This window comes from Oncorhynchus mykiss, chromosome 5 (genome assembly GCF_057628025.1).
Source record: "Oncorhynchus mykiss isolate SJ-2025 chromosome 5, ASM5762802v1, whole genome shotgun sequence".
NCBI lineage: Eukaryota > Metazoa > Chordata > Actinopteri > Salmoniformes > Salmonidae > Oncorhynchus > Oncorhynchus mykiss.
Genome location: NC_143026.1, coordinates 14624005 through 14911241, shown reverse-complemented (window position 1 = coordinate 14911241; position 287237 = coordinate 14624005). Strand labels below are relative to the sequence as shown.

Here is a 287237-nt window from a genome sequence, read left to right as displayed (position 1 = left end):
ATCACACAGTCTTTAACAGCAAACAATTCACACTTATTAAGGTTTAGGCAAAGACCAGATGCTTTGGAAAATATATTTATCACATCGATTGCCCTAGTAATCTGGTCAGCATCTTTCAAAAAGAGGGTGGTGTCATCTGCAAGCTGACTTATGATAATATCTCTGTCAGCAATAGAGATCCCTTTTATATCGCTGGATTTAACAGAACTTGTAAGAAGTTGGGTTGTAAGCAGGAAGAGGTAAGGCAAAATCTGGGCAACCTTGCCTAATTCCTCTTTTCAAATCTAGGAGAAGTGCCATGCTTTAATTTAATGGAACTGTTCCCATTCATATAAAGAGTTATAATAGTACTAGGAGGGGTGCGTCACTTGAGTGGGTTGAGTCACTGATGTGGTCTTCCTGTCTGGGTTGGCGCCCCCCTTGGGTTGTGCTGTGGCGGAGATATTTTGTAGGCTATACTCGGCCTTGTCTCAGGATGGTAAGTTGGTGGTTGAAGATATCCCTCTAGTGGTGTGGGGGCTGTGCTTTGGCAAAGTGGGTGGGGTTATATCCTGCCTGATTGGCCCTGTCCCGGGGTACATCAGACGGGGCCACAGTGTCTCCTGACGCCTCCTGTCTCAGCCTCCAGTATTTATGATGCAGTAGTTTATGTGTCGGGGGGCTAGGGTCAGTCTGTTATATCTGGAGTATTTTTCCTGTCTTATCCGGTGTCCTGTGTGAATTTAAGTATGCTCTCTAATTCTTTCTCTCTCTCTGAGGACCTGAGTCATAGGACCATGCCTCAAGACTACCTGGTATGATGACTCCTTGTTGTCCCCAGTCCACCTGACCGTGCTGCTGCTCCAGTTTCAACTGTTCTGCCTGCGGCTATGGAACCCTGACCTGTTCACTGTGATTACTATTATTTGACCATGCTGGTCATTTATGAACATTTGAACATCTTGGCCATGTTCTATTATAATTTCCACCTGGCACAGCCAGAAGAAGACTGGCCACCCCTCATAGCCTGATTCCTCTCTAGGTTTCTTCCTAGGTTTTGGCCTTTCTAGAGAGTTTTTCCTAGCCACCGTGCTTCTACATCTGCATTGCTTGCTGTTTGGGGTTTTAGGCTGGGTTTCTGTACAGCACTTTGATATATCAACTGATGTAAATCAATTTTATTTTATTTTATTTACTACAAAATAATTCCCCAAAACCAAATTTCTCAAGGGAGAGAAATAGAAACTCATGTTCCACTGAATCGAAGGCTTTATAAAAGTCTAAGAAGACAATACATCTATCTTTGAGGATTAGATCAGAATAGTCAATAAGGTCTAACACCAGTTGGATATTATTAGAGATATGTCTATTCCTCATGAAGACAGATTGGGTCTCTTCTATAATTGAGTCCAATACTGCCTTCATTCTTTTTGCAAATATAGAGGCTAATATTTTGTAGTCATTATTGAGCAGACAGATTGGACGAAGAGGAGAAGCAAGTCTTTCTTGGGCTTAGGTATTAATGTAATCATACCTTGAGTCAAACTGGGAGGGAGACTATTATTTGCAATGCTTTCAGAAAATACCTCCAACAGAAATAGGGCTAACTGTTGAGAAAATGATTTGTAAAACTCAGCAGATATACCATCAGTCCCAGGAGACTTGTTATTTTGAAGGTGTTCAATAGAATAAATTATCTCTTCAAACTATAATAGGGTCATCACACTGTTCCCTCTCAGCATCCCCAATTGATTTCACTTTACATTATTTGTTAACCCCCTAGCATTGAGTCAAACTATAGACAACGACAATGTGGAATATAGAACAAAGTACTAAGAGCTAAACAACAATCGCAAATCAAATAAGAATGAAAGGAAACCAGCGTTGCACACCATATACAGTTGAAGTCGGAAGTTAATAAACACCTTAGCCAAATACATTTAAACTCAGTTTTTCACAATTCCTGACATTAAATACTAGTAAAAATTGACTGTCTTAGGTCAGTTAGGATCACCACTTTATTTTAAGGATGTTAAATGTCAGAATAATAGTAGAAATAATTATTTATTTCAGCTTTTATTTCTTTCATCACATTCCCAGTGGGTCAGAAGTTTACATACACTCAATTAGTATTTGGTAGCGTTGCCTTTAAATTGTTTAACTTGGGTCAAATGTTTCGGGTAGCCTTCCACAAGCTTCCCACAATAAGTTGGGTGAATTTTGGCCTATTCCTCCTGACAGAGCTGGTGTAACTGAGTCAGGTTTGTAGGCCTCCTTGCTCGCACACACTTTTTCACAATTGGCCTAGCGTCATCCGGGTTATGGAGGGGTTGGCCGGTAGGGATATCCTTGTCTCATCGCGCACCAGCAACTCCTGTGCAACACCGACACATTGGTGCGGCTGGCTTCCGGGTTGGATGCACGCTGTGTTAAGAAGCAGTGCGGCTTGGTTGGGTTGTGTATCGGAGGACGCATGACTTTCAACTTTTATCTCTCCCGAGCCCGTACGGGAGTTGTAGCGATGGGACAAGATAGTAGCTACTAAAACAATTGGATACCACGAAATTGGGGAGAAAACGGGGTAAAAATTCACAAAAAAAAAAGAAATACATCCACAGGTACATCTCCAATTGACTCAAATGATGTCAATTAGCCTATCAGAAGCTTCTAAAGCCATGACATCATTTTCTGGAATATTCCAAGCTGTTTACAGGCACAGTCAACTTAGTGTATGTAAACTTCTGACCCACTGGAATTGTGATACAGTGAATTATAAGTGAAATAATCTGTCTGTAAACAATTGTTGGAAAAATGACTTGTTTCATGCACAAAGTAGATGTCCTAACCGACTTGCCAAAACTATGATTTGTTAACAACAAATTTGTGGAGTGGTTGAAAAACGAGTTTTAATGACTCCAACCTAAGTGTATGTAAACTTCTGACTTCAACTGTAGATATAAATGATTGAGTGACAGTAGTTTAGCATAACAAAGCTAACTTCCAGAACAAGAAGGAGTTTGCTCACTGCCTATACTGCATGTAAAAATATCAGAAGTGAGAGAACAAATAAAATAGTAAATATCCATTACTCCAGTGCAGTAAGAACAAAGGTTAAATCACCTTAAAGCCGGGAGTGGGATCTGCACACATCTATAGGTAGCCTATGTTGACCACCAGGCACAGCTTATGACAGTTCTCAAGGAGGAAGGTTGATTTCGGATCCTGTGATGAAAGTGCGCCCTCCGATGAAGTAAGCCGCTTTTCCTTCTTTTCGTGCTTTTTCCATACTGGCCACAGTTTCTCCCTCTTTTCTCTGTCTGCTTTCGAGAGGTCTTCAGCAATCCGCAGATTTTTATCACTTAGGAAAGTAGATTTCTTGGCTGCTTTCCAAATGGCATCCCCGTATATCCGTGATGTGAATTGGAGAATGACACCTCTGGGCTTGGAGTCACCTTGCCTTCTCGTGCCGAGGCGATGTACAGTGTCGACAACATCTGCTATCTTAGCCTTCTCCACAGGTAGGATAGCTTGGCAGACTTTGATGGTCTCTTGCCGCACATTCTCCTCATCTGCACCGGGAACTCTATACAGTCTCAGATTCCACCGTCTGGTGTAGCTTTCGAGTTCCGTGATTCTTCTTTGGCACAAGTCCATCTTTCCCTCTCCTTTTCGAAACACTCTTCGATGTGGGCGACCTTCTTCTTAGCATCCTTAATTTACATGCATGCAAAGTCAACAGTTTTTTTTAAGCCCTCGATTTTCATTGCGTTCCATTTTCTCTATGGCATCGGATCTTGCATTGATGAGCCTAGAAAGAGTGGCGATAACATCATTGGCAGCGGCATCTTGGCCCAGTTCAAACATGCCTTTCTTGGAAGCTGGAGGTTTGCTTGGGGTTATAGGCAAAGAAGGAAAATCCTCGTCTGATATGGTTATTGATGTCACCATTGCTCTTGATTCTAAGCAATATTGTGCTGCTATTTTTATTGACTTGGCCAAAGCTTTTGATGCGGTAGACCATTCCATTCTTGTGGCCGGCTAAGGAGTATTGGTGTCTCTGAGGGGTCTTTGGCCTGGTTTGCTAACTACCTCTCTCAAAGAGTGCAGTGTATAAAGTCAGAAAATCTGCTGTCTCAGCCACTGCCTGTCACCAAGGGAGTACCCCAAGGCTCAATCTTAGGCCCCACGCTCTTCTCAATTTACATCAACAACATATCTCAGGCAGTAGAAAGCTCTCATCCATTTGTATGCAGATGATAGTCTTATACTCAGCTGGCCCCTCCCCGGATTTTGTGTTAAATTCTCTACATCAAAGATTTCTTGGTGTCCAACAAGCTTTCTCTACCCTTAACCTTGTTCTGAACACCTCCAAAACAAAGGTCATGTGGTTTGGTAAGAAGAACGCCCTTCTTCCCACAGGTGTTATTACTACCTCTGAGGGTTTAGAGCTTGAGGTAGTCACCTCATACAAGTACTTGGGAGTATGGATAGACAGCCTTTCTCTCAGCACATATCAAAGCTGCAGGCTAAAGTTAAATATAGACTTGGTTTCCTCTATCGTAATCGCTTCTCTTTCACCCCAGCTCCCAAACTATCCCTGATTCAGATGACCATCCTACCCATGCTAGATTACAGAGACATAATTTATAGATGGCAGGTAAGGGTGCTCTTGAGCGGCTAGATGTTCTTTACCAATCGGCCATCAGATTTGCCACCAATGCTCCTTATAGGACACATCACTACACTCTATACTCCTTTGTAAACTGGTAATCTCTGTATACCCGTCGCAAGACCCACTGGTTGATGCTTATTTGTGCGATGTATTGTTGTCTCTACCTTCTTGTCCTTTGTGCTGTTGTCTGTGCCCAATAATGTTTGTACCGTGTTTTGTGCTGCTACCATGTTGTGTTGCTACCATGCTGTGTTGTCATGTTTTGCTGCCTTGCTATGTTGTTGTCTTACATCTCTCTTTATGTAGTGTTGTCTCTCTTGTTGTGATGTGTGTTTTGTCCTATATATATATATTTATATTGTATTTATTTTCAATTTTTAATCCCAGGCTCCCGTCCCCGCAGGAGGCCTTTTGCCTTTTGGTAGACCGTCATTGTAAATAAGAATTTGTTCTTAACTGACTTGCCCAGTTAAATTAAGGTTCAATCATTTTTTATTTTTTTTAAAGCCAAGCACGAGCTAGTGAGATTCTATTGGCAAGTTCTTGCATTTATTTGCAAATTTCCATTAGGGAACTTGCTATGTGAAGTGCGCATGAACAATAACTAAATTCACCCTTGCAATAAACAACACCATTTTTAGAAAGTCTACAAAACACAGTCCACTCTGTTTCTTACAAATTCTAGTTTTAGAAACAGAAAACAGTATGGAGATCAAATGTTCCATCAATGAGAAAATTAGCAGAATGTCTGCCAAAATCCATTGCGCTCCATCTTTTCCCATTTCTGGCCACTGGGCTTCCTATCATCACCATATTTGGTAGTGAGCAGAAACAGCAACCGAATGCGTCACATTTATACATCCGGTGAAATATCTGGCTCATAGCTGGTTCTTTCTGTTATTCCATTGGTCAAATGGTAACTCACCACCAACTCGGGGAACCGGGCCATGCAAAACGAACTGGCCCAATTTACTATACCGGTTTATTATGTGTCATCACTATCAAACCGACCGCCAATTCAAACGGGAGGATTTCGCCGGCGCCTTAGTCAAGACAGGAAAGTGGACCTCTTCACGACCAGTAGAAGGTATCTCTGTAGTGATTTTCGTGGCACTGAAACTTGTCTAACGTTACATTCCAATCCGTGTGCGGCTCAGCATCCACCTCCTCGTTTCTCAGCTGTAGCTAACGTTAGCTGGCTAATATGCCAGTTGCTAGTAAACCAAACAGAGTTAGCAGATAATAAGTCAACCGTTTTGGACTAAACAGACATAACAGTGAAATAAGAAAGTTACATTGCAAAGTCTACAACATTTGACTTTTTGTCTGTAGTTACTACTTTAGCAATCCTTAACAATGTGGGGTTATAACGCACGTGACATGGTGGCGAAAATAGACGGCTAGCAAAGCTACCACACGTCACTTAAATTTCGATATTGTAAAATATCGTCATTGATTGTAGTAGTTTGACATTATTGGTTCCATCCGTATGATGCACCAGCAAGGGACTTTTGTGTCACCCTTACTCAGCGGGGTCTTTTGTCAATGCCGAACAGAGGATTCTTCTGACCCGGGTGGAGGGGTCGGGGGTGCTGGGGGCGCATCCTCATCATCTTTCACAGCCTCACTTCTAACTCGGGAGCGTCCGTTGTCAGTAGAAATCACAGGTTCCTGTGATGACTCCTGTGAGCCATCATACCCATGCGAACTTTGTGGTGGACCCGAGCAGGACCATAGACTAAAAGTGCTGTTTCAAGTCCTGGACGTGAATGGTGATGGGGGCATCTGCGTCAACGACCTGTCCATTGGGCTCAAGAAACTGGGGGTTCATCGCACTGAGCTCGAGCTTATGGTAAGTGTGAGGGTTCATATCTCGATATAGAGTAAATCAATGACTTATTGTGATGTAGTAGGTGAAAAGCAGTGAGTTCAAGCAAGCTATTTAGCACTGTGACAGGATAAACAGTTTATGTTGACTCCCTGGTTAAGTGGTTTTAAATTGTATTTTTTGAGTTGGTGGGAAATATGAGTTTTCTAGCCCATAAAGTCCTATAACAGATGTCTTTGATTTAAGATTAGTGTCTAATATGGAATGTTGTGAAAATGTGAATTTTCAATTTCCGTAGGTTCCCACTCAGTTGTTCTTATACAGTGCATGTCCCTTAAAGATGCAGTCCGGGATCTTGAGCGCTTACAAATTTGTAAAATGTTATGCAAATTTCAGGACTTAACATGGATGACAGTACACATTTGGGCACAATTTTCAAGGACCCATTTTGGCTTGTGAGCACTACTTTCAAATCTACTAGCTGAAATTATGCAAAAACTCAGGAGCATCACTTCCATGAGACTGTGGTTCTAGGCAGTTGCAAAGAAAAAGCCATATCTCAGACTGGCCAATAAAAATAAAATATTAAGATGGGCAAAAGAACACAGACACTGGACAGAGGAACTCTACCGAGAAGGCCAGCATCCCGGAGTCGCCTCTTCACTGTTGACGTTAAGACTGGTGTTTTGTGGGTACTATTAAATGAAACTGCCAATTGAGGACTTGAGGCATTTTGTTTCTCAACTAGATACACCAATGTACTTGAGCCTGTAATTGAACCCACAAATGCTGATGCTCCAGATACTCAACTAGTCTAAAGGACAGTTTTATTGCTTCTTTAATCAGAACAACAGTTTTCAGCTGTGCTAACATAATTGTAAAAGGGTTTTCTAATGATCAATTAGCCTTTTAAAATGATAAACTTGGATAAGCTAACACAACGTGCCATTGGAACACAGGAGTGATGGTTGCTGATAATGGGCCTCTGTATGCCTATGTAGATATTCCATAAAAAATCTGCCGTTTCCAGCTACAATAGTCATTTACAACATTAACAGAAATACAGTGCAGATATTAATTCATTCAATGTTATTTTAATTGACCAAAAATGTGCTTTTCTTTAAAAAACAAGGACATTTTCTAAGTGACCCCAAACTTTTGAAGGGTAGTATAGATAAAACTAAAGAGGGGCTGAGGAGGAGTATGCTATAGCAAGGATCACCAACTGGTCGATCGCGATCGATCACCAAACGTTTATGTAGAAAAGCTCCTCTTTTCTCTTTATTTTTTTTTGTCTTGCTCTGTTGCTGGTCAGTGGACTTGATTCAGAAGCCCTGCGCGCCGGGTAGGCAAAGTGTTCCCCTTTTGAACCATTTCATTTGTCTGAAGGGACACATTCCGCCAAGCCGGCAAACCAGGACCGCTGTGGCCTAATCAAGTGCGCCTACAGCGCTGGCCAATCGGATAGCTCAAATCACCGTGCCTACAGCTTCCACGACCCCAGAGCAAATTTTCATACTAGCCTACGTGAGATTTCATAACTTTTAAAACCATGACCTGAAAGACTGTCAAAGAATACAGCGAAGAGTTGCTGTTTTTGAGTGCGTTCATGTCTGTGTTTCTTCAGCTCTGTCAACCCTGTTTTTATTCAACACTTTTACAAAACATGAAATGCTTTTCTTCCTACTTCCACTCGCGCTGTAATGAATGAGTAACAAAGTTTATTGATAGGTCTGCATTTTTATTATTAGCAGCTCGTAGTGTCTTTTAATATCAATAAATATTTTACTTTCTCTGGTCATGGGTACAACATGAAGACTGTGTCCCCTCTCTCTGGTCAGACTCACCATAGGAAAGGGTAGAGCAGGGACCGTGAGAGGTGGACCCTCTTGTTGCTCTCCCTCCCTCCACAGGTACCATCAATCCAGTAAAATAAAAAACCAAATTATTTACATTTATGCTCAGCTGTGCCTCAAGTGATACAACAACTGATCTATTTTGTTCTCAAAGCTCGAGTTTAATATATAATATGGGCTGAGAAGAACAATATTGGCAGGCCGAGCATAGCCAATATGCTGTGCTTATGTATTAAGCCTACTGCACAAACCTAATTCCTACAGAACTGTTTTTATTAGGTTAATGTTGCATAAACATTTAAACATTTTGTTTAAAGTCATGGGGGAGAAAAAAATCTTAGTGGCAGGTCTCGGCTAGCTTTTTGACTGTGAAAGTGATCTTGACTCAAAGGTTGGTGACCACTGGGCTATAGCTTAAAGAGATGGCTCTTCCTATTTGTATGTTTCTACATCAGGGGTGAGCAATAATTTTGTCTCGAGGGCCACATCGGGATTTCAAAATTCAGACCGATTTTTTTTTTGTTTGTTGGCAAAAGCAATTTGTGGGCCAGAAAAATGTTTTTTTTACATGTAGGTCTATAATAATGTCTGCATACTTTCTATCAGATGTTCAAGAGTTACCTGGAGTGTTTTTACTTCTTTTTTTTTACACAAAATAATAATTTACCAAAAACCTTCCGAGGGCCAGATTGAATGGGCTCATACAGTGCAAAGTATTCAGCCCCCTTTCCATTTTCCACATTTTGTTACGTTAGCCTTATTCTAAAATGGATGACATTCATTTCCCTCATCAATCTAAACACAATACCCCATAATAACAAAGTGAAACATGTTTTAAACTGTTGCAAATTTATATTAAAAAAATAAATAAAACAGATGCCTTATTTACATATGTATTCAAATGAGCTTAGGTGCATCCTGTTTCCATTGATCATCCTTGATGTTTCTACAACTTGATTGGAGTCCACCTGTGGTAAATTCAGTTGATTGAACATGATATGCCTTTCCAAACACCTGTCTATATAATGTTCAACCGTTGACTGTGCATGTCAGAGCAAAAACCAAGCCACGAGGTTAAAATAATTGTCCGTATAGCTCCCAGACAGGATTGTGTCAAGAAAGATCATGGGGAAGTGTACCAACACATTTCTGCTGCATTAAAGATTCCCAAGAGCACAGTGGCCCCCATCATTCTTAAATGGAAGAAGTTAGGAATCACCAAGACTCTTCCTAGAGCTGGCTGCCTGACCAAACTGAGCAATCGGTGGAGAAGGGCCTTGGTCAGAGAGGTGGCCAAGAACCCAATGGTCACTCTGACAGAGCTCCAGAGTTCCTTTGTAAAGGTGGGAGAACCTTCCAGAAGGACAACCATCTCTGCAGCACTCCAACAATCAGGCTTTTATGTTAGTGGCTAGACGGAAGCCACTCATTAGTATAAGGCACATGACAGCCCGCTTGGAGTTTACCAAAAGGCACCTAAAGGACTCTGACCATGAGAAGCAAGATTCTCTGGTCTGATGAAACCAAGATTGAACTTTTTGGCCTGAATGCCAAGCATCACGTCTGGAGGAAACCTGGCACCATCCCTACGGTGAAGCATGGTGGTGGCAGCATCATGCTGTGGGGATATTTTTCAGTGGCAGGGACTGGGAGACTTCAGGATTGAGGGAAAGCTGAACGGAGCAAAGTACAGCAAGATCCTTGATGAACACCTGCTCCAGAGCGCTCCGGACCTCAGACTGGGGTCAAAGGTTCATCTTCCAACAGGACAACAACCCTAAGCACACAGCCAAGACAACGCAGGAGTGGCTTTTGGGACAAGTCTCTGAATGTCCTTGAGTGGCCCAGCCAGAGCCCAGCTGTGTAGCGACACTCTCCATCCAACCTGACAAAGCTTGAGAGGATCTGCAGAGAAGAACTGTAAAAACTCCCAAAATACAGGTGCACCAAGCTTGTAGCGTCATACCCAAGATGACTTGAGGCTGTAATCGCTGCCAAAGGTTATTTAACAAAATACTGAGTGAAGGGTCTGAATACTTATACAAACTGAAATATCACATTTAGATATCTTATACATTTGCAAAAATGTTAATCTGTTTTTTGTTTGTCATGGGGTATGGGGTAGATTAATTAGGGGGGGACTATTTAATCCATTTTAGAATAAGGCTGTAACGTAACAACAAAATAAGTCAAGGGGTCTGAATACTTTTCGAATGCACTGTTGCCCACCCCTTTAATTATTCCTCTACATATTTTCACAGAGGGCCTCTAATGCAAAAATGAAGGGCAACAACAACTTTTCTCAAGTAAATAAAATAATTTAAGCCAAAAATGCTGGCAGGGGCAACAAAGGAAAGGGGGAGGCTATCCCACCAAAGTGATATGAGGAAAAACACGTTTTTGAATAAGAGATCAGATGGAAATGTGAGGTCACTTATTGACACGTGAGCCCCCTTGTCCAAATGCCTTACAAAGCAAAGATATTTGAGACCACCACAGGAAACCAGTAAATTTAGGTCAAATCCCAGACTAAGGCAGGGCTCAGGAATTAGGTAATGCCACACAACATTTCATTTACTTAGCAGATGGCCAATCTGTCATCTGTCAAATACAGGATCATTTCTGACTTTTATGACAAATTATCAAGTCAATAACAGCTCACGAGTTTACATTAGTAAATTCCTTTTTTTGTAAACATAATTCCTTTCCCTAAATTACATAACCCAATTAATTTAGTTAGGTCTAATATGGAGTGCTGTATGGCTCAGTTGGTAGAGCATGGCGCTTGCACCATCAGGGTTGAGGGTTCGATTCCTGGGGCCACCCATACTTAAAAAGAATGTATGTACACATGACTGTAAGTCACTTTGGATAAAGGCGTCTGCTAAATGTCATATTTATACTGAACATAAATGTGAAGTGTTGGTTTCATGAGCTGAAATAAAAGATCACAGAAATGTTCCATACTCTAAACACATTTGTTTACATCCCTGTTAGTGAGCATTTCTTCTTTGCCAATATAATCCATCCACCTGACAGGTCTGGCATATCAAGAAGCTGATTAAACAGCATGATCATTACACCTTGTGCTGGGGACAATAAAAGGTCACTCTAAAATGTGCAGTTTTGTCACATAACACAATGCCACAGATGTGTCAAGTTTTGAGGGAGTGTTCAATTGGCATGCTGACTAAAGGAAGGTCCACCAAAGCTGTTATCAGAAAATGTTGTTAATTTCTCTATCATACACCGCCTCTGTCGTCTTAGAGAATTTGGCAGTACGTCCAACCGGCCTCACAACCACAGACCACGTGTAACCATGCCAGTCCAGGACCTCCACATCCGGCTTCTTTATCTGCGGGATCGTCAGAGACCAGCCACCTGGACAGCTGATAAAACTGAGGAGTATTTCTGTCTGTAATAAAGCCCTTTTGTGGGGAGAAACTCATTCTGATTGACTGGGCCTGGCTCCCCAGTGGGTTGGCCTATGCCCTCCCTCCCAGATCTACCCATGACTGCGCCCTGCCCAGTCGTGAAATCCATAGATTAGGGCCTAATTCATTTATTTCTATTGACTGATTTCCTTCTATGAACTGTAACTCGGTTTAAAAGTTATTCCGTTTTATATTTTGGTTCAGTGTATATATAGAATAGCTTATGCTATATTTCATGGAGGCTACTGTGCACTGTTTGTTAGACCTGCCCTACTGTGTTTTGTATTGTATGGGTGAAGTAGTTGATATTGGAGATACAATCCTGGGTTCCTGGTGGTTTTGAGCATTTGCCAGACTGATTCGGCACGTGAAGGTTTACAATTGTCTAGTACTTTCCCCCATTGTTCATAGAGCAGTGGCGGAACAACCACATGGATATGCTTGCCCACTCTGCAGATAGGCAAAGGTCATGGGGGCATATTTTTGCTGCCTGTGACAACCACTATCTATGATCTTGTCTCACACTTTCACATCGAAAAGAAGCAAAGTCATGCTCTTTTTGTTCCTCTTCAAAATGGAGCCCAATAACTTGTTTTCAGTTCCTGACCATCTTCTGAAACATTTGGTTTAATATTAGCCTTGGTAAACCTGCATTTGTTGACTCAAGGTTAACCACCACGTGGTCTCTTTTAGATAAAACTGTTTCGAATATGGATTTGCTTTTGACCAAAAATATTTATTTTCTCTGCAATCTGTTTTAGTGGTTTGGCTGTCTAGTCAGGTCGTGATTCATATTTCAAATCAAATTTTATTACTCACATGCACCGAATACAACAGGTAGTAGACCTTACAGTGAAATGGTTACTTACGAGCCCCTAACCAACAATGCAATTTAAAAAAAATACGGATATGAATAAGAAAAAAAAGTAACAAGTAATTAAAGAGCAGCAGTAAATAACAATAGCGAGACTATATACGGGGGGGTACCAGTACAATGTGCAGGGGCACCGGTTAATTTAGGTAGTATGTAGGTAGAGTTCTTAAAGTGACAATGCATAGATGATAACGACAGAGTAGCAGCGGTGTAAAAGAGAAAGGGGGGGGCAATGCAAATAGTCTGGGTAGCCATTTTGATGTTCAGGAGTCTCATGGCTAGGGGGTAGAAGCTGTTTAGAAGCCTCTTGGACCTAAAATTGGCGCTCTGTTACCGTTTGCCATGCGGTAGCAGAGAGAACAGTCTGACTAAGGTGGCTGGAATCTTTGACCATTTTTAGGGCCTTAGTCTGACACCGCCTGATATAGAGGTCCTGGATGGCAGGAAGATTGCCTCAGTGATGTACTGGGCTGTTCGCACTACCCTCTGTAGTGCCTTGCGGTCGGAGTCCGAGCAGTTGCTATACCAGGCGGGGATGCAACCAGTCAGGATGCTCTAGATGGTGCAGCTGTAGAACCTTTTGAGGATCTAAGGACCCATGCCAAATATTTTCAGTCTCCTGAGGGGGAATAGGTTTTGCCGTGCCAGTCTTCACGACTGTCTTGGTGTGCTTGAACCATGTTAGTTTGTTGGTGATATGGACACCAAGGAACTTGAAGCTCTCAACCTGCTCCACTGCAGCCCCGTCGATGAGAATGGGGGCGTGCTCGGTTCTCTTTTTCCTGTTGTCCACAATCATGTCCTTTTGTCTTGATCATGTTGAGGTTGTTGTCCTGGTACCACACGGCCAGGTCTCTGACTTCCTTCCTATAGGCTGTCTTGTCGGTGATCAGGCCTACCACTGTTGTGTTATCGGCAAACTTAATGATGGTGTTGGAGTCGTGCCTGGCTGTGCAGTCATGAGTGAACAGGGAGTACAGGAGGGGACTGAGCACGTACCCTTGAGTGGCCCCTGTGTTGAGGATGTGTTACCTACCCCAGTGTCCTTAGCTTATTGATGATCTTTGAGGGCACTATGATGTTGAACGCTGTGCTGTAGCCAATGAATGGCATTCTCACATAGGTGTTCCTTTTGTCCAGGTGGGAAAGGGGAGTGTGGTGTGCAATAGAGATTGCATAGTCTGTGGATCTGTTGGGGCGGTATGCAAATTGGAGTGGGTCTAGGGTTTCTGGGATGATGGTGTTGATGTGAGCCATGACCGGCCTTTCAAAGCACTTCATGGCTACAGACGTGAGTGCTACAGGTCTGTAGTCATTTAGGCAGGTTGCCTTTGTGTTCTTGGGCACAGGCACTATGGTGGTCTGCTTAAAACATGTTGGTATTACAGACTCAGACAGGGAGAGGTTGAAAATGTCAGTGAAGACACTTGCCAGTTGGTCAACGCATGCTCGCAGTACACGTCCTGGTAATCAGTCTGGCCCTGCGGCCTTGTGAATGTTGACCTGTTTAAAGGTCTTACTTACATCGGTTGCGGAGAGCATGATCACACAGTCTTCTGGAACAGCTGGTGCTCTCATGCATGTTTCAGTGTTATTTGCCTCGAAGCGAGCATAGAAGTAGTTTAGGCAGGCTTGTGTTACTGGGCAGCTCTCGGCTGTGCTTCCCTTTTGTAGTCTGTAATGGTTTGCAAGCCCTGCCATATCCGACGAGCGTCAGAGCCGGTGTAGTATGTTTCGATCTTAGTCCGGTATTGATGCTTTGCCTGTTTAACGTTTCGTCGGAGGGTTTAGTGGAATTTCTTTATAAGCTTCCGAGTTAAGAGTCCCGCTCCTTGAAAGCGGCAGCTCTAGCCTTTAGCTCAGTGCAGATGTTGCCTGTGATCCATCGGCCGATTATTGGAGGACAACAAAAAAAAGCAGATACCGATTAATCGGCCTATTTTTAATTATTTTTTAATAATAATAATAATAATAATAATAATAATAATAATAATAATAATAATAAAATACGTATTTAAAAAAAATATGTAATGACAATTACAACAATACTGAATGTACACTTTTAACTTAATATAATACATCAATAAAATCAATTTAACCTCAAATAAATAATGAAACATGTTCAATTTGATTTAAATAATGCAAAAACAAAGTGTTGAAAAAAGTGAAAGTGCGATATGTGCCATATAAAAATCTAACGTTTAAGTTCCTTGCTCAGAACATGAGAACATATGAAAGCTGGTGGTTCCTTTTAACGTGAGTCTTCAATATTCCCAGGTAAGAAGTTTTAGGTTGTAATTGTTATAGGAATTATAGGACTATTTCTCTCTATACGATTTGTATTTCATATACCTTTGACTATTGGATGTTCGTATAGGCACTTTAGTATTGCCAGTGTAACAGTATAGCCTCCGTCCCTCTCCTCGCCCCTACCTGGGCTCGAAAAACAGAGCATGGAGGCGCTACCAGGAGACAGGCCAGTACATCAGACGTGGAGGAGGCTGTAGGAGGGCAACAACCCAGCAGCAGGACCGCTACCTCCGCCTTTGTGCAAGAGGACTCCATGAGGGTGTTATTAGGGCCCGACGTCCACAGGTGGGGGTTGTGCTTACAGCCCAACACCGTGCAGGACGTTTGGCATTTGCCAGAGAACACCAAGATTGGCAAATTCGCCACTGGCGCCCTGTGCTCTTCACAGATGAAAGCAGGTTCACACTGAGCACATGTGACAGTCTGGAGACGCCGTGGAGAACGTTCTGCTGCCTGCAACATCCTCCAGCATGACCGGTTTGTCATGGTGTGGGGTGGCATTTCTTTGGGGGGCTGCACAGCCTTCCATGTGCTCGCCAGAGGTAGCCTGACTGCCATTAGGTACCGAGATGAGATCCTCAGACCCCTTGTGAGACCATATGCTGGTGCAGTTGGCCCTGGGTTCCTCCTAATGCAAGAAGACTATGCTAGACCTCATGTGGCTGGAGTGTGTCAGCAGTTCCTGCAAGAGGAAGGCATTGATGCTATGGACTGGCCCGCCCGTTCCCCAGACCTGAATCCAGTTGAGCACATCTGGGACATCATGTCTCGCTCCATCCACCAACGCCACGTTGCACCACAGATTGTCCGGGAGTTGGCAGATGCTTTAGTCCAGGTCTGGGAGGAGATCCCTCAGGAGACCATCCGCCACCTCATCTGGAGTATGCCCAGGCGTTGTAGGGAGGTCATACAGGCACGTGGAGGCCACACACACTACTGAGCCTCATTTTGACTTGTTTTAAGGACATTACATCAAAGTTGGATCAGCCTGGAGTGTGGTTTTCCACTTTAATTTTGAGTATCATTCCAAATCCAGACCTCCATGGGTTGATACATTTGATTTCCATTGATAATTTTAGTGTGATTTTTGTTGTCAGCACATTCAACTATGTAAAGAAAAAAGTATTTAAGAATATTTCATTCATTCAGATCTAGGATGTTATTTTAGTGTTCCCTTTATTTTTTTGAGCAGTGTTTTTTTTTTTACGTAAATAATCGATACAATTGAAGACTGGATGATCTTTGTTCAATACAGGAAGAAAACAAACTGTAGCATGCTGTCTGGTCACGCGCCTCTATTTAACAGTACACTTCAAATGACCCTCGTTCAAGATGGCCGTACTTCATTACACAAAGGAATAACCTCAACCAATTTCTAAAGACTGTTGACATCCAGTAGAAGCGATAGGAACTGCAAGAAGGTCGCTTAGAAATCTGGATTCCCAATGAAAACCCATTGAAAAGAGTGACCTCAAAAAAACAAATCTGAATGATTTTTGCCTGATAAATAAGTTATGTTATACTCACAGACATGATTCAAACAGTTTTAGAAACTTCAGTGTTATCCACATCTACTAATAATATGCATATCTTATCTTCTGGGGATGAGTAGCAGGCATTTCATCTGGACGTGCAAATACTGCCCCCTGTCACCAAGAAGTTAATCGGTCGACCTCTAGTACGTACGTCACTGAGGGGATGATGTCATCGATGCACTTATTGATGAAGCCAATGACTGATGTGGTGTACTCCTCAATGCCTTCTCAGGAATCCTGGAACATATTCCAGTCTGTGCTAGCAAAACAGTCCTGTATTTTAGCATCTGCTTCATCTGACCTCCTTTTTTTTATTGATCTAGTCACTGGTGCTTCCTGCTTTAAGTTTTGCTAGTACGGAGGATAGAATTATTGTCAGATTTGCCATTGGAGGGAGAGCTTTGTATGCGTGTCTGTGTGTGTGAAGTAAACGTGGTTCAGAGTTTATTTTATTTATTAATTTATTATTTATTTATTTTACTCTCTGGTTGCACATTTAACATGCTGATAGAAATTTGGTAAAACGGATTTATGTTTCCCTGCATTAAAGTCCCCAGCTACTAGGAGCGCCGCCTCTGGGTGAGCGTTTTGTTGTTTGCTAATGGCGGAACACAGCTCATTCAATGAGTGCCAGCCTCAGTCTGTGGAGGTATGTAAACAGCTACGAATACAGATAAACTCTCTAGGTAGATGGTATGGTCTACAGCTTATCATGAGATACTCTACCTCAGGCGAGCAATAGCTCGACACTTCCTTAGATACCGTGCACCAGCTGTTATTTACAAAAATACATAGTCCCCCGCCCCTTGTCTTACCAAACGCCGCTGTTCTATCCTGCCAGTACAGCGTATAACCAGCCAGCTGTATGTTGATGGTGTCGTCGTTCAGCCACGACTCTGTGAAGCATAAGATATTATAGTTTTGAATGTCCCGTTGGTAGTTTAATCTTCCGCGTAGGTCATTGATTTAATTCTCCAAAGATTTCACATTTGCTAGCAGAATGGAAGGAAGTGGGGGTTTATTTGATAGCCTACAAATTCTCAGAAGGCCGCCCGCCCTTTGGCCCCTTTTCCTCCACCTCTTCACTCAAATCACGGGGATCTGGGGCGAGTCTCCGAGAAAGCAGTATAACGTTAGCGTCGGGCTCATCAGACTCGTTAAAGGAAAACGTCAGCCTTCTTCTTTGGCGCCATTTGATCCTTTGCAAGGTAAATGATGTACAAATGCCTGCTGGGCAATTTGCAAATGTCATCATTCTGATATCCAGTGAGTTTTGGAAGAAAGGTAAAGCTCTAGTGCTTGTACGCGTTCTCTACAGTTTATTATCTTGACAATAACACAAAAAATGGTGCACAATAGCAAATCATTACAAGCATGGACAATAGAAATACTCCCTTCACTGCTGCAGAGTCTGAGACAAGTCCACTGTCCTATGCACTTTTCTTGTCCAATTAGCTGGGTAATTGTAATGTGTGTGTGGTGCCAGCTCAGCTTTCTTATCTTATGACAGACATTTTATTTTCATGATGGTCTTCATCCATAATCGTTGGTTATTATACGGTAATTGTGCCAGCCCTAGTCAGGCCTCAAATCAGTTCTGTCAAGGGTGAGGTGAATAGTCTGGTCTTAATTGTTGCCAGCACAGCAGGGCTGCAGACGTAAGTAGGGCCAAACCAAATCTGAGGGGATTTTTTACATTTGATTAATACTTTCACAGCAGTTGTCTACACATAGTTGGTAGGTTAAACTGCAGCTGTAATATTATGCAGCTTCATATTTAGTCTTGCTAAGAGTGTGCAAAGTTGTCATGGAGGCAAAGGGTGGCTACTTTGAAGAATCTCAAATATATTTTGATCTGTTTAGCAGTTTTTTTTGGGCTACTCCCTGATTCCATGTGTTATTTTATAGTTTTGATGTAATCACTATTATTCTACAATATAGAAAATAGTATTAACAAAAACCCTTGAATGAGTAGGTGTGTCAACTTTTTATCGGTACTGTGGTACGCGCACACACACACTACCACACGCACTCTATACACACACACACACACACACACACACACACACACACACGTACATTGTAATATTGTTGTATGGTGGTATTATACATTTTGTATTGTAGGTCATATTGTGGCTTAATACTGTTATATGATGTACTGTTGTATCTTTTGTTTTGGATCCCTTATGAATACGAATACAAATGTATCACACTGCATGAGGTAAAAGGTGGCCACACCAGATACTGACTGGTTTTCTGATCCACGTATCTGTGCCTATCGGATGCATATCTGTATTCCCAGTTATGTGAAATCAATAGATTAGACCCTAATGAATTCATTTCAGTTGACTGATTTCCTTTATGTGGACATGTCCCTAGACATGAGGAGCACTCACTGACCTTTGCAATGATCTTCTGTTGTTATCTCTGGATAAAATCCCAATGCACAATCAGCTAGTGTTGAAGGAAACAAATAAACATTTCCTGGCCAAAAGGTCAACATGGGGAAGTCTGAACCCCAAGGTTAAGTCTGCTCAGAAAATGACCAGAATTCAATTGATTTTAAATGTTTAAAAGAAAAGTATTAGCAAGATTGAAGCTAATGGGCAACATTCCAAATCATTCACTGAATGAGACATCCTTTAGTGATAAATGGAATTGACTCCAACCCTGTTGGAGACATCGTAATAAAATCAGTAATCCTAAGTAATGGTAGAATTCAGCTGTAATCGGTTCTACGCTTCAATTTCAAGTTGAAAATGAATGAAAAGAAAAATACAAATTCAAACTGATACTCAGACGTGCAAGCTCATTCAGAACAGTGTCTTGGATGGAGCAGAGTTTAAAAAAAATGTATAACCTTTAACTTAACTAGGCAAGTTAGTGAAGAACAAATTCTTATTTACAATGACGGCCTACACTGGCCAAACCCGGACGACGCTCGGCCAATTGTGCGCCGCCTTATGGGACTGCCAATCACGGCAGGTTGTGATATAGGCCTTTGAAGACAGAAAAGACGAAGAGTGAGGAGAGTTGAAGAGGTTTTGCTGATCAGTATGTGTTAGTGGAAAAGAGCATGCAGAGCTGGGTGAGGTTGCCATGGTGATACTGACATTTTGATGGAGAGAATCGAAGAGGAGGGGAAAGAACAGTCAGCAGGTTTTTCCGAGAGTAGAGAGACTTCCCCCAACCCTTACAAGCCCATTCGATTTAGGATGACAAGTCATAAATTAGTTGCTTCGTTGTATCCTCCATTCTAATTGGTTGTGGAGTCCAGCTCTGGGGAATCTCCAGTTGGACCTATCAGTGTGGGCTGCCATGATTGGCTGATGCAGCGCTGCAGTGAGAATGCAGGTTTCAGGAGCCTCTTCTTTTTTACTGCATTACTCTGTCCGTCGATACTGAGCCAGCTAACCGGCACAATCTCACTGTAGCTCCTGTCTCAGTCTTAACCTCTCAGTAGATGATATGCAGCAGAGATGCAGCCAAGGTAGTATCGAACTAAACTCAAGATATCAGTTGCGTCATTCTTTAGTCTTTAACAGAAGTTACATGTTAGTGGTTTAAGAGTTTGTCCATACAATCGTTTTGATTGGAACAGTTTAGTCCTGCATATTTGGCTGCATTAAAGCTACAGCTAAATTAATGTTTTTGTTTGGGCAGAGTAGAACTTATGGTGTGCGTTGATTGAAAGAAAAGTGCCACTAATACTGACTGATACATCTGAGGAAGGATGATGAAAGGAGGAGCACAGCTGAGTGCACACAGGAAAAGGGGCTTTTGGAGCTGAAGCAGTGACGCGGAAGAAACTTGAAGGACCCTCTTTTGCATTCTGCGGTTGTCCTCACCTGCCCTGGCTGTGAATTCTCTTTCTACCGGCGCAGAACTCTTACCTCGGCTGACACCCACCTTTCTAATTGTGTGTTGGCACCGGCTTTTCAGCACCCAGACGAGCATCAGTCTAGAGACGAGGATGCTGCAGAGTGTGTGGACTTCCCTATGCCAATGGTTTGTGGGAAGGACAGAGTGTGAGCCCGTGGGAACCCAGTCACCGGAGGAGAGCGAAGCAGAGGTTTCCGTCAGTGGAAAGACTGCCAAGAAAACTGGACTCGAGGGAGACCTTGACACATCTGCCAGGGATGACAAGGGCAGGAGTGATGGTGCACCTGCGAAGAAGACCACAGTGTTAATCATGGTGGTGCCCCCTGATGGCTTTCAACAGGTACCGCAGGGACGGAAACAACCGCTTTGTATGTGTGGAGGGGGTGACAGGTGGAGGGATTGAACTGGCCATTTACTGGCTGTCTCCTTTGCATGGTGGGTGAGCACATTTGAAGTTACAGTAATTAAGACATTGAAAATTCCGGTTCAATTTGGAAAAGGTCATTTTTGAGTTGAGTATTTCAAAATTCTGTACTGTTCTAGGACAGAATATAGAGATTAAAGGGAGCATGTCTTCTTTGGTGATCTGAAAAACTTTGCACATCTTTCAAAGTTCACGCTGTGTCCACAGGCTGACACTTAACTATAGTGCCACCCTTTCAGAGAGGAGACGTTTCTAAGAGATGTCACAGGTACTGCATGCCCATTTCACAGCCAAAATACCTAATTCCAGTGAACATGTACAAACAACTTTAGAAATCTTTAGAAATTGGCGCGTGATTGTCCTCTGGGGTGCGATGAGCATTTGTTTAAGTGCTGTCCACTTAAGGGTTACCATGTGCAGTGGTGGTACTCAACTGTGCCGTGGTACTCTCTTCGCATTGTGCTATGTGACAAACTTTGGCTCAAGGTATCAGGTGGGTTCAGAACATTGTGTCCAGAAAGGCTTCAAAAGTAGATATAATGTGTGGCTAGTTGCAGGTCTGGGAAAACCGCTATGTATGGACGATTTGTCCAATGCCTGCTTTCAAATTGACTTTACCGCAGATTGCAGAGTAAACGTGATAATACAATGTATGCCATTTGACTGATAATATATGCTATGCTTTGGTGGTAAATGGCACAACGGGAGATGGCTAGTACAGCTGTGTATCTGGTTTAACATGCTAGTTAGCTCAGTAAGTGGCTGAATCAATAAGGATACGGGGCATCATATAGTGTTAGCCGTGTTTTGAGAAGTCAAAGCACTTTGGATGACTTATCTGTTCAGCTGCCACTGCTATCTTGATTTCCTTGCGTCTTGCTCGCCTCTCTGTTTTCGGCCCCTCAGTCTGCTCTTCTCCGAACAGAGCAGGCAGGCCTCTACATATGCGCCTAAATATCTTTCTGTGCGGCCTGGAATTTTTATTTAAGAGCACCAGTGAGTCTCTATAAAAATGTACGATTTTAGCTTTGTTGCCTCCCATATTTTTCATTGTACTCGAAATGTCTTTGTGTGCGCCTACATTTTTCAGCTTAGGCGCACACGTGCTCCTTGTAAAGAAGGCCAGCGTGGAGCCCTGTGTTATTTTAGCGACTCCACACAGACACAGCGTGTACACATGCTGCTCCAGAACCAGTGCTCTTCTTCCTTCAGACAAGCATGTGTCAAAACTTTGTTCATTTGCACAATGTCTCTCATTCACATTCGCTTGTAAATGTCCAAACTCTCCAAAAATGACATTCGGTAGCTACTACCTATACTTGTATAACTTTGAGCTGGATTGCCTGTCTTTGCAATTAGTTTATTTTCGTTTTGTGCTCGTTAGCATATCTAGCTAGCAGCCTCTATGGAAATACGCTATGTGCAAGTTTTGTTAGCATTCTGGTAATAGACGCCCAATGGGCTGTTTTTGCGGATTCTTTGCACCCTTTGTGTACTGAGACAGTAATACCTTAAATCCTGGGATGAGAGAAGGACTGTACTGTTTGACAATATGAAAATCTAGGTACTGCCGCCATTTAGACTACTAAGTCCCCAATCCCATCCTAATAGGTTTCTTAACGACGGGACATTTAGGCCTGGCAAAGTTGCACTGCCATTTTTAGATGAGCGTCTTAATGGAGTGAGCCCCCCCCCCACACACACACATCGTTCATGACACGTACGTATGTCACATGTTACAGACTTTATCTCAGCTGTAACCTCAAACCTATAATTCAAACCTGTGACTTTCACCAGTCACAACAATACATTAGGGCTGAGAATTGCCAGGAACATCATGATACAATACTTAGGTGCCGTTACAATATATATTGCGATTCTCACGGTTCTATATGTATTGTGATTTGATACTGTGATTGTATTGCTATTCAACGTTCCCAATTGGCTCTCTATTTTTAAAAGTGGTTCGGGAACAAGCTATAAATTAAACATTTTGGGGTGTTTTGGTGCAGGTACAGCCAACTAGTGCAAAAATATCACTACAATACGTACTCACTGACCGCATGTTTTTTTTGCTCTAGAAAAGCGTTTTGACACTTTGGACTGTTGTGGACTGATTATCTGAACTTTCAGACCGGCCTAATGACAGGACTGTATTGGAGAGGGATTGCTGATAACTATATGTTTATGTCCTTTTCTAAGTTGTCTATTGCATAGAGCGGGAGTAAACGGAAGATGGCCTATATTCAAATCAAATTTTATTTGTCACGTGCCGAATTCAACAGGTGTACAGTGAAATGCTTACTTACAAGCCCTTAACCAACAATACCGTTTTAAGAGAAATACACACACAAAAAATAAATAAAAGTAACAAAGAGCAGCAGTAAAATAACAATAGCGAGGCTATATACAGGGGGTACCGGTACAGTCATGGTGCGGGGGCACCGGTTAGTCGAGGTAATTGAAGTAATATGTACATGTAGGTAGAGTTATTAACGTGACTACGCATAGATAATAACAGAGTAGCAGCAGTGTAAAAGAGGGGGGAGGTGGGCAATGCAAATAGTCTGGGTAGCCATTTGATTAGATAGGAGAAGGATGAAAAAAACATGTTTTTCTGTAGGATCTTAATTTCATCACCCTGTTTCAGGAGAACTTTGAGGTTTTAAAAGGCTTCTGAGGTTTATTTCCACTTACAAATTTCAGACTTGGTTTTCCCTTATTAAAAAATGTATCAACCACTACAAAAATGTTAATTGAATTATAATTCACATTTCCTGTTGTAGCAGTATTATTTTCCTGCTGTATCAAACTGGCTCAAATTAAGACCCTACAGCTGTAAGACCCCATGTCCCATTCCCAGGGCCGTCCCTAGTTGCCACAAAGTCATAAACCCTGCCCATTTCCACAATTTATCTTCTTAAAATGTGAGTTTAGGGCCTTCCAGGTGGCACAGTGGTCTAGGGCACTGCATCGCAGCGCTAGCTGTACCACCAGAGACTGGGAGGTCTGTGGGGCGACGCACAATTTGCCTAGCGTTTTCCGGGTTAGGGAGGGTTTGGTCGGTAGGGAAATCCTTGTCTCATCGCGCAACAGTGACTCCCGTGGCGGGCCAGGCACAGTGCACGCTAACCAAGGTCTCCAGGTGCACGGTGTTTCCTCCCACACATTGGTGCAGCTGGCTTCCAGGTTGGATGCGTGCTGTGTTAAGAAGCAGTGCGGCTTGGTTGGGTTGTATTTCGGAGGACGCATGACTTTCAACCTTCATATCTCCCGAGCTCGTACGGGAGTTGTAGCGATGAGACAAGATAGTAACTACAAATAATTGGATACTACAAAATGTAATTAAAAATAAATAAATGTGAGTTTAAACCTAACCTTGACCCTACCTTATCCACCCTCTAACTTTATGCCTAACCTTCAATTAAGACAAAGCTGTGGTAACTAGTGGTAGAGCTGTCCCCGGGAAGAAAAAAAAATCTTTGTTGACCGAAAGTCGTGTGTTCCTTCGACCAATCGATTGGTCAGAAATGTTTAACTAGTATTTTTCCATATAGACACACACTAGAGGTCGACCGATTATTCGGAATGGCCGATTAATTAGGGCCGATATCAAGTTCTCATAACAATCGGATATCTGTATTTTTGGTCACCAATTTGGCCGATTTTAAAAAATAAAAAAAAATTATATATATATATATATATATATATATATATACATACACACACCTTTATTTAACTAGGCAATTCAGTTAAGAACACATTCTTATTTTCAATGACGGCCTAGGAATGGTGGGTTAACTGCCGTGTTTAGGGGCAGAACGACAGATTTTTACCTTGTCAGCTCGGGGATTCAATTTTGCAACCTTACGGTTAACTAGTCCAACGCTCTAACCACCTGCCTTACATTGCACTCCACGAGGAGCCTGCCTGTTACGCGAATGCAGTAAGAAGCCAAGGTAAGTTGCTAGCTAGCATTAAACTTATCATATAAAAAAACAATCAATCATAATCACTAGTTAACTACACATGGTTGATGATATTACTAGTTTATCTAGCGTGTCCTGCGTTGCATATAAACGATGCGGTGCGCATTCGCGAAAAAGGACTGTCGTTGCTCCAACGTGTACCTAAACATCAATGCCTTTCTTAAAATCAATACACAAGTATTTATTTTTAAACCTGCATATTTAGTTAATATTGCCTGCTAACCTGGCTCGTTGCGAACAAAGACAGCCAACTTCGCCAAACGGGGGATGATTTAACAAAAGCGCATTTGCGAAAAAAGCACAATCGTTGCACGACTGTACCTAACCATAAACATCGATGCCTTTCTTAAAATCAATACACAGAAGTATATATTTTTAAACCTGCATATTTTGCTAAAAGAAATCCAGGTTAGCAGGCAATATTAACCAGGTGAAATTGTGTCACTTCTCTTGCATTCATTGCACGCAGAGTCAGTGTATATGCAACAGTTTGGGCCGCCTAATTCGCCTACATTGCATTGTGCAATGTAACAGGAATATTTAGACTTATGGATGCCACCCGTTAGATAAAATACGGAACGGTTCCGTATTTCACTGAAAGAATAAACGTCTTGTTTTCGAGATGATAGTTTCTGGATTCGACCATATTAATGACCTACGGCTTGTATTTCTGTGTGTTATTATGTTATAATTAAGTCTATGATTTGATAGAGCAGTCTGACTGAGCGATGGTAGGCACCAGCAGGCTCGTAAGCATTCATTCAAACAGCACTTTTGTGCGTTTTGCCAGCAGCTCTTCGCTGTGCTTCAAGCATTGAGCTGTTTATGACTTCAAGCCTATCAACTCCCGAGATTAGGCTGGTGTAACCGATGTGAAATTGCTAGCTAGTTAGTGGGGTGCGCGCAAAAAAAGCTTATTTTGCACAAATTTGTTTACATCTCTGTTCGTGAAAATTTCTCCTTTGCCAAGATAATCCATTCACCTGAAAGGTGTGGCATATCAAGAAGCTAAATAAACAGCATAATCATTACACAGGTGCACCTTGTGCCGGGGGACAATAAAAGGCCACTCTAAAATGTGCGGTTTTGTCACACAACACAATGCCACAGATGTGTCACGTTTTGAGGGAGTGTGCAATTGGCATACTGACTGCAGGAATGTCCACTAGAGCTGTTGCCAGAGAATTTTATGTTAATTTCTCGACCATAAGCCCCCTCCAACGAGGGCTTGGCGGTATACCGTATTTGACAAAAAAATGATATTGATGGTAATACTGGTATTGGCAGACCGGTTGGGGTTTTTACTTTACCTTCGAAAACGGTATTTGAGTGTTTGGTTTGTTAAATGTAATACTCCGTGTGTAACATCCCATTTTTATAGTTAGCGACTTGCGTCATCTCTCACTCACTCCATGCTGCTTTCCACACAGACCTATCCCCGCCCCCTGTCACTCAATGGGCACATTTTGTTGTTGCTCGAGCACAAGACACTTCCGTTTTAATATAAATCCCCTAGCGTTCTATAATTACACTTAATTTGTTTCTTACATCTGCAAACAGCTTAAGCTAGTTGTTTTTTTTCTTATCAAGTTGGGCCTAAGTCTTGTTAGTCGCAAATGCTAATCGTTAGTTAGCTGGCATACTAGCTATCTAATAAATGTACTGAATCTGAGCAAACTTAATTAGCTATACATCCTGATAATACCAGTGACAGTGTAGACCTCAATCAGCATGTTGGTATAACAGTATCTTCTAAATTAAAAAGGAATACGCAAAGCATGAACGTTGCTACATGAAGTAGCTGAGAAAACAGTCCGTGTAGCCAAAGATTATAGGGTGCCCTAGGAAACACTTATCAAAACTTTGGTTCCTACCCTGTCACAATAACTCCTCCCTGGCATTTTCAGTCATTGTCATGTCCATCCACACTGTATTGAAAGTGCCCACTATTTTATTCAAACTATATAATTAGAATAATACTTTTATTTCCATTATTCCAACAGTTCGCCGAAGTGTTTTGCTGTAAATTGCAAGTCAAATCGCAATTGCCACATTTGGTAAAACAAGGCCTAGATTGTGTGACCATATCGTGCACCCCTATGTAGCAGTGTAAAAATGATCTTAAATGAGTGCGGGAAATGCAAAATTGAAAATGCTGAAAATATTTGGGTTGAAGTTGAATTTAACAGTATAAAACAATCAGAATGGAGAAAGACCCATTGAAGTCAATTAGAATGTGTGTTGCCACCCAAGGGGCACACACTACTCATAAAACAATTGTAGAACTTATTCCAAAACATAAAATACTGTAAATTTATTTTTTAATTATGTTTTTGCCATATCGCCCAGCCATACCTGCCATGTAATTTTAGAGAATTTGGCTGTACGTCCAACCGCAGACCACGTGTAACCTTGCCAGCCAAGGACCTCCACATCTGGCTTCTTCACCTGCAGGATCATCTGACACCGGCCACCCGGACAGCTGATGAAAGTATGGGTTTGCACAAACAAAGAATATCTGCACAAACTGTCAGAAACCTTCTCATGGAACTCATCTGAGTGCTTGTCGTCCTCACCAGCTTCTTGACCTGACTGCAGTTCGGCGTCTAACCGAGTTCAGTGGGCACATGTTTACCTTTGATGGCCATTGGCACGCTGGAGAAGTGTGCTCTTCACGGATGAATCCTGGTTTCAACTGTTAACGGGTAGATTGTGTGGGCGTTGTGTGGGCGAGTGGTTTGTTGATGTCAATGTTGTGAACAGAGTGCCCCATGGTGGCGTTATAGTACGGGCAGGCATAAGCTACGGACACAAACGCAATTGCTTTTTATTGATGGCAATTTGAATGCAAAGAGATACCGTGACGAGATCCTGAGGCCCATTGTCGTGCCATTCATCTGCCGCCTTCCTCATGTTTTAGCATGATAATGCATGGCCCCATGTTGCAAGGATCTATACACAAGGTTTGTGGAAGCTGAAAATGTCCCAGTTCTTCCATGGCCTGCATACTCACTAGACATGCCACCAATTGAGCATGTTTGGGATGCCCTGGATTGATGTGTACAACAGCGTGTCCCAATTCCTGCCAATATCCAGCAACTTCGCACAGCCATTGAAGTGGGACAACATTCCACAGGCCACAATAAACAGCCTAATCAACACGATGCGTCACACCAGATACTGACTGGTTTTCTGATCCATGCACCTATTTTTTTTTTATTTATCTGTGACCAATATGCATATCTGTATTCCCAGTCATGTGAAATCCATAGATTAGGGCCTAATTCATTTTTCAATTGCAATATTAAAGCTGCTCATGTTGCATTTTAATATTTTCATTGTAGCAACATTTTTAAATGTATTAACCCAATCAACTTGGCTGGTTTTGAATAAGCGTGTTATGTGTAAAGGGTGCATTACATCTCAGCCACGTGAATTCTGGACAAAGCAGAGTAAAAGGGACTGAATGTTTTACCCTACAAATCATTGACGGCCTAATGGCCGTAATGACTTTGACCAGACGTTTGTTTGTAAATGTCTATAGCCGAACTCTAAAGGGATGACTAGGTTTTAGAATCTAGGAGCAATCTACTATGTTTTAGGATCTAAAGCAGGATCTAGCAGCATCTAAACTCTGTACAGGTATTATCCTTGCCTGCACGTGTAACAGCTCCTGGATGTGCGTACGTTATTTTGAACAGTGGATTTGACCTACCTACACACACAGACCCCCCCCATACCAAGACCCCTCTCGTCAGCGGCCATTCTTCCTTTACCCTTGGACCCCAGCCAAGTGACTCACCCAGAAATAGCTGGCAAGTGAAATGGGAAGTCCGAGAGCTAGGTACCTGGCGGTCACCCAAGAGTTGCTTGGCTGAAAATGCCCCCTTCTGACTCCCCTGCGCCCACCCCCACCCCTTCAGTGGGATAGGTGGTTCCTCTAGCAGGCAGTGGACAAGTGTGTGGGTTTTACAAGCTTGCTGCAGTCAGGCACCCGGCAGTCTCTGGGACTCTCCAATCTCCTGTGCCTGTAATTGAATCACTCCTCACTCTCACCACCTCTATCGTTGACAGAAGACACTTTACTGGAGCAGACTATTACGTCAATGGTGATCTCTATTACTGACACACAATACAGTCTGGAATGGTGGTAACCTCTCGTTTAGTCCTAATTCTACAGGTACATGTTCTTTCTTCAGAAGGGGAAGTTTCATGCTGCTTTTTACTTAAGTTTTCTACTTAAAGGGCCCATTTGTAAGCCTACCTGTATACATTTCAAGAGTAAGCTACTAAGTTCAAATAGGCTAAACTTAATAAATCCACCAGCCTCATCCCTTGGGAGGCAGGTAGCCTAGTGGTTAAGAGCATTGGGCCAGTAATCGAAAAGTCACTGGTTTGAATCCCCGAGCCGACTAGGTGAAAACTGTCAATGCACAAGGCACTTAACACTAATTGCTCCTGTAAGTCGCTCTAGATAAGGGCGTCTGCTAAATGACTAAAATGTCAAATGTAATCCCTCTTGACTACACTTTGGGTTAGCATTTGTGCTTTGCTAGTACTCCTTGGGTTAGTGGTAGCGTATTAGCGTAGTGGTAGCGTATTAGCTGTGATGGTCTACTGCAGTCAGTCTCATACAATTTGTCATCAATGCTGTGTCGCCAAAGTTCCTGAGCACATCAGTGTGCCATTTTCCTTTTCTAACAAGATGACTAATATCTAGTGTATTAGCCATCTTGTTAGACATAAAAATTGTTACATTTCTTGAAAGGAAGATGTTAGACATTTCAAAGTTGCCCCACAATTACAACTGCACTTTAGTGAAACACAGATTTTGTGCATGTCCTTGAACTGTAGGAGATGGTCATCAATGTCCAACTTCAGCTAGTTTAAATATCAAATCCCCCTTGATATAATGGGTTGGGTAACACTTATCTGTAATAACCCAGTTAAAGGTGTTGATCATACAGTGCACCACAGTTTCGGTCCCAAGATCTGATTCCTTGTAATGCTGATGATCTCATGATTTCCTCTGTGTAAGGAAGAGGAAGATGCCTAATATTGCCACAGTTGGTCACATTCCAGTACGGTAGGCTGTGACTTGTGTATTTAAGCCGTTGTAATTAATTACACATAAGAAGCATTTGTACTGAAAGAAAGAGGAGCTTTAAAGGGTTTTCTGGAAAGTTCACCTCTGGTTCCTTAATTTCATTCAAGTGCACAAGTCATTTTTTTCATGAAGGGGCCATTTGTTGGGGGCTAAATGGGAGGGCTCCTTTGTCGGACTGCAGTCTTGTTTGGTTCTCTTGAAATATTGACAGCCTGTGGTGTAAAGATAGTAAGAGGGCGGGATGTTGTGGCATCCAATGAGATTGCTCCTTGGTCCTACCAGTCTCTGTGGGAGGAACCTTTTTTGAGTCCTTTTATCCCATATCTGTCTTCTACCTACCAGCATTTTAGCTTTGCACTGCAGAGTGGGCAAACTTTTTTTTTCTTTTTCTATGTAACTTATTTATTTGTGTTTTACACTTACCTAAGAGAAGCATGTTGTGCGTGTGCCTGTGTGTGCCCTTTCCAAACTCACAACACACTGAATTTGAGTATTTTGAATCAAATGGACTACCAGCTGAACTCAAGTCTCTCTTCAAACTGAGCATATTTCTTCCTTCTCAGGAATTTTCTACATATCGAAACTGGCGGAAGGTAGATATGCCGTTTTTAAATCTGGAATCTTTTTATAGCTGTATAATTCTGTTTATGTGATCATAGCAATAACACTTGAATGCATTCCAGTTGGCATTTCGGTATTTCATTCAGCACTTTCATTCATATGGCAAGACTGGCAGACAGCCCTACAGCTGTAGAATGCGCTTTGTGATTGATTGTGTGAGTGGCCAGTCTGTAGACAGGCTCTCTGCCTCTGAGTAATAACTTGGAAATTATTGTAAATTCATACGAATTTGAATGAACTCTTGTTATATATAATCTGTCAGCAAGGCATTGTCCTTTGAACCCCCTGGGACCTAGCTTTTTAATGTGCTTCATGCACTGTCCTTATTTTGTCATTTACTTTTTCATAGGGGTCAAATATGGCCTTAATGATTTATGCTAACAAAATATTTCAGACAATTCATTTCATAACCATGAGTTTGTCTTTAATTCATGTTCTTCCAAACTCTATCCAGTGGCTATGTAATCAGACTTCATTTAGCCTCTGCCACAGGCTTTGACCTCCCCTTCTGTATGTGAGTGAAGCCTGGGAGCCGACGCTAGACTATACTTGACTCTGAGTCTGAACTGGTTCTTTAGATTATTCAGTTAAAGTCAGTGGTTTGGCAGGTATCCTTCAAAGAAGGCTCAGACGCTTCCTGTGGAACGAAGAGTCTAGAAATGTCTAGAAATCTAAGAAAGCCCAGATTAGTGACGTCAAAAATTATTAGAATGTAGGCTAATGCTTTGGTTGATATTTGCTTGTTGTCAAAATAACTTAACTTAAATGTATTCTAAGGGATGAGTGAGAAAATGGCGCTATAGTTCTTAAGACTGGACTTTGAACTCATTTCTGTTATTGCCCAGAAATTCTGTACTTCCTCAATAAGACTATTATCTGGAAAACTCACTATTTTATAAACAAACTAGTGGGCATCTGTCCAGTTTTATCCTTAACTTTGGTCAATTGCTCCTGGTCTGTTTTTAGGTTTCAGCTTGCAGAAATGGCCAGCTAGTTCACATGGTTGAGTTTTATCTGATGTTCAGTCAAAGCTGTCTCCTTCTTTTCGAGGGCAAACAAACCATTGTTTAAAGGACTGAGTTCGCAAACACCCATATTAGCTTAGTTTCCTGGGTCTACTGACTGACCCTGGTTATTATAATTTTTTTATTCTCAAAGTATCGCTATATAATACTATACACAAATTGCTGTCACTCGATTTAGTTTATGGCAGTCAAGTTCCACTTGGCACTATAATTCACTCTGATGCCTTTTTGCTACCAACAACAGACTGTTCAATACAGTATAAAACCTAATGTTCTAAAAATAGTCTGGTCCAAAATTGTCACCATTTAATAAAGATGATAAAAAATGTTTTGAGATTGGAGAACACATTGGGAGGGATCTTAGACCATTCCTCCATACTGAATATTTTCAGATCCTTCATCGTTTGTTTGTTCTTATGGACTGTCCTCTTCAAATCAAACCACAGGTTACAAGTTCAATGGGGTTCAAGTCCAGAGACTAATATGGCCATTGAAAATGTAGATTTTTGTGGTCAATTAAGCTTGTTTTTGTGGATTTTGATTGGTGCTTGGGGTTATTGTCTTGCTGGAAGATTGACTATTTTGCGTCCTTGTTAAGATCAACGGCATCATGAACATTACCCAGTACCAGGACATTTTAGCCAAAAACCTGGTTACCTCTGCCAGGATGCTTAAACTTGGCAGCAAATTGATCTTCTAGCCTTATCTTTCTTCTCCAAGCACACACCAAAATCCACAAAGAAATGCTTAATTGACCACAAAATCAAGATTTTGCAATGCCCATCTGTCTCCAGACTTGAACCCCACTAAAAACCAGTGATTTGAAATGAAGAGGACAGTCCATAAGCGCAGACTAAGGATATCAAGGATCTGGAAAGTTTCTGTATGGAGGAATGGGTTTCCCAAAGTCGGTACTGGGACCCCCTCTCATGCTGCAAGTTTTGTTTTTTGCTCTAGCACTACACAGCTGATTCAAATAATCAAAGCTTGATGAGTTGGTTATTTGAATCAGCTGTGTAGTGCTAGGACAAAAAACAAAACATACTGGTCTGTTTGGAGATTCTCTTCTGCATTGTTCAACCAATCCAGTAAATGTGGAGGAGGATTTGAGATGGAGTGTCGCCTTGTTAACGTTTAAAAGAGGAAGTCTCATCACAGGCTCTCTTTCTATTTCCCCTGAAAACCGGATGCATCTGGTGGTTGGGGACACGGCAGAGGCTAGGTAGGAGTTAAAAAGGTGCTGGACTGTTAGAAACACAATAGTCCTAGAATATATAGATATATTGGACCTGTATTTAGGCCATCTACTCTATAAACCTGATGTGATAATCTAAAAGTTTAACATAAGGAGTTACACTAAGGTAACAGGGTTATTCTTTCACCTGTCCCCTAAACATGGCCCCCAAAGGTCAGTAGTTCAGATATTTTTTGGAAACGCACAGAACCATACACACACCCCTACAGTCATGGAAATGCACACACAACCATGTGAGTCAGTCCTCGTAGATTCAGCTGGCCCAGACAGACACACAAACTCCTCACCCAAAGTTCATAAGTGTGAGTCAAGATTGACTGTAAATCGCTGAGAAGAACTCCCAGGCCTAGCTCCGCCTTCTCAATAAAGGCTCTTCCTTGGCTCAGAGCCCATTGGGGTAGGGGTTAATGACTGAAATGCACTCGGCTCCACATGCATTTCTCAACGCCTTCAGCTCGATGGCTCAGGCAGCCTGGGTGCTCTTTCCGCCAGGCTTGAGTTAGAGTTTAATGTGGCTGTGATGGTGTAAATACTCCACACTAATGGATCAGGTGATGCCCACTATATGACCACTCTGGAGCAAACAAGACCCAGATGGCTTGTGGCTGTTACCTTCCTCTCACTGACCTACACGCCTGTCCTCGAATCACTCGGTCCATCTCTTTCTCGTGGCTCACCTTTGTCATAGTTTTAACTACATTTAGGCTATAATTTCCCCTTGCCTCGAGAAATCTCCATATTTTTGTTTTTTTTAATAGTCCTTGACTCACCTGTCTTGTCTTCAACCTGTATGTAAGTTGATATTTAATCCTTATCTAAATGTAAAATGTCTCTTTCTCATCTGACAGAAAATAGTGAAAGCGGGAGACAAGGACCTGGATGGCCAGCTGGATTTTGAGGAGTTTGTCCACTACCTGAGAGATCACGAGAAGAAGCTTCGGCTGGTCTTCAAGAGCCTGGACAAGAAGAACGATGGTACGAAGGAACACAGGCTGGAGCCACACAATCACTGCCTGTGTTTATTTGTATCACTACCAGTTACACTTAAACCACTGTTTAGCCTTCAAAGTGCTATAACGTACTAATCACTTGGGCAGTTGGGGGGAAAATGATGCATTGGGTTAAGCTGTGCATACATAATGACATACTGCAACTGAGGAAATTCTGCATTTAGGTTTATTACATTTGATGTACTATTCTATATGCTGGTATTAAAAGCGTAGTGATATAATATCCAGTCAATGAGATGATATCATCATAATTCAACACATTGCAAGTGGTCGATGTTGATGTTTACTCTTTTGCCCCACAGGTCACATTGACTCGCAGGAAATCATGCAGTCCCTTCGAGACCTGGGGGTTAACATCTCTGAGCAGCAGGCTGAGAAGATCCTCAAAAGGTGAGGCTGTCAACCTGGGCTGACGAGTCTCCCGTCTCACCAACACTCCTGTCTAAACTAATGGCTCGTAGTGTCCAGCATACATTTAGTCTCTGACTGTCTCTACTTCTCTCTCCTCTCAAATTCAGATTGCTTTATTGACGTGAAATACAATTTGTAGATATTGCCAAAGCAATGAGGATAATGAAATACAGTCAATTTCAGTAGTAATAATAGTACATATCATGTATGCAGGTTCAACACTATTGATGTTGTATTGTGTAATCTTCGGTTGAAGATCCTCTGGGGAGAAATCCTCTCTCTCTCCCCATTTCTCTATTTCATCTTTAATTCCCGAATGGCTGACTGGTTGCAGTCAGTGTCGTCCATTTACCACTGCCTGGGTCGACTGGGTAACCCGAGTCCACCAGAACATTCCACAGAAGTATTGGTGTTTCCCTCGATTACTCTGGGATACCGCCTGTTAATCCTGGTCAGAGTTGCCACTCCAGTCCTACAGTGCCTTGCGAAAGTATTCGGCCCCCTTGAACTTTGTGACCTTTTGCCACATTTCAGGCTTCAAACATAAAGATATAAAACTGTATTTTTTTTGTGAAGAATCAACAACAAGTGGGACACAATCATGAAGTGGAACGACATTTATTGGATATTTCAAACTTTTTTAACAAATCAAAAACTGAAAAATTGGGCGTGCAAAATTATTCAGCCCCTTTACTTTCAGTGCAGCAAACTCTCTCCAGAAGTTCAGTGAGGATCTCTGAATGATCCAATGTTGACCTAAATGACTAATGATGATAAATACAATCCACCTGTGTGTAATCAAGTCTCCGTATAAATGCACCTGCACTGTGATAGTCTCAGAGGTCCGTTAAAAGCGCAGAGAGCATCATGAAGAACAAGGAACACACCAGGCAGGTCCGAGATACTGTTGTGAAGAAGTTTAAAGCCGGATTTGGATACAAAAATATTTCCCAAGCTTTAAACATCCCAAGGAGCACTGTGCAAGCGATAATATTGAAATGGAAGGAGTATCAGACCACTGCAAATCTACCAAGACCTGGCCGTCCCTCTAAACTTTCAGCTCATACAAGGAGAAGACTGATCAGAGATGCAGCCAAGAGGCTCATGATCACTCTGGAAGAACTGCAGAGATCTACAGCTGAGGTGGGAGACTCTGTCCATAGGACAACAATCAATCGTATATTGCACAAATCTGGCCTTTATGGAAGAGTGGCAAGAAGAAAGCCATTTCTTAAAGATATCCATAAAAAGTGTCGTTTAAAGTTTGCCACAAGCCACCTGGGAGACACACCAAACATGTGGAAGAAGGTGCTCTGGTCAGATGAAACCAAAATTGAACTTTTTGGCAACAATGCAAAACGTTATGTTTGGCGTAAAAGCAACACAGCGCATCACCCTGAACACACCATCCCCACTGTCAAACATGGTGGTGGCAGCATCATGGTTTGGGCCTGCTTCTCTTCAGCAGGGACAGGGAAGATGGTTAATTGATGGGAAGATGGATGGAGCCAAATACAGGACCATTCTGGAAGAAAACCTGATGGAGTCTGCAAAAGACCTGAGACTGGGACGGAGATTTGTCTTCCAACAAGACAATGATCCAAAACATAAAGAAAATCTACAATGGAATGGTTCAAAAATAAACATATCCAGGTGTTAGAATGGCCAAGTCAAAGTCCAGACCTGAATCCAATCGAGAATCTGTGGAAAGAACTGAAAACTGCTGTTCACAAATGCTCTCCATCCAACCTCACTGAGCTCGAGCTGTTTTGCAAAGAGGAATGGGAAAAAATGTCAGTCTCTCGATGTGCAAAACTGATAGAGACATACCCCAAGCGACTTACAGCTGTAATCGCAGCAAAAGGTGGCGCTACAAAGTATTAACTTAAGGGGGCTGAATCATTTTGCACGCCCAATTTTTCAGTTTTTGATTTGTTAAAAAAGTTTGAAATATCCAATAAATGTCGTTCCACTTCATGATTGTGTCCCACTTGTTGTTGATTCTTCACAAAAAAATAGTTTTATATCTTTATGTTTGAAGCCTGAAATGTGGCAAAAGGTCACAAAGTTCAAGGGGGCCGAATACTTTCGCAAGGCACTGTATACTGTCTACCCTGATGGCTTTTTTGAAGCTTGGACTTTCAGGGTTCTCCCCGGGATTTTTTAACAAGGTGGTGCTGCTGAGTACGGCGGCAGGAGAGGCCCATAGGAGGGCAGTTACCGCCTTTGGACTCGTAGATTTTGCGTTTTTGAACACCTGTTGCTGCCATTTCCTGCAATCTAGAGAAATGTTTTGCCATATATTCAGCACCAGTCAAAAATGTGGACACGCCTACTCATTCAAGTTTAAAAAAAAACAAACAATTTTCTACATTTGTAGAATAATAGTGAAGATGTCAAAACTATAAAATAATAACATATGGAATCATGTAATAACCAAAAAGAGTGTTAACCTGTTCTGTTAGCGGAACCCCCCCCCGCAACAGCCAGTGAAAGTGCAGGGCTCCTAATTCAAAACAGCAAAAATCTCATAATTAAAATTCGTCAAGCATACAAGTATTTTACACCATTTTAAAGATAAAGTTCTCGTTAATCCAGCCACAGTGTCTGATTTCAAAAAGGATTTACAGCGAAAGCACCACAAACGATTATGTTAGGTCACCACCAAGCCGCAGAAAAACACAGCCATTTTTCCAGCCAAAGAGAGGAGTCACAAAAAGCAGAAATAAAGATAAAATGAATCCCTAACCTTTGATGATCTTCATCAGATGACACTCATAGGACTTCATGTTACACAATACATGTATGTTTTGTTTGATAAAGTTCATATTTATATAAAAAAATCAGTTTACATTGGCGCGTTACGTTCAGTAGTTCTAAAACATGCTGTGATTGTGCAGAGAGCCACATCAATTTACAGAAATACTCATAATAAACATTGATAAAGATACGACTATTATACATGAAACTTCAGATAAACTTCTCCTTAATGCAACCGCTGTTTCAGATTTTAAAAAAACTTTACGGAGAAAGCAAACCATGCAATCTGAGTACAGCCTTTAGACAACAAAGCAGCCAGTCAGAAATAGCATTTTAAATATTCACTTACTTTTGATCTTCATCAGAATGCACTCCCAGGAATCCCAGTTCCACCATAAATGTTTGATTTGTTCGATAATGTCCATCAGTTATGTCTAAATATCTTCTTTTGTTAGGGCATTTGGTAAACAAATCCAAAAGCGCGTTCAGGTCGCGCCGATCGTCAGACGAAAAGTTCAAAAAGTTCCGTTACAGCTCATAGAAACATGCCAAACTAAGTATGAAATCAATCTTTAGGATGTTTTTAACATACAACGTCATTAATGTTCCAACCGGACAATTCAGGGTAGCCTAGTGGTTAGAGCGTTGGACTAGTAACTGGAAGGTTGCAAGTTCAAACCCCCGAGCTGACAAGGTACAAATCTATCGTTCTGCCCCTGAACAGGCAGTTAACCCAGGCCGTCGTTGTAAATAATAATTTGTTCTTAACTGACTTGCCTAGTAAAATGTTTTAGGTGGATTTTTTTTTTATCCTTTGTCTGTACAAATGATGTGGAATGTAACTACCTTTCTCGTGAGCGCGCTAGACCACTCACCCAAAGAGCACTTATGAGCCCCTCCTTAAGAGTAGTTTCCTCAAAACAGGTTCTAAATACTGTTGACATCTAGTGGAAGCCTTGGGAAGTGGAACATAACTAATATCCCACTGTATCTTCAATGGGGGCTGAGTTGAAAAACTACAAACCTTAGATTTCCCACTTCCTGGTTGGATTTTCTATGTTTTTTGCCTGCCATATGAGTTCTGTTATACTCACAGACATCATTCAAACAGTTTTAAAAACTTCAGTGTTTTCTATCCAAATGTACTAATTATATGCATATTCTAGCTTTTACAGCTGAGTAGCAGGCAGCTTAATTTGGGCACGTTTTTCATCCAAGCTACCCAATACTGCCCCCTACCCCAAAGAAGTTAAACAAATCAAATTGTTTATATTTTAGATTCTTCAAAGTAGCCACCATTTTCCTTGATGACAGCTTTGCAGACCAGCTTCACCTGGAATACTTTTCCAACAGTCTTGAAGGAGTTGCTACATATGCTGAGCACTTGTTGGCTGCTTTTCCTTCACTCTGCGGTTCAACTCATCCCAAACCATCTCATTTGGGTTGAGGTCGGTGATTGGGGAGGGCAGGTCATCTGATGCAGCACTCCATCACTCCTTCTTGGTCAAATAGCCCTTACACAGCCTGGAGGTGTGTTTTGGGTCATTGTCCTGTTGAAAAACAAATGATAGTCCCACTAAACTAAAACTAGATGGGATGGCGTATTGCTGCAGAATGCTGTGGTAGCCATGCTGGTTAAGTGTGACTTGAATTCTAAATAAATCACAGACAGTGACACCAGCAAAGCACCATCACACCCCCTCATTGCTTCACGGTGGGAACCACACATGCGGAAATCATCCGTTCACCTACTCTGTATCTCAAAGACACGGCGGTTGGAACCAAATATATCACATTTGGACTCATCAGACCAAAGGTTAGATTTCCACCGGTTTAATGTCCATTTCTCATGTTTCTTGGCCCAAGCAAGTCTATTCTTATTATTGGTGTCCTTTGGTAGTGGTTTCTTTGCAGCAATTTGACCATGAAGGCCTAATTCACGCAGTCTCCTCTGAACCGTTAATGTTGAGATGTCTGTTACTTGAACTCTGCGAAGCATTTATTTGGGTTGCAATTTCTGAGGCTGGTAACTCTAATGAACTCATCTGCAGCAGAGGTAACTCTGGTGTCTCTCTCTTTCCTGTGGCGGTCCTCTTGAGCCAATTTCATCATAGCGCTTGATGTTTTTTGACAACTGCACTTGAAGAAACTTGAATAGTTCTTGAAATTTACCGCATTGACTGACCTTCATGTCTTAAAGTAATGTTGGACTGTCGTTTCTCTTTGCTTATTTGAGCTGTTATTGTCATAATATGGACTTGGTCTTTTACCATAAAGGGTTATCTTCTGTATACCACCCCTACCTTGTCACAACACAACTTATTGGCTCAAACGCATTAAGAAGGAAAGAAATTCCACAAATGAACTTTTAACAAGGCACACCTGTTAATTGAAATGCATTCCAGGTGACAACCTCATGAAGCTGGTTGAGAGAATGCCAAGAGTGTGCAAAGCTGTCAAGGAAAAGGGTGGCTACTTTGAATAATCTCACATAAAATATGTTTTGATTTGTTGAACACTTTTGTTTTGATTACTACATGATTCCATATTTGTTATTTCATAGTTTTGATGTCTTCACTATTATTCTACAATGTAGAAAATAGTACAATTTAAAGAAACCCTGGAATGAGTGTGTCCAAACTTTTAACTGGTACTGTGTATATATTACTTTTTTTACATAGTGGTGCAGCGCCCCTCTTAAATTCTTTGGGGAGAACCCTGCCTTTTACAGTTCTAAGGACCCACACGTTTAATATGTGCAAGGCATATTGATAAGCGGAGGAAACTACAATGATTTACTCTAGTTGAGATGACGCTAAGTTTATGTCCTTCTGACTGTGAAGTAGCTCTATTTTACTTGCATGTTACATATTAAACCATTTTTCACCACGTCCAATATGGATATTGTGAAATCACTAAGAGTATTTGGTTTTATTCCATCCATTTGAAAGATTCTTCCTCAGGCATTAGTTATGACATCACCACCACAGCCCCTCTTGTTCTTTTGTAGTTCTAATTGTGTGTTTATGTGCATGTCCCTGCCCTCCCCCTTTCTGTGCCTCCCCTCTCCTTTCTCTCCCCTTCTCTTTCGCCCTCTTGCTGGTCTCAGAATAAGGAAGGGCCTTGTCTGGGCCCCTATCATGTAGTAAGTAATGGAATCATCTCCGTCTGCTTGCCCTGCCTCACAAACGCACATTGTCGTCTTCGCTTCATATTTGACTCTGTTTGTTTGTTTCTGCCCTATCTTGAAGTTTGATTTAATTGTTACAAAGAAAGCCACCGCAAAAACTTGCAGCCCTTTTAATTGCTTGTAAAAAGGCCAAATTAAGACGAATACTGAAAGATTCCCATAACCCAACATAGAAAATGCCCATGGCAAAATTTGGAAAGTAAAAAAGCAGCATTTAAAAGCATTTATAATTTTATCAAAAAGTTGTGCATGTGTGAGCTTATGGCACACTCCCACACATAGACGGTCTGGTGAAACAAAAGAGAAGAGGCACTGTATAAAGCTATGTTGTAATGGTTCTGGTCTTTTCTGTTTTCTCTGTCAACAGCATGGACAAGAACGGCACGATGACCATCGACTGGAACGAGTGGAGAGACTACCACCTGCTGCACCCTGCTGATAACATTCCTGAGATCATCCTGTACTGGAAACACTCTACGGTAAAATGGAAAGCTGCATGTTTTCCTCTCAGGGTTGTTCAAAAGCTAATTTTGTTTTTCATTTAAGTAAAATTAGTGGTCCTGTATGGTAGAGCATGTGCTTGCACCACCAGAGTTGTGGGTTCGGTTCTCGGGGCCACCCATTCGTAAAAATGCACGCATGACTATAATTTGCATTGGGATAAAAGCATCTGTATGGCGGCGCGAACACCATGCTCTACCAATATTAAAACTACTAGGACTGTATGTTGACACATTTGCCGTATTTCCTTTCTCTTCGAATTCAAAAGCAGAGTAGTGTTCATATATTATTAATAGTCCCACAGATACAAACACATTCTCTATGCCCCAACGATATTAGCCGTCTAGGCCCTGACCAGGATTCCCGGAAAGACTCCCTAGAGGAGCCAAACTGGTCACTGTGATCCTGCTTAACCAGACCAGAGCAACCAAGCAGCTACTGCTGACGTCAATAAGCTGGTCTTTCTGCTATCGTATCCCTTTAGGCCAGACACAGACCTGTAGATCAAATCTAACTTATTTTCCACGTTCGCCGAATACAAGTGTAGACTTTACCGTGAAATGCTTACTTACAAGCCCTTAACCAACAGTGCTGTTCAAGAAGAAGAAAATATTTACCAAGTAGGCTAAAATAAAAAGCAATAATAAAAGTAACACAATAAGAATAACAATAACGAGGCTATATGTAAATTGTCCGGTGGCTATTTTTATGAATTGTTCAGCAGTCTAATGGTTTGGGTGTAGAAACTGTTGAGGAGCCTTTTGGTCCTAGACTTGGCACTCCGGTACCGCTTACCGTGCGGTAGCAGAGAAAACAGCCTGAAGTCTCTGACAAAGATCGTAGTGGAGATTCAGTTCACACACTCGTCATTCACACACTCGTGGTCCATATGTGACCGACTGACTTGATTTGGTCTTATGTAGCAAAATTTGAAATTGTGTTTTTTACATTGGATAAAAGTAGAGACTCAGAGTTAGAAAATTGTAAATCATACACTACAGTTGAGGAACAATGGGAAAGTAATTCTCCTTTGAAATGTAATACATTTGTAACCCCACTTTTGAGAAAATGGTCCTTGAATGTTTTGTAACACCTCTGGAGAGCTCTTTGTCTACGCCCATTATGCATCGTTCACACCCTCTTAAGCCTTAGCCCCACCCATCTCTTTAAGGATTCACGTGAGGCCATGTGCTAAACAGAGTGAGTACGGTAGTGTACTAAACAACCAAAGATTTCAAGACTAAAGTCTGGTTTATACTACGTCTATCGACATGTCTGTAGACAGTTGTCGCAGTGACATCATGAACATTCTGTTGTCGCCCGACATCAAACTTGTCGTTGTCGTTATGAAAAAGTATAAACACAAAAACGACAGGCTGCATGACATCAGCAGCCTGGTGGTCCAAAATGGAATATCTGGTGTATTTTAACACCAATAAATCCATCCAGTCAATCTAGCAAACGAGGCAACTTTCTAAACAATGTTTTTTGTTAGCGAGTCAGCCAGATAACGTTAGCTAGCTAACAGTATGCTTTAACTTTCAATGAAAATGACTGTCTTTAAAAAAAAAGCTATGTTAGACAGGATTACCTACACATACTGAGCAGCTCATGTTAGACAGAAGCGTGGCAGACCAATCCAAACTCCTCTCCAGGCATGTCCAGCCCATCCATTATACCAGTGTTAGGAATATTATGAATAAATGACTAAACAATATCCTAATTTTAAATAGAACTGAAACTAAGTAAACTTATGCTCTGTTTTATTATATCTGATTAACAATATGAGTTCATAAGAAGGGATTATGTGGCATGAACAAGGAGTAATTAAATATAACAATTCATGCATTCCTAGGTTTTCTGTTAATTAGAACTCTCAGCCAAGTGGTGATCGATAATGATGAGGGGTCAAGAGTTAATTCAGTTATGTTGTGTGTCCTGTGTGTGTGTTAGTGAGTTGGAATTAACTTTTAAACTCACTTCATTCTCGGTCGGGAGGAGGGGATTCATTCTAGAAGCAATGAAATGACGTCATGTTTTGTATATAAACTGTTGTTCGTGGATACATGAGAGCGCGCTCCGAGAATAAATCCTATTATCCATTTTTGATGAGACTCGTCTCAGTCTATTTGATGAGAATTTGCAAGATTCTTATTTGCATAAAATAGACGAAGTGAATTCAATTAATGAAAACATATTGGAAATAATTAAATTACTTTAACAGCCAGCCAATCATGGCTAGCGGGAAAGTTCCCATCTTTTTCCGTGGCTAAAACAACTAGTCTCGTAATTTTAACAATTTTATTCATATTTACAGATGGCAAACATGTTTGTTATTAAGGCACATGTAAGTTCACATGTTCCAGAAGGCATTTCTGCCAAAAAAAACCGCATTTTGATAAAAATACAAATTTGGGTTTAAAATGCCTCTCCTGTGAAGTAGTGATGTGATGTGAAAAATCATGACAGGTGAAATGAACGCGATCTTCTTTGTCTGCTAATGTATTGACAAGTTAACTGCAGGTATTTACTTTAAAAGCAGCTACAAATATTCACATTCATTAGAACACTTCAAATAAATAGTTTCAACGGTATTGACAGTATTAAAAAACGATCCCATGGCTATTTCCACAATTCCCCTGGTATGTGGTATATATGGTAAACACTGGACCATAAGGAGTACTGTCACTTATATGTAAATTAGAGTTTGGAGCAGGATGCCTTTTAACTACTATCACAAGGAATCTTATACCCTGGTCGGTTAGACCCGCTATCGTTGTGCATCTTATATCCTGGTTGGTTCGACCCGCCATCACGGTACGTTTGCATGTGACAAATGTTTTTATTTGGATTAAAAACATTTATTTAACATTTATTTAACTACAATGGGTAAGTCAGTTGAGAACAAATTCTAATTTACAATGTTGGCGTACCCCAGCCAAACCCTAATTGGATGACACTGGGCCAATTGTGCACCGCCCTATGGGACTCCCTGTCACGGCCGGTTGTGATACAGCCTGGAATCAAACCAGGGTCAGTGGTGTCTTATACCGCTGCGCTACTCGGGAGCCCCACATGGGGGACCAGTATACATTACAAGACTAGTGCTAAGTGGACTTAAACTTGAGGGGATTTGAAAGGGTTGAAAGCGGTTCTGCAGCTGAAATACAGTGGGTGTTTTCACAATTTGTCGGTCCCATGTCCCAGACCGGATGTGGTGCTTCAATGCTCGTCTAATGCCCCAGTCAAGGCCCATAGCTGCCAGTTCAAGGCATAGCAGTCATTAGGTCATGATCATTGCCTTGAAATGGTACACACAGACAATAGTCTTGGGCATCATGTTTGCAATGTTACATTGTTCAGATACAAGACCAGAAATTACTTGTAGAGATAATTGTGACAAGTCTGTATGATATATAATCTATACTACCGTTCAAAAGTTTGGGGTCACTTAGAAATGTCCTTGTTTTTGTCAATTTTTAAAATAACATCAAATTGATCAGAAATACAATGTCAATGTTAATGTTGTAAATGACTATTGTAGCTGGAAACGGCAGATTTATGGAATATCTACGTAGGCGTACAAAGGCCCATTATCAGCAACCATCACTCCTGTGTTCCAATGGTACGTTGTGTTAGCTAATCTAAGTTTATCATTTTAAAAGGCTAATTGGTCATTAGAAAAACCTTTTGCAATTATGTTAGAACAGCTGAAAACTGTAGTTCTTATTAAAGAAGCAATACAACTGTCCTTCTTTAGACTAGTTGGGTATCTGGAGCATCAGCATTTGTGGACTCGATTACAGGCTCAAAATGGCCAGAAACAAAGAACTATTCCTTGTGAGAAAATGCCAAGAAACTGAAGATCTGTGTACTACTCCCTTCAAAGAACAGCACAAACTGGCTCTAACCAGAATAGAAAGAGGAGTGGGAGGCCCCGGTGCACAACTGAGCAAGAGGACAAGTACATTAGTGTTTAGTTTGAGAAACGGGTGCCTCACAAGTCATCAATTGGCAGCTTCATTAGTAGTACCCGCAAAACACCAGTCTCAAAGTCAACAGTGAAGAGCCGACTCCAGGATGCTGGCCTTCTAGGCAGAATTCCTCTGTCCAGTGTCTGTGTTCTTTTGCCCATCTTAATCTTTTCTTTTTATTGGCCAGTCTGAGATATGGCTTTTTCTTTGCAACTCTGCCTAGAAGGCCAGCATCCCGGAGTCGCTTCTTCAACCCACAAGTGCTGATGCTCCAAATACTCAACTAGCCAGTTTATTGCTTCTTTAATCAGGACAACAGTTTTCAGGTGTGCTAACATAATTGCAAAAGGGTTTTCAATTGGCCTTTTTAAAATGTTAAAACTTGGATTAGCTAACACAACGTACCATTGGAACACAGGAGTGATGGTGGCTGATAATGGGCCTCTGTATATAATATAATTATTCTATAGTTTTTTTTACAAATATCAACCCCCCCCCCTGCCCCACATAATACCCCTCTGGTTTTAGCCTCTAAAAGTATACGGATGTCTGATAGAGCTGTTGAAGGTACTACTCAACAATGTACATGCACTGTAATGTGTGTGATTATTACACTGTACTTGCCTATGTTATTTCCATGTAAATACCTACATGCCTTGTCGAACATCGAGTGTTCATGGTCATTTTGAAATGGGTTTGCCTATAGTTGTGTTGATATTGTTTAGGCCAGAGGAGAAACTCCATTGACCGGTCATCTTACCTGCACCTCTTTGTTTGTCCGTCAGATCTTCGATGTTGGGGAGAGTCTGATGGTCCCAGATGAGTTCACCGCCGAGGAGAAGAAGACTGGGATGTGGTGGCGACACCTAGTGGCTGGAGGGGCAGCTGGCGCCGTGTCTCGAACCTGCACAGCACCTCTGGACCGGCTCAAAGTGCTCATGCAGGTAAGGACACTTCCTTTGAGAAGATATGTCAAGAACTGACCTCACGCAAAAGGGACAAGAACTCGGTTCTTTGTATTCACAATGCAAGTGAACCCGGATCCCCTTTAATGAAACGCTTCTTAGTTCACTTTAACTTTAAACAGCCAGTCAGGATTTTGTCTCACGTTAAAAACAAACTTGAGACCCTACTTCTACACTAAACAGTAGTAATGTCACGTATCTATGTGCGTGCGCAACTATGGAGCAAAACAGACGGGTTTGGCTTAGCTTGTTTATTGAAAGCATAAATATATTTGCACAATGAGCACTTGTCTCGCTTACATCGTTACAGTTGTTGGTTAGCTAGCTAGTGAATTTGTGCCATATTAGCATGGATGTGACATCAGTCAAAACACCTCAAAACAACATATGATATTAAGAAGATGAAATTAACCACCTACGATTCCCTACATGGCAGCGTCTTGTCGTTGTTGCTAGCTTTCTGGCCATCCAGAATCACAACAACACAGACTTCTGATGTTGTCAGTTAACCCATCTATGGCAGAGAGCCAATTACATAAGGTCTGTCCTTAGGACACCATTTCTGCTAGCAAGTGCAATTCCACTGATATGATGCAGCAGGGATTGAGACACAGATGGGTGACATGGCAGAGTAGGAGGCAGAGTTCAGCTTTCTCACGTTTCATTTTTTATTCAACCTTATTTATCCAGGTAGTATCATTGGGATAAAATCAATGTTTTCAAGTCCTGGTCCAACCAAGACAGCAGCAGGGGGGAACAATGTTTCAGACAAATATCCAACGTAACAACTTCGACATATACGCCATAAACAAATTATAGATGTAGACAAATATACATTAGAATTACATACCCAGATCAATCCCTAAGGCCCGAGAACACCCTCGGGTTGTAACGTGATTGGGTGGAAGAGAGCCAATGCGAGGGAATGTTCATGTGTGTCTGTTGGTCAATGATGTCAGCAGCGCTCGTGTGTTCCACCAGCAGAAGCAGACTGGCATAGATAACAGCTTGGAGTTTGTCCCTCTTTCTCGATCTGTTCATCCCTCGGTTTTTCACTCACATCTAGTTTTTTTATGAGCAGAGAGGGAAATTCTCATTCATTATAGCATGAGCAGGGTAAGTACAATAACGGCAAAAGACATGAAAATATGAACAATGTTATAAGGATGTGAAGTTGCATCTAGTTCCTCCCTGTTACAATGCAGTTCAATAACTTGAGTTCACAGTCAACGTGGTGATTTGAATAATGTGAATTTTGTGTTGACTAAATAAATTGTATCTCGGCTTGGTCTCTAGGTTCACGCCACCCGTACCAACAGCATGTGCATCGCCGGCGGCTTCACCCACATGATCCGTGAGGGCGGCATTAGGTCGCTGTGGCGAGGCAATGGCATGAACGTCATCAAGATTGCCCCCGAGTCGGCCATCAAGTTCATGGCTTACGAGCAGGTAAACCTATCGTTCAGCACCCTTACTTTGACATGACGGGACTCTTTCTAGTGTTGTCAATTGAAGCCAATGAAAGATGTGGTATCAACAGCTCTGTAGTTTACTGTCCTTCTGGCAAAAATGACTCCTTCAGACTCTGTCTAGAAACATACTCAGAGGAAAAATGTTAAGCAACTGTCACTTACCAAGTTTGTGTTAAAACTTCTTGGCGCTACCCATCCCATTAGCGGGATCATTTTCGTCAGCAACCGCTGAATAGCATAGCGCCACAGTCAAATAATATTACTAATACTAATTACTAAATATTCATATTCATGAAATCACAAGTGCAATATTGCAAAACACAGTTTAGCCTTTTGTTAATCCACCTGTCGTCTCAGATTTTGAGATTATGCTTTACAGCGAAAGCAATCCAAGTGTTTGTGTAAGTTTATTGATAGCATAGCATAACATCATGTACACTTAGCATCAGGAAGCTTGGTCACTAAAATCAGAAAAGCAATCAAATTAATTGTTTACCTTTGATGATCTTTGGATGTTTTCACTCACGAGACTCCCAGTTACACAACCAATGTTCCTTTTGTTCCATAAAGATTATTTTTATACCCAAAATACCGACGTTTGTTTGTCGTGTTATGTTCAGAAATCCACAGGAAAGAGCGGTCACGACAACGCAGACGTATATTCCAAATAATATCCATAATGTCCACAGAAACATGTCAAACTTTTTTTATAATCCATCCTCATGTTGTTTTTAAAATATATATTCGATAATATATCAGCCGAGTTTTTAGGTTTTTCAATAACAGCGGGAGGAACAATGGTGGCTTTACTCAGTTGCGCAAAAACTCACTCTGAGAGCCCCCACCTATCCACTTACACAATGTGGTCCTTCACGCTCATTTTTCAAAATAAAAGCCTGAAACTATGTATAAAGACTGTTGACACCTTAGGGAAGCCATAGAAAAAGGAATCTGGTTGATATCCCTTTAAATGGAGGATAGGCTTGCATAGGAACAGAGAGGTTTCAAAATAAGAGGCACTTCCTGATTGGATTTTCCTCAGGCTTTCGCCTGCAATATCAGTTATGTTATACTCACAGACAATATTTTTACAGTTTTGGAAACTTCAGAGTGTTTTCTATCCTAATCTGACAGTTATATGCATATTCTAGTTTCTGGGGTTGAGAAATAGGCTGTTTCAAATGGGTACGTTTTTTTGCCAAAAACGAAAATACTGCCCCCTACACGCAAAAGGTTAACTAGGTCCTCATGTCCTAGTTGTTCAGAACTGACACTAACAATAGTTGTTGTTGTCCAGATCAAACGGTTGATAGGCAGCAACCAGGAGACCCTGGGCATCCTGGAGAGGTTTGTGGCTGGATCCCTGGCTGGAGCCATCGCTCAGAGCAGCATCTACCCCATGGAGGTGTTAAAGACCCGCCTAGCCCTGAGGAAGACGGGACAGTTCTCTGGCATCGCTGACTGTGCCAAACACATCTTCCGGAAGGAGGGCATGGCCGCCTTCTACAAGGGCTACATTCCCAACTTGATAGGCATCATCCCCTACGCTGGCATTGACCTGGCCGTCTATGAGGTGGGTGTGAGTGAATGGAGGGAATTGAAAGGAAGTTGTTTAATACTGTTAGTCTCACTGTCATATCTCTTGCGACCACACATCTACTTTCTCTACAACTAACCTCATTGTCTATTTCTTTCATTGTCTCCTCCCTCCATCCAGACTCTGAAGAACTCGTGGCTGCAGCGCTACGCCACAGACAGTGCAGACCCCGGGGTGTTTGTCCTTTTAGCCTGCGGTACCACTTCCAGCACCTGTGGCCAGCTGGCTAGCTACCCCCTGGCCCTGGTCAGGACCCGCATGCAGGCACAAGGTATGCCCTCTGCCCATTTCTATTTGGAGTTTTATTAGATCACTTGCATAGAATTAATTGGTGACAGTGTTGGTTCATGGACCAACCATAATCGGTGGTACAATGGAATGTGTTAATCGGGGATGCATAATCTCCGTACTGGTAGAGGGGTACAGGGGTACAGGGGTAGTGTATTTTATTACAGATGTTATATATATAGTTGCCATATCAGATAGTTGTCGACATTCTGAGATTTCCATACCCAACTACAACATTTTCTGTCAAGATAAAACTGCCAAAGGGGGAGGAGTTAGCCTGCAAAGTTCTGTCATACTTTCCAGGTCTATGCCCAAACAGTTTGAGCTTCTAATTTTAAAAATTAATCTCTCCATAAATAAGTCTCTCGCTGTGCCCTGGTCACCATATGTGAATTGATTTCCCCCCATCGATCTTCAGAGTTCGTTCTGTTAGGTGACCTAAACTGGGATAAGCTTAACACCCCGGCAGTCCTACAATCTAAACTTGATGCCCTCAATCTCACACAAATTATCAAGGAACCAACCAGGTACAACCCTAAATCCGTAAACATGGGCACCCTCATAGATATTATCCTGACCAAACGCTCCATAAAACACTTCTGCAAGCAGGCCTTTCTAATTGACCTGGCCCGGGTATCCTGGAAGGATATTGACCTCATTAAGTCAGTCGAGGATGCCTTGTCGTTCTTTAAAAGTAATTTCCTCACCATCTTAAACATCTCCAATCCAAAATTAAATCTAGAATCGACTTTGCAACAAAGCCTCCTTCACTCACACTGCCAAACGTACTCTCGTAAAACTGACTATCCGACCGATCCTCGACTTCGGCGATTGTCATTTACAAAATAGCTTCCAATACTCTACTCAGCAAACTGGATGAACTCTATCACAGTACCATCCATTTTGTCACCAAAGCCCCTTTTACCACCCACCACTGCGACCTGTATGCTCTAGTTAGCTGGCCCTCGCTACATATTCGTCGCCAGACCCACTGGCTCCAGGTCATCAATAAGTCTATGCTAAGTAAAGCGCTGCCTTATCTCAGTTCACTGGTCACGATAACAACACCCACCCGTAGCACGTGCTCCAGCAGGTATATCTCACTGGTCATCCCCAAAGCCAACACCTCCTTTGGCTGCCTTTCCTTCCAATTCTCTACTGCCAATGACTGGAACGAATTGCAAAAATTGCTGAAGCTGGGGACTTATCTTTCCCTCACTAACTTTAAACATCAGTTATCTGAGCAGCTAACCGATCGCTGCAGCTGTACATAGCCCACCCAATCTACCTACCTCATCCCCATATTGTTTTTAATTACTTTTCTGCTCTTTTGCACACCATTATTTCATCACCATCTGCTCATCTATCACTCCAGTGTTAATTTGCTAAATTGTAATTACTTCGCTACTATGGCCTATTTATTGCCTTACCACCTCACGCCATTTGCACACACTGTATATAGACTTTTTTCCCCTATTGTGTTATTGACTGTATGCTTGTTTATTCCATGTGAAACTCTGTTGTTTGTGTCGCACTGCTTTGTTTTATCTTGGCCAGGTCGCAGTTGTAAATTAGAACTTGTTCTCAACTAGCCTACCTGGTTAAATAAATAAAAAATGGACATTGTTTCCAGATCGGTACATCCCTAGTGTTGATGTGTATTTCTTGTCTCTCATCCAACTTCCTCTCATGTTGTGTCCCCTCAGCCACCATCGAGGGCGGTCCCCAGATGACCATGTCAGGGCTGTTTAAACACATCGTGAAGACTGAGGGCGTGTTCGGACTCTACCGGGGCCTGGCCCCGAACTTCATGAAGGTCATTCCAGCAGTCAGCATCAGCTACGTGGTCTACGAGAACCTCAAGATAAGCTTGGGGGTCGTGTCTCGGTGAGGACCAGGAGGAAAGGGAGAGAGCACCTTCCCTAAAAGCCAAAGGGTTATTTTTTTGCTTTTCTTTTTGGAGAGAAAAAGAGCAGAGCGAGGAGTAGGAGACTGAGTGAGAAGAGTTGCCAAGCAGCGGAGCAGGTGACTTGGAAAGCAGGGGTTGTGGCTGGGGTTGTTGGAAACGTTGTCTCATTCTGTGAATGTTATGAGGACAGGTGGGTCGAGGTGGATGGAAGGGGGAGATGTATACTACAACACAAACAACTAAAACGGGGTTCTCCAACCCTGTTCCTGGAGAGCTACTGTCCTGCAAAAACTCCAGGAGGGTAGCTCCAACCCCCCTACCAGGAACAGGGTTGGAGAACTGTGGACTAAATGAAGTGATGGACGGATGTGGACGGACACTGTGACTTGGAGGGAGGTATGGGGAACTTCTCTCATAGATGTAACCTTTAATCATCATTATTTAATGTATTATTTTATCAGTCCAGAGGCACTTCACCATGAGTCCACTGTTGGCTTTTTAAAAATCAAACACGAAGACGCAGGTTAACTAAAAAGCAATCTCTTCACTGGAACACCAACATTCTCCAACCAGCTTGAAGTTTGCTAATAATGTATTTAGGGACGAAGAAGCCGCTTTTGTTCGTGACTGTTGCATTATGGTGGCTGTTGTATGTTTGTGGGAACTGGGGACTGACCCAAATCAACTGGTGGAGCACATATCAAGTAAATGTTTGACCCTTCGTCCCTTAGTACTATCCTATAGGTGGCAGTATTGGTTAACCTATCTGGCTTATGAAAGACAACCAAAGCCTAATTCACGACAAAGGGCTTTTTTGATTGTCATCTAAAATGTTCTTATGTATTATCTGTCCCCCTTTAACGCAGCATTCCCAATTCGGCAACTATTAGGGCACTAGCTGTGGCAAATTTGTCTCGAGGGAGAAAAACCTCAACTCAGAATTTTGGTTTAACTGATTAATTCTTGTATTGTTTTGCCCCATTCAAAGAAATCCAGACTGTGGTTTTCCTTTTTCTCATTGTTTGACTTGATAAGAATGTTAAATTGATTTGAACTGAAAAGGTGATGCAGGTTGAATGCCCATAGTGTCTTATTGTCCACTTAGTCTTAAAACAGCTGGTAAGAAGATGTGTGTGTGTGTGTGTGTGTGTGTCTTGATGCTAATTTATTTTTGTATTGTAACCAGATATTTATTTAAATGTGGTCCGTACAGACAGCACTCAAATATTAGATGCTGCTAGCATATAAGTTTAGTTACAATACTATAACAACATATTCAGCAACTGTTTATATATTGTATTTAGCAATTATGATGCAACACACAATGATTAGCCTACCTATTGATCAAGGTTTGAGGTGTTATGTTGTCACTACCTGTTTAACATTTCGGACAGGAAGTCCTGATTTGACATTTGTTCCTCCGGGACCTTCTCTGCACCTGAAGTCTACAGTCTGTAAATGCGTGAATTTCCAGGGTGCAGGATATTCCATGTCCCTTTTCAATAAGTCTGTGAGGGCGTGGTGGCGTAGTACGGCCTTAGTCAAAGTGCAAGGCACTGGGAGACACAGCATCAGCAAGTGTGGGAGTGCTCTGTCTCCAGGGCCGCAGAATGGATAAAAATATCTGCAATGGGACAGGGCAATGGTCTGTGTGAATGAGGACCTGTGTGCATGAGGTCTCTCGTTTTGCTCCATTACATTTAAACTGCAATGTGCAAACACTTCCACAACCAAGCGTCCTCTCACTGCACTTCAACAAGAAACACTTAATAATGCACTTTAAGGTAATTTTCTTTAACTTGAACCAGACTTGAATCTCTTTTTTTTTAAACAAATCAAATGAGGGGTTGCTAGCATTGCATTTTTTTATCATACATTTGACTGAAATGATTCATATTAAAGGCCCAGTGCAGTCAAACACAAGATTTTCTTGTGTTTTATATGTATATTTCCACACTGACGTTGGAATAATACTGTGAAATTGTGAAAATTATAATGCCCTGTTAGTATAAGAGCTGTTTGAAAAGACTGCCTGAATTTTCAGTTTGTTTTGGTGGGATGGATTTTGGCCTTCCATGGTGACATCACCATGCTGTAAATTAGTTAATAGACCAATAAAGAGTTCCAAACCTCTCTGCCAATAACAGCTAGTTTTCAGTTCCCCCTCCCTAGTCAGAACACTCCCAGACAGTCCTAGTGAAATTCTTTCTTGAGAAATTGCTCTTTGATAAGAAGCTATTTTTGTTTATTTTTGATCATTTTAATTGAAAACAATCCCAGTAAGGTACTTAATTGTTACCCAGAAATGATTTGATTTTGAGATAAAAATGGCTGCATTGGACCTTTTAAGTGTTATATGGAGCGTGAATCGAGGCTGATATGTTATTTGTTGTAAGGCTTAATGTCTCAAAAGCTGTTTGTCCTGTATGCTGAAGGCCTTATTTTACCTGAGATCCATGCATCGACTTTTTGATTCATGGATTCAGTTTACAGAGGATGGAGAGAGAAATTGGTCTAAGTCATTTATTTTGTTCCATCCTCAGGGAGAATTTAGTAGTTTGGGGCTTTCAGTGTTCTGAAAAACACATTTTCTCATTATTCCCCCTGTCAATGTTTCCCAGTGTTCGCTAGGCAGTGTCAGTTTCCCTAGTCTTCACTGTCCTCTCACTGCATGTATTTATAAAGGGGAAATTATATGCATAAACATGTTGACACATGGTTGTCATTATTTGGCTAAAGGCTTTTTCTGCTTGGCACAGCTCCACAAAAATAATATTTTTCACTTTTGCTTTAGTGCAAATATCAGAGCCTGAATCCATATATTCTGTCCACAAGAGGATGGAAAAGGCTGTGTCAATAGTATTGTACTCCAACTAAGGATACCACTCCATACTGCCTGAAATGTAGCGCCTTCTCTTGCATTGACGAGCAGGCAATCAGACTTGTCGCTTTTGTAAACTTGAAATGCACTGCACATGGTCCCCCCGTTTATTGCTTTAGGCTGAAATGTATAGTATCTATATATTAGTCTTTTAGATGGTCTCTTTTGAATCAAAATAGCTCATTCATGGAATCTAAAATATTTTACAAAACATATACAGACTAAATCCTGATTATATTTAGAAAAGTATTAAAATATGTAATTGAAAACAATTGTTGTCCCTTTTGTAGAAGAATACATATTTGTTGAAGGAATTTAAAACTAAATGTATTCATGCTTATGTTTTAAAGTAACTCAATATTACATTTTGTATTGAGTCCTGGTTTGAATTGACCACATCTGAATCACTTCACATCTTAAGCACTATACATAGATATTGCATAGCAAATGGGGGATCAATGACTATCCCAGCCTGTACCAACCAGGTCTCATCATTGACATGGTGGGAGGGAGGCACAGACTTCATATGGGATGAAACTTGACACCTGCAACATATTTTATAATGCTTAGAAATGGTATATCAGACAATAGAAGTGAGAAGAACATAGTGAAAATGTGTCAAATAATCTATTTACAGTGAGACGGAGACTTTGCTTTGTTTGACACTGTTGCACTAGGATGGCAGCTATGGTGTGTTTGTGGGGGAGACAAGCTACTGGCAGAGCCGGTATCTCTTATGAAAAGTGAGCCTTCACCCTGCAGTACTTATGAATATCATATAGGTGTCAGTATTGGTCAACCTGGCTTGTGAAAGACCACCAAATTCAAGACAAAGGGATGATAGTCATCACACAGCCCTACACCTCCACAAACTTTACACATCATTTAAGGGGAATATGCCATGCATGATACAAAATACAATCTCCAAATGTGTATCTTGCACAGGGGTAAATGTAAATACATTTTGATTTCTAAACTTTCTGATACTGATACATAATGGGGATTCACCCAATTGTTTTACCAAAAAGGCTGAGACTTTTGTGTTTCCACAGCCCGGCGCTAGTGTATCGCTGGACCATGGCCTCAGTGTACCTGCTCTGACTTGGGACCAAGGCAAGGCCACTGGTACTTTTCAGCTGGCATTTACATAATGTATTGCCCGTTGAGAGGCTTGGAAGTCACCGGTCGGACATATTGGCACTCCCCAGTAGGAGCAGTCCTCCCTTGGAATGAATGGAATTCTGCAGTATTTCAATTCAATGTTTTAAGGACTAAATTACATGTATTCCAGTATTTGTTGTTGTAGTGGGAACAGTAACATTAGTAATCTAGCTCACATATACTTTTAAAGTATGCATTAAGGTGTGTGTAATAGAATAAACATGTCAAAAATGAATGTAGACACAAATTCATTTCTATAGCTTCCAAAATATGTTTTACAATTGTGGGGGAGTGCCAAGATGGTAAGGTGGCTTCAATACAGTGCCCCCTATCAGTCATCTAGTGTATATATAAATAATTGGCTAACACCTTCCACTGTTACCACCTCACAAAGCAATTGTGTTGATGATGCAGAGGTTGTTGATTCTGCTCTTCATAAGTCTTCAGTGTCAACCCTAGCTATGGAAAAACAGTTCCCCCAAAAAACATTAACATAATGACTGGCAACACAGTGGTGCTGTAATGGAAAACCTCTATAATAGAATGGGGTAACCCATTGCCTCTGCCTTTGGGGCACTTGTGTAGATCTGGGGAAGTTGGGTGGGTGGGTGGATGATTTAGTGGTGGCTCCACCTTGGGTATTTTGCTGTGTTGCTTGTGACTGACCGGTTCCTTCCAGTCTGAGTGTGAGTGGGGATGGTGGTTGGGAGGTGTTTACGGGACAGGGTCGCTGTGTCTCTGGACTGCCTCTGTTCCCAGTGGTTATGATGCTCAGTCAGCCAGAAGAGGATGCCCCCCCCCCCAATTACATCACGCCGAAACACAACAGCCTACATCATTAAAAATATACATCATACAAGACATTAACTTATTACTCTATTACAAATTTACAATATAAAATCCACACATACCATAAATACTACAACTACAGTGTGTGTTAAAGTGTGTGCATATGTGTGTGTTTGTGTGTGTCTCTTCACAGTGTGCCTTGGTGTTGTTTTATCTGTTTTTTTAAATCTGATACTACTCGCTTGAGTTACTTGATATGGCAGAGAGTTACATCAAGTCATGGCGCTATGGCTCTAATGACAACAAGCTCAGTCCGATGATACCGACCCTCCACCTCCAAATCGATACAGAGTACAGGCCTCAGTGTAACGCTCATCCCTTCGACGACAAACGGGAATCCGACCATCACCCCTGGTGAGACAAAACCACGACTCGTCAGTGAAGAGCACTTTTTGCCAGTCCTATCTGGTCCAGCGACGGTGGGTTTGTGCCCATAGGCGACGTTGTTGCCGGTGATGTCTGGTGAGGACCTGCCTTACAACAGGCCTACAAGCCCTCAGTCCAGCATCTCAGCCTATTGCGGACAGTCTGAGCACTGATGGAGGGATTGTGCGTTCCTGGTGTAACTCGGGCAGTTGTTGTTGCCATCCTGTACCTGTCCTGCAGGTGTGATGTTCGGATGTACCGATCCTGTGCAGGTGTTTTTACACGTGGTCTGCCATTGCGAGGACGATCAGCTGTCCTTCCTGTCTCCCTGTAGTGCTGTCTTAGGCGTCTTACAGTACGGACATTGCAATTATTGCCCTGGCCACATCTGCAGTCCTCATGCCTCCTTGCAGCATGCCTAAGGCACGTTCACGCAGATGAGCAGGGACCCTGGGCATCTTTCTTTTGGTGTTTTTCAGAGTCAGTAGAAGGGCCTCTTTAGTGTCCTAAGTTTTCATAACTGTGACCTTAATTGCCTACCGTCTGTAAGCTGTTAGTGTCTTAACGACCGTTCCACAGGTGCATGTTCATTAATTGTTTATGTTCATTGAACAAGCATGGGAAACTGTGTTTAAACACTTCACAATGAAGATCTGTGAAGTTTGGATTTTTACGAATGATCTTTGAAAGACAGGGTCCTGAAAAAGGGACGTTTATGTATGGGTGTCTAACCTGTGTGTTAGCTGTTTGAACTGACAGTTCGGTACTTTCAACACATCAATACTCATAAAGACCAGTAGTGATGCAGTCAATCTCTCCTCTACTTTGAGCCAGGAGAGATTTGACATGCATGTTACTGATATTAGCCATCCGTGTACATTTAAGGGCCAGGGCCCGTTGCATAACACATCTTAAGTGTTTCCCTTAAAAGGAATAATTTTCCCTTACCTAAAGGGAATTTATTAAGGGTGTTGCATAGAGCCTCTCAAATATTTCCTTAGGTAAGGGCATACTTAAGGGGTTTTACAGTAGTTTGAAGGCATGTGTGTTAGAAAGAGTATCTGGTTACCATCGAGACGGCTTGATTCACTGACTAAATGTCACATCAAAAGATATGGCTTTCATTTTGTGAGATCGCAAAATAGAACTTCTACAATCAAGACAGGATAACCAAATTACTTAAGATAATAAACCATGTCCCTTGTTACTTTTTTTTCTCAACTTGTTTATATTACATTCTAGTACATCAAGCTCGCTAACAAGCAAGCTGGCTTTGTAGCCAAGGTTTGTGCACCTTCCATTGTTTAGCTAAGTAGTTAGCTGATCAATGTTTTCCTTTTGTAACCAGAGTAGAATAAAGCAACATTCACCTCCACAAATGTTGTTTACATTGATATCCATACTGAATGAAGTAGTTGAGTTTTATTTTACCTTTATTTAACTAGGCAAGTCAGTTAAGAACAAATTGTTATTTACAATGACGGCCTACCCCGGCCAAACCATAACCCAGACAATGCTGGGCCAATTGTGCGCCACCCAATGGGACAACCACAGCCGGTTGTGATACAGGCAGGGCCTGTAATGAACCCTAGTGACTGAGATTCAGTGCCTTAAACCGCCGCACCACTAAGGAGCAAGGGACCTCATGGGCACCCTTAAATTGTTCACTTAATTTAAGGGGGACATTCACCATACAAAGTTATGTGCAACTGACTTAAAGTTAAGGAAACTTTAAGGGAAAGATGAGGGGGAAATTAACAACGTCCGTAGCTTATGCCTGCCCATAGCACAATCCCACCGCCACCATGGGGCACTCTGTTCACCACGTTGACATCAGCAAACCGCTTGCCAACACGACACCATACACACGGTGTACGGTTGTGAGACCAGTTGGACATACTGACAAACTCTCTAAAACAACGTTGGAGGCGGCTTATGGTATAGAAATTAACATTCAATTCTCTGGCAACAGCTGGTGGACATTCCTGCAGTCAGCATGCCAATTGCACACTCCTTCAAAAATTGAGACGTGTGGCATTGTGTTGTATGACAAAACTGCATATTTTACAGTGGCATTTTATTGTCCCCCGCACAAGGTGCACCTGTGTAATGATCATGCTATTTAATCAGCTTCTTGACATGCTACACCTGTCAGGTGGATGGATTATCTTGGCAAAGGATAAATGCTCACTAACAGGGATGTAAACAAATTTGTGCACAAAATTTGACAGAAATAAGCTTTGTGTGCTTCTGGAAAATGTCTGAGATCTTTTATTTCAGCTTATGAAACATGGGATGAACACTTTACATGTTGCGTTTATATTTTTGTTCAGTGTACAATGCTCTTAGTTTATATATATTTAGGAATAGCTTTTTTATTACTTGCCACCCATTCTAAAACTGCAGCTCTTAAGTGTTGCCGGTATTTCACTTACTGTGGTAGCTGACGTGTATAGTCATCAGTGTACATAGACACACAGGCTTTACTCAATACTAGTGTTAGGTCATTAGTAAAAATATTAAAAAGGGTCCAACACAGCTATTTTGAAGTACGCCAAACTCTACCTGGTTTACGTTAGGGTGTTCTTTAATGGAACACTCTTTGTGTTATATTAGATATACGATATGGCCAAAAGTATGTGGACATGTCCTGCTCATTGACATCTCATTCCAAAATCATGGGTATTAATATGGAGTTGATCGCCCCTTTCCTGCTATAATAGCCTCCACTCTTCTGGGAAGGCTTTCCACTAGATGTTGGAACATTGCTGCGATTAGGCCTGGCTCGCAGTCGGCGTTCCAATTAATCTCAAAGGTGTTCGATGGGGTTGAGGTCAGGGCTCTGTGCAGGTCAATCAAGTTCTTTCACACCGATCTCGACAAACTATTTCTGTATGGACCTCGCTTTGTGCAAGGGGGCATTGTCATTCTGAAACAGGAAAGGGCCTTCCCCAAACTGTTACCAATAAAGATGGAAGCACAAAATTGTCTAGAATGTATGCTGTAGCGTTAAGACTTCACCAGAACTAAGGGGCCTAGCAGGAACCATGAAAAACAGCCCCAGACCATTATCCCTCGTCAACCAAACTTTACAGTTGGCACTATGCATTGGGGCAGGTAGCGTTCTCCTGGCATCTGCCAAACCGAGATTCGTCCGTCTGACTGCCAGATGGTGAAGCGTGATTCATCACTCCAGAGAACACATTTCCACTGGCAGTGAGCTTTAAACCATTCCAGCCGACGCTGGCATTGTGTATGGTGATCACTGATCTTAGGCTTGTGTGCGGCTGCTCAGCCACGGAAACCCATTTCATGAAGCTCCCGACTAACAGTTCTTGTGCTGACGTTGTTTCCAGAGGCAGTGTTGCAACTGAGGCTAGACGAGTTTTAGCACTCGGTGGTGCCGTTCTACCACTTTGCGGCTGAGCATCTGACCAGTACAGTTCTAGCAGGGCAGAAATTTGACAAACTGATTTTTTTTGGAAAGGTGGCATTTTATGCCACATTGAAAGTCACTAAGCTCTTCAGTAAGGCCACTCTACTACCGGTGATTGTCTTTGGAGATTGCATGGCTGTGCGCGTGATTCTATACATATGTTAGCAACGGGTATGGCTGAAATAGCCAAATCCACTAATTTGAAGGGCTGTCCGCGTACTTTTGTATATATACTGTAGGTAGGCTAACTCTCGATCCACGATAATGGTAGCGGACTAATTTTCCATCCAAGTTGTCAGTGCCAGTAGTTTAGTAATTATTGATTGAAAACAATACTGCATTTTTCTAGCACATTTGGGCTATTTTGTTAAATGGAAATCTGTTATGATGTAAATAGAACTTTGTTTTCATAGAAATAGTTACCTTGGCAGGTGCACAAAAAGGATGATCCAAAATAGCACGGTAGACGATCTGATTGGACATTATTGTGGTTGTGCTTTGGTTGACAGGACATTCAGCCAATCGACATTTTGGAAGGGGGAGGAGTCGATGTTTATTCAAACCATCGGCCGTGTGTAATGCCAGGAAGTCCAGACAGTTTGCTTTTGCCACCAAATCTATTCAATGGATGAGGAACTGGTACGTGCGAACGCTTTACTGCGCCTTGGTCACTTTTTGTAACTTTTACAACTTTTAGTTGTCGGTCGTGGTGTTTTAACTGGTTATAAAGTTGTTCAATTGTGTTTCTTTCGAGCGAAACTGGACGAGACGCTGACTTGAGCTGTGGTCAGTGTATGGCTATTTTCCCAACCCTCCCAGTTTGAAATCAATAATCGCGTTTCTGACATTTTGAGTCTGACATGGCAGGTTTAACACTACAGGTAAGCACAGATTGTTTTATTTAGCCTAATTGTGCGCCTTTTATCGAACTGTTATTCAGCTAGTAGAAAGAAGCAATGGGTAACTAACTTCAACTTTTCTTATCGGTTCAGTTTGCTGAGCAGTTGGCTAGCTTGCTAGCAAGCTGACGTCAATTTACTATCTACAATAGTTTCTCTCTCATCAAGATGTGTTTCTACCACTGTCTCGTGAAACATCCTTGTGAATAGCACCAGACAATGAAGGGTTTCTGGTTAAACTGGTTTCCCCACTTTACTTAGCTTTTATTAATTACCTTTTCATAATTCAACAATGCAGCCTGGGAAATATCAAAGTAGCTAGCAAACTATATCAACCTGTTTGTTTCAAAGGTTGGTGTTACTGTTGACAGTCAGATAGGGGATTTTCCACTTGTAACCAGCCATCAACTCCATTGGCAGACATGCTGGAGAGTTATATCTACTCTCGGTTCTCTACTTCTCAAGCCATAACACTGCTCCATCACCAACTACAATGTACCTTTCTTGAAATATCCAGTGCTAAAAAGCATAAATAAGTAGTTACAGTATTAATTCTGATTTGGCCGGTGGATGTCAGGGTGTGTCAGAAGTGTGGTCAGATGATTCAGTGTTTCCCTTAGCCTTTAGGCAGGGAGGGTTGTTCTTCTATAGAGCTTTCGTCTACAAATGTTCTGATTGGACAAAAACTGGTGCCACATGCAAACACAACACATTGCCATTTATTGGCCCGGTTGTTGCAATTTGCTCTTACATAAACCGTTGCCAACTTGCCACATTCCATTCATCAAAAGTTCCATCCCTCCCAAAGCACCTGCCTGCGGGCCGGTTGGACGGGGACATACTGGACCCGGAGTTCCAGCAGCGGCTGGAAGACGCACGCACCCTGCTGAGGCAGGAGATCCAGCGGGAGCTGAAGATCAAGGAGGCGGCCGAGAGGCTGCGGCGGGCTGTTACTAACCGTAAGAGCGCCGCCGAAGTGGAGGGCCAGCTGAGGGCGTCGAGCCGCAAGCTGGAGCAACTGCACTGGGAGCTGCAGGAGCTCAACACCCGTGCCATCACCCCCAAGCCCCAGAAGGACAGCCCCACAGGTAATAATCATGACTGTTCTCAGATCTGGGTTTTTCTGTGAAGCTGACTTCTATGGTTGACAATGACCATAGACATGGGAGTTAACTTTATAACACATACAGGCTAGTAATAATCATGATTATGATGATCATCATGACAATATTAACTTTTGACAAATTATGCTCAATCTGCAAATTATGCTCAATAAAACAGATACTATTAGCAGTAGGATCAAATAATTGTACTTTTTTGTTGCAAGGAATAGGCTAAGACTAATTGTTCACTGTATAAGCTTTTTCAGCAACTGTATCCCAAACTTTCTGTCCTGTCACTCACTGCTTGTGTCTCTGTCAAAGCAGATGGCAGCACGTCGCCTGACCCATGTCGCTGGGAGGAGGTGACATCCCCGCTTGCCGGGCGCATCTGTGCCCTGAAGAAACAGCTCACCATGGAGACCAAGGTGAAGCAGGGGGCCGAGAACATCATCCAGACTTACGTCAGCAGCTCCGTCAAGGTTTGGCACATGCACAGTGTAAATGTGTCTGTCAAATGAGCTTTCCATGTAACACATGCCACTAAGGTGCTATCTAATGTAGTGGCTTGTATATTAGTCACAAGACTCCCATTTATTTTGTCATTTTGAATGTTCAGTAGGCACACTGTTGAACTCTGCACTGGCAGCTAGTGATTTATGCCTCCACTGCTCTGTGCGTTTTAGACTCTGCTTGTGTATGGAGTTCCCACCACATGCACATACTCAAGAACACTCAGGCACACCTCTCTCGCTCTCTCTCTGTCACTCACACACTCTCTCACACACACAGTCACTCACACTCTCTCTCTCACTCACACACAGTCACTCACTTTCACTCACACACAGTTACTCAAACTTGGAGATATGCTCACACAAACATAAACCCAGTCGGCTCAGAAGAAGGGTGTGTATGTGTGGACTTCTCTCCTCCAAGCATTGCAACAGCAGCAGACCATGTGACTCTATGCCAGCCAATGTAGTTGTAGGGTATAGTCAGCCAGGGTCCTTCCAGGCACAGAGTTAAGCTGGAAGTCTGTTTCCAGAGGGAGAAAAGCAAGAAGGAGGGATGAAGTTGACTGAAGGAGGATGATCTCAGCATGCTGCTGTTCTGAGAAGCTGAGTGTCTTAAGTGTTAAGAGTGAGTGAAGGGGACAGATGGACCGAGTATGGTGGTCTGTGTCGCTAGCCAGTGAAGAGTGGGGGGGGGGGGTGTGTAACATATCGCATATTCTTTACAAATGCTGTTATGAATTAGAGGAAATTGTACCTACACACACTAAAGGCTATAAAGCCGAAACGTCTGTACACGATCCCCGACGCAGTGGAAACAATTAAAAACATTGAATAATGAAGTAAGCTTTATGCAACATCTTTTTGAGTGTGAACCCATTACACCTCTTTGCATTTCAAGGTGAGGCCAGAGAGCGGCTTGTGAAACTCTGTACGAATGTGATTAAAAATCTAACACTAGCCATAACCAATTACCAGCTGTAATCCTCACATTAAGGGTTTTATGGCCATAGGGTCTTGAGGACATTCATAAATTAGACTTTTGTAAAGGGAGAAATTCTAGCAAAAATGTGCTACTAATGAAAAATGAAAAGTGGGCTTATGTGTGGGTGCAGGCTTTTGTTCCAGCCAAGCAGTAAAACACCTGAGGGCTCATTTCTAACATTTGCAGCATGAGTTCCTAAAATGAGTAAGGTATGCCTGATTTACTGTAACAGTGAGTAAATCTGCATACTAACAACTGTGGTGCTGCAGAGAGCACCTCACTTTCACAAGCAGACGAGATCCTCTTCTTTATTAGTAGGTTGATCACCTGTCACACTTTCCTGCTTTGAATTGCAATTTAGATTGGTTTGTTGCTAACGCAGCATCTGAACAAAGCGGTAACTACACTGCTTCCTTTCCCCATCTTCTCCATTCATGAGAATGAAAGGATTGGCTAGGTTACACCACCTTGCTTTTACTTTGGAAATTCTATGGGGACACCTCCCAAGAGTGTTCACATCAGAGGAATGGGGCTGCTTGTAAAGGGTTGGCTGAGCTGTCAATGAAAACTTTGCAAGGCAGAGTTCTCGAGGGCCCCATTCATCATGCTGTCGTGGACTTTGAGGGAAGGCGTGTCAGTTGAGATGGGTGTTGGCGGCAGGTGTCCTAGTGGTTAGAGCGTTGGGCCAGTAACTGAAAGGTCAGCTCGGGGATTCGATCCAGCAACAAGGTCAAATTCTGTCGTTCTGCCCCTGAACAACGCAGTTAACCCACTGTTCATAGGCCGTCATTGTAAATATGAATTTGTTCTTAACTGACTTGCCTAGTTAAATAAAAAATAGCACCATGCATGTCAATGAACAAGGGCACTAGGACTGCTGTAAGTGGCCAATGCTGTTAAGGGCTGCTGTATCATGGACAAGTGAGGTACAGGACATGGCTGACTTGTGCACTAGTTGGATATTTTTTTGTGTGGTCTCCCCTCCCAAGGACCGTAAGATGCTGTCCATGGCCCAGCAGATGCTTCAGGACAGCCGCACCAAGATTGAGCTGCTCCGCATGCAGATTGTCAAAGTCACCCAAGCTAGAGAGGGGGAGCGGGAAGCCACAGAGACAGACGGTGAGAGATATATATATATATATACACACACACACACAGGTTGTGTGTGTGTGTGAGCTTGTTTGTCCTTTGCCATGTCTTTGTCTTGGTTATACACTACATGGCCAAAAGTATGTAATTACCCCTTCAAATCGGCTATTTCAGCTACACCTGTTGCTGACCGGTGTATAAAATCGAGCACACAGCCAAGCAATCTCCATAGACAAACATTGGGAGTAGAATGGCCCGTAATTAAGTGCTCAATGACTTTCAACATGGCACTGTCATAGGGTGGCACCTTTCCAACAAGTCAATTCGTCAAATTTCTGCCCTGCTGGAGCTGCCCCGGTCAACTATTAGTGCTGTTATTGTGGAAACATCTTGTAGCAACAACGGTTCAGCCGCAAAGTGGTAGGCCACACAAGCTCACAGAATGGGACCGCTGAGCGCTGAAGTACGTAGCATGTAATAATAGTCTGTACTCGGTTGCAACACTAACTACCAAGTCTCAAACTGCCTTTGGAAGCAACGACAGCACTTGAACTGTTCGTCGAGAGCTTCATGGAATGGGTTTCCATGGCTGAACAGCTGCCCACAAGCCTAAGTTCACCATGCGCAATGCCAAGTGTCGGCTGGAGTGGTGTAAAGCTCGCCGCCATTGGACTCTGGAGCAGTGGAAAAGCATTCTCTGGAGTGATGAATCACACTTTACTATCTGGCAGTCCGACGGACAAATCTGGGTTTGGCTGATGCCAGGAGAACGCTACCTGCCGACTGCATAGTGCCAACTGTAAAGTTTGGTGGAGAAGGAATAATGGTCTGGGGCTGTTTTTCATGGTTTGGTCTAGGACCCTTAGTTCCAGTGAAGGGATATCTTAACTCTACAGCATACAATGACTTTCAACTTTGTAGCAACAGTTTGGGAAAGGCCCTTTCCTGTTTCAGCATGACAATGCCCCTGTGCACAGAGCGAGGTCCATACAGAAATGGTTTGTCGAGATCTGTGTGGAAGAACTTGACTGGTATACACAGAGCCCTAAACCAATCCTACCGAACAACTTTGGAATGAATTGGAACGCCGACTGTGAGCCAGGCCTAAATCGCTCAACATCAGTGCCCGACTTCACTAATGCTGTTGTGGCTGAATGGAAGCAATGTTTCAACATTTAGTGGAATGTTTTCCGAGGCTGTTATGGCAGCAAAGGGGGGACCAACTCCATATTATTGGCCATGATTTTGGGATGAGATGTTCGAGCAGGTTTCCACATACTTTTGTCATGTAGTGTATGTGTTACTGTACATTTGGTGTTTTTTCCAGTGCCCTTCTTTTGATTGTTTGTCCGTTGGTGAATAAATGCTCGCCATTCCTCCTCCCTCCCTGCAGGCCGTCCCTCTGAGACTATCAGTCCTCTAGAGCTGCGGGTGGCTGAGCTACGGCATCACCTGAAGATCGAGGCTGCCGTGGCAGAGGGGGCCAAGAATGTGGTCAAGCACCTGGGCGGGCGCAAGGTGCAGGACCGCCGCGCACTGGCAGAGGTAGGGCACCAGGATATAGCTGAGGTCTTTAGAGGAAATCTGGTAAATACAGGTCTGATTCCTTTTGGGTTGCAGCTTAAAGATGGAATCTGCAGTAGGGGGGAAACGGCACCACTGTCCGTCCCACAGACATTATTGTTTTAGTTTTTTTGACGAAGCAGAAGTGGGGAGCGTTGTGCATCAAGGTAAAAAAAATAAAAATGCTGTACTTATGTTGCCGTTCTATGCAATGATGTCTGAGGGGGAAAAATTGTTATTTGTTTGCAGTAACTTCTTTGTCGTAATATTGCAAAAAGGACGTGGCAGTTTCACCGTTAAGGATTCCGGTTAATGTTTTCCTGGCTGGAAACATTAGTTATGTGTACCTGGTGGGTCACAAGGAAAATCTAAAAGTGTGTTTCTCATGTATCTGACTGTATATGTGTCCCCCAGGCCCAGACAAGGTTGCAGGAGTCGAGCCAGAAGCTGGACCTGCTGCGTCTGTCTCTGGAGCGCCGTCTAGCCGAGCTGCCCGGGGACCACCCCAAACTGTCTGTTATCAAGGAGGAGCTCACACTGGGTGCCTCCTCGCCCTCCCTGGGTCTGCAGCTGGAGCGCCTCAACTCCACCTCTTCCTGTTCGTCGTCCTCCTTCTTCAAACCTGCCACTCTCACAGGTAACGGACAGCGTTGTTACTCTATGCTATAGCGGCCTGATTTAGTTAACTATTCCAAATATGTGTGTGTGGTACTTTTTGGTCTCGTGTTATTTTTGTAAGTTTTTTAAAAATATTTTGTTATCGTATAGTATATTGATGTCACCCTAAAGGAAATTACTCGCATGAAAATACCGTTACAAAATGTGTATATGCCCTTGTATAAAGTTCTGCCAAGGACATGGAGTTTGAATTGCCTTCTCAGGGCAGTAAGCCTGAACTAATGTTCCCTGTATGTTGTCTCGTCGCTCTCCAGGTCGGTTGGAGGTGCGTCTGATGGGTTGCCAGGACCTGCAGGAGTCCGTGCCAGGTCGGTGCCGCATGGCCTGCATCACCTCCACCCCCGGCAGCCCCTCCGAAGCCAAGTCCCTGAAGATGAGGGCCGGTCTCTCCGGACGCAGCACCAATGGCAAAATCACCAAGACCGATGAGCTCTCCAGTGAGTCGACTTTTTATTTTTTTTATTTTTTATTTTACCTTTATTTAACCAGGCAAGTCAGTTAAGAACAAATTCTTATTTTCAATGACGGCCTGGGAACAGTGGGTTAACTGCCTGTTCAGGGGCAGAACGACAGATTTGTACCTTGTCAGCTCGGGGGTTTGAACTCGCAACCTTCGGGTTACTAGTCCAACGCTCTAACCACTAGGCTACCCTGCCGACTTTAGTCCTATGCAAATGTTGTTTTACATTTTAATTACCTCCATAAAAAATGCAAGTCATGGAAAACATGCAAATGTTTCGTACTTTTATATCGTTCAGGAACGAGGAGTGGTCATTTACTTACTAGCAGGGTGTCCACATGTCATTGAGTCTGATTTAAAAGCCTTAAGTTCTAAAATGTCTTAAATAGAGTTTTTAAAGTTTCTCAGAATCTGCGACAGAGATGACTACAGTGTTCCCGTTATATTGTGCCGCTGCTTAATTCTTCCACAGTGAAAAACCTCTAATACTTTCACACTTTCAAGATGTTAGAGAGCTATCCAACCACCTGTTAGAGAGCTATCCAACCACATGTCTCTGTGTGTGTACATGTGTGTACATGTGTGTGTGAGTCAGGCTGTTGCCAGAGGAAAGAGCTAGGTAGCATGTACAATTTTATTTTTTTGTAGTACATTACATTTACTGTTTGATCAATTGCATGCTATCTAGCAACAATATCATATTTAGAGTTAGCAATGTAGCTAATGTTTTGAGTTCCTACTTCCTCAGGTGATAGATTGTTGCATAGCCTAGGCCAATATGCACCAAAAACATGCAAGCAAATTCATCTCTAAAGAGCCCAAAAATATATCTTGATAATTCTGGATCTTATTTTGACATATTGCGCATCAAAATAGCCATCATGCAGTTCCTGAACATGTTGGATTAAATAGCTACAGTTGAAGTCGGACGTTTACATACACCTTAGCCAAATACATTTAAACTCAGTTTTTCACAATTCCTGACATTTAATCCTAGTAAAAATTCCCTGTCTTGGGTCATTTAGGATCACCACTTTATTTTAAGAATGTGAAATGTCAGAATAATAGTAGAGAGAATGATTTATTTCAGCTTTTATTTCTTCCATCACATTCCCAGTGGGTCAGAAGTTGACATACACTTAATTAGTATTTCGTAGCATTGCCTTTCAATTGTTTGACCTGGGTCAAACGTTTTGGGTAGCCTCCCCCAAGCTTCCCACAATAAGTTGGGTGAATTGTGGCCCATTCCTCCTGACAGAGCTGGTGTAACTGAGTCAGGTTTCTAGGCCTCCTTGCTCGCACACGCTTTTTCAGTTCTGCCCACAAATTTTCTATGGGCTTGAGGTCAGGGCTTTATGATGGCCACTCCAATATCTTGACTTTGTTGTCCTCAAGCCATTTTGCCACAACCTTGGAAGTATGGAAGACCCATTTGTGATCAAGCTTTAACTTGATGTCTTGAGATGTTGCTTCAATATATCCACATAATTTTCCCTCCTCATGAAGCCATCTATTTTGTGAAGTGCACCAGTCCCTCCTGCAGCAAAGCAACCCCACATGACGCTGCCACCCACATGCTTCATGGTTGGGTGGTGTTCTTCAGCTTGCAAGCCTCCCCCTATTTCCTCAAAACATAACAATGGTCATTATGGCCAAACAGTTCTATTTTTCAAAAAAAAAAGTAAGATCTTTGTCCCCATGTGCAGTTGCAAACCGCAGTCTGGCTTTTTTTATGGCGGCTTTGGAGCAGTGGCTTCTTCCTTGCTGAGAGGCCTTTCAGGTTATGTTGATTATAGGAGTCGTTTTACTGTGGATAGATAATTTTGTATCTGTTTCCTCCAGCATTTTCACAAGGTCCTTTGCTGCTGTTCTGGGATTGATTTGCACTTTTCACACCAAAGTACGTTCATCTCTAGGAGACGGAACATGTCTCCTTCCTGAGCGGTATGATGGCTGCGTGGTCCCATGGTGTTTCTACTTGCATACTATTGTTTGTACAGATGAACGTGGTACCTTCAGGCATTTGGAAATTGCTCCCAAGGATGAACCAGACTTGTGGACGTCTACACATTTTTTTTTACTGCGGTCTTGGCTGATTTCTTTTGATCATCCCATGATGTCAAGCAAAGTTTGAAGGTAGGCCACGAAATACATACACATGTACACCTCCAATTGACTCAAATGTGGTCAATTAGCCTATCAGAAGCTTCTAAAGCCATGACATCATTTTCTGGAATTTTCCAAGCTGTTTTAAGGCACAGTCAACTTAGTGTATGTAAACTTCTGACCCACTGGAATTGTGATACAGTGAAATAATCTGTCTGTAAACAATTGTTGGGAAAATGACTTGTCATGAACAAAGTAGATGTCCTAACCGACTTACCAAAACTATAGTTTGTTCAGAAGAAATTTGTGGAGTGTATGTATTCAAACTTGTATGTAAACTTCCGACTTCAACTGTAGCTTCTTTGATACCTGATTCACTGAATGAGGGAATTGCTTTATTATACTTTTTGGTTGCAGTCAGTTTTAGCATGGTACCTCCCGAGCGAGCTACTGGGTGTGTAGACTTTTGTTCCAGCCCCTCTAACACACCAGATTCTACAAAACAACTTCTCATCGGGACCTTGTTAAGCTTACTTGGGTGTGTTTGAGCAGTCCTAGCGCTCCAGATGGAGAGTTGACCACATCTTTTATACAGTAACAGTTCTGTATATTTGACTTGAAGGCATTTTTTCACAGGGGTATTGAATATCGTTATACTACGCTGATAACATTATTGGTAATTCTGAAAACATAATTTGTGATCTAGCTAATGGGTAGCCTAAATCATTGCAGATGGGCAACCTCATGATTCAGCCATCTATAGCCTAGCAACTATGCTACTACATTCATTAGGCGACAGGAGAATGCCAATTGCTAAAATAGCTCATATCAGGCAGGTGTGCTATGTAGGCTATAGCCAGCCCTGAAATACTACTTATTGCCAATATTGGCTCACTTTAGGAGAGGAATATTAGCAGGTGTGTGTGGTGCATGCAGACCTAAACATTTGTATTGATTTGCATTCCAAGTGGCACTTTAAAAAGGTCAGTTCATGGAACCTGCAGATAGCCTGTACTAAGAGCAGAAATCCTCACCTTGAAAAGTAGCTAAGGATATGACTCTATTCTCTTTGGAATGAGAGGCATATTATCATTAGACCCAGTATCTTTGGCTGTGGTAATTTAGTATCCCAGTCAATATCTGACTGGGACAGCTAGTGTGTGTCTGGAGGTGTACTGACTGTCTATCTGTCCCACTGTATGCTGTCCACAGCGGAGATCATTGCGGTGCTGAAGGTGGACAACAGGTTGGTGGGCCGGACACACTGGAGAGCCCTGAGCAAGGACGCCTGGGACCAGAGCTTCAGCATCGAGCTGGAGCGGGTCAGTGTTTTGTTTAACACCAGTAGGAGCAGTTCACACGTTCTATTCCTTTGCATGGAAACTGTATTTTCTCAAAGTAACACTCTATTGGTGCCATGAGTCATGTTAAATAGTGTAGAAATGCAGGAAATTTGCTTTAGATTGCAAGAATAATTATCGGGAGAACCCCCAGCCTTCAGTTGTCCCCTGCACATCTCAAAATCAAAGTTACCGGTACGCCACTTCCAAACAGTTGATCTATCAATGGCACTCGTGTCTCATCGATGCTTAAAGCGAGAGTCTGCTGGCTTTAACAACTCTCAGCTATTGGGATAGCAGTGAGCAATCCCACTGCTAATCCTTTAACACTTTCCACTAATCTCAACCAAAGCCCCATGCCAGGCTTCTGGAGGCAATGGTTGAGCTCGAAGACTACTTTCAGCTCCTAGCTCAAGGGCACACGCTACTTTGTCCCCATCCTCTCAATCAATCAATCAAATGTATTTATAAAGCCCTTCTTACATCAGCTGATGTCAAAGTGCTGTACAGAAACCCAGCCTAAGACCCCAAACAGCAAGCAATGCAGGTGTAGAAGCACGGGGGCTAGGAAAAACACCTTAGATAGCCCGGAACCTAGGAAGAAACTAGAGAGGAACCAGGCTATGAGGGATGGCCAGTTCTCTTCTGGCTGTGCCGGGTGGAGATTATAACAGAACATGGCCAAGATGTTCAAATGTTCATAGATGACCACTATGAGTCTTAAAATGGCACATCTGAGTGGCGCTGTACTGGTATTTTGGATTGTGCTGCGGAAAGCCTCGGGCTGGGGCGTTTTAAAGATTAACAAGATTAAGTGTTATTTCTTGTAGAGGAAGATGAGGTGTTGCAGTCTGTAAACATTTTCCCTGCAAATCGATTTGCATTTCTTTCCCTAAAAATTACTAACTAAAAGTCTGTTTCCAGTCCAGGGAGCTGGAGATTGGGGTGTACTGGCGGGACTGGAGGGCTCTGTGTGGGGTCAAGTTCCTACGTCTAGAGGACTTCCTGGACAACCAGCGCCACGGCATGTGTCTTTACCTGGAACCCCAGGGCATGCTGTTCGCTGAGGTAACAAGCACCCTTATTTCACAATCACAATAAGACATTGTCACAGTCAATATTATATATGCCACAATAAGTAATATGTCACGATCTCTGGCCTTAATGGCCATGTACTCTTATAATCTCCACCCGGCACAGCCAGAAGAGGACTGGCCACCCCTTAGACCCTGGTTCCTCTCTAAGTTTCTTCATAGGTTCCTGCCTTTTCTAGGGAGTTTTTCCGTAGGCACCATGCTTCTACATCTGCATTGCTTTGGAACAAGTCTCTTAATGTCCTTGAGTGGCCCAGCCAGAGCCCAGACTTGAACCCGATCGAACAACTCTGGAGAGACCTGAAAATAGCTGTGCAGTGACGCTCCTCATCCAATCTGACAGCGCTTGAGAGGAACTGCAGAGAAGAATGGGAGAAACTTCCCAAATACAGGTGTACCAAGTGTGTAGCGTTGTACCCAAGAAGACTCGAGGATGTAATCGCTGCCAAAGGTGCTTCAACAAAGTACTGAGTAAAGGGTCTGAATACTTATGTAAATGGAGCAGCTTCTTCTTGTTTTTAGCCGATAGGAGTAGAACCCGGTGTGGTCGTCTGCTGCAATAGCATAATTGTTACAATCACCATATGCATTATGTTTGATATGAAATCAACACCATCTCTTCTAGATTATGTTACCTGACCACAACATTGACCACTGCACTTTCTTTTTGATCCTACAACCTCAGTTAACCATTATGTTTTACTGTTTATTGTAGGTGACATTCATCAACCCTGTCATTGAGTGGCATCCTAAACTTCAGAGACAGAAGCGCATATTCCCTAAAGAAAAAGGTATATGTTCCTGATATTTTTCAATATATCATGATATGGGGAACCGATCAAACTGTCTTTAGCTGCCTTTACCCCGTACCCCGTTCTCAGGGAAGAATTTCCTGCGGGCGGCCCAGATGAACATGAACTTTGCCACGTGGGGGCGTCTGATGATGAGCGTCCTGCCCCCCTGCAATGGTTCCTTGCAGGCCATGAGCCCCCCACTGGTGGGCTCTGACATGGCCATCACCTCGCCCCCCTCCATGGAGAAGATGGCCAAGTCCACCCCCCCTCTAAGGTAAGTTGGAGGGTGCACCCAGGCCCCTTTTTAAGAAAGACCAACTGTAACATTGATTTTGTGGCCCACATTCACAAATAGTCTCAGAGTAGGAGGGCTGGTATAGGATCAATTTTGTCTTTAAGATCATAATGACCGGAGTATGGACAGGGAGGGCCTGATCCTAGATCAGCTTGAATGTCAAGCATTTCACTATACTTGTGCATGTGACACTGGTATTGATTACAGTAATGGAAATGTTTTCTGAAGGCTAGTTCTGTCATTGTAGAGATTCTGCTGTGGTGAAATTGGACTTCAGTGAGGAACGCCCCAACAATTCCCTGCAGAACAATGTGGGGAAAACTCTCGCATCAGAATCCATGTGGCAAACCACTCTCTCTCAGGTAGTAGACTAACAGGAAAAACAACTTTTTATTTTTAAGATTGCGTTAATATATTAATATAATAGTTTTAAGAATATTTTGTTTCAGGAGTACTACAAAGTGTCTGCTCATAGTTTCACTCACATGCAGAGGATTGTGTTCTAGACATTCTGTTTCCATGGTCTCACTTTCACAGTGACGTTGCACTTCTACAGCATTTAGGGGCTCGTACACTTTCATGGTTTTTTTTTGGAGTATCAAATATCTCCGTCTTCAGGTTATTTTTGTTCTCTCTCCCTTCCTTCCCATAGTCCTCTAAAGGTCATTCAACGGAGGATAACAGGACAACGCCCAAGCCAAAGACTGTATCTCAGCCTACTCCTAAGTATCTCTCTCTCATTCAGTATAACCTCCTACACACACACACAGCAGTAACCCAAATCCACTACTTATTTTTTAAGCCCTGTCAGGACTGGAAGTGATGTTTGTTACCTAGTTATCTAACCCCCCTCCCTCCTCCTCTTTCACGTTCCCTTCTTGTTTGGTCTGTGTTCAGGAGGGAAGTGAATGGTGGGATGCAAATGGAAGATTTCAACTGCGTCTCAGTTCTGGGGCGAGGACACTTTGGAAAGGTACTGTCACACTCACAACCCAAGGCCCTCATACCTAAAGAATGGAACTTTTTATTTAGTTACACTGGGTTGTATTCATTAAAACGTTTTGCAAAGAAAAACAAAAAGTCCAAGTAGTTCTTCCCTGTTTTCTTCTGTTTGGTGTTCACAACCTTCTCACTGTGTTGCACCTAAATCCTTCCCACTGCCCCAAGGTCTTGCTGGCAGAGTTCAAGAGGTCAGGCAAACTGTATGCCATCAAAGCCTTGAAGAAAGGGGACGTCGTGATGCGTGATGAAGTGGACAGGTGAGGGAGCACAGTGAGTGGATTCAGACATATACCACAGGTTGAGGGGACCAGATAGAAAGACTAGCAGTTGCGTTCCACCTAAAATATACTATTATTATTATTATATATGTATTTTTTTGTGCTTGTTCTTTTGTGTGTACATGTCTGTGATTTTAGTCTAATGTGTGAGAAGAGGATTTTTGAGACGATCAACTCCTCCCACCATCCCTTCCTGGTGAATCTGCACGGCTGTTTCCAGACGGCGGACCACGTGTGCTTTGTGATGGATTACTCCCCCGGGGGAGACCTCATGACCCACATACACACCAGCATCTTCACTGAGAGACAGGCTCAGTAAGCCTTACGCAACACACAGACAGGCCCCATTATGACAGCAACCCGAGTGTGAAGCATTGCAATTCCAGACTGTAAGGCAACAAAATATGCTAATAGTGCAAGGGTCGTGTACATTTGCTACAGGAACATGTACAGTTGAAGTCTGAAGTTTACATACACCTTAGCCAAATACATTTAAACTGTTTTTCACAATTCCTGACATTTAATCCGAGTAAAAATTCCCTGTCTTAAGTCAGTTAGGATCACCACTATTTTAAGAATGTGAAATGTCAGAATAGTAGAGTGATTTATTTCAGCTTTTATTTCTTTCATCACATTTCCAGTGGTCAGAAGTTTGCATACACTCAATTAGTATTTGGTAGCATTGCCTTTAAATTGTTTAACTTGGGTCAAATGTTTTGTGTAGCCTTCCACAAGCTTCCCACAATAAGTTGGGTGAATTTTGGCCCATTCCTCCTGACAGAGCTGGTGTAACTGAGTCAGGTTTGTAGGCCTCCTTGCTTGCACACGCTTTTTCAGTTCTGCCCACAAATGTTCTATGGGATTGAGGTCCGGGCTTACGATCTTTGTCCCCATGTGCAGTTGCAAACCGTAGTCTGGCTTTTTTTATGGCGGTTTTTGAGCATTGGCTTCTTCCTTGCTGAGCGACCTTTCAGGTTATGTCGATAAAGGACTTGTTTTACTGTGCTTATAGATACTTTTGTACATGTTTCCTCCAGTATCTTCATACAGTCCTTTGCTGTTCTGGGATTGATTCGCACTTTTCGCACCAAAGTACTTTCATCTCTAGGAGACAGAACGTGTCTCCTTCCTAAGCGGTATGACGGCTGCGTGGTCCCATGGTGTTTCTACTTGCGTACTATTGTTTGTACAGATTAATGTGGTACCTTCAGGCCTTTGGGAATTGCTCCGAAGGATGAAACAGACTTGTGGAGGTCTACAATTATTTTTTTCTGAGGTCTTGGCTGATTTTTTGATTTTTTCCAATGATGTCAAGCAAAGAGGCACTGAGTTTGAAGGTAGACGTTGAACTACATCCACACCTCCAATTGACTCAAATGTGGTCAATTAGCCTATCAGAAGCTTCTAAAGCTATGACATCATTTTCTGGAATTTTCCAAGCTGTTTAAAGGCACAGTCAACTTAGTGTATGTCAACTTCTGACCCACTGGAATTGTGATAAAGTGAAATAATCTGTTGTAAACAATTGTTGGAAAAATTACTTGTCATGAACAAAGTAGATGTCCTAACCGACTTACCAAAACTATAGTTTGTTAACAAGAAATCTGTGGAGTGGTTGAAAAACAAGTTTTAATGACTCCAACCTTAGTGTATGTAAACTTCAACTGTACCTACCGGTGACTACAAATAGATAATTCAGGCTAGTCTAATTCTCATACAAAGTGTACAGTAATGAGTACGAGCTTTAGAGTTGATGTATCTAAAATCACCATTTTATGTGTGCCTTATTTAGGTTCTATGCCTCCTGCGTGCTGCTGGGACTAGAGTTTCTGCACCAGAACAAGATAGTTTACCGGTGAGTAAGTTCTCTCAGTACTGCTTTCCAGCCCTCCGCCTTCACACACCGAAGAAGCTACCTGTGGGTCATTCTTTCCCGACAATGCAGTTATCAATAGACTATAAAACATCAATAGTACTATAAAACATTAAGTCAAGTACAACAAAAACACACTTAGAAATAATAACTCAAAGTAAGTAAGCTATATACAGGTTCAATTGATTCTTGTCCCATTTTATCCTGTCATGTTTCTCACCTCTTCTGTCGGGGATCTGAAGCTAAACGACCTGTTACTGATCTCTCTCTTCTCTCTCAGGGATCTGAAGCTAGACAACCTGTTGATGGACGCAGATGGTTATGTGAGGATAGCAGACTTTGGATTGTGCAAGGAAGGTATGTACGGTACATTATGGTTATGGCAGTCCCTTTGACACCCACTGTCCCACCCACTCACTTGATTTATCAAATGAACAGTTAGTGTTATTAGGTTTAGGTTGCACTTTGGTTCAGTCATTTGCTTTTAGCCCTGGGCTAAGCAACGCCTCACTATTAAAAGTGGGACAACAGCGTCAAGCTTGCTGTCTTGATGCACACCCCTCCAATCCCGTTAAAAAGTTATCTTTCCCTGTCGTGTGTGTGTGTGTGCAGGTATGGGTCATGGAGACCGCACCTCCACGTTCTGCGGCACGCCAGAGTTCCTAGCCCCTGAGGTGCTGACAGACAACAACTATACCCGCTGTGTGGACTGGTGGGGCCTGGGTGTCCTCATCTACGAGATGCTGGTGGGAGAGGTCAGTAAAATAGAGATGAATAATGGAACCTAGAGGATGTTTCTGGTCAGTTGGCTCACAGGTCCACTCCTATGGTGAATATAGAAAGTATTTTGAGGTCTTGGTTGAATTTCCGTGTTTGGTCCAGAGAAATGAATAGAGTTTAGATGTTTCTGGTCAGTTGGCTCACAATGTCCAATCATATTGGGATCCCATTAAGTATGATTCTGATGATTGGTCTTGCTAGAATTAAGATGTTTTCGGATGCTAAAGAGTGAGGTTTGTTGGGCTTTTGTTGCTCTCTCTCTCCTCTCTCGTCTGTGGCAGTCTCCCTTCCCTGGTGACGATGAGGAGGAGGTGTTTGACAGCATAGTGAATGATGAGGTGCGCTACCCCAGGTTCCTCTCTCCAGAGTCTGTCTCCATCACCCAGAAGGTATGTGGGCAATCACTCAGTATACTGCCTTGTACAGGTCTGGATTAGAGGCCGACCGATTATGATTTTTCAATGCAGATGCCGATTATTGGAAGACCAAAAAAGCCGAAACCGATTAATCGGACGATTTTTGTATTTCTTTCTTTCTAATAATGACATTTACAACAATACTGAATGAACACTTATTTTAACTTAATATAATACACCAATAAAATCAATTTATCCTCAAGTAAATAATGAAACATGTTCAATTTGGTTTAAATAATGCAAAAACAAAGTGTTGGAGAAGAAAGTAAAAGTGCAATATGTGCCATGTAAGAAAGCTAACGTTTTAGTTCCTTGCTCAGAACATGAGAACATATGAAAGCTGGTGGTTCTTTTTAACATGAGTCTTCAATATTCCCAGGTAAGAAGTTTTAGGTTGTAGTTATTATGGAATTATAGGACTTTCCCTCTATACCATTTGTATTTCATATACCTTTGACTATTGGATGTTCTTATAGGCACTTTAGTATTGCCAGTGTAACAGTATAGCTTCCGTCCCTCTCCTCGCTCCTCCCTGGGCTCGAACCAGCAACACAACGACAATTAGCGCGCGCTAACTAGCTAGCCATTTCACTTCGGTTACACGAGCTTCATCTCGGGAGTTGATAGGCATGAAGTCATAAACAGCGCAATGCTTGACGGACAACGAAGAGCTGCTGGTAAAACGCACGAAAGTGCTGTTTGAATTAATGTTTACACGCCTGCTTCTGCCTACCACCGCTCAGTCAGATACTTGTATGCTCAATCAGATTATATGCAACACAGGACACGCTAGATAATATCTAGTGATTATGATTTATTGTTTTTTATAAGATAAGTTTAATGCTAGCTAGCAACTTACCTTGGCTTACTGCATTCGCGTAACAGGCAGTCTCCTTGTGGAGTGCAACGAGAGAGGCAGGTCGTTATTGCGTTGGACTAGTTAACTGTAAGGTTGCAAGATTGGATCCCCCGAGCTGACAAGGTGAAAATCTGTCGTTCTGCCCCTGAACAAGGCAGTTAACCCACCATTCCTAGGCCGTCATTGAAAATAAGAATGTGTTCTTAACTGACTTGCCTAGTTAAATAAAGGTAAAATAAAAAAAAATGGCGCCTAAAAATACTGATTTCCTATTGTTATGAAAACTTTAATTCGGCCCTAATTAATCGGCCATTCCGATTAATCGGTCGACCTCTAGTCTGGATACAGGTTACCTCTTTTTATATAAAAAAAATAATCATATTACGTTGTCTGAATCGACGACAAACTGCATTGCAAGTACACAAAAGGAAAACTATGAGTGGGAAAAAAAACATACAAAGATGCATAGTGGGGGGGCATAGACTGAGCCAGGCTTTCCTATTGTGCTGCAGCTTCTACAAAAGAACCCTGAGAGAAGGCTGGGATCAGGAGAGCCGGATGCCAACGAGGTCAAGAAACACAGGTTCTTCCAGGTAAAAAGTAGCTTCATTTGGGGCTTTTGTGTAATTTAATTTCAGTTGAACATCGCCAAGATTTTGGTATAGTACATTTGATGTATAATGTTCCCAGGGTGTGGACTGGGCGGCCTTGCTTCACAAAAAAGTGGTTCCTCCGTTCTTCCCGCGCATCAGGACGCCGGGGGACGTCAGTAACTTTGACGAGGAGTTCACAAAGCTCAAGCCAGTCCTCACCCCCCCACAGACACCCTACTTTCTCACTGCAGACCAACAGGAGATCTTTGCCGATTTTTGACTTTTCCTCTCTGCACTGACCTTTTTTAAACATACACTGACGGATGGACAGACCGGACTGAAAGCCAAAACGGTTGCTGCTCCACTGAAGATGTTTCCTTTACTTCATTGTGTCAAACGGCTACCTGTGGCTGAATGAGTACTGACGACACAGGCTATCGTGATGTCCTCTTGGGTAGCCATCTTATCTTCAGGTCCATTACTGTTCATATGCTCCGTGGGTGATGAGAACTCCACCTGTACCTCTACAGCCAATCAGAACTGGGAACTCAGCCTGCCTTGTTCAAATCTGGATTGGTATGTCGGTGTCTCTGTGTTGGTGTTCAACATTGACTTTTATTACAACTGTACTGGTCTTTTTTCTTTTTCCTGTGAGGTTCCCACTCCATATTGATAGTATATCAACTAGGTTCGACATTGATATTGCCAAATCAATACTTGACATGCCACTGTTTTGGTGCTATGTCAACAATAATCAATAGGTATTAATTTGTGAAACTGAACAAGAGTACTTTGTTTCAAACATTGCACCAATGCAATAATGAGTTTTTTAATTGGTTCTAATTAGAAGGTTATGCATGACCTGCACCTCCTAACACTACACTCCATTCGTAAGAGTCTTTGCTGTAAATGAAGATAGAAAAATATATTTATTGTAAACCCACTGCTGTTTTGGATCTTACACTGATTGTAGCGACTGATGTTTGTATGTTTAGCCTGGGAATCCAAACTGAATCGCCATTCGTTCCTAGGCTAGTGTATGTTATGTTAATGGAGGAAATGGTCCCTGAAGCTGTTTAAAAAGTGTATTGTGCTACTTTGAAATCAACCTATTCCATGGGTCCATCTTGGGCTGGTTTAGGCCATTGAATGTCATGTTGAAACTGACATCATCCTGAAGTATCTTTCTAAAAAAAATAGTAATTGTAAGTAAACTTTTTGGAAGGATTATAGTTTAAGTATTCCTAGGGAGTCATTTTCATTCCATTCCAGTAATGAGTATATTGCCATTTATATATTGTATTTCATATGAATATACATGCTTTATTACTAAAATATATATGCTGTGAATTACAATGAAAAAGATGCTGTGTCTAGAGATGAAACAAGTATGTTTTTCTTTACAATGCATGAAGGAAATGTAAATTAATAAATATATCTACTGGACTCTTGAAGCATTTTTCAGAATCAACCATTGTAATTACATTTTCATAGGAGTACTGCATTTTAAAATTATTTAAAATAAAATAAAAATGCATACATTTTGTTCAGAAACAGTTCACATTGAAATCAGCACTCGACCAAACATTAGTGTATATAAAATCACATCACTCATCTTCAAATTTTACTGGAAGAGCCAGAATGATTTTCCAATGTAGTCCATATTACCATTATTGCTTATTTCTGTTTTTCAGTGCTCTCCTATTGCACAGAAGATAAGCTAACGCTTGAGTTGGGGAACTCAACGCAAATCTGTTTTTACAGATTAGCGTGCTGTAAAGGTACATTTCCGATTTGAGCCGACAACGCAGGAACATTGCCTTTAAATTTCAATTACGCTGTAAAGCTGAATTTCAGCGATACGGATTGAGTACAGGCCTTAGTCAATCAGCCACTTAGTGGCTACAGAGGCTCTGTCCATGCGGAGTTGATATTGGGGAAAGGACACCAACAAAGAACTAAATAATGCTCTAAAAAAAGAATTATATCATGAGTATATGAAAGTACCTTTATACTGTAAATAACAGTTGGTGTATGACCTAGTAAGCTCAGGGATTTGTACAACAGGCCATAAGTGATTTTCATGTATCTGTTACCCTAACTTTCAAGGGCTTCATTTACACAGGCTGATATTTTTTTCACTAATTGGTATTTTGGTGTAGTTAGTGTAAAAAAATCAAATAAAAAGACCAGAATTGGGCGGGCTGTCTAAATGCAGCCAAGGAATGGCTGTAAATGTCTATCTATTCTATAAATGTTTCCTCACAAGTGTTCCGTCACTTAGCTCAAATTCCTAAAACTACAAATTCCTAAAATGTTTAACTCTTCAGTCTTCTTAATTATTCTTTGGACTGAAGAGGACATTGGAGTAGGTGGGAGTGTCCCACTGGGCACACTGGTTGAATCAAAGTTTTCATGTAATTTTCATATATTGAAGCAACATCTCAAGACATCAGTTAAAGCTTGGTCGCAAATGGGTCTTCCAAATGGACAATGACCCCAAGCATACTTCCAAAGTTGTTGCAAAATGGATTAAGGACAACCAAGTAAAGGTATTGGAGTGGCCATCACAAAGCCCTGACCTCAATCCTATAGACAATGTGTGGGCAGAACTGAAAAAGGTGTGTGCAGGCAAGGATGCCTACAAACCTGACTCAGTTACACCAGCTCTGTCAGGAGGAATGGGACAAATTTCCCCCAACTTATTGTGGGATGCTTGTGGAAGGCTACCCGAGATGTTTGACCCAAGTTAAACAATTTTAAAGGCAATGCTACGAAATACTAATTGAGTGTATGTCAACTTCTGACCCACTGGGAATGTGATGAAAGAAATAAAAGCTGAAATAAATCATTCTCTCTACTATTATTCTGACATTTCACATTCTTAAAATAAAGTGGCAATCGATCCTAACTGACCCAAGACTGAATTTTTACTAGGATTAAATGTCATGAATTGTGAAAAACTTAGCCAACAAATACATTTAAACTAAGGTGAATGTAAACGTCCAACTTCAACTGTACATTGAACCAACGTGGAATAGACATTCATTTTGATGTCTGTGCCCAGTGGGGTAGTAGAGTTGGAAAATCAACATACCAAGACTAAGGATCTCACTACTATTCACAGCAATTACTTTTCTAATGCAGAGAGAATTTCTGACCTATTTGTTTCAGTAAAACTTTTCCTGCCTCTGACCTTTGTTCTTTTGTCAACTGACACAAATACCAGGATTGGGGTCAATTCTTTTGAAATCCACTTACATACTGAACTGGAATTTCTTGCAATCCTGGTTCCAAAGAGTTTGGTCACAAGCTGAAGTGATGAGAGGAGTCATAGTTCATTTGGACGTCTGTCTCATCTAAAGATTATAGAAATATAATGAATGGAACGGGCTTGGACGTTCTTACCCTGGCAATTTGACTGGTACACTCATGGCTATGGCTTCCAAGTATTGTGATGCAATAACTTCCATGATATTTTGGAATGTTCTATCAACTGATGTTGGATTGCCATTCTAATGTAGAATGTTCATTCAGATCATCCTAACGATGTGGCTCATGCAATAGATGCAGTAAAGGGGTCAATGGAACGCAGACCATTCCATTGAGAAGATCAGCGCACGTTCAACAAAACTAACAAAGTGGATATTTGTCAAATCCTTCATGATTTATGTATTGTAAAAAGGCCCCCAATGTGATTACTAAAGTCCGATGTGGATATACAGTGAAGGCGGAAGTTTACATACACTTAGGTTGGAGTCATTAAAACTCGCTTTTCAACCACTCCACAAATTTGTTAACTATAGTTTTGGCAAGTCGGTTAGGACATATACTTTGTGCATGACACAAGTCATTTTTCCAATAATTGTTTACAGACAGATTATGTCACTTATAATTCACTGTATCACAATTCTAGTGGGTCAGAAGTTTACATACACTAAGTTGACTGTGCCTTTAAACAGCTTGGAAAATTTCAGAAAATGATGTCATGGCTTTAGAAGCTTCTGATAGGCTAATTGACATAATTTGAGTCAATTGGAGGTGTACCTGTGGATGTATTTCAAGGCCTACCTTCAAACTTAGTGCCTATTTGCTTGACATCATGGGAAAATCAAAAGAAATCAGCCAAGACTTCAGAAAAAAAATAGACTTCCAAAAGTCTGATTCAACCTTGGGAGCAATTTCCAAATGCCTGAAGGTACCACGTTCATCTGTACAAACAATAGTACGCAAGTAGAAACACCATGGGACTACGCAGCTGTCATAGCACTCAGGTAGGAGACGTGTTGTGTTTCCTAGAGATGAACATACTTTGGTGCGAAAAGTGCAAATCAATTCCAGAACAACAACAAAGGACCTTGTGAAGATGCTGTAGGAAACCGGTACAAATGTATCCATATCCACAGTAAAATGAGTCCTACTACGACACAACCTGAAAAGGAACTCAGCAAGGAAGAAGCCACTGTTCCAAAACCGCCATAAAAAAGCCAGACTACGGTTTGCAACTGCACATGGGGACACAAATCGTACTTTTTTGAGAAATGTCCTCTGGTCTGATGAAACAAGCATCTATGGAATGTATTTTTTGTAATGTCAGTTGAGTTGACTCAACAAATCAAAGCACATATTGAAGAGTAGGCCTGCTTTTATTTACCTGGCATGGGTATACTCAAATGATTGTCAGTCCACCCATTATGCCATCACTGACTTAAATGGAGACTCCATTTCTATTCATATTAGTTTTATGATAAAGATACTTCTAGAAAGGAGGATGTAAACACAATTGGAGGAAAGGTGGGAAAGGCTGATTTCTAGGGAAGGAATGAAGGCCTTGAGTGGATGGTGAGTTAGCATTAAGTCGTCAGATGGGGTCACTGCCCACCCGGAAGTAGACCTGCTCCCACACTACAGCGCCGAAGAAGCCCCAGAGGTTGCGAAGCACACCGCGGTCAAACGGGTTCTCGACGGCGCAGCATTGCTTGAGGTAGCAGATGCGGTGGCGCGACATTAACTCCCAGGTGGTAGTGTTGAGGGAGACCAGGTAGATGTAGGAGTGTAACAGTACTCTTCTTGCGTTGTGTACAATCATCAACACAAACTCCAACTTGTAGCACCAGTCAGGGAGATTTATTCTGATGGAAACAGCACAAAATTGGATGTCAGGCAATGCACGGCTCACCATCCAACGCTGCACTCACGCACGCTAGTTTGATGCTTGTTCCCTGGGACGATTCTAACTGAAATATCCTCCCTCATAAGCAAGCCACAAAAACCAGCCAATAAGAAGCCATATTGAGTAGGTGAAGGCAAGACTAAACTAAAACCAAAAACCGATTGGCTTAACAATAAAGTGGCAAGGGGAATCACCAATATGACCCTGTTTACACTCCCCCCTACCGAAATCCACTTGCAAACAAAAATATTAAAAATACAAAACTGCACTGCGCAAATATGCAGCGAATATACAAATATAGGTACAGCGACACACAACATATGTACTAAATAACCCAGAGAAAAAAGTATATATATTTTTATACTACCCAAAAGAGAAAACTAAAAGGTAAAGCTGTGGATGCAGACCCTGCTTTAAGTTAAAACAGTCACTAAATATTCCAGTCATCAGACTATTCTCCACGAGAATTAGAGTGAAAAGTGGTTGATCAATCCCCTTAGCCCTCATAGGTAAACATGCCTGTTACATGTTAAGTACACTCAGTGACTTTAAAACATCCAAGTAATAAAATAAACCACCATGAGAGACTTTATCATATCTGTCACATTGCCATCCTGCAACCTCTAATCATGGTCACAATGATGTAAAAACAAAATAAATAAAAGATGTCAATACCATTGACCCTCTGTATTCACATATTAACCTTCAAGAGCTAACTTTCTGCTGATTCATAATCAGTCTAGACACTGGCCTTGACCTAATACGACCAAGAGTACCTTCAACTGCATAAGGAGTGACAGTGTGGTGTACTGTTGCAATAGTGGGTCTGTCAACACAGTCAGTGCATAAGGTAAGGAATGGTCTGAGTTTGGTAGGTCAGTGCGGATATTGTAAGCAGACTGGTCAATTAGCTCACTCACTACACTGTTATGGTCTTGGTCAGATTCTTGGTCAAAGACTCTTTGATCGAGGCAGACCTTCCAGTTGCAGTACATCTTCCACAGAATCTAAAAGGTGGAATATCCTGAGCAACCAAGGATCACACATCACCCTCCAGGCTTGTGTCACCGTTCTTTCAGAAGGCAACTCCAACACCCACACTTTTGTTCTGTACTCGGCATCATCATCATCATCCACTGCAGTGTCCATGGCAGCTGAGACCACAAGGCTGTCATTCATGTCCTCAGACTCTGTTAATCCAGATGTGTCTGTTCCATCATCAACGGCAGCATGGGGAAGAGGAAGAAAGTTGACTGGCATTATCAGGTTGCGATGTACTGTACTGTGCGCACTTCTCCTGTCCAGTGGAGCTGTGTGACTGTCAGCATTCTATCCAGTGACAAGGTAGACAGCATGTATCCTCCCAACGGTCAGTGAGCTCCCGCTTTCCGTGATCCCCCTTGTTTGCCAGCAACACTTGATCACCAATCTCCACTGGTGCTCCTCTGACTCTCATGTCATACAGGTAAACATGCCTCTTCAACTGCTTCACTGCAGATGCCTGTGCTGTATTCATTGCTTCTTTCAGATCTCTCCTCAAGGACTGAACAAACTGGTCATAGTCGACAACTTCTGGGTTCTCTATGATAGAGCCAAAGACTATGTCAACAGGCAGTCTTGGCGTCCTCCCAAACATTAGCAGGAAAGGGGCAAATTCTGTGGTCTTGTGGATTGTACAATTATATGCAAACATGAGGGACTTCAGCGCCTGAGGCCATCTGTGCTTTGCTCTCATTGGCAGGCCCCGGATCATGTTTCCCAATGTCCTATTCATCCTTTCGTAGGACCCATTCCCTATCAGATGGTACAGCGTGGTGTGAGACTTCTGAACAGCAGTATGATCTCTATCATTGAATCTCTTGATCCTCTCCCTGAGAATACCTTGTTAGTTACTTTTGATGTTGAGTCATTATACACTAATATTCCACACGAGGGCGGTATTGAAACTATGGAACATTTTCTTCTGCAACGTGACCCTAATGAACTACCTTCCAGTGCATGCATTGTAACATTGGCTGAAATAGTACTCACGCATAACTATTTCATGTTTCTAAATTATTTCTTTATTCAGACGAAAGGTACTGCTATTGGATCCCCCATGGCTCCTAACTATGCTAATTTGTATGTGGGTTACATGGAGAAACAGTCTATTTTCAATCCTCTCAAAAATGTTTTCTTGCCTCACATCATTATTTGGAAACGGTATATTGATGATATTTTTGTTCTATAGAGGGGTGATGCAAAACAGCTCCAGGCATCCCATGCTTTTCTTAACTCCTGTTCTGAGCATCTGAGATTTACTATGCAATCTGATACACGTCAAATCAGTTTTCGTGTGAAGATAATGTTCTATACACGGATCTTTACAGGAAGCCTAGATCATAACAGTTTGTTGAGGGCTGATAGTTGTCACCCACTTCCCTTGAAAAATAGTTTGCCCTACAGCCAATTCTGTCGAATCAAAATAATTTTAACAATCCGATTTCGACAGAAATATGGCTGAGACGCAAAGAAAGTTCAAGGAGAGGGGCTACAAGAATGATCAGATTTTTCAAGGTCAGTCTCGTAAAAAGACGTATTCTTGCGTTCTAACTACCCGCTATTCAAAGTGCTCTGAACAAATTAAGGGAATTGTTCACAAACACTGGCACATCCTAAAATCCGATGATAGTCTCGGTAATGTGTTTTCGGACCTTCCCTTGGTCGTATTCTCGCGGGGCAGAAATCTCAGAGACCAATTGTTAAACTCTGATTTACCACCCCAAGATATTCCTGAACAACGTCTATTTGCGCCCCTACTGGATGGAAACTACAAATGTAATGGCTGTGCTCAATGCAATGGCACTTGCAAATGTAGATCCTTCAAACACCCACAAACAGGGAAATCGATCCCAATAAAAGGTGTTATTATGTCCTCCACTAAGGCAGTTATTTATCTTATAACTTGTCCTTGTGGTAAAAATGATGTAGGTAAAACAAAGCGCGAATTAAAAGTACGTATCTCAGAGCATCGTAGCACCATTAGGTGTTAAAAACTTTACTTATCCAGTTGCGGCCCACTTCTTGGAGGCAGTCCACTCGATTTCGTCTCTGCGTTATATTGGCATCGAACATGTCACCCTCCCTAGGAGAGGGGGTGACCTTGATAATTTATTGTTAAAACGAGAGGCTGCCTGGATCTTTAATCTAAAGACCTTTGCGCCCTTCGGTCTCAACGTAGACTTTGTTCTGAAGCCATTCTTGTGATTATTGTGACTTTGCCATTGTAATTGTTTGTAAACTTGTGTAGTCAAATTAATCTATGATCGTATGCTATCCATTTGTTGTTTGTATGCTGTTCTTTGTATGACATTTTAAAATTTGATTATTAACCAATGATATTAGGCCACTCTTGGCCATGATTACAGACACCTGTGTCTTTTGACACTATATAGGCGAGTCATCCCGCAGTGTTTGTGATTATACCCTGATGAAGATAGCTTGGCTGTTGAAACGTTGGTAATTACATTTTTGCATCTGAGCTCCTAGAGTGTGCGGCTCTCTTTTATTTTCAAGGGAGACTTCTGAACACCTGCAACACACAACAGTTCTACAGACCAAAAGTCTATGCACACTAGTTCAAGAGGCTCAGTTGTTATTATGCTTTCCAGAACCTCTGTCTTGTCAGGTAGACTGTTCTATGTTGGCCCTGCTTAATCATCAGTAGGTCGTGTGGTAGAACATCGACATCGGTCTGCTCTGATAGCATAACAGCCTGCGGAAGCTGTGGCAACAGCAGTGCATGTGAGCCCACATCACCCACACAGCACCTGTGTTAATGAAGAACAGCTGCAACTTCATGTCTTGATAAAGCACCAGATGGGATGTCAACAGTAGCCTGGCAGCTAATGACCACCTTGTTGGAGTCAGATGCTTTGTCAGAAGGGTGGTTGGACCAGCAAAACACGTCTTGCACTCTGTCTGGGCGCACAGCTAGTAAGGTCTCGTACGGGACCCTTGTCAGGCGATGGAGTGCACTGGGTTGTATAAACCTCTGCTCAAAGCATCTGCAACAAAACAAATTGGCCCAGGGATGTACTTGATGTCAAACTCGTACGGTGCCAGCTTGGCGACCCATCTCTGTTCACAAGCATCGAGCTTTGCTTTGGTCAGAATGTATGTCAAGGGATTATTATTCGTCCATACAGTGAACTGCTACCCCCGTAACCAGTGGTGGAACTTGTCACAGATTGCCCATTTCATGGCAAAGAACTTGAGCCTGTGCACAGGATACCTCGAGTGTGCATAACTGAGGAACTTGCTCGTAAAGGCTATAGGTCTGGCAGTAGCTCCCCGTTCCTGTACTTGGGACAGCATAGCACCTAAGCTGTTGCTGGACGCGTTCACCAAGAGTAGAAAGAACGATCCATCCATCTGCCAAAATTCCTCCACAGTGACGTGAGAGACTGATCAACAACTACAGGAAGAGTTTGGTTGAAGTCATTGCTGCTGAAGCTGGCACAACCAGTTATTACTTTTTCACACAGGGGCATTGGGTGTTGCATAACTTTCTCTATTTAGAGACGTTGCTTTGAAGTAGCCTACCTTATCCATTTGTCCCATTTGATCCCTGTTCCTAGGCCGTCATTGAAAATAAGAATTTGTTCTTAACTGACTTGCCTAGTTAAATAAAGGTAAATAAATAAAAATTCATTGAATGAGGGAATCATTTTATAAAGAAAAGTATTTGGTTGTAATCTTTCAATATTTTATATCAAGGGCAGCAACCATCCTCCAGGATAGCTACTGGGTGTGCAGTGTTTTGTTCAAGCCCTGGTCTAACCAAATTGTAGCCTAAACATCAGCTGCTCAACAGGACCTTGATAGGCAGACTTGGGTGTTTCAGGGCCGGATCAAAAGCCAAGCCTGCAGACCCAGGTGCTTTCTAGATGGAGGGTTGACAACATGTTGACAACATGTTGACATGTAACTAACAGTGCAGTTTTACTTTGTGGAGGGTTAAGTGCATTGATCAAGGGCACAATGGCAGGAAATGGTAGGCCTACATGGGATCAGACACAGCAGCCTTCCAGGTACAATAATGCTTACTTTTTCATGTGGGCTATAATAATAGTAATGAACATTTGGTTAAAAGTAATGGAAAAGGGGGTATGACCCCTTAACAGCTCCCAAATGGCGCAGCGGTCTAAGGCACAGCATCTCAGTGCTAGAGGGTTCACTACAGGCCCTGGTTCGATTCCAGGCTCTATCACAACCGGCCGTGATTGTGAGTACCATAGTGCACCGCACAATTTGCCCAGCGTTGTCCGGGTTTAGCCGGGGTAGGTCGTCATTGCGGGGCGGCAGGGTAACCTAGTGGTTAGAGCGTTGGACTAGTAATCCAAAGGTTACAAGGTCGAATCCCCGAGCTGACAAGGTACAAATCTGTCGTTTTGCCCCTGAACAAGGCAGTTAACCCACTGTTCCTAGGCCGTCATTGTAAATAAGAATTTGTTCTTAACTGACCTGCCTAGTTAAATAAAGGTAAAATAAAAAAATTGCAAATAAGATTTTGTTCTTAACCGACTTGCCTAGTTTAAATAAAAACAGTGAATAATCACATCTATAAAAATATAGATAAACTCTCTTGGTAAATAGTGTGGTCTACATCTTATCATGAAAAGGGGGTATTCAGGTAAGCAAAACATTGAAACTTCCTTAATATTTGATTTTGTGCAGCAGCTGTTATTGACAAATAGACACAGACCGCCATGTTGAAAAATTTCTCAAGATTTTCAAAAATGTTTTTCAAAAGGGTAGATTATGTTCACCACAATTCAGAAATTACATTATGCTACATTCTACTCTTGGTGAACGCTTCCAGCAATAGCATGTAATTTCTGAATTGTGGTGAACATAATCTACCATTTTGAAAAATTACATTTTTGAAAATCTTGAGAAATTTTTCAGCATGGCGGTCTGTCTATTTGTCAATAACAGCTGGTGCACAAAATCAAATATTAAGGAAGTTTCAATGTTTTGCTTACCTGAAGTAGAGTATCTCATGATAAGATGTAGACCACACTATTTACCAAGAGAGTTTATCTATATTTTTTGTTGCTATCTATTTACCACCACAAACCGATGCTGGCACTGAGACCGCACTCAACGAGCTATATAAAGCCATAAGCAAACAAGTGAATGCTCATCCAGAGGCGGCGCGCCTAGTGGCCGAGGACTTTAATGCAGGGAAACTTAAATCCGTTTTACCTCATTTCTAGCAGCATGTTATATGTGCAACAAGAGGGAAAAAAACTCTAGACCACCTTTACTCCACACACAGAGATGAGAGCTCTTCCTCTCCCTCCATTTGGCAAATCTGACCATAATTCTATCCTCCTGATTCCTGCTTACAAGCGAAAACTAAAGCAAGAAGTACCAGTGACTCGCTCAATACGGAAGTGGTCAGGTGACTCAGATGCTAAGCTACAGGACTGGTTTGCTAGCACAGACTGGAGTATGTTCCGGGACTCATCCGATGGCAATGAGGAGTACACCACATCAGTCACCAGCTTCATCAATAAGTGCATCGGTGACGTTGTCCCCACAGTGACCGTACGTATATACCCCAACCAGAAGTCAGGGATTACAGGCAACATCTGCACTGAGCTAAAGGGTAGAACTTCCACTTTCAAGGAGCTGGATGCTTATAAAAAAATCCTGCTATGCAATCAGACGAACCATCAAACAGGCAAAGCGTAAATACTGGACTAAGACTGAATCCTACTACACCGGCTCTGACGCTCGTCGGATGTGGCAGGGCTTGCAAACTATTACGGACTACAAAGGGAGGCCCAGCCACAAGATGCCCAGTGACACAAGCCTACTAAACTAGGTAAATGACTTATATGCTGGCTTCAAGGCAAGCAACACTGAAGCATGCATGAGCACACCAGCTGTTCCGGACGACTGTGTGATCACGCTCGTCGTAGCCAATGTGCGTAAGACCATTAAACAGGTCAACATTCCCAAGGCCGCACAGATTGCCAGGACGTGTACTCTCAGCATGCGCTGAAAAACTGACATTTTGAACCTGTTCCTGGCCGAGTCTGTAATACCTACATGTTTCAAGCAGACCACCATAGTCCCTGTGCCCAATAACACCAAGGTAACCTTCCTAAATGAAAACCAACCTGTAGCACTCACGTCTGTAGCCATGAAGTGCTTTGAAAGGCTGGTCACAGCTCACATCAACACCATCATCCCAGAAACCCTAGACCCACTCCAATTTGCATACCGCCCCAACAGATCCACAGATGACGCAATCTCTATTGCACTCAAGACTGCCCTTTCCCACCTGGACAAAAGGAACACCTACGTGAGAATGCGGTTCATTGACTACAGCTCAGCATTCAACACCATAGTGCCTTCAAATCTCATCACTAAGCTAAGGACCCTGGGACTAAATACCTACCTCTGCAACTGGATCCTGGACTTCCTGACGGGCCACCCCCAGGTGATAAGGGTAGGCAACAACACATCTGCCATGCTGATCCTCAAACACAGGGGCCCCTCAGGGGTACATGCTTAGTCCCCTCCTGTACTCCCTGTTCACCCGACTTTGTGGCCAAGCACGACTCCAACACCATCATTAAGTTTGGTGATGACAACAGTGGAAGGCCTGATCATTGACAATGACAGACAGCCTATAGGAAAAAGTTCAGAGACCTGGAAGTGTGATGCAAAGACAACAACCTCTCCATCAACGTGATCAAGACAAAGGAGATGATTGTGGACTATAGGAAAAGGAGGGCCGAGCACGTCCCCATTCTCATCGACGGGGCTGTAGTGGAGCAGGTTGAGAGCTTCAAGTTCCTTGGCGTCCACATCACCAAACTATCATGGTCCAAATACACCAAGACTGTCGTGAAGAAGGCATGGAATGGCAACTGCTCAGCCTCTGACCACAAGGCGCTACAGAGGGTAGTGCGTACGGCCCAGTACATCACTGGGGCCAAGCTTCCTGCCATACAGGACCTTTATACCAGGTGGCGTCAGAGGAAGGCCCTAAAAATTGCCAAAGACTCCAGCCACCCTAGTCAGACTGTTCTCTCTGCTACCGCATGGCAAGTGGTACCAGAGCACCAAGTCTAGGTCCAAAAGGCTTCTGAACAGCTTCTACCCCGAAGCCATAAGTCTCCTGAACAGCTAATCAAATGGCTACCCGGAATATCTCCATTGACCTACCCCTCTTTTTTACACTTCTGCTATTTGCTGTTTATTATCCATTATCTATGCAGTCACTTTATCCCATACCTACATGTACATATTACCTCAATTATATCGACTAACCTGTACCCCCGCACATTGACTAGGTACCCCCTGTATATAGCCTCCTTACTGTTATTTTATTGTCGCTCTTTTTTTTTTTACTTTAGTTATTTTTCTTAAAACTGCATTGTTGGTTAAGGGCTTGTAAAGTAAGCAGTTCATGGTAAGGTCTATTAAATCCACAAATTAACATACCAAGCTTTCTGCTTAGATGCATACAACCTGACAACTAGTGAGCTGACTATTTTGTCTGAATCCCCAAAAAGCACTCATATCCTTTTCTCTCTAATAAATATGATCGAAAGCATCTCTGGAGGACTGCAATGTTACTGTTCGGTTGCTGTCGTTCCTACGGATACGTTAGTTCTATTGGTCAGTTGCATTCAGGTGGTACATGATATGACATCATCGTGTACATAGATTTTTGCTGAATTAATGTCCTCCTCTAGGAATTCCAGAACGCTGACTGGAAAATTTGTTTGGTATTCAAGTGATATCTAACAACGGGCCATATAAAGATTTTCCGACGCCAAAACAGTTAATTTATGATCCTCAAAAACAGAATTACGAGTGGGAATATGGGAAACAACTTCTACCCCGACTTGTTCAGTCAGATGGTTGTTATTTCCGAGTAGCATATGAACGTAGCAACAAACAAAAAAATCTGTGTACTGTACTGGATGGAAACTGAATCATGTTAAGCGTTATGTTACCATTGGATGGCAATATTGACTCATTTTTGACTGAATTATGATGATCCAAAGGGGAGGGTTGTCACTAGTTACAAGATGCATTTCATACAGAAAGGCTGGGGTATAGAAAAGATGCATTTCATACAGAAAGGCTGGGGTATAGAAAAGATGCATTTCATACAGAAAGGCTGGGGTATAGAAAAGATGCATTTCATACAGAAAGGCTGGGGTATAGAAAAGATGCATTTCATACAGAAAGGCTGGGGTATAGAAAAGATGCATTTCATACAGAAAGGCTGGGGTATAGAAAAGATGCATTTCATACAGAAAGGCTGGGGTATAGAAAAGATGCATTTCATACAGAAAGGCTGGGGTATAGAAAAGATGCATTTCATACAGAAAGGCTGGGGTATAGAAAAGATGCATTTCATACAGAAAGGCTGGGGTATAGAAAAGATGCATTTCATACAGAAAGGCTGGGGTATAGAAAAGATGCATTTCATACAGAAAGGCTGGGGTATAGAAAAGATGCATTTCATACAGAAAGGCTGGGGTATAGAAAAGATGCATTTCATACAGAAAGGCTGGGGTATAGAAAATATGCATTTCATACAGAAAGGCTGGGGTATAGAAAATATGCATTTCATACAGAAAGGCTGGGGTATAGAAAAGATGCATTTCATACAGAAAGGCTGGGGTATAGAAAAGATGCATTTCATACAGAAAGGCTGGGCTATAGAAAAGCTTTATAATTTCCACAGTTGCTTTGATCATTAACATTCGACACATTATACAAAAAGGGTAAAAAAAGTAAATTAATTTCCTCAAAGTGTATCATAAAGTAAAAATATAATCCAATGTTTTATATTAGTTCCTTGGTATCATGATTACAGTACTTGAGTTTTGCTTTATCAATAACTTTTAGATTTTACTTTTCCAAATGCATACTGAAATGTGTATCCCGTTTAAATTATGTCCATAAAAATTAACTGAAATGTGTATAATCAGAAGATAAACACAATGTGTTAAAGTGCTAGAATAATTTGTTTCCTTTTAAGCAATAGATCATGGAAGAGTATGGGACAACATTGTAATGAGCATGTTTGGATGAAAAAAAATGTGGATACAAAAATTCCCTTGTAATTGCCAATGCATCTTTGTGCTCTGGTGCTGAATTCCAAACAGACCCTTAGTCCCCTTTCTTCAACACTTCATGAAAATCTGAAAGGACCAGATAGTTATGAGCATGGTTATGGAGTAACTGATTACTTCTACATGTAATCAGTTAATCTGATAACCAAAAAACCCCAACTGTAATCAGTTACATTACCAGCTAAAATATTGTTATCAGATTACAGATACTTTTGAAAAACTAGAGGATTACTTATTTGATTACTTTTAAATTCAGAAAGGATACATTAGGATACATCGACACCTTCCGGTTTCTCAATTACATTCAATTAAGCATTGAAAAAGGCGCAGGTTAAAGTTTGTTCCACCTGAGCGAGTCTGACCACCATAACGGCACACCAAATGCATTTGTTGTAGCCTTTGTGTCTTCTTCTAATGTGTCTTAAGGGGAAAGTAATCTAAACGTATCAAAGTAATCAGATTACAGTAATGATTTTGGGTAATCCAAAAGTTGTTACTGATTACAATTTTGGACAGGTAACTAGTAACAGATTACACTTAGAAAGTAACCTACCCAACCCTGTTTATGAAAAACATGCCATTAGGGGCAACAAAAGGCTCCATTTTGAAATCAAGCCAAGGAATGAGCATCTCATATCAACAGGCCCAACTGCTCAAGAGGTAAGCCCATCTGATGGGAACAGTGTACTGTAGAGCTAGCTACTGGGCCTGGAGGAGTTCTTTTGCCCTGTTCTCGTCCAGAAGGAAGGGGGTCGTCAGGACCTTCTGTCCCAGCAGCTGCTCCAAACCCTGGGGGAGACAGACATGAAGAGAGCAGATATGGAGAGAGCAGCTTTAGTCAAATCAAATGTTATTGGTCTGGTCACATACACATGGTTAGCAGATGTTATTGCGAGTGTAGCGAAATGCTTGTGCTTCTAGTTCGACAGTGCAGCAATATCTAACATGTTTGAAAGTGTGCATTTAGAGTAAAAAATACACCTCCCCCCACTCTCATGGGAAAGTGCCAATAGATATCATGTTCTTGAGGACGAGAATAAAACAGAACACTTTCCTAATTTGCCATGAGTGCACATTAACAATATTAGAGTGGTGAAGTAACTGCTCAGTCTAGTGTAACCTTACAGAGAAACTCAACACTGGACCCTGCAGATTAAATATTAATGGTCATATTGTTAGGAGACTACAATAGGAGGAAATAAGGGCAGGAAGTGACATCACATAGGAACTGTTGTTGTGGCCTCACCTCTCCGAAGAAAGACACCAGCGGGGAGATCTCACAGACAGCTGGTAGGTATTCATCCCGTGTCACCCTAACAAGAATTTGAAAAAGGAAATAGATCATTATCCCAATGTTTCAGGTGCTGGACAGAACAACATATAGGAAAAAATAAAAGAGTCTGCAATTTATATAATCCCAACTGTGATTTATTGGTGAGATAAGTGCACACACACCCACCCTCTAATCCCCATTGAGATCCCCATATTTTATGTAGAGCAGCGCTCACTCCCACCTGGGTCTAGGAGGTAGGGATTTCCCTTGGGCATCCAGGAAGCTGGCTCCCGCAGCCATCGCCCAGCGGTAGTGCTGTGCCAGTAAGGATTGTCTGGCTGTGGTAGGAGTGTCCAGAGGTGCCCCATCAGCATTTTTCAATGGCGAGAATTCTTCCTCTCTCAGAACCTCAAATGCCACAAATTTCCTGCCAATGTCAGGAGGAAAATGTATCATATTTGGTGTGCTGGAGAATGTCATTCAGTAGCAAAATATACTGTGTTCCGTTTACACTATATCTTACATGCATTAATATTACATTGTGTTTAAATAAGCAATCATTTTGGTAAAATAAGCAGTCAATTTATGGTTACTATGTAACGTTAGTAAAATTGTCTAGAATATCATTAAAATATTGGAAACTAGGAAAATTGTGTAATGCAAATCAGTCACAAAATTTGAATTTCACCTTGAAAACTGAAAGACATCAAAAACAAACTTCTCCATTTTGATCCCATTGGGCTTGGTGGGTTTCACCAGGTTTCCTTCCCTGTCCACAAAAGGGACTTTCTTAAGCGCCACGTGCTGCTTCAGCTTCCCCTGAAACTTCCTGAGGAGATAGGTGGACGAATGGAAGACATTACAAACTGTTATATCACAAGTTGGTTTTGCCCAGACAGTTGTATCAGCAATGCAATATGACAAGACAGTGACAGTGTGCAAAATTGTGCAGGAGTGGGGTCCATGTAATTACAACTCATTCCATTCCAGAAATGAATGTTAATTTAATTTATTCAACCATTACTTTCAGTAAGAATTGTTTTCATTTTATTCTTCTTCTTACTGAAGTGTTGTGCACATGACTTGTACATAGTGGTTTTATTTTTGCCCCATTACAGTATACATCTCTTCATCTCACTCACTGTGCCACTTCGTTGAGGAAGGGCCGAGTGAAGAAGTGGTTGCAGATGTTTCCTGCGCTGTACACCAGCTCTCCTCCTGGGTCTCGCTGCTCGGCCGTCTCTGGGCGGAGCTCGCTGTACTCCACCACCTGGTACACCCCCTTCACCTTGCATACCACGCCTACCGGCTCCGCTGGGTACGCCTTCTCAACTACCTGGAAATAGTCATGTCAACTGTCATAACATTTGAAATCTTAAGAATGTAGAACCAAATGTGCATATAAATAACATGCATGTGACCAAGTTATAACAAGTATACAACCTAATAAGTGTGGATCAGGAAAACATGCCCGCATGATTACATTGTAGGTGTGATGATTCGCTTTCGTTTACCTTGGCACCGCAGTCTGCTCCTTTACTCACACAGAAACCAATGAAGATAGGGTCGGCCATTTTGACCAGGATGTTGTCTACACAGTAGACGTGGAGGTACTCCACACCCCTCTCCTCCATGTTCTCAAGTACCTTGTTATCCACCAGTGCTCGGTACAGGCCACCATTTCCATCTAAAATTTTAGAGAGACGGAAAAGAGAATCATGGATTCATATGCACTGCCCCGATCAACTAAATTGCATTAAAGATGCAATATGCAGAAATCAAAATCAAATTGTATTGGTCACATACACATGGTTAGCAGATGTTATTGCGGGTGTAGCGAAATGCTTGTGCTTCTAGTTCCAACAGTGCAGTAATATCTAACAAGTAATCTAACAATTTCCCAACAACTAACTACCTAATACACACAAATCTAAAAGGGTGAATGGGAATATGTCTTTCCTGATTGTTAAAATTCTAATAGTTAGCCAAATTTCAGTTTATGTGATAAAACAAGCAGTCATTGTGTAGGGCAGGAGTATTCTTATCCTACGAGGTCCAGAGCATGCTGGTTTTCTGCTCTACCTAATAATTAATTGCACACACCTGGTGTCCCAAGTCTAAAGCAGTCGCTGATTAAATGGGAACAATGAAAAAATGCAGTGGAACTGGCTTCGGGGTCCAGAGTTGAGTCCAGAGTTGAGAGACTCATTATACCATCTAAACTGCCATGAAATGTTTTCCATAACCAAAAATATTATATTTTCAGCTGTTTGAAACTGGTGTACAAAACCGAAAGTAAAAATATGAAAAACAAAAAAAATTAAGAACGAGAAGCATAGAAATAGCCCACTGCTTCTTAGACTTGCATTCAACAAGAATGACAGATCTGTAACTAACATTTCTAGATGAATTTGGTCAGGTTGCCCAAAAAGTTACATATTCCTGCTTTAATAAAAACTTAACTTTAATCTGCCAACCAACTCCATGCCATTTTCTTACCTGGGGCCATAGCTATCTTCCCTTTGTCCTGTAGGATGACTTTTCCATCAAAGGTCACAGCAGGGATCATCCTTTGCTCGAACATGACCACGTCAGAGGGATCCAGACCAAAGTATTTATTCTCCTGGAAGAACTTCTTGGTAGGATCCAGGGTAAACTCACTGGTCATGATGTACCTGATGACGGCAGAACAGTAGCATAGAGCACACAGAGGAAAACCAATGTCAGAGAGCAGGAACGCTCAGTCAAATTGAGAACTTTTAAGTTTGCAAATATACACTGCTCAAAAAAATAAAGGGAACACTTAAACAACACAATGTAACTCCAAGTCAATCACACTTCTGTGAAATCAAACTGTCCACTTAGGAAGCAACACTGATTGACTATACATTTCACATGCTGTTGTGCAAATGGAATAGACAACAGGTGGAAATTATAGGCAATTAGCAAGACAACCCCAATAAAGGAGTGGTTCTGCAGGTGGGGACCACATACCACTTCTCAGTTCCTATGCTTCCTGGCTGATGTTTTGGTCACTTTTGAATGCTGGCGGTGCTATGACTCTAGTGGTAGCGTGAGACGGAGTCTACAACCCACACAAGTGGCTCAGGTAGTGCAGCTCATCCAGGATGGCACATCAATGCAAAATGTGGCAAGAAGTTTGCTGTGTCTGTCAGCGTAGTGTCCAGAGCATGGAGGCGCTACCAGGAGACAGGCCAGTACATCAGGAGACGTGGAGGAGGCCGTAGGAGGGCAACAACCCAGCAGCAGGACCGCTACCTCCGCCTTTGTGCAAGGAGGAGCAGGAGGAGCACTGCCAGAGCCCTGCAAAATGACCTCCAGCAGGCCACATATGTGCATGTGTCTGCTCAAACGTTCAGAAACAGACTCCATGACGGTGGTATGAGGGCCCGACGTCCACAGGTGGGGGTTGTGCTTACAGCCCAACACCGTGCAGGACGTTTGGCATTTGCCAGAGAACACCAAGATTGACAAATTCGCCACTGGCGCCCTGTGGTCTTCACAGATGAAATCAGGTTCACACTGAGCACTTGTGACAGACGTGACAGTCTGGAGACGCCGGGGAGAACGTTCTGTTGCCTGCAACATCCTCCAGCATGACCGGTTTGGCAGTGGGTCAGTCATGGTGTGGGGTGGCATTTCTTTGTGCTCACCAGAGGTAGCCTGACTGCCATTAGGTACCGAGATGAGATCCTCAGACCCCTTGTGAGACCATATGCTGGCATGGTTGGCCCTGGGTTCCTCCTAATGCAAGACAATGCTAGACCTCCTGTGGCTGGAGTGTGTCAGCAGTTCCTGCAAGACTGGCCTGCCCGTTCCCCAGACCTGAATCCAATTGAGCACATCTGGGACATCATGTCTCGCTCCATCCACCAACGCCACGTTGCACCACAGACTGTCCAGGAGATGGCGGATGCTTTAGTCCAGGTCTGGGAGGAGATCCCTCAGGAGACCATCCACCACCTCATCAGGAGCATGCCCAGGCGTTGTAGGGAGATCATACAGGCACGTGGAGGCCACACACACTACTGAGCCTCATTTTGACTTGTTTTAAGGACATTACATCAAAGTTGTAATAAGAATATTTCATTCATTCAATATTTCATTCATTCAGATCTAGGATGTGTTATTTTAGTGTTCCCTTTATTTTTTTGTGCAGTGTAGTATTGTGTGATCTGCAGTTTAAGAGCACTGTTTTTTATTTTGTTTTGATCGTGTGTTTGGAAATGAATCTGATTCTGCACATATTGCACTGAATTGAAATTGTGCCAGCTTATAAAATGAGAGCAGTCAATTGACCGCCATGAGATCTCACCATGGTACTGTGCACTTTGATCCATGCTTTGCATTCGCCAGCTCCTGTATTTTGCAGATGCGCTCTGCCTGGATTTGATACAGAGTTTTGCTGCTCGGGAGACCCACATTGTACATCCCTTTGGGGTATGAAACCCCAAGACGGGTCCCCTGGCCACCAGCCAACAGCAGCACAGCCACTCTGTTCTGGGAAATTTGAAAAAACCCTGTAAAAGGACAATACCAGAGGAAAGAAAACAATCATTACAGCACCATGGCAGAGCACAGACAAACCAAAGAAACAAGGTTGACACTGACATTCACCAAACAGGTGTTAGTATCAATATTTGCATTTGCTGTGGTTTTATAGAGTAAGCTACTATGTTGGTGCACTACAGTGGCCTGACAGTCCTCATTTACCATTACAACAAAAAAAATACACATTTCGGGAATCCCTGACCTATGATTGATCAAAATGTAAGTGTAATTGCCATACATTCAAATGACAGTGGGACCCAGGCACATGCACAGATAGAGGTCTAAGGGTGCCTGAGCACCTGCCCCCTTGCCCTCCTATGAGAGTGTTTTAATCATTACATTTTTTCATTGTTTTCTCTTGTTATTTAAATGAATTTCCCATCAAACTAGCTAATTTCTTGGAAAATTCCCCCACTTCACTGACCCCATGAGCGCTGGCACCTACACTTGTCCTGCAGGCAGAAGCTACTGGGCACACACTGGTTGAATACATTTTGTTTCCACGCCATTTCAATTCAACGACATTTAATCAACGTCGAATAGATGTTGAATTGACATGTGTGCCCAGTGGGAAGGAACCAGCTCTGAACGGCAGTGTAGAAGTGGCTTCCTTTTGAGTTGCAAGGGAAGGCTTCAATTTGACTGTTTGTTAGTAAGCCTAAGAGGCAGATGTCAGCAGCAGAATGAACTCCAATCACAAGTGAAGATTAGTTGGAATTGTTTCAACAGTGTAGCTAACTAGCTATTGGATTTAGATAATCACATTCGCTATAATCAGATGATAGCCCACCCCTCTTTGTAGTCTTATAGGAACCATCCTGATCTCGCATATGTAAGTTTGTGAGATCAGGGTGGTTCATTTGAGGCTACCCTCTTTGAGCAGTAGGCTATAAACTTACTTACAGTGGGATTTTGCAGAAAATAAAGGCATATTCTAAAAAATATGCTGAAATTTGGTTACAAGAGCATTAGATACTTCTCAAATTTTACACAAGTCGCAACAATTCCAAGTGCAGCAAAGTTGAGTCACAATTATTTTTAAAAAAATATTTAAAAAGGGGCAATCTGCAATTGCTAAATAAATGTTGGGATTTATAATTAACATTACCCATTGATTCTTGAAGAATATAACTTAGAAATGCCTCAGGGGTGTATGCTTAGGTCCCTCCTGTAATCCCAGTTCACCCATGACTGCGTGGCCAAGCAAGACTCAAACACCATTAAGTTTGCTGACAACACAACAGTGGGGTATGCCTGATCACCGACAACGATGAGACAGCCTATAGGGAGGAGGCCAGAGACCTGGCAGTGTGGTGCCAGGACAACAAACTCTCCCTCAACGTGAGCAAGACAAAGGAGCTGATCGTGGACTACAGGAAAAGGAGGACCAAACACGCCCCCATTCACATCAACGGGGCTTTAGTGGAGCGGGTCAAAAGTTTAAAGTTCCTTGGTGTCCACATCACCAACAAACTATCATGGTTCAAACACACCAAGACAGTTGTGAAGAGGGCACGACAACACCTTTTCCCCCCCAGGAGAGTGAAAAGATTTGGCATGGGTCCCCAAATCATTCAAAAAAATTATCCAGCTGCACCATCGAGAGCATCCTGACAGGTTGTATGGCAACTGCTCGGCATCAACCGTAAGGCGCTACAGAGGGTAGTGCATACGGCCCAGTACATCACTGGGGCCAAGCTTCCTGCCATCCAGGACCTTATATACTAGGCGGTGTCAGAGGAAGGCCCAAAAAATAGTTATTTTATTGTGTTTATATTTTACTTAAGTTTATTTAGTAAATATTTTTTTAACTTGTCGTACCGCAATTGTCGTACCGCATCAGAGCCCCACAAATTTACACTTGTTTCACAAATTTGACATGTTAGTAATTTAGCAGATTACGTGCCATGCTCAAGGGCAAATCAACAGATTTTGCACCTATTCCGCAGGAGGAATCGAACCGGCAACCTTTCGGTTACTGGCCCAACGCTCTTTAAACGCTTGGATGGAATAGTAATGGAGTAATGCTTCTAAACATTGTATAAAAAATTAATACATAAAAAAAACACTGTATAGATTTAAAACATGCTTAAAACTATAATTTGTACATCGTGGATGGTCAATCCTTGCATCCCATATCGCTGTCTATGAATTTAAGAGGTTACATTTTCTCCAGCACCATCCCGAGGCGGGGATTACTTCGTTATTGGCAATTCCTGATTTCAATTCAAATTAGCTAGTTGAGTGTTTACTTTTCTCATATCGAGAATACAGTAGCCTACCTTCATTTTCCCAGCCAGTTAAGGCGGTGTGATCACTCTTCCGAATGCTCCCGATGAATTCTGAAGATACTGGCTCAATTTGCTGGTCCGCGGCTGTTGCGGAATGATAAGCTTTAGCAGACTCCGCCGCCCGTTCACAGTGCTCGCGCAATTCATTTAAATCCAACTGAGACAACTCAACCAGAAATGTGTTTTTGTCATCCCCAGAAAGTTCAGACCAAAATTGCAGAACGTGAGACTGTCCTGCATGTTCTAAAGAAGATTTTATTTCCTCAAATGAAAGCATTTTCACGACCTAATATCCAGAAGAAACACGTTCACCTATACCATGTTACACAGCCGTGGTAAAGGTTAGTTTGACTTGGTCAATCTTCGGTTTGTTACTCCCTTCGTCAGGAACTCGTGACTTGTGCAGGGCTCAGTAGGAAAGAGCAAAATACACAAAGGCTGTCTTGTGATTAAATTTGAGTTGCTGCCTGTGGCTGGGCAAAGCAAAACCACACAACTGCGCATTCATCAAAATATGAAGAAACATTTTAGTTTTAGATGCGGTTTTCTCTCAGTGGTTGGCTTGCTATATTACAAACACTGTACAATGACTACAGTATCCAACTGCAGCCCCGGAGAAATATAAACACTACTTTGAGTGGAAATCGTTTGATCGCGCCAAGGAAAGAAGGAAGGATGCATTTTTGAAGTATTCGATTTCAACACGGCGAACCCGTTCTGTTGGGGGAGGAGTTGGGGGGGGGGATGCGCGTTCTGGCGAGCGCGAGAAGAGGAGAGTGTGTGCATGAGCAAAGCCTCTCGTTCACGACACGCTTTATTTGCACTCTCCACCATTCAAGGTGGAACTTCACCTTTCTCTTCCCCGAGGAGAAGTCTAAACAACAGGGAATATATATTCTGACGCAAACATCTACGGTGTTCGAAAATCATGGCAGCCTCGTCGGCGAAAGTCGTTAGAAAGGAAAACTCTAATCATGATGGAGCGGACGAGACCTCCGGTAAGAAATGGCGGCCTCCTATACAACGTAATTTATAGTTTTTATATTGCAAAACTGTTACCATGGCGTATACTTTTGGTTAAGCGAACACTCTTTAGTTAGTCCAAAACGATGTACTTATTTGATGGAGGCTTTAGCCAACGGTGAAATGTGATGGCTCTTGTAGGACTAGTAGTGAGAACAGAACTTGCTAACTGGCTAGCCAACTATGCTACAACGTCGTTGGAGGAGGCCATGTTGTGCCTTGCACAAGCTCATTGTGCCACGCAGGTTTGGGAGTAATTCGCGTGTACTTCCAAATTAAAGTAACTTCTCAAGGTTAAGTACCTTACACTTGTTTTCTTAACTTCACGTTGTTTGGGAAATAGCCAGCTAGTTAGTAGACCAACAAATGCGGCAGCTAAGTTGGCTAGCAAGCTAACATTTGTTTGCGTGAGGCCCAACATTCATTGTTGCTCCGCCATCGCGGTTTGCACCCACGCGTAGAAGTACTTACTTACCATTGTAAACTAACAAAATGCAGCACTAGGGTCGACATAGATTACTACAAAAATATTGCACTAGTAAGATCCTAATAGTCGGCTATTATGCCAACCGGCTGTCTGAGGGGTGAAACCAGTCCCCAGCGTGCGGCGGCCACTTCATTCAAACCACGCGGCCTTGAGAAACAGCAGGAAGCTGCATCAGAGTACTTTGGCTAGAGAGCTACTTACTTGAGAGATAATCGTTACTACAAAAGATGGTGGAATGCTTAGCTTGGGTATCCAATGCGCAAGTCTTCGTTTACTATACGTTGTTTACGTTGGTTGGGTCTTTACCATGTCTTTATTTTTACCATCAAGATGTTTTACATGTACATGCCCATCCAATTTCATTAATTTATTTCAATAAAATTAACACGAATTTAATCTCTTTCAGAAAAAGAGCAACAAGAAGCTATTGAACACATTGACGAAGTACAAAATGAAATTGACAGGTGAGTTAATTATCCTGGAACTTTTGTGGTTTATAAGATGGACCTTTTACCATATACATCTCATCAAATTGTGTTGCACAATTCTCTTCCCTCTAGATTGAATGAACAGGCCAGTGAGGAGATTTTAAAAGTAGAGCAGAAGTACAATAAGTTACGCCAGCCATTCTTCCAGAAGCGGTCAGACCTCATAGCTAAAATCCCCAACTTCTGGGTCACTACATTTGTTAACCACCCACAAGGTAAGTTCAGATATCATGCTCATTTTTAACTAGTTTGTGTTCTTTTCTTTAGGAATTGTACACTTATTGTACATGGTGGGATTCTGCACGTGACAAATGTTTCCATCAGTCTGATTTAAGCGGTTGATATACAAACTGTTCGGTGACACACTTTCTATGTAAATGTGTTCTTGTTTTCAGTTTCAGCCCTTCTTGGTGAAGAGGATGAGGAGGCACTTCATTACCTTACCAGAGTGGAGGTGACTGAGTTTGAGGACATCAAGTCGGGTTACAGAATAGATTTTGTAAGTATTTACATCTTTTTTTGGATCGTGCATTTCAAACTAAATGGCGCGTAAATTAACCAGATTGTTTTTTTCCAGTACTTTGATGAGAACCCGTACTTTGAGAACAAAATCCTCTCCAAAGAGTTTCACTTGAATGAAAGTGGGGACCCATCTTCAAAGTCAACTGAAATCAAATGGAAGGCTGGAAAGGTATGTTTACACCTACATTTTTACAGTGTGTCTTATATGTAGTCTTTTTTATATATATATATATTTCAAGTCCTGTCTTGTGATGTCATGCTGGATGCAAAATGCGTGACGTTGCTGTTTTTGTGTTTTATTCATTTATCCCCTCACAGGACCTGACAAAGCGTGCCGGCCAAACGCCGAACAAGGCTGGCAAGAAGAGGCAACATGAAGAACCAGAGAGCTTCTTCACCTGGTTCACAGATCACTCTGACGCTGGGGCAGACGAACTAGGAGAGGTCGTTAAGGATGACATCTGGCCAAACCCATTGCAGTATTACCTGGTACGATTCCATGCTATTGTCCATAGTTCTTTGTTGACTGCCCATGGTGTGCTAAACATTTTTGAATTGGTGCCAGCACCCTCTTACTCTGGTAGAGTATTCTGCATGTTTCTTACAATTATCCAAAATATCTTGGCATTACGGCCATAGGGTCAGACCAAAGTGTCTCTGTAAAAAATGAAATCTGCGAGATTTTTCTAAAGGCTGTTCCGGGGACACTTTCAGACGTGTGTTGTATAACCATAGGGTTCTACGGAGCATTACAAAACCATATCCAGCTACCTAGACATCTCTTCTGGATTCCTAGATTCTGGACTGTAAATCGTCTCATGCTGGCATTATGTTTGGGAACTCTTATTCATATAACATCTCAACTCGTCAAGGTCCCTGACATGGATGATGAGGAAGGGGAAGGTGAGGAAGATGAGGAAGAGGGCTTGGAGGACATCGATGAGGAAGGGGATGAGGATGAAGGAGAGGAAGATGACGATGAGGAAGGAGAAGGAGAGGTATGGTAGAGGTCATTCACTCCGGTCTTGTTTGGACAATATTGTCAACGTTATAAAAACAATTGTTGGTTGACTGCCACTTGTCTGAAATGTTAGTCTTCGGGCATGGGGTTAAACGTGTATCTCTCTTCTACAGGATGACGGCGAGGATGATTAAGGCAGAAAAGGACATATTCCGACCTATACCTTTGCCCATTCTTTCCTTCTAATCATCCTTCAATGCTTGGGAGCAAGAAGCTTTGTTTTCATTTTATTTTTGTATTATTTTGTGCTCTGTCTCCTGTTCCACAAGCTTCCGCCTGTCCATACCATGTCTGAAGACGAGTAAATTCCCAGATCAGAAAACTCTGCCGTCTCGCGTGTCATAAAACTACTACACATGTCCATGAAGACCAATAAAAGTACAGGCATTCTGCACGTCATCTTAGACTAAAATAAAGTCGAATAGCAATTTATATGTATGATAAATAAGGTTTCTGTTAACTTGTGAGTTGAATAAAGATAAGCAATGGTGCAGTGATAACTTAGCATCCCTGGCCACGTTTTATTTTATTTTATACATTTTCTTTGATGCAGAGTATGGGGGTGGGGGGGGTCTTCTGGAGTTGACACATTTTCTTCGTCATGCGTTGTACTAACGGAAAGCACCAGCTTGTTCCTGTCAGCGATTGTAAATGTTTTGGGGTTGATATCTTGGTATGACACGGTTATTATTGTAGACAGTTAAATGGGGTTTGGTGGGGTAAGTGGGCATTTTGACACCTCAACATTTGGGTTTATGTTGATTGACTTTTCATTGTAATGTTTTACAGACACCCATGAGGTTTGAAAATGACATTTTTAATAAAAACAAAACCCAAAAAATGTCCTCTTGTAATTTTGAACTTGGCTAATTAACAGGTTATTTAAGAGAACGTAGAGACCCTATAGAATCTCATAGGATATACTAGTGATCTCCACCTTTTCCACTGGAAAACTGTTCACATTAACATTTTAAGTGTACCAGTTGCTTTGTTACAATAAATGTATACACACGTGTTTGGGGTAGTTTCTGAACTGTTTTGACACTGTGTTGTGGGGGTATCTAATTTAGGCTGATGGGGAAACAATTGTTACTGTCTGGAGAGCCTTCTACTAATCATCCGATTTTCAAGGTCATCCATTGTTCTGTAGTCACAACAGCTAGTCAGTTGGTCACCATAACTGAAATCAAGTATATATTTTTTTGTACGTCCCCTATGATTAAATGCTGGATGGGTCATTCATATTCAATGGGACCACTGTCTACTCACAGATGCATTCTGTATATTCCAAATACTTCAAAACATGCCCTTCCACTGCTTGGCAGGCTAGAATTCTACCACAAATGCTTGAGAAATAATATAAATTGTCTCAGACAGTGTGCCCCTGTTGACATTCTTGCACCAGGTTAGACCTAGCCTGCGTGGCACTCCTTGTCACCCAATTGTAATACCAAACAAGTTATTGCTTTCACCGATTACTTCAAGGCAAGGAAGAAGGGTGAGTGCATTGTAAAAGTATTCCAACGGCCAAAATGACGACCCCGGACCAATGAGTGGAATGCGCATGGTGCTTAGAAAAAAACGGATTGGTCCCATAGTCGATGTGTTTCCAAGGAAGCAGCGGTAAACGGAAGTAAATCAATCTCTAAACATGTGTTGAATAGACACAATTAAGTTCGCTGATATGTAAATCCGTTTGGGGATATTATTAATGTGCTACTAGCTAGACAGGTACGTCTATGAGGCACAGTAGTCATGTTCACTGATGAAAGTTTGGATGCCTTGGGCGTTGAGTCGCTGTGGAGGAAATCGCAACAGTTTGCACAGGAATCGGTATGTTCTGTTGACAACCTAGTTAGCTAGCATCAGAGTTTTGCTATGGCATGTTAGCTGATTTTTTTGTTTAGCTAGCTAACGAGTTCGTGTACGTTTACTTACCTGGCCATATATGACAAGGCTATAGGCCCTGAAAAGATCAGACACATGAATACTACCAGTGTCGAGTATTGCTAAAGCTCCTGAATCTGCCAATCAAGCCTTCTTTTAGCTAGCCAAAATATTTAGCTAGTTAGCGATGATGGTCTGGAGCAACAGTCGGCACATCCTGATCAGTGTTGGTGGTGGGCTGACCACGTGCATTGTCCAACGTGTCATTTTCAGCGTTGTTGTGAAGCCCAACACATTTCTAAACATACTAGCTAGTTGAATAATGACATGGTACACAAAAGTGGGGTTCTCATCAACAGTTGGTGGAATTACTGACACACAATCATCAAGCCAGTTATGGGCATGTTTTAATATGTTATATAGGCCTAATATAATCCAAGTAGGCTATGTCTGTTGGCTTTTCAGAGAGGTTGTCAAACCCGGCCCGTACACACAGCTGAGGCTGAAATACAGCCCCTGCTTAATGCAGATAATGGCACCCAGACGGATCCACAAGACCACCTCATATACCAACTCCCCCCTAAAGGTGAGCTCCGACCAGAGTCTCCCGGGCTGAGGGACTTCCTGCATCGAGTGGAGGACATGGTTCTCAAGGAGTTGGCCAGCAACGCCAAGAGTCATGCGTTTGATGGGTTCGATGTGAATTGGGAGGATCAGAACGAAACGGTGAGAATAGTATAAATAACACACTAACAAAATGTGCAATATCTCAGTGTGCATTATTTCCATGTAAATTTGTTTTTAAAAAAAACAACTTTTTATTAAAACTGCCTTGTTGGTTAACGGCTTGTAAGTAAGCATTTTACGGTAAGGTGTTCTATTCGGCGCATATGACAAATCAAATTGTATTTGATATTGGACAATTTTTTTTGTGTGCATTTCCCCCTGTTGAATTGTCAATTCTAAAATGTGTTTATGTGTAGGTTTCATGCATACATTGTCTCCAGCACCCCAGTGCCCAGGAGAAGGGTCTTCAAGTTACCAGTATATCCTGGAGTTGCACAGGTTCAGTAATCGCCTGCGCCTTCGGTCGGTATGTTCAAACTTCACATTCATTTTCCATCATGTTTGCCAACATCGTTGTTGTATAGCCAGAACTTGAGGTGAACAGTGATCGATCTGTCTCAGTGTTGATGACGGAGACTGGAGCACAGAGAAGTCCTGTGTGTGCACTTGGAACCTGGACCGCAGAGGCCTGAACCCCAAACGACCAGACATGATCATAGATGTGGCCAGGCCAGTCATGTCTCTGTCCTTCCACCCCTCTCAACCCTCTCTCATAGCTGGTATGCACTTCCATATTGCTTCCGCCAGTGATTTGATCACCAAATGATCTTAGTACATATATACAACTGTCCTGTGTAGCTCCTTACTTCTCTCACCCTCTACCCAACACCACAGGGGGTCTTTACAGTGGAGAGGTAGTGGTCTGGGACACAAACAGGACACAGGACCTAATTTTGGCGCAGACAGGAATGTCGACCGACACTCACCGAGAGCCAGTCTACCAGGTATAGATACCGCATACTGTCTCCTATGAAACTAAAATACACCTTCATTCAGGAGGACACGTTAACTGATGGTAAATGCTTTATCTAGTATTGGTTATTCTCATGGTGTAATTTGTACACAGTCCATGTACTGTAGGTCCCTTGTATATTACTAATAAACCACATGAATATCACATAGTGGTGAGAATCTTTATGGGATGATGACAGTAAGATTCTTCATAGCAGGGTTGTGTTCATTAGGCACCAAACAGAAGACAGGGGATTGAAATTGAGGGACAACCTAGACTTGACCAATAAGAAACACACATTTTCAGTTGCAAGTCGTAATAAACATGACAGAGGTCTGAACAAGTGTGTTTTCAGGTAGCCTGGGTCCCTGGACCAAGGCGAGGGGAGATGGTGGTGCTGAGTGCTGGTTCTGGGGGCAGGGTGCTGCTGTGGACAGTGGACTCAGACGAGGGGAGGCTGGTGCTCAGTGCCGGCTTTGCCCTCATCAGACAGCAGGTGCCTCACAACAGTGCACTGAGCAAGGTGAGACTCGGGATACAGGGGCCAATGTGGTATTTACAGACCTTGAAAATGTGTGATTTAATAGATGAAATATGATTGTGTTATTTACAAAATTGTCTGAAACAGACATTTATGTATAGAGATTTTCTTAAACCTTCAAAAAAACTCTCCTACTGATGTTGTTCTTGTAATGGTACCTGTCTGCCTGCTACAGAACAGAGGGAGCAGCAATGTGGGGGTCACCTCCCTGGCCCTGTCCCCCTGGGACTTGGACACATTCCTGGTGGGCTCCGAAAGCGGCCTGGTCCTTAAGTGCTCTTTCTCAGCCCAGACGCTGGCAGCAGCACCTCCCGATGGAGAGAGTGTGACCTTGCGTGCCCCAGCCCAGTTCTCCTTCAGCCCCCGAGGAGGCCCTGTCCACTCCTTGCACTGCTCCCCTTTCCACAGGTGAGAGAGACATGGGTGGGAAGATCAATTGCATACTTCTGACATCCCTTTGAATGAGAAAGCCAGAGGTCCCTCCTCTATGACCTCCAATGGGTTTTGAGAAAGAGATGATGCGAGGAGTGCAAATGAGATCTTCCCCATGGGTCAGGTCTGAAGGTGGTTTTAGTGAGAAATTAACCAGACTGAATGCTTGAGACTCTGGTTTAAGACTTACAAAAATAAGAGAATTGAACTGAACATTTCTTTATTCGGAACTGTCATCATACTGTGTTTTGATTCCAAAACGAACCAGTGATATTGATGTTTACCTGTTTGTTAAACAGTTTGCCCTGTTCCTATAGTACATTTGGAAGCGTGTAGCTAACTTGCATCTCGCAATAAGTTTTGAACTCTACAGCTGTAAAATGCTTTATAGTACCATATTCTGTCAATGAATCAAAGTTATGATCTAGTTGTCTCCCATTTCGTGTCTAAGGAACCTGTTTGTCAGTGTGGGGACCGACGGCCTGGCCCATCTTCACTCTCTGCTGCAGCCCGATCCGCTGCTCTCGCTGCGGGTGTCCGACTCATATGTGTTTGGGGTACGCTGGTCACCAACAAGGCCCCTCCTCTTTGCTGCAGCCACAGGACAAGGTATGCTCCATTTCAGCTCATTCTCAATTGGTTCACAGAACTTCACTATAAATGGTGTGACTTGAGCCAAGTCGAGTTAATATATTGAAAATCATTAAGGGGCCCCCCTATTCAGACTTACGATAAGTCCATATCAAGTCTGAAACAGTCCCTAACTGCTAAAAACAATGGCACATCTTGATGTAAAGTTAACTCACCAGTTCATCAATTAACCTTTAGTTTTTCACTAAAAAGCCAAGTTTAAAAGCCCATAACCTTCTCTCTTCCCAGGTCTGGTGCAGATATTTGATCTGGGCAGGAAGTCCCTGAGACCAGCAGCCACCCTAGACCAGCTGACGGGTGGCCAACCAGTCTACTGCCTGGAGTTCAACCCCAGACGGAAAGACCTCCTAGCGGTGGGCAACGCCGATGGCTCCGTCAACATCTGGCACCTGAGCACGGAGCTGACGGAACAGGGGCCCCGAGAGACTGCCAAGCTGGAGCAACTAGCTAATGAGGTGGCAGAGTGAGTCGAGGCAGGAAGGAGAGGGCCAATGAAATTACAGAATAACAGGGTCGTCTCCGTGCAAGGTTGCTGGCATATCTGTGGATGTATATAGGTAGAAGAACGTGGGTTTTTGTGCCATATTATTTTAGATGGATTTGTTATTGTGAAACATCAAATATTACTCAGTAGGTACTGAACTGGATATTAAGACTTTTTTTGTGTGTACTGAAAACATGTAATAAAGGCACAGAAAACATTTCCACTTCTAACCAGTAGCGTTTATTAAAGCACACCGCAGTCCTTATTGTGATGTTACAGCATACCATATCTATAGGTTCTTAAATCCAGCGAAAGCACTAAAACAGCTAAAACATTCAAATGCAAACACTAGGCTATTGACAGTGAAGCACAAAGAGTGAGATATATATAGGTACTGATAACTATGGAGTATTCTAGTGTCAGACTCATGCAGTTTCAGCATGTGTGCGTGACAAACGCATCCCGATTGGTCACTGGCAGGCAAGGGATCAGTTGACAAAAAGTGAGCGGGTGAATTCGACAAAGTCGAAGGCCGAGGGCATTTCCCGGCCCTTGCTGTCTAGGTAGGGCTTCATGTGCGAGATGCAGTAGTCTGCCTGTTCCTTGGACAGATTCTGAATGAAGAGGAGAAGAGAAGGTTAAAACCTCATACCTGACCATAAGTTTTGCTAAGTTATAAATGCGCAACTTATGGCTGAAGCTCATACTCAAATGCTGGTACTATTTAATACTCATTTCTATAAGCATTATGACAGAGCCAGAAAGTGAAGGAGGGAAGACCGAACTGTAAGTACCTGGTAGAGCTCCTCCTTGGTAACGTAGGGCTTGGCATCGACGCTGAGGGCTCGGAAGGCGCTCTCAATCTCCTCGCTGGACTTGACGTTCTCTGTCTCGCGGCTGATCATGAAGGCCATGTACTCCTGCAAGGACACGTTGCCATCCCTGGAAAACACAAAATTAAATCAGTTACCCATAATAAAGCAAAAAACTCAAGAATAGAAGAAAATTAGGCAACAAGACACACCCATTCTGAATGTTGGCTTTGCTCAAACTACTGATCGAAAACCCCAAGTAGAGATGAGTGAGAAAAGCTGGGGTTGCTGACCTGTTGGGGTCGACAGTGTCGAGGATGGACTCAAACTCTGGGTCTGGCTCTCCCTCCTCCACCATGGGCAGGTCGTAACCCAGTGAGCGCAGACACGACTTGAACTCCTGGTGGTTCAGACGGCCAGACTTCTCTTTGTCAAAGTGCCTGGGAGCAAAGAGAACATGGCTGAGATTATTGGGAGTTTCTTTACTTTAAGCAACTACTTGGTATGACTAAAAGGTATGGTGAAAATGGCCGCCACTCACTTGAACACCATGTTAAAATGGCTCCCACTCACTTGAACATCGTGTTAAAATGGCCGCCGCTCACTTCAACATCGTGGTAAAATGGCCGCCGCTCACTTCAACATCGTGTTAAAATGGCCGCCGCTCACTTCAACATCGTGGTAAAATGGCCGCCGCTCACTTCAACATCGTGGTAAAATGGCCGCCGCTCACTTCAACATCGTTAAAATGGCCGCCGCTCACTTCAACATCGTGGTAAAATGGCCGCCGCTCACTTCAACATCGTGTTAAAATGGCCGCCGCTCACTTCAACATCGTGGTAAAATGGCCGCCGCTCACTTCAACATCGTGTTAAAATGGCCGCCGCTCACTTCAACATCGTGTTAAAATGGCCGCCGCTCACTTCAACATCGTTAAAATGGCCGCCGCTCACTTCAACATCGTGTTAAAATGGCCGCCGCTCACGTTAAAATGGCCACCGCTCACTTGAACAGTGTTAAAATTGCCACCACTCACTTGAACATCGTGTTAAAATGGCCGCCACTCACTTGAACATCGTTAAAATGGCCGCCACTCACTTGAACATCGTGTTAAAATGGCCGCCACTTACTTGAACGTCGTTAAAATGGCCGCCACTCACTTGAACATCATGCTGAACTCCTTCAGGGCATCCTCTGTCACTCCAGTGGTGTTCCTATGGTGGAAGAGAGATTCGACAGGATTAGGAAATATGTTCACTGCTTGTGAGGTACTGTATGTGTGTGTCTCTCTGACCTGGCCTGGATCTGCTGCTCCAGGTTGTGCTGCATCCTCATGCCCAGTTGGTCTAGCTGGTCCCACTGCTGGGCCAGGCCCACCGTGCTGTGTTCTGTGTACTTGTTGTCCAGGATCAGAGCCTCCTCCATGGCCGCGCCCAGGTCCTCAATCTTCTTCAGCTGGCTACGCATTGCCCGGATCTCCTGGTGCTTGCGCTACAGACAGAGTGGCACACAGAAGGGTGAGGGTATGCAATTACAAAAGTAGTCAATACAGCTGAAATATAATTGGTACTTGCTGTGTATATCAAATCAAATGTTATGTCACATGTGCCGAATACAGCACCAGGAGTGAAATGCTTGCTTACAAGCCCTTAACCAACAATGCAGTTAAGAAAATATCTAAAAAAAAAGAAATAAGAAGAGTCAATGTCAATGTGCGGGGGCACCGGTGTCGATGTAATATGTACATGTAGGTAGAGTTATTAAAGTGACTATGCATAGATAAGAGTAGCAGCAGTGTTGTGGGGGGGGCAATGCAAATAGTCTGTGTAGCCATTTGATTAGCTGTTCGGGAGTCTTATGGCTTGGGGGTAGAAGCTATAGGAGCCTTTTGGACCTAGACTTGGCGCTCCGGTACTGCTTGCTGTGCGGTAGCAGAGAGAACAGTCTATGACTAGGGTGGCTGGAGTATTTGATCATTTTTAGGGCCTTCCTCTGACACCGCCTGGTATTGAGGTCTTGGATGGCAGAAAGCTTGGCTCCAGTGATGTACTGGGCAATACGCACTACCCTCTGTAGTGCCTTGCGGTCGGAGGCCGAGCAGTTGCCATACCAGGCAGTGATGCAACCAGTCAGCACGCTCTCGATGGTGCAGCTGTAAAACCTTTTGAGGATCTGAGGACTCATGCCAAATCTTTCCAGTCTCCTGAGGGGGAATAGATTTTATCGTGCCTTCTTCATGACTGTCTTGGTGTGCTTGGACCATGTTAGTTTGTTGATGTGGACGCCAAGGAACTTGAAGCTCTCAACCTGCTCCACTACAGCCCCATTGATGAGTATGGGGGCTTGCTCGGTCCTCCTTTTCCTGTAGTCCACAATCATCTGTTTTGTCTTGATCACGTTGAGGGAGGTTGTTGTCCTTGCACCACACGGTCAGGTCTCTGACCACCTCCCTATAAGCTGGCTCATCATTGTCTGTGATCAGGCCTACCACTGTTGTGTCATCAGCAAACTTAATGGTGTTGGAGTTGTGCCTGCCCGTGCAGTCAAGAGTGAACAGGGAGTACAGGAGGGGGCTGAGCACGCACCCGAGGGGCCCCTGTGTTAAGGATCAGTGTGGCAGATGTGTTGTTACCTACCCTTACCACCTGGGGGCAACCCATCAGGAAGTCCAGGAACCAGTTGCAGAGGGAGGTATTTAGTCCCAGGGTCCTTAGCTTAATGATGAGCTTTGAAGGCACTATGGTGTTGAATGCTGAGCTGTAGTCAATGAACCGCATTCTCATGTAGGTGTTCCTTTTGTCCAGGTGTGAAAGAGCAGTGTGGAGTGCAATAGAGATTGCATCATCTGAGGATCTGTTGGTGCGGTATACAAATTGGAGTGGGTCTAGGGTTTCTGAGATAATGGTGTTGATGTGAGCATTGACCAGCCTTTCAAAGCATTTCATGGCTATAGACGTGCTACGGTTCGGTAGTCATTTAGAGAGGTTACCTTAGTCTTCTTGGGCACAGGGACTATGGTGGTCTGCTTGAAACATGCTGGTATTACAGACTTGGACAGGGAGAAGTTGAAAATGTTAGTGAAGACACTTGCCAGTTGGTTAGCGCATGCTCGAAGTACACGCCCTGGTAATCCGTCTGGCTCTGCGGCCTTGTGAATGTTGACCTGTGTATTTTATTCCTCCTGATATTATTTTAAATTAGTAAAAAAAAAAAAAATTCTGCATTATTTGGAAGGGCCCGTAAGAAACCATTTCACGATAAAGTCTACACCCGTTGTATTTGTTGCATGTGACAAATACATTTTTATTTGATTTGAAATAGCGAAGATGGTCTCCTCAGCGCCCCCCCCATACGTTTCAAATTTTTATTTTAACCTTAAACTGGCACACCTGATTCACCTGAGACTCAATCAGGGGTGCTAGTTTAGGGTTAAAAAAAAATGTAAAACAGCTGGTGGGGCCTGAGGAGAGGGTTGTGAAACCCTGGTCTATAGCATAAATGATGAGGGATTCTTTCTTACCTTGGTTGCCTCAAGTTGTGATTCCAAGGTTCCGGATTCTTCTACCATGCAGGACCTAGATGCATACACACAAGTGTCAGGAGAGAGAATCTTGAAAGGATGATCAAATATTGGGATAGACAACATGCCACAGTCAGTCACACCCGCACACAGTCTCAGTCTGCACCCACACCCATCTACTTGTAGGACCCCTTAGATCCAACCCCATTCCTACCGTGAAATTAATTTTCATTTTGATAAGATCCATATATTTGAATATACTAGAGGTGTGTCAAGAGATTCTAAACAAATCTTGAAATGCACTAATTGAAATCCAACCAATGATTTTTTTGTAAAGAAGCAAAGTAAAGATTTTGTGAATTAAAAAAGGGGAAACAGAAGTACAAAACACACAAAAATAACTTTCCATCACTCAAAATGTTCAGAGCAACACCATCCTCCCAATGCATGCCAAAGAAGTAAACTCATAGCCATGGTAACCTATACCATGCAAGGTTAGGACTACTGTGTAAAGGGCAGGAAACGGCATTTTAACCCTGAATCAGTTGTGAATTAGTCTAACACTTTCAACAAAAAAATATAGACATTTCAAGTAGTGTCCACCCCTAAATTTGGTGAAAGAAATATCCCCAAAAGATGAAAGTGAAGACTTTTCACCCCTTTAAAACAGTGCTCAATGTTGCCAGACTCAAAAAGAGTATCCAGACCAATCATGAGGTCGATCTTAGTTTCAGGAAGCTACATTGGGGTGACGTTAGTAGAGATGTAACTGAGCAAACCGATCTCAAATGGTGGATTTTAGAAGTGTATGAAGACACGCAACCCAGAGGGCGTGATGGAAGTAATGAAGGGTGAAGGAAAGGCGAGTGAGGGATATATGGAATGTAAAACCATGAGAAAAAGGAAAAGACCTTCGGGAAAGATCATCACCGACTTCATATTGAATGACACGGACAACCCGTCGATAAGCTATGCTATTTAGAAAGGGAGGGAGGGAAGGATGAAAATAAAGTAAATACCAACAGAAAGAGGGAAATTAGAGACAAACAAAAGGGAAATTATACAACAAAAACTGTCAAAAGGGGGAAAAAAAGCTTACAGAAACACAGTAATAATACACAATACAACTTGGATTCCCTTGAACATAGTGATCCCTGGTCCAGTTTTACCTTTATTCGACAGATAGAACCACCAGGTAGGTAGGTGGGTATGTTATGCAACATCTTCCCACCGACCTTGGTCCAAAACAATGTCACTCCAATCAACCCTCATTGATTTGACCCCATTCACACAGTCAGACACACAAACACAGAAGGGCAGTATCGCAACACTTCAATGACAATCAAGAAAAGACGAAGCAGACTAAACTCTTTGGTCCCATAACCTGCTGTATGTAAAATGTGTGCGATATCTTGGAAAATAAATAAATGTGACTCTGAATAACAAAAATAATGATGCTTGTTTCCAACATTAAGGGATGTTATCCTAAAATTAAATCCGCTTTGTGTTTTCTTCCCTTGCCATGATACTAATGAGTATCGCGATACTAGTATCGTCACAGCCCCAACTGAGAGGTAGTAAAATGTGATATTAACCCATCCAGAAGATATGTCCTGATTAGCAAAGTTATCCAAGCATCAGCGAGGTAGCAGCAAGAGAGAGGGAGAGGAAAGGGTGGGGGGGTGGGATGGGACGGGAAAAGAGAGAGAAAGAGACAACGGTTAGAAATACTAGGCAGGGACAAAATGGTCACTCCATCATCCCCCCCTAAACAAACATATACAGACACAGGCACAGAAATAGTGGGAGCACAGGAGCATCTGCAGTATGATCCCATTTTCATTTCTAAACGTTCACAGACCACTTGTGCAGTTGTGTAAAAGTCGTATCAGCGCTCCCCCACCCACCCCCCAAAATCTACAGAATATATGATACACTAAGAATGCGTTGCCTGGGGCCAATTCAGTGAGGAGCAACATTCAGAGCATTGCAGAAATAAATGCAAGGTGTAGAATAGAGAAACTGTAAAGAATCATGTCAGTTTCATATAACAAACATTTATCTGCAACACTTCACGTTGCGCTCCGATGAATAGCAGCTTCCTGTTCTCTATGGCCGAGAACATGGTGGCAGAGAGAGACAGGAGGCACTTTAAAATTCCAGGTAGCTCCATTGATTTATCATTGTTGAAAGAGAATCTAAAGAATGATGCATGCAACATTTAAAGACATCTCAATGCTATTCATGCAGGTGACGTTATTCAATGAACTTAAACTACATTCTTTAAACAGCCACAAGGCCTTGGAAATGTCCCCATTCTATTCCTATAAATTGTATTCGATTCCTATCTATTAAATTGCCAAAAGGAATATTGATTTAAGGGAGTTCTGTGAGTGCACTGTCTTCCTAGCACAACAGATCCAGGCCCTACCTGGTCTCCTGCAGCCACTGGTGGAATGCATTGGCGTGCTGCGCAAACTCCTGCCGCAGCTTGTCATTCTCCTCCTGCCGCCTCTGCTCCTTCTGCAGCTCCAGCTCTCGTTCCTATACAGACAGAGACAGAGAGGGATTGAGATGTATGTATGAAGTGCTTTCCAGACATGATGCAGACCAAGACATCGGCCCCCAGAGGCCCTCATTGGTTCTGGACATAAGTAGAGCATTACAGTGGGGAATAGGACAACATTTGAGATGTGCATGTCCTCCTCACCAAGCCTGCTCCTCAGATACATTAGTGCTGTATAGCCAATTCATATGGTCGTTGTCATGCCAATTGGTTAGTAATACAGCACAAACAAATCTGGGACCATGCTACCTCCCCCCTCTTCTCCCTTCTAACCTTGATGATCTTCTGCAGGTTCCTCCAGGTCTCTTCCAGGGCCTCCATGGTGAACCAGGTGTAGGGGTTGGACACCACCTGGTAGCTCTTGATCTGCCGGTCCAGCTCGGCCAGCTGGTTGAAGTCGGCCTGCGCCGAGCTCAGCGATGAGCGGAAGGCCTCGTGGGCGTCGCGCAGCGCCCGGATCTCCTCCAGCGAGTTGCAGCGCACCGGATCTGTCAAGTCCTCCTCAGCATTCTCAAACCAGCTATTGAAGGCCGAAGCCTTCTTGGCAAAGGTCAGGAATAGGTCTTCCACCTGGAGACAGAAGAAAGATGGAATCGATGGAGGTAAGGTTTTTGACTTCGTAGGTGAAGGATAGTCTGATATTCCTGTTCAAAATATGAACATCAACAACGATGAAATCTATGAACAGTAGTCATGATATCCTCATCGTAAGCTAAATGACAATTATCCGTCATCATAGTCTTTACATACCTTCCTGAAGTGCTCCTGGGCCTCCAGCAGTTTCTTCTTGCGGGCCTGCGAGTTGTCGAGAAGCTGGTTCCAGCGCTTCATGAGGGCAGCGTGGCGCGTCTCGATGGCCTTGGACTGGACGTGCTTGGCCGCCAGCAGCTGGTCCTTGAGGGCTGTGATGTTGGTGATACCCTCCTGCTGGAAGGCCTGCAGCCCTGCGTCAAACGTCTCCTGTGGACCCGAAGGGGGAACATGAGGCATAGGAGAACGTATCTAGCTTTCTTGCACAAAATGGCTGCCGTAGCATCACTCATTTGGGAGCTACATATTGCTACACAGTACCTGCTTAGTGAGCAAGGTCTGCACAGAGGAGAGATCTCGTCCGTACTCATCCGTCTTCAGGCTGTTCTCCTTCTCACCTGAACAAACAACCAGACAGTATAAATTCAGTGCTACACTTAAAAATTAAACAATGTTCTCATCTCACCAGAGAATGTTGAAGCCTCATCCCCTAAACCTTCCCTTCTCAGGTCTCAAACCGTACCGATCCAGGACTCCACCACGTCAGCCTTCCAGTTGAACTGCAAGAAGGCAGAGTTCTCATCCAGCTTGGCTTTTCTCATGGCAGCGGCCCTCTCCAGCTCAGACACCTTGCCCCGCAGGGACGCCATCTTGGCTGAGATGCTGTCCACGTGGTGGTTGTTCTAATGGAGGGATGGACAAAAGCAAAATATGCATTTAACTGTGTGGGTGAATTGACATCAGCCAAGGTAAGTGGAAAATCATTGTAAAAGTAGATTTTTTAAATTTTGTGTGTGAACTATTGCTTAAACACCATTTCAGCTGGTACCGTATGAAGAGACGGAAAGGCTTTTCATTTTATATTTTATCATTTTCTATACGACAACAGTATTGTCAGTGTTTACCTTCTTGATGAGCTCGTCTCCGTTGGAACACACGTCATTCACTCTGTCCCTGTGCACAGAGAAGTCAGTCTCAAACGCCTCATGCTTCTTCAACAGGCCCTGCACAGCAGCCAGGGTATCCCCGTAGTCTTCACTTCCCACCAGGTTCAGCTTCTCGTTAATCCAGGCTTCCTCCTCTTCAACATTCGCAACAAACTGCTGGTACTCCAGCGACTCCTCCAGCCTCTGTCCCCTGATCACACACACAGAGGCACACACAGATTAACTTCTTATGGCTGGGGGGGCAGTATTGAGAAGCTTGGATGAATAAGGTGCCCAGAGTAAACTGCCTGCTACTCAGGCCCAGAAGCTAAGATATGCATATTATTAACATATTTGGATAGAAACTCTGAAGTTTCTAAAACTGTTTGAATGATGTCTGAGTATAACAGAACTCATATGGCAGGAAAAACCCTGAGAAAAAATCAAACCAGGAAGTGGGAAATCTGAGGTTTGTAAGTTAAAGTCGTTGCCTATCCTGTGTAAAATTTGGTCCGATTGCACTTCCTAAGGCTTCCACTAGATGTCAAGTCTTTAGAACCTTGTTTCAGGCTTCTACTGTGAAGGAGGAGAGAAGATCATCAAAGGTAAGTGAATATTTCTGACTTCTGTTGACTCCACAACATGGCGGGTATCTGTATGGCTTGTTTTGGTCTCTGAGCGCTGTACTCAGATTATTGCATGGTGTGCTTTTTCGAAATCTGACACAGCGGTTGCATTAAGGAGAAGTTTATCTAATGTTCCATGCATAACACTTGTATCTTTTATCAATGTTTATTATGAGTATTTCAGTAAATTGATGTGGCTCTCTGCAAAATCACCGGATGTTTTGGAAGCAAAACATTACTGAACATAAAGCGCCAAAGTAAACAGATTTTTGGATATAAATATGAACTTTATCGAACAAAACATGAAGTCCTATGATGAAGATCATCAAAGGTTAGTGATTAATTTTATCTCTATTTCTGCTTTTTGTGACTCCTCTCTTTGGCTGGAAAAATGGCTGTTTTTCTGTGACTAGTTGCTGACCGAACATAATCGAATGGTATCCTTTCGTCGTAAAGCTTTTTTCAAATCAGACACTGTCGTGAGATTAACAACAAGTTTATCTTTAAAATAGTGTAAAATACTTGTATGTTTGAGGAATTTTAATTATAAGATTTCTGTTCTTTGAATTTGAAGCCCTGCACTTTCACTGGCTGATGTCATATCAATCCCGTTAACGGCATCTCAGCAGTAAGAAGTTAACACTCAACATCAATAAACGTTTAAGATGATAATGGCGTTTCATTGCAAAGCAGGCCTGGGAATATGTGTGTTTGTGTCAGAATGTATACGCGTGTCTGTGTTCCTAGTCTAACCTGGCTGCAGCCAGGTCCTTCAGCTCCATCCAGTGCTCCTCAAACTGGGCCAGCCTCTGCTCAATCTCATCCTGGCCGATGGTGTTGTCATCGGACAGCTTCTTCCCTGTGTCCTGCACAGACTGGATGGCCGGCTCATGGGCCCCCAACTCAGCCTCCAGCCTCTTGTGTTTCTTCCTCAGATTCTGCACTCCAGTCAAATCACGTCCATAGTCCTCCGAACTCACTAGCAATTTCTTTTCTCTGGATAGAGAACAGAGAGTGAAAGAGAGTGTTAGTAATCACAATGTCTCAACATCGAAAAACCCTCAGATGTCGACTTGCATCCATTCCTCCACAACTCCAGGGGGCGCTCTTACTTGATCCAAGACTCCTCGTCGTCCAGGTCCCTGAAGAACTGGTGTAGGCGGTGCGACTCGTTGAGCTTTGCACGGCGGCCAGTGGCCATGCTCTTGATCTTGGTGAAGCGTCCATTGACAGCGTCGCGCTTGTCCTTAACCTGGGTGGGGTCGAAGGCCGTGCTGGCCGTCAGGCTGTCAGCCTGGCCGTTCAGGTCCTTCAGACGATCCTGTGGACGGACAGAAAGACGTTCAAACCAAAGCACTAGACTGAACTCAGTGGATGCCTTTGTACAAAATCATGCTTCATAGACTTGGAAGTTGTTCAACAGAGGACAATCGGTTTGGTTGCCATCGAAAGCTTTGAGTACAAGGCAGCCTCACCTTTCAGCCAGTCAGCATATAAAGGTGTGTAATCTGACAGATCCTTTAGTACATCAAGGCCCCCAGCTGAGCCCAGCATCAATCCAGGTTTGACAGAGATAGGGGGACGTTGAATACATTACCTCATGAGCAGAGATGTCGGCTTCCAGAAGCTGATGTTTCTTCAGCAGGTTGTTGACGGAGGCCAGGTCTTTGCCATAATCCTCAGAGGCAAGAAGGGCCTCGACCTACAGAGAGAAAACAAAAATTATTTTTTCCAAATCTAATCTCAGCTTCTTCTTTTGTTTTTGTTTTCCTACAGCACAGGTAGGCTAATGGGTTAACAAGTCAAATCCATTTCAATAAGAAAACTAAATAGCCTGACACAATCTCAGATCCAGAGGTGATGGTGTCTGTCCAGTACTTAATCTGTGCAGGTCTCAGATAAATCATATTGAACATCAAGGTTTTCAGTACAGAATACACAATTTCTCATCACAGATCAAATATCAGCATCTTTAACTTTGAGAATTGTATGGTGGATGGAGATTTGAACTTAGATGAAAGTAGTCATATTGACATCTAGAAAATATGTTTATTTATTTCATTTTACCTCAGAGAGCCAGAAGTCAAAGTCCTTAATGCCAGTGTTGAAGTTCTGCTGCTTGTTGGCTTCTTTCAGCTTCTGGCTCTTCTCTGCCGACTTGTTCACCAGGAACTGCCACTGCTCGTCCAGAGCACCCAGACGTGACTGGTGAAACACACACCCAGGTTAGATACCCAGCTTTGGAACAATAGATGTTGAATGAGGCAATAATTGGTTCACGTAGCTTGAATGCCATAGGAACAGTTAACATTCTGTTTGCAATGTTATCACCATATTTTTCTCAAAATCTTTCATCCTTGAAGTGGCATTGTAGAAGTACATTTAAACTCAGTTTTTCACAATTCCTGACATTTAATCCTAATAAAAATTCCCTGTCTTAGGTCAGTTAGGATCACCACTATTTTAAGAATGTGAAATGTCAGAATAATAGTAGAGCGAATGATTTATTTCAGCTTTAATTTCTTTCATCACATTCCCAGTGGGTCAGAAGTTTACATACTCTCAATTAGTATTTGGTAGCATTGCCTTTAAATTGTTAACTTGGGACAAACATTTCAGGTAGCCTTCCACAAGCTTCCCACAATAAGTTGGGTGAAATTTGGCCCATTCCTCCTGACAGAGCTGGTGTAACTAAGTTTGTAGGCTTCCCTGCTCGCACACGGTTTATCAGTTCTGCCCACAAATTTTCTATAGGATTGAGGTCATGGCTTTGCGATGGCCACTCCAATACCTTTACTTTGTTGTCCTTAAACCATTTTGCCACAACTTTGGAAGTATGCTTGGGGTCATTGTCCATTTGGAAGACCCATTTGCAACCAAGCTTTAACTTCCTGACTGATGTCTTGAGATGTTGCTTCAATACAGTGAGGGAAAAAAGTATTTGATCCCCTGCTGATTTTGTACATTTGCCCACTGACAAAGAAATGGTAGGTTCATTTGAAAAATGAGAGAAATCCAGAAAAACGCATGTCAAAAATGTTATAAATTGATTTGCATTTTAATGAGGGAAATAAGTATTTGACCCCCTCTCAATCAGAAAGATTTCTGGCTCCCAGGTGGCTTTTATACAGGTAACGAGCTGAGATTAGGAGCACACTCTTAAAGGGAGTGCTCCTAATCTCAGTTTGTTACCTGTATAAAAGACACTTGTCCACAGAATCAATCAATCAGATTCCAAATTCCCCACCATGGCCAAGACCAAAGAGCTCTCCAAGGATGTCAGGGACAAGACTGTAGAACTACACAAGGCTGGAATGGGCTACAAGACCATCGCCAAGCAGCTTGGTCAGAAGGTGACAACAGTTGGTGCGAATATTCGCAAATGGAAGAAACACAAAAGAACTGTCAATCTCCCTCGGCCTGGGGCTCCATGCAAGATCTTACCTCGTGGAGTTGCAATGATCATGAGAACGGTGAGGAATCAGCCCAGAACTACACGGGAGGATTTTGTCAATGATCTCAAGGCAGCTGGGACCATAGTCACCAAGAAAACCATTGGTAACACACTACGCCGTGAAGGACTGAAATCCTGCAGCGCCCGCAAGGTCCCCCTGCTCAAGAAAGTATATATACACATGCTCGTCTGAAGTTTACCAATGAACATCTGAATGATTCAGAGGACAACTGGGTGAAAGTGTTGTGGTCAGATGAGACAAATGGAGCTCTTTGGCATCAACTCAACTCGCCGTGTTTGGAGGAGGAGGAATGCTGCCTATGACCCCAAGAACACCATCCCCACCGTCAAACATGGAGGTGGAAAAATTATGCTTTGGGGATGTTTTTCTGCTAAGAGGACAGGACAACTTCACCGCATCAAAGGGACGATGGACGAGGCCATGTACCGTCAAAACTTGGGTGAGAACCTCCTTCCCTCAGCCAGGACATTGAAAATGGGTCGTGGGTGGATATTCCAGCATGACAATGACCCAAAACACATGACCAAGGCAACAAAGGAGTGGCTCAAGAAGAAGCACATTAAGGTCTTGGAGTGGCCTAGCCAGTCTCCAGACCTTAATCCTATAGAAAATCTGTGGAGGGAGCTGAAGGTTCGAGTTGCCAAACGTCAGCCTCGAAACCTTAATGACTTAGAGAAGATCTGCAAAGAGGACTGGGACAAAATCCCTCCTGAGATGTGTGCAAACCTGGTGGCCAACTACAAGAAACATCTGACCTCTCATTGCCAACAAGGGTTCTGCCACCAAGTACTAAGTCATGTTTTGCAGAGGGGTCAAATACTTATTTCTCTCATTAAAATGCAAATCAATTTATAACATTTTTGACATGCGTTTTTCTGGATTTTTTTGTTTTTCTGTATCTCACTGTTCAAATAAACCTACCATTAAAATTATAGACTGATAATTTATTTGTCAGTGGGAAAACGTACAAAATCAGCAAGGGATCAAATACTTTTTCCCCCTCACTGTATATCCACATAATTTCCCTTCCTCATGATGCCATCTATTTTGTGAAGTGCACCAGTCCCTCCTGCAGCAAAGCACCCCCACAACATGATGCTGCCACCCCCGTGCTTCATGGGATGGTGTTCTTCGGCTTGCAAGCCTCACCCTTTTTCCTCCAAACATAATGATGGTCATTATGGCCAAACAGTTCTATTTTTGTTTCATCAGACCAGAGGACATTTCTCCAAAAAGTATGATCTTTGTCCCCATGTGCAGTTGCAAACCGTAGTCTGGCTTTTTTATGGCGGTTTTAGAGCAGTGGCTTCTTCCTTGCTGAGTGGCTTTTCAGGTTGTGTCGTAGTAGGACTCATTTTACTGTGGATATGGATACATTTGTACCGGTTTCCTCCAGCATCTTCACAAGGTCCTTTGTTGTTGTTCTGGAATTGATTTGCACTTTTCGCACCAAAGTACGTTCATCTCTAGGAGACAACACGGCTCCTTCCTGAGCGGTATGACGGCTGTGTGGTCCCATGCTGTTTATACTTGCGTATTATTGTTTGTACAGATGAACGTGGTACCTTCAGGCATTTGGAAATTGCTCCCAAGGATGAACCAGACTTGTGGAGGTCTACAATTTTTCTTCTGAGGTCTTGACTGATTTATTTTTATTTTCCCATGATGTCAAGCAAAGAGGCACTGAGTTTGAAGGTAGACCTTGAACTACATCCACACCTCCAATTGACTCAAATGTGGTCAATTAGCCTATCAGAAGCTTCTAAAGCCATGACATAATTTTCTGGAATTTTCCAAGCTGTTTAAAGGCACAGTCAACTTAGTGTATGTAAACTTCTGATCCACTGGAATTGTGATACAGTGAATTATTAGTGAAGTAATCAGTCTGTAAACAATTGTTGGAAAAAATGACTTGTTTCATGCACAAAGTAAATGTCCTAACCGACTTTCCAAAACTATTGTTTGTTAACAAGAAATGGAGTGGTTGAAAAATTTATTTTCCAACCTAAGTGTATGTAAACTTCCGACTTCAACTGTATGTAAATATTTTTTGTTATATACTTACAAGTATGAAGTGTATGATTAAAGACAGGTATGATTAAAGACAGAGTGTGTGTACCTGAACCGCATCCTCACTGCCGGAGCAGGCCCCTCTATGGATGAGGGCGTTGCCAGTGTCGATAACCCCACGGATGCGGTCTGCGTTGGCATGCAACTCCGCCTCGAAGGCCTGGTGCTTCTGGTGCTTACTCTGAGCTCAGGCAGGGGAAGGGGTGAGAGAGCGGGAGTGAGAACTATGGGAGGGTGTGGGTTGGTGGTGGATGGGTGACATCTCCCTTAGATTGTGTGAAAACACAATCCGGTAGGCTACTTAGAAATAATGTGTTGGTAAGGGTTGATGTACAATTTGAAAATAAGGAGGCTGAGTACATGTATATATATTAGAATGGAACTTTTATAAGTGGCAGTCATTTTTCATGCATGTTTGTGTTTGGAGAGTAAATGTCTCCTAACTTGGGGCTATTGTTGATGGATATACACACACATATATACACTAAGTCTACATCCAGGAGATCCACACAAAAGGTGAGGTCATAATAAAAAATAAAAAAGATGAGGTCACAAATGTGAAATTCAGACACCACCAAATGAAGACAGACAATGTGTCGGACTGACTTCTACAAGACAGGAAACACCAAGGTGACAAACACAAAATGGAGTTGGAACAGACCCACAACGGGGCCACGACAAATGTTACTTTTCAAGAGTACCTAGAAGAGGTCAGGGTCTTTTCAAAACTCGTTCCACAATGTTTTTACACACCGAGAGAGAGCAAACAAAAACCTTATGCGAGGTGTCTAAGCTAGGGCTGTGGCGATCACGAAATTGTCAGCCGATGATTGTCAAGCAAATAACTGGTCGGTCTCAAGGTAATTGACCGTTAATTAACAAACACATTTAGCATCTCCTGGCTTCCACACATAGCCTACAAGCCATTTTTTTTTAAGTCTAAAAAAATCAGTGTAATATAGCCTATACCTTCACAATAAATCCATTATTTATTTTAGACAGGTCTAAAGAAGCATGATATGAAGAAAATGTGGTCTGTCAGAATAAAAGAATAGCATACTCTGAGTTGTCCTTATGTTAGAACCTGATGTGTCTATGCCAAATGGTTGCGGGCTATACTAGTTCATTTAGCAGACAAGACTCATAATTGCATGGAATTATTGTATATTATTTTATAGTATGAAGAATACAATTGAACAAAGCTGAATAAAATATAAATATTTTCTCCAAACGTTTTGAGGGGGTGCGCATATATGCGGCTATTGTGTGTTGAGGTTAACAAAGAAATAGGTATTCCTATATGCTTAATTTAGTTATTAATGTAACTTTAGTTGTTCTACAAACGTTGGGCTATATGTTTTGATTTTTAATACATTGTAAGGCTGCATGATGCGACTCTAAAGATGATTTGAAAAAAGTTGCTTCAAAGGCATGAGCCCTGCAATGCGCACCTCGTAGTAGGCTATAAGCGTGAATGTTCCATTTGTGGAAAACACCATTATCAAAAGTGACCGCAAATGCAATTATGCATGCATTGCTTTTATTATAAAGGTGCATTTTAATGGTGAACATGATCTTCCCCAAACTTGAAACCCCCGCGCTGCTTATGTATGCCAGTTAGGCTCTACACCCCTTGTAAAGCGGATTAATGTGCTTAATTTTAAGAAGTTATTTGGCCACTTCAGTTGTGATACAAACCTTATTAAAACATATAGGCCTATGGGCTAGGCTAAATGAGGTGTGCGACTATGATTAGAAAAGGTTGCAAAAAAAGGCATTGTTTCTTACGCTGGGCATCAATCACCAGTGATAATATATAATTAACAAGTGATTGTCTGATTGGTGACAATATTAGCCTTTTCTTGATTTAATCTTGTCTTTTGATATGGTAAATAATATAAGAGACATTGGACCATTATCAAGCACCTGTATGGAAACAGGGCAGTGGAAAAAAGACATGTCATCTATGCACTTAAATAGCAAATGGAGGACACTTTTCCCTGTGGTTTATTTTCATACCAGACAGGTAGGCTATACTCCTGTTGTAAATATAAGCAATGTGCTTAATATTAGGAAAGTTGAGAAATAAATATGGAAGCCCTAGCCTATAGAAAGCTGATGGGATCCTCCTATTTTTAGTAGAGACCATCTCCATTTTCTCACGCAATTGCATAGCCTATAGAAATGTTACACAACATAAGCTCAGAGTCTGATTATATTTAACATTTGCATTGATGTCAGAGTGATTAGAGGGACAATAGAGTGCTGAGTACCAGGCAGTTACCAAGTTTGGTAGGCTACTAATGACCAGCAGCAGAATCAGAGCTTGGAGAAGCCTAATTACTGTGACTAAATGGTCATGTGGAATTTGACCGCCGGTGTGGCGGTAATACGGTCACCGCAACAGTCCTAGTCTGAGCTATCCTTGATGTTTGATAGATATTTGACAATACTTATTTTACGGCTAAAGTATGGTTTTTGTTCACAACCATGGCTGCTGCTAGCATACATGTCTCTACATTAGCTACAATAAGGCAAGGCACAACAATTCTAAGCTGGAGGTCTCCTCTCTCTCATGTCAATGTATTTGATACACTACAGATTTGCAGTTCTGATAGATGGAAGACGTTTTTTTATTTTTTTTTATACACTAATAAACGTTTTATAAAATTATATGTCAAGTTTCTGTTATATTAAGATCAGAACATGTTTAGACATTTCTCAAGATTTATAGGAATATTTCAACAAAAGCAACAATATGTGGAGCGTGTTTGAAGATGACCATACCTCAAACAAGCAAAAAAAGAAAACCACAAAATATGGAAGCCACGACCAGCAACTACACAAAGTGACATTTGCTAAAATGATAACAGAACTACAGTCATGTACAAACATGTGCGTTGATGGCAGAAGATGGGGGGGGGATGAACACATGAATGAAACCCATACAAAAAAGAAGCAGGCACTCGCGAGTGCGGAGGAACACGGAAAATAGACAGACGGGATGGCGTTCTACATCAAACAAGGCAACAGACGTGGACATATAACAGGAAACCTACTTTGGATGTTAGCTTAGCTGACACACTATTCAACTTACCAGCAGCTTCGACAGCTATAAACAAGACAATAAAACAGAGGAGAGATTCAGTCCCATATAGACACAACACATGGGGTTGGTTCAGTAGTCACAGGAGTAGAAGTAGTAGTCATTGTTAACAAGGAGCGACAAGACATTAAATTGCAGCATTAAAACCACTGGCAAGTTAGATGTCATTCAACGTATATTAACAAACCCTCACAAAACTAACCATCTATTGAAACAATTTGATTGTGATCTATTCAACAGGTCAAAGTGTTTCATCCGACAACAAAGTCTTGACAGGCTAGGTAAAAATTAACCCTAACCACTGCCAGAGGGTCAGATATGTGTTATCCTACTAATGGGTATGGGGCAGTAGGGTAAACTGACCCTAAATATGTGGATAGGGGCAGCCCATTGAGATGGTTAGAGGGCGTACTTCCCATGGTAAAAGTCTTCCATGGAGCTGCCCATGCTTATCATTGCCTTTTGTGGCAAGTGTGCCCTCTATGGGGCAGCGTGCTCAAACCTCTAAGGGTGGAGCCCTGAGATGCTGCTAGCCAATCCTGTACCTGGATGTTGGTGGGGTCCTTATAGGACTCGTCTGTAGCTGTCTGCAGCTTCTCGCTGATCCAGGCCTCTATCTCGTCCACGTCGCGGCTGAACTGCTGCAGCGTCTGGGACTCGCCCAGCTTGGAGCGCTTCTCAATCATCTGAGCCTTCAGACGGCGCCACCTACAGTCCGGGAGGACAAACACTTAAGACTGGAGCAACAACGAACAGGCAGACTGTGGGCATCTTTGTGTGTAACTAAGTCATACACACGGTCATCAAAAAGAGAAAGACTGACCTGTCCAGGACTTCATTGCGACGGTTGAATATCTCTGGTTTGGCATAATGATCAGCGCCAACCAGCTGGTCTGCAAAGGACTGCAGAGCAGCGATTTTCTCCTCCTGTACGTTGATGGCCTTGTCAAAGTCCTCGTGTTTCTTGATGAGAGCCTCCACGCTGTCCAGGGAGTCACCCTTGTCGTCGCTGGCCAGGAAGGCCTCGCGAGCCGCCATCCAGTTCTCAGCCTGTTCACAGTCACGGTTGAACAGCTGAGGGAGGAGAGCAGAGAGAGAGGGGAAAAGAGAGAGGTTATTCACTGGCAGTGGATGTTGTATAGAGGCTAGTAATTGTTTAAAAAAAAAAACTTTTTTTCTGTGGGTTGGTAGACACACAATAGATTAGGCCTTGTTCAAAAGGTGTCAGATCTGGTGCAATGGAACATACACTTATGGGGACACAGAAACATGTCCTTGAGTCCAAATAGCCAAAAGTCACTGAGACAAGACGTTTGGTTTTGGAAGGATTCGTCTGGTACTCTTAAATGTGCCAGAAGCAAAGATCAGCAAGAGGAGGTTTCTAAGAGGAGGTTTCTAAGAGTGTGTGTGCCTGCGTTTATACCTGGAGCTCCAGGCACTGGTCGAGCATCATTCGTCTCTGCACCCAGGCCTTCTCCAGGTCTGCCCTCTCGTGGTCCAAGGCCTCCAGCTTCTGCTGGATCTCAGGACTGGCATAGTGGCCGCGCGCCAACAGCTGCTGGCCAAACTGCTCAAAGGCCTGGAAGGTGCCCGCACGGGCGTCGATCTCAGTACGGTGCTCCTAGAGAGAAGAAGGGGAGGGTAAGAAGGTGTATTTGATGGACGGGAACTTTGTGTATGTTGATATGTGGGATCAAACTTATCTGGTGTCCATAAGGAGACAGTGGATGGACGGTACCAGTGCAGTGTGTGTGTGTGTGTGTGTGTGTGTGTGTGTGTGTGTGTGTGTGTGTGTGTGTGTGTGTGTGTGTGTGTGTAGAGGCAGTACCTGGTGTCTCTCTAGCAGGGCCTCAGCCCCGGTCACGTCCTTGGCCAGCTCTTCTGAGGACACCAGGCCTCGGATGCCGTTGATCCAGGACATGAGGTCCCTGAAGTCGGAGAGGAAGCGCTGCAGGTCGTGGGAGTTGCCTAGCTTATCCTTTCGCTGGTCGGCGCGCCCTACCAGACTGCTCCAGGCCGTATTGAGCTCTGTGCACTTCTCCTGGATGTCGTCCACTGCCTCCGGGTGGGACTGGATCAGACGCTCCGCTGTCTCCCCCAGGGAGTTCACCTGGAACCGGAAGGAAAAGGGTCAGTATCGTCTCTAAACAGCAGAGCAACGAAAGTGTGCGACTGTGTGTGTGTGTGTGTTTGAGAGACCGACTGTGTTCACTCTCACCTTATCTCCCAGGGCAGCCAGGTCTCTCTCAAAGCCCTCGTGTTTGCGCTGAAGGGCCTGAACGCTGGCCAGGTCGTGGCCATAGTTGTCTGTGTTCAACGCTTGGTTCTTCTCCTCAATCCACTCCTTGGTCTCATCCGCATCCCTGAGGACAACAAAAAGCAGCCATTTAAATTTTGACTCAACACCAGCCATTTTGTTTCATGTGCGTTGTAATATTCAAATCCACCCACTGTTTCTTGCTGAACTGTGTGTGTGTACCTGTGGAACCTCTGCACTTCGTGGGCACTGCCCAGCATGTTGCTCCTCTCCTCAGCCAGCTGCTGCAGGGATCTCCAGCGGTTGTTCAGCTCCTACAAACACACCCCCAGAAATGTATCACCCAATCACAGAGCTAGATGGAACATCGCCAGGAGTCAATCACTCCCTTGAGGCCTCTACCCAGGTTTCTGGAACCCAGTGCTCCAATTTAGCTGATTCAAATTGAGGGAATGTTTTAATGTATTGATAAGTTACTTATTTTCAGGATTCTATGATATATAGACTATTGGTTGTATATCCTCCAGGTTAGGGTAAATTCCATTTGAACGCAAATGAAAAATATATATATTTCATTTATTAATTGAATATGAACTCGTTTGCATTGACAGTTATAATGGAGCCCAATCCTGGTAATCTTGACTTAAACTGATATCAGTGGTGAATATCAATCGTGAATCACTGAAAGTGCTCAAAGATTCAGTTTGTGCTCTGTGTGTTTGACAGAGAGACTGACGTAAAAGGAGGGTGTTGAACACAGATGAGGAGTTGGTGATGAGGAAGAAGGTAAGTCAGACAGGGAGAGGGATGCATGGTGATGAGAACACACAAAATGGAGAAACAAATGACAACAAAATGCTAGGGTTACAAAGATGGTGTTGAGGCATATTTCAATGCCTTTTTGTAACAGCCATCCTTCCTTCTGAAAACAAATAACAAATGGTTAAAGAAGAGGGGGGTGAGACAAATGAAAACCGTAACGAGGGACAAGGTCATTCAATGACATCGGTCACATGATTAGAACAAAAAAACATGTAAGGAGTGTGGACACGGAGATCAAACCAGGACGATGTGCAAGACAATGGAACTACAGGACGACAACGAACGCACAGCAAGACCACAATGAGACTGTTGATGGAAGGGCTTAGTCTCCCGAATAAACACGATGCAGGTATGAGACGAGCCAGGAGGACATAATGCAAGGGAGGAGAAGGGGGTGCGATCAGGGGCGGGACAGATGGAGTGGTCTTTAAAAATCTTACCTTGATAGTATTAAAGTTAGCCGTCGTTTGAACAGCCAAGCGTACATTCTACAATCAAAGATGAAAAAACCAGATCAGGAGGGCGGAGAGGAAAAGGGGGGAGGAGGGAAGGAGGATTTGGAAAATAACAGAAAACACCACACCAGTCACCATGTTAGCGCAGCAGGGAGGTAAAAGCTGCCCATGTCTTTACACGGTTGCCCAAGAGACAACCGGCACCATCACCATGGCAATAGAAGACCAGCAGAACCTGAAGTGGACACTGAACCCCAACGTGAACTGCTACACATACAGTGCACTAGGTAATATGGACATTTATGTGCAGGGTGTGTCCATAGAGAGACATATAATACTGTGTTCTAATTCTATTTATATGGGTGAGTCAACATGTGTCTGCTTTGGTCTTTTCAGGCTGCTTTACATTTAAAAATGACCTGATTTTGAGGAATAATGTTTACCCTAATGAGTAAACAGCTAGTAAGTAAACAGAGTAGCTACAAAAGTGGAGTACAGCTACTCTACTGTCTTTTATAAACTGGGTGGTTCGAGCCCTGAATGCTGATTGGCTGACAGCCGTGGTATATCAAGACTGTAAACCACGTGTATGACAAAACATGTAATTAGAGCAGTAAAAATACATTGGTAACCAGTTTATAATATATGGCCAATATACAACAGCTAAGGGCTGTATCCAGGCAGGGGCCGTGTTGCGTCTTATGTAAGAACAGCCATACCTAAAAACAGCCATATACCACACCCCCTCCTCAGGCCTTATTGTTTAAGTAAACTTGAAGATAGAATGGCGAGTACCACTGCCAGGTCTTCCATTCGTTTGTCTCTTGTTTGTGTTAACAAATACATCTTACATTAACTGATGTAAGCCCATATGAACAAGGCTGAGTTAGTGGGCATGATTTAGGTTCATTCGAATAGTTTTGACTCCCACTGTGTCAAAACCCACAATACAGTTCAATCATGCTCAGGTTCATATGACAAGTCCAGATTGACAGGCTGCTGCATGCTGTCCAATGTCAGCAGTTGATGTCTGTTATGGACTAAAACAACATTAAAATAAGGTCGGGACACAAAATGTTTTGTTTGGAAGCACATGAAATCATGTTGATTGGTCTTTTTGTCAGAAGACGAGCGTCTTACCTTCCATGGAGAGGCATTCTTGTTATCAGCCTCATCCTGTTCGAACAAAGAGCGGAATTTGGGTTGACGTTGATGGCACATCTATACATTTTGATTGCATTAACTTTCCTTACCAGTATAATGTATTGCAACTGTGAAATTGTCTTACCTGGCCAGGAGCAGATCCCAGCATCACTTGTTCCTAGAGAGGAGAGAAAGAGAGAGAAGACGAGAGAAATGATGCCATAACTTCAGCTTACACATTTGAGTTTAACCTTTTTGGGATAGGAGGCAGCATTTTCACTTTTGGATGAATAGTGTGCCCAGAGTGAACTGCTCAGTCCCAGATGCTAATATATTCATATTATTATTAGTATTGGATAGAAAACACTCTGAAGTTTCTAAAACGGTTTGAATTATGTCTGTGAGTATAACAGAACTCATATGGCAGGCGAAAACCTGAGAAAAATCCAACCAGGAAGTGGGACATTGAGGTTTGTAGTTTTTCAAAGCTTGGCCTACCAAATACACATTGAGATATGGATGAGGTTGCACTTCCTAGGGCTTCCACTAGATGTCAACCGTCTTTAGAAACTGGTTTGAGGATTCTACTATAAAGTAGAATGAGACATGAGTGGTCTGGCAGAGAGCCTCGGTCTCATGACGCGCGATCCCGACAGAGTTACCTCTCGTTCTAGTGCTTTTCTGAAGACAAAGGAATTCTCCGGTTGGAACATTATTGATGTTTTATGTTAAAAACATCCTAAAGATTGATTCCATACATCGTTTGACATGTTTCTAAAGGACTGTAACGGAACTTTTAGAGTTTTTGCCTGGATGAAGTGCCTGCGCCTCATGAAGATGGATTACTGGGCTGAACACGCTAATAACAAGTGGCTATTTGGACATAAATGACGGACTTTATGGAACAAATCAGTCATTTATTGTCGACCTGTGATTCCTTGGAGTGCCTTCTGATGAAGATCATCAAAGGTAAGTGAATATTTATGGTGTTGTTTCTAACTTTGTTGATTCCAAAATGGCGGATATTCCTCTGGTTCTTTTGGGTTCTGAGCGCTGTTCTTAGATTATGCTTTTTTTTTTTTATCTGACACAGCGATTGCATTAAGGAGAAGTCTATCTTTAATTCTGTGAATAAGACTTGTATCTTTTATCAATGTTTATTATGAGTATTTCTGCAAAATCACCGTATGTTTTGGAATTAAAAACATTACTGCAAGTAATGCGCCAATGTAAACTGAGATTTTTGGATATAAATATGCACATTATCAAACAAAACATACATGTATTGTGTAACATGATGTCCTATGAGTGTCATCTGATGAAGAACATCAAAGGTTAGTGATTAATTTTATCTATATTTCTGCTTTTTGTGACTCCTGTGTTTGGCTGTGTTTTTTCGACTTGGCTATGACCAAACATAATCATATGTGGTGCTTTCGCTGTAAAGCATTTTTGAAATCGGACCCGATGGGTAGATTAATATGCTGTTTATCTTTCATTTGCTGTATTGGACTTGTTAATGTGTGAAAGTTACATATTTCAAAAAAATATTTTTGAATTTCGCGCGCTGCCTTTTCAGCGGAATGTTGTCGAGGGGTTCCACGCTAGAAATGTTAATACATTTGATTTATTTCAAATAATGTACCAAATTACTTTTTACAAATCCTCATAACATTCACTCCATATGCTTTTATCAGTGACTTAATATGAAAAGTATTTAATATCTCTGCAGTGGTTGGCTACACCATCCTACCTGAGCTTGGACCATGGTTGCCTCCTCGGCCATCAGGCCCTCAGACTCCAGCTCAGACGCCACCTTGTTGATGTCCCTCAGACGAGACTCATTGGCCTTCAGGTCCTGGTAGTCAAACAGACAGAAGACAACACAGTCAACACAAAACTCATACCAGTATTCACCAATGTACTGGGTGAGATGGGACAGCATAGATTAGAAGAACTGAGTAAGTATAATACACACATTGCTCCTGTTCTTGAACATGATTTTTAAATGCTTCTTAGTCCAGTAAGTATCCTTCTCCTACTACTGGTGGCCATGTTGTGTGCGGCATACCTTCTGGAAGTCGTCAAACTTCTTCTGCAGCACCTCCACCTGCTCCAGGTCGGAGCCCACCTCCTCATTGGTGAGGGCTCCCTCCTTCTCGTTAATCCACTGCTGTAGTTCGTTGGCCTCGCGGAACAGCATGAACTTCTTACAGCTCTTCTCCAGCATGTCCTTGCGCTTCTCGCCTAGCTCCTGGAGAGTTCCGTACCTAAAAATACAGGATAAAGGCTTTCAGAATTCCCTGTGTGAGGGGGACACTGGGTAGTGGAAATAACGCTGAAGTGTCAATACATTATGATTTACAGGGAGAACTGAGCGCACTAGGGTTGTTGCCAAAATTATATTTCAATTTGGATTAATAATTTAGCAAATCTTTAAATACCGGTAGACCTCCAGGGTCAGCCCTAAAGTGCACACCTCTCCACTGTGATAGCTGATGTGTGGTGAGCTTTCTGGCGCAGCACAAAATGGCTGCCATGGCATCCCTCAGGTGGTTGCTACACATTGGTGGTGGATGAGGTGATTCCCCCTTACTATGCTCACAATTTCATAAGATGCCATCGGAATGACATAATCAGCCAGGTTTGTAACATGGCTGTCTATGATGCAGAGTGAAAAACACGTCTATACGCTCTCATGGAAAAACAGAATGCAAGTGAGAGCTCATGACACCCACAGGCAAGCTGGGAGAAAAAAGGAGTGAGAAAGAAAGATGAAGCTTCTATCCATCTGTTGAATAGAAGATGAGTGATGGATATAAGAGAGAGAGAGAGAGTGCACACTGGAATCACAGTCACAAGGACCACGACATCGACATGGGTATTGATTGACATGGGTATTGATTTAGGGAGTGGCAGGAATGGCAAATGGCTTTGCCCGTGGCAATGCGTGGTGGCTTCGCAAACACGACACCTACGGGGACACTGGTCCTACTCACAGTTCCTCCACCTGCTTCATGCGTACAGACACACTGCACGCCTCCTTGGCCAACGGCCTGCTCAGTCCAGACATGACATGCGCAGGCAGGCAGGCGTTAGTGGTTAGAGAGAGAAACAGAGGTAGATGGAGAAAAAGGCAAAAGGCCGTTAGTGATAGAGAGAGAGAGAAAAAGTGTGACTCTGGGCTGTTTCACTAAGGAATAGAAAGGGAAACAAAAATAATTTGAATAGAGAGCCGAGACAGAAAAGGGAGAGCGAGATAGAAAAGGGAGAACAAGACTGGGGCATCAAAGAGGTAAATATTATTGGGTTGAGCTCACATGGACATTTCTTCAAGTCAGGAAACGTTAGAACACAGAATACACAGTCAATTAACCCATTAGGGACAACACGTCCTAAGTTAAAGGGGTAAATAACTATACAGAGATGCAGGAGTGTACTGAAGAGAAGTACTGGGGATAGGGTATTTTGGGACTGGCTTAGGTGGAGGGAATAGAAGTAGTCCCTTACTGGTTCTCAATCTGATCCTGGCGCAGGCCGATGCTGCCCTGCTCATCCAGCAAGTTCTCTCTGGAAGAGGACTGGGTGGGATCCAGCTTCTTGACGTAGGCTGCCGGAACAAAACCCTGGCGGTCATTCACCTCCACCTTCCACCAGTCCTACAGCAGGGAAGAGAGGGGAGGTCAGGAGATAGGACCACAAGAGAAGACATGCTCTTTTTATCCCCCATAAAATATTAAGATATATGTCCCATACTCTCTTGCCTATATCCTTCCAATTCTTTCCGTTCTACATCAAGTGCCTAGTCATGGGTATGACCTAGTAGTTGTTTCCGGTACAAGGCTTTTGATCATCTCACTAAGATGCTGTGTGTGTATGTGTGTGTGTGTGTGTGTGTGCCTTGTTAGTGCTGTTGAGCAGGGTGAGGATGTCTCCCTTCTTCATGGTGACCTCGCGGGGGCTCTTCTCCTGGTAGTCATAGAGGGCCAGCACCAGCTCTTTACCTGTCTCATCATCGGTGGGAGCCACTTGTTGCTGCAGGTGAGATTAAAAATAAGGATTATAGGTGTAATTTAGAAGATGGCAACATAAAAATATCAGGTTGTGTATATGATAGACCGGGAGTAGAAAATAAATTATTGATTTGTTGGACCTCTGGTTCTCAGATGTTTGCATGGATGAGAAACACAGTTTTACTATCCAAAGAATGTGAACTAGCTAGTTAAGGCATTCATAAGCTGACAAATGGTTCATATCCATTTTACAATAATGCTAAAGATACAATGTGGGTTCCAGACTTACCCTACAGGTTTGGGCCTGCTCCTTCAGAGCCTGGATGCTGCTTCCATAGGCACTCAGATCAGACATCAGGGCTTCGTGCTTCTTCAGCAGGGCCTGGGGAAGAACAGAGAGGGGTGAGTGTCATCTCCACTTTACATCCTCCAACCTTCTACATCCAAACCTATCCTCAAACAAAGTATTCATTCATTAATTCACCTCCATAATTTACCCACCTAGATAGTCAAATGTCCCTCTCCGCCTCTCTTACCTCAGCAGAGTCCTCGTCCTTGCCGTAGTCGGGGCTGCCCACAATGGGCTCCTTCTCCCTCATCCAGGACTCTGCCTCGTTGGCGTCGGCAAAGTACTGCTGGGCCTGCAGCGAATCCTCCAGGTCCTGCCTGCGCTGCCCGGCCTTGCCCTTCAGGGTGTCCCAGCGGCCGTTCAGCTCCTCCAGCTTCACCTTCACCTCCTCTCCGGCAAAGTGACCTAGTGGGGACCACGGGGAGAGGTGGATAGTTTATTTATTAGAGTGAAAATCATTGAAAAAATATATTTTACAATAACGACCTGGAGAGCGGGGTTGGGACAATTCCATTTCAGTTCAGTCAATTCAGGAAGTTCGTTTAAATTAAAATCAAAACAAATTGAATTGGTCATAAACACATATTTAGCAGATGTTATTGTGGGTGTAGCGAAATGCTTGTGTGCCTAGATCCAACAGTGCAGTAGTATATAACAATTCACAACAATACACACAAATCTAAAAGTTAAAGAATGGAATTAAGAAAAATATAAATATTAGGACGAGCAATGTCGGAGTGGCAATGACTATAATCAGTAGATAGAATACAGAATATAAACTCAACAAAAAAGGAAACGCCCTCACTGTCAACTGCGTTTATTTTCAGCAAATTTAATGTGTAAATATTTGTATGAACATAACAAGATTCAACAGACAAACTGAACAAGTTCCACAGATATGTGACTAACAGAAATGGAATAATGTGTCCCTGAACAAAGGGGGGGGGGGGTCAAAATCAAAAGTAACAGTCAGTATATGGTGTGGCCACCAGCTGCATTAAGTACTGCAGTGCATCTCCTCCTCATGGACTGCACCAATTTTGCTGTGAGATGTTACCCCACTCTTCCACCAAGGCACCTGCAAGTTCCCGGACATTTCTGCAGGGAATGGCCCTTGCCCTCACCCTCCGATCCAACAGGTCCCAGACATGCTCAATGGGATTGAGATCCAGGCTCTTCGCTGACCATGGCAGAATACTGACATTCCTGTCTTGAAGGAACTCACGCTCAGAATGACCAGTATGGCTGGTGACATTGTCATGCTGGAGGGTCATGTCAAGATGAGCCTGCAGGAAGGGTACCACATGAGAGAGGAGGATGTCTTCCCTGTAATGCTCAGCATTGAGAATGCCTGCAATGGAAACAAGCTCAGTACAGTGATGCTGTGACACACCGCCCCAGACCATGACGGACCCTCCACCTCCAAATTGATCCCGCTCCAGAGTAGTGGTCAACCGATTAATCGGAATGGCCAATTAATTAGGGCCGATTTCAAGTTTTCATAACAATCTGTATTTTTGGACACCGATTTGCCGATTAATGTTAAAAAAAAATGTTTTACACCTTTATTTAACTAAGCAAGTCTGTTAAGAACACATTCTTATTTTCAATGACGGCCTAGGAACGGTGGGTTAACTGCCTTGTTCAGGGGCAGAATGACATTTTTTACCTTGTCAGCTCGGAGATTTGTTCTTGCAACCTTCCGGTTACTAGTCCAATGCTCTAACCACCTGCCTTACATTGCACTCCACGAGGAGCCTGCGTGGCAGGCTGACTACCTGTTACGCGAGGGCAGCAAGAAGCCATGGTAAGTTGCTAGCTAGCATTAAACTTATCTTATAAAAAACAATCAATCTTAACATAATCACTAGTTAACTACACATGGTTGATTATATTACTAGTTTATCTAGCGTGTCCTGCGTTGCATATAATCGATGCAGTGCCTGTTAATTTCTCATTGAATCACAGCCTACTTGATGATTTAACAAGCGCATTCGCGAAAAAAGAACTGTCGTTGCACAAAGGTTCCTAACCATAAACATCATTGCCTTTCTTTAAAACCAATACACAAGTATATATTTTTAAACCTGCATATTTAGTTAATATTGCCTGCTAACATGAATTTCTTATAACTAGGGAAATTGTGTCATTTCTCTTGCGCTCCGTGCAAGCAGTCAGGGTATATGCAGCAGTTTGGTCCGCCTGGCTCATTGAGAACTGTGTGAAGTCCATTTATTCCTAACAAAGGCCGTAATTGTACATAATTATGACATAACATTGAAGGTTGTACAATGCAACAGCAATATTTAGACTTAGGGATGCTATCCGTTAGAAAAAATACGGAACGGTTCCGTATTTCACTGAAAGAATAAACGTTTTGTTTTCGAAATGATAGTTTCCGGATTCCAAAGAAATATCCGCCATGTTGGGTTTGTGCCCATAGGCGACGTTGTTGCCGGTGATGTCTGGTGAGGACCTGCCTTTACAACAGGCCTACAAGCCCTCAGTCCAGCCTCTCTCAGCCTATTGCGGACAGTCTGAGCACTGATGGAGGGATTGTGTGTTCCTGGTGTAACTCGGGCAGTTGTTGTTGCCATCCTGTACCTGTCCCGCAGGTGTGATGTTCGGATGTACCGATCCTGTGCAGGTGTTGTCACACGTAGTCTGCTACTGCAAGGACAATCAGCTGTCCGCCCTGTCTCCCTGTAGTGCTGTCTTAGGCGTCTCACAGTACGGACATTGCAAATTTATTGCCCTGGCCACATCTGCAGTCCTCATGCCTCCTTGCAGCATGCCTTAGGCATGTTCACGCATTTCCTTTGGTGTTTTTCAGAGTCATAAGAAAGGCCTCTTTAGTGTCTTAAGTTTTTACAACTGTGACCTTGCCTACCGTCCGTAAGAATGACAGGATGCTCTCAACTGAGCATCTGTAAAGGTTTGAGGGTCTTAAGGGTCAAGCCGAATTTCTTCAGCCCCGAGGTTGAAGAGGCTCTGTTGCGCCTTCTTCACCATACTGTCTGTGTGGGTCAACCATTTCAGATTGTTATTGATGCATATGCCGAGGAACTTGAAGCTTTCCATCTTCGCCAGTGCGGTCCCGTCAATGTGGATAGGGGCGTGCTCCCTCTGCTGTTTCCTGAAGTCCACGATCAGCTCCTTTGTTTTTTTTTTACGTTGAGGGAGATGTTATTTTCCTGGCACCACTCTGCCAGGACACTCACCTCCTTCCTCTGGGCTGTCTTGTCATTGATGGTGTAGGAATATGTCGAAGATAAATACACAACGCAGAAGATGAGCGGATGAGAGGACTAAAAACTAGAGTATTAATGGTCATTAGGCAATTGTAAATAGGAGTTCAGTTCGACATCTGTTCAGAATCTGTGGAATGTCACTCCTGAACTCAGTAACGTCTGTATATTGAGTCGGGGGCAGGATACTTGTTATTTGGCCATTGGCCAAGTTATATTGCAAGAACTTCTGATTGGTCAACCCCAAACTAGGGTGGGAGGAGTTATAAATGGCATCCTGTTCCTTCGTTCAGTGGGGAAAAGCTGAGGACGGGAGACTGAACATCTACCTACCTCCCAGCATAACATCTTGATTTGTCCTCTCTGAATAAACCTATTTTTCTCCCCATGATTTGCTTTGGAGTTTGTGTTATTGAAGAATAACATCAGTTGCTATCATTGGTAATCAGGTCTACTATTGTTGTGTTATCTGCAAACTTGATGATTGAGTTGGAGGCGTGCGTGGCCACTCAGTCAAGGGTGAACAGGGAGTACAGGAGGGGGCTGATCACACACCCTTGTGGGGCCCCAGTGTTGAGGATCAACAAAGTGGAGGTATTGTTTTCTACCTTCACCACCTGGGGGGCTGCCCGTCAGGAAGTCCAGGACCCAGTTGCACAGGGCGCGGTTCAGACCCAATGCCCCTAGCTTAATGATGAGCTTGGAGTTGGTGTTAAAGGCTGAGCTATAGTCAATGCATAGGTATTCCTCTTGTCCAGATGGGATAGGACAGTGTGCAATGCGAAGGCATTGTCTATGGATCTATTGGGGCGGTATGCAAATTTAAGTGGGTCTAGTGTCAGGTAAGGTAGAGGTGATTTGATCCTTAACTAGCCTCTCAAAGCACTTCATGATGACAGAAGTGAGTGCTACAGGTCATTGAGTTCAGTTACCTTTGCTTTCTTGGGCACAGGAACAATAGTGGATTTCTTGAAGCAAGTGGGGACAGCCGACAGATAGGGAGAGATTGAATATGTCCGTAAACACTCCAGCCTGCTGGTCTGCGCATGCTCTGAGGACGCGGCTTGGGATGCCGTCTGGGCCGGCAGCCTTGCGAGGATTAACACGCTTAAATGTCTCACTCACGTCAGCCACGGAGAACGATAGCCCACAGTCCTTGATAGCAGGCAGTGTTGGTGGCACTGTGTTATCCTGTTTAGCTTGTCTGGGAGCAAGACATCATGTCCGGGACGTGGGCGGTTTTTCATTTGTAATCCGTGACCGTCTGTAGACGCTGCCACATTTTTTACCTTTATTTAACTAGGCAAGTCAGTTAAGAACAAATTCTTATTTTCAATGACGGCCTAGGAACAGTAGGTTAACTGCCTGTTCAGGGGGTTCGGGGTTTTGAACTTGCAACCTTTCGGCTGCTAGTCCAACACTCTAACCTCTAGGCTACCCTGCCGCCCATACATCATACATCTTGTGTCGGAGCCGTTGAATTGCGACTCCACTGTCTCTGTACTGACGTTTTGCCTGTTTGATTGCCTTACGGAGGAAATAACTACACTGTTTATATTCGACCAGATTCCCAGTGGTTCGCACTTTCAGTTTTGCGCGAATGCTGCCGTGTATTCACAGTTTCTGGTTTGAGTAGGTTTTAATAGTCACAGTCAGAACAACATCGCCTATACACTTCCTGAAGAACTCAGTCACCATGTCTGTGTATATATCAATGTTATTCTCGGAGGCTACCCGGAACATATCCCAGTACGCGTGATCAAAACAATCTTGAAGCATGGATTCCGATTGGGCAGACCAGCATTGAATAGACCTTAGCACGGGTACTTCATGTTTGAGTTTCTCCCTATAGGAAAGGAGGAGCAAAATGGAGTCGTGATCTGATTTGCTGAAGGGAGGACGGGGGAGGGCCTTGTAGACATCCTGGAAGGGCGAATAGCAGTGATCAAGTGTTTTAGCAGTTTTAGCAGTAGAGTACTAGAGTCAAAGTGTTGAATTTAAATGGAATTGACCCAACCTGCTAGATAGTCAACAGGTGAACAGTTGAAAAAGGTGGCAGTATGCATGTTAGTAAGAGCCGACTTACCTTCCTCCACCATGGCCTCTCCCTTCTGGGTGACAGCCTTGATGCGGGGTTCGTGGCCGGCGATCTCCGCTTGCAGGGCCTGGTGCTTCTTCAGCAAGTTCTGAACGCCAATCAAGTCTTTGCCCCGGTTGGTGGAGGCGGCGATGGGCTCCTTCTCCCGGATCCAGGTCTCCTCGTCCTCCACATCCCTGAAGAGCTGCTGCAGCCGCAGCGAGTCCGATAGCTTCTGCTTGCGGGCAGCCATGGGGTCGCGAAGGGCGTCGTAGCGCGCCATCAGCGCCTCCTGCTTGCGCTTGATGTTGTCGGCGTCAAAGTGGCCCGCCTCCTGGAACTGACGCGCCTGGATGGTGATGCCGTCAATGCGGTCCTAGAGAGGGGAGAGAGAGTCAGTCAGTGTTGGCAGTAAGTCAGTCAGCAAGACTTACCTTGTGCACTGACAGACAGTAGTCAACACAAATATTTGAATGCCTGAATATTGTAGACCAAAATAATGTCTCTGCAACTGGGCTATGAAGGATACTTGGAGTGGCAACTCCCATGCATAAAATCACAGAGTATATATTTGCCAGTCAATCAAAAACCTATAGATCAGCACAGTTCAGCTTTTTCTAGGAACTACCAGGCATGGACGGGGCTCTTATAATTAGAGTAGAAACGCACTAGCTGCTCCCAGAGGTAAATGCAACAGTGTCTGTTAGTAGTTTACTTTTTGGTTCTGAAAACATCTAGTGATGGCAGTCAGTCAGTCAGTTACACGGTGATGGCAGTCAGTTACCTAGCGGTGATTTAAGCAATAAGGCACGAGGGTGTGTGGTATATGGCCAATATACCACGGCTAAGGGCTGTTCTTATGCAAGCCGCATTGCGGAGTGCCTGGACACAGTCCTTAGCCGTGGTATATTGGCCATATACCACAAACCCAGAGGTGCCTTATTGCTATTATAAAGTAATTACGAACGTTAAATAAAATGTTTTGTCATACACGTGGTATACGGTCTGATATACCACGGCTGTCAGCTAATCAGCATTCAGGGCTCAAACCACCCAGTTTATAAATGACAGTAAATCATTACCTGGTGTGCGGCCACATCGGCCTCCAGCAGGGCATGTTTCTTCTGCAGGTTCTGGACGCTGGTCAGGTCCTTGCCGTAGTCGTCGGAGGCCAGGTGGCCCTCCACCTCGTAAAGCCACAGCTCAATGTCCTCCACATTCCTGTTGAACTGCTGCTGCTGGTTAGCCTCACGCAGCTTGATGCCTGGGGGGAGGGGAGAGAGTGGTGAGGAGATGTTTAAGGGTGGATGAAATTAAGTTGGATGTAGGTATTGAAGGAAGGGCAGTTCTAAATTATTTGTAGGTTTGGTTTCAGATCTTGGGGCTCTTAAATGAAACCTAGTGTAGTGACTAAAAACTAGCTTAAAACATAAATGCATAACATAACATAAATAACATAAAATAAAACATAAATGCTTTTTGCAGCGCTCCTTTACAGAGTAACTAGCGTCACCGCCATTTTATATTTCCTCCACTCGAGGCAAACTCAAAATGGTGGGCGCCATAATAATAACAGCCTCACTCCCACTCATCTCACCTTTGAGCTCAGTGGCCTCCAGCAGCTTCTTCCACTGGGAGCTGACCTCATCCATGCGGACCGACACTTCGTCGGCGGCGTAGTGCTTGCCGTCCAGGAGCTCCTGTCCAGACTTCTGCAGCGCGTCGATGCGGCTCTGGTTGGCTGACAGCTCCGCCTCGAAGGCCTGGTGCTTCTGGACCTTGCCCTGCAAGTTGGACGGATCCTGGGGAGAACAGAAAGAGCAGAGAGATGGTGAAAGGAAGGGGTTGTTATAAGTATTAGGCCATAGTACTGGGAATAAGGAACTGTGTGGTTCACAGTGGTATTGCAGCCTAATGGGATCCCACTGCAGTCTAGGAGAAAGTCACGTTGAGTATTGAAACCCCATTATAAAGTACTAAGTAGCTTACTAGCTAAAGTATACCACTTTAAAGTAGATAACTAACTAGCTAAAGTACATCACTATAGAATAGCTAGCTAAAGTAGCTAACTGAGAAACATTGATACCTTGTAGGCTTCGTCGGTGGCCGTCTTCATCTTCTCATTGATCCAGCTCTTGAGCTCGTCCGAGTCGCGGGAGAACTGCTGCAAGTGGAAGGAGTCCTCCAGGGCGGCGCGGCGGGACTGGGCACGCTCATGCAGGGCGTTACGGCGGCTCAGCAGCTGAAGGGTGGGTGAGATTTTATACACAACACCCAGGATATGGTATAAGCAGATATAGGGCAGCAGGTAGCCTAGTGGTTCAGAGTGTTGAGCCAGTAACCGCAAGGTTGCTGGTTCGAATCCCCAAGCCGACTAGGTGAAAAATCTGTTGATGTGCACTTGAGCAAAGCACTTTGTTTGTAGCACTTGCTAAATGACTTAGGACATATTCTGGTCCAGATCATCATATTCTACTTACAGCATCTCTACGAGTGGCCACATCCTCCTTGGCGTAGTGGTTGTTCTGGATCAGTTTGGTGGCAAATTCATCCAGGGCCTGGAGAGAGGTTAGAGATTAGGCGTAACATTTGAGGATGAAAAGCTGATCTTAGAGGTTACTGTTATGTACTCACAGTGATCTTCTCCTCCTGGGCGCTGAGGGACTTCTCAAAGTCCTCGTGTTTCTTCAGCAGGGCCTCCACGCTGTCCAGAGAGTCACCAAGATCCTCGTTCAGAAGGAACGCCTGCACGCACAAAATAATTACTTCACACCCAAACATTTTTGGAGAATAATAATTTAAGTGTAATTAAGTGAGCATGTTATTGTGTGTGGATGGCGATACCTCTTGCTTGCTCATCCAGTTGTCGACCTGCTCCGTGTCCCTGTAGAAGAGCTGCAGGTCCATGCACTGCTCGTACTGCTGCCTGCGCACCTCCCACAGCTCCAACAGAGACTCCTTCTCCTCAGTCAGTACACCCAGCTACACACACGGATGGGGTTAAATTAATCTGTCCACAGGTCCATGTAAAAGCTTGAATTCCAAACCAAGGATAAAGAGACAGATAGCCCTACCTTCTCCTTGACCTCCTCTGAGGCGTAGTGTCCAGTGTTGAGCAGAGCCTTGCCAGCCTCGTCCGTGGCTTTGAAGCTGTCCTCATGGGCGTCAATCTCACCCTAAGGACCACACACACACAGTAAACGTCAGCAACATTGCAGGAAAAACTAGCATCACTGATTGAAGATCTGAGAAAATATATAGTACTTAACAACTGCAATTATATTAAAATTATTATTAGGATCAGTTTTCCTGTACCTTGTGTTCCTGGTGGCGGTCGAGGAGAGCCTCAGCTCCAGCCACGTCGTTGGCCAGCTCATCAGCGTTGATCAGGGCCTTCATCTCCGTCACCCAGCTGGTCAGGTCACGGAAGTCTGAAGTGTAGCGCTGCAGCCTGCAGGGGGCAAAACACATACAGTCAGTCAGAAGATAGGGTTCTGCATACTTTCAACTAAACTGGGCTTAAATGGCTGATAAATGTTTTGTTTGACCAAGCTATTGGGTAGTCGCTGTGTGTTGAGCGCAGTGGTGTTACGGTACTAACCCAGTAAAGTTACAGTACTGACCAAGTACGGTTACAGTAGGGACACTGCAATGTTATGGTAGTGACATAGTAACAATACGGTACTGACCCAGTAAAGTTAGTGTGTTCGCTGTTAGGGCGGCCAGGGTTTTACCGGTACCCACCTGTAGGAGTCGTTGAGGCGGGCGTGGCGCTCGGCGGCCAGCGTGCGGATCTGCTCCCAGTTGGTGATGAGCTCATCCCTCTTCAGGTGGATCTGGGAGGCGTTCTGGGGGTGGGTCTGCTGCAGACGTTCAGCCTCTCCGCCCAGAGTGTTGACCTTGTCCTCGAGGGCAGCCAGGTCTCTCTCCAGGCCCTCATGCTTGCGCAGCAGAGCCTGAACGCTGGCCAGGTCCCGGCCAAAGTCATCGGATGCCATGAGCTGCTCCTTCTCCTTGATCCAGCTAATGGTCTCGTCCACATCCCTGCAGGCCACATAACACTCTCAGTCAGAACAGAAAATCCAAATGTCTTGATCCTCTCAGTTGTCTTGTGGCTTCCCCATCACACACACACTCCAAAATAAAACACACACCCAGCCTGTCCTGGGCATACCTGTTAAATCTCTGCACCTCGGCGGCTCCGAACAGCCTGCCCTGCCTCTGCTGCGCCAGGCCCTTGAGCCTCTGCCAGGCGGCGTTCACCTCCTCCTGCTTGCGAACGATGAGCTCCGCCTCGGGGTGGGACTCCTGGCTCAACTTGCCCGCCAGCTGGTTCACCTCGTTCACACGCTCCTCGTGGGCTGCCAGGTCCGTCTGGAACTCCTCAAACTTCTTCTGTAGCACCTCTACGTGCTCCAGGTCCTGGCCCAGCTCCTCAGAGGTGGCCATGGCCTCCTGTTAAGACACAGGTTTTGGTAAGATTTAGGATCGGTTATATAGTAGGGCCCTGCAGACATGGTTATGGGAGGCTAATGTTTAGAATTGGTTATCTAGTAGGGCCCTGCAGACACGGTTTAGCAAGGCTAATGTTTAGAATTGGTTATCTAGTAGGGCCCTGAAGACACGGTTTAGGAAGGCTAATGTTAGGATAGGTTGTCAATAAGGTCCTATGGCAATGGTCTCCTGTTGGATATGATTTAGGGTAAGGTCATGTTGTCTATTAGAGTTCCGTAGACATGCTTTAGGCCATGGCCTCCAGTAGATATAGAGGATGTGTGTGACTTCAGGTTGAGACACTGACCTTGTCACTGATCCAGTCCAGGGCATCCTCACACTCGCGCAGGTACTGCACTAGCTTCTGGGCCTGAAGTAGACGGACACCCTTCTCCTTGGTCTTCTGCAGCAGCATGTCCCAAAGACGGTGAAGCTCCTCCAGACGAGTCTAAAAGCAGAAAGGGAAACCATTTACACAGGGTGATGGAAACTGATTCAAGACCAGGGCCCATATTCAGTCTCTCAGAGTTAGAGTGCTGATCTGGGATCAGGTCCCCTCTGTCCATACAACGTTATTCATTACGATCTAAAAGTAGAAATTAGGGCCCATATTCACAAAGTATCTAAGAGTAGGTGTGGTGACCTAAGACTGACCAAATCAGCACTCCTACTCTGAGACACAGGTTATGGTTCCAGTACTTTGAGTCCAGTACTTGCTGAAGCTGTAGTTTGAGACCAAGATAAGTGCATATCAATAGAAAATAGGCACACACACATCATGCACTTCTCATAGTCTTCATATATAGGTCATAACTACACAGCAAACAGAATGGATCTGAAAGAATTAAAAGGGAGTGGAACCTAAAAGAGAGAGAAACACAAGAGCCAGGAGGTCCACATCACCCAAGCACCTACTTTTATATAGTCTGCCATATTGAAACTTGAAACTATGGGTCTCTGGGAAGTCCGGTAGGGCGTGAAGGACTGAACCAGACATGATCGGGGTTAAAAAGGGTGGATTGTGTAGATCTATCTTGGTCAGGCACATAGCTCAGCGGACTGTGTGGGTGTGTGTCATTGTCTCTTACGCGGATGGTTTCGGAGGCAAAGTGGCCTTCGGAGATCATAAGGTTGCCAGTCTCGTCTAGCTTAATGATGGCTCCAGCGTTGGCCTGCACCTCCGCCTCAAAGGCCTGATGTTTCTGGAGCTTGCCCTGTGGGGGGAGAGGAGGCATGTTAGCATGGCAAAGATTGCAATGGAAAGGACAGACATACCTGGCGAAGGGTCACGGATTATGATGTACTGATCATTTTGTGTGAGTTTTATGACCTTGCGGTTTCATTTTGAACGGCCACTAGAAAGGCTACAAGTCAGTCTATTCACAAAAAGTGGCTCGTGCATACTGTAATAAAGTAAGGTGACAAAATGGAATCAGGATGTTATCATTCATTTTGTCAAAGCCATGGTTACAGTACAACACAACCCAAATTCCAATAGACTAAAATGACAACTGGACAGGCTGATCCTAAATCTACCTGGAGCTGTTGAAATGCATCCTTGTGCACTAAAACCCATGATGTGCGATAGGTAGGTACTGTTATGCCATATGCTGACAGACATACGGACAAGGCAGACTGACCTGGAGGTTGGTAGGGTCCTTGTAGTTCTCATCAGAGGCAATCTGCAGCTTCTCCTGGATCCACTTCTCCAGCTCGTCAGCATCGCGGCGGAAGAACTGGAAGCGGTACGAGTCCTCCAGCTTCTGCCGTCGCACGCCCGACAGCTCCTTGAAGCGCCGGTAGCGGTCCAACACCTGCTGCCGGCGCTCCTGGATGTCATCAGCAGACTCCAGCACTTTCACCCCACTGGTATCCATTCTCTGACAAGAGAAATACAAATGGGGGAGGTAATCATTAACACTTCTTACCACTTGCAACAAAACGATTCTGCTTTCTAGTTGTTAGCATTAATAGTTACTATAATTGAGATGAGTGGATGAGAATGCCGTCAGCCATCTTGACAAATGTATGTGTATGAACAAGATGGCTGCTACCATTTGTCCATCGCTTTGAATAGTATAGAAATAAAAGGTCCAACTGAGCCTGCTATGGCAACGCTAGCATCGCATCAAGCATTTCTACTTGGCCGTCATCCAATTTCTCTAATCTCTGCTTCTTTAGGCCTTTAAAACACAAGAGCTCTCAGAAACGGAATAGCTGTGGAGGACTTCCAGAAGGTCACAAAGTGCCATTCTTTCTTTTCCACTTTCTCTTTCCCTGGGGGCATTTGAACACAGTGCTGCTCTTCATGGATCTCTACTCACCACGCAAAAAAATGGAGGAAAAGTCACGGAAGACACACAACTTTATAGAATACAACGAGACAAGGCTGACTATTGCTATGAAGGACAAAAACTCCCCAGTGAAGTAAGTAGCCAGCTCCTCTCCAGTCCAGCTGACTCGCCGTGGGGCCAGCAGCTGAGAATGCGAGAATGAAAAAAGGGAGTGGAGGCAGAAATTCCACACAGCTCTGAACAAACAGTAACCAGACCTCACTTCACAATTGGACTGCTGCTGTCAGCCCTCCTAACACGCACCGGCCCTCAGCCCCCCTCTTCACCAAGCCTATATACCATCCCACCATACACCGGGGGAGTGGAGGCCAGTAGAAAGAGGGAAGAGTAGGACGAGGTAACCAGACAGGATCACAGTCACCCACCCTGTATTCTAGTCCCCAGCCTGGATAGTGGGGCTGTCAGAGGACCACACCCTGGTAGTGACTGTAACGCAGTCTCTGCCAGGCAGGCATACCCAGGGTGCTTCCTTTCATATACTACTTGTCTCTCTGGACAACAAGGAATGTGAGCTGAACATTTGGTGTCATTTCTGGAGTGGCAGGATGCCCGGGAGGGCGAGAGAATCTAGGCTCCTAGACCATAAATTGAATTACCAGTATTCAACATGGCAACTTTGAAGCTGATGTGACAGTGAACTGTAGCAGCATAAAGTGCATTTAAGATGGCAAATTTGTCTTTTTCAATCATTGATGAATACACAACAAAATGTGAGGCAGCCTCCAAATGGCTTCCGTGAGATTGTAGGATTTTAGCACATGGGTGTAATCCCAGCCTACCTGCCAACCATTGTGGGGGGATTGATAAATTGTCCGTGGCCAGTCTTTCCCAATGCTTAGGCCTACATCTGGAGTCTTTTCTCAGGGTGGTGTGACCTACACTGTGGCCTATCAGGTCCCTGTGACCTCTGATACACCAGACCAGGCCCTGGTGGAGAGAGGCCAGTCCAGCTGAACACCAGGGGGAGAAAACACACAGCATCCTTCATCTCAGGTCAGGACTGTTTGCGCATGGTTGTCATCCAGTTCCAATAGACCATCTCATACCCTTCATACAATTAGAACCTTCTCGACAGAAATAAACAGACTAAACCATTCTTCCAGAAAGAAAGGTACAGACAAGGTGTCTCACAATAGACATGGATAAGATCAAAATGTGATATGACGACTATGAACAGAATTCAGTGTGCTTAACTGAGTAATTTATTTCAGTAAGGAGGGACAGAACATTGATTTACCCAGCCAACCCAAGGACAGTGAACCCCATGAGCAAAGAGGACCATATAGAAATAAAATAAAATAGCTGACAGACCAACAGTCTGCCCCGGGGGGTGGGGGTAGTGCTAGACCTCATGAAATAGGCCCATTGTTAAAACACGGCCAGCGCAGCTCCCATTCACACAGCGAGAAAGAGGGGTGGAGAGAGATAGAAGGAGGGAGAGAGACAGTGAAATTGTCCATCTCTGACAGTAGGATTAGTGGTGTCAGCAGTGTGGTGACATTCAGCAGATCCAGGAGACACTGCTTGGTCTGGTCCACAGAGGGGCCGCTGGGCTGGCTGGGTCTCCTCAATAATCAACATACCAGTTTGTTGCCTGGTTCAACTCTTCCCCAAACATCTTCCTACACCAGTGGCTCCCAACCAGGGGGTACTTGAGAAGATGCACATGAAGGGGTAATTCGGGTGCACTCCGTTCAGAGCAAAATTCAGTTGGAGGTACAGTAAATGAAAGAGTTTGGGGACCACTGAACTACACCATAACCCTAACTCACTGAAGAGATGGCACCAGGAAGAGAGAGAACTGAGGAGCCAGGAGTCCAGTCAAAGTGTAGATTGTTCTATATAGCTCATATACAGTGCATTCGGAAAGTATTCAGACCCCTTGACTTGTTCCACATTTTGTTATATTACAGCCTTATTCTAACATGAATGAAATTGTTTTTCCACTTATCAATCTACACACAATACCCCATAATGAAAAGGCAAAAACTGCTTTTTAGACATTTTTGCAAAAACATTTGAAATATCACATTTACATAAGTATTCAGGCCCTCTACTCAGTACTTTGTTGAAGCACCTTTGTGGCCATGTTTACAGCCTTGGGTATGACGCTACAAGCTTGGCACACCTGTATTTGAGGAGTTTCTCCCATTATTCTCTGTCCCGAAGCCACTCCTGCATTGTCTTGGCTGTGTGCTTAGGGGCATTGTCCTGTTGGAAGTCTCCCCAGTCCACGGTCCTGAGCGCTCTAGAGCAGGTTTTCATCAAGGTTCATGTTTCCTAGTCCCTGCCAATTAAAAACATCCACAGAGCATGATGCCGCCACCACCATGCTTCACCGTAGGGATGGTGCCAGGTTTCCTCCAGACATGACGCTTGGCATTCAGGCCAGAGTTCAATCTTGGATTCATCAGACCAGAGAATCTTGTTTCTCAAGGCCTGAGAGTCCTTTATGTACGTGCCTTTTGGCAAAATCTAAGCAGGCTGCCATGTGCCTTTACTGAGGAGTGGCTTCCGTCTGAACACTATCAAAAAGGCCTGATTGGTGGAGTGCTGCAGAGATGATTGTCCTTCTAGAAAAGGTATCCCATCTCCACAGAGGAACTCTGGAGCTCTGTCAGAGTGACCATTGGGTTCTTGGTCACCTCCCTGACCAAATGCCTCCTCCCCCTATTGCTCAGTTTGGCCGGGCGGCCAGCTCTAGGAAGAGTCTTGGTGGTTCCTGTTGTGTTCTTGGGGACCTTCGTTGCTGCAGGTACCCTTCCCCAGATCGGTGTGTCGACACAATCCTGTCTCGGAGCTCTACGGACAATTCCTTCGACCTCATGGCTTGGTTTTTGCTCTGACATGCACTGTCAACTGTGAGACCTTACATACAGGTGTGTGCCTTTCCAAATCATGTCCAATCAACTGAATTTACCACAGGTGGACTCCAATGAAGTTGTAGAAACATCCCAATGATCATTGAAAACAGGAAGCACCGGAGCTTAATTTCAATATACTATCCGGATGTACTGTATGAGTTTATGGCCAATCTGCCATCAAACAAATCAATCTATAAAAAGAAAGAGATACGTCAGAAATAACTGACAAGATCATGAAAAAGCATTTAAACCCATTAGTAGCCTCTACACTGGCCCATTTTCTGTAAAAAGCATCATACTAGACAATTTCCCCTCCCCCGTCCCCTTACACCAGTCCTAATACACAAGGGTTTAAATCATCCCAGGATTTAGCTGACCACAACCCCGTTCTGCTCTGACATCTGCCTGTGGGGATGAAGGCACACGCTACTCTGACTAGCCTGTTTGAGGGACAGCTCTCTGGACCAATGAGTAAACAGCCTTTGGGTTGTGTCTTCAGGACACCGCCTTTCCTGGGAGACACTGCTGCTCTGAGACACAATGTGCCAAAGTCGTTGTTGAAGGAGTGATGAAGAGAATTTTACAGCCGTGTGAGATATCGTCACTTCAGTGTGAACTTGAAGTCATCGGACCTTGTAAAGAGTTTGCCCTGTTGGCATGTGGTTTAGAGACAACTGAATGTGTGTGCAAGTCCAGGTGTCAAGCCCAATGCCTTCCGAAAGCATGTATACCCCTTGACTTATTCCACATTTTTTGTTTAACAGCCTGAATTCAAAATGGATTAAATAGATATCTTTCCTCACCCATCTACATATGATACTCCATAAAGATGGAGTGAAAACATGTTTTTTGAAATGTTTGCAAATGTGTTGAAAAGGAAATATGAAAATATTCACACACCGAGTCAATACATGTTAGAATCACCTTTGGCAGCGAAAATAGCTCTGAATCTTTCTGGGTAAGTCTCTAAGTGCGTTACACACCTGGATTATACAATACTTGCCCATTCTTTTAAAATAAATTCAAGCTCTATCAAATTGCTAGAAAATTATTTAAGCCTTGCCATCAAACAGATTTAAGTCAAAAGTGTAACTCGGCCCATCAGGCCGGTAAGCAACTCCAGTGTAGAATTGGCATTCGGAATGTATTCAAACCCCTTGACAGACTGGACCAGGTTTTCCTCTAGGATATGCCTGTGCATAGCTCCATTCCATTTCTTTTTAATCCTGAAAAACTCCTTAACGATTACAAGCATACCCATAACATGATACAGCCACCCCTATGCTTGAAAATATGGAGAGTAGTAATCAGTAATGTGGTATATTGGATTTGCCCCAAATATAACTTTGTATTCAGGACAAAAAGTTAATTACTTTGCCACATTTTTGCAGTTTGATTTTAGTGCCTTGTTGTAAACAGGATACATGTTTTGGAATAGTTTTTATACTGTACAGGCTTCATTCTTTTCACTCTCATTTAGGTTAGTATTGTGGAGTAATAACTACAAAGTCATAATTCCACTTTGACATTATGGAGTATTGTGTGTAGGCCAGTGACAAAGAAAATCTCAATTTAATATTTCAAATTCAGGCTGTAACACAACAAAATGTGGAAAAAGTCAAAGGGTGGGAATACTTTCTGAAGGCACTGTAAATGGTTACATTACAGAAAAACAAATCTGTAGCATTTATCAGACGACAATACATTTGGGGAAGGAAGAGGCCACGTCATAGCACGTTGTATCTTCGACCTGCGGTAGACCCCCTAGCACAGTGCAGCTGCAATAGGAGATAGTGCTCGACTGACGCTGTGAGTGGTAGATAAGACCAATTTCCTCCATCTCCTGCCCCCTCTCTCTAACACTCTTTCCCTCCCTCGTCCACTTACCCACTAACTACCTCACACACCCCCACATACTACTACTAAACAGCAGAGCTGAATGCTTCCTCGAGGCTCACAGTCTATATAACCCTTGATCTCTCGCCAACAGGCTCATTCATTTTTAGTGCTAAGAGGAGGAGACAGAAGCACCATGCACAAATTCCATCCGCATTACATAGGATAGTCAAAGTCCAACCACCTGGTTTCTCAACCGTGTAAGCAAGCAGCAATTAAATAACTCTACGGTGGTTAGGACTTATACCTAACAGTGGTTAGGGCTGCTTATCAACTGTACAGAGACAAAGGTTGTGGATTGAGGTGGTGGACCCACATCCTGTTTTTGTGGCTTCATTGTTACTGTTTTATTTCTGGTTCAAAATAGCACTTAGGTGGTGGGGGTGACAGGTGGGTGGCCATGGGTGTGGCCAATGGTACAGTCAACAACAAGAAATCTTAAAAATAATAATTTTTACCTTTATTTAACTAGGCAAGTCAGTTAAGAACAAATTCTTATTTTCAATGACGGCCTGGGAAAGAGTGGGTTAACTGCCTTGTTCAGGGGCAGAACGACAGATTTTTACCTTGTCAGCTCGGAGATTCGATCTTGCAACCTTTCGGTTACAAGTCCAACGCTCAAACCATTTGGCTACCTGCTGCGCGAAAAATCTGAAATCTTTTAGGCTTAGCTAAAAGATTTATGCTAGTTTCCTGCAAATTTACACCATTTACAATGGAGCTAAGAGAAAATCTGCAATCCTACACATTTTGCCATGGCTTATGCCATCTGAGTGACTTAAACATAAAATCAAATGGGGGCCTCATGCAATGACAAAAATACTCCCGAATGCATGATTTGGGGAATGATTTATTCTCCCTGACTATCTAGCATTTATTTTGGTGATTGCTAGTTCTCAAAAGTATTATTTTTTAAAGTGCCATTATCATTCCTACATACTTTATTTGGTTTTAGTCGTTTTAGTTAAAAAGCTTTTTTTCCATCCCTAAAACTATTTTCCCAAATAGTTTTCTATGCAGAAAAAAAACACTAACTATAGGCCTAGATACCCGGAAAGTGGTTGGGTTAAATACTGACGCAGGAAACTAGGCTAAATTGCCACTTCAGTACCAACTACATAAGACATCTTTAGAGAAAGAAAGACGTTATGTCAGTGCACGGGACCGGCACACTTGAAGTGTTATGTAAATGTGGCTGTTTCAAGGTTCTCTAGAAGATTCTTCCCTCCCTCTGTTCTCCCCTTCAGTCATTTCCCAAAGGTGCATTCAACTTGGGTGTTTACCTCAAACTGTCATGTCAAACTATTTCACATTTTCAATGCATTAACGAAATTTAGTGAATCAGCTATATTCAAAATTAATATTAATTTGGTATTCTTGATGAGTCAACAACTTGAACGCAAATATCATCACGTCATTGTCTGCAATAGGTATTTGTCACTGAAATAACCACTTGTAATCGCCACACAGTAGTGACAGTACCTTTTCAGACGGTTAGCCATTGTCATGAAGGCATATTAACAGGGCTGTTCCAATTCCGGTCCTGGAGGGCCAAAACACTTCTGGTTTTTGTTCCTACCTGGTAGTTAATTGCACTCACCTGGTGTCCCAGTTCTGAATCAGTCCATGATTAGAAGTAAAGGATGAAAACCATAAGTGCATCTATTCCCACTCTCCCCATTTAAAAAATCAGGTCATTCTCATAAAAACGTGCCACAGATTCCATTCGAGGAGGCCAGAGATATTTATAGATCCCTGTGTGGCTCCCATCGCTGCACAAGTATCCAGAGATATTGCTCTGCGGAGAGAGAATGCGACACAAGGTGGGTGGGTGGACGGGTTGGTGGAGAGGGGAGGGGTATTGATTTGCTTCATTCGAATTATTGCCTACGCATTAGGCCTAGGATACTCTTAGTAGCTGGATATTTCATTTGAGTGCACCAAAGTCTTTGCTCGCTTCCTGGCATAAACAAATCCATTCGTTTTGACGGAGCACAAAAAATGATTATACTGAGGAGAAGGCCCATCATCACTCCCAAAGGGTGAGACAGTGGGAAACAGATAATTGGTCTTTTGACCAATTATATCAGATCTTTACACATCTTGATATAATTGGTCTTTTGACCAATTATATCAGATCTTTACACATCTGATCTTTTCATAGCTGATCGGATTGGTCAAAAGACCAGTAGGTGAAAAAAAAGATCAGAATTGGGCTGCCTGTGTAAACGCAGCCATAGTCAGCCCCCTCACGGTTCCTATGGTAACATCAGTTAGCGAGGGGTTATATGACGCCATACTGGGCGAATGCAGACCGGAGGAATTTACAGGAAACGGCAGGGTGATCCCAGAAGACTTAGTACATGCCGAATACATGTGCAAAGAGAAGAGGCGTAGCTTCAGTTCCCTTCCCTCAGAGTGAACCTTGACAACCCTCCCCTTACAGCCCACTCCACTCCTAGCTGATCGGTAGCATGCCCAGGGGAGATTTGAGTGCAGCTGAAGAAGTTAACAGTGGATGGTTGGTTTGTGAATTAAAACAATATGTACAAGAGTGTGATAAGGCTACATGACAAAATATTGAATTCAGCTTCATTGTTACTCTTATTTTCATACATTTTCACAAACTTTCAATCAGTCATACAAATCCCAAATCCTACTCTGGAACATCACCAAAACAATCACGTCTGGATTAAATCAAAATGGCTGCCGCCCAGTCAAGAACACAGTGAAATGCCAATGTCAAGAGATTTGACATCTGGGGAGGTTTACCATGCCAAATGCAAACGTGATTCCCTTGCATGTATTTTTTTTCATAAATAATGGTCAGTGACATTAATTTAATCCAGCTCAGTTAAAATCAACACAAACCTTCAGTTTCATGCACACGACTCCACTGACAACGCATGCAGTAGCCTAAACGTAGGCCTGAATTCAGTGATTCAATTACCATGGAATTCAGTTAAAACCAATCAAATTACCACATTAACCAAGTCCTGTCAAGACAAAAAACATTTGCTTACACAAACATACAATGCATGCAGAAAACGCAGGCCTGAATTCAGTGACAAATTCCCATAAAAATAAACTAAAACCAAATCAACTGACCAGAGTTAGATTAACACAGTTAACTATAAACATTTACTCAACTTAAATTCTCAAAAATTAAGGGACATGGGCTAACCATTAACCTGTAAAACCAACTTTGGTTATGTATCAAGAGAAAATCAAGATATTCTGGGCTGTTTATCCAGAGCCCTGTTCTTTCCAACACTGTCTCTGCAATCAGTACCTGAGGAGAGGTGGTGGCCATGAAGCCAGCAGCAGTCACTTCGGTCTAGGCTCCAGATGAAAGGCTCAACTGATAAAGGAAGAATGAGAAACTGAACGCCCCTCTTATTCTCTCTCACTCGTTCTCTCGCTGCAGCGCAGACAGACGCATCGCCCCTGCAGTGGCTAGGCCGTGATGGGAGCAGGCCAAGATACCGCCCAGCCCTTTGCGTCTCTCTGCCTCTTTCCCTCCCTCCCTCTTCCTCTATTCAGCAAAACAACAGCATCATGGCCTGCTCTCAAACATTCTCCCTGGCTGCTCTCAGCATTCCAGAAATGTCCATGCATTCGATGAACACCCTTCCGATAGCAGCAACGCACACAACATGCAAACTAACACACAGTGGTGACACACGTTACCTTCAGTTTTGGTTTAATAAACTGGGACATGACGACAGGTGCCTGCGCAGGCTAAAGGCAACAACATACACCACAGTTTCATGTCAGAGCAATGGGTTATTTCCAACCATTCAAAAAGAGGAGAATTCAAACTATTGCTTTTAACGAACATGACTTGTTGACATTGATAAATACAGTTGCAATAAGAATATTCATTCAGTCACAGCATTACAAAAGTGTTTGTTATTTGCTTTGTGTCAAGTGTGCATGCCCAAAGTATGAGGTGAGTTAGGACAGCCAGCCAGCAACCTGATAGACCACTAAGGCCAGGGTAACAGCATTCAACTGCATTAAGATCAGTCATTTTTGTATTATGCAAGTCATTTGGGATTAACAAATGACACACAGTTTGATGTATTGGGTTACTAAATCTCAAATAGAGCTCAGTACAGTTTTCCAATGGCAAACTAGGTAACACTCATTACCGAAACATGCATTCTCCTCTCCGAAACCATTTTGGAAAAATAAAAAGTTTACTTTGGCAATCTGGGCTTAATCTGATAGTGTGCCCCTTGTTCTTTATACATAAACTATATACATACAAAAGTATGTGGACTCCCCTTCAAATTAGTGGATTTGGCTATTTCAGCCACACATGTTGCTGACAGGTGTGTAAAATCAAGCACACAGAATGCCACCTTTCCAAGAAGTCAGTTCGTAAAAATGTCTGCCCTGCTAGAGCTGCCCCAGTCAACTGTATGGGCTGTTATTGTGAAGTGGAAAGGTTAAGGAGCAACAACGGCTCGGGCCGCGAAGTGGTAGGCCACACAAGCTCATAGAACTGGACCGCCGAGTGCTGAAGCTTGTAAAAAATAGTCTGTCCTTGATTGCAACACTCACTACCAAGTTCCAAACTGACGCTGGATGCAACGTCAGCACAATAACTGTTCGTTAGGAGCTTCATGAAATGGGTTTCCATGGCCGAGTAGCCGCACACAAGCCAAAGATCCCCATGCGCAATGTCAAGCATTGGCTGGAGTGGAGTAAAGCTCGCCGTCTTTGGACTCTGGAGCAGTGGAAACGCATTCTCTGGAGTGATGAAAAACGCTTCAATATCTGGCAGTATGACAGACATATCTGGGTTTGGCGGATGCCTGGAGAACACTAGCTGTCCCAATGGATAGTGCCAACTGTAAAGTTTGGTGAAGGAGGAATTATGGCCTGGGGCTGTTTTTCATGGTTCGGGCTAGCCCCTTAGTTCAAGTGAAGGGAAATCTTAACGCTACAGTTTACAATTACATTCTAGACAATTCTGTGCTTCCAACTTTGTGGCAACAGTTTGGGGAAGTCCCTTTCCTATTTCAGCATGACAATGCCCCCATGCACAAAGCGAGGTACATACAGAAATGGTTTGTTGAAATCGGTGTGGAATAACTTGACTGGCCTGCACAGAGCCCTGACCTCATCCCCATCGAACACCTTTGGGATGAAATGGAACGCCTACTGCGAGCCAGGCCTAATCGCCCAACATCAGTGCCCGACCTCACTAATGCACGTGGCTGAATAGAATGCAAATCCCCGCAGCACTGTTCCAACATCTAGTGGAAAGCCTTCCCAGAAGAGCAGCAAAGGGGGGGGACCAACTCCATATTAATCTCATGATTTTGGAATGAGATGTTCGACGAGCATACCATTGGCCATGTAGTGGATGGGTACATACAAATAATATGTATACACAGGTTATGACAAAAAACAAGTTTCAAAAAAGATTGTGTTGCGAAATACATAATAAGTTAATTTTAAATATATTTATTTTCCGTGCTGTTTAACTCCAGCCTTTTCAAAAGGTGAGCAGTGTAAAAAAAAAAATTTAAAAATGTTGAAGTTGCTTTGTTTATAGCCTTTTTGGACTTTGAAAACTGTTGCGGTATTAAGAATTATTGCATTAGTAGTTGTGAAAATTGTGGTAAAATGCATATCTGATCAATAAACACAACAATTATGAAATGGATGAATAAAGATCCTAATGTTAGTGATCCAAGAGTAATTATTTTCTGTCAGTTTCGTGAGAATCACCCATATACTTTTGTGCAGCTCAAATTTTGGAACGGACCATATCCGTCACTCTGTTTGCGTAGGGCCCTTTACACAAAACCGACACACTGAACAGAACATATACGGACAGTATAACTGAATAAGAGTGGCATCTGTCCTCGACCATTTCAGACAGGGAGTGACTAAATGGATAGGGATGCTTTAAATTAGACTACTTCACTGTCAACACATTCTCTGTTCAAATGTGATTATCAGTCAGCCAGCCGGAAACCATATAGCTGACCATGTTAAACAAGACAAACAATGAAAAAAAACTCTTGAATATGCCGGGAACTGGAAGCTAAATCAGTCCGCTGTTAATATGTTTAGGGTTAGGCCTATACGAGGTTCAGACTTTAAAATTAAATCAATACGACACATTTTTTGAGTGAGGAGCGCTGATTAAATGTTTTTCATGTGAATTTGTCCTTGGTCATGTGTTTCCTTCACTCTGGTGACAGTTGATGACCTCAACCGTGTTCTTGATCCCATCAAGAATGCAAAACACACGTCAAGAATGCAAAACACAGACCTGCCAAGGGTACATTGTGTGTCTAATGGTTTGAGCAGTTTGTTGTTGAGCCACACCCATTCTGTCACCCTTCAACAGAAACACAATGTGCATCACCTATGAAGGGAAGTGGGTGGTGGTGGGTAGAAGAGCTTATAAAATATACCCCTTTCTGAGCTCGGTGGATGAACTCCCTTGACTACACAAGAAGCTAATGAAATAAGTTAATTTTGTTTCCTGCCTGGCCCCTTCCATTCTATATATTTCCAGGGATTACCTCATCGAAGGGATAGGGACAGACAGCAGCAGCATTATGATTGCTCCACCTAACTCTCCGAAATGCTAAGTAGAGCTTCCTTCCCCCATCCAATCGATTCAGATCTGAGCATAGTAGGGCGAGGGACTATTGGAAGGAGTTAGGGGCCACAATGCAACCAGGCCCGAGTTCGGAACATACCGTCTTTAGTCTGGAGTGATGACTGGAAAACTACATTCTGACATTGGTGCAAAAACTACCAGAGACACTATGAGGACAGAGAGGAGACAACTGAACAGGCTCATCCATAATGCAGAAATTATTTCTTCACTCAGGCTGCAGCTCTGAGAATAGACCTGAAATTCTATTAATAAATTAGCACGGAATAAGGCCATCAACTAGAAAAATGACAGGCCTTCTCGTCTCTGCAATGTCATGGAGACATTGGTCTTACTAGGTCACAGGAGAAGTAAAAACTAAAACAGCTAAAAGCAGCAAGCACAGATCACAAGCCTTGCATGCTAATCTTTGAGGACGTAGTTGTTACTTTCCCCATGGATTTCTCACTGAGGATGGAAAAGGCTTATGTCATGTCCACAATTGGCCACCACCCTTGAAATGCAACGCAATGACGCAAGCGAGGCACAGCGTGGTCCAAATTCTCAGAGGTCATCACCCACCCAGCTGTGCAAATCCTCTCCCTGTGACTTCAACACATATCTATCTTTTATTCGATTTTTATTGGCATGGCATGTTTGTTCACATCTACATTGCCTTAGGGCCCTTGCCAAACTCTTAAAGAAGGTGAACTGCTGACAACAGCAGCTGTTCATCCGAGTGTGTGTTGGAAAATACAAATATTTTCATTATGATAACTTTACATTTATAAGGATTTTAATGAATTTTGTTATTATTATAATTGGTTTTAATGTTTCAACTTTTATTTAACTAGGCAAGTTTGTGAATAAGAATTTGTTCTTAACTATGACGGCCTACCCCAGCCAAACCCTTATGACGCTGGGCCAATTGTGTGCCGCCTTATGGGACTCCCAATAACGGCCGGTTGTGATACTGCCTGGAATCGAACCAGGGTCTGTAGTGACACCTCTAGCACTGCGATGCAGTGCCTTAGACCGACCGCTACACCACTCAGGAGCCAGAGTGGGTGAGATAAAACTCTATTTAGCGCAATAAGTTTACCACACCATCAAGACGATTATAATCAGGAAGGATTAGGTATACAAAAGGCTAGTAATACCACCACCCAATGAGAAAACCATCAAAATGCATTGAAAGCGAGGTGAAAGACAAATCGACAAAGGCCATCGACACCATCCAATGGCCGAATTACTAAAACAATGAACAGCCAGCTGCTTTCTGCTTACCATGAGAAAGATTCATTTAGGATATTCTTAAAGCCGTATTTTAGAAGTATGTAAATATTTGCCACTACGCAGTATTGCTGCTATATACAAACGCCCTGGTTGGCTTGACCAGCAGATGATGCCATTATATTCAATGGCATTCTAACTGTGTGGCATTGATGCTGGGCGGGTCCTTCGCCTATAGCCGACACAAATATGTCTTCCGTCGACAACAGACAATAAATAACAATTAATTAAATAATGTATATTTATACACTAAGGTTATAGTCAATTACATACCATATGTATAAATGGGTATTTTATTTATAAACATTTATAAGCTGCAAATATTGCTGTAGAATGGGTCGCGACGTTGTGGGCTCGCTCTGTCAACGCAAGGAAGCTTAGCTAACTTGCTAGCAAGCTGACAAGCCAGTGATGGCTTCTGGTTCAGCTAGCTAATAAAGCTAGTCTCCATAAGGTTTTATAAGTCTGTTTCAACAAGTTATAAATTAAGCTTGTTTTTTTTACCAGGGAGGAGATGGCGGTGACCTGGCAGTTATGTCAAATATTGTATAGTACGTTTAGAAACTGGTTTTGCTGTCGGGCTTGCATCTCCCAGATGCAAGTAGCTAGCTAACTTAGTTAGCAGGGGGATGGTGAGGCCACTGAGGTATATAGGGTGAGGCTAGTTGTGTTAGTGACAAAAATGCTATCCCACACAACCTAACGTTACTAGAAAAAGCAGGATGGTAAAATTGCTATATGAATAGGCTAGTTAGTAAACGCCAAAGCCGTTTTTATTGAAACCCACCACGTGCACGCTTACCTCTACTTTGCAGGTAGCTTTCTAAAACCGGATCAAAAATGTTTGGAAACCTCCCGGAATAAAATAGCTGTCGACGGGCGTCGAGCTGTTCTGGGCTGTAGAGTGAGCTGTTTGGGATGTCGCTAGTGACATCATGCACCGCAGCACCGAATGTGTAACGGTGACTACCGGAAAATACCGAACCTCATCATACTATAGTTTTGCATGCTTATGTAATACATTTGTAATAAATGTGACTTAAATTAACATTATTTCCAGTGATAATGAAACTATATCATATCACATTAATTTAGTGACTGTTTCACATGTCTAGAAGTAGATGTGTGTACTCGTGCAGGATGCAGGCCATTTGGCCGGGTGCCACAGAATACATGTTGGTTCTATACAAATATATAAAAATGTCTATGGTTTGTATTGTATCGTGTCACCTTATGATTGTTGTCTTATTCATAGAAATAAAACATGTTTTGTTATACTCCTGTATCAAATTACCAACATTGTTTCCTATTATTTTAAATTAACATGGAATGTAATATTGATACATAGTTTGCTTTGTGTTAGCATACAAACCAATCTGTCTGACACAATGTACTTGATTTTAAACTAGGTTGTAATATTTCAAGAATGTATGCTTAACACTGGAGGGCAATGCATGGCTGCCATGTTTTCCTCCGGGCTGGCTCGGCCCTCCCCTCCTGAGTGAATCATTGTGAGCTTACAGAACAGGGCTGTGGGCAGCTGAGCGAAAATTGAGGAAACCTAAACTTTCCCGGAGGACCTATCATCCTATCACCTCCTCTCTACCTTCTCTTCCTCTGTATCTGCTGCCAAAGCCACGTTCTATCCCTCTAAATATCAAGCTTCTGCCTCTAACCATAGGAAACTGTCGACGACAACTTTATTTCACTATCTCATCCCTCCTTAAGCCTCCACCCCCTCCCTCTCTGCAGATGACTTTGTCAACCACTTTGAAAAAATGTTTGATGACATCGGCTACTCATTCACTCAACCCATTGAATCCATTGGTCTCACTCACACCTTACACCTTGACCTCTTTCTTCCCTCTCTCTCCAGATGACATCCTGCGACTAGTGAGGTCTGGCTGCCCGACAACCTGCCCACTTGACCCCATCCCCTCCTCCCTTCTCCAGACCATCTCTGGAGACCTTCTCTCATTCCTCAAATCCCTCATCAACTCATCCCTGACCACTGGTTGCGTCCCCTCTGAATTCAAAATGGCCTGAGTTGCTCCCCTTCTCAAGAAACCAACACTCGACTCATCTGATGTCAAAAACTATAGACCTGTATCCCATCTTTCTTTTCTTTCAAAAACACTTGAGAGTGCTGTCTCTGATCAACTATCTCATTATCTCTCTCAGAGCAATCTTCTTGACCCTAAACCTCTTCTCTGTGTCACGGAGGCTCTCCCCATTGCCAAAGCTGACTCTCTCTCCTCTGTTCTCATCCTCCTAGATCTACACTGTGAACCATCAGATCCTCCTCTTCACCCTCCCAGGGCTGGGCATCTCAGGCTCTGCACACTCTTGGATTGCATCCTACTTGGCATGCCGCTCCTAGAGGATCTCTGTCTGCGCCATGTACTCTCACTACTGGTGTCCCCCAGGGCTCGGTTCTAGGCCCTCTCCTCATCTTTCTAAACACCAAGTCACTTGGCTCTGTCATATCCATACACATGGTCTTTCCTATAATTTCTACGCAGATGACACTCAGCTTCTTTTCTCCTTCCCCCTTCTGACACCCAGGTGAAGACACGCATCTCTGCGTGCCTGGCAGATATCTCAACTTGTGTGTCAGCCCATCATCTCAAGCGCAACCTAAACAAGACGGAAGTGCTCTTCCTCCTGGGGAAGGCCTGCCCGCTCAAAGACCATCACAGTTGACAACTCCACAGTGTCGCCATCCCAGAGTGCAAATAACCTTGGAGTGACCCTGGACAACACCCTGTTGTTCTCTGCAAACATCAAAGCACTGGCCTGCTCCTGCAGGTTCATGGTCACAACATCCGTAGAGTACGACCTTACCTAACACAGGAAATGGTGCAGGTCCTAATCCAGGCATTTGTCTTCTCCTGTCTGGACTACTGCAACTCGCTGTTGGCTGGGCTCCTCGCTTGTGCCATCAAACCCCTGCAACTTATCCAGAATGCAGTAGCCCGCCTGGTTTTCAACCTTCCCATGTTCTCTCATGTCACCCCACTCCTCCACACACTCCACTGGCTTCCAGTTGAAGCTCGCATCCACCACAAGACCATGGTGCTTACCTACAGAACAGCAAGAGGAACTGCCCCTCCCTACCTTCAAGCTATGACGTAAATATATCACTAGCCACTTTAAACAATGCTACCTTATATAAATGTTACTTACCCTACATTATTCATCTCATATGCATACGTATATACTGTACTCTATATCATCGACGGTATCCTTATGTAATACATGTATCACTAGCCACTTTATACTATACTATGCCACTTTGTTTACATACTCATCTCATTTGTACATACTGTACTCGATACCATCTACTGTATCTTGCCTATGCTGCTCTGTACCATCACTCATTCATATATCCTTATGTACATATTCTTTATCCCCTTACACTGTGTACAAGACAGTAGTTTTGGAATTGTTAGTTAGATTACTTGTTATTACTGCATTGTCGGAACTAGAAGCACAAGCATTTCGCTACACTCACACTAACATCTGCTAACCATGTGTATGTGACAAATAAAATTTTATTTGATTTGATTTGATTTGCTCAAACCCTACACCCCAACCCGAGCACTCCGTTCTGCCACCTCAGGTCTCTTGGCCCTCTCACCCCTATAGGTGTTCAAGCTCTTCTCTGTAAGTCACTCTGGATATGAGCGTCTGCTAAATGACTAAAATGTAATGTAAAATGTTTTCCCAAAGTACCTGACACAACTAACCTATTATTGGTGGCGTTGGGTTAAGGATTCAATTCAATATGACTTTATAAATGCAGTAGTATAACTAGTGCTAGGCCTACAGCAGTACTATGACTCACTCGGGTGGGTTGGGAAGTCGGCACACTCTGTCACGCCCTGACCTTAGTATTCTTTGTTTTCTTTATTATTTTGGTTAGGTCAGGGTGTGACAAGGGTTATATGTGTGTTTTTGTCTCATCTAGGTTGTTTGTACTGTCTAGGGGTTTTGTAGATGTATGGGGTTGTTTCCATCTAGGTGTTTATGTAGGTCTATGGTTGCCTAGAGGCAGGTGTTTATCGTTGTCTCTGATTGGGAACCATATTTAGGCAGCCGTCTTCTTTGGGTATTTCGTGGGTTATTGTCTATGTTATGTTGCATGTTAGCACAGTATTTATATAGCGGTCACGGTCGTTTTTTTTGTTTAAGTGGTCTTCATTAATAAAGAATAATGTACTCTAATATTCTACCCACGCTGCGCCTTGGTCTACTCCATACAACGATCGTGACACACTCACAACATAACTTTATTTGTTTATCCATTTTTTATTTCACCTTTATTTAACTAGGTACACAAACAACTTACTTGTAGCAAATAACATTGAATACCTACCAATAGTGTGCTTCCATTTCTATTATAATATAACATGTTCCCAGATGGCTCTGTCTAGAAGTATCACCCTCCTTAGCAGACATGCAATGAACCATGTTGTCACAACTTTCAATTGTCGGCTCTGTTTACATTAGACAGCCCCATCAAGATAGAAGGACAAAGAGGACAGAAACAACCAATAGAAAGACACCCGCTACTCTAGATTCAGAACCCCATATAAAACCAGCAATCAACCCTTGCAATCTTCACATTCATTTCAGTGACCGACACAGACCAAACCAGGAGAATGTCAACTTCTGAGGACTTTGCATTGTCCAGTGAGAATTTGGCAGCAAGGGACAATGGCAGAGGCATAGCATTCCACTTGTAAGTACCACATTTCTTTACTATTATCCTGCTGACAGTTACATGAATTAGTCCTTTGCTGAGGGGAGGTTGCCATACCAAATTGTTCTATTTAAGCATATCTGCCGCTGACTGAAAGGTTATGCAGTAATAAAACTCAGAATTTGCTCAACAGCTTTGATGCAGTTGACTCAGGATACAGTTTGCAACCTGGTGTCATCCCAACCAATTTTGATGTCCAACAATTACAGCTAAGCCTATTTTGGCTTTATTTTTACTGATTTGTGTGCTAATACCCTCTGGTGTGACCATGCCTTGTGAAACATACTATTGCCTGATTTGTAGGCAGGCCCAACACCCAACCTCATTTTTATCAAAACTCTATGCAAACGCTATCCACAACCCCCATTCTGTCACACCTCTGTGAAGCAGTTGTGATAAAAGCCTATAGGTCTGATGGTGTGATTGGAAGTTAACTTTTACATTATTCTATTGATCAACTCAGATTTCGAATCCAAACAAATCAAATGTTTATAAAAGGGACTCATTGTGTCGTTCTCTTTTGTTCCTGGCCTGCTGTGGTGAGATACCTACACTGTCTAAACCCCCCGTGGACTCTTGGGGCATGGCCTTTCAGCCCATGAACTCTCTCCCTCTCTTTGTTCATAATAAATGCGTAATTACAGGCCCTAAATATCCTTCTACCATAGTTGCTCAAACCATGCTGGAAAGGACAATCAAAATACTACTAGGCCTAAGTGTTGGCACTAGATACACAGTTATCACCTATTATATTTTCAATCCGAATTAAAGTGTGTCAGTGTGTTAAAAAACACTCCACAATTATTTGTGTTCGAATTTGGTTTAGATTTATCTGAATTTGTCTTTGTTTGGATGTTTTCTAGGAAATGCCTAACCTGCCTAGTCCAAGAAGAAATCTTCATGAATCTGAGAACAACAATGCTATGAGAAGTCCCACAATTGCTCTCTGTTCTTGTGAAGGATCTCCCATCGCCACCATCATTCACCTAATGGCCGAAATGAGTTCACGAGCTGAACTTAAAAACAGACTCCGAAGACAGTTAGTGATAACAATCCAGAAACGTGACGAGTACCAGAGGAGAGACAGAGAAGCCAAAGCCAAAGTGAGGATGTTTGAGAGAAAGGCCATTGTGTTGAGGGCACAGGTCAGTGCTTTACAACCAGGTCAATTCCATTTGCGATCTGGTCAGATCTCAAACAACTTAGTGCGAGCCAGCAGACAAATACAGGTAGGTTTACTTATCTGGCTTGATTAGGATGTGTAGGTAGGGCTGTATTTTTGTGCAGATGCTGAAAGCTAAAGACAAATGGGGTGACAATTCCTTAAACACAACGAGGGCCAAATTTGTGTCAATTACTTGTGTTGAAATTAGATGTAGAACTTTTAGCTTTATTTTGATCTCTTCCAGGAACTGCGTGAACAGGCTAGACAGTATCAAATGCCTATTCCGATAAGAACTGCTCGTGGATCTCAGAACAGTGCTATGAGATGCCATGGTGACACTCTCTGTTCTTCTTGTGGCCAACCTCTCACTTCAATCAGCATACGCCTACGGGCGGTGATAAGATCCCGGCAAGCACTGAAAAACACCTTTCGAAGACAATTCGCGCTGATAATCCAGCAACGTGATGAGCTCAGGACCAGAGCCAGAGAAGCTGAAGCTAAAGGGAGGATTTTGGAGAGAAGGCACATCCTGATGAAGGCACAAGTCAGAGCTGTGCATGAGGCCTACCTAAGAGATATCGAGTTAGGTAATCTCAGCAACCCATAACCAAATGTTGTGTGAACCTTGGGTTCTGGAACCAGGGGATGTGATGTTTGTGAGAAATTGGAAGTTATTTGATAAAGTTATTTGTCACTTACCCAAGTGGCGAGAAATGGCTAGTTATTTGATGCAAGATGATTTGCAGTTGACAGCAAGTCAATAGCCTTATGACAGGCTTCTCTCATGAGAGAGTTAGGTGAAAGAATGAAAATATACAATTAATTCCATGCATTCGTGCATAACAAATTCCATGCATAATTCCTTTGAATACCATAATGATCTTAGCTTTTCTGTACAATATTTTAATAAAAATGTATACATTCTATATATTTATTTTCCCTTTTACCTATATTAAAGTGGATGAGAAAAAAATAATTTCTAATTGCGTGTACGTAACATAAACCATTGACTCTAAAGGAGTGTAGGCTATGTCATGACGTTACCCTCTTTGGGTACAGCGAGCACTATTTCCCCCTCCCTCTGCACTATTCCCCCCCTCCCTCTGCTCCAGCCCTTTTCTATGCATCATTCCCCTACCTCTGTCACACCCAGGCTGCTGTGGTCAGAAGAGCTAGTAAATTCCTAGAGAAGATCCTGCCTCATGGCCAGACAGTATAGAGAGAGTGAGTTTTCATAGAGAGAACAAAGGAGTTTCTTCCACCTCACAGAACTGGAGAACCAAACGACATTTATGTTCTGGAGAAGGTATAAAAGATTGGTGAAGAATCCGGCTACGAACTGGTCCGTTTGGTACAATTTTGTGAAACTCATGGGAGACAATACAGCCACATTACCATAACGCTGTTTGTACAATAGCCTCAGTTAGGAGGCTTACATATTTGTTGTATAAGATGAATGAGTGAGGGTGATACTGTTTGTGAAATTGTGTAATGTGATTTTGGACTGTTTAATGAAGGAAACTCCAATTCCCTAAAAAGTTTCACTAAGTCAGGACCTGGCGTCATGAGACAGCCTTTTTCTCTGTCCCGAATAAAACCCCCACCTGGGTTTTCTATCAGCAGACCGAGCTTACCTAAATTACGAGATGGCTAAAGGTTGCAGACCAGCTTACCACGAGAGGGCCAAGGTTTGAGTAGAGACCATAAACCTGAGTATAAGCTAAGATTTGAGTAGATGGCTGAATATTTTAACCATACCACATGGTTAAACTCTTAGACTATCGATACCGACAGAATAAGAACAAGTCTGACATTAATTACTAGTCTGCAGCTAGGAATTCGGCATCATTGAACGCGAAGACCGACAACCGCCGAAACATCTATTCTATAACGACATGAATGAATGTCATTCTGAACTAGCCATTCTAACCACGACAGAGAGAGAGAGAGGGCGGACAGACTTTCCAACAAAAACAAACTTTTCAACAGAGATCCCGATGACACACTGAGCGTAAATATATATATATATATTGCAATTGTTCCCGAATGAGTGAGCGTTCATGTTCAAAGGATTACCATTTAAATTGTTATAATTATCACTCTAACAAGCCACCATACCGGTTTAGCCCACTAGGGCACATCCCCCTATAATTTCTTTGTAACCATATCTACTTTGTTTGTTTGTGTTATGCATTTCTGTGAGTACTTAGTAAATAAATGATTTTAAGACAATTGATGTATGGATGACTCATAGTGAAGACCGGGTTTGTGCAGATAACCAACAATTTACGACGTTTGGAATGAGACTAACGTGTGGTAAAGAATAATTCATTAATACGAAGGCTAGGTGATCAGATATTAAAATATCTGAAAGCTATTTTAGGAAAATTATAACTTTTGTAATCTGAATATTTTCCTTGGTGCCCCGACTTCCTAGTTAATTACAGTTACGTGATTAAGTAGTTTAATCACGTAATAATAATTACAGAGAAATTTTGATAGAGATTCCTCTTCAGTTTAATGATGCCAAAGACAACAGCTATTACCAGAAAAAAAAAAAAACCTTTTAAATTGCTTTATTGTAACTCAACACTTTCAAGGTATATAAAATAATTGTATTAAAGTATAAAAAATATATATATCCTATTTCATGATTGAAGTAGAAGTACAACTATTACAATTATCGCCAAGAGCACATCAACTCCTACTGACCCAAATAAACAGTAAAAACAACCCAAACTAAATCATTAGTTTCATTGATATGGCCTTGGTTAGCAGATAACACCAATCATTAGCCTGGGTACTATTCTTTTTGTGTCAACATGCCGCTCCTCGTCACGCCAAACATGACAAGGAGTTGACATGATAGCACAAAAAGATCTGGGAGCAGGCTAATCAATCATAGCACCAATGGAACAATTCCGTAACATGATAAGATGATAAATACAGTGCCTTGCGAAAGTATTCGGCCCCCTTGAACTTTGCGACCTTTTGCCACATTTCAGTCTTTAAAGATATAAAACTGTATTTTTTTGTGAAGAATCAACAACAAGTGGGACACAATCATGAACTGGAACGACATTTATTGGATATTTCAAACTTTAACAAATCAAAAACTGAAAAATTGGGCGTGCAAAATTATTCAGCCCCCTTAAGTTCATACTTTGTAGCGCCCCATTTTGCTGCGATTACAGCTGTAAGTCGCTTGGGGTATGTCTCTATCAGTTTTGCACATCGAGAGACTGAAATCTTTTCCCATTCCTCCTTGCAAAACAGCTCGAGCTCAGTGAGGTTGGATGGAGAGCATTTGTGAACAGCAGTTTTCAGTTCTTTCCACAGATTCTCGATTGGATTCAGGTCTGGACTTTGACTTGGCCATTCTAACACCTGGATATGTTTATTTTTGAACCATTCCATTGTAGATTTTGCTTTATGTTTTGGATCATTGTCTTGTTGGAAGACAAATCTCCGTCCCAGTCTCAGGTCTTTTGCAGACTCCATCAGGTTTTCTTCCAGAATGGTCCTGTATTTGGCTCCATCCATCTTCCCATCAATTTTAACCATCTTCCCTGTCCCTGCTGAAGAAAAGCAGGCCCAAACCATGATGCTGCCACCACCATGTTTGACAGTGGGGATGGTGTGTTCAGCTGTGTTGCTTTTACGCCAAACATAACGTTTTGTATTGTTGCCAAAAAGTTCAATTTTGGTTTCATCTGACCAGAGCACCTTCTTCCACATGTTTGGTGTGTCTCCCAGGTGGCTTGTGGCAAACTTTAAACAACACTTTTTATGGATATCTTTAAGAAATGGCTTTCTTCTTGCCACTCTTCCATAAAGGCCAGATTTGTGCAATATACGACTGATTGTTGTCCTATGGACAAGAGTCTCCCACCTCAGCTGTAGATCTCTGCAGTTCATCCAGAGTGATCATGGGTCTCTTGGCTGCATCTCTGATCAGTCTTCTCCTTGTATGAACTGAAAGTTTAGAGGGACGGCCAGGTCTTGGTAGATTTGCAGTGGTCTGATACTCCTTCCATTTCAATATTATCGCTTGCACAGTGCTCCTTGGGATGTTTAAAGCTTGGGAAATCTTTTTGTATCCAAATCCGGCTTTAAACTTCTTCACAACAGTATCTCGGACCTGCCTGGTGTGTTCCTTGTTCTTCATGATGCTCTCTGCGCTTTTAACGGACCTCTGAGACTATCACAGTGTAGGTGCATTTATACGAAGACTTGATTACACACAGGTGGATTGTATTTATCATCATTAGTCATTTAGGTCAACATTGGATCATTCAGAGATCCTCACTGAACTTCTGGAGAGTTTGCTGCACTGAAAGTAAAGGGGCTGAATAATTTTGCACGCCCAATTTTTCAGTTTTTGATTTGTTAAAAAAGTTTGAAATATCCAATAAATGTCGTTCCACTTCATGATTGTGTCCCACTTGTTGTTGATTCTTCACAAAAAAATACAGTTTTATATCTTTATGTTTGAAGCATGAAATGTGGCAAAAGGTCGCAAAGTTCAAGGGGGCCGAATACTTTCGCAAGGCACTGTAGACGGATGCTGTATATGACAACTATGCGACAGGGTAGCTAGACAGCTATGGTTTGGTACAGTACATTTGTTAGGTGGGTGGCTAGCTATATAGTGTTGTACAGTAAGGTACAGGACAGAATGATAGTTTGCTGAGATATCATGAACCGTAAAGGTGAAAACATAATGGACTTAGTAGGACATCAACAACTATAGGACAACTGTAACAATTACTGTAGACAAGCAGGAAGTAAATCCCCAAAACATTCCTTATCCCAGCACACTTCAGTTGGTAGAGCATGGCGTCAGCAATGCCAGGGTTGTGGATTTGATTCCCGGAGCTACCCATACATAAAATGTATGCACGCATAAGTTGCTTTGGATAAAAGCGACTGCTAAATGGCATATATTATTCAACTGGTGACTTTCCGGGAGTCAGGCTCTGATGAAGGTGATTCATGCCTAAACGTAAGCCTATTGTTTTTTTGGTCCTGTCAATAAATTTATCAGATTTACCCAGAAACAGAAGGATCCTTTTTCTGTATTCTCCCTGATAGTCACTAGTTAAAGCGTCCTGGGGTAAGGAGTGTTTTTTTTGGATCTCCAAGTCCCTCAGCCAAACAGATGATTCCTTTTTTTGTTTTAGCTGGACTGAAGCGTGTTTGGGTGTACTTTTCCAAGCTGGAAGTGAAGACTGTGTAAACTATTAATGTCTGCAAACAGCACTTTCCTTTCTTGAAAAAAGTGATATATTATAGCCATATTGATATTGTATAATTGTAACATATACACACTCAAAATCCACATATTTCATATAGATGAAAAGAGCCCTCTGAAAATGGACCTGGATAAATAAGTGTGTTTGGGGAGAGTATCCTCAGATGGGATAGGTGTCTGTGTGTGTGTGTTCTGAGAGAATCTTTGGGGATGGTCCCCTCAGATAGGAGAGGGGGCCCGCAGAGAGCTGGTGAGGACTAAGTCGCCGAACACGTTGGCATAGGATGCTTTGAGGAACTGGACGTAGTTCTGCAGACTCCTGTTGATGCTGTCTGACTGCTCCAGACGATCCTTCAAATCCTGCAGACGCGACTGGTATCGCCGCTCCACCTGAAGGGGAGCACACACACAGTTATGAAATTATCTCTGATTGTGTGTGTAAGGTCAGTATTGTCGTGATTCAATGTCTTTGACCACAATAGGTTTAGAGACTATCATAGATTATAATCAGAGTTTTACACGAGAGATGTGCATTTTTAAAACACTCGCCCACACCTCCTCTTTGCTACGGCGTAGGGTGGTGAGTTCTGTGGCGGTTCTGCTCAACTGTGTCTCTAGGTCCACCACCTTGGACTGGGTGGAGCGCTCTTTGGTGGACGCACGCTCCCGGGTGTTGGACACCTATACACCAGGACAGAGATACTCCATCAGACAGAGCAACGGACTTCTCACCTTGTTACAACAAAGATAAAACATCCTCAGGGAAGAAAACTATTGTCAGAGTATTTTAGCTGATGTCGTGGTGAGATTTTTGTTGTCTGAAAATGACTGCTCCCCAGCCTCCCCCTGTCCCCAGACAGACCTGTAGTCGGGCGTCTTCTAAAGCCTCCTCCAGCTGGCGGGTCAGGTGGGTGCACTCACGGGACTTCTCCTCCAGACAGAGATGGTTGCTGTGGATGGTCTCCTCCCGCTTGGCGATCACCCCCGCCAGGTCCCTGTTTTGACTGGTGGCCTCCTCCAACTTCCTGTAAGGGAGAGACAGGGTGGGAGGGAGGGATAGGGTGGTTAAAGGGAGAGATAGAGGGGAGGGCTGTAAGACCCAGGTATGCTCACACGGGATACATAAACACACACTAACACTGTACTGTATGTCACTTTGGATATACAGTTGAAGTCTGAAGTTTACATACACCTTAGCCAAATACATATAAACTCAGTTTTTCACAATTTCTGACATTTAATCCTAGTAAAAATTCCCTGTCTTAAGTCAGTTAGGATCACCACTATTTTAAGAATGTGAAATGTCAGAATAATAGTAGAGAGAATGATTTATTTCAGCTTTTATTTCTTTCATCACATTCCCAGTGGGTCAGCAGTTTACATACACTCAATTAGTATTTGGTAGCATTGCCTTTAAATTGTTTAACTTGGGTCAAAACGTTTTGGGTAGCCTTCCACAAGCTTCCCACAATAAGTTGGGTGAATTTTTTGCTCATTCCTCCTGACTGAGCTGGTGTAACTGAGTCAGGTTTGTAGGCCTCCTTGCTCGCACACGCTTTTCAGTTCTGCCCACACATTTTCTATAGGATTGAGGTCAGGGCTTTGTGATGGCCACTCCAAAACCTTGACTTTGTTGTCCTTAAGCTATTTTGCCACAACTTTGGAAGTATGCTTGGGGTCATTGTCAATTTGGAAGACCCATTTGCGACCAAGCTTTAACTTTAAGACTGATGTCTTGAGATTTTGCTTCAATATATCCACATAATTTTAATTCCTCATGATGCCATCTATTATGTGAAGTGCACCAGTCCCTTCTGCAGCAAAGCACCCCCAACAACAACATGATGCTGCCACACCCGTGCTTCGCAGTTGGGATGGTGGTCTTCGGCTTGCAAGCCTCCTCTTTCCCCCCAAACAAAACAAATGGTTATTATGGCCAAACAGTTCTATTTTTGTTTCATCAGACCAGAGGACATTTCTCCAAAAAGTACAATCTTCGCCCCCATGTGCAGTTGCAAACCGTAGTCTGGCTTTTTTATGGCGGTTTTGGAGCAGTGGTTTCTTCCTTGCTGAGCGGCCTTTCACGTTATGTCGATATAGGACTCATTTTACTGTGGATATAGATACATTTGTACCTGTTTCCTCCAGCATCTTCACAAGGTCTTTTGCTGTTGTTCTGGGATTGATTTGCACTTTTCGCACCAAAGTACATTCATCTCTAAGAGACACAAAGCGTCTCCTTCCTAAGCGGTATGACGGCTGCGTGGTCCCATGGTGTTTCTAATTGCGTACTATTGTTTGTACAGATGAACCAGACTTGTGGAGGTCTACCATTTTTCTTCTGAGGTCTTGGCTGATTTCTTTAGATTTTTCCATGAGGTCAAACAAAGAGGCACTGAGTTTGAAGGTAGGCCTTGAAATACATCCACAGGTACACCTCCAATTGACTAAAATTATGTCAATTAGCCTATCAGAAGATTCTAAAGCCTTGATATCATTTTATGGAATTTTCTAAGTTGTTTAAAGGCACAGTTAATTTAGTATATTTAAACTTCTGACCCAATGGAATTGTGATACAGTGAATTATAAGTGAAATTGTAAACAATTGTTGGAAAAATGTCCTAACCGACTTGCCAAAACTATATTGTGGAGTGGTTGAAAAACGAGTTTTAATGACTCCAACCTAAGTGTATGTAAACTTCAGACTTCAACTGTAGTAGTCAGGGGCGCAACTTTGGTGGGGGGGACATACTTTTAAAATTATTATTATTTTATTTTTATCGTCGGATAAACACTCCAAACAGCCTACACGACTGCTCGGAGGCGACCGCATGGTCCTAAAGCACACCGTTGCCTCGTTTTGTATCACATTCCAATATCAAAACTGGGGGGGGGCACAAAAATGCATGTCCCCCCCGTCCCCAGCGAAAGTTGCACCCCTGATATTAGTTATCATATTACAAACACACACAGGAACATGCACACTGTACACACATACAAACTCATACTGTTCAGTGTGTAATGATATTCATGCAGGTCACTGCAAGTGTCAGTCTCTAGAATGGCCGTAACTGTCTGACCTCTCTAGACTCTCCACACAGTTTTGCAGCTGTTTGTTCTCCTCCAACAGCACCGAGTTCTTCACTCTCACCAGCTCCACCTGGGTGCCTTGTTGCTCCACCTAGAGAGAGACACACACACCACCCATTAATAAACCATTAATAACACCATTAAAGCCACAGTCTGGAAGCATACCATTACGTTTTGTGTGCAGCACACACACCATGCTCAGGTCAGCCAAGGTGGTTCCCACCTCCCATACACACACACACTTTCCACCCCCCCCCCCCTTCACACCTTCATGCGCAGGTCGGACAGGGCAGTGGTCAGCTCAGTGCTGTGTTTCTCCTGGGCGTGTTCCCTGTCCTGAGCTTCCTCCAGTAGGACCTCGGTGCGCCGCAGTGCCTCAGGAAGAGGCTCCAGCTCTGTCAGCCGGCCCAGCAGCTCCCTACGCACCACCTCCAACTCCCTCTCCATCTGGTCCCGGACCTCCCGCGCCTCGCATTCCGTTTGTCCCAGCCTGGCACAATACTCGTCCGCCTTCGCCCGCGTCTTCACCACCTCAGTGATTAGCATTACACAGATGCAGTAACACACATAGGGCATTCAGGAACAGTGCACGCACGCACACACATAGTTATTTATTTAAGCAATAAGTTGAAGTCATTAAAACTTTTTACCTTTATTTAACTAGGCAAGTCAGTTAAGAACAAATTCTTATTTTCAATGACGGCCTAGGAACAATGGGTTAACTGCCTGTTCAGGGGCAGAACGACAGCTCGGGGGTTTGAACTTGCAACCTTCCGGTTATTAGTCCAACGCTCTAACCACTAGGCTACCCTGCCGCCCTCAACCACTCCACAAATTTCTTGTTAACAAACTATAGTCTTGGCAAGTCGTTTAGGACATCTACTTTGTGCATGACACAAGTAATTTTTCCAACAATTATTTACAGAGATTATTTCACTTATAATTCACTGTATCACAATTCCATTGGGTCAGAAGTTGACTGTGCCTTTCAACAGCTTGGAAAATTCCAGAAAATTATGTCATGGCTTTAGAAGCTTCTGATAGGTATTGACTAAAATTATGTCAATTAGCCTACCTTCAAACTCAGTGCCTCTTTGCTTGACATCATGGGAAAATCTTTTTTTTTTTTTTTTACCTCCACAAGTCTGGTTCATCCTTGGGAGCAATTTCCAAATGCCTGAAGGTACCACGTTCATCTGTACAAACAATAGTACGCAAGTATCAACAGCATGAGACCACGCAGCCGTCATACCGCTCAGGAAGGAGACGCGTTCTGTCTCCTAGAGATGAACGTGCTTTGGTGCGAAAAGTGCAAATTAATCCCAGAACAACAGCAAAGGACCTTGTGAAGATGTTGGAGGAAACAGGTACAAAAGTATCTATCCACAGTAAAACGAGTCCTATATCGACATACACTGAAAGGCTGCTCAGAAAGCCACTGCTCCAAAACCGTCATAAAAAAGCCAGACTACGGTTTGCAACTGCACATGGGGACAAAAATCGTACTTTTTAGAAAAATGTCCTCTGGTCTGATGAAACAAAAATAGAACTGTTTGGCCATAATGACCACGGTTATGTTTGGAGGAAAAAGGGTGAGGCTTGCAAGCCGAAGAACACCATCCCAACCATGAAGCACGGGGGTGGCAGCATCATGTTGTTGGGGGTGCTTTGCTGCAGGAGGGACTGGTGCACTTCACATAATAGATGGCATCATGAGGATGAAAATTATGTGGATATATTGAAGCAAAATCTCAAGACATCAGTCAGGAAGTTAAAGCTTGGTCGCAAATGGGTCTTCCAAATGGACAATGACCCCAAGCATACTTCCAAAGTTGTGGCAAAATGGCTTAAGGACAACAAAGTCAAGGTTTTGGAGTGGCCATCACAAAGCCCTGACCTCAATCCTATAGAAAATTTGTGGGCAGAACTGAAAAAGCGTGTGCGAGCAAGGAGGCCTACAAACCTGACTCAGTTACACCAGCTCTGTCAGGAAGAATGGGCCAAAATGTACCCAATTTATTGTGGGAAGCTTGTGGAAGGCGACCCGAAACGTTTGACCCAAGTTAAACAATTTAAAGGCAATGCTACAAAATTTAGTGTATGTAAACTTCTGACCCACTGGGAATGTGATGAAAGAAATAAAAGCTGAAATAAATCATTCTCTCTACAATTATTCTGACATTTGACATTCTTAAAATAAAGTGGTGATCCTAACTGACCTAAGAAAGGGAATTTTTACTCGGATTAAATGTCAGGACTTGTGAAAAACTGAGTTTAAATGTATTTGGCTAAGGTGTATGTAAACTTCAGACTTAACTGTATATGGCCAATATACCATGGCTAAGGGCTGTTCCTATGTACGACGCAAAGCGGAGTGCCTGGATACAGCCCTTAGCCGTGGTATATTGGTAATATACTACAAATCCCCCGAGGTGCCTTACTGCTATTATGAACTGGTTACCCCTGTAATTAGAGCAGTAAAAATAAATGTTTTGTCATACCCGTGGTACACGGTATATTGGCCATATACCACACCTCCGCGGGCCTTATTGCTTAATTCTCTTTCATTTAGTATATTATTGCATGTTTGTGGGCACTGTACGACGTGGGCGTATACTTGTGTGTGTGTGCGCTTGTGTGTGTGTGTGTGTACATACCTGGGTCTTATAGCTGTCTACCAGGCTCTCGTATTGCTTCACAGAGGCTTTGACTTGTTGTACCTCTGACTGGGACAGAGCCAGCTTCTCCTCCACAGCAGATAACCTGGCCTGAATGAGGGAAACACACACATATGGCTGTCAGCCTGCAGTACAGAATGGTGTACATGTGTGTACCAGAATAAACTGACCGCAAATCGGTGTTATGATGCAATGAAGCAATCTATTATCTGGTCAGCTAAATCTATGAATAATGAATTACATTTGTATCTTTGTAATGTACTGAAACCAGAACCAACACGTACTATTTGTTAGGTACCGGGTAGAGATGGGATTCTCGTAAAAGAAGAAAGTGGATTGGTACAGAAACAGATTAAAGGGGAAGGGAAACACTAGGCTTTAGAATGTCAGCTAACTGTAACGTTGCTTAGCTTTACTTCCTGAAGTGTTTACATTCCCCTTTAAAGCCCAATGAAAAATATCCATTCAAAGCGATTTCTAGTCCAACTTCCAGACTAAAATGAATCTGTCTCCGGGAAACTGGCCCAAAAATGTCAAGTGTTATTAATCCATTGTCATCATTGACCTTGAGGCTCTGGTTCTGTAGCCTGGCGTGGGTGCCCTCTGTGGTGAGACTGTGCAGGTGGTCCAGGAGCCCCTCTCTCTCGGCCCGGCCCTTGTCCTCTCTCCCATGGAGCTGCTGTGTCAGGTCTGACATTTGGCTGCACACACACAGGGTGGAGCAGGATGATAAAAATTGGATTATGAAGGATTTACGTCAGCAGGGCTTTATGTTAGACCATGGGGGTTTATACTGTGTATTTAAAGACACTATTCTTGACATAGCTCATTCTAATATTTCTACTACTGTACATTACATTTTAGTTACTGTTTATAAACACAGCATATTTATTAATATACTGGATTCTTGATGTAGCACACTCTAATATATCTACTGCTTTACATATCATTCTTAGTCTACACTACATGACCAAAAGTATGTGGACACCTGCTCGTCGAACATCTCATTCCAAAATCATGGGCATTAATATGGAGTTGGTCCCCCCTTTGCTGCTATTACAGCCTCCACTCGTCTGGGAAGGCTTTCCACTAGATGTCGGAACATTGCTGCGGGGACTTGCTTCCATTCAGCCACAAGAGCATTAGTGAGGTTGTGCCCTGATGTTGGCCGATTAGGCCTGGCTCGCAGTCGACATTCCAATTCCTCCCAAAGGTGTTCGATGGGGCTGAGGTTAGTGCTCTGTATGGGTCAGTCAAGTTCTTCCACAAACCATTTCTGTATGGATCTCACTTTGTGCACGGGGGCATTGTCATGCTGAAACAGGAAAGGGCCTTCCCCAAACTGTTGCTACAAAATTGGAAGCACAGAATCATCTACAATGGCAATGTCATCCTTGTCATAGACTGTTCTCTCTGCTACCACACGGCAAGCGGTATCGGAGCACCAAGTCTAGGTCCAAAATACTTCTTAACAGCTTTTACCCCCAAGCCATAAGACTCCAGAACAGCTAATCAAATGGCTATCCAGACTATTTTCATTGCCCCCCCCTCTTTTTAACTGCTGCTACTCTCTGTTTATTATCTATGCATTGTCACTTTAACTCTACCTAAAACTGAATTGTTGGTTAAGAGCTTGTAAGTAAGCATTTCACTGTAAGGTCTACACCTGTTTGTATTCAGCACGTGACAAATAACATTTTATTTGCTGTAGCATTAAGATTTCCCTTCACTGGAACTAAGGGGCCTAGCCCGAACCATGAAAAACAGCCCTGACCCTTATTCCTCCTCCACCAAACTTTACAGCTGGCACTATGCATTACGGCAGGTAGCGTTCTCTTGGCATCCACCTAGATTCGTCCTTCGGACTGCCAGATGGTGAAATGTGATTCATCACTCCAGAGAATGCGTTTCCACTACCCCAGAGTCCAATGAGCTTTACACCACTCCAGCCGATGCTTGGCATTGCGCATGGTGATCTTAGGCTTGTGTGCGGCTTCTTGGCCATGGAAACTCATTTCATGAAGCTCCCGATGAACAGTTATTTTGCCAACGTTGCTTCCAAAGGCCATTTGGCACTCGGTAGTGAGTGTTGCAACCAAGGACAGACCATTTTTAAGCGCTATGAGTTTCAGCACTCGGTGGTCCCTTTCTGTGAGCTTGTGTGGCCTACCACTTCGCGGCTGAGCCGTTGTTGCTCCTAGAGGTTTCCAAGTTGACCGGGGCAGCTCTAGCAGGGCATACATTTTACAAACTGACTTGTTGGAAAGGTGGCATCCTATGACGGTGTCACATTGAATGTCACTGAGCTCTTCAGTACGGGCCATTCTACTGCCAATGTTTGTGTATGGAGATTGCATGGCTGTGTGCTCGATTTTACACACCTGTCAGCAACATGTGTGGCTGAAATAGTCAAATCCACAAATTTGAAGGGATGTCCACATACTCTTGTATATATTATGTATCTTGTGTAAATTAATCTGGTGTATACAGTATACTGTATATGTATCGATTGCATTTGGATTACTGTTACAGTTTTATTTGGGTTTTTAATCAATTAGTACAGAAATTCTTGATTTGTTTTTTGGTTGTGGATTATCTGTGTACTTCTTTGACATTTCACTGCATTGTTAGGAGCTAGTAACATGGGCATTTCACTGCATTCCCTAGAAGATCTGCTAAACGGCGTATGCAACCAATGACTTTGATTTGACTATATTTTACATTTGACATATTAATGATTGTGCTTGATTCTGTGTTATTTGATTGATTCTGTCTTATTTTGAGAGAAAGTGGTCAATCAACTGAAGCATCTCTCCCTTTCTCTCACCTGTTGAGGACTGAGACCTCCATCTCTAGCTGAGTCTTGTCCTTCATTTCCTGGGCGTGGCGACCACGCCAGTTCTCTGCTGCTGATAGGGCCTCTGCCATCTGATTCTCCTGTGAAGTCAACAATATCATCCAATAGATTTGAACGTTATTTAAGCCAGGCCCCACAGTGCTACACGGTACATCTGGCTGTTGTTCTAGCCCATTACTAACAAAGGTTGACTAATCATCAAGCTATTCTTCTGTGGGATATCTTGTTCCTAAGCACTGATTCAAGGTCAGTTTTTTAAATAAAAATTAGACACAGTTAGGCCACCTTCTCCTCCCCTTCACCTACCACATCCAGTAGCTGGGTGCTGAGCTGCCCGGCGGTATCTTCGCTGCGTTCAGCCCGGTGTTTCTGGGCCCGTGTGGCCCTCTTCAGGTCCTCTTTGTCGGCCTCCGCCTGAAGTTTCAGACCCCGCAACTGCTCCAGCAGGTGACCCATCTCTCCCTGCTGCTGACTGGCCGCCCGCTCCAGGTTCTTGACAAATCCGAAAGCAGAGGGTGAAAAAAAACATACAGGAACAAATTGTTTGCAGAAGAAAACATATTTGTAGTGGGAATGATCTTTTCACTTTTCTTTTACAATAAGGCATAGGCAAAGTATGTAAATATAGCAAAATGAAGCTGCTCCAGAGCAAGATGAATTGCGTACTAAACAGAATCCACACAACAAACATGTCACTCTACTCTACCTTGATTTGCACAGCAAGGCGGTTGTTGTCAGCCTCTTTGCAGCGTAACTGGCTCTGCAAGTGTGCCCGAGTAGACTCCAGCACTTTAGACAGTTCGCCTGTGGTCTTAGCATTCTCCTGGAACATCAACAGACAGAAAATACAGTATTGTAATCATTAAAATAATTAAATATTTGATGAACACGCTGCGAGTGTGTGAGACACATTACTGCCTCTGTACTTCACCTTCTCTGTGTCCAGAAGCGTAGTCAGTTGCTTCACCTCCCTCTCTTTCTCTTGCAGTTTCACCACAATATTCTGTGTGATGACATGCCATGTTTATAATATGCTTATAGTGTAATGTATGCGTTACGAATGACACAGACATTAACTTCAGTAGGACCTTCTTCTATTCATCAACTGCCCCAAGAGCACAAACCATTTTGAAGAGGACATTTTGGTGATTCGAAATTCAAGGAATATTTTGCTGACAGACAATGGCTTATTCAAAGAAACACACCGAGTTTTCTGCCTCTGTGTCTGTCAGCCTCTTCAGAAGTACATCTTTCTGTTCTGACATCCTCGTGGATTCCAGCTGTTCAAAAAACAAACAAGAAAAAAAGCCACCACAACAGGTAAAAGTGCTGTTATAAGAGAGGGCCTTATTTCGGGCCACAACATGAGATTGTGAGTTGTAATTGGCTTGCTGCCTCATCCTGCTCCTGAAAGTCATTGGTTCCTCATCTTGTCAGCATTTTCACCATCCTGGAAGTTGTTGAAACTTAGGGGTTCAAGTAGGGTTAGGGTTCAGGGTAAGTAAAGTATCTTTGCTAATCATGTTGTGGCCCTAAATCAAGGCATGTTATAGCTAAAAGTAAGTTCTACTCTACTGCAGGCCAATCTGACCTCTACTGGCCTGAAGCATGTACCTCACGTCCGTGCTGTTCCCTCAGTAGGTGGCGCAGCGTGCGGTTGGTGGTCTCAAACGTCTCCAATTTCTGGAGCAGCAGCTCCTTCTGACGCGCCAGGAGGGAAGACTCAGTCCCAGACATCCTCTTTTCCAACCAAATTAAAGAATTTCATATTTCAACACCTACATTATATCCTGAGGTTGCACCTACCATATGCATTTTGAAAACATATATTGGTTTCTTAGCATGGTTGGGGTCAATTCAGTCAACTGAGGAAGTTAACTAATATCCCCATTGAAAATAACTAATAGTCTGAATTGGCATGTCAATCCATCCCCTGAATTGAAATTGTGCTGAACCCCCTAACCCTGTCTCTGTTGTCACTCACACTGGTGCTGACACTCCTCATCTTAGTGACGGTCTCTCTGAGGGCTGACACCTGTATTGCAGCTTCTGTCCCATCTATCTCAGCCTCCATCAACTTCCTGAGCAGAGTGTCCTTCTCCAGCTGCATCGACTCCATAGACCTCTCTAGTCTGGACAGATGTGTAGGCAGACGTCGTGTGAGAGGCAGAGGAATTGCAGATTGTGAATATGGGACACAGAAAGGAAAGATTGTTGTATTATAAACTGGGTGGTTTGAGCCCTGAATGCTGATTGGCTGACAGACGTGGTATATCAGACTGTATACCACATTTATTTTTACTGCTCTAATTATGTTGGTTACCAGTTTATAATAGCAATAATGCATCTTGGGGGTTTGTGGTATATGGCTAATGGTTCTACCACATCCCCACAGGCTTTATTGCTTAATTATACACTAAGTATACAAAACATTAAGAACACCTTCCTAATATTGAGTTGCACCCCCTTTATCCCTCAGAACAGCCTCAATTCGTTGGCGCCTGGACTCTACAAGGTGTCGATGCTGGCCTATGTTGACTCCATTGCTTCCCACAATTGTGTCAAGTTGGCTGGATGTCCTTTGGGTGTTGTACCATTCTTGACACACACGGGAAACTGTTGAGCGTAAAAAACCCAGCAGCGCTGCAGTTGTTGACAGAAACCGCCGCGCCTGGCACCTACTACCATACCCCGTTCAAAGTCACTTAAATCTTTTGTCTTGCCCCAAGGCTTAAAAATCCTTCTTTAACCTGTCTCCTCCCCTTCAACTACACTGATTGAAGTGGATTTAACAAGTGACATCAATAAGGGATCATAACTTTCACCTGGATTCACCTGGTCAGTCTGTCATGGAAAGAGTAAGTGTTATTAATGTTTTGTACACTCAGATTTTATTTTATTTTACCCTTATTTTACCAGGTAAATTGACTGAGAACACATTATCATTTAAAATCAAATCTAATTTTATTGATCACATACACATGATTAGCAGATGTAACTGCAAGTGTAGTGAAATGCTTATGCTTCTAGATCCGATAGTGCAGCAGTATCTAACAGGTAATATCTAACAACTCCACAACAAAACCTAATACACACAATCTAGTAAAGGAATGAGATGAGAATATATATGTATAAAATATATGGATGAGCAGTGACAGAGCGGCTAAGATGCAATAGATAGTAAAGAATAGATAGTGAAGGATACAGTATAAAACATATGAGACATTCTTAAAGTGGCAGAATTAAAGTGACTAGTGTTCCATTTATTAAATTGGCCAATGATACCAAGTCTGTAAGTAGGCAGCCGCCTCTCTGTGCTAGTGGTGGCTGTTTAACAATCTGATGGCCTTGAGATGGAAACTGTTTTTCAATCTCTCTGTCCCAGCTTTGATGCACCAGTACTGACCTCACCTTCTGGATGGAAGCGGGGTGAACAGGTAGTGACTCGGGTGGTTATTGTCCTTGATTATCTTTTTTTCTTCCTGTGACATTGGGTGTTGTAGGTGTCCTGGAGGGCAGGGAGCTTGCCTCCGGTGATGCGTTGTGCAGACCGCACCACCCTCTGGAGAGCCCTGCAGTTGTGGGCGGTGCAGTTGCCGTACCAGGTGGTGATACAGCCCGACAGGATGCTCTCAATTGTGCACCTGTAAAATTTTGTGAGGGTTTTCGGTGACAAGACCCATTTTTTCAACCTCCTGAGGTTGAAGAAGAGCTGACATTGAGTGAGAGATTGTTTTCCTGACACCACCCCCCCGAGGGCCCTCACCTCCTCCCTGTAGGCTGTCTCGTCGTTGTTGGTAATCAATCACTGTTGTTTCGTCTGCAAACTTGATGATTGAGTTGGAGGCGTGCATGCCCACGCAGTTGTGGGTGAACAGTGTATACAGGAGGGGGCTGAGAACGCACCCTTGTGGGGCCCCAGTGTTGAGGATCCTACTTTCACCACCTGGGGGTAGCCCGTCAGGAAGTCCAGGACCCAGTTTCACAGGGCGGGGTCGAGAACCCAGGGTCTCAAACTTAATGATGAGTTTGGAGGGAACTATGGCGTTGAATGCTGAGCTGTAGTCAATGAACAGCATTCTTACATAGATATTCCTCTTATCCAGATGGGATAGGGCAGTGTGCAGTGTGATGGCGATTGCATCGTCTGTGGACCTATTGGGGCGGTAAGCAAATTGGAGTGGGTCTAGGGTGACAGGTAGGGTGGAGGTGATATGATCCTTGACTAGTCTCTCAAAGCACTTCATGATAGAGAGCCCACAGTCTTTGGTAGCAGGCCGCGTCTGTGGCACTGTATTGTCCTCAAAGCACACAAATAAATGTTTTAATTTGTTTAATTTGTTTTTAATTTGCCATGATGGTATGAGAGCCAGATTGGGAATGTCAGCCAGGACACCGTCATATCATTGTATGACATTATAACAGGCCAGTGATATTTTGCATGGCTCGTGGCTCTTGATAACTTAACTTTTGGCTCCCGACAATAAATCAGATGTTATATATAAAGAACTATTAAATAGACCTTATTTTATTACAAGGACTATTAATGAGTTAAAGGCGTCTGAGAATGATGGCTCATCATCACAGTCATAACAACTCTGGACAACTCATACCTGCAGGCAACAGGGTATTGAATCCCATCTTCCTCTCTGTCTGCCTCTCTCTCCTCTTCTTCTCTGTCTGTCTTCCTCTCTGTTTCCCTCTCTACTTTCTGACTAACACTGTCCATAAAATACAGTACATTTTTAATACAGGGCAAAAATAAGAAAATAAGTTAAAGCTGTAACGTTACGAAAACAAAGTCAGTTAAAATAAACTATGGTTTCAAGTGCATCTGTCTGGTCCATACCTGCTGGTGCAGTCGCTCTCGTCCAGCATCTTCTCCATGGAGTGGCGCAGACGGGAGTTCTCCCTCTCCGTGACCTCTAGCTCATTGGCCACCTCGGCCAGCTCCTCCTCCTGCTCCTTGATGACCTGCTGGGAGGCGCTAAGTTTCTCAGACTGCCGCTCCAGCAGCTGCTCCTTCCTTCGCAGCTCCACCTATACACACACACACACACTTATAAGATTAAATAAATGTTGTATCAAGAGGTAGGGAACTAGGGGAACTTGTGCATCCGGTCCGAAGGAGAATTTTACAGGAGGGACAGACCACACTTTTGAACGTGCTGACCTCAGTCATCAGGCTGTCAATCTTCCTCTCATACTGGTTGATTCGTCCATGCAGCACTTCCTCCTCCTCTGACGAGAGGTCGGCAAATCGCAGCAGAGAGTGGGAGATCTCAGACTGAGGTAATGGTGTGATCTCCAGACGATGAGTAGGCCCCTGAGACATGAATAGATTCAGTGACCACAGACTCTGGAAACATTGCTTCTTTTGATCCATTTTATAACATATTATTGAAAGGGTTGATAGGATAGTCTTGAAATTAGTTATTTTATAAAGATACTGCTTTAATAGGCGTTTGGATACATTGTATTAGTGGAAATTAAGATAAATAGACAGACAAGATAAAAGGAGTGAATAGCATGTCAGACCTCCCATTTGTAGGAGGCATCCCGTATGGAGGCCTTCCCAGGCGGTATCCACGGCACTCGTGTCTTGACCTTTGCAGTAGGTCGCAGGTTCCCTCCATCGCCCTTAGTCTTACCCTAAAAAACAGACAGCATAAAACTCAAGGGAGACATTATGCTTTTACATGTAGTGCATGGTATACAGTATCAAATAGCATAAAAGAAAGGAGTATACATTCAGAGACCCTTGGAAAGAGTGTAAAACATATTCTCCATGCTTTTCGTATCAATTCAGCATCTCAGGCCCTGAATCAGAACTGTATTGATAGGAAACTAGGACATCTAATGAACTTTTTAAAGTGTTCCCCTGAAAAGGTTTTTCCAACCAGTGGTGTCCTGGCAGGGCTCCTACTCTTCTTCACATGCACAGGCGTGGTCTCATTCACGTGCACATGTAGGGGTGGTGAGATTGATCGGGTTCTCAGTGCTTTTTTCTGTAAAAAAAAGAAGAAGCTGTGTGTCAACTACGCAAAGGCCACAAAATAACTCCCTCATCAGCTCAACCTTTCTATTGTGGCCCAGCATTACCACACTATGCACTGTCAGAAACAGAGTCAATGGTGCAAAGCAGGCCTTGATAAGGGACAGTTTCACTGGGTACATCATCAAACACAAAAATCAAGGAAATTGGGGCAAGTGTAAACAAACAAGGTGGGGTTGATTCACTGTCAGATGTGATTCTTGTTTAGTAGGAGATTGTCTGTCAATCAAAAGATAAGCAGTTAGTTAGATAGCCATTATACTAACATGCTAGATAGATACGTCGCTTATGAAATATAGTAGTTACCACATGTAATGGCCTGGTAGCGTTAGCTAGCTATTTGGCTAAACCGAGTTTCTGCTAAGACAGACTGCAATGTGGAGAAATTGATTAGCTAAAAATAAGTTGAAGTGTCTACTGTAGCATTATCATCAGAAGTCACTCACCATGTGAAAACCCAAATATTCCTCGAAATGGTAGATTATGTATATTGTGAATTATATTTTACTTAGCTTGCTAGCATTTCATTCAACAGGCAAAGCTTCCTCCAAAACACCATTCTTCCGGTAGACTAGCATTCTGATAGGTGATTGGCTGATTCAAAACTTTGCTGATCTGTGATTGGAGCAAAGAACTGGCCTTGGTGTTTTATGGTCTACGTTGTTGATAGCAACGGGTTCCATAGAAACCGTCCAAGCCTACACAAGTTTGTTTTGGCTGGGGTTGCTCTCCTCTCCTGGGGTCATGGTTAGAAGTGCTTATGCAGCAGGTTAGAATAATTAACTTAGCAGGTTAGGATAATTAGGTTAGGTTAAGGTGAGAAAAGGTGTTACGTTAGGTAAAATGCAAAATGCATGACCTTTTGACCTTAATTTACCAAAGCTGGATTTGTTCTAGCCATGACTATCCTGGCTGTACTCATGATGGTGATGGCAGTAGTTAGGTGGTCCAATTAATGATGAAAATTAGCCTAGATCAGTGGTTCCCAACCGGGGATCCTTGGCCTATCCACAGGGGATACTTACGAAGACTCATGAGACCATAGGCTTACTGGTAAAATTCCCACAAGGGTGTACTTCAGGTGTACTCCGGGCAGAGCAAAATTCAGTTGGTGGTACAGTAAGCAAAAAAGGTTGGGAACCACAAGCCTAGATAAGACAGCTGTTGTGAACTAAGTCATTTTTAGGTACAGCCACAATAATATAATATAATTCTAGAATATCATTCTAGAATGCAGTGTAACTAATAGAAAATAAAATAATACAATATAATAACTTTATTTTTCCTAGAGGGATGTCAGCTGTGGCAAGTGGCTTTCGCAGTAGATTATAAACAAACAGCTACATTCACACATGTTAATGACAGACTATAGTTATGTGATGAAGCTAGAAGGACTGCAAAACTGATCAATATCAGAGTTTCCCAGACCCAATATTGTTTCAGTTTGTATAAAAAATCCAGATCATCAATGTTGTCTTGTAGATGTCAATGTTTTTTTTAATGTATTATTCTTTATAGGTTTTTTTCTTTACTGATGGAGTTTGTACCTCTTCCCCCAGGCACAATATTCTCAGGTTTAAATCCTACTTATAACAGATGCAAACAGGCCAACACAATGTTAATCCACATGTTCTGGTCCTGATTCTAATCACTTATTGTAGGTCTATTGGTCCTTCATATTCATTTTCATTTCTGAAATTACATGTTTTTAACAGGACCATTTTCACAACTAAACAGGGCAGTCCTACAGAACCCTCAGTCTGTCAAACCTGCCTGAGGCACCCAAGGAAGAAGGAGTCTGTGAGTTGTTTCCCGCCAGAGTGTACTCATATACAGATATTTCCTGGTGTCAAAAGTGAAAGTAAACCCCGGGTGTTGCAATCGTGACACGTTGGCACTGAGAAAAGCTTATTTTGGATACCAAAAAGGTACGATGTTTTGTCTCAATAAACACTAAAAGGTTGTATTGTTTTTCTGTATTAAAAAAAGCTATTATTAGAGGGTGCTTCAGTCAAAGTTTAACCAGTTTTTCTCCTTGTTCTGAAGTAGTGTGTGTAGTGATCAACCATGGTGATCAGTTCGGCTCAGCTGCTTAACATTATGGAGGATCTGGACTCAGACGGGTTGAAGAGATTTCAGTGGTTCCTGACTCAGGGTGTGTTGAATGACTATCCTCCCATCCCAAAGAGCTTGCTGGAGAATAGAGACAGGATGGACACAGTGGATAAGATGGTGCAGAGCTACAGACTGGACGGTGCTGTGACAATCACTCTGAAGATCCTGGAGAAGATGAACCAGAATAGTCTCGCTGGGAAGTTAAAAAAATACATATAGGTATGTAACATAGTCTTATCTTTTGACTAATATGGGGATATGGGGAGTAATCACTGTGCAGTAATTCTCAATCTAAGAAAGTAATGCATCCCTAGTTGACTTTTCACATCCTTAACGATGAGCAGCTAGAGAGAAGAGGCTCAGTGGCTCTACTGACCAAGCTGATAAATAAGGATAAAGCTAAGGGGAGATTCTACCTGGCCCTGTCAGAGGACCTGGAGAAGCAGACAACATCCTGAAAGATGTCATGCATACAGCAAGATTAAAGGTTTGTTGTTCTGAATTCAACACAAACCAAACGAGAATGAGCAAGAACATCTTCATTTGCCTTGCTGTTTCAAACAAAAGGACATTACTGTATACTAATAAACTGATCCAGCAGGGGTTGTTACAAGGCAAACTTAAGACTAACAATATTGTTTGGAACCCAGGAAGTGTACCTGCTGCCTTGCCAGCTAATTAGGGATCCTAATAAATACAAAATTGTGTAATGTATGGACAGCAAGCACACAGTCGAAATATACATTTATTTGTTTGCCTTCACTTGTACATGACTGTTTGACAAGATTAGGCCTAATACTGGACTGTTGTGGGCTGTATTGCATGGAAAGATAGCCTTTTTTTCTTTTTTAACATTAGCTTGGTTTACAGTGCACTGTTCCTAAATATGGAGTCACTTAGAAATGTCATTGTTTTTGAAAGAAATACACATTTTTATCCATTAAAATAACGTACAATTTATCAGAAATACAGTGTAGACATTGTTAATGTTGTAAATGACTATTGTAGCTGGAAAAGGCAGATCTGGTCCTTCTTTGGACACCGTGTTAACAAACCTCCAAACGGGGTTCAACGCCATACAACACTCCTTTCGTGGGCTCCAACTGCTCTTAAATGCTAGTAAAAATAAGTGCCTGCTCTTCAACCGATTGCTGCCCGCACCCTCAGCTTCCTATTTCGCAACAAAGCCTCCTTCACTCATGCCGCCAAACATACCCTTGTAAAACTGACTATCCTACCGATCCTTGATTTAGGCGATGTCATTTACACAATAGCCCTCAACACTCTTCTCATCAAATTGGATGTAGTTTATCACAGTGCCATCCGTATACTCTCGTTGGCTGGCCCTCACTACATATCCGTCGCAAACCCACTGGCTCCAGGTCATCTATAAGTCTTTGCTAGGTAAAGCTCCGCCTTATCTCAGCTCATTGGTCACCATAGCAACACCCACCTGCAGCATGCGCTCCAGCAGGTACAGATCTCAACCCCATAGAAAATCTTTGGAGGGAGTTGAAAGTCCGTGTTGCCCAGCAACAGCCCCAAAACATCACTGCTCTAGAGGAGATCTGCATGGAGGAATGGGCCAAAATACCAGCAACCGTGTGTGAAAACCTTGTGAAAACTTACAGAAAACATTTGACCTCTGTCATTGCCAACAAAGGGTATATAACAAAGTATTGAGATAAACTTTTGTTATTGACCAAATACTTATTTTCCACCATCATTTGCAAACAAATTCATAAAAAATCCTACAATGTGATTTTCTGGATTTTTTCCCCCCTCATTTTGTCTGTCATAGTTGAAGTGTACCTATGATGAAAATCACAGGCCTCTCTCATCTTTTTAAGTGGGAGAACTTGCACAATTGGTGGCTGACTAAATACTTTTTTGCCCCACTGTATATTGCACTAGTCTTCCCCAAAGCCAACACTTCCTTTGGCCGCCTTGCCTTCCAGTGCTCTGCTGCCAACGACTGGAACAAATTGCAAAAATCTTCGATTACAGGCTCAAAATGGCCAGAAACAAATAATTTTCTTCTGAAACTCGTCAGTCTATTCTTATTCTTGTTTTGGGGTTTTAGGCTGAGTTTCTGTACAGCACTTTGAGATATCAGCTGATGTAAGAAGGGCTGTATAAATCAATTTGATTTGATTCTGAAAAATTAAGGCAATTCCATGTGAGAAATTGCCAAGAAACTGAGGATCTCGTACAACGTTGTGTACTACTCCTTTCACAGAACAGCGCAAACTGGCTCTAACCAGAATAGAAAGAGGAGTGGGAGGCCCCGGTGCACAACTGAGCAAGAGGACAAGTACATTAATGCCTAGTTTGAGAAACAGACGCCTCACAAGTCCTCAACTGGCAGCTTCATTAAATAGTACCCACAAAACACCAGTCTCAACGTCAACAGTGAAGAGGCATCTCCGGGATGCTGGCCTTCTAGGCAGAGTTGCAAAGAAAAAGCCCTATCTCAGACTGGCCAATAAAAATAAAATATGGTTTAAAGAACACAGACACTGGACAGAGAAACTCTGTATTTATCAATTTGATGTTATTTTAGATGGACAAAAGAAACATGCTTTTCTTTCAAAAACAAGGACATTTCTAAGTGACGGTTGTGTATGTTAGTCATTATGATTCTTACCACCAAAACAGCAGAGAAAAAAAATCAATAACCACATTATCCAATGTTCTTGTGATATGAATGAATAGTTGAAATGACATAGTAATAACATTGAATACAGGTCAATTGACTTACATTTCCTCTAATCAGGGTATTTTATCATCTAGCTTGTCAAATGTGTGGTTCTGTTTACTATGGCAGACATGTACAGTAATGTACAGTAATATAAATGAATGAGTCCTGGTTCCAGGACATAGTTTCATGGGGACAAATTCCATAATCCTAAAATGCAATGCAAGTCTTATTGGCGACATGTGGCACTCATGTCCAATTGAGTGGTGGAAACACTGACAGGGTTTGTCCTCTCCAATGGCAACTGTTGTGGAATGGATGCTTGAAGTCACTCTGTCGTCCACAGTGCCGCCTACAGGTAACTCATAACAGTACCTTTCTTTCCAACCTGATGAGGCTCCAGTGCATAGAACCTGATCACGATCCTGGAGAATACAAGTTAACCTATAATTAGATTAATGTAATGCAAATCAAATACACAAACATCATAATTACAATCTACTAAATGCAATATTATATTCATGCAATATCAAATGAAATCCAGTATATAGTAAATACATATTTTATATTTATATTCCCTATGAATGACGCTGTTGCAAGGCAGTGGAGCACCTTACTTAGGCTATAATCAACAACTTATTGTATTAGTAGCCTTGCCCTAAACTACACATCTGCCTGCACTGTCCATAAATCCAGAAACACCATGGCACAACAGATAAGAAACTTGCTAGAGAAGTCGATGTTGAATTGTGCTCTAAAGAGGCTACAGGATACAGGAACTGGTCATAACTGAGTTGTGTTGGACACTCCCACTTTCAATATCAGAGGAGGTATCACATGACTTTGTCCTTTATCCACAGCAAGCTCCTTGTCGTCTGCATATGAAAACTAATGATTTGTAGCATATTACACACATAATCAGCTACTAACCTGTCTTCAGTAAGACCAAGTTCTTCAATAAGAAAAGTGAAGATATTGGCACTGTGTTCCTTGTTCTTCTCCGCAGTGTCAGTGACGCCGATGGCGGACACGGACAGTATGACGCACGGAGCGCAAGTTCCACCCATGAGCATTGGCAGTCCAGGCTTCACCACCAACATCATTCTCTACGTAAAAAAATACAACATAAATGCACACACGAGCACAACCTAGCTAAGCTACAGTAAACTGCAATCTCAATAGAGAATGTTGTATTGGTGATATTTTGTAACCTCTGCTATTTAGCTGCAGTGAGCCAACTTCACTCAGTAGCGTTATTAAATATAGTGTAATGAAACAGCAGGGAGCAGGTCTCGAAACCTCGACCTTCGAGCCCGAGGTCCGGCGCGCTATCGACTTCTACGCGGTGAACCAGAGCTACCTACTCACCTCTTCGGGTTTGCCTAGAACAGCAGCTGTTTTGGACCCTAGCTTTTTCAAGAAATCCTCAGAAAACTTACTAGCAGCTAAGTTACTTTCCAAATCAATGAACGGCATGATGATTTCGTAAAGAGACCGTTCTGTCAGATGAGATGGCTACAGGGGTCAGTTTACTGCGAGTGTTCACTTTGTTCGAGAAAGCGATTGCACTTCTCTTCTGCGCATTGGTCGGTAGAGAAACGCCTCATGAGCTGTGATTTGTCCGTTCCCACCCAGGTTCATATGCATTATTCACGTTATATTTGATAGCAACCCATGGCATGAAATCCTAATCAATTGTGGACATTTGCTCTCCTTTATCAATTTTTACATTAAAGCTGCAAAATGTAGCGACCCAACCAAGTGTACATAGAAATGTGTGTTACAGATCTGTCATTCTCATCGAATTCAAGTTTAAGAAGCAGTAGATATGTTTTATGTGTTCTATTTCTATGTTTCCTCTTAAGTTTCGGTTTTGCTTCTTTTACTTTGGGTTTTGTACACCAGCTTCAAACAGCTGAAAACACAATATTTATGGTTATGGAAAATATATATTCACAGTTGTTTATATGGTACAATTACTCTCTACAATATACTTGCTTGTTTTGTGACATAAACATAATTTTTGCAACCAGAAAGTGGTGGAGCGATTTCTGCATAGTGCATCTTTAAATTATTGTGTTCTTTTATTATAGGTTTTATTACCTTGTCTTTTTTTACCAACTGTTGTGATCATTTTATTTGTATTGTCTAATTGTCTATTGATTGACTCTGCTACTTTACAATCATTCTGCAGTTGAGGAAGAGCTGCAAGTAATACTTTCATTGTACTATTTACACATTGTACTATTTACCTGTGCTCCTGACAAATAAACTTTGATTTTATTCAATACTTTATTCAAATATAATATTATTTGTGCAGAATAGTGCAGAGCGATTAAACATCAAATTTTTTGTGAGCCCAAAGTGCAGTTCCTCGGGGGATGCGTTCGTAAATTCACGCTGACTATCTATTCCGATTTCAGAGTGCTCTCGTCTGAGTGTGCCATAGTGCAGGATAACTATTGAATTTACGAGACGCGCAACACACGTTGAATATGACCTGTGTCAGTAAAAGTCGGCAAAAAACGTAATTCAATTGTTGCCAGCAGCACAGATACAGTCACTAACGCTCTAGATAACATGAAAACAGCCTAACCAGTTATTCTAGGAGGACAAAAATGGGGTGTTCTCATGTATGTCTGAAGGGAGTTGTAGTTTTCATTAAACTTATTCAACCGAGTTCAGGTCAGAAACGTGGTAATTAACTACAATCCCACACTCCATTGCGCCATTTCCCCCGAGGTTTCACTCTCGCCAAAATAAGCCAAAAAAGTATTTGATCCCCTGCTGATTTTGTACGTTTGCCCACTGACAAAGAAATGATCAGTCTATAATTTTAAAGGTAGGTTTAGTTGAACAGTGAGAGACAGAATAACAACAAAAAAATCCAGAAAAACGCATGTCAAAAATGTTATAAATTGATTTGCATTTTATACTTTAGCAATTACATTTACTTTTGATAAGTATATTTAAAACCAAATACTTTTAGACTTTTACTCAAGTAGTATTTTACTGGGTGACTTTCACTTTTACTTGAGTAAAAGTATAGGTACCTTCATAGAAATGACTGAAGTATGACAGTTGGGTACTTTTTCCACCACAGCTTGTTTGTATAGTGCATAAGTAGTCAAAACATTACAGGCAGACGTTTCAGCTCGTGGCTGCACTTCCTGTGCTTGTGACCACAGAAGAAGACAACAAGAATAGGGTTGAATGGGGGAACCCTCTCCCTTTTCCCCGGGAATAAATAACTGCGAGAAACAGGTAAATTATTTATGTGAACAGCATGGCATGAATTGGAACTATGAAATGATATGCAATGTCTAAATCTGTCTTCTCTACAGCCTCTGATGAATCAAAGGGTGGGGGCAGACAGCCCATTGCATTATAGAGTGTAGTTCACAATGCATGTAGACGTAGGCCTACATTTGCTGCAGTATAGCCAAAGTAATATAAAGACCGAATGCGAGTCTCATTTACCCATCTCCATCTGGCTTTCGGGGGACAACTTGTTTTTTAATTTAAAGATAATCATTTAAAACGCATATCAGTCAAATATTGTTGCTTTAAATCAGTGCACACGTGAGCACTCTCACAGTCTATCTATCTCTCTCTCTCTCTCTCTCTCTCTCTCTATTTCTCTCTCTCTCTCTCTCTCTCTCTCTCTCTCTCTCCATCAACTCCCTTGAAATTACATCCAAAATATGATTGCGTAATGCGCAAGAGACAGAGGATATAAGTTAAACGCGTATTATGTATAACCCATCATTAACTAGCTAAATGTAATGCTAATACTGCATTGAATGTATTTCCTGAAAAGGGTAGGCTAGGATATCTATATACAGTGCATTCGGAAAGTATTCAGACCCCTTGACTTGTTCCACATTTTTTTTAACATTACAGCCTTATTCTAAAACGTATTAAATAATTTCCCCCCCTCATTAATCTACACACAATAACAAATAGTGACAAAGCAAAAACAGTTTTTAAATTTTTTGCAAATGTATTTTTAAAAATAAACTGAAAAATCACATTTACACAAGTATTCAGACCCTTTACTCAGTACTTGTTGAAGCGCCTTCGGCAGCGATTACAGCCTTGAGTCTTCTTGGGTGTGATGCTACAAGCTTGGCACACCTGTATTTGGGGAGTTTCTCCCATTCCTTTCTGCAGATCCTCTCAAGCTCTGTCAGGTTGGATGGGGAGCGTTGCTGCACAGGGTTCAAGTCCGGGCTCTGGCTGGGCCACTCAAGGACATTCACAGAATTGTCCGGAAGCCACTCTTGCGTTGTCTTGGCTGTGTGCTTAGGGTCGATGTCCGGTTGGAAGGTGAACCTTCACCCTATTCTGAGGTCCTGAGCTCTCTGGAGCAGGTTTTCATCAAGGATCTCTCTGTACTTTGCTCTGTTCATCTTTCCCTCGATCCTGACTAGTCTCGCAGTCCCTGCTGCTGAAAAACATCCCCATCGCATGATGCCGCCACCACCACCATGCTTCACCATAGGAATGATTCCAGGTTTCCTCTAGACGTGACACTTGGCATTCAGGCCAAAAAGTTAAATATTGATTTCATCAGACCAGAGAATCTTGTTTCCTCATGATCTGAGAGTCTTTAGGTTCATTTTGGCAAACTCCAAGCGGGCTGTCATGCCTTTTACTGAGGAGCGGCTTCCGTCTGGCCACTCTACCATAAGGGCCTGATTGGTGGAGTGCTACAGAGATGGTTGTCCTTCTGGAAGGTTCTCCTATCTCCACAGAGGAACTCTGAAGCTCTGTCAAAGTGACCATCAGGTTCTTGGTCACCTCCCTGACCAAGGCCCTTCTCCCCGATTGCTCAGTTTGGCCAGGCAGCCAGATCTAGGAAGGGTCTTGGTGGTTCCAAACTTCTTCCATTTAAGAAAGATGGAGGCCACTGTGTACATGGGGACCTTCAATGCTGCAGACATTTTTTGGTACTCTTCCCCAGATCTGTGCCTCGACACAATCCTGGGTGTTAAGAAGCGTGGTTAGGTGGGTCATGTTTCGGAGGACGCAACCTTTAATTTAATCCAATATAATCAATTTTAGAATAAGGCTGTAACTTAACAAAATGTAGAATAAGTGAAAGGGTCTGAATACTTTCCGAATGCACTGAAATGGCACTCAAGCAATCAAGCAATCAAAGTTTATTTGTGGCTGTATTTATATGAATACATCCACAAACACTGGCCAATGTGGGTGGGCTTTCCTTACCACAGGGGGAAGGTCCTCTTCTTGTCGCGGCCCATGCGGTTGCGGTTGATGGTGGTGGAGCAGGGAACAGCGTCCAGGTGGTGGGAGCTGTTGGGCAGTGTGGGGACCCACTGGCTGTTCCTCTTCCCCTTCTGCTCCCTGAGATGGACAGAGAAATGGGGACATTTGAGAATGTAAGACTGTGACCAATGAAACCCATTTGGGTTTTTAATCCATTTTAGAACAAGGCTGTAACGTAACAAAATGTGGAAAAAGTCGAGGGGTCTGAATACTTTCCGAATGCACTGTATATGCATCAAACTACTAATTATACAAATAGGCCCTACTATATTTCAAAATCAAATTCGCTATATTTTGAAATCAAATTCGCTAGCCTATACTTTTTACTTTGTAGGCTGTCACGCCTGCTCCCGCTCTCCCTCTCTGGCGTTCGAGGGGGCCAGGCTGCCCTTCATTATGCACACCTGTCACCTTCATTACGAGCAGCTGCGCAATATTGGACTCACCTGGACACCTACCTTCTTTGGACACTTACCCCACATCATGCTTCAGCCGGCCCATCAAGCTCCCACTTCTCAGCCGGTTTGTGGGGCTCCCACGCCTCAGCCGGCTTGTCGGGCTTCTACGCCCCCAGCCGGCTTATCCAGCGCCCTTGCCTCGGCCGGCCCACCATGCTCGCCTAGGTGGGATGCCGGGTGGTGCCCCTAGAGGGGGGGTACTGTCACGCCCGCTCCCGCTCTCCCTCTCTGCCGCTCGAGGGTGCCAGGCTGCCCTTCATTACGCACACCTGTCACCATCGTTACGCGCAGCGGCGCAATATTGGACTCACCTGGACTCCATTACCTTGTTGATTACCCCCTCTATAACTGTTTATTCCCTGTGTCAGCATTAATGTTGTTATTTGTTCATGTCCAGACGCTGTCCTGTCCTGTTCCATGTTCGTGCACCAGAATCACATGTTCTCTTCTGTTTTATCATGGTTTGAACGAATTCCAGTCCATATAATACAATACAGTATAGTAATACAGTTTAAACTCCAAAAATTTGCCGACTGGAGCTCGTTTAATTTATTTCCCCAAGAAAGCATATAGCTAGCTACATCTATGGGCTTTTATGTTTTTCTGTTGTGCGTAATGTGCAGTAACCTATGAATCATATATGTATTGGACAATAATTTTGGCTTTTAAAAAAAAATGTTGTTAATGTAGGGCTCATAAAATGTATTTAATATATGACTTATCAGGCTCAGGTAGCATCAGGTTTGAATTTTCATGCTGATCAGAGCTCTAATCAAATCCAGACATACAGTAAGTCATAATTATGTTTGGTTAATTTGGAATAAGCTTTAATTTTAATATTTACCACTGTAGCAATACAACAAACTATCATGGTCCAAACACACCAAGAAAGTTGTGAAAAGGGCACGACAACACCTTTTCCCCCTCAGGAGACTGAAAAGATTTGGCATGGGTCCTCAGATCCTCAAAAAGTTCTACAGCTGCACTATCGAAAGCATCCTGACTGGTTACATCACCGCCTGGTCTGGCAACTGCTTGGCATCCAACCGTAAGGCGCTACAGTGCGTACAGCCAAGTACATCACTGGGGCCAAGCTTCCTGCCATCCAGGACCTATATACCAGGGGTGTCAGAGGAAGACCCCAAAAAATGTAAAAGACTCCAGTCACCCGTCATAGGCTGTTCTCTCTGCTACCATACGGCAAGCGGTACCGGAACGCGAAGTCTGGGTCCAAAAGGCTCCTACCCCCTTTGTTTTTACGCTGCTGCTACTCGCTGTTTATTATCTATGCATAGTCACTTTACCCCTACCTACACTGACATTGTAAAATAAGATTTTTTTTCTTAACTGACTTGCCTAGTTTTAAAAAAAAGGTTAAATAAATAAATTATCCCACTCTCTGAGGGTGTATCACGGTGAGTTAGGATATGCAAATAACACATTTCCAATTCACACATGCATAGTAATGCACACTTCTACATTTGTGAAATAGGACAGATATACAGTGCCTTGCGAAAGTATTCGGCCCCCTTGAACTTTGCGACCTTTTGCCACATTTCAGGCTTCAAACATAAAGATATAAAACTGTATTTTTTTGTGAAGAATCAACAACAAGTGGGACACAGACCTCTGAGACTATCACAGTGCAGGTGCATTTATACGGAGACTTGATTACACACAGGTGGATTGTATTTATCATCATTAGTCATTTAGGTCAACATTGGATCATTCAGAGATCCTCACTGAACTTCTGGAGAGAGTTTGCTGCACTGAAAGTAAAGGGGCTGAATAATTTTGCACGCCCAATTTTTCAGTTTTTGATTTGTTAAAAAAGTTTGAAATATCCAATAAATGTCATTCCACTTCATGATTGTGTCCCACTTGTTGTTGATTCTTCACACAAAAAATAGAGTTTTATATCTTTATGTTTGAAGCCTGAAATGTGGCAAAAGGTCGCAAAGCACCCATCAAATTATTATTAAACAAGTAATTACATTTCAGAGAAGTTCTGCTCCCGTACAGCAGGTGGTACTGGAGCATCGGGTTGAGGACCAACAGGCTCCAAAAGAGCTTATTTTCCCAGGCCATAAGACTGTTTAATAGCATAAAACTTGAATAGCTACTACTAGCTCCACAGACTACTATGCCCATCCTCAGGTCTCTACCACTTAGCCACATACACCTACACCGACACTCTTCACATCCATGCATACACACACACTCATGCACCCATGCTCACACACTCCCCACTGACACCTCACACATACACTCACACTCAATCATTACCATGCACACACCACATATGCTGCTGCCATGATTGATTGATTTATTATAGGGATTCATATTACCATCCGATGCTGCTGTATTGTTTGTCACGATTATTATTATCCTTCAGTATTTATCCTGCTACCAGCCACTTTAACCTTTTACTGCAGTGGGCTATATCAGGGTCACACAAAGTGTTTATTGGTAGTCTTCAACAAATCTACCTTGAAACAAAAGTTTACACCTCACACATGGTTATGGGCTTAAAAAAAGAAGACATCTGTACCATGTCAGATATGAAGTTGAAATGTATTCAATTTGAGTTTACATCCCAATATTACACTTTATATACATCACAAAAGTCTGAAATATAACAAAAATGTTTGATGTAGAAACACCAGATTTTCTCCGGTTAAAACAAAATAAAGTTCTATTAAATATGAAATTATGAAAAAGATGAATAACATTCCACCCATCAGGCCACTAGATCATTTGACTGCAGGAAAGGGCTACCCCTTGTTTACATGTACATTTCTACCTCAATCACTCCAGTACCCAATTTTAGTACTCATCACTGCATTCTCTACCAGAAAGTTGGTTGGCTCGCTTTGACGTCACATTGGTTGATAGATTGCTATGTTTTCATTCATAAAGCCCTTTTACAAAAAGTCTCACTGTACCAACATCAAACTTTAGACATACGAGTTACCACACCCAGGCTCAGTGAGGTGAACTCTGGAAATTCCTTTGGTCTCTAGTCTACTGAGTTAGGTAAATCACAATTTCTTACACCTTATTTGTGGAACAATGTTTTGGTGTCTCTAGGGCAATTCAGAAAGCTGATTGAGGACCTTATTATTGATGAATATGTTTTGTTTTTTATGATCGTGTTTTTCTTTCTGCTTGCATTTTGTATTTATAGTGAACAAAAATATAACATGCAACAACGTGAACGATTTTACTGAGTTACAGTTAATATAAGGAAATCAGTCCATTCAAATGCCCTAATCTATGGATTTCACATGACTGGGCAGGGGTGCAGCAATAGGTGGGCCTGGGAGGGCATAGGCCCACCCACTTGGCAGGCATGCCCACCCACTGGATAGCCAATAATGAGTTTTTCCCCATGAAAGGGCTTTATCACAGACAGAAATACTCCTCACCCCCTCTGCCCCCACCTCAGACGGTCCCAGTGAAAAAGCCAGATGGGGAGGTCCTGGCCTGGTGTGGTTACACGTGGTCTGTGGTTGTGAGGCCGGTTGGATGTACTGCCAAATTCTGTAAAACAACATTTGAGGCAGTTTATGATAGAGAAATAAACATGACATGATCTGGAAACAGCTCTGGTAGACATTACTGCAGTCAGCATGTTAATTGCACGCTCCCTCAAAACTTGAGACATCTGTGGCATTGTGTTGTGTGACAAATCTGCACATTTTAAAGTGGCCTTTTATTGGCCCCAGCACAAAGTGCATCTGTGTAATGGTCATGCTGTTTAGCTTCTTGACACCTGTCAGGTGCATGGATTATCTTGGCAAAGGAGAAATATGAACAAAGGAGGGGTATAAACAAATTTGTGCACAAAATTTGAGATAAATAAGCTTTTGTGTGTATGTAAAATGTCTGGGATTTTTTATTTCAGATCATGAAACATGTGACAAACACTTTACATGTTGCCTTTAAATTTTTGTTCAGTGTGTATTTTCTGTAATTTGTGTAATTCATGGCTTATCTGTAAAGAGACCTTGGTCTCAGTATGACTCCCTGATAAAATAAAGGTTACCCACAGATTTCATGTGTTGTGTTTATCTCATTGTAATGCTGTTACCTAACAAATAAATCACCACAGATAAAGGGGAGAGGGCTCTTATTCTTCCTTTGTTTAATGTAGGAAAATGTATATATATATTGTTCCGACCTGCACAGACAGCTGTGTGTTATGTGTTAGGCTAGTAGGTGGTTGTGTTGTACTTACCAGTACCCAGTGTTCGCGGGGTCCGACATGCCAATCAATCTGCCAATCACGGGAATGCCTGGAATGTTCTGATGCCGGGCATCCTGGCGGTTGGCGGAGTGGCGTGGAGGGGGATTGGGCAGGGGGATGGAGCATTGGAAGTTAAGACCAGGTTTAGCCTTTGTTCTCTCTTTTACGTCTGGGCTTCACAAGAGAAGGTCACGATTAGCTTGTGGGTTATCTTTCATTTATTTGGCGTGGGCTACGGCCAAACAATTGTTCCTTTATGATCTAGTCAGGTCATTACAATATATATATATATATATATATATATATATATATATATATATATATATATATAGTAATGACCTGACTATATATATATATGGAGGATGGAGGTGTTGTGACTTGAAAACAGCGCCCCCTTTTAGTCATCTAGTGTATATATATATATATATATATATATATATATATATATATATATATACACTAGATGACTAAAAGGGGGCGCTGTTTTCAAGTCACAACACCTCCATCTTAGCACTCCTCCACGCAAAAACTTTTTTTTAAGCTACAGAAATGCATGTATCAATGTCTACATTTGTTTTGGCCATGTTTATTATTTTACAGACATCTTAATGCATACTTTTAAATTACATTATGTGAGCTAAACATAAAAATACAAAATAATTTTAAAAAAATCCTTAAAGTATAATTTTTGAAAGTTATAATGTTACTGCCCCAACTACAACAACAAAAATACTTAAATACAGGTAATTCTGTTCTTGAAACATTGAATTGAAATACTATAGAATTCCATTAATTCCAGGGGAGCAGGGGATTCCAAACTTTTTCAATTGGGGTCCCCCTTCTAGCATTGGGGAACCCCCACCCCCCACCCTTTGCACACACGCCACGTCTAATTCTATGGGCACAAGCGCAAACTGTTCACACCCCTCTTGTTGGTAGAGAGAATTTTGCAGGTTTAAAGCTTATTTCCTGCAATTCTACAAATTTTGCCATGGGTTGCCAAGACAAATTTGCCGTTATAAAGCAAATTTTCTTGCAATTCTATATATTTTACCATGTCTAATGTGTATTCATGTGATATTTGAGTGACAAAAAAATTACAACAATATCTATGGTAAAAAAAAAATGACATAAAATGATGTTAGCTGACATGGGCTAGTTGATATGGACATTTCTGACAAGTTATAAATAGTTCTCTATGGTATGCAATGACTAACGTGACAAGAGCAACTGATGATGCACAATTTTGAAATTGCACATTATACTATAGATCAATTTCTGTGTTTGCAAACATTGCCGCACAAGGGCAATGCGCGAAAATTGGTGGCAGAATAAGGGGGAGTTCTTATAGAACACCAGCAAAAAAAGCCTCTATTTACAGGTTGTTTATGAATGCATTTCACACCACATTTAGATAAAAATTTAATGACATATGAATGTCGTGCTTAATATAATGTTTGTGTCATCACCGCAAATCAACTGCATTGTACTTAAAAAACACCAACTTCAACCAGTAAAATTGCTCTTTGGCTAGCTTTTGCAACAGCCTATCAATGAGTGTTAGCATTCTAGCTACCAACTGCTGCATCCCAAAGTCATTTTGCAAAGATCACAACCAAATATAATCTTAATGACTGTTAAAGCAAGAATCAAAACATCATTGTAAGCGTGTGAAAACTATTTTTTAAAATTTGGTTTAGAGGTAATAAAACTGTAAATCTAGGCTATGTTGAATGGGTGCAGATGGTGATGGCTTTCTTATTGCGTCTAGGGGCGTGGGCATCTATGTGTGAGATCAATGTGTCGTGTACTGCAACAAGGGACTTCCTGACAACCCCTCGCGCCTTCCCCACAGTTTGGGAACCACTGCTAAGGAGGACTGCTTCTTCTTGGGAGTGCCAATATGGCTGACCGGTGGCTTCAAAGCCTCTCATTGGCCCAGTACATTGCATGCGCAATCCATGTTCATGTGCTATTTCTAGGATACTATTTAGTAAAACTGCCAGTTGAGGACTTGTGAGGGGTCTGTTTCTCAAACTAGACACTCTAATGTACCTTTTTTAAATTATAAACTTGGATTAGCTAACACAATGTGGCATTGGAACACAGGAGTGATGGTTGCTGATAAATGGGCCTCTATACACATATGTAGATATTCCATAAATAATCTGCCGTTTCCAGCTACAATAGTCATTTACAACATTAACAATGTCTACACTGTTTTTCTGATCAATTTGATGTTATTTTAATTGACCAAAAAATGCTTTTCTTTCAAAAACAAGGACATTTCTAAGTGACCCCAAACTTTTGAACGTTAGTGTATATATATATAATTTATAATTCCAAAATGGATGTAGCAACTACAGATTACCCCTTTAAATCTATCAAAAGTGTGCAAGTCTGAGCATGTGTCCATTAGGCCTATGGATGTTTTTTTTATCAGCATGAATTAGATTGAGCAATAAAAGCCCCACTTTTATTCCATAGACTTTGATCCGCACTATGCAGCTGTTGCAAGAGTGCATTATTTACTGGCTGTCCACTGGTTTCAAAAACAATGATTGATAGGCAGCTTAAACTTCTTTAATTCAGCCATTATTGGGTTCAAATACACATTTAGATTTGTGAACAGCCATCCACAACAACCACATTCTGTAAGGCGCAAATAGCTAAATGGAAGAGCAGCAGTGTGATTCACATCAATGCCTATGTAGATATCAATAATAAGCATCGTCATAGGATGGATGGTGTCATCCTTACCTCCAAGCATTTATTCAAATTGGATAATCTTTGGATACCGACAGCAGTCGGCAGTTGGAAGACATAGTTTGAACTGTAGTTTACAAAAGCCTATTTCTACTCTTTTCCCGCGAACCAGCAAACACATTTGGTGTGTCATCATAGTGGTCTCTGACTTGTGGTCAGACTCGCTCAGGTGCAGTGGTATAAAGTACTTAAGTAAAAATACTCTTAATAAGTACTACTAAAGTCATTTGTTTGGTGTATCTCTACTTTACTTTAATCTTTATATTTTTGACAACCTTTACTTTTACTTCGCTACATTCCTAAAGAAAATAATGTACTTTTTACTCCTTACATTTTCCCTGACACCCAAAAGTACTCGTTACATTTAGAATGTTAAGCAGGACAGGATAATTGTTCACGCTCTTCTACTGCCTCTGATCTGGCAGACTCACTAAACACAAATGCTTCGTTCGTAAATTGTGTCTAAGTGTTGAAAGTCGTGTTGTCTGGTTTGCTTAATATAAGACAATTGAAATCATTTATACTTTTGATACTTGAGTACATTTAAAACCAACTACTTTAAGACTTTTATTCAAGTCATATTTTACCGGGTGACTTTTTTTTAAAGGTATCTTTACTTTTACTCAAGTATGAAAATTGGGTACATTTTGTACCACTGCTCAGGTGGAACAAACTTAAATTTGCTTATTTTTTCAATGCTGATTTGAATGTCATTGAGAAAACAGGAAAGTGTAAAATATATTTTTTTCTCGCAAATATCCTTTCCGAATTTAAATGTCATCCTCGAAGTAATCATCTAGTTTTTCAAAAGTATCTGTAATCTGATTACAATATTTCTGATGGTAATGTAACGGGTTACAGTTTCTTTTAAAAAAAAAACATTTTTACAGCAGACCATAATATTACAATGTAAATTACCTTATAAAGGCATGATCTGTGCTTTTACACATTAGATTGATGATCATTTTGTTCAGGTGTAGTTTATGAGGGGTAAATATGAGGAACATTTATTCAAATACGTTATTATTATTATTGGAGGAAGAAGGCTAGTCTACTGTCCGAAATTGACAATCACCCAAAGACAGCTGACACTACAAAGAATCAGTCACAGATGCACAAGTTTCATTAGACCACCAACTCTCCACAAAGGTGGTAGATACATTTATTATAAAAGAATGTTTGGCAAACATTTTATCACCGGTCAAATGCCAGGTTATAGACCGTAGAAATACAGTTTTTATATGTTTTATCTTGTCTTCACAAGACATCGCATATTGGCGCCGAACTGACACTTTTAAACACGACAGTTTGAGCATGCGCTGTGGAGCTTTGTTACTAGCTAGCTACTGTAAAAATGGCGTTAAGCAAAACCTTTGGGCAGAAACCGATTAAATTTCAGTTAGAGCAAGATGGAGACTTTTATATGGTTGGATCAGAGGTATGTATGAGCTGTATGATAACGGGAATATTTAGCTGACAACACAGCGTACTGGCAGCCAGCATTTTGGCCATCATCAGCCTGTGCCATTGCATTGTTGTGTCTGTTCTGAAAGCTAACGTTAGCAGCTAGCTAGCCAGAGCACAAACTAGCTAACATCTCGCTTTGCATAATTAACTATGTCTAGCTAGCTAACGTTAGTTCACTACCACGGTCAATATTGCATGCAGTTACAGTGTAGCCTATGAGAATGCTGTGTATTGTAGTAGAAAGCACAAAATCAACTGATCGCACCATTGACCCATTCAATCGACTAACTCCTTTCTATCAAGCTAACGTTAGGTATTGTTGTGACCGTCTGGAGTTGTGCGCTGGGTGGTTCTCTCCCAACATTGTTCATTTAAAAACTCCAAACAGCTACTCTCTGCCCATATTATAGTCAAACACTATTGGAGATATGAATCATAGGCAGAAACAAGATCTAGCTAACTAAAGTAGACAACTGTATACATAGCAACTAACAAGCCTACTCAACTCCACGATGTACAATCGTAAATCGTTGAGTTTCGTCGGCTAACTAGCTATGTGCTCAGTCACTACTTGGCTACATGACGTGTAAGGGCTTCGAATTGTTTCTGGACTGTCTGGGGCCCTATACTCTACTAGTAAGTACAGCATAGCTGACTCTCTTCCTTGCTCTCAGGTTGGAAACTACCTGCGTATGTTCAGGGGCTCCCTGTATAAAAGGTACCCATCACTCTCGAGGAGGTTAGCCTCAGTAGAGGAGAGGAAGAAAATTGTAGCATCATCGCACGGTGAGTGATACGCTCTTGTCAGAAATAGCTATTTTATTGTCATTCGCACAGAGCAAGTAACGTTAGCATAATCTTTTTGCCACGTTTCACAAACAGGTGTAGACTAACTGCTCACTTATTTGTATATTTTTTTATATATAACAATGCAGAGTTAAAGATTATTTTTTTTTTTTTAGAAATAATGACACGATGAGTAATTACACGGTAAATAACAATAAAGAGTAAAAAATAACATGGCTATATACAGGGAGTACCAGTACCGAGTCGATGTCCAGGGGTAGTAGGTAATTGATGTTGCTATGTACTTCTCGGTAGGGGTAAAGTGAGTTGGTGCAAAAAGTATTAACACAACACATGGTTACATAACTTTTAGCCACAAGTGTGACTCTGCTGAAGGCCTCCGAATGTGAAGAGATTTTCGAGGGGAACGATGAGAAGTACAAAGCTGTTTCCATCAGCACAGAACCACCGGCCTACCTCAGGTGATGCCTCCTTGTTATCTGCATTTACATATTTTACATTTTAGTCATTTAGCAGACACTCTTATCCAGAGCAACTTACACTAGTGAGTGGATACATTTTCATACCTTTCATACTGGTCCCCTGTTGGAATAGAATCCACAACCCTGGTGTTGCAAGCACCATGCTCTACCAACTGAGCTGGATGGGAGGATTTTTTTTGTATTTATTTAACCATTATTTAACTAGGCAAGTCAGTTAAGAACAACTTCTTATTTACAATGATGGCCAAGGTACAGTGGGTTAACTGCCTTGTTCAGGGGCAGAATAACAGATTTTTACCTTGTCAGCTTTGGGATATGATCTAGAAACCTACTGGCCCAAAGCTCTAACCACTAGGCTACCTGCCACCCCTATTGCATAAGAGTCCTGCAAAACATTTAGTGCATGACAATATTGGCTACCAAATTTTGGGAGTATGTATGCAAAATGTGCCTTTTCAAGCTACCTACAGGCACCTTGGCGTGTGAACAAACCAAAATGGGTTTCATTGGTCACAGTATTGTATTTTCAAAAGTCCCTACTTCTCTGTCCATCTCAGGGAGCAGAAGGGGAAGAGGAACAGCCAGTGGGTCCCCACACTGCCCAACAGCTCCCACCACCTGGACGCTGTTCCCTGCTCCACCACCATCAACCGCAACCGCATGGGCCGCGACAAGAAGAGGACCTTCCCCCTGTGGTGAGGAAAGCCCACCCACATTGGCCAGTGTTTGTGGATGTATTCATATAAATACAGCCACAAATAAACTTTGATTGCTTGTGTGCCATTTATATAGGCGTGCCCTTTATTTTTTATAATCTTTGTTTTTCACATTTTAAAATTATATATATATATATATATATATATATATATATATATATATATATATATATATATATATATATATATAAATATAAATGTAAAAAAAAATACAGTCCAACTTTCACATCAATAAATTTGTGTTCATAATTATGTAACATCATTTTAAGATGTGTCCATTTCTTATTTTTAGTTAGTTTTTGATGTGTTAAAAAAATAGTTAGATCAAAAAGTTGTTTTATAGTCTTAATGCATCTTGTCTTCCAAATTGAGAAACATTGCTGCATTTCAGGCCAGGTTAGGCTCTGACACTTGGAACTGTCTTTCTACTCTTTTTCTCATTGACCACTGCAAGGTCATTTCTACATTTCCCTTGTGAAAATAAGCCTTCAGAAAAGTCCCGATATGTCCACACGAGATGATGAATCTCAGATCTGCTTGCTCAACGGCTCTCATCAGTGAATGGATGACTGCATAGCCATAGTCATTATGGGGAACCATCAGAGTGTGGGAAAATGTAAGGGATGGTTCAGTCGCACTCTATCAACCTCCTGCTCTCAAGCTATTTGGGGTTCAGGAGATGCAGTCTGAGACAGAGGTCATCCAGGGTCACTGGGACTCCTCTGGTTTTTACATTCCGTAGAGTTGCTCGTTCATCATCAGCTGCTTTTCCGATGGTTTTCCAGAAAGCAACCGCTATCTCCTGTCCTGACATGACCGTCTATGAAAACATCCCTCCCTCTCTCCCATGTCCCACAGCCCACTTGTCTAGATCACACAAGCATTTCATTGTGTGACTGGAACTTATCAAAACACATCTGTTTATACAGGGGCACTTTTTGCTGACCTTGAAAGATGGAGGCTTTTAAGTGCCGTTGCCATGTTTTCAACAGGCAGGGTCTCTGGCCGTAGTTCTTGTTTTCATGTCCGAATTTCAAGGCAGCCATCTTTGTTTAGTTGCTGTTTGCATTTGTAACTACGGTTTAGATAATAAATAGGGAAGTACATACTCAATTATGTTAGGCTCTTGTTTATCTGATGGTAGAAAAGTTCGTTTTGTAATAGGACACCCTTAACTTGTGAAATGTAGGCCTAAATAACAAAATTATTTGAACAAACAAAGAGTGATGCAAACTGGGTGAATAAACAGTGATGCCTTTTCACCTTGTATAGCCTAAGTTGCTAAGGCAACCGGGTGGGATAATAAACAACACTTGTTTACTTCGGAGGTCTACCACTTCTGTGGGTTTTGAATCCTTTTTAAAAGAATGTAGACCTAGTATCACTTTCCCAGATAGGTTGTCAACAGTTGACACAGTCTCCAAAAGGCCTATACAATGCTAGAATTCACATCTTTTTTTTTTCAAGACCTTGAAAACAATGTAAGCATGTCTGGCTCAAAGCATTGCTCCTTTTGCTGTGGTTTTGGTGAGACCCATCTTGTGGCTTCTCTAGTGAACATCTCTCCTTTCTCTGGCACAGATGTGATCTGTTGAACAGTGCATGTTGTGCATGCTGCACTCTGAATGTTAGTGTTGATGGACATCTAGTCTGGGAAATACAGTCTACAAATCAGTAGAGCAGACAGATCCCTGAATCTTTCACAGTCTACCCAATTGGGCAGGACAATCAAATTTTCCATTGTTGAATTAAGCAATAAGACACGAGGGTGTATATGACCAATATACCATGGCTAAGGGCTGTTCTTACGCATGATGCAAAGCGGAGTGCCTGGATACAACCCTTAGCCGGAGTATATTGGCCATATACCACAAACCTCTGACGTGCCTTATTACTATTATAATCTGGTTACCAACGTAATTAGAGCAGTAAAAATACATGTTTTGTCATACCTGTGGTATACGGTCTGATATACCACGGCTGTCAACCAAACAGAATTCAGGGCTTGAACCACCCAGTTTATAATTGATCATTTTATTAGGGTCCACATTAGATGAAGTCTGCTAATATTCCTGGGGTCCAACACAGAACTTTAAAGACTTTACTAGAATGCGTAGACTACTACCCTGGCCAATTCTTTGTGTGGAGCCAACTCTTCTATTGTTGTCAAGCCATACATATGGTTAGCATGACAAATGAACAAACACAGAAAGAAGTTGGCTAATGTACAAACAGACTAGACCACCAGGCTAGTAGAATGCTGACAGAGAGACAAAGAATTCCCATATGATAAGCATCAATTCATCATTCCCAATGGTGTATCAAATATGGCCACCGGTGTACAATGACGCTGATTGGATTAATCTTTTGCTAGCAATGACCTGCTGGAAGTGAGTAAAAGCTAAATTAGCAGTAGATTTTAGAGCCTGCTATTCACGATAAATGTCTTTAATGAGGTCTCCAATGACTGTGGAATGCCAAGAAATGCCGTACTAACGTTTTGTAGATTGTAGTTTAATCTAACACCTTGTCTTCTTCCCTCTGCAAAGCTTTGACGACCACGACCCGGCGGTGATCCACGAGAACGCGTCTCAGGCCGAGGTGCTGGTTCCCATCCGTCTGGACATGGAGATTGATGGGCAGAAGCTCAGAGATGCGTTCACCTGGAACATGAATGGTACTGCGCCACTCTCCATCCGCCGGGAATAAAGACTGCTTTAGAGCAACAAAGTCTAGTTAAGGGTGTTATTCTGAAAACAACCTAAAAGGCTGTAGAATCGTTGCCTGTAACAGAACCGGCCTCAAAAGAGAGCCACACTGAATGCATCTCATTAATCTAGTGGCTTACGATAGAAGTGGGAGAAACGGACGTTAATGAACTTAAAAAGGAAAATCTTTCTGAGGGAAGCGTTACTTGACTTACAGACTAGATCTATGAGAGAATCTAGTACGTACTGGTATTCAAGAAAGAGAAGAAGTTCCTGAGAATAGATTAAAAGGGAAGCATGTAGCTCTCGTAGTCAATATACAATTTATTGACAACCAAATGTTCCGAGACACAAAGACTACCCCATGGCTATTCAAAAAATTACAACGTTCTCATAGAGTCGAATAATGGAACACCAAATACTAGCCATGGTAGGGATTGTAATAAATAAAAAAATTGATAGAAAAGCAATTACAATTAAGTAATTGTTAAATAAACTACAACTACACTACCATTCAAGATAGGGAATGTAGTAAAATAATTATTGAACTTTATATTTTAAAAATGAATAAGATGCTATTAGAAGAAAGGATAAATAGCAAAATATAACGAATTTGAACACAAGTACTCAACATGGTAGAGATAAGCATAACAAACAAGAGACATAAGGCACAGTATGTGTGGATGTATTGTGATGAAAGGTGTGTTTTTGTGTTTGGGAAAAGTGTGGCATTAAGTGAGTAAGAAAGGAAACGGTTGTGTATCCCAGAACCAATGTACGTCTGTGAGCAGGGGTTGCGAGAGAGATGGAATAAACAAGCATACAGTCAACACAATAGAAAAGAGTCTCTATATACAGTTTGCAAATGGAATGAGGAGGTATGGCAATAAATAGGCCATAGTAGCAAAGTAATTACAATTCACCAGATTAACACTGGAGTGATAGATGAGCAGATGATGATGATGGTGTGTACGTAGTGATACTGGTGTACAAAAGAGCAGCAAAGTAAATAAAAAACAATATGGGGATGAGGTAGGTTGATTGGGTGGGCTATTTACAGATGGACTATGTACAGCGATCGGTTAGCTGCTCAGATAGCTGATGTTTAAAGTTAGTGAGGGAAATGTAAGTCTCCAGCTTCTGCAATTTTTGCAATTTGTTCCAGTCACTGGCAGCAGAGAACTGGAAGGAAAGGCGGCCAAAGGAGGTAGGTGTTGGCTTTGGGGATGACCAGTGAGATATACCTGCTGGAGCACGTGCTACGGGTGGGTGTTGTTATCGTGACCAGTGTGCTGAGTTAAGGCGGAGCTTTACCTAGCATAGACTTGTAGATGACCTGGAGCCAGTGGGTCTGGCGACGAATATGTAGCGAGGGCCAGCCGACTAGAGCATACAGGTCGCAGTGGTGGGTGGTATAAGGCGCTTTGGTAACAAAACGGATGGCACTGTGATGACTGCATCCAATTTGCTGAGTAGAGTATTGGAAGCTATTTTGTAGATGACATTGCCAAAGTCGAGGATCGGTAGGATAGTCAGTTTTACGAGGGTAAGTTTGGTGGCGTGAGTGAAGGAGGCTTTGTTGCGAAATAGAAACCGATTCTAGATTTGATTTTGGATTGGAGATGTTTGGTATGAGTCTGGAAGGAGAGTTTACACTTAGAAATGTCCTTGTTTTTGAAAGAAAAGTACATTTTATCCATTTAAAATAACATCAAATTGATCAGAAATACAGTGTAGACATTGTTAATGTTGTAAATGACTATTGTAGCTGGAAACGGCAGATTTTTTATGGAATATCTGCATAGGCGTACAGAGGCCCATTATCAGCAACCGTCACTCCTGTGTTCCAATGGCACTTTGTGTTAGCTAATCCAAGTTGATAATTTTAAAAGGCTAATTGATCATTAGAAAACCCTTTTGCAATTATCTTAGCACAGCTAAAATGGTTGTGCTGATTTTAAAGAAGCAAGAGGACAAGTATATTAGTGTCTAATTTGAGAAACATATGCCTCACAAGTCCTCAACTGGCAGCTTCATTAAATAGTACCCGCAAACACCAGTCTCAACGTCAACAGTGAAGAGGCGACTCTGGGATGCTGGCCTTCTATGCAGAGTTGCAAAAAAAAAAAAGCCAGAACTCGGACTGGCCAATAAAAAGATTAGGATGGGCAAAAGAACACAGACACTGGACAGAGGAACTCTGCCTAGAACACCAGCATCCCGGAGTCTCCTCTTCACTGTTGACGTTGAGACAATTACATTGATGGAAGCTGAAATATTAAAGCTGGGGCTTCCTTCCTATCCTTGTGAACCCTTTGTTTTATGTACACTGATCTGAAGATGCATGAACATACACACAGAAAGCCTTTTCATAGAGTATTGAGATTCACCCCTGAACTCTCCAAATGTAGGAAAGTAGATGAGGAAGCCTCTTTAGCCTATTGAGACTCAACCCTTCACTCTTCCACCATCCTCTCCCGCTCCTCCAGAGAAGCTGATGACCCCGGAGATGTTTGCAGAGATCCTGTGTGACGACCTGGACCTGAACCCACTGGCCTTCGTCCCGGCCATTGCCTCAGCCATCCGCCAGCAGATAGAGTCCTACCCCACAGACAGCATCCTGGACGAGCAGACCGACCAGAGGGTCATCATCAAGGTGGGTACACACACACACACTAGGGACTTTATAAAATCAGTTGTATATTTTTTTGCCTGATTCAGTTTAGTTTTTTTCAGATTTTCACTCTCAAAATCACACAGGTTTGTTTTAGTCCACAACAATGCTTAAACCACTTCACGAGACCACTTTTGATGTCTAGGTAAAATATGATATAGATTACATTTTGGGTGTAGTTACCCTTTAATGCCAGTGCCACCAGCCAGAGACCTTTGTTTCTGTAGCGTTCATGTAAATTGCAGAGTTTAGGAAAACAAATCTGCACTGGATTTATTCAAATAATCATGATATCACTCTTCGAGCCTGAAAGATGTGATTTTTAATTATTTAATTTTTTAACCGTTTTTAGTGAAGCTGATACTGATTTTAGGGAAGCAAGTCACAATTAGTGACTATCTGCCATTTAAAAAAAAGTATTTTATTTTTTATGAAAGAGGTGGAGAAAAGCATAAAACATTTTTTACACATTGTGCTCCAAAGGATTAACAGACTCTGATTTCTTAACTAAATTACAAATGATTTAAGAATATTTTATTTGTGGTTTACAGGATATTCACCTCTAAATACGATAGTTAAACATGTTTAGTTTACCTTAGGTACAACTTAAAAGATGTGCATCTATGGCAGTGGATAAGAAGTATGCAAAAGTGTTTGTGCTAAACCACCACAAGGGGTGGCTGGATGAATAAATGTACATTTGAAATGCAGTAACATGCCGTTCGTAACTAGGTGTCTTGAGTAGATTTACTAGTGTTTACAAAGGTCAAAAGTAACACACTTTATGGCAACCTAGCAGTGAGAGTATGTTAGATCAAACGCAAGCTAGCTGTTCATTACGACAGTGTTTCCTTACAGAAACCAAATGTACATTACACCGTAATTCAATACAAAAGGAATTGGCTATAGAGTTAAACTGCAAATGTCATGCACCGATGACTGAAAACGTTTATGCAGGCAAATGCTTGCCGTACTGGTTTTACGCACACATTCTAATTTAGCTAGCTCACTAATGTTAGCAACTTATCTAATCATGAATGCAAGCACATAGCCTGAATGATAGCTCTGCACCAACTGTCTTGCTTTTTGCGTATTTGTGAAAACTAACTAAATAATCCCGCCAGCTAACGTAATAGGCCCTGACAGTAACAGTGTTCTTTTTTTAATTTTACCCCTTTTTCTCCCCAATTTCGTGGTATCCAATTGTTTAGTAGCTACTATCTTGTCTCATAGCTACAACTCCCGTACGGGCTCAGGAGAGACGAAGGTTGAAAGTCATGCGTCCTCCAATATACAACCCAACCAAGCCGCACTGCTTCTTAACACAGCGCGCATCCAACCCGGAAGCCAGCCGCACCAATGTGTCGGAGGAAACACCGTGCATCTGGCGACCTTGGTTACCGTGCACTGCGCCCGGCCCGCCACAGGAGTTGCTGGTGCGCGATGAGTCAAGGATATCCCTACCGGCCAAGCCCTCCCTAACCCGGACGATGCTGGGCCAATTATGCGTCGCCCCACGGACCTCCCGGTTGCGACAGAGCCTGGGCGCGAACCCAGAGTCCCTGGTGGCACAGCTGGCGCTGCAGTACAGCGAACAGTGTTCTTTTTGTATCAAGGATAATTGTTCACTTTGGCGCCAGTCCAGTGTTAGCACATAAGGGAGATAGCACATAGCAACCATTTCGAATCCCACCGTACCTTCTCCGCTATGCAGTCTGGTTTCAGAGCTGGTCATGGGTACACCTCAGCCACGCTCAAGGTCCTAAACGATATCATAAACGCCATCGATAAGAGACATTACGGTGCAGCTGTATTTATCAACCTGGCCAAGGCTTTCGACTCTGTCAGTCACCACATTCTTATTTGCAGACTAAACAGCCTTGGTTTCTCAAATGATTGCCACGCCTGGTTCACCAACTACTTCTCTGATAGCATTCTCAGCTCACTGGTCACCATAGCAGCATCCACCTGTAGCACGTGCTCCAGCAGTTATATCTCATTGGTCACCCCCAAAGCCAATTCCTCCTTTGGCCTCCTTTCTTTCCTGTTCTCTGCTGCTAATGACTGGAACGAACTGCAAGAATCACTGAAGCTGGAGACTCATATCTCCCTCACTAGCTTTAAGCACCTGCAGTCTGAGCAGCACACATATCATTGCATCTGTAAATAGCCGTTCCAACTTCCTCATACTGTATTTATTTATTTATCTTGCTCCTTGGCACCCCAGTATCTCTACTTGCACATCTACCATTCCAGTGTTTAATTGTTATATTGTAATTACTTTGCCACCATGGCCTATTTATTGCCTTATACCTCCCTAATCTTACCTCAATTGCACTCACTGTATATAGACTTTTATTTTATTTTTGTCTACTGTATTATTGACTGTTTGTTTATTCCATGTGTAACTCTGTGTTGTTGTATGTGTCGAACTGCTGTGCTTTATCTTGGCCAGGTCGCAGTTGTAAATGAGAACTTGTTCTCAACTAGCCTACCTAGTTAAATAAAGGTAAAATAAAAAGACGCACAGGTTGCTAGCTAAGCTACCTACCTTGCTGGCTAGGTAGTTCCTCCACAGAGGGACTATGTCAGTCACCATCGTGTTCTTGGTCACCTTCTTGACCAAGGCCCCCCCCCGATTGCTCAGTTTGGCCGGGCAGCCAGCTCTAGGAAGAGTCTTGGTGGTTCCAAACTTATTCCATTTAAGAATGATGGAGGCCACTGTGTTCTTGGGGACCATCAAAGCTGCAGACATTTTTTGGTACCCATCCCCAGATCTGTGCCTCGTCACGATCCTGTCTCGGAAATCTACAGACAATTCCTTTGACCTCGGGTTGTTTTTTGCTCTGACATGCACTGTCAACGGTGGTACCTTTTTATATAGACGGGTGTGTACCTTTCCAAATCATGAATGCATACGTTTCTAAAAAAAAAATTTCAAAAATGTTTTTGCTTTGTCATTATTGTGTGTAGATTGAGGGAAAAAATATATTTAATCCATTTTAGAACAAGGCTGTAACGTAAAAATTCAAGGCATCTGAATACTTTCCAAATGCACTGTAGGCGCTTCAAAGAGCTGTCGGTCAAGGCATTAATTTCTGTCAAAATAAGCTCCCCGCCCACTCAGCCTCTTTTCAAACTTCCTGGTAGCCATGAGAGAGAAATAACTTTTCAGAATAACTGTTCAGGACCTATAACTAAGCAAATATGATGAGGACAGGGCTGCTTGCTTGATGTGTACTTTTGATTATTTACTTATTCAAATAAGCTGGCTGTGGCATGCTACTCACCGTCAAACCACCATGACTACTCTCTTTCACGTTGTGACCTAGGACTGAATGTTCAATGAGCAGCTTGTTGAGCGCCCTCTTCAGGCAACCATTGAAATATAAAAATGTTTAACACAAATGAGCAGACGTATAGGTTTTTGTTTATCCTATGTATATAATATCAACGCTTTTATCTGTGGAATAAAGGCCGATACAAATATTTATGCGAAAGGCTAATATCGGCCGTTAATCGATTTACCCGTCGGGCTCTAATCATTCTGCAAGGTAGGCATAGGCTGCTTTGTAGTGAAAATAATGATTGTCAAGGTTTTTGGGAAAGCCTTTCCATCTACCAGCAGACGGTTAGCATTATCGCTAACGGCTGCACAGGGTGATAATCAGACATACAAGCACCACAAAACACACACAGATGGGCATTCCTGCGCCTTTTCAGAAAGTTACAGGAAAATACAAAAAACTTATTCATTTTGTTCATGTCTTATGATTAACTTTGGCAAATTTAATGACTTTTCTAAGTTGACTATTTTTAGTTAAAAACATTTTTGAATGTTCCGGTTTAATGTCTGAATTTCCTTGACTCTGTCCGCGTTTTCCGCAACGTGGATTTTATAGGGACACACACACACTTCACTGCTGCAAAGGTCAAAGACTATCTCAATAGTAATTTCCAGTGTCTGCATCTGGCCCACGTGACAAAGAGGGGTCTCGAACTGGCGGCACATCACTCGGATACATACTGTGTCTCTTAAAGTGTGTGTGTGTGTGTGTGTGCCTCAGCTGAATATCCACGTGGGGAACATCTCCTTGGTGGACCAGTTTGAGTGGGACATGTCGGAGAGGGAGAACTCTCCGGAGACGTTTGCCCTCAAGCTGTGCTCCGAGCTGGGCCTGGGAGGAGAGTTTGTCACCACCATCGCCTACAGCATCCGTGGCCAGCTCAGCTGGCACCAGAGGACGTACGCCTTCAGGTAACACACACACAGGACACCCTCCCAGACCAGAACCTTCACACACTCATGCTCGTTCAGACATATTAATGTCCTATGCGTTGCCTGGAGTACTGATGGAATTGAAAGTTGAAGTGGTAGAAATGCCTGTCCACATTCTGATTGCAGTGTCTTTGTCGCAATACCCACACACATTTTTCAGCCTAAACACAGCATTTTCCAGAGTCTCATTCTGTAGATCCTGTAGAATACGTCTTAAATACTCAAGATGTGTGGTCGCCTGCATCATGGAGCGTTGCTGGATAAGGCCAGAACGCATTTAGTTCACCTCATGTTACTATGTTCTGTGCTCTTTTAAGATTAACTGTATCTCACAGTGACATGGACTGGGGTCAGTTTAAGGTGTTTGTGTGTGGAGGGTTTAACAGTTGGCTGCTTACCTGTGACTCACAAAGTGGATTTAGATTTCAAACACAGACTGCCTGCGTCCTGTTTACATCACTGAGTACACAAACACACACACATCCATTATTTACAAGCATGAGTACCATGTGTTTTCCCACCAAAACAAAAACCTTGCTACCCCCTCATCTGTTCAAGTAGTACTCTTCAGCCATTTGAACCCTGAAACAGTTCCTTTTAGCGTGTAATGGCATTCGTTTTACAAATTGAAATATCCTAACGTTGTATAGGTTTTCCCCCTGCCAGTGACAGACATACAGCCCCTTTGTTTGTGTATGTGTTCCTCCCCCACTCTGCCTTGCATGGTTTGTCTCATCCCATCAGCTTGGCTCAGTTCATTTGGGACTTTTGGATCATTTGGGACCTGCTTATCAATCAGTGTTGGGCTCAATTCCATTTCACTAATGGTGATTTCATGAAATGAACTGGAAAAAGCACATTTAACAAATTGAGAAATGGCAGATTTTTGTATTGGTATTAGTAAACGATTTACCTTCGATTGGTTTCGGTTTTGAGCCCAACCCTGATGCCAATGCTTTTCAAGCCATTGATTGTGTGTAAATGGTAAATGTGGAGTTTAGCTAACATCGTCATCATCATGGCTTTTTTTGTTTTGCATTGCAAATTAATTCTCTTTTCTACTCTCTCCCCCCACTTGTCTGTCCCTTATAGGTCTGATTTCAGGTCAATATGCTTTTGAATTACTTGAACTACCCCCCCCTCTTCCCCAAGCTTAACCCTCTACTACCCACCCACGTTCTCTTGACACGGTCTGCCCTGGGAAGCTGAGTACATTTACACTTTTTATCTCTTTCTCTCTCTCGCCTGTTTCCTTAACTTTGCAGGACACGCCCCCCCCCCCCAAAGTATGGAAACTATATGAATTGTTTATGAAGAGTAAAACCTATGAAGTTGTTTGAGGTATTCTGTTTCTGCCAAGTCAGGGAAAACTGTAGTTATCACTGTTGGTTTGTCTACAAACTGCAGTCCGCACATAGAATGGAAAGGATAGTCAAGTACTGTGTGGCTTATTGTCACTACATAGGGAGAGGTTCAGAAATCCAGGAAGTATCTGACAAAACGGTTCCACGGGTGCCTTCCTATCTATTGTCCTAGTTCTTAATTTGTCAAATTGGAATTGAATGTGTTATTTTGGAATCCCTTTTACCAGGTGGAATAATGTTTTGTAGGCATTTTGACTAGAGGTATGTAAAATGCTGTAGTGGTCCGAGCAGCTTTTGATTGATGGCTGCTTTATGACTGTTTCAATGCTTTGGTTAAGTGTGCTTTACTTTTCTACTTTTACATGGCATCTTGGGCGTGAAAAAAATACATGGTAGAAATAAGTTCCAGTAAGTCACATTTTTGTCCCTTTTGTATGTCTATTCCTCATCAAAATGGGACTAACCCACCCAAGAGCGACAACAGGTTGTTTTTTTTCTCCCCAAGATGCCTCTTATTTGCTCTTCCACTTCTTCAACACACCATGACTGCAGCATGTCCCATCCTGGGCGCTCTCTTCCTCGTTTGTCTTTGATTTCCTGTCGCTCTGATGTCATTTCCTGCAGTGAGAATCCCCTGCCTACGGTGGAAATCGCCATCCGCAACACAGGCGACGCTGACACATGGTGCCCCCTGCTGGAGACCCTGACAGACGCAGAGATGGAGAAGAAGATCAGGGACCAGGACAGGAACACTAGGTAATAGAGCGATGGCCTGCCATTCAAAACCTGACAGGAATGCCAGCTAATAGAGAGAGAGAGGTGGCCTGCCATTCAAAACCTGACAGGAATGCCAGCTAATAGAGAGAGAGAGGTGGCCTGCCATTCAAAACCTGACAGGAATGCCAGCTAATAGAGAGAGAGAGATGGCCTGCCATTCAAAACCTGACAGGAATGCCAGCTAATAGAGAGAGAGAGAGATGGCCTGCCATTCAAAACCTGACAGGAATGCCAGCTAATAGAGAGAGAGAGAGATGGCCTGCCATTCAAAACCTGACAGGAATGCCAGCTGAGAGAGAGATGGCCTGCCATTCAAAACCTGACAGGAATGCCAGCTGATAATGAGAGAGAGATGGCCTGCCATTCAAAACCTGACAGGAATGCCAGCTAATAGAGAGAGAGAGATGGCCTGCCATTCAAAACCTGACAGGAATGCCAGCTGAGAGAGAGAGAGAGAGAGATGGCCTGCCATTCAAAACCTGACAGGAATGCCAGCTAATAGAGAGAGAGAGAGATGGCCTGCCATTCAAAACCTGACAGGAATGCCAGCTAATAGAGAGAGAGAGAGATGGCCTGCCATTCAAAACCTGACAAGAATGCCAGCTAATAGAGAGAGAGAGATGGCCTGCCATTCAAAACCTGACAGGAATGCCAGCTGAGAGAGAGATGGCCTGCCATTCAAAACCTGACAGGAATGCCAGCTAATAGAGAGAGAGAGATGGCCTGCCATTCAAAACCTGACAGGAATGCCAGCTGATAATGAGAGAGAGATGGCCTGCCATTCAAAACCTGACAAGAATGCCAGCTAATAGAGAGAGAGAGATGGCCTGCCATTCAAAACCTGACAGGAATGCCAGCTGAGAGAGAGATGGCCTGCCATTCAAAACCTGACAGGAATGCCAGCTGATAATGAGAGAGAGATGGCCTGCCATTCAAAACCTGACAGGAATGCCAGCTGATAATGAGAGAGAGATGGCCTGCCATTCAAAACCTGACAGGAATGCCAGCTGATAATGAGAGAGAGATGGCCTGCCATTCAAAACCTGACAGGAATGCCATTCAAAACCTGACAGGAATGCCAGCTAATAGTGAGAGAGATGGCCTGCCATTCAAAACCTGACAGGAATGCCAGCTAATAGAGAGAGAGAGATGGCCTGCCATTCAAAACCTGACAGGAATGCCAGCTAATAGAGAGAGAGAGAGAGAGAGAGATGGCCTGCCATTCAAAACCTGGGTTCTTTCTCAATTCATCTTTCCTTTCGATTCCTCGCATCCTCTCTACTTGCTTACTTCTCAAAACCCCTTGGAGAAGAAGGTTCGAGGTGAGAGACCTTGGACCTTCTACAGTTGAGAAGGAGGTGAGGAGATGAGAGGACTCGCAGAAAGACATTGACATAGAGCCTTCCTCTATGACTAGCGCCCTCTCCCCGTCTCTGTCCACTGCTATAGAATGGCTTAAAGGAATCCTATGCTCAAGTTTCCTTTTTTGTTCATTAGTCCAAATAATTGTGTATGTCATCAATGAGGTTTTCAAGATGGAGCACGCATCATCAGGAGTTTTTGCTCTGTACTGTTCTGTAACTTTAAAACTTGACTGCTGACATGCACCATTTTGGGGGGACTGTATTAATGAACCAAACACTCAAATATGTTTTTAGTGTGTAGTATTCCTTTTAATGGGCGAAGGAGCATTGTAGTGGAACTTATTAGAACCCACCCTGTCCTCTAGGAAGAAATCATTAAAGAAAGTGGGCTGCCCAAACGTTACAGAGACAGACCAGTAAACTGGAAGGTTGAGGAAGAGACCACGAGATGGTTTTGCCTCAAAATCAGACACATTGCTTTTGGTCTGCACCAGTCAGACTATTTGAAAACTGATCTGGGCAAAACCAGTCAGTTTCTAATTTGTAATGGGGCATCTTTTTTTTTTTTTTTTTATTTTACCTTTATTTAACCAGGTAGGCAAGTTGAGAACAAGTTCTCATTTACAATTGCGACCTGGCCAAGATAAAGCAAAGCAGTTCGACAGATACAACAACACAGAGTTACACATGGAGTAAAACAAACATACAGTCAATAATAAAGTATAAACAAGTCTATATACAATGTGAGCAAATGAGGTGAGAAGGGAGGTAAAGGCAAAAAAAGGCCTTGGTGGCAAGGTAAATACAATATAGCAAGTAAAACACTGGAATGGTAGTTTTGCAATGGAAGAATGTGCAAAGTAGAAATAAAAATAATGGGGTGCAAAGGAGCAAAAATAAATAAATAAATTAAATACAGTTGGGAAAGAGGTAGTTGATAGAGCTAAATTATATGTGGGCTATGTACAGGTGCAGTAATCTGTGAGCTGCTCTGACAGTTGGTGCTTAAAGCTAGTGAGGGAGATAAGAGTTTCCAGTTTCAGAGATTTTTGTAGTTCGTTCCAGTCATTGGCAGCAGAGAACTGGAAAGAGAGGCGGCCAAAGAAAGAATTGGTTTTGGGGGTGACTAGAGAGATATACCTGCTGGAGCGTGTGCTACAGGTGGGAGATGCTATGGTGACCAGCGAGCTGAGATAAGGGGGGACTTTACCTAGCAGGGTCTTGTAGATGACATGGAGCCAGTGGGTTTGGCGACGAGTATGAAGCGAGGGCCAGCCAACGAGAGCGTACAGGTCGCAATGGTGGGTAGTGTATGGGGCTTTGGTGACAAAACGGATTGCACTGTGATAGACTGCATCCAGTTTGTTGAGTAGGGTATTGGAGGCTATTTTGTAAATTACATCGCCAAAGTCGAGGATTGGTAGGATGGTCAGTTTTACAAGGGTATGTTTGGCAGCATGAGTGAAGGATGCTTTGTTGCGAAATAGGAAGCCAATTCTAGATTTAACTTTGGATTGGAGATGTTTGATATGGGTCTGGAAGGAGAGTTTACAGTCTAACCAGACACCTAAGTATTTGTAGTTGTCCACGTATTCTAAGTCAGAGCCGTCCAGAGTAGTGATGTTGGACAGGCGGGTAGGTGCAGGTAGTGATCGTTTGATGAGCATGCATTTAGTTTTACTTGTATTTAAGAGCAGTTGGAGGCCACGGAAGGAGAGTTGTATGGCATTGAAGCTTGCCTGGAGGGTTGTTAACACAGTGTCCAAAGAAGGGCCGGAAGTATACAGAATGGTGTCGTCTGCGTAGAGGTGGATCAGAGACTCACCAGCAGCAAGAGCGACCTCATTGATGTATACAGAGAAGAGAGTCGGTCCAAGAATTGAACCCTGTGGCACCCCCATAGAGACTGCCAGAGGTCCGGACAACAGACCCTCAGATTTGACACACTGAACTCTATCAGAGAAGTAGTTGGTGAACCAGGCGAGGCAATCATTTGAGAAACCAAGGCTGTTGAGTCTGCCGATGAGGATGTGGTGATTGACAGAGTCGAAAGCCTTGGCCAGATCAATGAATACGGCTGCACAGTAATGTTTCTTATCGATGGCGGTTAAGATATCGTTTAGGACCTTGAGCGTGGCTGAGGTGCACCCATGACCAGCTCTGAAACCAGATTGCATAGCAGAGAAGGTATGGTGAGATTCAAAATGGTCGGTAATCTGTTTGTTGACTTGGCTTTCGAAGACCTTAGAAAGGCATGGTAGGATAGATATAGGTCTGTAGCAGTTTGGGTCAAGAGTGTCCCCCCCTTTGAAGAGGGGGATGACCGCAGCTGCTTTCCAATCTTTGGGAATCTCAGACGACACGAAAGAGAGGTTGAACAGGCTAGTAATAGGGGTGGCAACAATTTCGGCAGATAATTTTAGAAAGAAAGGGTCCAGATTGTCTAGCCCGGCTGATTTGTAGGGGTCCAGATTTTGCAGCTCTTTCAGAACATCAGCTGAATGGATTTGGGAGAAGGAGAAATGGGGAAGGCTTGGGCGAGTTGCTGTTGGGGGTGCAGTGCTGTTGACAGGGGTAGGAGTAGCCAGGTGGAAAGCATGGCCAGCAGTAGAAAAATGCTTATTGAAATTTTCAATTATGGTGGATTTATCAGTGGTGACAGTGTTTCCTATCTTCAGTGCAGTGGGCAGCTGGGAGGAGGTGTTCTTATTCTCCATGGACTTTACAGTGTCCCAGAACTTTTTTGAGTTAGTGTTGCAAGAAGCAAATTTCTGCTTGAAAAAGCTAGCCTTGGCTTTTCTAACTGCCTGTGTATAATGGTTTCTAGCTTCCCTGAACAGCTGCATATCACGGGGGCTGTTCGATGCTAATGCAGAACGCCATAGGACGTTTTTGTGTTGATTAAGGGCAGTCAGGTCTGGGGAGAACCAAGGGCTATATCTGTTCCTGGTTCTAAATTTCTTGAATGGGGCATGTTTATTTAAGATGGTTAGGAAGGCATTTTTAAAAAATATCCAGGCATCCTCTACTGACGGGATGAGGTCAATATCCTTCCAGGATACCCCGGCCAGGTCGATTAGAAAGGCCTGCTCGCTGAAGTGTTTCAGGGAGCGTTTTACAGTGATGAGAGGAGGTCGTTTGACCGCTGACCCATTACGGATGCAGGCAATGAGGCAGTGATCGCTGAGATCTTGGTTGAAGACAGCAGAGGTGTATTTAGAGGGGAAGTTGGTTAGGATGATATCTATGAGGGTGCCCGTGTTTAAGGCTTTGGTGGTCATCTGGTCAGCAGTATGACAGTCCCCTGTCCAACGTCATCAGATTCCCCATTTAAGAGTCTTCTCTATTCATCCAGCCGATTTGCCATCGACCACATAATAACCTATTCCATGTGTTTTCCTTTCAGACGAATGAGGCGACTTGCCAACACTGCCCCTGCCTGGTAGAGAGAAGCAGCAGTAAGCTACTACAGAGCCTCTGGTCAACAAATGGTCAACCCCAATGGGCCCTCTGAGAGACACACACAAACTCAACAATAGACATTCCACTGGTCCCTTCTTACAGCCCCCATAATGTTAACTAACTCTACGCTTGGCTGTCATGTCCTCTGGACACTGATCCAGGACCATTGTCACATACCTAACTCCATTAATTACAAGAATTACATTTGATCCAGGAACAGGGACTTTTGTTGAAGGAGCCTTATCCATTTCTATTGCCGAATCCAAGCCCCTGTAGTGGTTCAAGCCGCTACTCATCTCTGATGAGACGAGGTGGTAAATGAAAGGTGCCATGGGTAGAGTGTATGGATCAGAATGAAATGTAGCCTTTGTTGTTTCTACGGACTCACCATCTAAGTGAGCTCAAACTGTAATACTGCTTTGGTGCACTCGTATCCCTCTTGATGGATGATGCAGATAGATGACTGACTGACCTGTCCGTTTTAATAGAAACTAATGTTACACTCGAGCAGACTCAACTCTTGCAAATAATGTAAAGTTATGTATTGTGCTTTCTTTTTGTAAAGGTGCTGATACTTTTAGTCAACGTTTTTGTTTTGTTTCCTTTTTTAATAAAATGCCATAGACTTCATTACAGATGTAGTTTGTTGCTCTACAATCGTCAACAGTGGGCTATTATTCATTGTCACTGTGAGGTACTTAAAGTAGATTTGCTTCAGTCTGTGTGGCTTTAAGGCCAGCGAGTCGATTCTGTTTCTCTTCAGTTCGCTCAAGCTCTTCCTTGTGACCTGATCTCCCATACCGAAGTGCTGAGTCTGCATGGTTTCTTGGTTAAACATACTTTTAACTCTGGTTCAGTTTAATCAGCTTAAATGGGGACTAATCTCTACACCAACACTTTTCACATTTGAGATATTGTGTTCTCAGGGTAAGATTTTCCAGTGTGTCCCTTTGAAATTCAAGATGGCATATCTTTTATACGGTCCAGCAATTGGAGATCGTTCACATGAAACTGAAAAGATTAACGAAAAACCACAATCCTTTGGCAACCGATCCCATTTCTTTCATTGGTGGCAGTGTTGGCACTGATAAATTAGCTGTAAGGGCTGTTTCAGAGATTTGGACGTTCCTTTGTGTCATTCACCACATTGTAAGTTTCATGCTAAACTACAGGAAATCACACTAGTATGCACTTGACATGCCTCCAAGGGCATTGTAAATGCATTTGAGTATCTCTCCAGATTAATTTTACATAAATGTGGAGAAAAACTACTTTACTAGCTGTGTTTGTTAAGAATAAAGAACAGCTGGTAACACAACATTAACGCTAATGGGTATAATGCATTGTAATACTTGTCATAAACATGTATGACCCCCCCCCCCCCCTTTCAACGTCTTGTACTGACTAAAGAACTGCCATTTTGAAACAGTATTGCTACATAATATAAGCCATATGACATAAATGCTCATACTGTACATGCTTATAACGCATTATACCTGTCCACTTTCTTCATTAGCAACAAACCGGTATGTGAATTAATATGAACAATGAAGACGCATCTTTCTGTAACTGGCATTAAAAGCCTCGTGACACGGGCAAAAAACATTTCTGCTCAGAGTAGTTGGAAGTGGGGTCTTTCCTGTGTCTTGTATCCCCTATGGGTCCTCCTAATCTAGGCCATGGAGTTCCCCTACTGACTTCATACCCCACAGACAGGATGGCTCTTATTGGAACCATCATTCAGCATCTGGGGGCTCAGATTCCTACTGTATGCTTGATTGGTTGAAGCAGACCACAAAAGGATGACAGATCCATGACTAATGCTTGCCTAAGCAAAACAGAAAGAAAGAAAGAACCCCATCAAACTCATAGGAAGTCATCTGAATCTGGTTTGGGGAAAATGGTTACATCGCTAGTTCCGAAAACCATCTGTTTCACTCAAAACATTGAAAATTGACACTCGTTTTTTGGAACCAAATACATTGTGGTAATTCATACCATAATGAATAAAAAAGCTCAACCGTGAATTTAATCTTGAAGCACAAATTGACATTACTGCAGCTACAAGCAGCTACGTTGGACATGGCATAACAATTTAGTGAGCACCATGAGAACTGTGAGAAATAAATGCTTTGGAATGATTGAAACAACATCCATTGAAATAAATGTTATTCCCCAAAGTATCCCCCCCATCTACTGTAACTGCACATTGCCGAACGTTTAGGAACTTGGCAACGTCCTCTTGCCGCCTGAATAATGCATCTATAAAATAGCAGAGGTTAGGGGTCATGTGTATGTGTCTGAGCCAGTACAGGCTTGCTTCATCCCCGGGCTGCGTTCCTCCTGCTCGACATGCTGATATGATTCTCTCTTCAGTGTCACCATAAGGACAAGTGCAGGATACTAGCAATAACTCGGGTTCTCTTCTAAAGGAGTATCTCCTTGTGATGCTCCACAGTGACTGTCACAGAGAGTGATGAGGGGTGAAGGGGACACTGTGAAGGTGAAGTATTGTGGTTTATGTTGTTTCAGTGCCTTTCTTTCCATATTCCCTTCTGGAGACATTACTAATGAAAGAATCTGGACTGCATTGTGAAATTTTGTAAAAAACTGATCTACACTGAGTATATAAAACATTGGGACCACCTTCTCTTTCCATGACATAGACTGAGCATGTGAATCCATGTGAATGCTATTTCAAATTTTTAAATCCACTTCAATCAGTGTGGAGGAGACGGGTTAAAGAAGGATTTTAAAGCATTGAGACATGGATTGTGTATGTGTGCCATTCAGAGGGTGAATGGGCAAAACGAAAGATTTAAGTGCCTTTTGAATGGGGTACAGCAGTAGGTAACAGGCGCACCGATTTGAGTGTGTCAAGAACTGCAACGCTGCTGGGTTTTTCACATTCAACAGTTTCCCGTGTGTATAAAAAATGTTCCACCACACAAAGGACATCTAGCCAACTTGACACAACTGTGGTAAGCATCCTTGTGGAATGCTTTTGACACCTTGTAGTCCATGCCCCGATGCATGGAGGCTGTTCTGAGGGCCAAATCCAACTTTATTTGTCACATGCGCTGAATACAACGTGTAGACTTTACTGTGAAATGCTTACTTACAAGACCTTAACCCAACAGTGCAGTTCAAGAAGAGTTAAGAAAATATTTACCAAGTAGACTAAAATAAAAAGAATAACAATAACGAGGCTATATACAGGGGGCACTGGTGCCGAGTCAGTGTGCGGGGGTACAGGTTAGTTGAGGTAATTTGTACATGTAGGTGGGGGTGAAGTGACTATGCATAGATAATTAACAGCGAGTACCAGCAGTGTACAAAAGGGAGGGGGTGTCAATGTAAATTGTCGGGTGGAGATTTTATTAATTCTTTAGCAGTCTTATGGCTTGGGGGTAGAAGCTTGCCGTGCTGTAGCAGAGAAAACAGACTACAACTTTGGTGACTGGAGTCTTTGACAATTTTATGGGCCTTCCTCTGACACCGCCTAGTATAGAGGTCCTGGATGTCAGGAAGCTTGGCCCCAGTGATGTACTGGGCCATACGCATTACCCTCTGTAATGCCTTACAGTCAGATGCCGAGCAGTTGCCATACCAGGCGGTGATGCAACCGGTCAGAATGCTCTTGATGGTGCAGCTGTAGAACCTTTTGAGGATCTGGGGACCCGTGCCAAATCCTTTGTCTCCTGAGGGGTAAAAGGTTTTGTCGTGCCCTCTTCATTACTGCCTTGGTATGTTTGGACCGGGGGGGGGGGGTGCAACTGAATATTTTGCTAATGTTTTGTACACAGTGTATATCAGAAATCTGTAGAAACCTAGTTTTGTGCTTTATAATTTTTTTGCCTTAGAATGTGATGCAATATACTGTACAGAGTGGACTCAAATGATTTTTTTGAACTGTCCAAAACCAACACTATCTCGCAAGGCACCAAACCTCCTCCCGTTCCCTTCCCATCTGACCCATCAGTTATCCACCTCAGTCGATTGTTGTATTCATATCCAAATCTTACAAGGGGCCTTTGGCAATCCTTGTAAGCCCTTGCAGTCACCGCCTAATGAGAGAGCTCAGCCACTATAAACGTATTGAGGAAAAGACATTGAACTTTAAGGAAAGTGAAAAGAGTGAAGGAATGGCTTGTATTGAGAGCATCTGCTTGTTCTCCTGCTGCCCACATCAAAGGAGGAGGGATATTTACTGTAAGGCACATATGGATAATAAAAGAAAGGACGCTTCAATTAATTTCTGGTGTCTGTCAGGTTCTGTCCACCACTTTTCCATAGTGTGTGAGTGTGAGTTAGGCTAACCCTTTCAACTACCGTTTATCATCTTTTCAACCCCCACTCTGTTTTGTTTATGGCAGAAGGTTTTAGTTAACAGGGAAGAATACTGTCAGAATACAGGTTTACAGTTATTCAACTCAACCTCGCTCTGCGATGGCCGCAAAGTTGAAGTAATAGTCTCTTTTTTTGGACTTCCTGCAGCTTTCACTATGCCAAGTGACATCATCCCACACAGAGATGATAGGGATTTAGGGGAGAGTGGGGTAAATTCAGCCAAAAGGTTAAGTTGAGTCACCCTTGTTTTTGGAAAACCATTTGATCAAATATTTAGGAAGACGTCATCATTTCAAGTCTGTGAAGGAAAAACTACATGGAAAAAGTGGTAAGCAAGGTAAAATTTTTAAAAAAAAGTCAAATTAGTGTTTTAGAGGTTACATGATGCATGTATCTAAACCAAAGTAGATCATTTTAAGAGTGTTCTATACATCAGTTGGGGTCCTAAACCTAGTATGAAAATGCCTTGTAGCTGTGTGGGCTAATATAGTCAAAATGTTTGCCTTGGGGTGAGTTGAGCCAATGGTTAAGCCAATTGAAGTGTTTTCTTCCCAGTACTAAAGCAAGGCATTATTACTGGGATATGAGGTAACAACATTGCTTATGTTTAAATTGTTAAAAAGTCCAAAAAAAAACAATTGTGTTGAGTTGTGTTTGGGAAATAAAGATAATTGTATCTCTCAAAGTTGATTATTAGCAGAAATATCCAATCAAAACAGAGCCGTTGACACGTAACAAATTGGTGGCGTTGGGGGCCAGAGATGACATGGTTGTGGAATGTGGTTCGCAGGGGAGGAGCACGGAACAGCCGGATTCCATTTCCAACACAGTTGAACTCGGGCTCCATTTCAACACTGTGGAGGATAGATTGGTACCAGACCTGCTTTGGCACTTAAGAGGATGAAGCCTTTGGGCCCCCAGCTCATAAACAAAAACATGAGCGCAGTCCGCATTAGTCCAGAACAATCCTTACATTGTCTGTACTTCAATATCATGCAGCTGATGCAATCCACATGTATTATGTTGCAATGATTAATAACATTACTGATACTGATCCAGCACTATACGAGACTGAAATGTTAGCATTTTGTGGCACGGAATTTATGTTTTTCACAAAACACAATGTTACTGTATGCAAGTGTATGCAAGTGAAACATTTCATTCAAAAAACAACATTTCATTTCATTTAAACCAAGAGGCTTTTTATTGGTACCAAAGAATTTATACTAAATGATTTACATAGTAAATATATATTTCGGTTAAAAAAAACTATTCTAGGAAAGATAAATGGTCAGGTTGTTATGCTGGATACATGGTAAAAAAGAAAACAGTGTTCGCGAGACATAACTCTACAGACAATGCTCTGACACCAAAACTACCAGTGCAAGCTTTATGAAATAGTTATCTTGCAGTCAATGACATCACAACATATCAAAAAGAGTGAGGAAATTGTATCAGTGGCCTGCACTGACACATTGAAGCATCAATGACTAGCAATTGAGGCTAGCTGCATGACAAATGGTTCCACGCTACAACATGAAAAAGGTTTACAGCATCATCTTGGAAGGAGCAGTTTGTAAAAGAACTGAAGGACGTTTTACGTGATGAGGTATCACCGTGACAACTTTGGATATGCAATGCTTGGCTTTCACCACTGTAAAATCATCACATCAATAAAGGGACGTTATACTCCCAAATCAAATTTTGTCAGATCTTTTCAGACCAAAAAAATGTCAAGATGAATCTACACTCCTCCAGCTATATGCATTAACACCTTTCATTTTGGATAGTGGCATATGGCTGGATCTACAAAACAGATGGCCTACTTTTGAGGTATAAAAAAGTCTATCAAACATTGATTTTGGAGTGAAATATCCCTTTAACTGTTAAAGATAAAGCCCTCTATTTGAGGTACATCTTTACCTTCATTGTTGAGTCAGTTTTAGCAGCTGTGTGTGAAATAGAGAGCTCAGTGAGGCCGGAGAGAAAATGTGTGTCCCTCTCAAATAGGTTTACACTGCTACCTGATGGGTTTTGTCTAAACAATGGCAGAAAAGAAAGCAGGACTGCACAGATAAATACTTGAGACTCATCTGTGGGTAAAATATTTTTGACAACACATAAACAGCAATAAATAAGAATCAAGGCTAAACATCAAGCAAAAAAAAAACAATTCAGAGGGTATAGTTTGTTAAATGTACTTTTTCCTGAGAAGAGTATCATTGGCTGTCGATGGAAAGGGCGATGAGCACCAATAAGAAACATGGAACTATCACCTCACTTTTCTAGTGCACCGGTTGTAGTTTTTAAAAGGGACATATCTAAAATGTTCAACTTCATATTCATCATCGCCAGCACCATCCCAACATCAACATACTGTATGTGAAAATTGTGGTTTTCTATGTTTTGTATTAAAAAATATAGAGAAAAATAAGTGTTTCCAATGACATCATCAACCATTAGTCGACAATTAGTAGGCAATGCCTACTCATAATTGGTTAAAAATCACATGATGCACACCGATGATGTCATGTGACACACTTAAGCTTCCTCTATATTTTTTTATAAAAAACATAGAAACGTGCATTTTCACATATGTTGATGTTGGGGTTGGTGCTGGTGATGATGAATATGAGGTAGAATTTTTTTTAACATTTCCCTTCATAGAGAAAAGTACTCATAGAGTATTGAAATAATACTGTAACTACACTGTTCCTACGGATTTGAAAAGATGAGCCTATGTAAAATGTTACTTTTAAATGCCATGTTAAATAGTATGTACCAGAGGCTAAAGACGATTACAAAAGGTTTTGTTCTGAAAAAATAAAAACATATAGCATACCAAAACGTATTATTTGATGCAGAGGTAAGCATTCGTCTTGAGAAAAAGCTGCCTATTGATTAAAATTGGGTTATGATTATCGTGAACAAAAGTATTGAAGTTACTTATCTTGAACGAAAATGTCCATTTACAAATACCAGTTGGGCACATTGTTTTTCTGTTAGCTGGCCGTTCGCTCTTTAACGTATCTCTCAAACAGTGTGCATCGATTTCAAACCAGCTATTATCATATTGTGGATGATGATGAAACTAAATGTCCTCAATTCACCCTTTGAATTATGACCTCAATTTCTATTGGTCTTCAGACTGCCCCAGACCTCAGACTGGGGTCATAATGAAGGTTTCAACCAATAGCATCAAGTCCTGACCTCCATTAGACCAAAATCAACAGTCATCCTGTTTATGTTACACAATGATGTAATTGTATCAGTCTAAAGTCCCAGTGGAACAACATTAGTCTTAAGAGCAAAAAAATAAAGATGGCCCTGATATTCCATTCACCTCTTGGGGCGATATGGACTCTTCCTGGCTTTATCGATAAAAGGAAGCAGGGCAGCCAAAGAAGTCCATGCCGATATAGCGGGGGTATCCTTCCAGAACCTTCACCTCCACGGGGTCAAACTTCCAATACTGTCTCCCACTCAGGAAATGAGCAAAGCCTATTAGGAAGTTAGGAGGTCAATAATTAGCTCAACGCAATTAAATGGGTTTACCATGTGGTTACATGCAGGCACACACACAAACTGTCAGAAACACACAATACTCAGAGATATCCACATGCTTGCTATCAATAAAACTGGGAACACAACACGACATAATGGATCCTGTCCAAATACATTTTGCCTTTGACTCTTTTTGTATATCTATGACTCTCACCATATCGGTCCTGGAAGGCTGCGTCAATGTCCTTGGGGATGCCCCTCCAGTCCTGCATGCTACGAGGGTGTGCTGTGTCCACCCGGTTCTCCAGGGGGCTGAAGCGCCAGTAGGTGCCCGACTTGAAGAGGTAGGTCTTCTGGGCCTTGTCCTCGCCCCACATGAGGGCTGCTTGGATGTCCGACACTTGAAGGCCCAGCCGACGCACTGAGTCCGGCCCCGTGATCCTCCTCTCCGCGTCAAACACCCAGTAACTGTCACCTGTTGATGATGTCACACTTCTTTTTAGACACAGATCTGGGATTAGCCTAGTCAGTCCTAATGTTAACTATTAGGGGGATGAAATAATATAAGAAAGGGAAAGGAGGATACCTAGTCAGTTGTATAATTGAATGCCTTCAACTGAAATGTGGCTTCCGCATTTAACCCAACTCCTCTGAATCAGAGCCTGTATCAGCTGTCAGGGATGACATCTGTGCTAGGTAGACAGTGGGTCACATAAACTAGATGCTCAGGCTGAAACATGAATGGACCAAGTACTGCTGTTTCCTCTCTCCCTACTACTAGAATTGCCTCTCCCTACTACTGCTGTTTCCTCTCTCCCTACTGCTGCTGTTTCCTCTCCCTACTACTACTGTTTCCTCTCTCCCTACTGCTGCTGTTTCCTCTCCCTACTGCTACTGTTTCCTCTCCCTACTGCTGATGTTTCCTCTCTCTCCCCACTGCTACTGTTTCCTCTCCCTACTACTACTACTGTTTCCTCTCTCTCCCTACTACCACTGTTTCCTCTCTCTCCCTACTGCTGCTGTTTCCTCTCCCTACTACTACTACTGTTTCCTCTTTCTCCCTACTGCTGCTGTTTCCTCTCTCTCCCTACTGCTGCTGTTTCCTCTCTATCCCTACTGCTGCTGTTTCCTCTCTCCCTACTGCTGCTGTGTCCTCTCTCCCTACTGCTGCTGTTTCCTCTCTCCCTACTACTGCTGTTCCCTCTCTCCCTACTGCTGCTGTTCCCTCTCCCCCTACTGCTGCTGTTCCCTCTCCCCCTACTGCTGCTGTTCCCTCTCCCTACTGCTGCTGTTTCCTCTCTCCCTACTGCCGATGTATCCTCTCTCCCTACTGCTGATGTATCCTCTCTCTCTACTGCTGCTGTTTCCTCTCTCCCTACTGCTGCTGTTTCCTCTCTCCCTACTGCTGCTGTTCCCTCTCCCTACTGCTGCTGTTTCCTCTCTCCCTACTGCTGCTGTTTCCTCTCTCCCTACTACTGCTGTTCCCTCTCTCCCTACTACTGCTGCTGCTGCGCTTATAGGAGCTTCTGCAAACTGCTGGGCCTAATTGGCCCACCCAAACACTGGCTGAGACCTGGTGGGAGGTGGAGAGTTTAGACGCCAATAAACACATCCACAGACACACGCCTTTGCACACAGGCACACACAGGCAATCGTATATCTAAACACACACACACACACACACACACACACACACACACACACACACACACACACACACACACACACACACTTGCAAGACTAGACCATGTTTCTGCCATCTGTCATCACTATGATCAACGCTGTTTAAATAAACAAAACCAGAGCAGAGTCGTTAAGCCGTGGATTGTTTGTGTGAAGCAACTAATATCACTGTACATTTACCCCTCTGGTGATCTGCTGTCAAATGCTTTCTTTTTAGAAGTTTGACCAAACCTGACTTCACAGGAGGTTGGTGGCACCTTAATTGGGGAGAACTGGCTCGTGGTAATGACTGGAGCGGAATCAGTGGAATGGTATCAAATATATCAAACACATGGTTTCCAGGTGTATGATGCCATTCCATTTGCTCTGTTCTGGCCATTATTATGAGCTGTCTTCCCCTCAGAAGCCTACTGTGTCTGACTTTAAGAAAAATGTCTGTCTCAAAACTAAACACTTATGGTCCCACTCGGGAACTGCTACCAACATGCCAGAGTCTGGTACTGCGCTCTAAGGTCCCAACTCTGGACCACACATATGCTCTGGCGATAGGGGTTTGACTCTCACCTTGGGCCTCTCCTGTCTGTTTTGAACTGTCCTGTCATAAAAATAGCTAATTTAAAAACAATTAGACACATTGCCCTACAATGAGCTACTTCTGTACTCCTTACCATGCCTGCCAAATTTCAGAGCTCAAAATCAACTGCTACCAGCAGAGCAGTGGAGCCCATAGAAATACACATTAGAATGGGTAAAACCATAGACAGGCAGGTATTCTATTTCTATGGTTTAACCCACCTTGGAAGAACCAGCTGTTTCCCGTCTTGTCTTCGTAGGCCGCATCGATGTTGTCGGGGATCCCCCTCCAGTGGCGTGTTGCTAGCGCCGGGTACCCCGCCTGCAGTTGGCCATCACGGATACGCCACACGTAGCGGGACTTGAAGAAGAACATCTCCCCTCTGATCATTGACACGGCATCAAAGTTAGTCCTGCAGGGATCTGGCTGTGGCCAAGTCATGAAGAAAGAGACAGAGTGAGCACAGGTTATGTCATGCAAAATCAAAATTGCAGAAGCTCAACTCAGCCTGGAAACTTTCATCAATCTCAACAAATTGAGTCACTGAAACGAGCATTGCGTATTAATCTACTAATATTCCAGTTGTTAGCTATTTGCTCCCAACAATGGATGTGTTCACTGATAAGTTGGACTTCTATTCATTTCTTGTCATATTCAGTCCTCACCACAGTTGTTTCGATCTCATTGGTCTCTGTGATGACGGGAGGGGCTTTTCGCAGCGGACCATACAGGTATTGGATGCCCTGCTTGTCATCGTCGCTCAGCTCCAGGGGATAGGAGAAGCTGTAGAAGGGGGACATGATGGCTCCTTCGACCAGGGAATGCTGGAGGCCGAGGACGTGGCCAAACTCATGGGCCGCCACCTGCAGGAGATCCGTGCCTGCAGGACCATCATGGGACAATGGTCAGTGACATTGAGACTGAGGGCATCAACCATACTTGCCTGAGCAAGATTTAGGCAGTATCTTTAGCAATGTTTGTTCAGTATCTTCACATATAAACTACTACCTAGAGAACAGTGCCGTTTAAGATGAGAGAGGACGATCATTTTTTTAATGAGATGGCCTATTACAGAATATTGGATGACTCTCATTCTTATTCCATTCACCCAGCTCAATGTAACATCGATAGGTTTAGACTACTACATGATACTCACATTTCCCCTGTACCCATCATGAGGTTGGTACAACCAAGCCTATGAATGGAAGTTTACAGCGTAGGTGCACAGGTTGAGAGAATTTTGAGTAATCAAGGTGACAGACATTGACACATTCAAAATCGCCTTGCACACTCTTGCCTGCATTTAGCTGATCTAGGGTGTAATCATTTGTCCAACAGTTGCAAATGTGAGTTTCTATTGGACAAATTCAGGTACGTTTATCCCCGCTTTGTTCCGTTCGCTTCTGTTTTAAGAAATGTTTTTTCCTCGATAGAATCGATATCTATAATACACCCCTGATCGCACACAAACACATTCACGTTCATAGCAGCCACATAAAAACAACATGATCTCTTTGCTCGTTGTATATATACAGTGCCTTGCGAAAGTATTCGGCCCTCTTGAACTTTGCGACCTTTTGCCACATTTCAGGCTTCAAACATAAAGATATAAAACTGTATTTTTTTGTGAAGAATCAACAACAAGTGGGACACAATCATGAAGTGGAACGACATTTATTGAATATTTCAAACTTTTTTAACAAATCAAAAACTGAAAAATTGGGCGTGCAAAATTATTCAGCCCCCTTAAGTTAATACTTTGCAGCGCCACCTTTTGCTGCGATTACAGCTGTAAGTCACTTGGGGTATGTCTCTATCAGTTTTGCACATCGAGAGACTGAAATTTTTTCCCATTCCTCCATGCAAAACAGCTCGAACTCAGTGAGGTTGGATGGGGAGCATTTGTGAACAGCAGTTTTCAGTTCTTTCCACAGATTCTCGATTGGATTCAGGTCTGGACTTTGACTTGGCCATTCTAACACCTGGATATGTTTATTTTTGAACCATTCCATTGTAGATTTTGCTTTATGTTTTGGATCATTGTCTTGTTGGAAGACAAATCTCCGTCCCAGTCTCAGGTCTTTTGCAGACTCCATCAGGTTTTCTTCCAGAATGGTCCTGTATTTGGCTCCATCCATCTTCCCATCAATTTTAACCATCTTCCCTGTCCCTGCTGAAGAAAAGCAGGCCCAAACCATGATGCTGCCACCACCATGTTTGACAGTGGGGATGGTGTGTTCAGGGTGATGAACTGTGTTGCTTTTACGCCAAACATAACGTTTTGCATTGTTGCCAAAAAGTTCAATTTTGGTTTCATCTGACCAGAGCACCTTCTTCCACATGTTTGGTGTGTCTCCCAGGTGGCTTGTGGCAAACTTTAAACGACACTTTTTATGGATATCTTTAAGAAATGGCTTTCTTCTTGCCACTCTTCCATAAAGGCCAGATTTGTGCAATATACGACTCATTGTTGTCCTATGGACAGAGTCTCCCACCTCAGCTGTAGATCTCTGCAGTTCATCCAGAGTGATCATGGGCCGCTTGGCTGCATCTCTGATCAGTCTTCTCCTTGTATGAGCTGAAAGTTTAGAGGGACGGCCAGGTCTTGGTAGATTTGCAGTGGTCTGATACTCCTTCCATTTCAATATTATCGCTTGCACAGTGCTCCTTGGGATGTTTAAAGCTTGGGAAATCTTTTTGTATCCAAATCCGGCTTTAAACTTCTTCACAACAGTATCTCGGACCTGCCTGGTGTGTTCCTTGTTCTTCATGATGCTCTCTGCGCTTTTAACGGACCACTGAGACTATCACAGTGCAGGTGCATTTATACGGAGACTTGATTACACACAGGTGGATTGTATTTATCATCATTAGTCCTTTAGGTCAACATTGGATCATTCAGAGATCCTCACTGAACTTCTGGAGAGAGTTTGCTGCACTGAAAGTAAAGGGGCTGAATAATTTTGCACGCCCAATTTTTCAGTTTTTGATTTGTTAAAAAAGTTTGAAATATCCAATAAATGTCGTTCCACTTCATGATTGTGTCCCACTTGTTGTTGATTCTTCACAAAAAAATACAGTTTTATATCTTTATGTTTGAAGCCTGAAATGTGGCAAAAGGTCGCAAAGTTCAAGGGGGCCGAATACTTTCGCAAGGCACTGTAATTATTTCTCTTTACTATCTACGTGTTCTCCTCCTCTCACCTTTTCCCTTCCCTTGTAGACTTCAATGCACAACACATCAGCTGTCTGTGACCAGGCGAAAAACCTTTCCAAGCCAAACCTTCATATCATGACCGCTAAACGCGACACACAGCCTGCATCGTTGCCACGTCATAGTCAACATAGCTACTACAACTAATGCATTAACAAAGCCGCTACAATCATAAATTAATAAAACCAAAAGCTTACCTTGACTTGGAAGAGTTCCCGTGTTGGATAGCCATAGCCAGCTAGCAAACATAGCATCCCTCTTTGTTTGAGCCGGGTGTTTGAATATCCTAAACTAGCTAGCTGCATTTGCTAGCTAAGTTAAAGTTTTTTTTAAATACAACCAAATATATCTAGCTCTCTCTCGCTCTCTTGCTTCTCTAAATTTTGGAAGAAATTTGTTAAAAACTGTTAAACTATTGTCTTTCTCGCTCTCTGAGTCAACTATTCACCACATTTTATTCACTGCAGGGCTAGCTAGCAGTAGCTTATGCTTTCAGTACTAGATTTATTCTCTTATATTTTGATTGGGTGGACAACATGTCAGTTCATGCTGCAAGAGCTCTGATAGTTTGGAGGACGTCCTCTGGAAGTTCAGAGCAGCTCACAGATTACTGCACCTGTACATAGCCCACCTATAATTTAGCCCAAACAACTACCTCTTTCCCAACTGTAATTTATTTATTTATTTTGCTCCTTTGCACCCCATTATTTTTATTTCTACTTTGCACATTCTTCCATTGCAAAACTACCATTCCAGTGTTTTACTTGCCATATTGTATTTACCTTGCCACCATGGACTTTTTTGCCTTTACCTCCCTTCTCACCTCATTTGCTCACATTGTATATAGACTTGTTTATACTGTATTATTGACTGTATGTTTGTTTTACTCCATGTGTAACTCTGTGTCGTTGTATCTGTCGAACTGCTTTGCTTTATCTTGGCCAGGTCGCAATTGTAAATGAGAACTTGTTCTCAACTTGCCTACCTGGTTAAATAAAGGTAAAATAAAAAATAAATAAATAAAAAAAGTTGTCATAATTACTGTGTAAGTCTATGGAATGGGGTGAGAACCATGAGCCTCCTAGGTTTTGTATTGAAATCGATGTACCTAGAGTACACCATAGTGATACCCTACAGACTGCTGCTGAGGCTACTGTACACCTTTATTGCAGTGCGTTTGAATCAATTATTTGGTGACGTGAACATATTTAGGATAGTTGTATCTTTTTTAATGTTTCACTATTTTTATTTTTATGAAATTCACTCTGGAGGACGGTCCTCCCCTTCCTCCTGCGAGGAGCCTCCTACTATAGACCAGTAAATTAAATAGGTTATTTCTGCTATTCACTCACCCATGCTGTTTCCCACTGTCCAACTCTCATCATAGTCAAAGTGGATGTCGCCTGCCCTGTGAGTTCTGGGGAAAAAGGCATGGGCCAGAATGCCTCCAGGACCATCGAAAGGCAGGTTATCACCATGCCAGTACCTACACAACAAACACAGAGGCACAAGGCAGGGTGGTCAGGCATTTTATTTTAGACAAAGTTCACCACTTCATTAGTCACTTTAGGGCATTAGATTCAGCTGCGGGCAAATTTTCTTCTTAAGCGGATGGTCGGAGGGCCTGGAACTTAATTACAAATAGTAGACTGCAATTTGATTGCAAGAATCCCAAACAGATCATTTCAAACATTGCTTAGATTTGTATACGATCACGTCTCTCTATTATGCGTGGGAATACTTGGAAATAGAAAACTTGGAGCTGATTTCCTGGTGTCTTTTATGTCTAACTATGAAAATTCTATACTGAACAAAAATATAAACGCAACATGTTGGTGTTTCATGAGCTAAAATAAAAGATCCCAGAAATGTTCCATATGTACAAAAATCTTATTTCTCTCAAATGTTGTGCTAGTGAGCATTTCTCCTTTGCCAAGATAACCCATCCACCTGAAAGGTGTGGCATATCAAGAAGCTGATTAAACAGCATGATCATTACACAGGTACACCTTGTGCTAGGGACAATAAAAGGCCACACTAAAATGTTCAGTTTTGTTACACAAAATGTGCAGTTTTGTCACACAGATGTCTCAAGTGTTGAGGGAGTGTGCAATTGGCATGCTGACTGCAGGAATGTCCACCAGAGTTGTTGCCAGATAATTCAATGTTAATTTCTCTACCATAAGCCGCCTCCAACGTCGTTTTAGAGAATTTGGCAGTACGTCCAACTGGTCTCACAACCACGGACCACATGTAACCACACCAGCCCAGGACCTCCACATCCAGCTTCTTCACCTGCGGGATCATCTGAGACCAGCCTCCCGAACAGCTGATGAAACTGAGGAGTATTTCTGTCTGTAATAAAGCCCTTTTATCGGGAAAACCTCAGTCTGATTGGCTGGACCTGGCTCCCCAATGGGTGGGCCTGGCTCCCAACTGTTTGGGCTTCCTGCCCAGTCATATGAAATTTATAGATTCATGCCTAATGAATTTATTTCAATTGACTGATTTCCTTATTTGAAATGTAAGTCAGTAAAATTGTTAAAATTGTTGCATGTTGCGTTTCTATTTTTGTTCAGTATAAAAAAATATATACAGTGCCTTGCGAAAGTATTCGGCCCCCTTGAACTTTGCGACCTTTTGCCACATTTCAGGCTTCAAACATAAAGATATAAAACTGTATTTTTTTGTGAAGAATCAACAACAAGTGGGACACAATCATGAAGTGGAACGACATTTATTGGATATTTAAAACTTTTTTAACAAATCAAAAACTGAAAAATTGGGCGTGCAAAATTATTCAGCCCCTTTACTTTCAGTGCAGCAAACTCTCTCCAGAAGTTCAGTGAGGATCTCTGAATGATACAATGTTGACCTAAATGACTAATGATGATAAATACAATCCACCTGTGTGTAATCAAGTCTCCGTATAAATGCACCTGCACTGTGATAGTCTCAGAGGTCCGTTAAAAGTGCAGAGAGCATCATGAAGAACAAGGAACACACCAGGCAGGTCCGAGATACTGTTGTGAAGAAGTTTAAAGCCGGATTTGGATACAAAAAGATTTCCCAAGCTTTAAACATCCCAAGGAGCACTGTGCAAGCGATAATATTGAAATGGAAGGAGTATCAGACCACTGCAAATCTACCAAGACCTGGCCGTCCCTCTAAACTTTCAGCTCATACAAGGAGAAGACTGATCAGAGATGCAGCCAAGAGGCCCATGATCACTCTGGATGAACTGCAGAGATCTACAGCTGAGGTGGGAGACTCTGTCCATAGGACAACAATGAGTCGTATATTGCACAAATCTGGCCTTTATGGAAGAGTGGCAAGAAGAAAGCCATTTCTTAAAGATATCCATAAAAAGTGTCGTTTAAAGTTTGCCACAAGCCACCTGGGAGACACACCAAACATGTGGAAGAAGTTGCTCTGGTCAGATGAAACCAAAATTGAACTTTTTGGCAACAATGCAAAACGTTATGTTTGGCGTAAAAGCAACACAGTTCATCACTCTGAACACACCATCCCCACTGTCAAACATGGTGGTGGCAGCATCATGGTTTGGGCCTGCTTTTCTTCAGCAGGGACAGGGAAGATGGTTAAAATTGATGGGAAGATGGATGGAGCCAAATACAGGACTATTCTGGAAGAAAACCTGATGGAGTCTGCAAAAGACCTGAGACTGGGACGGAGATTTGTCTTCCAACAAGACAATGATCCAAAACATAAAGCAAAATCTACAATGGAATGGTTCAAAAATAAACATATCCAGTTGTTAGAATGGCCAAGTCAAAGTCCAGACCTGCATCCAATCGAGAATCTGTGGAAAGAACTGAAAACTGCTGTTCACAAATGCTCTCCATCCAACCTCACTGAGCTCGAGCTGTTTTGCAAGGAGGAATGGGAAAAAATGTCAGGCTCTCGATGTGCAAAACTGATAGAGACATACCCCAAGCGACTTACAGCTGTAATCGCAGCAAAAGGTGGCGCTACAAAGTATTAACTTAAGGGGGCTGAATAATTTTGCACGCCCAATTTTTCAGTTTTTGATTTGTTAAAAAAGTTTTAAATATCCAATAAATGTCGTTCCACTTCATGATTGTGTCCCACTTGTTGTTGATTCTTCACAAAAAAATACAGTTTTATATCTTTATGTTTGAAGCCTGAAATGTGGCAAAAGGTTGCAAAGTTCAAGGGGGCCGAATACTTTCGCAAGGCACTGTATATACATTTTCTTTGCTCAGAAAACTTGGGGGCCCAAGTAAAACCAACCGCGGGCCGCCAGTTTGGGAACCTTGCTTTATGGGCGCCTTACAAATCTGATTCCCATATGTTTGTTATTATGTTTGTATTGTTGCTTATATACAAGGGATGTATCCATGTATCAATTTCAACATTAATGAGGACACATTCAAAGGGGAAATTGACATTTTATCCTTTCCTTTCTGCTCAGATATTCAAGTAAGCTCCATGGGCCTTCTGTATAGTAAATAATCAAAGTAATGCTGTCATTGCAGACAGTAAAAAATCTGGGTCTATAACAAATCTTGGGGCTCCATAACCCTCTCGATGTCAAGATCCAACCTAGTACAGTAACTGAACATCCTGTCATTACTGAGGCATCTTTTTGATGTAAGGTACAAGGTCCTAAACTATGCCATTGCTCAGACCCATCACACTGTGGGGGCATTGAGTTACGGCTCATACCACAGCGATTAAATCCAATTCATGTTGCCAGCCTGCATAGTGATGGAACTAACGACTGGGTCAAATGATGAGAAAGTATGAATTCACTTATAAAAAAAATACAAAAAAAATTGTAATATCTACGAAAACATGTTATTTCTTCCGGTAAATATGTGCTTTAGTATTTTTTTATTTTACAACTGTGGTATAAGCAGGATAAACGCCTCTGTTCTGTACATTACCTTGGAAAAATGAACTCCGCAGCGGGACGAGACAGAACGTCAGTGTTAATCTCTACTTACAAAGGCAAAGGTCTCGAGGGCGGATACAGTATCGTCTGAGAGAAGAAACATGTATATAGGTCTGGTGTGTAGGTGGATGCTCTAAAGCTGCAGTAATTTACAACAAGGGAATGTAATGTTGTTGTGCTCGTGCCAACGCAACAAATCCATTGAGAGCCGAAGAAATGTGCCCTGAGGCTTTTCATTCAAATAAACCGTAGCAAACAAGTCCTGCTTTGTAACATTCAAGTGCATTCAGGATGGAGAGGGGGGGGGGGACGATTCGCCCATGAGCATGGCCTATTATAGACATGGGTGAGAGATGGGCAGGGTTGGGGTCAATTCAACTCAGTTTAACTGAGTTGGTGAGTTCAGGTTCCTATTTAGAAAATGTAATTCAGGAATTACATTTCTTTGAAGATAAACGGACATTCACAAATTCATGCACATTTTTAGATTTGATTGAGTAAATGAAACTTGCCCTCAAGTTTGGTGATTGTACCGAGATAACTGAACACTAGTGTTGGCCTGTGAAAAATGCTACACCTGTACTAGCTGTAACACCACTCCCTTATATCCCACCTCTTTCCCTAACAGATAACAAGTCATGAACATAGCTGTGTAAATGTCCAACAGCAAAGCTGATTATCTGTACAACCATCAACGCTAATCCCTCAACCTCTCTTTTGAAAAGGTCCTTGTGTTTTTGTCTGATAAGACGAGAACTTCACTTCTCTAAGTCAACAAGATGAACCTGATAAGAAGCACAAGACAGATGAAATAGGTTGTCCTGGGTGTTAGCATTAGTAATATTTATAGTAAAGGTTGAGTGCTTCACAGATAAACACAGACATTGAGTGAGTCAGGAAAGTGACACAAGACATACCAATAGTTTTGATGATGTGCACCAGCACACTGTCATATGACCAGTAATGCTGTTATACTGAAAGTACATTTAAAAACTGTAATATAAATCAATAACACATTTTCCAGTGCATGACTGGAATTTCAATAGATTTTCTGAAATACGTGAGCTGAAATAGAGTTCATCCCAAGCTTGCCTCAGGTTCTCAGTGTTCTGCGCCACAGGAAATGCAGATGAGCTTTGTGATTTACATAAATTCACTGAAAACCCACACTAACACACAGTTATATTTACAGTATTGTACTTTTCATGTAGCCTAATTTTGCCCAGCTAATAGTCTAACCATCGACCAAGCCCCATTATGGACTAAACTAAACTCTCTGGCGCTCGAGGGCGCCAGGCTGCCCTTCATTACGCACACATGTCACCATCATTACGTGCAGCAGCGCTCATTGAACTCACCTGGACTCCTTCCCTTTGTTGATTGCCCTGTGTATAACTGTCTGCTCCCTCATTTGTTCCCTGTGCCTGCATTAATGTCGTTATGTGTTCATGTCCAGACGCTGTCATGCCTTGTTTCATGTCCATTGTTAATTAAATGTTCACTTCCTGTACCTGCTTCTCGTCTACCATCGTTGATCTATTTTGTTACGACAATACTGATCAAATTAAGATCCTACACCTCTAGAATGATGATTACCTGGTAAAGTCGATGATGATGTCAGCTCTCCCACTGCTGACCTCAGTGAACTTCAAGGGTGTGACTTCACTCCACACACGCAGAGCCTCCTGCAAGATGTGACGGACTTTCTCATTACTCAACTGCCAGGGGAAGCGCATGATCCTGTGAGACACAAACACACACACACACACGTCAGAAACCACCAGCATGATCGCCATCTGTGTTCTACCCATAATCCTCTTTTGCGGGGGGCAGAGTGAGTGCCACCCTTCTCTAGTTGCTTCATGGGCCACGGGGTGACCTTGGTCTAGGATAATCTGGTTGTTGTGAGAAAGAAGCCTCTCTAAAGTGGGTGCAAGGCCCAGTCTGATGCCACCCAGCTTGACTGGTGGGTTGGAGCTGTCAAACATCCCACATCAACAAAAGGATATAATATGTTGCTGAATGGGTTGTATGGATTAACTTTCTGCACAATGCCAGATCACCATGATAGCATGGTTCAATCATACATATTTAATTTGAACCAGTTTGCTACAGAAGGTAAATAATCCTACAGCAACAGGAAATGTGAGTTATTATGTGAATTCTAAATTATGAACATTTATGTAGGGGTTGACACATTTTTTGTTAGGGCAAATCAAGTCTGAAATGTTCAAGTGGAAACCACAAGTCAAATACACTACAAGGTGCATTTTCTGCAGTGCAGGAACATTCTCAGCGACAAAAGAGTGATCAACTTAAGTATACAGCAACATGAACAAAGACTATGATAGGTGCTTGCTTGCATACTGACCCAACTAACCAACCAACACTCTTTATGCAGAATAATTTACAAAAATTATACCTATCCTCAAAAAGTCTGACAGCTGCCATCTTGACTTGCTGCATCACCGTCTGTTATGGCAACTGCTTGACATCCGACCGCAAGGCGGATGCAAAGGGTGGTGTGGACAGCCCAGTACTTCCCTGGGGCCGAGCTCCATGCCATCCAGAACCTCTATACCCCAGCCACCCAAGCCATAGACCTGTTCATTCTGCTAAGCGGTACCGTAGTACCAAGTCTGAGACCAAAAGGCTCCTGAACAGCTTCTATCCCCAAGCCATAAGACAGCTGAACAGTTGTGAACAGGACTATTTGCATTGACCTAGTCTTGCACTGACTCTACGCACACACTCACTGGACTCTACCCACACACTCACTGGACTCTACGCACACACTCACTGGACTCTACCCACACACTCACTGGACTCTACCCACACACTCACTGGACTCTACCCACACACTCACTGGACTCTACCCACACACTCACGCATACTTAAAAATTTGTTCTTAACTGACTTGCCTAGTTAAATAAAAGTTTATTTTTAATTTTTTTAATTTTTTTTTATTAAGACTCCAACACAAACACACATGCTCACACACACATGCATACTGACGCCACACACACATTTTTACACTCTTCACATACGTACAATGATGCTACTTTGTTAATTATCTATCCTGACTGCCTTGTCACTTTTACTCCTACCTACATATACATATTAGCTCAACTATCTCGTACCCCTGCACATTGACTCGGTACTCCTTGTACATTGCCTCGTTATTGTTATCTATTGTGTTCCTATTTTCTATTTTTATTTGCACATGTTCATACTTCTTAACTCTGCATTGTTGGGAAAGGGCTTGTAAAGTAAGCATTTCACGGTAAAGGCTACACCTGTTGTATTTGGATTCATACTTCAGTTATTCAAGGCACAGGTAATGTGCAGTACATAGAAACATAACTTCCTCTTGTTCACAGTTGTTGTGGATTACCATGCAGCAAGGCTGAATGCTGAGTTGACAGAGGTTGTGTGTGCGTCCGTCCAACCAGGACCTGCATTATTATGACAGGCGTTGACAGACAGGAAGGGCAGCGCTTGTTATTACCAGGCGACACCCCATGGAGGACATTTAAACAACCGTGACATGTTCAGTCTCAATGTCCGTCTCATGTTTCATATTATGGGTTTCTCAGTGGGCGCCAGTAAAATCCCCACCCCCCCTCTGCTTTCTGTTGCAATCCGTTACCCCCCTGCCCTGCAGACGTTTCCCCTGGTGCCTCCCTGGATACCAGCCATGGCGGCTATCACTTTTATTCTTCATTTTAGATTTCATAATGAATGGGCGGGGGTTGCAAAAATGGATTGCGCCTCATTGTGTGGAGGCCCTACATACATGCCCAGACAGGAGAGGCCAGCCTTGTGCTGTTGCTGTATTACCCTACTCTACTTCAACAACCTCCCTAACCCTGCCACGGTGATGCATGCCGGGGCCCGGTTCTAACCACAGCCCCCGACGCCTGCAGCAGACACCCATTAAACCTGTGCCCTGGGAGTTCAGTTCCAGAATGTGGAACAGTCACTATGTTGCTAATGCTACGGCCCGTTATTATTAGTCATCACAGAGGAGACAGTAAAACGCTGGCCTGGTAATGACCCCCCTCACCATAGCCACTCTAGGAAAAGAGCAGTGGAACCAGAGCGGGGACAACAGTGCTGATTGCTGGCTCGCGGGCCAAAAGAGGCAGGTCCAGCTCTGTGCTGTTGTGTGTCTCCTGAGGTAAAAATGTGATGAGCCAGCAGAGTACAGCACACACCCCTACAGTACTGTACAATCGTACAATTATTTGTTCCTTTCTTGAAAAGCTGTGTGTGCAGAAATTCTTTTCTGTGAGAGGGAGTGCAGGGCACGGGAGGTTCAGTGCCTGTTGACAATCAGCAAAATGACAATGAAGCTATACTTAGGGACACTGAGTAAGTGGCTACCTCAAAGGGATCATGAGTAATGATGACTTATGATGCAATATATTGTTGTTTGTTTGGGGAAGGGTGGTTAATCATACACAGTATTTTTACTCTTGATCAATACATATGGCATTTTTCACATGAAAACATAAGCTCACTATTCATACAATATAACAATTCTACGCCATTAAAGGGAAAATCCACTCAAAAACTATATTTCTGTATTTTTTCATTAATCCACTGTTATTAAAGACATGCTCCGGTACTTTGGCGACTAAAAAAAATATATTTTTTAAACATCCTGCTTTGGGATGGATGTGTCAATGTGTAGTTCATACATACATAATCTATGAGCAGAATTACTGCTCAATTAGCCACAAAATCCCTAGTTTGAAAGCAACTGTTTTCTTGAAGATGTTTCCTACATTTTTACCTCCACATGGGTCAGCACCCTAGCAATTTGAGTTTTAGCCAATGAGCTTCAGCCCCTCACATTTGAGGGACAGCTAGCAAAAGGCCTGCCCAACAGAGAGAGAGAGAGAGAGAGAGAGAGAGAGAGAGAGAGAGAGAGAGAGAGAGAGAGAGAGAGAGAGAGAGAGAGAGAGAGAGAGAGAGATGAGATATGACATGGAGCACATATGTGCCTTAGGCTATTTTTTGGCTCATGAGTGCTACTTTCAGAACTGCTGGCTAAAAAATATCCAAAAGTTCCAGAGCATCTCTTTAATACAGTCCCAAAATGTTTAGCATGTCAGCAGTCAAGTTTTCAAGATATTGGACTTTCAAGAAGCAAAGTGTCACTTCCCACAGGCATCATCATGATGTGGCAAGTGACACTTTGCTTCTTGAAAATCCTATATCTTGAAATGTTTTGGGACTGTATTAACAGTGGACTAATGAAAAAAATATGAGTGACACTTACTGTTGTGCTGAAAAATAAATTGCTTTCTGTAACAAAGACTCAGTGTTGCTCTTCTGATAACACTCCTCTGGAAGTAACTATTAACTTGACCTTTCCCCTCTCCAGCCCCCTTCCTGCTGAGCTGTATGTGGAGACATCAGGAAGCATGCGGTCTGCTCTGCTGTAACATGCTTGAGTGCTCTGACACTGTCTTGTAAATGCTATGTTTTTTCAGGTCGCGACCCCCCCTGACTCCAAATGACAGAGGGGGTGGGTGGCAAATGTCCAGTGTGGCCCGTCTTTTGACTTTAATGGAAGAGGCAAGGCAGTCCAAAAACAGGGAGGAGTGCAGATGACCCCGAGGGCACGAGGTCACCGTGTCACTCAAAAGGTGCTTCAAAGGCAAAGAAATCCCAAAGTAAATTGAAGTAGAGCCTCCTAGTTTTCTGCCATGTCTGGTTTGAAATTCTATCAAAAACATGAACTCAGCCAAACACTGAATACACATCTACATAGGCTGGGCAGCCTATCCTTTACAACAAAGTAAATTATCCTTCACTGAAATGTGTCTCTTTAGAAGTTTTGGCTTCAGTGTAAAGGCTCCTCTCTCCTCTCAGTAGCTGTAACCTGGGTGGCCGAACCCAAATGATTCTTGATTTTGAGCATATAAAATAAGCTGAGGTGCTGGGTTGGGGACCAGAGTGATACATATGATGTACACATTACCCGCCTTTCATTCAGAACAATGTAGTGGCTTTTGCCAGCCAGTAGCGACCTTTGCAGGCCGGTGGTGGCCTTTGCCTGCCAGTGTACTGTAGAAGTTAACCAGTCTACCGTGACAGGGGTTGCATTTGTGACTCTGTCCTTGCTGGCTAAACTACAGATATCAGTGATAACCTCTTGAATTTCTACGCCATGTATAAAAATTCCAGCGCAAACTCAGGAAAAGCAGATCCCAGTGAAAAGGCGAAATGCATGGATATGTCTAGAGCAGTGGTTCCCAAACTGGGGTACGCCAAATAAAAATGTATGGTCCTGCACCCCTTCAAACATTCAACCTCTAGCACCAGGGTCAGCGCACTCTCAAATGTTGTTTTTTCCATCATTGTAAGCCTGCCACACACACTATGTGATACATTGTCCGTAAGCTTGATTTCATTTGCACACAAACAATCATACAATGATGGAAAGACCTGTGTTGTCCTTGTTAATGCAGACAGAAAAGAGCTCCAACTTCTTAATCATAGCCTCAATTTTGTCCCGCACATTGAATATAGTTGCAGAGAGTCCCTGAAATCCTAGATTTAGATCATTCAGGAGAGAAAAAACATCTCCCAGATAGGCCAGTCGTGTGAGAAACCCGTCATCATGCAAGCGGTCAGACAAGTGCAAATGATGGTCAGTAAACAAAACTTCAAGCTTGTCTCTCAATTTAAAATATCATATCAATACTTTGCCCTTTTATAACCAGTGTTATAAAAGCATTACATGGTCGCTGCCCATATCATTGTATAATGCAGAAAATACACAAGAGTTCAGGGGCCTTGCTTTAAGTTAACAAAGTTAACCATTTTCACTGTAGTGTCCAAAACGTCTTTCAAGCTGTCAGGCATTCCCTTGACAGCAAGAGCCTCTCGGTGGATGCTGCAGTGTACCCAAGTGGAGTCGGGAGAAACTGCGTTACCACTCCACTAAGTCTCCCTGTCATGACTTTTATGCCATCTTGACCACCAAAGTCCATTTGATGTCACAAAGCTGTCCAGTACTTTAAAAATATCCTCTCATGTTGCCCTGGTTTCCAGTAGTTTGCAGAAGAGGATGTCTTCCTTAATTGACCCCCAATAAACGTAACAGACATATACCAGGATCTGTGTCAGGCACGCCACATCAGTTGACTCATCCAGTTGTAATGCATATAACTCACTGGCTTGTTGGCGAAGCAGTAATTGTTTCAAAACATCTCCTGCCATGTCACTGATGCGCCGTGAAACAGTGTTGTTGATGAAGTCATTGTCTGTATAGTTTTTTGGGCCTTTTCCCCAAACATTGCCCCAGACATATCCGTGGCAGCAGGAAGAATTAAGTCCTCCACAATAGCATGGGACTTGCCTGTCCTAGCCACTCGGTAGCTCACCATATAAGACACTTCTAGGCCTTCTTATTAATGGTATCTGTTGCTTTTGTACATGTCTTACTACTGAAAAGACGTCTTTATTTTTCAAATGATCATGTTTCGCTTCTAAATGTCTGCGCAAGAGTGAAAGTTTCCCGCGAGAGAGTAACAGTTAATGTGATTGGATGTTAATTATTTGACTAGGCTACCTGTATTTGACATTGTGTTGTTATTTCGCTGAACACTAGATGGTTTTATTACATTTTTGGCAGTGAAACGAGGCTACTCAGGCGAGAAAAAAACCTCACCCAAATGTATAGCCCTGTTGGAAAATATTAATGGACTGTTTAAAAATTTGAAGATATTTTTTGTATTTTTTTTTCTTCTAAAATACTATTATTAATATTATTAATTTTTTATGTGAATCACATTTTTATTTGGCGTACCCCAGTTTGGGAATACCTGGTGTAGATCAACCAAAGAAGAATAACCTTACTTGTAGGTGAGGTCAGTCTTGTCCCAGCGCCCCCCAAAGACAACGAAGCGCTTCCGCCGCTGCTTTCCTCCAAAGGTGCCCCCCTTCGTCATGTGGTAGTCCGAGATGCCACTTTGCTTCTGAGTAGGATAGTCTGGAACACCACAGCGAGGCCGATTCCAGATTGACTCTGTGCCATTCCATGACAACACAGTCTCTGGATAGACACCTCCCGACAGGTGCAATTGTTCCTTCAGAGTGTCCTGAGTATGATCAAATCTTGTCGTCTTCTTCAGGCCATATGGGTGAGTCTTCTGAGGCCATCCCTGTGAAAAGAGGTATGTGCAACTAAGTACCAATCAAAGAATGTAAATTAAGCTATTGTTTTGACAAAATCACATACATCTAGGCTACAAAGAAAATGACAAACTAAATCAAATGGAAAATGGAATGAATGTTTTTAGATAGCTGCATGGCAAGACATGGTCATCACAGTAAATTGCAGCATGGCACATTACTGTAACGTTCTAATAGAGAACCTCAGGAAGAGCTGGGCTTCCGGGACCCAGATAAATCTCCAAGGCATTATTAGTCAATTTCCTCCAGAGAATTTAGAGGGAATTGGTCTGTCAATTGAATGGGTGGAGAGATGATTGGGTGGAGGACAGGGAGGGGTCGGAGGAAGGGGGACGGCTGAACCCTCTCACCACTTTATCCTTGCTCTATCTTTGGCTTCGCTTTATTACAGTTTACTTGTTTCCTAAAAAGCAGCTGTGAAGGCTTGGAAACTTTTCCTTCTCTGGCTTTTTTCTATGGGGGAGGGGATGACAGTTGTAGAGGTGAAATAGGGTGAATTGTAGTTTCTTTCTTGTTTTAACGGTCTTAAAAATGCTTCCGCGTCCGACAGCCCAAGGGTACCCTTTAAAAGCTGTAATTTGTGAACAAGCTATTTTTAAATGGCCATTAAAAGTCTAACATGAGAGGCTTTGATGCAGTGGTGCATTTTCACAAAGGCTTGAAAGACTTGGATGTTGTGATCAGGGACTAGTACACACTACCTTCCTTGCTAAAACTCATATTTCCAAACCTTGCAGATGGACATTAAGAGAGGAATCCCATTTATGTCTATCAGTTGTACGATCTAACATAATAAGTAACCAGGTACACTTCTGTTTTTCAGCCTTTGAATGAGGAAGCCTTCCCTCCTATCTCCAAGTTATTCTGTAAATTCTGTAACCATTCAATTTTATGTCATGTCTATCTTTTTTTTTTTTAATTGATCACAGTGGCACTGACCTTGACGTATGGATGAAACCCCAATTTGGTTAGGCAGCCGATAGTGGGCGCTAGATTTATGCTATCGTCTAGGATTTATGTGCCCAACTGGTAATACACTCGTGTCCCATGTAGGCTGGTTCGTACATAACGCACCCACCGTTCAGGCTGCAAAGGCATCATTTCCCTCCTTATCGAGCTTTAATGGTGTGCAGTTGGGGGGGAAATGAGGAAATAAAATACAGTTTTCCACCACAGGATGTTGCACACTGTATTCAGCCAAGGGATTTAAGCAATTGATCTTATGTCATCGTGATGACTATAAACATTTATACTAACATTCCCAATCGGAGGTAAAAAAGGATGTGTCATTTATGGGGTGAAAATGCTAACTTGTGTAAGGTAGTAACACAAACGGTCTACATTAAGGAAATTTGCTCAATATAAAATAATTGAATATGTGTCACGACTCCTACCGAAGGTGGCTCCTCTTCCTGTTCGTGCGGCGCTCGGCGGTCATCGTCACCAGTCTACTAGCTGCCACTGATCCCTTTTCCCTTTTCTGTTGGTTTTGTCTTATTGGTTACACCTGTTTCTTGTTTAGGTTTTTAGTTGGGCTATTTAAGCCGGTAAGGCCCGCCTGCTCTTTGTGCGGGCTTATTTTTCCACTGTGTTTATGTGTGGTAGTGTGTTTCGTTTTGGGTTTTTCTCCAGACTAGTTAGGTACTGTTTTTGGCCAATCGTGGATGTGCGCCTGGTATTTGGAGTGTACGATTTTCCCTGTGCTGAAATAAAAGCACTATTCCGTACCTTCTGCCTCCTGCACCTGACTCCGCTCCCACTACGCCTGAGTGCGTCACAATATGGCTAAATAATTCAACATGTTCATTTGAGATAATAGTTTGTGAGTGGGCAACATATACGATTGCAATGACATATATTTCTCACTCATTTAACCATTTAGAGACTAAAAATAAGCTCTCAAACACAATTTAACCAGGCGCTGTAGACTAGAGCATCCATAGTATCAGTGCAGCAGCCTGAACATCTGACTCCTACTCTAATATCAAAGTGCAGATACTGTGTTGAAGAATGCTGCAAGAGAAAGCAGCATCAAAAATATTCAAGGGCAGGTGTTCACTTTTCATCCAATATTTTAAAGATAAACAACATAATACCTATTTAATAGACCACCTACATATCTTTTGCTTTGACACTCAACGTGACAAGACAGTTAGTTCAGATCTTTTGGGGTTCAGCTGATGCAATGAACCGTAGCCAAAAAAGTCTCTATGCAGAACGCAGGTTGACGTTTATTGTCACGAGTCTTGTCCTGGTGGCAGAACTGAGTGATTTCCCCTTCGATAGGCCAGGTGTAAAGTCAAAATTGACTATATTGTAAAAATGTATGAAAACAAAAATGTGCTTTTTGGTCTTAATTTGAGGTTCGGGTTAGGAATTAGGGTTAGCAGTGTGTTTAAGGTTAGGTTTAAAATCATATTTTATGATATTGTGGCTGTGCCAGCAAGTGACAACTCTGCAGAGCTGCCTCCAGAACAAGATTCATGATGAAAAAATGCTAACTACGGTGAGAACAACCACTTACCAGCAGAGCCAAAATAGCATCTTTGTGAGACTTGGCCAAATCTAATAAGAAGAAAACAACCCTCCAGCATGTTGTCAGCTATTCAGTGTGCTCATAACAACCACACGCAGATGAATTAATTACTCATAACTCAGGACCATCAAGAGCTTTGAAATATTTTTGGTCCAATGGGAGTTACAAGTTCCATGCTTATTAGAAACAGGTGACATTGGACCAGATGTCATCCTTATGTGAGGGATGCATGGGTTTGATTTTCTTAGTTGGGTGTGAGTTTCAAAGAAAGGCCCAATATATCATTGTTCAGATTGGCAGACAATAGGCTACATTTACAGGCCTCAACTGACTAAGACAATAGAGAACATAGTACTTGTGCAAGAGAGAAAGCCAAACTCCAGGTCTGCCCCATAAAACTGATGACTGCCCCATTCTGTGTGAAGCATTGTATGCCGCTGAGACCGCTGGCAGATTTACACCAGATGTATTTATCACCTGATAGCAATGTTTTGGTCTGTGATAGCCTGAGATATGATAACTTTTTGGAGACATCACCCAACTATAGCCTATTGACTTCTATCCTTACTTTACTTTCCTTCACTTAACATTAAGAATACCACATTTGTAGCCAAGTCCCAACTTTGAACCACAGCCGAAAAGGCTTTTACTGTGACCAACCAATAGGTCCCAACCCTCCATTTGGAAAACACTGCCGTAATTTATTCTGAACCTCTAATGAAATATATTTCACATATTCAGGGAGATTCAGGGACACCGCATCATACTGCACACAGATTGGTTGATGAAATCAGCTGAACTGGCTTCAACAGTAGTCCAATAGAACTGACTAAGTGACTGGTTTTAGTCAAGCATGTGGCGGTGGATGTTGGGTTGCATTTCAACAACGGGCTTAAAGATCCAGTGAGGTCGAACAACACAGAACCGCAGTCTGTCAGATGGAAACTAGGGGAAAACCCAGTAAAAGAGAGCTGACATGTCCCTACAGGACAGTTCTGGATAGCTGTGTCTTGCTCACCTTGGCAAACCCCAGCTAACGGTGAAACATGACAACAAAATGTGCCCGCCTACAGACCATGGCTCTGGGGGGTAATCTCCCTGGTGGCGTCTGTTGCTATAAAAGGGGCTTTTGTCTATGTCATTCATTCACTAAAAACCTTACCCAGCCCCAATGCCTCCCTCATACCCTGAACACACAGCTGTAGTGAGGGGAACAGGTGTTAGAAAATTCCCTCTCACCCTGATCATAGACAACATCTGGATGTCTGTCTGGTGTACAACAAAGGAGTTTGTCATGAATGTGACTTATGATGCTGTTACCATACCAATCTGAAAACAATTGGTCTTCAACTGAAACTAGAGCCCGACCGATAGTTTTTTGGGGTCCGATACATATTGTGATTTCATGGGGGACAAACTTTACCGATACCGATATATCTGCTGATATCCCGTTATACAACAAAAAACAAAAAAAACGTTATGTTGATTTCTTACATTGAGACAATAATGACATATCATGAGAATGGTTGCAAGTGTTCAGATCAGCATGAGATTCCCTTTTTTCCAGCTATCGCTGGAATTATCGGATGATATATCGGTCGGGCTCCAATTGAAATTTAAAGATTGCTTTACTGTAGATTAGAACCAAGGCGTGAAAGTAAGGCGGTACGGTCTGGTACGGCGTCCCGACAAAATAAATCATGGGGGTACGCCGTACCAGTCAGAGGCATGAAAAATGTGCAAATGGACATGAAAACGGGTGGTATAGCCTACGATCCAAAATGCAACGTGGTTTCGAGAAAAACAGACATTTTCCAAGGCAGCGATGAGTGGCCGACACTGAGAACCGCGAGGACAGCAGTGGACACATAAATGCTAACCTAATGACAATCGCCAATGCCATGACACGTTTTGGTGTTTTGAGTAACAGTCTCTTACCATTCACCACTGTTTGGAGGCTGGTAATATGTTGTGAGTGGATGAACGTAGGCAGGTAGCCTAGTAATGGAGCCATTTGACGTGATTGTCTGACAATCAGATGAAACATCATGACTGGTTGTGTTTATGCCACAATACATTTTAAAAGTGAAATGACAAATCTTTACGACTAGGCCCACAGAGATGCTATTGAATTAATAGCGATTATATATGTAATTCTATGATTAGGTCCATAAAAATGTTTGGCGCAGCGTGTGCACATTTAGGAGGTTGGGTACCGGGAAAACATGTATTCTACTTTCACCCCTGATTAGAAGGTAGCCTTTCTTTCTTAGAAGAAAGTGTAGGGGAAAACAGCTTCATCCAACCAAGACGATTAGGTACTCAGACTTTTCAATGCACCCTTTGTGACATCCATCTAAATCCACAACTGAAACAGGAAAAAGGTGCAACATTTACTTTCCTCCTACATACTGAGCACATACTGCACACAGTATATATACAGTGCCTTCGGAAAGTATTCAGACCCCTTGACTTTTTCCACATGTTGTTACATTACAGCCTTATTCTAAAATGGATTAAAAATAAAAATAAATCCTCAGCAATCTACACAAAATACCCCATAATGACAACGTGGAAACAGGTTTTTAGAAAATTGTGCTAATTTATTAAAATAAAAAAATAACTTATTTACATAAAAACTCAGACCCTTTGCTATGTGACTTGAAATTGAGCTCAGGTGCATCCTGTTTCCATTGATCATACTTGAGATGTTTCTACAACTTGATTGGAGTCCACCTGTGGTAAATTCAATTGATTGGACATGATTTGTAAAGGCACACACCTGTCTATACAATGTCCCACAGTTGACAGTGCATGTCAGAGAAAAAAACAACCTACATGGTCAAAGGAATTGTCTGTAGAGCTCCGAGACAGGATCGTGGCGAGGCACAGATATGGGGAAGGGTACCAAAAAAATGTCTGCAGCATTGAAGGTCCCCAAGAACACCGTGGCCTCCATCATTCTTAAATGGAATAAGTTTGGAACCACCAAGACTCTTCCCAGAGCTGGCCGCCCAGCCAAACTGAGCAATCAGGGGAGAAGGGTCTTTGTTAGGGAGGTGACCAAGAACCCGAAGGTCACTCTGACAGAGCTCTAGAGTTCCTCTGTGGAGATGGGAGAACCTTTCAGAAGGACAACCATCTCTGCAGCACTCCACCAATCAGGTCTTTATGGTAGAGTGGCCAGAAGGAAGCCACTCCTCGATAAAAGGCACATGACAGCCCGATTTGAGTTTGCCAAAAGGCACCTAAATACTCTCAAACCACGAGAAACAAGATCCTCTGGTCTGATGAAACCAATATTGATCTCCGTGGCCTGAATGCTAAGCGGCATGTTTCGAGGAAACCTGGCACCATCCCCACGGTGAGGCATGGTGGTGGCATCATGCTGTGGGAGTGTTTTTCAGCACCATGGACTGGGAGACAAGTCAGGATCGAGGGAAAGATGAACGGAGCAAAGAGAGTTCCTTGATGAATACCTGTCTCCAGAGCACTTAGGACCTCAGACTTGGGCGTAGGTTCACCTTCCAACAGGACAACGACCCTAATCACACAACCAAGACATTTCAGGAATGGCTTCGGGACAAGTCTCTGAATGTCCTTGAGTGGCCCAGCCAGAGCCCGGACTTGACCCCGATCAAATATCTCTGGAGAGACATAAAAAATAGCTGTGCAGCAACGCTCCCCATCCAACCTGACAGAGCTTGAGAGGATCTGCAAAGAAGAATGGGAGAAACTCTCCAAATACCAGTGTGACAAGCTTATAGCGTCATACCCAAGAAGACTCGAGACTGTAATCGCTGCCAAAGATGCTTCAACAAAGTACTGAGTAAATGGTCTGAATACTTATGTAAATGTAATATTTCAGTTTTTAAATAAATTTGCTACATTTCTAAAAACCTGTTTTTGCTTTGTCATTATGTATAATTGTGTGTAGTAGATTGATGAGGGAACATTTTTATACATTTTAGATTAAGGCTGTAACATAACAAAATGTGGAAAAAGTCAAGGAGTCTGAATACTTTTCCGAATGCACTGTATGAGCACTATCCCCACTAACTCAGACACCCTTTGGTAGATAACAAGTAGGCCATAAAGATAAAGAATGTGCACGCTGGAGGAAATCCATCGAGGATAAATATTTATACACAACGAGCCCCAGAGACCTGCATTCTGCACGCCTTGAGAGGTTGTACACACAAACTAAGTGATTACACTGAGTGAAGAAATGGTTTAGCAGGAAGAGGATGAGGATGTAATATGATGGGAAATGAGAGAAAGAAAGAGGCATTGACAGTGGTGTATCTAAGTTGTTAGTTAGAGAAGAATGAATTGGTTGCAACACCAAAGACCACTGCTAAGGAAAATTATTTTGATGGCAGGTCTCGCTTGGGGTGAAGAGATTCCTCAAATCGTCAAATCAATGTTAGACATTGGGTTCTGGCTCACTAGTCTGTGTGTCTCAAAGGAAACAATGAAAGAATTCAATACAAAAAGGTTTCAAAACTAATTCTGTAGTGTAGATTAATCTCATGAGTGAACGTTCCAACAACTTCAGGGAATATTTTAAGAGCTCTCTGGTGAACTCACAGTTCTGTCTATGTTGCCACACTACGTCAGACTACTCCAACAGACCCATTTTGGAACCTTGACTTAAGTACTTATCCTGCTTTCAATGGCTTGAATTGTAAACTACATGTAAGTATCTCACGAAGTCTCTCAAGCTTTACGGTTCAGTCTCTGAAAAATGATGGGATACGAATGTAGACTTGCTAAGTTCCAGTATAGCACCTCTTGAGCTTAAATTACAGTATCTACACAAGCATCTACATGTTCAGATACCACTAGATAATTCTCAGTAGCATTTCTTTCAAAGCGGAGCTGCCAGCGTTGCTTTCAACCATACTTCTTTCTCAATTGACAGGTTTTTAAGGAGCGTCGGCATGCTCCCCTTTAGTCATATGTCTGTGACTGCCCTCTGACCATTAATCTATGCTTTGCCATGGTAACCTTTGTCTGTTTATCATTCAGTCGAAATCAGCAAAGTTATTTGAAAAGAAAGTACCCACTCTGTTTGTAGACTATAACATACACTACATGACCAAAAGTTTGTGGACACCTGTTTGTCGAACATTTCATTCCAAAATCATGGGCATTAATATGGAGTTGGTCCCCCCTTTGCTGCTATAACAGCTTCCACTCTTCTGGGAAGGCTTCCACAAGATGTTGGAACATTGCTGAGTGAACGAGCTTCCATTCAGTCACAAGAGCATTAGTGAGGTCGGGCCCCGATGTTGGGCGATTAGGACTGGCTCGCAGTCGGCTTTCCAATTCATCCCAAAGGTGTTCAATGGGGTTGAGGTCAGGGCTCTGTACAGGCCAGTCATGTTCTTTTACACTGATCTCAACAAACCATTTCTGTATGCTGAAACAGGATAGGGCCTTTCCCAAACTGTTGCCACAAAGTTGGAAGCACAGAATCGTCTAGAATGTCATTGTATGCTGTAGTGTTAAGATTTACCTTCACTGGAACGAAGAGGCCTAGCCCAACCATGAAAAACAGCCCCAGACCATTATTCCTCCTCCACCAAACTTTACAGTTGCCACTATGCATTCGAGCGGGTAGCGTTCTCCTGGCATCCGCCAAACCCAGATTTGTCCGTCGGACTGCCAGATGGTGAAGCAATTCATCACTCCAGAGAACCCGTTTCCACTGCTCCAGAGTCCAGGGGTGGCGAGATTTACACCACTCCAGCCGACTCTTGGCAATGCGCATGGTGATCTTAGGCTTGTGTGAGGCTGCTCGGCCATGGAAACACATTTCATGAAGCTCCCAACAAACAATTCTGGTTCTAGGGCCTCCCGAGTGGCACAGTGTTCTAAGGCATTGCATCACAGTGCTTGAGGTTTCACTACTGACCTGGGTTTGATCCCAGGCTGTATCACAACCAGCTGTGACCGGGAGTTAGTGCACAAATGGCCCAGTGTCATCTGGGGGGGGGGCTTTACTTGGCTCATCGCACTCTGGCGGGACAGGTGCCTGCAGGTTGACTTTGGTCATCACTTGAACAGTGTTTCCTCCAGCACATTGGTGTGGGTGGGCATAAAGAACCGGGTCACGTTTTGGAGGACGCGTGGCTCAACCTTCACCTCTCCTGAGCCCATTGGGGAGTTGCAGCAATAAGACAAGATCAAAAAGGGAGTAAAATATTAAAATATACTCAGTTCCAATCAAAAGTTCAGACACCTACTCATTCAATGTTTTTTCTTTATCTTCACCATTTTCTACATTGTAGAATAATAGTGAAGACATTAAAACTATGAAATAACACATATGGAATCATGTAGTAACCAAAAAATAGTTAAACAAATCAAAATATATTTATATTTTAGATACTTCAAGGTAGCCACCCTTTGCCTTGATGACAGCTTTGCCCACTCTTGGCATTTTCTCAACTAGCTTCACCTGGAATAGTTTTACAACAGTCTTGAAGGAGTTCCCACATACGCTGAGCACTTGTTGGCTGCTTTTCCTTCACTCTGTGGTCCAACTATTCCCAAAACATCTCAATTTGGTTGAGGTCGGGTGATTGTAGAGGCCAGGTCATCTGATGCAGCACTCCATCACTCTCCTTCTTGATCAAATGGCCCTTACACAGCCTGTGTTGGGTCATTGTCCTGTTGAAAAACAAATGATAGTCCCACTAAGCTAAAACCAGATGGGATGGCGTATCGCTGCGGAATGCTGTAGTAGCCATGCTGGTTAAGTGTGTCTTGAGTTCTAAATAAATCACTGACAGTGTCACCAGCAAAGCAACCCCACACCATCACACCTCCTCCTCCCTGCTTCACGGTGGGAACCACACATGCAGAGATTATCCGTTCACCTAGTCTACATCTCACAAAGACACGGCGGGGTTGGAACCAAAAATCCCAAATTTGGACTCATCAGACCAAAGGACAGATTTCCACCAATCTAATGTCCATTGCTCATGTTTCTTGGCCCAAGCAAGTCCAAGCAAGTCTCTTCTTCTTATTGGTGTCATTTAGTAGTGGTTTTTCTATGGAGATTGCATGGCTGTGTGCTTGATTTTATACACCTGTCAGCAACTGGTGTGGCTTACATAGCCAAATCCACTAGGGCTGTCCACATACTTTTGTATTTATAGTGTATGTGCATGGTATGCAAGGAAAATATTTGCATAAAAACAACTTAACTGTATCCCTACCGACTATACTATTGACAGTCACTTTGATTCCAACCAACTGCACTCTCAGATGCTTTTGGGGGTGCCTTTTCTGGCAGCACAAAGGGAAGTTGTGATTGAGAAGAACGCACAATGGAAGACCCAACGGAGGTGAACCGGCTCTCTCAGCGCAGCAACTATCTTGTTCTTTCCCTTTTCCCTGTGTCAGCAGACATAGGGGTTTGTTATCCTGCACCAGATGCCAGATGACTTGCCTCAGCCTGCATAATCTCCCTCTCTCGTGCTTTGTCAACAGCAGGGAACAAATTGACTGCATGCACCACTGACACACACTATCTAGGGCGGCAGGTAGCCTAGTGGTTAGAGCATTAGGCAAGTAACCAAAAGGTCACTCGTTTGAATACCTGAGCTGTCAATGTGAAGAATTTGCTGATGTGTCCTTGAGCAAGTCACTTAAACCTAATTTTCTCCAGTGGCACGGTACTACTATGGCTGATCCTGTAAAACAACACATTTCACGGCACCTATCCGGTGTATGGATACTTTTACTTCAGTTCGGACCCTAGTACATAAGTATTTTTCACCTGAATGGTCTGAAGCATTCCAAACCACTCCCACACCCTTTCAATATAAACAAATCCAAGTCCTTATGTTAGCTCTCTCTCAGCAAAGAGCAACTTGATGCTGTCGCCAACTGTGCAGAGCCCAGCGCCAATCTGAAATGTGTATCCAAGAGGCAAGCGTTGTGTGTAGGGTTTCTCCTTTGTCATGTCTGTCCACCAATTGGAAAGATTGAGGACTGTCAATGTCTTACAAATCATAGAGAATGTAGGTTGCATCCTAAGTATTCATACAATTGTCACGTATACTCCCTCTCAGGCCTCTAGGTAATCAAGCTGCTGATTATCCCACGCACTTGCGTCTCATGACACTCACCTGGACTCCATCACCTCCTTGATTATCTTCCCTATATCTGTCACTCCCCTTGGTTCTTTCCTCAGGTGTTATTGACTCTGTTTTCATGTCGGGGCATTGGTTGTGTTTCGTGTTCATTGTTTCTTTTATTTCTTACAACACTCACTCCCTGAACTTGCGTCCCGACTCTCAGTGCACTCGTTACAACAATGGCATACAAGCTCTGTCAACATTTCACTCTGGTCACCTTCAGCCTCCCCCACAGACATAGGCACACACACCTTTTAGAGAAACTACACGTTCTCCTGAATATCTAAATCTAGCGGTAATGGGGTGGCAATTAGGCTAACAGTTAAGAGCGTTGGCCAGTAATTAAAAAGTCACTGGTTTGAATCCCTGAACCGACAAGGTGAACAATCTATGTGCCCTTGAGCAAGGCACTTAATCTGATCCTAATTGCTCCTGTAAATTGCTCTGGATAAAAGCATATGCTAAATAACTGAAATGTAAATGAAACCTAAGTTGAAACCCATGTTTCAAGAGAGCATGGGCTTAACATATTAGGCTATTTCAACACCAGTTGATTGACATGCAGCCAATAATAAAAAATAGTACAAACCACTGATCATGCATACAGTGCCTTCAGAAAGTATTCACACCCCTTGACTTTTTCCACATTTTGTTGTGATAAGCCTACATTTAAAATGTATTAAATGTAGATGTTTTTTGTCACTGGCCTACACACAATATCCCATAATGTAAAAGTTGAATGATGTTTTTCAAACATTGGAAAAATGTATTAAAAATGAAAAGCCGAAATGTCTTGAGCCAGGGCACGAGTGGTGCAGATGTCTAAGGCACTGCATCTCAGTGCTAGAGGTGTCATTACAGACCCTAGTTCAATCCTGTGCAGTATCACAACCAGACGTGATTGGGACTTCCATAGGGCAGCGCACAATTGGCCCAGCGTCGTTAATGTTTGGCCGTCATTGTAAATAAGAATTCGTTCTATACTGACTTGCCTAGTTAAATAAAGATTTTTTTAAATGTAAAAGTCTTCCACCCCTTTGTTATGGCAAGCCAAAATAAGTTCACAAGTCACATAATAAGTTACATGGACTCTGTGTGCAATAATAGTGTTTAACATGATTTTTGAATGACTGCCTCATCTATGTAGCCCATACATACAATTATCTGTAAGGTCCCTCAGTTGAGCAGTGAATTTCCAACAAAGATTCAATTACAAAGACCAGGGAGGTATTCCAATGCCTCACAAAGAAGGACACGTATTGGTAGATGGGTAAAAAAAAAAAAAAAAAAACAGACATTGAATATCACTTTGAGCATGGTGAAGTTATTAATTACACTTTGGATGGTGTATAAAGGTGTCTTTCCTAACTCTGTTGCCGGAGAGGAAGGAAACCGCTCGGGATTTCACCAATGGTGACTTTATGTAACGTGTGCGCTGGGAGTCGGGAAGCAAGTTCAGGGAGTGAGTGTTTTAATAAATAAACGTAACATAATACAGAACAAGAAAACACAAACAACGCACAGACATAACAATGACGCCTGGGCAAGGAACCAAAGGGAGTGACATATAGGGCAGGTAATCAAGGCGGTGATGGAGTCCAGGTGAGTGTCATAATGTGCTGATTCACGTAACGATGGTGACAGGTGTGCGCCATAACGAGCAGCCTGGTGACCTAGAGGCCAAAGAGGGAGCACACGTGACACTTTAAAACAGTTACATAGTTTAATGGCTGTGATAGGAGAAAACTGAGGATGGATCAACAACATGGTAGTTACTCAACAATACTAACCTAATTGACAAAGTGAAAAGAAGGAAGCCTGTATAGAATAAAAATATTCCAAAACATGCATCCTGTTTGCAGCAAGGCATTAAAGTAATACTGGAAAAAAACGTGGCAAAGCAATTCCCTTTTTGTCCTGAATACAAAGTGTTATGTTTGGGGCAAATCCATTACAACACATTACTGAGTACCACTCTCCATATTTTCAAGCATAGTGGTGGCTGCATCATGTTATGGGTATGCTTGTTATCGTTCAGGACTGGGAGTTTTTCAGGATACATTTTTTTTTTACAGAATGCAGCTAAGCACAGGCAAAATCCTAGAGGAAAAGCTAGTTTAGTCTGCTTTCCACCAGACACTGGAAGATTAAATCAACTTTCAGCAGGACTATAACCTGAAACACAAGGCCAAGACAGTGAATGTTCCTGATTGGCCAAGTTACAGTTTGACTTAAATCTACTTCAAAACTTATGGCAAGCAGTGGCGACCCGTCATTTGAGCCCCACACTTTTAGTTAAATATTTTTAATGCAAAATCAAAAATGGGGGGTGGGGGCTTCCCTGTTTTGCTTGTTATTTTAGCATTAATATGTGTCACATATCAGTTTGCAAACAATGTAAAAAATAAAATAAAAAACGTTATTGAGTTGATAAAGCCGCATACAAACATGGTCTCTTGTTTGCTTTCTTGAGTAAGGCAGCTAGCTCAGTGATTTAGCTCACTCTAGCTCAGTGATTTCTGTGGTGGTGGGGCTAGCCAGCAGACAATACAGAGTGTTGCCCCTGTTTGGCTCAGCTTTCTGTTATGATTGGCTCAGTTTTCTGTCACTCATAGAACAGTACTCATTCCCAATTCTAAGGTTAGAGCTCGAAAAATGTTGCCCCTTGGGTTCTGCCATAGTTATATTAGAAGTGCCCATCCAAGAAGGCTCAAGGTCATTGGCCACAGAATGACATCAAATCACGTTATATGTACAGTAGCTTTGATTGGACTGATCATGTCAATATCATACTTTCAACATCTTAGCTAGCAAGCTAGCAGTCCTCACCATGAATCAAGTCGACAATCAAATCTTTTTCATATGAAGAGAAATTAGAGATAAAACGTATTGGTGCTAATCGGCCATTAGACATAAACATTACACAACAAGTTGGAAATCTCAAATCCTACAATGAGTGGTTTGGGAAGGAATCAGTGGCTAACTGTGAGTTCACGACAACTGGGAACTCGGGAAAACGAGCTAAGACTGAGAAAAGTCACTCAACGGGTCACTCAACTCAGAATTGTAAATCCGGCATCTTTCTCTTTGATTACAAAATGTTCCCATTTTCCCGCCTCGCAACTTTCCTGTTCAAGCACATCACAACAACGTGAGTCCAACAATGGATATGCTGCTTCATAAATTATGTAGGATGCCAGATAGTATTACTTTCTTAACTACAGTATACACATATAAGTGTATGTTGTGTAGTAAACTGTTAATAGCCCATGTGCCTCACCCTAATAAGTTGGTCTATTTTCACCAACGCGGTATTGTAAACACATCGTTCGTGGCCGGTGTATGCTTGTTTGCCTATAAATTGTTTTAGAGAAATGTAATCATCGAATATTCTAAGATATTTTATTGTCTGTTTATGTGTAAGAACGACCCATGTTCTGAATTATGTCGCTGTACGTTTAAAAAGTGCTAAACAAATAGTTATATCGACTAACTATTACGTCCGTCGTCTCTCGCTCATTAAGGTCATAATCGAAATTACGGATTCCCTCTTATCCGCTTGTCGTCCCCTTATACCATAGCTTGTACATCTCAATTGTCATTAGAAACCACATTAAGCAAGTCAGCCATATCAGCTATGTTTTTTTAAAGTCAGTAAATGAGGCTGAATGAACTGTAGCAGTGGTAAGGTGTTGGGACTGCTGTTGGGACAGCTTTATGTAGGCCCTAACAGTTTGTGGGCACCGTTTGTCACCGTTATAGTGCAACTGGTGTTATTGTTTAGTGTTGTGTTATGGCTTTGCTGGCATCCATCACAATTTTTTTGGTTTACCCCACGACAATTTACACGCTAAAATCTCCACTGATGGCAATACCTGTAAATGGTTGCCTAGCAATGATCAACAACCAATTTAACAGAGTTTAAATAATTTTGAAAATAATAATGCACAAATATTGCACAATCCAGATGTGGAAAGCTCTTAGAAACGTAAAAACTCACAGCTGTAATCGCTGCCAAAGGTGCTTCTACAAAGTATTGACTCAGGGGTGTGAATACTTGTGTCAATTAGATATTTCTGTATTTCATTCTCAATAAATGTGCAAACATTTCTAAAACATGTTTTCACTTTTTCATTTCGAACTCAGGCTGTAACACTACAAAATGTGGAACAAGTCAAGGGGTATGAATACTTTCTGCTGGCACTCTACCTGTAAATTGTTGCGGAACAAAGTTACTGATTTAGAACAAACACTCTTCCACAAGTAAACGGCGCTCATTGTGTGCATATACATAATTTCAACGTCTAGTTTTGATTTACATTATGAAGTTAAAAGTTTGGTCAAAAAATGACCTTTTGCAAATCCAAATAAGTTTTCCACATCAACGTCATCACATAGCATTTTTGTTGTTGAAATTACATGGAAACAACGTTGATTCAACCATTTTTTCCCCCAGTGGGTAGGCTACTCTCTTTCTTCTGATCTCTCTCTCTCGCTTTCTCTCTCAAAAGGATAACACACGCACACACACACACAGTGAGTCTGGACCCACATACTCCATAACTTCGACTCATAAAACGCTCTTGCTCTGTAAAATGTCAAATAATTCCACATCATCTGCATTTATATCGTCACTCACCGCCGCGGCTTTGTACCTGTTGCTGGCTCTCCACTCCGGTACTGGCAGAGAATGAATGCAGAGCAAGAGGTGCAACGCAAAGATGCTACAGAAAAACCAAAGAGACGGCATCATCTTTTGATTCGGAGCGGACTCGCAGTTTGACCGCGCTTGAGCACACCTTGGGTATAGAGAGGGCGGAGGATGTGAGCGGGATGAAGTGGAGTCAGTGAATGACGGAGATGTGTCTCATAGGGGGATTTTATACTCGCTTATTTCTTTGTTCTCTTTCTTCAAATTACACTTTTTTATGGGCCTCAGTGGCAAGCCAAGTACACAGGCGCTCACGTGATTTAACCCGTTTCCCGCTGCATCAATGCCCATGTGCAAGAAGCCTTGCCTTGTAAATCCCTTTCACAACTCTGACCTGACAGATCCTAGTGTTAGGGGTATAGGCATAAACTCAGCTAATGTGGTCTTTAGGCGCAGAGTAAATCATTAGGGGTTGATAGGTTGGTCACATATGTAATTCATAACATGTTTATTAATCTTCATTTATAGGCAACTTTGATTGAGATTTATTTTAATAACTCAAGATGGTTACATGCAAAGTTACTTTTTCTGTTTTTGTGGTTGTGTAACAGTATAACTTTAGACCGTCCCCTCGCCCATACCCGCACTGCTAACTAAGCTAGCCGTTTCACATCCGTTACAGTAGCCTATGAAGTATTTTGTAACAAGATTCATGTTGATGCAGACTATCTTTGCCCAACCATGGGTGCAGGTATTGACACTTTTCAGGAAACTTTAGTGGAACTGGAAACATTAGTGAATGGTTCAATAAGGGTTATCCACAAATCTGCCCAGAGGTCAGATCTGCCCTTGAACAAAATGTACCCCCAAAAAACACCAAATAGCATTCCACTGAACCATCCATCAAGATTTCCACCAAGGTATTGTGGCATTTATGGGTTTCCCGATCTGAGGTAGACCTTTACTAGCTCAAATAACAAACGGACAGAGAGGGAAATACAGTTAATGCCAACAGGTGTTTTAATGTTACACTGTAAAGGGGAGGTGCACAAAGCAACAAACCCAGCCTGAACTAGCTAGCCATAAATCACAGTACAGCGGGAGGTATCTCCCCTGAGAGATAATCACAAGAGAGAGATAGTTATATCCCCACAAACCTATTTTGAACACCCCCCCCCCCACACACACACACACACTCTTCTATTACCATGACAACCCCATAAACTATTTTCATGACTGATGCTGCCAGCTTGCACACCCTGCCCGCTGAGGATCACTACAGTATCATGAAAAGTTTCTATAACATTTTTAAAGGAACCAGCATCAAGTTTTTCAGTGACAGTCAGACTTATGTCAATCCAATCTGCCCCATTATACCATGAGGTTTAGCGTTACAATCGAGAATTTGGTGTTAACCCCCTATAAATCAAATTATATCAATTTCCCTCTTCAGAACCCCAGCCAAATCACTAATCAAACGCTGTTTCTTTGTATATCATTTTAACAAAGGATCTTGTGTAATTATGCAGCATGCGTCTGGATGCAGACTTAAAGTGTAGGGGGTGAGGGGGACCAAATTTACAACTCGCGGCAAGCCAAGATACAAACTTCTAATTGATCTCATATTGCTCTTGGCAGTGGATATCACTAAACTGTTCAAGACGATGTTCAAATCCAATAGAATCCTTGTGCTGAGAGGATATCTTTACTGGAAACAAAGGCTAATTGAAACTGAACTGTATTGTAACTGCCACATTCCCTCTGTGCTGTAAGAAAGAGGCTAAATACAGTCCTCCTAACGTCCCCAGGGGCCCAAGCCCTGTCCAATGGAGGTGAGCTAGCAAGCAAAACCCCTGGGGAACAATAAGACTACAAAAAGACTACACATTGTTTACAATGTTCTTCTGCTCATGTCAAGACTAGGTCAGCTGTGTCCTCTTCTTCTCTTGGTCTTGTATGGACTCCGGCTTGCCAAGGGTCTTTAGTGATTAACCCTAACCCCCCCACCTCCCTCTCTGTCTGGCTGGTGAACCCTGACCACAGACCAGTCACACCACAAACCAGACATGGGCCTCCCCATCGAACTCATCAATCAATCTCCCCCTGTGATTGTATGATCTTGAGATGTCCGCTAATGGAGAAGGCAACTCTTTTCTTCTCTAACAAACAGGCCACTGGGTTAAGAGTTTATTACCTGGTCTTTATGGTTCGAGGCCGGTTCGATTATTAGCAGCAATCCGTCATGTCCCTAAGGAGGCTGAAGAAATTTGGCTTGGCCTCTGAGAGGCTCACAAACATCTTTAGATGCACCATTGAGAGCATCCTGTCGGGCTGTATCACCGCCTGGTACGGCAGTTGCACCGTGCGCACAGCTCTCCAGAGGGTGGCTTGGTCAGCCCAGCACAGTTCCTGCCCTCCAGGATTTTTTAAATGCATTTTATTTATTTAACCTTTATTTAACTAGGCAAGTCAGTTAAGAATAAACTCTTATTTACAATGACGGCCTACCCAAGCCAAACCCAGACGACACTGGGCCAATTGCGCGCCACCCTATAGTACTCCCAGTCACAGCCGAATGTGATGCAGACTGGATTCAAACCAGGTACTGTAGTGACGCCTCTTGCACTGAGATGCAGTGCCTTAGACAGGCTGCGCCACTCAGGAGCCCAGAGGAATCTACAGCACCCGGTGTCACAGGAAGGCCAAGAAGATCATCAAGGAACTCAGCCACCCGAGCCACAGCCTGTTCACAACGCTGCCATCTAGAAGGTGGAGACAGTACAGGTGCATCAAAGCTGGGGGGTGGGACACTTGTGGGGGTCGTAGATCAAAACGGAGAACACCATTGTGTTCGTGAGAATCTCCCCTTTCTACAGTGGGGTCATATTAGTTTGTTCGGACACTACAGACCAATTTTCAGGATGTCTCATGGTCTGACTAACACGGCTATAGCTCTGCCACCTTTCACCACAGATGAGGAAGTGTGACATAGGCTGATGTGGTGGATTGAGACGATATCTCAGATATCTCTAGCTTAAACTGACGGATGTTGATGGGGATTTGTTTATTATGTTTTTTAGATTGACACACCGGTGCATCACTCAACTTTTGTTTAAAACAGTCACCACTATCCGGCCTCCAGTACCCTGCCCTGAACATTAGTCACTGTTACTACCCGGCTACCACCCGGTACTCTACCCTGCACTTTTGAAACTGCTGCCCTATGTACATAGTCATTGAACACTGGTCACTTTAACCATGTTTACATACTGTTGTAGGAACACTGCTGTACACACCTTTTCTATATATGATACTGTCCATAATGTCTATACAAATACATTATATTCCGGACTCTGACATTGCTCTTTCTTTCTTTTCTTTCTTTCTTTCTTTCTTTCTTTCTTTCTTTCTTTCTTTCTTTCTTTCTTTCTTTCTTTTTTAAATGTATTATGTGTGTATTGTGTTTTTATTTGGATTTATTTGGATTGCTAGCTATTAGTTACTGCACTGTTGGAGCTACAAACAAAGCATTTCGCTGCACCTGCGATAACATCTGCAAATTTGTGTACTCGACCAATAAACTATGATTTGATTTGTTAAAACCTTGAAGTGGATCCACACTTTAGAGTGGTGTGGCAACAAGGGGGCTAAAGGCTAGAAGGGCGGTATAGTGAACCTTGTTTTCAGAAGAATAGGTTATTGTGCTCCTCCTTGTCTGTGTCTCCCCAGAAGCCTTTTCCTTCCACCATCACCTCACTACTGATATGTTATCATTGCAAGCCAGCACCACCTCTTGGTTGCAGAGTAAATGCAACTGATGGTCCAGTGGCAACTCAGACGAGTCTGTCCTCTTAAATTCCCCCTCACCCCTCTGGAAATGGATGCCCTAGTAACTGAGACCCAGTTGAAATCGCACCCCTGAGTCACCCTGGCCTGTGGTTAATGAATGGTTTTCTTGCCCTTTATTGTCAGGTGCAGATTTGGGTTAATCAGCCAAGCCAGTTTGTCATTCTTTACCCCCCCCCCCCCCCCCCCCACACACACACACAACTCTCTCCCCTGACCCCAATCCCCTGGATCGGGCTGCTGGACCTGGGAATGTATTGGGGCTGCTAGCCACAACAAAGCCAGACGGACAGGCAAGCTGCCCCGCAACACCCCTCACCCATAAGGACCCACTTATGGTCAATTATGGGCCCAAATGGATGGTAGAGCAAAAAGGAATGCTGTCCGGCTTAATCGCTGGCAAATTTTCCTAAAAAGACATACATCCTTCTTTTTTTTTCAGAGAACAACACTAAAGTTGAGTAATCTCAAATTACCGGTTGACTCGATAACCAGTTTAAAAGGAGAAAAAACAAAAGTGTTTTATATTTTCTTGGGGAACCAGGTGCGTGTCCAGCAGGGGTGGAGGGGGTTGGTAAATACCAGACCCGCAAACTCTTTGGATGTTTGGATAGGTAACCTCACAGTAGTTTGTGGTAAGTTTGGTTCAAGGTTCCTCTTCCTCTGTCAGAACTGTGTAAAAGCCATCAATCCACCATAAAACCTTTAGTTGGGAGTTTGTTTTGTTTTGTCCCATAGAAACTTTAACTACGAAAAGGCTCAGTTCATCCTCTTAAAAGAAGCCTTAAGGAGAACAGAGTAGGAAATCCATCCTCCTTTGACTGATGCAGTCGCAAAGTTCAAGCAAAGCCATAGATAAATAGTGAGGTCATTGTAGTTCCATCAAAAATCACCATGATACAGAATCATATTGTTATATACATTAGATTCTGTGCTCCATCATGCTGCTCAACTGCCATCTACTCATTTTTAAATAAATTGTGTGATTCACCCGCACCTGGCTTTGGCTGCACTTGACTCAAATAATAGCCAGCCGGTCATTAGTGCAATGTTCAAGCACCGATTAAGCCCAATCAAGACCTCACAAAGCAATGCCTCGTCCAGAGATAGTTCAACAGTGAAGAACAGGCTAACGAGTTAGAATGGGGGGGCAACCAGGTCAAGGTGGCTAGTGGACCGACCTCAATGGCCTTTCTATAGTCATCAGACATCCATAAACTTCCTCCAGCGGGCTAGGTGTTGTTCATCAGAAGATCTTAAAGCTGACCACATGTTAATCACACCTCTCCAAGCCAGCCCTATGTCCACTTCAGTGTTCATTGATCATCAACAGTGGATTGGACATACACCTTCACACCTGGATGTCATTTTACTGCCAATTAACTGTGTTTGTGTTTCCCAAAGAGGATTGGCAAAACAAAGACAGCACCAAAAGGTTCCCAAAAGATGTAAAGGTTTCCTATTCATGTCATATATCATATCGTTGAATCTCATTTGGCGTGATATTGCAAAATAGACCTGTATTATCGCTGATACAGATGTTCCTATTGTCTTCCTCCTGCTGTAGCTATCTTGTTGCACCACACACACACACACACACACACACACAGCAGATCACATAGGTAGGTAGGTAAAGAGCCTGTAGGGATGGGTTTCCCCTGAACGTCTCAATAGTGACAAACAGTGAAAAACTATTAATAGCTGCCATCCAGTTCCAAAGGCACAGTTTATTGAGATAATGGTCCCCCACAGACCAGGCTGTGGATGACGTTTCCTAATGCCTGGGTTAAGTTACAAGGTCATAAAACCAAAGGTTGCCTTCTGAAGGGTTTCTTCAGCCCAGCTTCATGAATCCGGGTGATGGTGTTGGTTGAAAAATGGTTTCAAACAGAGCACATATTGTTATAATTTAAATATGTGGTTATTATTACAGTAATAATGCTTTGGATGAGAGTATACTTGATGAGTGGTTTTCTGAAATGCAAACCAACCGACTTTTCAGTTTTCAGTTATCTGAGAGTTATTTTCATTCAGATCATGCAAGTAATAAAATAAATCAATCAAATGTATTTATGAAGCCCTTTTTACATCAGCAGATGCCACAAAGTGTTATACAGAAACCCAGCCTAAAACCCCAAACAGCAAGCAATGCAGATGTAGAAGCACAGGGGCTAGGAAAAACTCCCTAGAAAGGCAGGAACGTAGGAAGAAACCTAGAGAGGAACCAGGCTTTGAGGGGTGGCCAGTCCTCTTCTGGCTGTGCTGGGTGGAGATTATAAGAGTACATGGCCATTTAAGGCCAGATTGTTAGTCAAGATGTTCAAACGTTCATAGATCACCAGCAGGGTCAAATAATAATCACAGAGTGGTTGTAGGGGGTGCAACAGGTCAGTACCTCAGGAGTAAATGTCAGTTGGCTTTTCATAGCTCGAGCATTCAGAGGTCGAGACAGCAGTTGCGGTAGAGAGGAGGAGAAGGTAGAAAACAGCAGGCCGGGGCAAGGTAGCACGTCCGGCTAACAGGTCAGGGTTCCCTAGAGCAGCAACACGACCAGGTGGACTGGGGATAGCCAGGAGTCATTATGCCAGGTAGTCCTGAGGGAGAGAGAAAGAATTAGAGGGAGCATACTTAAATTCACACAGGACACCTGTGTGAATTCCCTTTGTGCAGGTAAACATAGTTGTAATTCTACCTACACAATTACAGAGAGACAGAGAAAGGAAGAGAGGAGGGGAAACAACTGTTAGAACGATAGTGGGACCAATTGCACCAAATCCAATAAAGCATGAGGCTTTTGCTTTTAAAATGATTGATCTGATACCCAAAGCTGAGGATTTGAGAGTCTTTTCCATCCGGTCTCTTTTGGACATATTTCTGTTGGGCTATCCCAGAGGGAATGTTCAGAAAAAGTGCCAATGCATGTAATAGCAGTTCAAGTGATTCACAAATGTCATATCCTACAGACACATAAAAGCTTATAAATCGGTCCCATGGCGCTGTGGAATCCATTTTGTTTTACACAGTTGAAGTGAGACAAGTGTGGTATAATTCCCATACCCTATCTTAGAAACAACTTTGTTTTATGTTTGTTATTATGTTGCACTGTTTATTCAACATTTATTAGTCTCTGGAATAAAATACATTTTTCAAGAGACCTATTGATTACTATGGATTCATGTGGGACACTTGTAAATTGCACCTGTGATCTTAGACGTTACCCTCAAGTTTATCTATTCAGTGTTAACTGTCATCAAATGAGACCTTTCATGAACTGACTTTAGTGGCTATGATACCAAATACCATCAAATATGGTATTTCAGACACTTTACAACTAACCTGCAAATCAGTTTGTAATAGGAACGGGTCTCAGGTCTAATGCCACAGCTTGCCATCTGCATTGGATTCATTTGACGGTTTATGTATTTCATTGGGATCAATATTCTCAAATTAAGTCATAAAAAGATGAGATAATGGAGGCAAGGGTATGATAAATTAATTATGTTTCAGACAGTCTTCAAAGACATGAATTTCCCTTATTCAACACCCTCTGGTCCTTTTCCCTAATACTGTCTTAATTCAGAGTAGCACCTTTAAACTATTTATCAACCTTGATTCACCCTTTATCCAAGGGAAGCCTATGTGTCATATCAACTTTGGTGCAGCAATACGGGATTCAGTTACAGAAGAGACTGTTTATCTGAAGGGGTTTGGTGGGTCATACGAGCCTCGGAGCCTGTTGCTTGACATGGGGATTAGCCTAGGTTGGTGGAATTCTATTATTTTATCTGAAGATTGAGCCTGTAACTGTCTGCCAAAGAAATGAGCAGAAAACACAAACATAAGACTTTGCAAAGAAATAACTTCAGACCTATAAATTGTTCCTGTTCTGAAGTCATTATAAATGGAGGTAAACAGGTCAAGAGAAAAGGTGGAGTTTTACAATGTAAACTGTGCTGGAGGACATTGGGCAAAATGCTACCAAAACAGCTACCGGAAGCTGTCATTTCACATAAAGCTTTTTAATCGGTCAGGAGCCTGTGACGAAATAACAAGGCTGTAACTTCCACATCCAACCGGGAGCAAGAACCTCTAGGTTATTGTGTTAATGTGATGCTGCTTATAAAACGTCAACAAAGGACCCATGCATTCTTCCCATTATTTTGTTGGTGTTTCTGTTTGGCAGTAAGTGTGTGTGTGTCCACCAGGTATCCACCCATAAGTGTTGTACTTTGCACAGGAGGTTGGTGGCACCTTAATTGGGGAGGATGGGCTCATGGTAATGGCTGGAGCGGAATCAGTGGAATGGTATCAAATACATTAAAAAAACACATGGTTTCCATTTACTCCGTTCCAGATATTATTATGAGCCGTCCTCCCCTCAGCAGCCTCCACTGTCGCTTTGAGATGAGTAGGGAGAGGTTTCCCACTACCATTAAGCCAAATCAGGACACCTTTCATTGAGGTGTTGCTTTGAGAGTGAGTTGGTTCTCGCTGCCTTGCACAGAGCCAGTGTCTTTTTTCTTTGTGTCAATGTCAGCCCTTTTTAATGACATGGGGTCTCCATGCTCTCTCAAATTCAAGCCAGACCATAAGAGAGTGGTCCCGCCACAGACGCCGCTCCAACCAGCCCCCGGAGGCTCAGTAAAACAGGGAATGGGCTCCAACATGAAAGTTCGCCCCTGAGGATCTAATCACCCCCCTGGCCCCACTCCCCTTCCCCAGTCAGCCTGTGTGCCGCTGACCACAAGAAAGGACTTTGGGCTGAGACGAAGGGAGGGGATGTGGGGCCTGGGTACAGATTCGGGGTGCAGCTGGCTCGCTCAGCTGGAGCGGTAGTGGTCCATGGCAAAAAATAGGATTGTGAATTTGGCATGATTATTTTATTACACTGTGATCATGAAAAGATGTTACCCAGGCAAGCAGCCCCAGTGGCACATATAGTACAGTACACATACTTTTCCAGGAGGGATGTCACAGTATGGCCTTAAGCACCTTCTGTTGTTTAGTGCTTCAGTGAATACAATGCCGTTCCTGTCCACCAAGGAGGGAGTGAGGAATACAATATGCTTAGTGAAGTCTTTTATGGTCCACTGAAGCTCATCAATCATGTGCTGCAGTAGGCTAACTGTTGTCTTCATCTCTCAATGTTTTGGTATTTCCCCATTTGCCCTTCATGGGGGAATCTTTGAGGTTTACTCATATGGAGGGTCAACACATCAAAAGTCCCTCAGTTATTTATTACCAGAATTGCTCTCTCTCTTTTGTACCAGGTGGTCTCATGGCCAGGAGTTGGTCACCACTGGCTGGTCTAACTGAAAGAGATGGCTTATGGGCCTTTTGACTATTTTATTAGCCTGTAAGCCTTTGTGAGTCATTCTCTGTGGGGAGGCACTGTGGTCATGTGAAGGGAATGGGATTATTCTCTAATGATAACATATCACTTGTGAAACTCAGCACCTGTGATATAGCTGGTTTAAGCAAACTTATCAACATCAGCATTTGATATCGCACACAAGGGGATGTTTTTGGTCACACTCCATATAGCACCACTGGGTCTTGGTTCAACACACTTGTGATCTTGGCGTTTGGTTAAAGCTACAGTCTGGGATTTGGGATGCGTACCAAAACAAGTGTGATGTGGGGACTCCAGTTTGTTGTTTTTCTAATAGCAGACTGTAGCTTTAATGCTGTAGCCCAGCTGCAAGTCATTGAGATGAGTAAGCACGTCTACCTGATAAGAGATGTAACAGTCTCACATAAATGCTCTGGATCACCAATCCCATCCCAAACCTCAGAAAACTAAAAGTGGGTGAATCATACTAATTTCCTCCTCGATTAAACACCCCAAGCTATGCCACACACTGAGAAGAAATGAACTAGTCCAGTTATAGGCTACATAACCACAGAGTAACTTTGGACACTCATTCTAAATAAAGACCTTGTGCTGTGTACAGATGTACAATTTAATTTGATCACCCTATTGCAGGAGAACATTCTTGTAATGCAGGAAATGTAGAATGTCTGGTATATTTGAGGTTTAAAAAGGCCTCTGAAGTTTCTAATTTCTACTTTGAAATTTCAGACTACATTTTCCCTTACGAGAAAAGGTATCAACCCCTACAAATATGTCCATGCATTATAATCCACATAATAATTCAAATGTTCTGATCCTGATGCATTATTTTCTTGCTGTAGCAAACTGGCACAAATGAAGATCCTATATCTGTACAGTCTGGGATTTAGGATGCGTACCAAAACAAGTACATGGTGGGGACCCCATTTTGTTGTTTTTCGATTCACAGACTGTAGCTTTAATGCTGTAGCCCAGCTGCAAGTCATTGAGATGAGTAAGCACGTCTACCTGATAAGAGATGTAACAGCCTCAAATAAATTCCCTGAATCACCAATCCCATTAGCCTTGCAAAGCCGACTGATCCCGTGAGCTTACATTAAATGCTGCACGGATATATCTGTGCTGCTAGTTCTAAATTAATGCATAAATAGACAGGCCATGTCTTCAGCCCTTGTTTTCACAGACCTTGTGCTGTGTATTGACTTGGAATTTAAGAAAAGTGCCTGGCTTACTATCAGTATCAATATTACATCTCTAAGAGCCTTGGGGGTATTGTGTAACTGTAGTTGTGCTCCTCATCAAAATCACAAACAGGACTCAAGTGGCAAATTAATAGGGCAAAGGGATAAAGAGGTCAATTCTTATGGAATTGGGCCCCTGTAAATACATAACCACAGCGCAAAGAAAATAAACAGAGACACATACACAGAGACACCAATTACCCACCGTCATTATAGATGAGAGGCAAACAAGCTGGTTTGCTCGGTACCAAAAACACATCAAACAATGGTTCTGTCTGCTTGTGCGTTTTTCCTGCAGCCCACAGGTTCAATTTGCTTACGATACCCGACTGATGTTTAATTAATGTGTCTCCTATGGCGACGACTCTCTCCAGGCATTCACCACCACCTCAGAGGCTTAAATTGCAAGAATGTATGGAAAAATATTTACAAGCTATCCATGCTTAAGATTAAGCCTTAATGGAACGCTTTGTTTTCATCACTCTTTGTGTTTATACTGAACCATACTTTCTACCTCCTCCAAATACAATATGTGCTTACTGTAGTTATTTTTCTGTCTGGACAAGATTGCAGTACAGCACACTATAAACATCACATTCATTATAGGTTTCTATAAACAAAACAAGTGCTTAATTGAGATGGATTAAACTCTTTTGACTCATCACATATGCTGCTGCTACTGTGTATTATACAGTATATCCTGCTGCCTAGTCACTTAACCCCTACCTATATGCACATATCTACCTCAATTACTTCTTACCCTTGCACATCTAATCGGCACTGGTACCCTGTCTACATAGCGAATGTATCGTTACTCTTTGTCTATTTATTCCTCGTGTTATTATTTTTCTATTTTTTCTCTCTCTGCATTGTTTGGAAGGGCCGTAAGTAAGCGTTTCGTTGTCCCTCTACACTTGTTGTTTACGAATCATGTGACAAATACAATTTGATATGCTTCAATAAGGGTTTTACAGAACACACATATTACAAATAAGTGATAATTAACAACTTGGGAGTTGTTATTATATTACAGAACCTTGAAATGGCATATTCTTTCGTTTAATCACAGTTTGATAAATTGCTGAGGGTTGACTTATTTTCCGCTAGACTTTCAGCGTCATCAAGTGGCCATCAAAGGCAATAAATACATCAGCGAATGACTGATTGAAGATTTTCCTATTTGACTACAGTAAAGTGAGTACGGTTACATGCGCACAAAATAATGCGATTACTGTGGATAGTCAGATTAATATAATAGCTCGATTAAAACGTGTACATGCTTTGCAAGAATAACGATTTCCCTAATAATCATGTTTACATGGACACATCTGAAATCAAGCAACCTGATGCCACGCTGATAAATGCAGAAAATCGCCAATCAAAATAGACGTTCTACCACAGCGACCATGTTATTTTTGTGAAGCATATTTTATTCTGATTTCGGACATACAAAGTTTATATGTGAAACCTACTTCTAAAACGCATACAATCACTTGTTAGGAAGCTTATTATAGCTCAAATGTTCCGAACTCGCGTTAATAAGGATCCGCCCCCTTTTTCAATTTTCGCCTAAAATGGCATACCCACATTTTAACTGCCTGTAGCTCAGGACCCGAAGCAAGGAGATGCATATTCTTGATACCATTTGAAAGGAAACATTTAGAAGTTTGTGGAAATGTGACATGAATGTAGGAGAATATAACACATTAGATCTGGTAAAAGATATTACAAAGAAAAAAGCACACGTTTTTTTGTACCAGAAAGGCCATAATGTATTATTCCAGCCCAGGCGCAATTTAGATTCTAGCCACTAGATGGCAGCAGTGTATGTGCAACGTTTTAGACTGATCCAATGAACCATTGCATTGCATTTCTGTTATAATTTTTGTATCAAGACTGCCCAAAATGTGCCTAATTGGTTTATGAATAACTTTTTAAATTCATAACTGTGCACTCTCCTCAAGCAATAGCATGGTATTATTTCACTGTAATTGCTACTGCAAATTGGACAGTGCAGTTAGATTAAAAATAATTTAAGCTTTCTGCCAATATCAGATATGTCTATGTCCTAGGAAATCTTCTTGTTACTTACAACCTTATGCTAATCGCATTAGCCTATGTTAGCTCAACTGTACCGCGGGGGACCCACTGATCCTGTTAAAGAGGGAGGCTCGCTCAGCTGGTGCTAGCACATGCGCAGATCAAATACACTGCTGGAATGCCAATTAAAGGTGTTTATATGTCCTAATAATTAGAAAGATTGCTCAGAAAACCATGTGTTTAATCGGTGTATGCTTACTTTGATGTTGCTTGTACACCGATTAAAATGAGCAGAGTAAATTGGTTTCATGACTATTGTATAATCTGCCTACTGCCATAATCAATTTAATATCAAATTATTAGTGTGCATGTGGTTCTGATGAAAATGTATGTGTAGCTAGATACTTTGTTGACCAGTCAGAGTGCAGTATAACTGCAATATACTGCGTCCAAAAGAACACCGTTTTTGTTACTGCAGTAATTTTGCAGTGTACTGCAATTAGAATGCAGTTCAACTGCAGTTATTCAGCAGTTACTGTGTACAAAATACTACAGTCGACTGCAGTTACTGCACTTTTACGGCAGTTTCAAAACTGCATTTTTTGTAAGGGATTGGCTACTTCAACAGAGATTTGGGGACACTGGAACGTCACTGAAAGCTTCTCATGCTTGCCTAATCTTATTATGCATTCAGTCAGAGAAACGTCTAGAAAGTTTTCATAATCTGTTTACCTGTTCTCTACAACTGTTGTCAGAGTTTTAAAATTAAGAATTAACAAAGTAACTATTTTGTTTGTAACGTGATTGTATAAAAAAAAATGCATCGTGGTACTGAACTCCAGGAAATCGGTAATCACATTTTAAAGTTATTTTTACTTTTACCTACTCGTATAAATGCGCATGCGCTCCAGACAATCCACACAAGGTCACTGGCAAGTGTGCATGCTGTCATCAAGACCCAATCACGTTACAAAAGCCTTTGGAAGACGACTCTTTATATAAACGACGACAAGTTTACCCTGGCAGAAACAGCTTGAAGTGGTAAAGAACATCTGCATAAAAAATGGCAAGAGGAAGTCGCAGTGCTAGTCATTCTTCGGCACCAGCCAGGTAATATGTTTTCAACGATTATGCAACCGATTCAGATGACGGTTTAATTACAATGTTATATCCTTGTTTGCGTAGCATTTGACTGGTTATCGTAGTATATACCTATTGTAATTGGATGACACACAACTGTTTTAGAAATACAGCCTAAAACTACTGCCAAATCACTTTTACACTTCTCCTAATAGCAGAGGTCCTGTCATTTTTCAGTTCTTGACCCCAAGGGCACTGGGTAGGTCAACATTTCCTAGTGAAGTTTGCACAAGCCAAATACCAAGTTATGCCATTCAACTTCAATAAATGTTTCTTATTGTCATTCAGAAGATGTATTCATCCTAGATTATGGTAATCTATTTGGGTTTATATGATTAGAACTCAGCTGCTTACTAATGTATCAGGTGATGTGCAGGGATGCCTGATGCAACATCATCGCTCTGACATCACTTGCACAAATTACAATTGTTATTTTGTTGCATCAGTCTGACCCCCCCCCCCTCCCCCTATAGTTATGTAGCTGTTCTGTTTTAGAGGCTATGTTGGCTTTATTGTGTTTTTTAAATTTATTTTCAGCTCAGCTCCGACCTATCATCCCCCGTCCCAAAATTCCCCGGCCCCAGTCGCTCCAGCCCCATCAGCCCTGGCTGTTCCTGCCGCACCCCAAGGACCCGGCCTAATGGCCCAGATGGCCACCACCGCGGCCGGGGTGGCAGTGGGCTCTGCCATGGGCCATGTCATGGGCAGTGCCCTCACCGGTGCCTTCAGTGGTGGCAGCCCTGAGACAGCCAGACCCACCGCCAGCACATACCAGGTGAGCAGGTCAGGGGGCTGTTGAGAAACTGTAAACGGAAATAGGCAGTATTACAATACTCCTAAATGGCTTTCTATTCTTCAGAAACATTGACGGGATAGAACTAGATTAGTTTTCACCGTAGGCTATTGCTTTCACCAAAGCAATGGACTAGAAATAAGTTTTGGTCTATTCAGGTTGGGACATTGTACTGGTGAGGTCTTTCCAAATTCCTACATTTTTGTCAAACAAATTGAATGTAGGTATGTTGTCTGGAAAGAACAACAGCCCAAAATAAGATGTACTGTTTCTGTCTGTTCTGACAGTACTACATTTGGTGTGGCCGTTGGACAGCAGAGGATGTCTCTAAGAGGCATTACTGACTTTGGCAGCCATGGTGAAGATAAGCTACTGCCCTAAGTGATTTGACCCTTCAGCTTTCAAATGGCATTTTAAAATTTAACCTAACAACATTGTTGGACATTCAGTATTGTGTGGTTGAAGAACTGAAAGAACTCTAAGTGTGCAAAAAAACAGATGGGGGGGGGGGGGGGGGATCTTGGGTATTTAAAAATGTGACGTCGCAGTTTGATATGTTGCAGTTTGATTTCTTGATAGCATTTCTGAAAATAGAACTAGACCTGTCCTAGAAAGCTGAAGAAAGGAGTTTGAGCTAAGTGAGCTCATGCTAGCTACATTTACATTTCAGTAATTTAGCAGACGCTCTTATCCAGACTGACTTACAGGAGCAATTGGGGTTAAGTGCCTTGCTCAAGGGCACAGACAGATTCACCTATTCGGTTCAAGGATTCGAAGCAGCACCCTTTCAGTTACTGGCCTAACGCTCTTAGCTTCCAGGCTGCCTGCCACCCAAGAATAGTCACATTAGACTCCTTGATGTCAGACGTTGAGTCTAGACGAAAACAGAGTGTCATCTGGCGCTGACAGTGTTACAATACCTATGCCTAATAGTTGCAAACAATGAAGGATCTATTGTTTAAAGGAAGCATGGGATGTCTTGAAAAGTGACATGACTCCAAAAAGTGGTTGTTGTATTGATTCTATGTTATAGTTTATGGATTTGACTGCGTTAAGTATTAAATCATGTCAACCTGCCCTTGCGGTTTTGGATGCTGACTATCATGTAGGACTAGCCATAGGAAGGCTCTAGATACACAAACAACATTTTTAAGATTGTCAATACTGTCCTATGAAATCTATGCAGAATCAGTTTAAAGGTGAAACTATGCAGAAATGATTTTACATGAAAGAATATAGCTCGGAACCAGTCACTCTTCAGTAAACAAGCACTTTTATAGCTTCAACAGTGTTTAATATTTTAATTATTCGATCAAACAATTGCACTTCATCACTACTGTATCATAGATATAAAGGGCAGGTGGAAATCTTGCGTAATGTACCTGAGATGGCATGGAGATTTAGATCATGTCTGTCACACTGTAGTCAAATCAGTGCTTGTTAATGGTAATGCAGATGTATACAGTACCTTTGAACGGTACCTTTGACAGGTGACTTATTAAGTGTGTGTGTCTGTGCCATTACAGGAGGCCCCTCGACCTGCCTCATCCCAGCCGGGCCCATGCATGTTTGAGGTGCGACAGTTCCTGGACTGCGCCACCACTCAGGCTGACCTCAGCTTGTGTGAGGGCTTCAACGAGGCCCTCAAACAGTGCAAGGGCTCACACGGTAAGGCTCTCCTTAATGATTGTTAGCTAGGAATTATGAACACCCAATTGTATCACAGGACACTTGGTTAAACCAATGACTTAGAATAAATAGAACATGCAAGTCTACTCAATTTCTGCTCAAAGGAGTGATCTATAATTCTGTGGTATAACCATAAGATACAGTATTTGTCAGATCTAGAAGATCAGAAGTTAAGACTTGTATTTGCGTATTTCAACACAAGACATGGATGTGCTTGCTTTGTTCAGTGTCTTGCATGTGCTTGTTTTATTTCATTTTTAAGTCAACTTAGTATTTATCCTTTTCTGAGCCCTAACTGTTTTGGAATATGATTGATTTGCAGATTGTTATTTTACAAATGAATTGACCTTGTCTTTGGTTGTTTTTCCTTCAGGTGTGACATCACTGGTTTGAGCAAGGATGTTGCGAGTCAAAACAAGACACCATGTTCGGATAAATACCTACTGTAGACAGATGAGCCACTCGGTCATGAAATAAACTCTATTCAACTAACTCTCCACTATTTACAAGAAAGAAATTATGTTTGTTGACATGTAAGGAAATGTGTGTTGTTTGATTATTTTGGTAATGTATATGATATTGTGAAATAAAGAGCTGCTGGTTTACTTTCTGCTGGAGGCCTGTTTAGTCTTTCACTTACTTAAAGTAAGGATGGTCAGATACCGTGGTTATCCATCTCTTAAAATGACCCTGGGAATTAAGTGCTTCAGATGAGGACACTGGGCAGGTACAGCAGGTGATGGTATCCAAGTGGGTGTATAGATGAAAGACAATTAACATAATGCATTTTTCTATGTCCAAATGTAATTAATGTGTTCTTTTAAATATTAAATACATTATGAAATAAAGCTTTTATGAAATTTAGCATTAACACTGGACTGATAGATGTGCAGATGATGATGTGCAAGTAGAGATACTGGGGTGCAAAAGAGAAATAACAATATGGGGATGAAGTAGTTGGGTGGGCTATTTACAGATGGGCTGTGTACAGGTGCAATGATCGGTAAGCTGCTCTGACAGCTGATGCTTAAAGTTAGTGAGGAAGATATATACATCTCCAGCTTCAGTGATTTTTTGCAATTCGTTCCAGTTATTGACAGAGAACTGGAAGGAAAGGCAGCCAAAAGAGGAGTTTGCTTTGGGGATGAGCAGTGAAATATACCTGCTGGATTGCGTGCTACGGGTGGGTGTTGCTATGCTGACCAGTGAGCTGAGATAAGGCGGGGCTTTACCTAGCAAAGACTTATAGATGACCTGGAGCCAGTGGGTTTGGCGACGAATATGAAACGAGGGCCAGCCAACGAGAGCATACAGGTCGCAGTGGTGGGTAGTGTATGGGGCTTTGGTGACGAAACGGATGGCACTGTGATAGACTACATCCAATTTGCTGAGTAGAGTGTTGGAGGCTATTTTGTAAATGACATCACCGAAGTCAAGAATCGGTAGGATAGTCAGTTTTGCGAGGGTATGTTTAGTAGCATAAGTGAAGGAGGCTTAGGAAGCCGATTCTAGATTTAATTTTGGATTGTAGATGCTTAATGTGAGTCAGGAAGGAGAGTTTACAGTCTAACCAGACACCTAGGTATTTGTAGTTGTCCACACACGGCAGGGTTCGAAATGGTCGGTGATCTGTTTGTTAGCTTGGCTTTTGAAGACTTTAGAAAGGCAGTGCAGGATAGATTTAGGTCTGTAACAGTTTGGGTCTAGAGTGTCTCCCCCTTTGAAGAGGGGGATGACCGCGGCAGCTTTCCAATCTTTAGGGATCTCAGACCATACTGGATTTGGGTTTGGATCTGGATTTGGGTGAAGGAGAAGCGGGCGGGCTTGGGCAAGTTGCTGTGGGGGGTGCATAGCTGTTGGCCGGGATAGGGGTAGCCAGGTGGAAATCATGGCCAGCCGTAGAAAAATGCTTATTGAAATTCTCGATTATCATAGATTTATCTGTGGTGACGGTGTTTCCTAGCCTCAGTGCAGTGGGCAGCTAGGAGGAGGTGCTCTTATTCTCTATGGACTTTACAGTGTCCCAGAACGTTTTGGAGTTTGTGCTACAGGATGCAAATTTCTGTTTGAAAAAGCTAGCCTTTGCTTTCCTAACTGACTGTGTATATTGGTTCCTAACTTCCCTGAAAAGTTGCATATCGCGGGGGCTATTCGATGCTAATGCAGTACACCACAGGATGTTTTTGTGCTGGTCAAGGGCAGTCAAGTCTGGAGTGAACCAAGGGCTAACATTTTTTGACCGCGGACCAATTACGGACGCAGGCAATGAGGCAGTGATCGCTGAGATCCTGGTTGAAGACAGCAGCTGTGTATTTAGAGGGCAGGTTGGTCAGGATGATATCTGTGAGGGTTCCCGTGTTTACGGATTTAGGATTGTACCTGGTAGGTTCCTTGATCATTTGTGTGAGATTGAGGGCATCTATCTTAGATTGTAGGACGGCCAGGGTGTTAAGCATATCCCAGTTTAGGTCACCTAACAGTACGAACTCTGAAGATAAATGGGGGGCAATCAATTCACATATGGTGTCCAGGGAACAACTGGGGGCTGAGAGGGGTCTATAACAGGTGGCAACAGTGAGAGACTTATTTCTGGAAGGTGGATTTTTAGTAGAAGTAGAAGCTTGAACTGTTTGGGCACAGACCTGGATAGCATGGCAGAACTCTGCAGACTATCTCTGCAGTAGATTGCAACTCTGCCCCCTTTGGCATTTCGATCTTGGCGGAAAATGTTGTGGTTGGGGATGGAAATTTCAGAGTTTTTGTTGGCCTTCCTAAGCCAGGATTCATACACGGTTAGGACATCAGGGTTGGCGGAGTGTGCTAAAGCAGTGAATAAAACAAACTTAGGGAGGAGGCTTCTGATGTTAACGTGCATGAAACCAAGGCTTTTACGGCTACATAAGTCAACAAATGATAGCGCCTGGGGAATAGGAGTGGAACTGGGGGCTACAGCGCCTGGGTTAACCTTTACATCACCAGAGGAACAGAGGAGGAGTAGGATAAGGGTACGGCTAAAGGCTATAACAACTGGTCGTCTAGTGCGTTGGGAACAGAGAATAAAAGGAGCAGATTTCTGGGCGTGGTAGAATAGATTCAGGGCATAATGTACAGACAAGGGTATGGTAGGATGAATACAGTGGAGGTAAACCTAGGCGTTGCGTGACGATGAGAGAGGTTT

The 287237-nt window shown here is 42.6% G+C and overlaps 11 protein-coding genes, 1 long non-coding RNA gene, 1 other non-coding gene and 1 pseudogene across 65 annotated transcripts; 8 read left to right on the top strand and 6 right to left on the bottom strand.

Annotated features, from left to right (window-relative positions):
* Positions 1 to 5468: 5468 nt before the first annotated feature.
* Positions 5469 to 53572, top strand: slc25a25b (solute carrier family 25 member 25b). 4 transcript variants are annotated; one of them, XM_021601810.3, is made up of 10 exons: positions 5556 to 6503; positions 33640 to 33766; positions 34104 to 34191; positions 40082 to 40117; positions 40530 to 40641; positions 45423 to 45581; positions 46899 to 47051; positions 48372 to 48647; positions 48792 to 48942; positions 50666 to 53572. In XM_021601810.3, exons 1-10 carry the CDS (start codon positions 6141 to 6143, stop codon positions 50848 to 50850), a joined length of 1650 nt encoding a protein of 549 aa, XP_021457485.1. In that variant the 5' UTR covers positions 5556 to 6140; the 3' UTR covers positions 50851 to 53572. The 4 variants fall into 4 exon arrangements, with proteins under 4 accessions (XP_021457487.1, XP_021457485.1, XP_021457490.1 ...); XM_021601814.3 differs by lacking the exon at positions 5556 to 6503 and adding an exon at positions 30196 to 30483; XM_021601812.3 differs by lacking the exon at positions 40082 to 40117 and having other exon boundaries at positions 5469 to 6503.
* A 6536-nt stretch (positions 53573 to 60108) lies between these two features.
* Positions 60109 to 78711, top strand: pkn3 (protein kinase N3). Its single transcript, XM_021601809.3, is given in 23 exon segments — positions 60109 to 60442; positions 61269 to 61548; positions 61888 to 62042; positions 64047 to 64176; positions 65540 to 65691; positions 66124 to 66346; positions 66642 to 66824; positions 70166 to 70275; positions 71218 to 71361; positions 72103 to 72178; positions 72269 to 72455; positions 72724 to 72838; positions 73129 to 73202; positions 73374 to 73449; positions 73644 to 73735; positions 73895 to 74071; positions 75549 to 75611; positions 75910 to 75986; positions 76242 to 76384; positions 76691 to 76798; positions 78197 to 78277; positions 78375 to 78551; positions 78553 to 78711. Coding segments are annotated over 23 exon segments (2868 nt in total). The 5' UTR covers positions 60109 to 60421; the 3' UTR covers positions 78577 to 78711.
* Positions 78712 to 93181: 14470 nt separating this feature from the next.
* Positions 93182 to 102475, bottom strand: uap1l1 (UDP-N-acetylglucosamine pyrophosphorylase 1 like 1). The gene is made up of 9 exons (XM_021601806.3): positions 101732 to 102475; positions 99214 to 99418; positions 97377 to 97552; positions 96392 to 96564; positions 96020 to 96213; positions 95566 to 95706; positions 95119 to 95304; positions 94851 to 94917; positions 93182 to 94393 (listed from the first exon to the last, which is right to left on the bottom strand). Exons 1-9 carry the CDS (start codon positions 102015 to 102017, stop codon positions 94304 to 94306), a joined length of 1518 nt encoding a protein of 505 aa, XP_021457481.2. The 5' UTR covers positions 102018 to 102475; the 3' UTR covers positions 93182 to 94303.
* Positions 102476 to 102501: 26 nt separating this feature from the next.
* Positions 102502 to 106292, top strand: LOC110523265 (protein SET). Its single transcript, XM_021601807.3, has 8 exons — positions 102502 to 102738; positions 103657 to 103714; positions 103811 to 103953; positions 104134 to 104237; positions 104316 to 104429; positions 104579 to 104749; positions 105133 to 105258; positions 105395 to 106292. Exons 1-8 carry the CDS (start codon positions 102669 to 102671, stop codon positions 105413 to 105415), a joined length of 807 nt encoding a protein of 268 aa, XP_021457482.2. The 5' UTR covers positions 102502 to 102668; the 3' UTR covers positions 105416 to 106292.
* Positions 106293 to 106733: 441 nt separating this feature from the next.
* Positions 106734 to 111072, top strand: dync2i2 (dynein 2 intermediate chain 2). 3 transcript variants are annotated; one of them, XM_021601804.3, is made up of 9 exons: positions 106734 to 107114; positions 107634 to 107894; positions 108152 to 108261; positions 108357 to 108514; positions 108630 to 108739; positions 109103 to 109270; positions 109464 to 109696; positions 110172 to 110329; positions 110600 to 111072. In XM_021601804.3, exons 1-9 carry the CDS (start codon positions 107037 to 107039, stop codon positions 110836 to 110838), a joined length of 1515 nt encoding a protein of 504 aa, XP_021457479.2. In that variant the 5' UTR covers positions 106734 to 107036; the 3' UTR covers positions 110839 to 111072. The 3 variants fall into 3 exon arrangements, with proteins under 3 accessions (XP_021457479.2, XP_021457480.2, XP_021457478.2); XM_021601805.3 differs by having other exon boundaries at positions 106750 to 107114; positions 107755 to 107894; XM_021601803.3 differs by having other exon boundaries at positions 106768 to 107114; positions 107612 to 107894.
* Positions 111073 to 163574, bottom strand: LOC110523261 (spectrin alpha chain, non-erythrocytic 1). Of its 44 annotated transcripts, none has more exons than XM_021601793.3 (51): positions 163403 to 163568; positions 149206 to 149445; positions 148654 to 148779; positions 147873 to 148013; positions 147246 to 147526; positions 146816 to 147115; positions 146387 to 146522; positions 146146 to 146247; positions 145916 to 146053; positions 145706 to 145816; positions 145552 to 145629; positions 145158 to 145313; positions 144669 to 144873; positions 144154 to 144335; positions 143081 to 143447; positions 137934 to 138151; positions 137687 to 137779; positions 137285 to 137419; positions 136895 to 137043; positions 136384 to 136440; positions 135456 to 135654; positions 135138 to 135242; positions 133530 to 133562; positions 133382 to 133417; positions 132227 to 132274; positions 131187 to 131278; positions 130926 to 131070; positions 130536 to 130817; positions 130131 to 130328; positions 129531 to 129781; positions 129253 to 129415; positions 128699 to 128713; positions 125651 to 125782; positions 122123 to 122260; positions 121653 to 121757; positions 121168 to 121376; positions 120809 to 121051; positions 119409 to 119640; positions 119027 to 119186; positions 118825 to 118901; positions 118504 to 118713; positions 118027 to 118323; positions 117619 to 117731; positions 116783 to 116800; positions 116099 to 116161; positions 115188 to 115242; positions 112962 to 113158; positions 112828 to 112881; positions 111961 to 112107; positions 111650 to 111797; positions 111073 to 111469 (listed from the first exon to the last, which is right to left on the bottom strand). In XM_021601793.3, exons 2-51 carry the CDS (start codon positions 149440 to 149442, stop codon positions 111344 to 111346), a joined length of 7503 nt encoding a protein of 2500 aa, XP_021457468.1. In that variant the 5' UTR covers positions 149443 to 149445; positions 163403 to 163568; the 3' UTR covers positions 111073 to 111343. The 44 variants fall into 44 exon arrangements, with proteins under 44 accessions (XP_021457468.1, XP_021457466.1, XP_090089913.1 ...); XM_021601791.3 differs by lacking the exon at positions 163403 to 163568 and adding an exon at positions 157972 to 158231; XM_090233787.1 differs by lacking the exon at positions 163403 to 163568 and adding an exon at positions 156280 to 157059.
* On the bottom strand, positions 143569 to 143704 carry LOC118964781 (small nucleolar RNA SNORA84). The gene has a single exon (XR_005051974.1). It is a non-coding gene; the product is annotated as a small nucleolar RNA SNORA84 (small nucleolar RNA).
* Positions 163575 to 167264: 3690 nt separating the features above from the next.
* Positions 167265 to 169280, top strand: LOC149983170 (uncharacterized; annotated as a pseudogene).
* Positions 169281 to 171023: 1743 nt separating this feature from the next.
* Positions 171024 to 189042, bottom strand: LOC110523259 (outer dense fiber protein 2). Of its 3 annotated transcripts, none has more exons than XM_021601789.3 (19): positions 188911 to 189042; positions 188310 to 188417; positions 187948 to 188061; positions 187583 to 187735; positions 187259 to 187449; positions 184394 to 184541; positions 184024 to 184149; positions 183615 to 183689; positions 183341 to 183412; positions 183116 to 183232; positions 182716 to 182901; positions 182380 to 182489; positions 180118 to 180253; positions 179532 to 179642; positions 177142 to 177405; positions 176865 to 176965; positions 174647 to 174809; positions 174340 to 174465; positions 171024 to 174174 (listed from the first exon to the last, which is right to left on the bottom strand). In XM_021601789.3, exons 1-19 carry the CDS (start codon positions 188911 to 188913, stop codon positions 174004 to 174006), a joined length of 2475 nt encoding a protein of 824 aa, XP_021457464.2. In that variant the 5' UTR covers positions 188914 to 189042; the 3' UTR covers positions 171024 to 174003. The 3 variants fall into 3 exon arrangements, with proteins under 3 accessions (XP_021457464.2, XP_021457465.2, XP_090089911.1); XM_021601790.3 differs by having other exon boundaries at positions 177142 to 177396; XM_090233785.1 differs by lacking the exons at positions 187259 to 187449; positions 187583 to 187735; positions 187948 to 188061; positions 188310 to 188417; positions 188911 to 189042 and adding an exon at positions 185816 to 185938.
* Positions 189043 to 191306: 2264 nt separating this feature from the next.
* Positions 191307 to 195559, bottom strand: LOC110523258 (D-dopachrome decarboxylase-A). The gene is made up of 3 exons (XM_021601787.3): positions 194646 to 195559; positions 194208 to 194383; positions 191307 to 193702 (listed from the first exon to the last, which is right to left on the bottom strand). Exons 1-3 carry the CDS (start codon positions 194751 to 194753, stop codon positions 193630 to 193632), a joined length of 357 nt encoding a protein of 118 aa, XP_021457462.1. The 5' UTR covers positions 194754 to 195559; the 3' UTR covers positions 191307 to 193629.
* Positions 195560 to 196012: 453 nt separating this feature from the next.
* On the top strand, positions 196013 to 200894 carry LOC149983169 (uncharacterized). The gene is made up of 2 exons (XR_016495869.1): positions 196013 to 196541; positions 198515 to 200894. It is a non-coding gene; the product is annotated as an uncharacterized LOC149983169 (long non-coding RNA).
* Positions 200895 to 207095: 6201 nt separating this feature from the next.
* Positions 207096 to 226772, top strand: smarcb1b (SWI/SNF related BAF chromatin remodeling complex subunit B1b). Of its 2 annotated transcripts, none has more exons than XR_016495868.1 (9): positions 207096 to 207480; positions 208184 to 208295; positions 208669 to 208777; positions 209356 to 209493; positions 212064 to 212191; positions 214712 to 214878; positions 218964 to 219154; positions 220268 to 221295; positions 226087 to 226772. XR_016495868.1 is itself a non-coding variant. In XM_036976851.2 (9 exons), exons 1-9 carry the CDS (start codon positions 207397 to 207399, stop codon positions 226124 to 226126), a joined length of 1101 nt encoding a protein of 366 aa, XP_036832746.1. In that variant the 5' UTR covers positions 207096 to 207396; the 3' UTR covers positions 226127 to 226772. The 2 variants fall into 2 exon arrangements, 1 of the variants encoding a protein (XP_036832746.1); XM_036976851.2 differs by having other exon boundaries at positions 221164 to 221295.
* Positions 226773 to 231672: 4900 nt separating this feature from the next.
* Positions 231673 to 268260, bottom strand: mmp11b (matrix metallopeptidase 11b). Of its 2 annotated transcripts, none has more exons than XM_021601785.3 (8): positions 267946 to 268260; positions 252282 to 252586; positions 246003 to 246146; positions 240820 to 240953; positions 236919 to 237133; positions 236475 to 236679; positions 234211 to 234471; positions 231673 to 233993 (listed from the first exon to the last, which is right to left on the bottom strand). In XM_021601785.3, exons 1-8 carry the CDS (start codon positions 268057 to 268059, stop codon positions 233866 to 233868), a joined length of 1506 nt encoding a protein of 501 aa, XP_021457460.1. In that variant the 5' UTR covers positions 268060 to 268260; the 3' UTR covers positions 231673 to 233865. The 2 variants fall into 2 exon arrangements, with proteins under 2 accessions (XP_021457460.1, XP_090089910.1); XM_090233784.1 differs by having other exon boundaries at positions 267962 to 268170.
* A 12566-nt stretch (positions 268261 to 280826) lies between these two features.
* On the top strand, positions 280827 to 284669 carry chchd10 (coiled-coil-helix-coiled-coil-helix domain containing 10). Its single transcript, XM_036976849.2, has 4 exons — positions 280827 to 281547; positions 282115 to 282352; positions 283897 to 284038; positions 284433 to 284669. Exons 1-4 carry the CDS (start codon positions 281501 to 281503, stop codon positions 284450 to 284452), a joined length of 447 nt encoding a protein of 148 aa, XP_036832744.1. The 5' UTR covers positions 280827 to 281500; the 3' UTR covers positions 284453 to 284669.
* The last annotated feature ends 2568 nt before the right edge of the window (positions 284670 to 287237 follow it).

Bases quoted from the DNA above. Each gene is read 5' to 3' on its own strand.
- mmp11b (XM_021601785.3), bottom strand. From the start codon at position 268,059: ATGATGCCGTCTCTTTGGTTTTTCTGTAGCATCTTTGCGTTGCACCTC. The intron at 234,472-236,474 runs GTGGGTTAAACC...CATCATCAACAG, and splicing joins AAACAGCTGGTTCTTCCAAG to GTGACAGTTACTGGGTGTTT. The intron at 233,994-234,210 runs GTGAGAGTCATA...ACTTCCTAATAG, and splicing joins AGCCTTCCAGGACCGATATG to GCTTTGCTCATTTCCTGAGT.
- LOC110523261 (XM_021601791.3), bottom strand. From the start codon at position 157,992: ATGGCCACCACCTCTCCTCAG. The intron at 146,248-146,386 runs GTACAGGAAAAC...TGTGGTCCTTAG, and splicing joins ACCGCCACCAGGAACACAAG to GGTGAGATTGACGCCCATGA. The intron at 137,044-137,284 runs GCACACACACAC...TCCCTGCTGTAG, and splicing joins TGCTCAACAGCACTAACAAG to GACTGGTGGAAGGTGGAGGT.
- dync2i2 (XM_021601803.3), top strand. From the start codon at position 107,047: ATGAAAGTTTGGATGCCTTGGGCGTTGAGTCGCTGTGGAGGAAATCGC. The intron at 108,262-108,356 runs GTATGTTCAAAC...GATCTGTCTCAG, and splicing joins ATCGCCTGCGCCTTCGGTCG to TGTTGATGACGGAGACTGGA. The intron at 108,515-108,629 runs GTATGCACTTCC...CCAACACCACAG, and splicing joins TCAACCCTCTCTCATAGCTG to GGGGTCTTTACAGTGGAGAG.
- LOC110523258 (XM_021601787.3), bottom strand. From the start codon at position 194,753: ATGCCGTTCATTGATTTGGAAAGTAACTTAGCTGCTAGTAAGTTTTCT. The intron at 194,384-194,645 runs GTGAGTAGGTAG...TTTTTTACGTAG, and splicing joins TTCTAGGCAAACCCGAAGAG to AGAATGATGTTGGTGGTGAA. The intron at 193,703-194,207 runs GTTAGTAGCTGA...TGTATTCTCCAG, and splicing joins CTTGGTCTTACTGAAGACAG to GATCGTGATCAGGTTCTATG.
- LOC110523259 (XM_021601789.3), bottom strand. The intron at 184,150-184,393 runs GTGAGTGACAAC...TGGTTGGAAAAG, and splicing joins TGAGGAGTGTCAGCACCAGT to AGGATGTCTGGGACTGAGTC. The intron at 182,490-182,715 runs GTAGGTGAAGGG...TTGACTTCACAG, and splicing joins GCACCCAGCTACTGGATGTG to GAGAATCAGATGGCAGAGGC.
- smarcb1b (XM_036976851.2), top strand. From the start codon at position 207,397: ATGGCGTTAAGCAAAACCTTTGGGCAGAAACCGATTAAATTTCAGTTA. The intron at 207,481-208,183 runs GTATGTATGAGC...CCTTGCTCTCAG, and splicing joins TTTATATGGTTGGATCAGAG to GTTGGAAACTACCTGCGTAT. The intron at 219,155-221,163 runs GTAACACACACA...CATTTCCTGCAG, and splicing joins CAGAGGACGTACGCCTTCAG to TGAGAATCCCCTGCCTACGG.
- LOC110523265 (XM_021601807.3), top strand. From the start codon at position 102,669: ATGGCAGCCTCGTCGGCGAAAGTCGTTAGAAAGGAAAACTCTAATCAT. The intron at 103,715-103,810 runs GTGAGTTAATTA...TCTTCCCTCTAG, and splicing joins GTACAAAATGAAATTGACAG to ATTGAATGAACAGGCCAGTG. The intron at 103,954-104,133 runs GTAAGTTCAGAT...TCTTGTTTTCAG, and splicing joins ATTTGTTAACCACCCACAAG to TTTCAGCCCTTCTTGGTGAA.
- uap1l1 (XM_021601806.3), bottom strand. From the start codon at position 102,017: ATGCTTTCATTTGAGGAAATAAAATCTTCTTTAGAACATGCAGGACAG. The intron at 99,419-101,731 runs GTAGGCTACTGT...GTCCTTTTACAG, and splicing joins AACTGGCTGGGAAAATGAAG to GGTTTTTTCAAATTTCCCAG. The intron at 96,565-97,376 runs GTAAGAAAATGG...CTAAAATTTTAG, and splicing joins GAAGATAGCTATGGCCCCAG to ATGGAAATGGTGGCCTGTAC.
- slc25a25b (XM_021601810.3), top strand. From the start codon at position 6,141: ATGATGCACCAGCAAGGGACTTTTGTGTCACCCTTACTCAGCGGGGTC. The intron at 6,504-33,639 runs GTAAGTGTGAGG...CTCATCTGACAG, and splicing joins GCACTGAGCTCGAGCTTATG to AAAATAGTGAAAGCGGGAGA. The intron at 48,943-50,665 runs GTATGCCCTCTG...GTGTCCCCTCAG, and splicing joins GACCCGCATGCAGGCACAAG to CCACCATCGAGGGCGGTCCC.
- chchd10 (XM_036976849.2), top strand. From the start codon at position 281,501: ATGGCAAGAGGAAGTCGCAGTGCTAGTCATTCTTCGGCACCAGCCAG. The intron at 281,548-282,114 runs GTAATATGTTTT...ATTTATTTTCAG, and splicing joins CATTCTTCGGCACCAGCCAG to CTCAGCTCCGACCTATCATC. The intron at 284,039-284,432 runs GTAAGGCTCTCC...TTTTTCCTTCAG, and splicing joins ACAGTGCAAGGGCTCACACG to GTGTGACATCACTGGTTTGA.